General features: G+C 42.4%; 3 protein-coding genes across 3 annotated transcripts; 1 reads left to right on the top strand and 2 right to left on the bottom strand.

Moving 5' to 3' along the window:
- Positions 1–19,526: 19,526 nt before the first annotated feature.
- SCYL3 (SCY1 like pseudokinase 3) lies at positions 19,527–54,235 on the bottom strand. The gene is made up of 12 exons (XM_075286698.1): positions 53,686–54,235; positions 48,640–48,825; positions 47,201–47,314; positions 42,455–42,557; positions 40,842–40,947; positions 40,471–40,548; positions 39,513–39,652; positions 39,156–39,343; positions 36,518–36,689; positions 26,420–26,575; positions 21,458–22,101; positions 19,527–19,954 (listed from the first exon to the last, which is right to left on the bottom strand). Exons 1-12 carry the CDS (start codon positions 53,848–53,850, stop codon positions 19,889–19,891), a joined length of 2,118 nt encoding a protein of 705 aa, XP_075142799.1. The 5' UTR covers positions 53,851–54,235; the 3' UTR covers positions 19,527–19,888.
- An 18,644-nt stretch (positions 54,236–72,879) lies between these two features.
- KIFAP3 (kinesin associated protein 3) lies at positions 72,880–173,524 on the bottom strand. Its single transcript, XM_075286728.1, has 20 exons — positions 173,366–173,524; positions 170,489–170,620; positions 167,893–168,047; positions 164,584–164,642; positions 157,057–157,198; positions 156,874–156,973; positions 154,505–154,634; positions 152,012–152,105; positions 149,355–149,533; positions 147,561–147,723; positions 130,142–130,242; positions 114,524–114,632; positions 112,097–112,209; positions 109,955–110,120; positions 109,204–109,329; positions 95,367–95,465; positions 86,079–86,164; positions 85,292–85,481; positions 84,529–84,628; positions 72,880–73,350 (listed from the first exon to the last, which is right to left on the bottom strand). Exons 1-20 carry the CDS (start codon positions 173,395–173,397, stop codon positions 73,242–73,244), a joined length of 2,385 nt encoding a protein of 794 aa, XP_075142829.1. The 5' UTR covers positions 173,398–173,524; the 3' UTR covers positions 72,880–73,241.
- A 15,197-nt stretch (positions 173,525–188,721) lies between these two features.
- NTMT2 (N-terminal Xaa-Pro-Lys N-methyltransferase 2) lies at positions 188,722–240,325 on the top strand. Its single transcript, XM_075287753.1, has 4 exons — positions 188,722–189,025; positions 207,124–207,299; positions 235,039–235,288; positions 237,373–240,325. The coding sequence occupies exons 1-4, from the start codon at positions 188,872–188,874 to the stop codon at positions 237,627–237,629; spliced, it is 837 nt and encodes a 278-aa protein (XP_075143854.1). The 5' UTR covers positions 188,722–188,871; the 3' UTR covers positions 237,630–240,325.
- Positions 240,326–268,452: the final 28,127 nt, after the last annotated feature.

The following is a 268,452-nucleotide window of genomic DNA, read 5'->3' as shown; positions in this document are numbered from 1 at the left end:
AAAAGCTTCAAATTTGGTGTTCCAATGGTGTGGAGAGAGCAAAAAAATCATCATGATGACTGTTATTTCTGTGCAGTGCAAGTGCAAGGATTCAATAAGCATAAGAAACGAAAATGGGAGTATCCTAACATGGAATCTCAAAAACTTGAGCCAATCTGGCAAAACTGATGACATATTCAGAATCAGCACCCCAAAGTTACCCTAAATTCGTTGAAATATCTTTGGCCCCAAAAATGCTGTTGACCTGTGTTATTAACCTACAGCAGCGCATTTGTCCTCTTGTGTCTACAGTTTTAAATAGCTAAGATAGACCTCCCCCACAGACGCCTTCACCAGAGTCCACTGCGAGGTAGGATGGACTTTCGCTGAATCTGGGAATTATCACCAAAAAGAATCAATAATAAACGTGCTGCTGCTGAAACCGAAACAAAACCCACTATCACTTACACAGTGTAGTTCAGACAGGAAACAAGTCGTACAGGCCCAGGTCAGAATCAGGAGAGGAAGGGGCAGCACAGTGGCTCAGTGGTTAGCACTGCAGCCTTGCGCAGCCCTGGAGTCCTGGGTTCGAATCCTGCCAGGAACAACATCTGCAAGGAGTTTGTATGTTCTCCACATGTTTGCCTGGATTTCCTCTCATACTCCAAATACATACTGATAGGGAAAATATATATATTGTGATCCCTATATGGGGCTCGCAATCTACATAAAAAATTAAAAAAAAAGAATCAGGAGAGGACGTCAGAGACCAAATCAGGAGACAAACGTGAAATCTACAAACGGGTCAAGGGTCAAAAATCAAAACCGTAAGTCACAAGCAAAATCAGTAGACTAAGAAGAATCCCTAAACAAGCCAAGGGATTAGTATGAAGGAAACTGAGCCAAACCAGGAGTTATCAACAATTGGTGGACACCTATATTAGGGGTCTTCTATAGGCCTTCTCAGTTGCCAGTTACACAAAATATACTAACGGATATAATACGAACAATAACCAACCGGCACAGTGGGATAGAGGGCCCTTACAATCTATGAGGTGAGGGTAGAGACTGTTCAGATGGTGATGTGGTGACAGTAGTGTTATTGGGGGTTGTAGGCCTTCCTGAATAGGTGAGTCTTCAGGGCCTTCTTGAAGCCTGTGATTGTGGGGGTCAGTCTTATGTGTCCTGGTAAGGAGTTCCAGAGTATGGGGGATGCACAGGAGAAATCTTGGAGCCGGTTGTGTGAGGAGCGGATGAGAGCAGAGCGGAGTAGGAGGTCATTGGAGGATCTGAGATTACGTGTGGGCAGGTAGCGGGAGATTAGGTTGGAGATATATGGAGGGGACAGGTTGTAGATGGGTTTTGTATATCAGCGTAGGTAACTTGAACTCAATTCGCTGGGCAATGGGTAGCTAATGAAGGTATTGGCAGAGGGGGAGCAGCCGATGAAGAATGGGGGGCTATTATGGTGTCTCTCATACACCACTACCATAGACATAGCATTATGCTACAAACCATGATAGTACTTAAGGGTTAAAGACATAGCATTAGAACTGAAACTCCTGACAGGAACAATGCAGAAGTAGCATGTGTATGATCTACATCTTAAGTTGGATACTACATCTTGTGCTAATTGGGGACTTTATTAAGACTGGCATAGGAAACATCATTCTTCATAGTCACCACAGTATATTAACATTTTGAAAGTACTGAACTGATACAGCAAGGGGTCTTTGAGAACAATAGTCTTGGCATGTAGGGAATATTCCTCAACATCCTAAAACTGCTGTTACTAATCAGAATGCAGAGAAGGGAGCTATGCCAAAAGCCACAGTCAGAACTGGAACATCTAATCATTCAAAGAAAACAACACAAATACAGAGATGGCTAAGACTAGTTCTATTCCAAACTTGTCACTTGTACTGAAGTCATATTACTTCCTAGCCCAAGAGACCATGTTTTCTCCAACATGGACCATAATGGAAAAGATTGTGGCTATTGGTACCAGCACCATTTTGCTCATTTTTGTTTGTTTTTTTTAATTCAAGGTTTTATGAATTTTTAAACCAGCTTACATTCCTAAACAAGAAAGGGGAATGAAACAACAACATTTATTCCAAATGTTCAAAAATCAAAATTACAGTCATCAATAGCAATATTATTGTCATCAGAAACAAAATGACAATTTAAAGCAACAATGACGAAGACTAACAAATTGGAACCGAAAGAAACCAGGGAGAGCTTTTGTAGCTATGTCATGTCATGCTACATTCACATCACAGTGAATAATGGCTGTGTTATGTTGAATTTTTTTTTCCTCACCCCCTTCCCCCTTTTGATTGAAAATGTCAAATCAAATTTTAAAAAAGTTCTGACACAACCAGATCAAAAAAATAGTCTACAGATACTGGTGGTGGCAGAAATTTCTATATGGGCATAATATAGAAATACTGTATATACTCGAGTATAAGCCGAGGCCCCTAATTTTACCTCCTGGGAAAACTTATTGACTCGAGTATAAGCCGAGGGGGGGAAATGCAGCAGCTACTGGAAAATTTCAAAAATTAAAATGGTCAGAGTCTTTGGGTGCTGGGGAAGGGGAGGGGGTGTTTTGGTTGTCTGTCTGCCTCTTCCCTGAGTTTGAGGACTGAGTTGTTTTTTTTTTCCCCCACTTGGAATTCAGTCTGGCTGAATATAAGGTATCTGCAGTGCTCCTATTAACCCATTCCCGACAGAACAGAAGCACTGCAGATCCCCTATATTCAGTAGACCGGGCACTTTCAGACACAGGGATACCTAATGTGTATGTGTTTCACAGTCATTTTCTACTTTTATATGTATTCTAGGGAAAGGAGGGATTTAGAACGTTTATTTACTTTATTTTTTTAAAGCTTCTTTTTTATCACTATTTTATGGGAGATTCTATACATTACTATTGCGGCTGTTCATAATCTCCCCCCCATAAAAAAAAAATAAAATCTTTTTTTTCTTTTTTGCTTGACTCGAGTATAAGCCGAGGGGGGCTTTTTCAGCTTAAAAACTCTGCTTATACTCGAGTATATACTGTAATTGGATTTTACATGTTGATTCATGTTGTTGCTGGGGCTTTGCTTCTATTTCATATACATGTCAGTTGTACTCAGGGCTATCTCGTGCACTGACTCAAACACGTGGGACACCAGAAGGAGTGGTGACCTGATTTCATCTTGTATTTTGAACTTTGGGATGTACTGTAGATACAGAGCTTGTTGAGCAATTGAATTACTTCAATTATTTGCTATTTCAAGTCAGTAAAAGGATTTGCCAAGAATCATGAAATCGATATAAGCCATACCTCAATGGCATGAACAAAAGTAGAGGAAAAAAAAAAATTTACTGGCAAATAGCCATAGTGCACAGTATGTACGTGAATGAATGTTGACAATGAGCAGTAGACTGTAGTAACAATTTGTAGCAAGTTGTGTTGTAACTATGGCAAAGGTGGACAGAAAGGGTACTCCCCTAAACAAAATGAAATAGAACCCCTAAAACGTAACGTAAGTTTTAATAAATATTATTAAAACACAATGTGTTGCTTGGGGGATTTGAAACTATCTACCGCTCATTTTCTTCAGGACCACGCGGAGGACGACACCTCCCCACCCATACAATGGGAGGCTTTAAAGTGCGTGCTCCGTGGCGTCCTGATGAAACCTAGTGCTCGCTTAAAGAGGGAGGCGGGACTGAAGTTCCGCTCCCTCTTGACCGACCTAGCTACCCTTGAGGCCCAGCATAAACAGACTCTTCAACAGGCGACTCTGGCCTCCTTGTCGGCCACTCGCCATGAGCTTAAATCCTTGCCTGAACATAAACAGCAGCGACTGCGACAATTGGGCCAGCGCTCCTTTTATGAATGGGGAAATAAGACGGGGCGTCTCCTGGCGAGGGCGGTGAGGGAGCACCGGGCGGCCTCTCGTATACTAGCTGTCAAGAACTCCTCTGGGGTGCTCGCTCATGCCACTGCCGATATTGCTTCCGCCTTCCAGAAGTACTACGCTTCGCTCTATCATTTGCCCTCGCCGGGATCCGTCCATCCTGTCCCTGCTGACAACCTCTCACTTTCACAATATGTTGCTGCGACTGCTCTCCCCTCCCTCCCTTCTGAGGACATATCCTTGCTCGAGGCTCCTTTCTCGACTCAGGAACTGGAGGAGGGCATCTCCTCTCTTCCGAGTGGGAAGAGCCCTGGCCCGGACGGGTACACGGCCAGATTCTTTAAAGTCCTGAAAACGGAATTGGTCCCCCCGCTGTTAAAAGCATTTAATTCCATATCCCCCGATGTGACATTCCCCCCCTCGTTCCTTCAGGCGCATATTACGGTCATCCCTAAAGAGGGGAAGGACAACACGCTCTGCTCAAACTATCGACCCATTTCCCTCATCAATACTGATGCCAAACTATACGCTAAGCTAATCGCTTGAGCCCGCACATGGGGAACCTTGTTCACCCGGATCAGGTAGGATTTAGAGATGAGCGAGTACTGTTCGGATCAGCCGATCCGAACAGCACGCTCGCATAGAAATTAATGGATGTAGCCGGCACGCGGGGGGTTAAGCGGCCGGCCGACGTCAAAGCGGAAGTACCAGGTGCATCCATTCTTTTCTATGGAGCGTGCTGTTCGGATCGGCTGATCCGAACAGTACTCGCTCATCTCTAGTAGGATTTATCCCTTGTAGAGAGGCTCGTGACAACATTTTGAAGGCCTTCTCCGCCATCCACCATGCTCGACGATCACAGACCCCTATGCTGCTGCTCTCCCTGGACGCGGAGAAGGTCTTTGACAGGGTGGATTGGGGTTTTCTAGCGGCCATGCTTCAACAGATTGGTCTCGGTTCATTCATTCATTCCTATGGAGCGGGGGGATTCAAAACTATAGTTTCCAATACTATTCGCTCATCTCTAGTCCCGAACCATCTTTTATTTACAGGAGGGTTCACACTACCGCCGCTGTCCACTCTGGGATTTCCGTCCTAAACCCCAGAGAAACTGGACAAGCGGCGGCTTGCCAGTGGTCTGCTTTACAACCCAATCATTTGAATGGGTTGTAAAGCAAACCTCCGGTGTCCGTATGTGGCCTCTCCGCCTGGATAACCGTTTTTTTTTTTTTTGCACGGACAATCTGGCGGGGCCAGATTTACTGTAGATATACCATTTTGTGGAATGTTTATTGCTTAGATCACCTTTTATTTAAATCAGAGGCCAAACATTAAAGAGGACCTTTCATCACTTTTGGGCACATGCAGTGTTATATACTGCCAGAAAGCCGACAGTGCGCCGAATTCAGCGCACTGTCGGCTTTCCCGATCTGTGCCCGCTGTAAAGAGCTTACGGTGCCGGTACCGTAGTGCTCTATGGTCAGAAGGGCGTTTCTGACCATTAGCCAGAGACGTCCTTCTGCCTCGCGGCGCCAATCACGCTGTACTGTGGAGCGGGGAGGAACTCCCCCCTCCCTCTCCTGATAATACTCGTCTATGGACAAGCGTAGTGAGCAGAGGGAGGGGGCGTTCCTCCCGACTCCACAGCACAGCGCGATAGGCGCCGCGAGGCAGAAGGACGTCTCTGGCTAATGGTCAGAAACGCCCTTCTGACCATAGAGCACTACGGTACCGGCACCGTAAGCTCTTTACAGCGGGCACAGATCGGGAAAGCCGACAGTGCGCTGAATTCAGCGCACCGTCGGCTTTCTGGCAGTATATAACACTGCATGTGCCCAAAAGTGGTGAAAGGTCCTCTTTAAAAAAAAAAGGGGGTTTGGCACTTTTGATTTTGACATTCACCATACAGGAAAAATATTTTATATTTAAGTAGTCCAGGCATTTTCAGACATAGGGGTAACTAATCTGTATATGTATCACAGTAGTTTTCTACTTTTATATGTATTCTAGGGAAAGGAAGTGATTTAGAACTTTTTTTTTTTTTAAACTATTTTTATTGGCCCCCACCAAGGGGGCTGGAACCTGCACTCATTTGATTGAAAGTCCCCGTAGACGGCAATTCAAGTGTATTTCCGTCTATGGGAGATTCTGTACATTACTATCGCAGCTGGTCATAGACTAGCTGCGATAGTAATATTGCTATGACAGGCCTGGGAGCCTTCAGTAGGCTCCCGGCTGTCACCAGAACAGGTTGGCTCCTGCGACCTCGTCACGCAGGAGCAGGCCTGCAGCTTTAAAGGTATGGGGCCGATGGGCACCGGTGGGGGGGGGGTTGTTTTTGCACTTTTGGGGTGGGGGGGTTAAGTGGAGACCCGGTTACTATGGCAGAGCAGCAGAGTGGTCGCCATTAACTTTATTAGGGCCCCTTCACACGGAGGATAGGCTGGCTGATTCTAAACATGTAACGTTCTAAATCAGCGGCGTTTAAAACAGACTCATTGCTTTCTATGGGAGCTGGCACACGTGCGCTCCACATAGAAATTAATGGAAAAAAGCAGCCCATTCATTTCTATGGGGAGCGCACGTATGCTTGCTCCCATAGAAAGCAATGGGTCTGTTTTAAATGCCACTGATTCGGAACGTGTTACACGTTCAGAATCAGCCAGTGTATCCTCCGTGTGAAGGGGCCCTATACCTGGCGGATGCCGTGGAGGCCAGAGCCGCAGCATCGTTCCACTCCTGCCGCTGCAGGAAGCCAACGGTGGCAGGAAGGTTGCGATCCCGCTCCTCCACCCCCTGCCCCACCGTATACCCGGCATATAAGACGACCCCCAACTTTTCAGAAAAGTTTTAGGGGTTAAAAAGTCGTCTTATACGCCGGAAAATACGGTACTTGTGAATTGAAGCGCATTAGAGGCTTAAGGCATAATAGAGCCACCCCATAACAATATAGTGGGTCAGACAGTAGCCAGTGTTTAGTACTATATGCCTCCCTCAAGATTACAGCGCCCCCAATCAATCTTATAAATTAAGCACTGGAGAAGTTGCTCAGCGGGAATGTGGAGGAATACAAATACTGCACTGTGTGAAACTACAAAGGGCTCTCAACGCGTTTCACTACAGATGAGTAGCTCTTCAGGAGACTCTAATGCTTTTGCAAACATGAGATAGCGATAAGTGTATAGTTATGGTGATAACCGCAATTCCCATACTTAGTAGGTCCGACCTACTCCCCTTAGAAAAACAAAAAAAACACCACTACTTTCACAAAATCAGAAACCTAACCAAAAACGAGGAATACTTTTTACACAGGATGCACAAGAGTATCTGAATCTCTCAGAAATGTAAAAATAAAAACAACTTGTCCATCAGCAGATTGTGTAGATGAAGTCTTTTTTTATTTCAGCCAAAAAGTTCATATCCCCCCCCCCTCCTCCCACTCAGGAGCCCTTTTCGCTTTAATAGAGTTCCTGTGTGGGCCAATATCTGGTATTTTATGGCTCCAATAAAATAAAGATTCCATCTACACAATATGCTGGTGGCCAAGTTCTTTGTATATAACAGGGGTAGGAAACGTACGGCTCTCCAGCTGTTGCAAAACTACAACTCCCAGCATGCATACTGGCTCTGCTGTTCTGGGAACTCCTATGGAAGTGAATGGAGCATGTTGGGAGTTGTAGTTTCACAGCAGCTGGAGAGCCAAAGGTTCCCTACCCCTGGTATATAATCTCACTCTGACATTTTACCAGTACTCTGCTCTTTGCACCATTCTGATAGTTTATCGTTGGTCTAGAAATCTTCTGCAGTGGTAATAGCAGCATCACAGTGGCCAAAAGCAATAAAAGCAATAACTTTGAGATGCCTTAATTTGCCCAAGTGATTTTGAAATTGTTTTTTCTTGGCACATTGTACATATTAGTGGTAAGCTTTGATCAATATTCCTTCATATATGCTTTCTGCTGTGTGCCCAAACAGGAGTTTATGCCCATATGTATGACGCTGGAATACTCAGGATAACATAATCTACACTGACATATTTAGGTATAAATTGTTTGTTTGGACATAACCAGGCACAGAAGTGAAAAAACGCTATTTTAGTTTTTTGAACACAGTTTGATTTTTGGACACCTTTGCAGAAACACTGAATTGCCAGTAAAATTGAATCAACAGCCATGTGATCCCATTTTGGAAACTACACCACTCAAGGGATTTATAAAGTTAAAGAGTTAAAATGCTCTCTAAGGACTCGTTCACATCTGCGTTGTGAACTCCGTTATGCAGGTTTCCGTTTCCTGCCTAAAACAGAGGCAGGAGACGGAAACCTGCAGGAGTCTCTCTCACCCATTCATTTGAATGGATGAGAGAGATGTGCGGCGGTGAGCGTTTTATGCTCTCCGCCGCGAAACCGGGTTTTAAAATCCGGACACAGTGTCGGACATGCAGTACTCTGTGTCCGGATAAAAAAAAATCCGGTTTCACGGCGGAGAGCATAAAACGCTCACTGCCGCTCACAGCCGGACCCGGTCTATGCTTTCCGTCTTCTGGCATGCAGAAGGCGGAAAGCACAGAATGGAAAGAAGAACGCAGGTGTGAACCTAGCGTAAGTGTTGCATTAATTTACTTTCCAGAAATGACTGCGCAGTTGAAAAGTGAAAATTGCAATTTTTCCACAGATACACCAATTCAGTGCCCAATATGTTGCACCCAATGAATGTGCAGCTGATGGTGGAAGGAGAAAATGGCAATTATTCTAGGAATATGTTATTTCAGTGTGCAATATGTTTCAGAGACGCATTCCAAAAACTTAAGCAGCTGTCATGGACAATTTTTGGAACATTCAACTCTGATACAACATAGTGTTCCTAGAATAATTGCTATTTACTTCTTCCACCATCAGCTGCACATTAATCCTGAGCTGGTTCCGCTGGCACCATTCCACAAAATCCCGGTTTAAGTCTCTTTGATGAGGCCTACTATTGCCGAGTCATCAGAATACTTCTGTAAGTAATAGTTAGATGAGTTGCATCTAAAGTCAGCAGTGTACAGTGTGAAGAGAAATTGGGTAAGAACTGTACCTTGTGGTGCCCCCTTACTACAGATCACAGTGTCAGACACACGGTCCCGGGCTCTCACATATTGAGGTCGGTTTGTGAGGTAATCTAGTATCCAGTTGGACAGGTGGTGGTCCACCCACCAAGGTTCAGCTTCTCACTCAATAGCCCTGGCTGAATGGTGTTGAACGCAATGAAATAATGATATACAAACAATCCATGTGAAAAAAAAAAATGGCAAAAACAATAAAATAATTTTTATTGATATGCGTTAAAAAAAATGTATATCCTGGGTATAAATATATGAAATTTATTAAAATATTCTCTCCAAATAGTAGCAAGGAATATGCAGACAGGAAAGTACGTCACTATTTACTTTTCTGTCCGCATGTTCCGTGCGGAGATCTTGCAGCAAGCACACGGACATGGGACCGTGTGGGACCATATAGCCTATGGGATCCGTGTGATTTCATTGCACACCGCTTGCAAATGCGTTAAGTAGTCCATTGGGGAAGCCCCATGCAGACTCTCCCGAACGGATTGCCAGCACAGATGTGAATGAGGCCTTAGGAGGAAAGAGAAGACAAGTGCATGCTGTAAGAAATGCAGGTGAGCGAGGCTACAGGGCAAATCTGCAATGTGCTGTGATATTGGAGGCCTGATCACTTCCACAGACTGGAGGAAATGCAGCACTCTGAAGGTAAGCCTATATTCTCATCATGAAGCCATAACTAATTCTACGGCTTTAAGGCTGTTCAGAAGTTTCGACATTAGAATAATTATCAGATCTGACGTCCAATTAGTGTGGCAAATGGTACAATACTTTAATAATATTAAATGCAAGAATAGTACCCCAGGAGTAGAAGAAACTGTGATCAGACCTTTGCAGTGTTCAGTACACAGGAACACTGGATCAGCGGTAATCAGACCTTTGCAGAGTTCACTACACAGGAGCAGTGGATCAACCATGGTCAGACAGTTGCATTTTGATACACAGAAACAGTAGAGTGGTGGTGAGGCTCAGGGTAAACAAGGACTAGACAGCCAGAATAATCAGGCACAAAATGGAGGATGCTGTGGGGACTAACTATCTGTAATTAGCCACAGACACCCCCACCATCATCATGGGGGATTTCAACATCCCCATTAACACAGACCACCCTTCCGCCTCCAGTCTCCTATCCCTCACCACCTCCTTTGGTCTCTCCCTCTGGTCCTCTTCTGCCACCCACACAAAGGGGGGCACACTAGACCTCATATTCACCCGCCTCTGCTCCATATGCAACCTCTCTAACTCTCCATCCACGCTCTCTGACCACAACCTGCTAACGTTCTCTGCCCTCTCTTCTCCAACGGACCCCCACTCTCTAAACCACCACGCCCCTGCAGGAACCTCAACCGCCTTGACACCTGCACCCTCTCAGACTCTCTCCTACCACTCGCTGACATATCCTCAATCCAGGACACAGATGCTGCTGCTACCTTCTATAATACCACCATTACCTCAGCCCTGGACTCTGTGGCCCCCTACACAAACTCCAGAGCCCGACCAACCAATAGACAACCCTGGCACACCGACCAGACTAAACTGAGACGTGCCTCGCGGGTTGCAGAGCGCCTCTGGAAGAAAAGCCACTCCCAGGAGGACTTCCTCAGGTACAAAGAGGCAGTTCTCACATTTAAGAACGCACTCACCGCCGTCAAGCAGGTCTACTTCACCACACTCATATCCGCACTCTCGCGCAACCCCAAACAACTATTCTCCACCTTCAACTCCCTCCTCTGTCCTCCCGCCCCCCCCCCCTCCGACATCACTTATCTCAGCTGACGACTTCGCCTCCTACTTTAAAACTAAAATTGACACCATCAGAGACAGGCTCACCCTACTCCCCCGACAATCCATCCACCCAACTACTCGCTGCTCCCCATCCCTGACCTGCTTCTCCTCCATCACTGATGAAAAACTCTCCTCCCTAATCTCCAAATCCCACCTCACCTCCTGCGCGCTCGACCCGATTCAATCACATCTCATCCCCAAGCTCACTGAAGTTATCACTCCAGCCCTAATCCATCTCTTCAATCTATCCCAAACCAATGGATCCTTCCCCCTCTGCCTTCAAACACGCCACTGTCACTCCTATACTTAAGAAACCGTCCCTCGACCCGTCCTCTGTAGCCAACTATCGTCCCATCTCACTGCTCCCGTACGCCTCAAAACTTCTTGAGCAGCATGTCCACTCCGAACTCTCCTCCTATCTCTCGTCCAACCTGCTCTTTGACAGACTACAGTCAGGCTTCAGACCCCGGCACTCCACTGAAACTGCCCTAACAAAAGTCACCAATGACCTGCTAACCGCCAAAGCCAAGCGCCATTACTCTGTCCTCCTCCTCCTCGACCTCTCCTCTGCCTTTGACACAGTCGACCACTCCCTCCTGTTAGAAATTCTCTCATCCCTTGGTATCTCAGACTTGGCCCTTTCTTGGATCTCCTCATACCTCTCCGACCGCACATTCAGCATCTCCCACTCGCACACCACCTCCTCACCACGCCCTCTCTCTGTAGATGTCCCCCAAGGCTCTATCCTAGGACCCCTCCTGTTCTCCATCTACACCCTTGGCCTGGGTCAACTCATAGAAACTCATGGTTTCCAGTACCATTGCTATGCCGACGACACCCAAATATATATCTCTGGACCTGACATTACCTCCCTGCTGGCCAGAGATCCAGATTGTCTAGCGGCCGTAGCCTCCTTCCTCTCCTCCCGCTTTCTCAAACTCAACATGGATAAAACAGAGTTTATCATCTTCAGCCCATCCTGTATGGCCCCTCCACCTGACCCATCTATCAAAGTTAATGGAACCCCACTTACCCCTGTCCCACAGGCCCGATGCCTTGGGGAAACCCTGGACTCCGACTTATCCTTCAAACCACACATTCAAACCCTCAACACCTCCTGTCGCCTCCAGCTCAAGAACATCCACCGAATCCGCTCCTTCCTCACCCCAGAAACTACCAAGATGCTTGTCCAGGCCCTCATAATCTCCCGCTTAGACTACTGCAACACCCTTCTGCATGGACTCCCAGCTAACACCCTCGCCCCCCTCCAGTCCACCCTAAACTGCGCTGCTCACTTAATCCACCTCACCCCCGATCCTCATCGGCTGCTTCCCTCTGCCAGTCCCTCCACTGGCTACCCATAGCCCAGCGAATCAAGTTCAAGCTACTAACGCTAACATACAAAGCCATCCACAACCTGCCCCCTCCATATATCTCTGACCTCATCTCCCGCTACCTGCCCACACGTAACCTCAGATCCTCCAACGACCTCCTACTCTGCTCTGCCCTCATCCGCTCCTCACACAACCATCTCCAAGACTTCTCCCGTGCATCCCCCATACTCTGGAACTCCTTACCAAGACACATAAGACTGACCCCCACAATCACAGGCTTCAAAAAGGCCCTGAAGACTCACCTATTCAGGAAGGCCTACAACCTCCAATAACACTATCACCGCACTGCCATCTGCACAGCCTCCCCCCTCTCCTTCTGTCTCTACCCCCCTCCCCTCATAGATTGTAAGCCCTCGCGGGCAGGGCCCTCTACCCCACTGTGCCAGCCGATCACTGTTAGTATGATATGTACCTGTATATTTTGTGTATTGTATGTAACCCCCAAATGTAAAGCACCATGGAATTAATGGTGCTATAAATAAACAATAATAATAATAATAATATCTATAAACCAATAACTCCAATGGAAAAGACCAGATTAAGCAAGGCACACAACAAACAAGCTATTCAATTTCATAATGGTCAAGGTTACAAGACCAGTGAGCTCAGTTCCTGACAAGACCTTTCTTTAAGTAGTTTTCCCATCTTAGACATTTCCATCACAGCTAGAAATGTCTATTTGTCTGCTTTGAAGCAGGATCACACGAAACAGTCAAGGTGGCGCTGCTACATAGTTTCCAGAGCTCCGTCTTCTAAAGTGTTACAGAAATAGTCTAGCACAGCCAGCTCTGCTGTTTCCATAGTCCAGTCTATTTCTAGTTGTTGCACGTATACAGGTGCATTTCAGCAAAAAAAAAAAAAAGGTCAGGTTTTAAATGTCGCTTCCCTTCCCTATGCGTGTAAGGTTCATTTTAAAAGTTTTGACAGTATTGATGTGAAAAGACACCAAGGCCTTTTAAGGACGCTCTATCGCGGTTCTTTCTACAGCGCCTTGCATAGAAAGTTTGCAGAGTTTTCCTCTGCAGACTTTTTGCTTCAATTATATCTATAGGGAAACCAACGGCGTTCCTGTAGATATACTTGACATGCTGTGATTTCCAAAACCATTGAGTTTTTGGAAATTGCAGCATGTGAATTATACCTATGGAAATGCTGGCACTTTCCATATAGGTATAATGGAATCAAAAAGTCCACAGAGGAAAACTATGCAGACTTTCTGTGAAAAGTGCTATGGAAAAAAAACGCGATGTAAAGGAGTTTATGCCATGAGAAATATTTTTATGATGGAGGATAAATACCTGATTGATGGGGTCTGACCACTGAGCTCCCCACCGATTCTGAGGATGGGTAGGGATTATGGTAATTATAATTCCCTTTATGAATTCAGCCTGACTGCAGCCAGCAGTCTGAAATGCTACACCCTAATTTTCCATATGTAGTGCCGCCTGAGGCAGCCGCTTCATTTTAGGTGCGACCCTGATCTGACACCCCAGAAAATGGCTGAAGTGATATGTGGACATATGTTTACAGACAGAGAGGTAGAACGCTTATAGGGTGAGAAGTTACTATCATAAATCTGCCTGTGTGTTTATACCCTTATTCCTTGAGAACAAATTGTATTTTCTGTCAATAGTGGTCGTTTTACAAGCTTGAGCTGCAACATGGAAATAAGGTCCTCATTTGTGCTGTATAATAAAGAAGATGGCCCCAAAACATCTGTAGAAGGAGTCAGGTGGTGGTGTTTTGTTGCCTAAAAATAAGGAATCTTCTACTAAAATTAAAAAATTCTGGAACTCACCTCTTTGTAAAACTAGGCTTGCCCAAAAACTTACAGAAAGTTATCCTGAACACTCTGCCGATAATTGCTTATGATCTACACTCACCGGCCACTTTATTAGGTACACCATGCTAGTAACGGGTTGGACCCCCTTTTGCCTTCAGAACTGCCTCAATTCTTCGTGGCATAGATTCAACAAGGTGCTGGAAGCATTCCTCAGAGATTTTGGTCCATATTGACATGATGGCATCACACAGTTGCCGCAGATTTGTCGGCTGCACATCCATGATGCGAATCTCCCATTCCACCACATCCCAAAGATGCTCTATTGGATTGAGATCTGGTGACTGTGGAGGCCATTGGAGTACAGTGAACTCATTGTCATGTTCAAGAAACCAGTCTGAGATGATTCCAGCTGTATGACATGGCGCATTATCCTGCTGAAAGTAGCCATCAGATGTTGGGTACATTGTGGTCATAAAGGGATGGACATGGTCAGCAACAATACTCAGGAAGGCTTTAGCATTGCAACGGTGCTCAATTGGTACCAAGGGGCCCAAAGAGTGCCAAGAAAATATTCCCCACACCATGACACCACCACCACCAGCCTGAACCGTTGATACAAGGCAGGATGGATCCATGCTTTCATGTTGTTGACGCCAAATTCTGACCCTACCATCCGAATGTCGCAGCAGAAATCGAGACTCATCAGACCAGGCAACGTTTTTCCAATCTTCAATTGTCCAATTTCGATGAGCTTGTGCAAATTGTAGCCTCAGTTTCCTGTTCTTAGCTGAAAGGAGTGGCAGCCGGTGTGGTCTTCTGCTGCTGTAGCCCATCTGCCTCAAAGTTCGACGTACTGTGCGTTCAGAGATGCTCTTCTGGTTACCTTGGTTGTAACGGGTGGCTATTTGAGTCACTGTTGCCTTTCTATCAGCTCGAACCAGTCTGGCCATTCTCCTCTGACCTCTGGCATCAACAACGCATTTCCGCCCACAGAACTGCCGCTCACTGGATGTTTTTTCTTTTTCGGACCATTCTCTGTAAACCCTAGAGATGGTTGTGCGTGAAAATCCCAGTAGATCAGCAGTTTCTGAAATACTCAGACCAGCCCTTCTGGCACCAACAACCATGCCACGTTCAAAGGCACTCAAATCACCTTTCTTCCCCATACTGATGCTCGGTTTGAACTGCAGGAGATTGTCTTGACCATGTCTACATGCCTAAATGCACTGAGTTGCCGCCATGTGATTGGCTGATTAGAAATTAAGTGTTAACGAGCAGTTGGACAGGTGTATCTAATAAAGTGGCCGGTGAGTGTAGATTTTCAGTTTTGGAGATGGAGGAGCCTGAGGGTGCTATGCCTGATAGGATCCCTTTAACTTGAGTTAGGATTTCTCTCAAGATCCCATCAGTCAGACACAATTTTTTGTAGGTACCACATCAGAATAGCCTTAAGAAAGGTTATTCATCTCCTACCTTTCGTCGTCTTCTCCGGGCCGCCATTCGCCTACAATCCTGGTTCTTGTTGGTATGTAAATGAGTTCTTTCGCAGCACTGGGGGCATCCCCAATGCTGCGAGAGAACTCTCTCCGGTGCTACCTCCTCTTCAGCGTCATCCTCAGACTCTTCTTCCGGCGGTGTCTTTTAACGTCTAGGCCTCAGGCTTTGGGCAGAGCAGACTACGCATGCCCACAGGCCACAAGAAAATGGCCACTTACAATACTGTGCCTTCCTCTTCTTTCTTCTTCCAGCAACGTCCTCCGGTCCTGGCTCTTCCCTGCCTTGATCTTCTGTTCTTCCGGCGGGTTGTGTTCAAATCCTGCGCGCGTGCAGTATCGCTCCCTCCGGAGCGTTACTGCGCACATGCCAACACCATTTTTGTTGTAGTTCTAAGTACCCCTTAGAACTATGCGAGCGTACCGCGCATGCGCAGTACGCTTGCGAACTTCTTCATTCTGGAAGAAAAGAAGATGAAGGTGGGGAAGAGTGAGGACAAGGGGCGTCGCTGGAAGAAGAAAGAAGAGGAAGACGTGACAGCAAGATGACGTCGGACCGTGGAGGACCGCCCACCATGCACGATAGGTATGATTTACATATAGGTTTTTATGGTTTTATTTTAAAATGGGGGGGTTTAAAATAACATTTGCAGTGCCTGAATAGCCTTTTTAATCAACCCTGAACAACATGCCCGACTTCCCAGAAGTCTTTACTGCATGATGCGAGGTTATAACCAAATCAGTTTCTCAGCTACGGACGGCACCATTTCTGTCTCTTTGGACGTCATCAGCGCAGCCTAGAGAGAACTGATTCGGTTTAAGTGAGAGGCTGTGAGACCAGATTGTGGGGATAACGTCACTCCTTAGGGAGAGACCACCTTCTCAGGTGTGTGGAGACTTTTAGCCACGGTGTCGTCCGTAGCTGAGAAACTGATTTGGTTATAACCTCGCATCATGCAGCAAAGGCTTCTGGGAAGTCGGGCATGTTGTTCAGGGTTGCTTGCTATAGAGGGCAGCAAACAGAGGCACTGTCTCCCTGTTTACATCTTGGGAGACAGATTTGCATATTCTTCCCATGTTCCTTTGCAGTGGAGCAACTATGGCTATAAGTCTCCACACACCTGAGAAGGTGGTCTCTCCCTAAGGATGGACGTTATCTCCACAATCTTGACATAACATAAGCAGACACAAATCGTCTCTTGCTTATTGAGAAAAATATGGCGCACAACAGGAATTTTTGGTGCAGAGTAAATTGTTGTAAATTCTTTATACGATTTTAAACTTGGTCTACTTGGCAAATGAAATCTGCGCTATATTCGTTCTTTTCCATTTCATAAATGTGTTGCAAAGTGAGACACTTCTAAACCACGCCCATTCTGGTGCATATTTCTCAAAAGTGTGGCTGCATTCAGGCCTGACATCAAGCACAATGCCACGTGTCAGATGGTATAAAACGTGCAGCCACTGGCCTCTGTCCACTGGAAACTTATTTTGTGAAGTGATGAATCACAATTCTCCATTTGGCAGTCTGATGGCTGAATGTAGATTTGGTGGATGGCAGGAACACATTACTTGCTTGACTTCATTGTGCCAACTGTAAAGCTTGGTGGAAGAGGGATAATGCCATGGGGTTGTTTTTCAAGGAATGGCCAAGTTCCAGTGAAGGAAGGGGTTTTCCAGGAAGTGTTATTTCATGGCCTGTCTTTAAGATTAGGCTGTAAATACCTCATCGTTGGGACAAAGGGGGGATGACAGCTGGCCCAAGCATCAAACGGTTGTATGGAATGACTGTGTCCATTGCCTGTACTATATACCATTCAAAAGTTTAGAGTCACTTAGAAATTTCCTTATTTTTGAAAGAAAAGCACAGTTTTTTTTTCAAAGAAGATAAATGAATCAAAAATACACTCTATACATTGTTAATGTGGTAAATAGGTATATAGAGGCCCATTTCCAGCAACCATCACTCCAGTGTTCCAATGGTACATTGTATTTGCTAACTGTGTAAGGCCTGGTTCACATCTGCGTTTGGTAATCCACATGGGAACCCCCTCCCCGAACGGAATACCAAACGCATTGGCATTGCGGTGTGCGGTGAAAGCACACGGACCCCATAGACTATGATGGGTTCCGTGTGCTCTCCGTGCGGTGTCTGCACGGAACATGTGGACAGAAAAGTACTTTGTGATCTACTTTCATGTCTGCATGATTCTGCGGGCAGCATGCGAAAAGCACATGGACCCCATTATAGTCTATGGAGTCCGTGTGATTTCACTGCACACCGCTTGGCAGTGCGTTCGGTAGTCCGTTCGGTGGGTCCCCATGCAGACTCCCCGAACGAATTACCAAATGCAGATGTGAACCAGGTATACGGTGGTAAATGGATGTTTAGAAACCCTTCTCCAAGTATGTTAGCACAGCTGAAAACAGTGTTGCTGGTTAGAGAAGCTATAAAACTGACCTTCCTTTGAGCTAGTTGAGATTCTGGAGCATTACATTTGTTGGTTTGATTAAAATCTCAAAATGGCCAGAAAAAGAGAACTTTCATGTGAAACTCGAAAGTCTATTTTTGTTCTTAGAAATGAAGGCTATTCCATGGGAGAAATTGTCAAGAAACTGAAGCTTTTCTACAACGGTGTGTACTACTCCCTTCAGAGGACAGTACAAACAGGCTCTAACCAGAGTAGAAAGAGAAGTGGGAGGCCGTGCTGCACAACTGAGCAACTAGACAAGTACATTAGAGTCTCTAGTTTGAGAAATCGACGCCTCACAGGTCCTCAACGGGCAGCTTCATTAAATAGTACCCGTAAAACTCCGACATCAACGTCTACAATGAAGAGGCAACCCCAGGATGCTGGCCTTCAGGGCAGAGTGGCAAAGAAAGGAAAAGATTAATATGGATAAAAGAACACAGACATTGGACAGAGGAAGATTGGAAAAAAAGTGTTATGGACAGACAAATCGACGTTTGAGGTGTTTGGATCACACGGAAGAACATTTGAGATACACAGACCAACTGAAAAGATGCTGAAAGAGCCTGACACCATCTGTCAAGTACGGTGGAGGTGATGTGATGGACTGGGATTGCTTTGGTGCTGGTAAAGTGGGAGCTTTGTAAAAGGTAAAAGGGATTTTCAATAAGGAAGGCTATCACTCCATTTCGCAACGCCATGCCATACCCTGTGGACAGCGCTTAAATGGAGCCAATTTCATCCTACAACAGGACAATGACCCAAAGCCACCTCCAAATTATGCAAGAACTATTTAGGGAAGAAGCGGCAGCTGGTATCTATCTGTAATGGAGTGGCCAGCGCACACCCCCTCGAAACAATAGTCACCAGGAAAACTAGGTCCATTCTGCAGGCAGCATGATATGGAAAGGGACAAGCTGACATTGAAATATACATTTAAAGGTAATAAATTCAGTATCTATAATTACATCCTGCTGTCTGTAGATATTTTGACTAATACAACAATGACGTGAGAAATTCTGAATAACCTTCATTAAAAAGGGTATTTTCCCCCTGCAATGCCTTCCCTTCAGTAGTAGTGTGGCTCTTTGTCTTATCGAACATCCCACCATATTTTTTTTTTATTTTGCAGACTTGATCATTTATATTTTTGCTATTTCTAGTCTTAGAAAAGGTCATCTACTCATGATGGTCCTATCATTGGCAGCTATGTCTGTATGCACATGGAGGTCTGAACACCACCGATGTGACAACTTCCATTACCATAGCAGAGAAATAGTAGAGATGTAAATGGCAATTTATACTAAATCTTTTCCCATACAACTATATTATCAATCTACTCAGCTCATTGTGGTGATGGATTTTTTCCCCGACATCTTTAGGATGAACTAGAAAGGAGATTCCAACCTAGGTCCTCTTGTTCAACATCAGCATTTGATCTCACAATGAATGGGCAAAGATTGGCACCCGCCAAGCTACCCATCTACCCAAAATGACGTCTGTTTCATTCAGAACAAATACAAATCATTTTATCATTCTTTCATACAGTGCTTAATAATAGTCAGAAATCATTCTGACTGCTCTAATTTCAAGTATCATTAAAATATGGACATCATAGGATACCATGACTCTTAAAATGTATGCAAAAGTGCACACGGCTGATGAAAAACAAGGAGGTAGGCATTCACTTGCACAACAAGCAACATATGATTTATAAGGACAAAGATCTTCATTAAAATTATATATTTCATTGCTTAAAACATCCATACTAGAAAATCTGTAACGTGTTCGGATTAACCCACTTCTATCCCAAGAGAAATAAACAGTTCTGTAGAATCAATGCCCCTGGCTAACAGGTAGCCTTCCGCATGACAATCCAAAGTGTGGTCAACACACATTGCCCGGTGCCAGCATAATAGCAGGTAGTTCCTCTCCATAATAAATAGTAAGGGACGACAGTCCGTTGTCACCAGCTGTTAGCATCGTCCTCCCAACCAAAATCATTCTCTTCATCCCAGCCTTCTGCTTCTGTCTGTAAGAAAATAGAAAAGAAAATAAGTCAAAGCTTTATGGCCATTACACTTCTAACCAATCTATCAAAGGAAACTAACTGAAGACAATGGTATGATAATTGTCTATACATAAAGTAACATAATATGATACAACAGCTCTCCAAGCCATTCAGCGACTAGGAAGAAGGTAGCATACACTTCAGGACGGAATTGTACCCATTAAAATAACTATTTGAATAGGTCTGAGACAATTTTAGAAAACATGGGTGCATGCTCTTTCAGCAGGGTACTATGTTGATTTTTGTGAAAAATTATTGAGGACACTGGTTACGCTCCCCTTCATAAAATACTGTACCAGAATTGTCTAGCTGGAAACTGCGCACCCATTTTAAATTCGCAAAGATCTGGGCCCCCTGGAGATCCGTTTGCTCACTGACCGCCTGGTGGGCATTGGGAGATACAATTTTGGAGACACATTTAGCCACTCTAGGTCTATTGAGACCTTCACCCTCCTCCCTCCCCCCCCTTCTTGCTTTATTAATTCACCTCTCGCATGCCCTTATATGTGTCTTTCTTCTTCTCTCCTTCCTTTCCCCTCTCCTCCTCTTTTCCACCGGCTATTTTTCACGTTATTCATTTTATTTGTCCTCTCCCTCTTTTTCTTCTTTTTCCCCTTCTTACATGTTCTTGTGCTCATTGTGGACGCACTCACCGTATCTTGTCAACTCGCTTAGTTTACCTTTGTAATCTCCTTATTGTTGTTTTATGGCAGATTATTGCCTTCCCCACCACTTACTTGTATGATTCGCTCATTTTTGCGTTTCGATGCTATTATTGTTCCATGGCTGAAATACTTTGTCTTATTTCAACTATGTACAGTTTTGTTTGCATTAATAAAGCTTTTGAAAAAAAAAAATAAAAATAAAATACTGTACCAGAAACTCATCTGTGGAAACAAATGTCTGCAATGATAATTCCCTATAGCGGGATTTTAGCAATGATATTGGTGTGACAATTGCATCGTTATATTATTCTACTTGTAGTATGCAAGTTGTGACTCCTTAGCTAAAAGATTCTATGTAACTTGTTAGATCCATTTACTTTTTCAACAGATATGTAAAGTGTATAGAGTTACAAATATATGGTACTGCAAAGGTTTTAGGCAGGTGTGAAAAAACTGCTGAAAAGAAGGTTTTCAAAAATAAACTAGTAAGTGAATGAACAAAAGAGAAATCTAAATCATATCATTATTTGGTGTGACCCCACAGTTAAGATAGTTCCAGACATCTTGGTGAACTAACCACGGATCCCTTCATGTAATCTTAGCTCTGCAGGGGCTGTATCATCACTTCCAGGACTCCTCCTCTAAAGGGTGGTCACACCAAATTTGGATACGATTTGAATGCGTATTTAATGTATATTTGACAAACTACTGACATCCATTTCTGAAACTATTCTCCCTTTGCAGTATTTTTACACTTCTGTCAATCTTTTTGCACATTACTGTATATATCGGTCATTACCTCTTCAACATCGGCAGCAGCAAATTTGGATGAAAATGTTGCCGGTTGTTTCACATTTGGATCTAAATTGGGATTTAGGTTATTCACAGTCTCTTCATTGTATCCAAGAGAAGTAAAGGCAGTAGAAACTTTTATTTCTGGGGTCATGTCAGCAAACCAATCTAACTCTGGGTCTCTGTTTTTGCTTTTGACCTTTATTGTGAATTCTTCTCCTAAACTATTCCAAGACTCTGTTTTCTTTTCTGAAACTTTTTCCTGTGTAGGTTTTGTCACTATTAATACTGATGGTGACTGCTTGTCTGTGTGGGGATTCCTGCTGGCCGCACTGTAATCCAGACTAGGAACAGAGTTCAAAGTGGAAAGTCCTTTGTCATCTAAATTTATGTTTGCTTCATTTGACACATTAGTAGCTTCAGGTTTAGGACAATCATTTGTCAGGGCAAAGTCATCCCATTGTTCAGTCTCTGGATTATCAGCCCTCTCTTTTGTCTTTTGTTGCAGGCTGACAAAATTGTCACTCATGAAGCCATCAGATTCACTCCAGTCAGGCCAATCTTCCGGTGACTGCTGCACTTGGTCAGATGTAAGGGAGATAGTAGTTTGGAGTCCAGGAACATCATTCATTGAGTGCGACAGCCGACTTTCTTTCAAGTGATCATGGGATAAAAGCAAAATGCAGTGTCAGACGAGGTTGTAATAAACTCGCTTATTACAATACTTTACTACTAACTTCTACAGTAACATTTCAGTTAAAAGTGAGGAAGAGATGACGTGTTCATAAATTTTTAGGCTTTCCCTAAACATTGCTACTTTCTGCTAAATAGTCATCCATTTATGCCATTTATTTACTAAAAAAGCAAAAACACATGGTTCTAAAGCTTATTGAGATTACTTTATTGTATAGCAAGAGGCATCTTGCCTTTTCTCTAAAATCTACACACCACTATGTAACTACAGAGCAGTGTGTTCTTAAAATAGGAAATAGATTTTTAGGACCTTTTGTCTATGAACAGCTTTACGGTTTAGCTAGTATTATATACACATCGGTATTTAACACAAATGGAGCCAGCAGCAATCACATTGAACACACTCACACAATCGCAGCCTCCACAGTGAATCCAAGTAAGTTAAAGGGATCCTATCATTGTGAGGGTAAACCATATCTATTCTTATTTTTATACATTCTTTATACTGCTTAAGAAATTACCGTATTTTTCGGACTATAAGACGCACCTAGGTTTTAGAGGAGGAAAATAGGGAAAAAAAATTTTGAAGCAAAAAATGGTAAAATATTTAATATATGGGAGTTGTAGTTTTGCAACAGCTGCAAGGCCACATTGACAGGTGACCCTGCAGCTGTACGGGGACGCATAGAGTGCTTTTTTTTTTTGCGGGGCCAGAAGTACTTTTTAGTTATACCATTTTGGGGAATATCTATTTCTTAGACCACTTTTTATTGAAAAAAAACCCGGTGGTTTATAATATATGATTTTCTACTTTTATATATATATTCTAGGGACAGGAGGTGATTTAGAACTTTTATTTATTTCATATTTTTATTATATATTTTTAAAGGTTTTTTTTTTTTTTTTTTACTATTTTATTCCCCCCCGGGGGCTTGAACCTGCGGTCGCTTGATTGCAAGTCCCATAGACGGCAATACAACTGTATTGACGTCTATGGGACATTCTGTCTATTAGTATTACGGCTGGTCATAGAGACCAGCCGCAATACTAATACAGCAGTGACAGGCCTGGGAGCCTCATTAGGCTCCCGGCTGTCACCCAAACAGGTCGGCTCCTGCGATATCGTCGCGCAGGAGCCGGCCTGCAACTTTACAGGTACGGGGCCGGGGGAGAAGGGGCCACCGATACTGACCCGGCATCCGCTGTACTAGAGAGGCGGATGCCGGGGAGGGATAGACGCCGGGGCCTGAGACATCGCTGCCCTGCATGAAGCCAGCGGCGGGGGGACGGAGGAGCGGAATAGCAGCATCACTCCTCCCGCTGCTGGCTTCATGCAGGGCAGAGGAGCGCAGCGATGTCGCAGGCCCCGGCACCTGTAATGGCGTCTATCACTTGCCGGCTTCCGCCTCTCTATTACAGTGGGTGCCAGGCGCCACATTCGTACTATAAGACGCACCCTTCTTTTCCCCCCAAATTTAGTGCGTCTTATAGTCCGAAAAATACGGTATATTTTTCTATGAAGTTGTTAATGCCTTATATAACCTAAGATGGCGCCTGTATCTGGGACTGTGACTTACTGTGGGAACAAAGAACATTCCGAAGTTATCATGAAAAGGATACATCATAATCACGAGTAGACTTCACGAGGAGAAGATGAGCTTATTATGCACTCCAAGGACCAATCCGTGACTGACAGCACACCCGGAAGCAAGACATTTATGCTTAAGACTGCCAACTAACTTATCTTTTCCTTTTTGTATAACAACTGGAATTTCCTCAAATAAAGTTCAGTGCCGTGTGAACACCCTCAGCGTCTAGTCGCATGGTCTGAGATTGAAACTGAACTTTGTGTCAGACTCTTTCTTAGTGAGCGCGCACATGCATGAATGATTTGGAGCAAGTGACTGACCACTAGAAGTGACCCGTACATTGGCGGAAGTCACAACCCCGTCATCATTAAAGCATATTTTTTTTTCTGCCTACTACGTAGGAATAGCGTTAAGACAGGCTATTCTTCTCCTACCTTTAGATGTCTTCTCCGCGCCGCCATTCCGTAGAAATCCTGGTTTTCGTTGGTATGCAAATGATTTCTCTTTCAGTACTGGGGGTGGGCCCAGCACTCAAACAGCACTGGGGGCATCCCCAATGCTGTGACAGAACGCTCCAGCAATGCCTCCATCTTCTTCAGGAACGTCCTCGTCACACGTCTTCTTCCAGCACAGGCGGTCAAACTTGTAGCCCTTGGGTAGAGCTGACTGCGCATGCCCGCGGCCACAAGACAAACGGCCGCTTACACAGTAAGTGGACATTTTCTCGTGGCAGTTTAAGCGCTGGGGCCCGCCTCCAGTGCTGCGAGAGAACTCATTTGCATACTGACGAAAATCGAAATTCTTATGGAACGGCTTTGCAGAGAAGACATCTAAAGGTAGGAGAAGAATAGCCATTCTTAAGGCTATTCCTACATGGTAGGCAGAAAAAATTATGTTTTAATGATAGGATCCCTTTAAGGATGCCGTCTTATTCCATTGTCACAATCTAAAAGCACATAACACTAACTACTGATAACAATGGAAATCCATAAATAAAGTACAAAGATGCATCTCCTTTATCCAATAAACCTTTTAAGATTCAGTTTTCTTTCTAAAACCACCAAAACATTTTCGCTCTTGTGAAAGAAAAATAGGAATTTAGAAGGCAGTTGTTTTCCTTATAGTAGTAACACTACAGATTATGCCCTTAAACTCATTATGCATTAAAAGAAATTTGTCGCCAGGAAATGACCCATTGTTTAAATCACTTTTTTTTTTTTTTTGTGTTAAGCATTATTAAAATTTTAGTTATGTTTTTAATTTTCCAAATTAATACTTGTATATAAAAACAAAATCCTAAAATCCTGCAATTCCAACTTTTTTCCACTAAGCCTATAACACTCTGAATTCCTGTTCCCAATAGAAGGACCATGGGCCATGGACACAATGGTCCGGAGCAGACTCTATTCACTTCTATAGGACAGATTTCTTGGCATGCTGTGTGACAGGGGCGTGGATAGGGGAGTGGATAAACTGTCAAAGCCTCTTTTGTGACTGGTGGATTCTATGTCTTATCTTCATAAACATGATAGCATGATCATGGAATGGATAAAATCAGGTGCTGTCTGGTATGCCATGGATCCAGTAGGTAGTTCTGCCTCCTGTGATGGTTAGTATGAGGCATCACCTGCTGTGTCTATGTAAAACCAAGTGGGTTAGGGTTGCACATAGGAGAAGCATAGTTAGTAGAGATGAGCGAGTAGTACTTGATCGAATACTACGGTATTCGAAATACTCATACTCGATCGAGTGCCACTCGCTATTCGAATGTAAAAGTTTGATGCAGAACCAGCATTGATTGGCCAAATGCTATACAGTCGGCAAATCAACGCTGGTTCTTCTCCTGCCTTTAGAAATCTTCTCCGTGCAGCTTCCCTGCGGCGTCTTCCGGCTCTGAATTCACTCTGCCAGGCATCGGGCCTGGGCAGAGCCGACTGCGCATGTCCGCTTGTAGTGCGGGCATGCACGGTCGGCTCTGCCCAGGCCCGATGCCTGGCAGAGTGAATTCAGAGCCGGAAGACGCCGCGGGGACGCTGCAAAGAGAAGACTGCACGGAGGATCCAGCCCGACCCTCACTCGTGGACTTGGTAAGTATAATTTGATCGAACGTTGCCTACCCCTGAAACGAGCATTTTCCCCACATAGACTATAATAGGGTTCGATATTTGATTCGAGTAGTCTAATATTGAGGGGCTACTCGAAACGAATATCGAACCTCGAACGTTTTACTGTTCGCTCATCTTTAATAGTTAGTCTATATTTCAATAGTGCAACACAAAAAAAAAAAATGCTGAGTCTCCTTGTGTGTTATCTGTGACCGGCTGGCAGGTACACGACCACCTACTGGATCCAGAACTCGTCTCATTTAACCTCTCCATTCTAAGCTCAACCCTAGAATCATCAGTGTCCTGATAAGTGAGAGGGCTGTTGCAAAGAAACCTCTTGCAGAAATTAGAAAGTCTCAAGTGTACTAACTATATGGCCTAGTGAACAGTGTCAGAACTACAGGATTTTTAGGAATTTGTTTAATCTAGAAAACATGGAAAAATTTTAAAAGCTTCACCAAAAATTCTTTAAATATACGTTTAATTTTTTTTTTTTTTTTTTAAAAATCAAGAGTCATGTTCAGACAACAAATGCCTTAAAAAAAGGTTCCAATAATGGTTTAATAAAATGGTGACACTTACTTTCAGTCAGAAGATCATTCCTTCTGAACTCTTTCAATGAGTCTTGTGTCGGCAAACAATTTTGATTTACTTCTGGAAAGTTGGTTTTAGCTAGTACAGTTGACAAGCTGTTCTGTGTTGCCAGGCTGAAATGGTTATTAGCGTGTATTGGCGAACCTGTTGGGAATACATGGTCATTTAAGAAGGAAAACAAAGCTGAATAGAACAAACAGTAATTGTAAAATAACAACAACTACAAAACAATAGTCAAAACCCAAAAGGTTACCAAGTATGCAAACAAATCGCTCAAACTGTCAGATTTACATGACTATAAATATGCAAAAATTGCAAATTTCAAGTTAAAAAAAAAAAAAAAACTGCATAAAATTCTATTTTAAATCAAAAGAAAAAAAAAAATCAGTTTGTGCCCCCCATTAAATCAGAATTCACAGAAAAGTATGTAGAAGAAATCTGTAAAGGCAGAAACCTTTCAAATATAAAAGCTCAATAAAAAAAAAACACTAAAAGACCCATATTTCTCTGTGGGAACATACTTAGCCTATCTGAAGGGATGGGGTCGGTTCACAAATTCCTGGTAAGGGGGAAGGGGGTGAGAGGGACCACCACCTTTCCAAAGAAGAGATTGAATAATTGTGAACTAAATAAGATATTATTATGCCTTCCCACATTTCTCAACTCTATACCTTCTTTTACCTGGACATTTGCTCATGGCTGGCTGAATATTACAATTACGTATTACTGCTGGTCACTGGTACAGTTTATATATATTATATTGTATAAGCCAGGGTGACATAAGAAAACAATTTCTGGCTGAGAACCACTGTTCTAACTTAATAATATGCAGTAGCCTTCTATAACTCCACACCTATAAAGGATGTCACAAAGATGGTACCGTGTATGTACCGTGTATGTACCGTATATATCCTGTGAAATTTCCCCACTGTGGGACTATTAAAGGATTATCTTATCTTATATACTCGAGTATAAGCCGAGTTTTTCAGCACAGCTTATACTTGAGTCAAGCAAAGAAATTTTTTTTTTTTTTTGGGGGGGGAGGGGGTCTATGAAAAAAAGAAGCTTAATAAAAAAAAATAAAAAATAAAAGTTCTAAATCCCTCCTTTCCCTAGAATACATAAAAAAAAGTAGAAAATGACTGTGAAACACATACACATTAGGTATCCATGTGTCTGAAAGTGCCCGGTCTACTGAATATAGGGGATCTGCAGTGCTTCTGTTCCGTCAGAAAGGGGTTAATAGGAGCACTGCAGATCCCCTATATTCAGCCAGACTGAATTCCAAGTGGGGGAAGAAAAAAACAGTCCTCAAGCTCAGGGAAGGAGCAGACAGACAACCAAAACACCCCCTCCCCTTCCCCAGCACCTACTGCACCCAAAAACTCTGACCATTTTAATTTTTGAAATTTTCCAGTAGCTGCTGCAAAGGTGACAAATATATTTTTATTTTTACATCAATGTAAAAACAGATGCAAATGGATGCCCATCTCTTATCCATTTTTAGCAAATCTGCTAAAAACTGATGTGACTGACTGACTGAACTTGAGGCTCCAAAGTTATCAAATGTAGTACAAGGTTTGATAAATTTGTTACATCAAATCTAACACTTCTGCTTTAAGATGTTATTCCATTTTCCTCGCCACCCCCTAACCTTACTTTGCAACTTTTTGGTGGCAGAATTCTGGAAAACTGCTTGATAAATCTTCCCATAAGTGTTTATGAAATTTTATTAAAGTAGTAAAGATAAAACAATGCTCAGCAGCTGCATAGATCTTGAATGATACAACAGCGCATACAGTATACCTCACTGCAGTTTCATTCTAACAATCATACTGATCCTATTCTGCCAGTCAATACTTATACCAGTTTAAATTTGGTTTCTTATACACTAGAAAGTATTAAAATATTGTAGTCATAGGGAGTTAGAGAAATTGTTGAGACAGACCTTTAATTGTCATCATTATGCCAGGTAGGGAGTATTTCTAGAACAGGATTTTCCTAAAATGACTGGTAGGGGTCTAGTCTCATTGACAATCCTGAGAATGAAGGGGTCGCAATGTGAAACTTCCAACTGCACTAGAACCTAGTTACGGTACTTGAATGTGACCACACCGCAGGTCTCTGCCAGGAGTGACGCTGTGCAGGGAGAAACAGTGAAAGATTGCAGCGACAAATCAGCAACATGACAGCTTCATTCTCAGGATCAATAGAGATCCCACAGGAAAGAAAAACTATTGGCTCTCCTGTCCTTTCTCCTAGAAATGAATGCCACTCCTTGTTACTAGTTGGCAGAGGGTCCTTCATTGTGATATGGTCTGATCAGTGCTGGTAGCCACACTACCATTTAACAATTTATTCATACATATCTAGGAGGAATAACAGAGGAATACCACAACACAGAATCAGAAGTAGGAATTTAAAGGGAAATACTAGTATTTACTGAAAGAGAGAGGTCAAGGGAGGTGACAAATCTTCATGAAAGAAGACCGGTCTGAAAAGACAAAGAAGACCAGGTCTGAAAAGCCCAATGAAATAAAGTGACACCATCTATCAGGTGATGTACAGTAAGCATTCTGGTGCTGCGTTTATTCAAATCTGTTCTGCCACTCCAAAGATATAAACCCCATTAGTGTTTATGAAAATTATACTAGCCAAGTGGGTGGTAATACTGTGGTTTCCCCGGGGTGGGGTCTCTGTATACGTAAGTTATGCAATGTTACTACCCACTTGGCTAATATCCCTTAATATTCATGATCATTAAAATACTAATATTCTCAGGATGACAGCACCAGTAAGATAACATACGTCACTGGGCCTTTCAGAGCTAATAACAGGTTCTCCTTAAATACAATATGACGACTAACACATATACTAACCCTCAAATATTATTTGGATTAGCGCTATGTAATAGTCAAACAGTGCCAACCCCGCCTGTAAAGTTACAGCTATATAGCATAAGTTTTAGCACAGGTAACAATCTAGGTGGGTGTTTCATAGTGGATCAGGAAAAGAAAAAAAAATAAAATATATATATATATATATATATATATATATATATATATATATATATATATATATATATAATAAATAATAATAATAATAATAATAATAATGGCAGATATTTCTAAATTGGAATCCAACAACCCAAAAGATGTCGGAGACCTCAGTAACAGACAATTTTTTATTCCACGCTTCAGAGACATGAGGTATATTAAAAGTAAAAATGTCAAGTCTAGAGTGAATCAACACTCGGTAAGTCTCAGGTATAGTTGATCCCTAGGGTAACGATGAAAATAGCAGATGCAAGTTTGATGCAATAGACACAGGGGCCTCCATCACACAGGACAAACAGATGTTCAAGAATTGGTAAACTATGGCTGTTCCAATAGTAGAAGGAGCTTTACACCGACAGATAAAGTCATAAACACAGCAATATATAGATTGAGGTCCTGAAATGTATGAAAGATTCTTCTGTGCAAGTTTTATGAACATGGGAAGTTGTAACAGCACAAAACTGACTGGCAAGTCAATGAAGAAAAGCCAAAGAGATGTTTCAACCAAAGAGGAGTATTGTAGATTGTATGTGCAAGTTACGCTCTATTTTGGCAGTTTAGCAGGAAAATTAATATCCAATAAGATATTCTATAAAACCAGGGATGATGAATGATCTTGATGATGGAGAGAGAGAAGAATATCCTGTTCATCCATAACTGGGGCCTCAATTTATACAGATGTTCATTGACAGCACACTTATATCCAATCAGGAGGAGAATGCAGAGGTGTAAAAGGCAAAGCTAGGAAAACAAATTGAACATTATGATGCTAAAAGTCATCTTCAAGGTAATAAAATATAAATTTATATTACATGTACTAAAAGAAGAATGTACATGAATATGTACAGATGAAGAAGTAGGAAAAATTTAGTGGGAAAAATTGATGCAACAAGAGATCTGATCACAGGAGATAACAAAAGCCAATGAGAAGTCCTTCTTTCTTCCAAAACAATGAGAAGCATGCTAGTAATCCACAGTCTGCAAAATCCCATCTTATAGCTTTCTTTGCACACCTACGGTCCTACATCTACGGTCATGAGCTGGGGGGACGGGGAGGTAACCTCATATATAACACCAAGTAAGGGCAAGTTATTTACAGTGCCTACAAGTAGTATTCAACCCCCTGCAGATTTAGCAGGTTTACACATTCGGAATTAACTTGGCATTGTGACATTTGGACTGTAGATCAGCCTGGAAGTGTGAAATGCACTGCAGCAAAAAAGAATGTTATTTCTTTGTTTAATTTTTTTTTTAAATTGTGAAAAGTTTATTCAGAGGGTCATTTATTATTCAACCCCTCAAACCACCAGAATTCTGTTTGGTTCCCCTAAAGTATTAAGAAGTACCGTATTTTTCGGAGGAAAATGAGGGTGCGTCTTATAGTCTGAATGTGGGTTTGCAGCATGGCCGCGCTACTGCCACCGCTGGTTTTCTTCAGCGGCAGTAGCGCGGCAATCTGCAGGCCCCGGCAGCTAAGACAGTCCCCGGCATCTGCTGTAATAGACCGGCGGATGCCGGGGAGTGTCTTAGCTGCCGGGGCCTGCAGATTGCCGCGCTACTGCCACCACTGGTTTTCTTCAGCGACAGGAGCGTGACAATCTGCAGGCCCCGGCAGCTAAGACACTCCCCGGCATCCGCCGGTCTATTACAGCAGATGCCGGGGACTGTCTTAGCTGCTGGGGCCTGCAGATTGCCACACTCCTGCCGCTGAAGAAAACCAGCGGTGGCAGTAGCGCGGCCATGCTGCAAATCCACTCCTCCTCCACAGGTCCCGGCAGTCAGTTAGCCCCCCCCCACCGGCCCCATACCTTTAGTGATGCAGGCCGGCTCCTGCACGGCGAGGCCGCAGGAGCCGACCTGTTCCGATGACAGCTGGGAGCCTAATGAAGGCTCCGAGGCTTGTCATAGATATATATTATTATCGCGGCTGGTCTATGACACTCCGCGATAGTAATGTATAGAATCTCCCATAGACGGCAATACACTTGTATTGCCGTCTATGGGACTTGCAATCAAATAATTGCAGGTTCAAGCCCCCTAGGCGGGGGATATTAAAATAGTAAAAAAAAAAACACTTAAAAAAAATATAATAAAAAATAAAATAAATAAAAGTTCACCTCCTTTCCCTAGAATACATATAAAAGTATAACATTACTGTGAAACATACACATTTGGTATCCATGTGTCTGAAAATGCCCGGTCTACTAATATTTTTATGTACAGTGAACGTCAAAAATCAAAAGTGCTAAACTGCCGGGTTTTTCTCTCTGTTTTGCCTCTGAATTAAATAAAAGGTGATCTAAGCAATAAACATTTCCCCAAAATGGTATATCTAAAAAGTACACCTGGCCCCACAAAAAAAACGCCCTATACATCCCCGTACAGCTGCAGGGTCACCTGTCAATGTGGCCTTGCAGCTGTTCCAAAACTACAACTCCCATATATTAAATATTTTACCATTTTTTGCCTGAAAATTTTTTTCCCCTATTTTTCTCCTCTAAAACCTGGGTGCGTCTTATAGTCCGAAAAATACGGTAGTTCAGGCACAAAGAACAATGAGCTTCACATGTTTGGATTAATTGTCTCTTTTTCCAGCCTTTTCTGACTATTTAAGACCCTCCCCAAACTTGTGAACAGCACTCATACATGGTCAACATGGGAAAGACAAAGGAGCATTCCAAGGCCATCAGAGACAAGATCGTGGAGGGTCACAAGGCTGGCAAGGGGTACAAAACCCTTTCCAAGGAGTTGGGCCTACCTGTCTCCACTGTTGGGAGCATCATCCGGAAGTGGAAGGCTTATGGAACTACTGTTAGCCTTCCACGACCTGGACAGCCTTTGAAAGTTTCCTCCCGTGCCGAGGCCAGGCTTGTCCGAAGAGTCAAGGCTAACCCAAGGACAACAAGGAAGGAGCTCCGGGAAGATCTCATGGCAGTGGGGACATTGGTTTCAGTCAATACCATAAGTAACGTACTCCACCGCAATGTTCTCCGTTCCAGACGAGCCCGTAAGGTACCTTTACTTTCAAAGCGTCATGTCAAGGCTCGTCTACAGTTTGCTCATGATCACTTGGAGGACTCTGAGACAGACTGGTTCAAGGTTCTCTGGTCTGATGAGACCAAGATCGAGATCTTTGGTGCCAACCACACGTGACGTTTGGAGACTGGATGGCACTGCATACGACCCCAAGAATACCATCCCTACAGTCAAGCATGGTGGTGGCAGCATCATGCTGTGGGGCTGCTTCTCAGCCAAGGGGCCTGGCCATCTGGTCCGCATCCATGGGAAGATGGATAGTACGGCCTACCTGGAGATTTTGGCCAAGAACCTCCGCTCCTCCATCAAGGATCTTAAGATGGGTCGTCATTTCATCTTCCAACAAGACAACGACCCAAAGCACACAGCCAAGAAAACCAAGGCCTGGTTCAAGAGGGAAAAAATCAAGGTGTTGCAGTGGCCTAGTCAGTCTCCTGACGTTAACCCAATTGAAAACTTGTGGAAGGAGCTCAAGATTAAAGTCCACATGAGACACCCAAAGAACCTAGATAACTTGGAGAAGATCTGCATGGAGGAGTGGGCCAAGATAACTCCAGAGACCTGTGCCGGCCTGATCAGGTCTTATAAAAGACAATTATTAGCTGTAATTGCAAACAAGGGTTATTCCACAAATAATAATTGACCCACACTTTTATGTTTAAAATTTATTAAAATTTAACTGAGCAACATAACTTTTTGGTTTGTAAAATTTATGCATCTGTTAATAAATCCTGCTCTTGTTTGAAGTTTGAAGGCTCTAACTTATTTGCATCTTATCAAACCTGCTAAATCTGCAGGGGGTTGAATACTACTTGTAGGCACTGTAGGTGTGAGTTAGTTATACGAGTTATTATATGGGAAAGTCTCCCAGGGGTCAAACACAACATCCCAAAACTTAAGTTCAATAACTTACATTTAGAGGAATCACTTTCAAGCATTAGCAACCAGTGCTCTGGTACAACTGTAACATGAGAGGTGTTGTTTTGGGCCTTTATGTCCAGACTAACATTTTTTCAGCACATTTTTCATGCTGAAAAAGCTCTCCTCGGCTTATACACGAGTCAGGGTCCACGGAGCACAGAAAACTGGAAGGACCTGAACGGGGGAGGTCCTTTAGTGCTACTGCTCTGTGATTGGCTTGTCATCACAGTCACGTGACCTCATGACATCAAAGCTCCTGTAGCCACTGGTATGTAACATCTGCAGATAAGGTTGAGTCTAAATCCTAGTAGCTCCGCCCACAGAGTCCAATCACATGGTCATGATGTCATCAGAGGTCCTTTAGCCAACTAGGATTTAGCATCTACCCTGCAGATGAGTGGCCAGGATTCATTGTGTCTTATGGACCTTCCTTTACTTACTCTGCCTATTAATGTCAGGCATTTGGAGTTATTTAGTTTCAGTAACTCCATGTGCCTCACATTAATAACAGTTAACCCCATCATGTCCCTCATATTAACCCCTGTGTGCCCCATATAAGGGTTACTAATAAGTGAGACACATGAGGGTACTAATGAAGGACCTTAATTATGAAGATACCTAATTATTACCTCCATATGTCCCACATATCAGTAACTCATGAGGCACACAGGGGGTTAAGGTGAGGGACGTGATGGAGTTAACTTCTATTACTATGAGGCACATGGAGTTACTAAGCTGCAATGCACATGACCAGACTTTTTATCTGCAATGGTGGATTTCCCGCCCTCGGCTTATACTCAAGTCAATAAGTTTTCCCAGTTTTTTGTGGTAAAATTAGGGGTCTCTGCTTATATTCGGGTCGGCTTACACTCGATTATATATGGAAGCTAAAACAGAATCCTTAAATTCTCCATATCCTATAGGTGAAGTTGATATGTGATAGAAAAAGCCCAAACAGTGTGCATATAAATGGCAAGTTCAATAAAACAAGAGTATATTGGAAAAAAAAAGGTAGCCCAAAATTCTAATAAAATGTATGTATGTATATACACACACACACACACACACACACACACTGCTCAAAAAAATAAAGGCAAAAAAAAACCAAACACTTAAGCAACACAATGTAACTTCCACAATCAATTTCACATGCTATTGTGCAAATGGAATAGACAACAGATGGAAAATTATTGGCAATTTTCGAGCCACACTCAAAGGTGGGGACCACAAAACACATCTCAGTACCAATGCTTTCTGGCTGATGTTTTGGTCACTTTTGAATGTTGGTTGTGTTTTCACACTCCTGGTAGCATGAGATGGATTCTACAACCCACACAAGTGGCTCAGGTAGTGCAGCCCATCCAGGATGGCACATCAATGTGAGCTGTGGCAAGAAGGTTTGCTGTGTCTGTCAGCGTAGTGTCCAGAGGTTGGAGGCGCTACCAGGAGACAGGCCAGTACACCAGGAGACGTGGAGGGGGCTGTAGGAGAGCAACAACCGAACAGCAGGTCCGCTACCTCCGCCTTTGTACAAGGAGAAACAGGAGGAGCACTGCCAGTGCCCTTCAAAATTACCTCCAGCAGGCCACAAATGTGCATGTGTCTGCACAAACTGTTAGAAACTGACTCCATGAGGATGGTATGAGGGCCACAGATGGGGGTTGTGTTCACAGTCCAACACCGTGCAGGACGCTTGACATTTATCACAGAACACCAGGATTGGCAACTTCACCACTGGCGCCCTGTGCTCTTCACAGATGAAAGCAGGTTCACACTGAGCACATGTGACAGACGTGACAGTGTTTGGAGACGCCGTGGAGAGCGATCTGCTGCCTGCAACATCCTTCAGCATAACCGGTTTGGCAGTGGGTCAGTAATGGTGTGGGGTGGCATTTCTTTGGAGGGCCGCACAGCCCTCCATGTGCTTGCCAGAGGTAGCCTGACGGCCATTAGGTACCGAGATCCTCAGACCACTTGTGAGACCATATGCTAGTGCGGTTCGCCCTGGGTTCCTCCTAATGCAGGACAATGCCAGACCTCATGTGGCTGGAGTGTGTCAGAAGTTCTTGCAAGATGAAGGCATTGAAGCTATGGACTGGCTCGCCCGTTCCCCAGACCTGAATCCGATTGAGCACATCTGGGACATAATGTCTTGCTCCATCCACCAACGTCACGTTGTACCACAGACTGTCCAGGAGTTGGCACATGCGTTAGTCCAGGTTTGGGAGGAGATCCTTCAGGAGACCATCCGCAACCTCATCAGGAGCATGCCCAGGCGTTGTAGGGAGGTTATACAGGCACATGGAGGCCACACACACTACTGAGCCTCATTTTGATATGTTTTAAGGACATCACATCAAAGTTGGATCAGCCTATAGTGTGTTTTTCCACTTTAATTTTGGGGGAGACTCCAAACCAGGCCTCCATTGGTTAATAAATTTGATTTCCATTGATGATTTTTGAGTGATTATATTGTCATCACATTCAACTTTGTACAGAACAATGAGAATGAGAATATAGCATTCATTCAGGTCTAGGATGTGTTGAGTGTTCCCTTTATTTTTTTGAGCAGTGTATATATGTTATCACCTATACATGAATCTCTCTTCCTCCATAAAAAAAAAACTGAATAAAGCATTAAAAGTGATGGTAATTATGATAATTATTTCGTCAAACACTATTGTGACTACAGGACGCCTCGTAACCTTCTCCCGGTGGAGTCTTGTGTAGGTTACAGTTACCAAGCAAGAGAAAAAGGTCCCCAAGCTAAACAAAACCTTCTAGATCGTTCACAGGTCCTTTAAAATAAAAAGATCTGTTGTGTAAAATTAAGCAAGACTAAGCCTACTGATTTATTAGCTTCTCTGGAACTATGTTACTGAATCAATGGCTAGATGCCTAGGCATACCCATAGGCCATTCCTATGGGAGATATAATTTATCCTATAGATTCAGCCATGTAGGAGTTCTCACAATGCAAAATAATCCAATAAAAACAAAATAAACACAAAAATAAAAGGTAGAAAATACTGACTAGTGAGGTGGTAAATACTGGACTTTTCTTATGACGTTACCTTCAGGAGATACATCTGTGATTTTTGTAAATCCTGGAGTAGTACTTTTGAAAATCTTAACCCTTCCACCACCAACAACTACTTCTGGTCCTAGTAAACACACCAAAGCTGCCAGGCCACGGAGAGTAACAGACACTAATAAGTCACTTGTGTCCCGTAAACCAAGGAGCACCTAAAAGAAGAAAACATACATACAGAAGATTGGTTATATTGTTTTATATACTAATGGAAACAATGACATCAGGAAGAAAATTCTCTATGGAATTCTCTATATAAATTAGGTTAGGCATCCCTATACATACAGTTAGGGCCAGAAATATTTGGACAGTGACACAAGTTTTGTTATTTTAGCTGTTTACTAAAACATGTTCAGAAATACAATTATACATATAATATGGGCTGAAAGTGCACACTCCCAGCTGCAATATGAGAGTTTCCACATCCAAATCAGAGAAAGGGTTTAGGAATCATAGCTCTGTAATGCATAGCCTCCTCTTTTTCAAGGGACCAAAAGTAATTGGACAATGGACTCTAAGGGCTGCAATTAACTCTGAAGGCGTCTCCCTCGTAAACCTGTAATCAATGAAGTAGTTAAAAGGTCTGGGGTTGATTCCAAGTGTGTGGTTTTGCATTTGGAAGCTGTTGCTGTGACCAGACAACATGCGGTCAAAGGAACTCTCAATTGAGGTGAAGCAGAATATCCTGAGGCTGAAAAAAAAAGAAAAAATCCATCAGAGAGATAGCAGACATGCTTGGAGTAGCAAAATCAACAGTCGGGTACATTCTAAGAAAAAAGGAATTGACTGGTGAGCTTGGGAACTCAAAAAGGCCTGGGCGTCCATGGATGACAACAGTGGTGGATGATCGCCGCATAGTTTCTTTGGTCAACAAGAACCCATTCACAACATCAACTGAAGTCCAGAACACTCTCAGTGAAGTAGGTGTATCTGTCTCTAAGTCAACAGTAAAGAGAAGACTCCATGAAAGTAAATACAAAGGGTTCACATCTAGATGCAAACCATTCATCAATTCCAAAAATAGACAGGCCAGAGTTAAATTTGCTGAAAAACACCTCAAGAAGCCAGCTCAGTTCTGGAAAAGTATTCTATGGACAGATGAGACAAAGATCAACCTGTACCAGAATGATGGGAAGAAAAAAGTTTGGAGAAGAAAGGGAACGGCACATGATCCAAGGCACACCACATCCTCTGTAAAACATGGTGGAGGCAACGTGATGGCATGGGCATGCATGGCTTTCAATGGCACTGGGTCACTTGTGTTTATTGATGACATAACAGCAGACAAGAGTAGCCGCATGAATTCTGAAGTGTACCGGGATATACTTTCAGCCCAGATTCAGCCAAATGCTGTCAAGTTGATCGGACGGCGCTTCATAGTACAGATGGACAATGACCCCAAGCATACAGCCAAAGCTACACAGGAGTTCATGAGTGCAAAAAAGTGGAACATTCTGCAATGGCCAAGTCAATCACCAGATCTTAACCCAATTGAGCATGCATTTCACTTGCTCAAATCCAGACTTAAGGCGGAAAGACCCACAAACAAGCAAGACCTGAAGGCTGCGGCTGTAAAGGCCTGGCAAAGCATTAAGAAGGAGGAAACCCAGCGTTTGGTGATGTCCATAGGTTCCAGACTTAAGGCAGTGACTGCCTCCAAAGGATTCGCAACAAAATATTGAAAATAAAAATATTTTGTTTGGGTTATGTTTATTTGTCCAATTACTTTTGAGCTCCTAAAATGTGGAGTGTTTGTAAAGAAATGTGTACAATTCCTACATTTTCTATCAGATATTTTTGTTCAACCCTTCAAATTAAACGTTACAATCTGCACTTGAATTCTGTTGTAGAGGTTTCATTTCAAATCCAATGTGGTGGCATGCAGAGCCCAACTCGCGAAAATTGTGTCACTGTCCAAATATTTCTGGCCCTAACTGTATGATAAAGTAATTTATAACACAAGTGAAGACATTAGAGACATGAATGCTGCTATCTTATGTAACTTTTAGTTTTAGCAATGCTGCTTTGTTTTCCTGCTATGTGAGATTATTCTTTCCATTGTTTACATAGCATTTCCATGTTCCAGTGTGATTAGCAGGACAAGTGATGTCACTCACTTTATCTACAGCTCTGCTGGTCAGCTAATTGCAGTTTGCTGATGGATAACAGACAAGGCTTTCCCTATGTAAACGCACATTACACCTGTAGTTTGTTTTCTAGAAACATGTGCATAATATTTGATCTGCCTTTATATTAGATTTTCATAATAAGTATTGTGATACTTCAGTGTCCTGTTCAGCAAGCTGGGGTGGGGGGTGCTTTGACAGTTTGATAAGGAATACAGGAAGTAAGAAGAAGAGACAGCAGTCAAAGGTGCTGAAAAAGGGAGATGAGAAAAAGAAGAATAAAAAAAAGAAAAGAAAAGAAAGAGACATTAATCTTTAGCTACCACTCACACACCCAGTTGCATGTCCTGTAGTCAATTGTAAAGGTGTCTCCAATAACTGATCATTTAAATGGAATATATTTTTTATTTGATATGAGAAATCAAACATAAAAACTTACATTAGATAAAATCTTTAGAATGAAAGAGTCCCTATAACAATAAGACATGCACTTACTTGGGGAAGGATAATGTCTTTCAACTCTTTTAACGTGAAGAGTTCTCCATATGCATCTATATGGGTCAGCAATACCACCCGAACATGTTCTTCATGTACTTCAAACATTTTCATCAATACTGGGATAACTTTGGTCTGGAAGAGAGCTGGGGACAGAAGACAATCTTCACGATTTCTCCCCATGATATCTATATTCAAATGAAAGGTGAGAAACTATTAAATATATTGTATACATGGACATATAACCATACAGAACATAAGCTTAGATGCCTGTCAGTTCCCATAAAAAACAACATTGTAAGCAAAAAGTCGGCTTAATAAGAATCTGCTATTTAATGTCTTTCTTAATCGAGTTACCTCTTTTGGGCCTAAGAAGATGAGGCAAGAAACTTTTCACGGCCATAGGCTCAGCAAATACAAACTGATTTAGAAGGAGAGGAACCAATCTTGAGGAGATGAGTTCTTCTGGCAAAGAAGATACTCTGTCCAAAAGAGTCCTAGAGAAGAATAAAAGCTTTATAGCACCATTTCATCCTAAGTTAAAAAAAAACAAAAAAAACATTTCCTTGAAGAAAAACAAATGTTTTTTTCATTAGTGTTTTCCTAAGATCTTACAATAGTTGACCTGTGCTTAGGACACGCCGGCAATATTAGATCAGTGGCACAGCTCTGTCCATTTTGTAGGAGTTGTGCCAGGTATTGCTCATAGCTCAGTCAATATATCTGCTTTAATGGTTATAGACTACAAACTCACCCAGTTTGTAGTCTGATCCTGAGGTCACATTACTCCTTCCACTCCCAACCACATTTGTGCTAACTAAATAGGCAACAACATAAGAGGGGGAAGGGAGTAACGTAGAGTCACAGCTATACAGTTTTCAGTTGAACGTTTTGAAAAAAAAGTTTTTGATTTGTATACACTTACATTGTAACTTTCAATAAGAGAGATCTCACCATAACCCAGCCAAACACATGCCAGGAGGGCATATACCGGCATATAGTTTTACATTTAAAGGGTGTCACCAAAGTGAAGCATATGAAATCAGCAACACAGGATCACCTGAATGTAAAGCCTCTTCCCCATGAAAATGTGTCCGACCAACGCTCCATTCAGAACAGGGACAAAAGTCTTCCTGATCAGTGGGGGTCTGAGTGGTTGGACCCTCACTGATCTGCAAATTGGATAGAGGATACATTGCTTGGATTGGAAAAACCCTTTCAGTGTATGAACATACCAGGTTTTTCCCAGTTGTTCAGACTACAGTTAAAGATTCTTTGCAGACCCCAATTACAGCTGAGACCTTTTAAAACTCACTTGAAAAACTCATTCTTCTCGTCTTCAGTTTTCACAGTTAAACTTTCTAAGAAGTTGACAACTTCGACAAAATCGTTTCTGTGTAAGGAAAATAAAATAGGTCAACCCAAACATTAATGGACATGCTAAAGCTGAGTGAACAAATGGATGAAGAGGAAAAAAAAGCAAATGTGATGCACAACAAATACATTTTGCATTTTAGAAATTAATGCACCAAAATAATCAATGGAATACTATAAGAACTTCACACATTACACTCTATTCTAAAGACTATGTTCAGCACATTACAATTGGAAATAATATGAAAAAAAAAATAAAAATAAAATATATATATATGTACACACACACTATTCTGAACTGGAATTACCTACCTAAAAAAGTCATGGTTTAGTAAAGTGGACAGGGCAGGTCGGAGCTCTGGTTCAGGGTTCAGCAGTAAGTTCTTAACAGTGTTCTTGAAGCTAGAGAGCACTTCAGCTGCAAACAAATGATAAATGTTTTTGGGTTTATTTTACTACCTTTAGGTTAGGCCCTCCTCCCCATTTATGTACAGTAAAGTTTTTCTTACCCAATTACCTTTAAAGTATTTTCTATGCAGTATAAAATATGACTCAAGTGGAAGTTAAAAAATATTGCAAACAAGACAAAAGCACAGAGGGAGGGATTTATCAAGACTAGTTCTTATCCCCGACCCTTTGCACCTAGGCGCAAATTGTATTAACACTTAAAATACCTTTTTTTCTTTTTTTCATTTGGACACATTTATGCCACTTTTGTGTAAATGATAATGAATATGGTGGGGTCACGGGCCCTACCAACAGCCCACCCACTTTTGGAAAGGTGGCAGGGCCAATGCAAAAAACACACCACACATGTGAGATGCAAGTGGCAATTAAAAGTCACAAATCACCAATTTGCAATTATTTTACTACACAAAAGTGGTGTAAGGGAATCGATATCGCCAACACCACGAGTAAAACCACATTCAGGGTGTCTGGAAAGTAAGTACACAAAATGAAAAGGTGGACTTTAGCCGGTATATGAAGCGTTTTTTTTTTACTAATGAACATGTGACCGGAAATGCAAGGTGGCAGCGGTGCAGGTAGAACGACACAGTAAATGTAAGCTTAGTAATTAAGAATGTAAGAATGTAACAGTAATTCTTGTGGGGATATGTCAAGTCCGTTGTGTATGCAATGCCTGTGCCAACCCGCGAAGAGCTCGTGTACCACATCCAGGCTGCATTTGTCACGGTGAGGGCCATGCCAGGAGTCTGTGAATGGACACATCAATCCATCTCCCGGTGATGCACTGCTTGCATTGAGGCAGGCGGCCAGCACTTCGAGCAATTCTTGTAAATAAATAACAGTGATTAAACTGATTTCCTATTAAAGCGCTTTCTCTTCTTTGTTTCTCCTTTCACATGGCTCAAGTGCAGTCTTGCTGCTGTGTGGAAATTACCCCTGCTGGAGCAGCACCTTCTTCTGCGCTTGCTGCAAGTCATAGCCTATGGGACATGGCAGCATTTTGAGGGCGGCACTGGTTAGTGACCACAAAAGAAAATAGATATGCATGACACTTGGACTAAAAAATCCATAGAGAATGCCAGTGTCATGTGCTACTACGTCTTTAATACTAGGTATAAATACATCAATTTCATATTCAGAGGGGAATTTCTAAAGTGATCTAAAAGAACAAAGACATTTATTTTAGACAGTTTCCATAAATCTGCCCCATCTGTTCTTTTCAGAATAAACTTGACCCTCTACTAAAAATAGTTAAGGACCCCCCACACACACCACCAAAATAGCCTTGAATCTGTTAGGGTAGCTGAAGTGTCTAATTCAGTTTATGCACAGCAGATTATCAGGTAGGTTATTCAGTAAATCTTAATCTGAATAGGTGCATATCCTATTACTAACAAAATCAGAGGAATTGGAAGCATGTTACTATTCTGCAAGCATGTAATAGTGCAAAAACTTACATTGATCTTTGACGTGTGCTAGAAGACTTTCTACCAGTCGTCCAAATAAGAATGCATCACGCGCATGGCTTAAAGATACGGGCATGACGCCAAACTCTGCAGACTGAAAAATACATTCAGTTAGAAAAGATTACTATTCTTGATTTTAATTTTTTCTCTTTGCACGCTAAAATGGTAAATTACTATTTTTATTTGATAGTGTTATGAGGGAGGAAAGTGATGTCAAACGCTGTTATGGATGAACCTTTAGACCATTCAGCACGCCATTAAAAAAAAAAAAAAAATTGGGGGTACCCACACCCCATGAAATATACATTCTGCTGTGGAATATTTTCAAATACCCATTTGGAAGACATCATAGAGTGATGAAAATCAGAATTGCAGGGCCAGCATATGGCCAATTAAACTAATTAATATGATTAATTACTAGAGATGAGCAGATGAGCATGAGTAGTGTTCGATCGAGTAGGTGTTCGATCAAATACTACGGTATTCGAAATACTCGTACTAGATTGAACACTACTAGCTGTTCGAAGTTTAATGTTTGATGCAGAACCAGCGTTGATTGGCAGAATGCTATACATTCTGCCAATCAACGCTGGTTCTTCTCTTACCTTTCCGAACTCTTCTCCGCGCTGCGTCCCCGCGTCTTCTTTCGGGTGGAATTCACTCTGCCTAGGCATCCGGCCTGGGCAGAGCCGATTGCCTAGGCAGAGTGAATTCCACCCGGAAGAGGACATGGGGACCCTGCGCCGGGAAAAGACTTCAAGCAGAATCCAGCCCAACTGTCACTCATGGACTTGGTAAGTATGATTTTATCGAATGTTGCCTACGCCTGAAACGAGCATTTCCCCCCATAAACTGTAATGGGGTTCGAAATCCGTTCGAACAGTCGAACAGTGTGCGGCTGTTCGAATCGGATTTCGAACCTCTGACACTTTAGTGTTCGCTCATCTCTATTAATTACCAAGCGATATCCTGTCCCAAAAGGTATTGCCAGCTTCCGTATAAAGGGGTTGTTTGTGTAACGAAACCTTCTACAATCCTTCAGAATATTTTCATCATCATCATTTCCTCACAGTTCTAGATCTCTGCTTGCTGTTATTCACTAGTCTATGGTCCTGTGATGGACATGCAGGTGCACAGCTCTCAGTATTGTTATACCTACACATCATTTATTTCCATTATTGCAAACTTTGTACTTCTCCATGGCTAAAAATACTCAAACGACGAGAGGAGTAATTTTACTCTACTGTAACAAGCTGTGCACCTGATTTTTATTGTAAACAATGAATCACAGCAAGCAGAAATCTAGAAAAGCATAATAAACTGATACAGAAAGTATATTGGAAAATTACATAACTTTACATTATACAAACAATAACATTCATGTGCTGAACCTGGTAAACTGCTTTAAGAATCCCTAGCGGAGCAGGAATGACTTGTAAGTCTCCGTACGCCTATGTAGGCACACACTTTCTCTAATGTGTATGATTATCCCCTGACCCTGGTCTATAGTCTCTCACTCTGCCAAATCAGTATCCCTGCACTATGCTGAGGAGGTCCAAAAGACTGAAACAGCGCTGTCCATAGCTGGGAATCTGTTCTTTTTGGAATAGAAATACTAATTTGGCAATAAACTCCGCATTATGATTAGTAGGCTTTTTAAATGAGTCATGCATGATGTTACGGGGGCTGCCCTCTAGAGGGCGGCATACAGAGGCACTGTTCTCCTAATTACATCCTGGAGAATAGATTTGCATTTTTTTTTTACCCAGATTCCCTAGCGGAGCAGGAATGACTTGGAAGTCTCCATACGCCTATGTAGGCACATACTCTCCGTAATGTGTAGGATTATCCCCTGACCTTAAGAATTGTAGGAAAACTGTTTTGTATCCCAGGCAAGAGGAAAGTTAAAACCCTTAAATTTCGGTTTAAGTTACATCAGAAAAAACTAGTTTGCTATAGCTAGATGTTTCAGAAAAAAAGGACATGCAACACAATGATGCGATTCATATATTGCATTAAGTCAGCTATAAAGTCTCAATGGACACTGGCATAATTTAACTTTAACCAGCTGGATTTTATCCCATGAGATGACATGTCATTATGCAGGTCTCTGTGGGATTCATTATAAAGTGTGCAAACAAAACGCAAATAATGTACAAAAAAATACAATGAGACTTGGAGAAGAAGATGTTTGTCAGCTTATTAATAGATGAGCTATGGCACGGGAACTGAATAAAACTAAGAACTTGTGAATGTATGGATACAAAATGTAGGAATCTGAAAAATAAAACTAAGGACGAAACAAGAATTCAGTACCAGATGAAGTTTTCTTAAGTCTAGTCTCTTTCTTAAAAGTATTTTCTGATTGATAAACCATTTACAGCATATCAGTTTAGGGTCCAATCCCCTACTACTCTTAAGAACTTAGGGTGCCACTTTATAGGGAACCCATCAACTAAATATGGCACACTAAACCAGTAATAGGTTTTTATGGACTACCAGTATAGAATGTTATTTTACTTATTGCGCAGCGCTTTACAGATATTGTCGCTTACTTTCCCAAACAGGGCTCAATCTACATTCCCTATCAGCAAGTCTTTGTATCCCCCACAGGCCGGTTTAAAGGGAACCTATTGAACTGCTACCACAGCATTACCAGGCACATTACAGTGATGAACGATATATCTTTGTTATGTAGGTAGGTTTGGAGAAAGAAGCCAACTTTGAAAGAATATGTAGATGATACACTAGTTGTGGGCCTTCTGCTCCCTAGACCCCTACTCTTGCTACTTACACACCTGCCCCCTCCTGCCTGCACCAACCTGTGCAGTGTGCATTGACCCTAGTTTGTGAAATTTTGCATCTGGGCAGCAAGAACAGCGCCCCCAAAGCTGAAGCTCCCAACCCCTCCATATGGTCCAAGAATCTCAACATGCTGCATAAAGAACCCACAGCACAAAGGGACTTGGATTTAAAGTGTAACTAAACTTCAGGACAACTTTTGATTTTCTGGCACTATTTGTGTAAATAATACATTTTGTAATCTATTTTATTAACATATTTTAGCTCATTTCTGTAAAATCTTGAATTTTGTCAGTCTTTCCCTTGTGTGTTTATTGAGAGCTGTTCCCCACTTCTCCTTGTGTATGGTCAATGTGAAATTAACAGAAAATAAAGGTGAGGAGGGTCACTTCAATGGCTATATCTCTGGCACTATAAAATGTAGAAACTTGCTTTTGGTGTCATATGAAAGAGGAGATTCAGTTAAAATTTTAATTCAATTCATTACTGCAGTTTTTTTTCTTTAAAGTCACAAGGGAACGTCAGCTAGGAGTAACAAACAAGATCTATTTTGGGTGTGTTTTTGCCACAGCAATTTTGTGGTGGACAGTCAACATTTTTCACAGTGTGAGGCCGTACCCTCAAGGTCTATAGGAGATACTGATCAAGCATGATCAGCCACAATTGTATGCACCATAGAAAATAATGGAATCATGCATGGGAGGGAGGGCTGGCACCGCTGCTCTCTGAATTAGGGAAGACTACCGCAGTAAATTATTCTGTTATAAGTTATTCACTGGAACAAACATTTTTGTGTGTGTGTCAAACAATGTCTTAAAATGTTCATTTTTGCTTCCACAATGTTAAATTAAGAAACTTACTAGCTTAATTGCATTTCTACAAATTGAAAAGTGCTGCAGAATATGATGGCACTAGAGGCAACAGGGTGGCTCAGTGGTTAGCAATGCAGCCTTGCAAGCACTGGGTTCGAATCCTGCCAGGAACAACATCTGCAAGGAGTTTGTATGTTCAGCCCGTGTTTGCGTGGATTTCCTCCCATTCTACAAAGACATACTGATAGGAAAAAAAAAGTGCATTGTGATCCCTACATGGGGCTCACAATCTACAAAAAAAAAAAAAAAAAATGATGGAGCTATATAATGTAAATTAAATGTATTATTATTTCACTGCAGAAATGATCAGATTTCAGCCCTTTTCTGTACCGTCTTGGAGGTGAAGCTTTTTCTGCAGTGATGTTTAGACACAAGCAGAGTATTCCCTTCCCCTGTACACAAGTCAATGACGTGAGGAAGAGGCTCATGAACAGAGTCAGACAGCCAATCACTTCATCACATCACTGACAAATAGGGAGGGCGAGTGAACTCTGTGATGGAACAGAAGCTCTACTTCTAGGACTATGCAACAGGCAGTATAAAAAATTCTAGAAAATCAAAGTTATAAGCAAAATTCTTTCTACAGCTGAAAACAATTCCGTTTAGACACCAATTTACTACTGTCAATACTGCATTCTGATCAGCATTGTAATTCCTCAACTAATCCTAATACAGTGTGGCAACTAATCAAAAAAGAATCAAAATGGAGAATTAACTACATTAATTGTTGTGAATTTGTTCACATCAATTATCTCAATTATTTTGTATTTACTCCATCCACTGCCATTGGCTAAAGGACTGTATACAATCTGGATCGATTACATGTGAATAACCGAAACCAAGATTCAGTGGCATGTAGAGGCTTTTAAATAGTGGTTGTGATATGTAAAAAAAAAAGTGGAGTGTTCTAAAATAATTGTTCATTAATTGTAATCGAGGTAAAGCGTTCAGTTAATTGTGATCTTGATTTAGGTCATAATCACCCAGTCCTAGCTGTTACCCTGCTAGAAACAAGACACACTCATATCCATCTCTAGCACAGAATCCTGTACAATTCTCTCACCTCTGGCGCCACCTCGGTCAGTTTGCAGACCATTTCCATTCCACCCAGTTTCCAGTGTCCATCTTCACTTACAAAGACAGATGACAGGCAAATGTTGTTATGGGAAACCTTTCCCTGTCAAGAATAGAAAATTGCTACCATAATGCACAACTAAAGCAAAAAAAAAAAAATAAATAAACCGACTACAAGAAACATACTAGAATACATCAATTTCCATACAGAGCTAAATTTGTTAAAGGGGTTGTCAAAGACTGGATATTGATGGCCTATCCATGATAGCTATCAGCATGGTATTGTTGAGGTCAGTGACATAACCAGGAATGGCCGGGGCCCCATGGCGAACTTTTGACATTGCCCCCCCCCCACCTGACTGCCTTTTTCTCCCCTGAAGACACCAACCGACCAATCCCCCCACTATTATGCCCCTTAGTGTCCCCTGCACACACTATTATGCCCCATAGTGGCCCCTGCACATTATTATGCCCCATAGTGGCCCCTGCACACACTATTATGCCCCATGGTGGCCCCTGCACTATTATGCCCCATAGTGGCCCCTGCACACACAGTATTATGCCCCATGGTGGCCCCTGCACTATTATGCCCCATAGTGGCCCCTGCACACACTATTATGCCCCATAGTGGCCCCTGCACACACTATTATGCCCCATAGTGGCCCCTGCACACACTATTATGCTCCACAGTGGCCCCTGCACACACTATTATGCTCCACAGTGGCCCCTGCACACACTATTATGCTCCACAGTGGCCCCTGCACACACTATTATGCTCCACAGTGGCCCCTGCACACACTATTATGCTCCACAGTGGCCCCTGCACACACTATTATGCTCCACAGTGGGCCCTGCACACAGTATTATGCCCCACAGTGGCCCCTGCACACACTATTATGCACCATAGTGGCCCCTGCACACTGTGGCCATAATACTGTGTACAGGGGCCATGAACAATTATTATACTCTGGGGTCCCGATCCCCTCTCCTGATCACAGCCTCCGCAAAAGGGGAAGAACTGGCAGTCATGAGCAAGAGCCAGGCTTGGTAAGTAAATAGGGCCCCCTGGCCCCCCTAACGTCAATGCCCCTGTGGCAGACGCTACCGCGGCTACTCCGGTATTAACGTACCTGGCTGAGGTCCCAAATTGTTCACTCCTACTGATCAACTATTTAGTATATGCAGCTGGAAGCAGACAGCCCTGTACACTGTGTCTTGGCTGTGCCCATTCACGTGAAATAAGGATAGGCCATCTTTTCTTTCATGATCAATGTGGGTCCCACCAGTTAGACTCCTACCAATTAGACATTTTTTTCCCCCAATTGAAAGGATAGGCGATACAACCTCTTTAGAGCACTGTTCTCAAAAATTGCACAGAAGCATAGGAATATTTTACTATAAAATATCATTTTGAAAATGAATATTTACCCTTTCATGTAGAAATTCTAGAGCTTGCAGAATATCATAGATACCAGCACAAATTTCATCAGCTGAGAGCTTCTGGAGGAGCATTTCCAGAGGTTGCACCCGTTCTGTCACAAGGTAGATCCCATCCTCCTCCACAGTACAGGACAAAAATCTCAGAAGACATGGGTGCCGTAAAGTTTTCAAATGCTTTGAAAGATAGAAAGGAGAAAAGAGGAAGACCAGTTAAACATTCAAACGCTTTCCCTCACATATCTTTAAATGAAAAGCACTTAGATTTTGGAGGACTGCCCCCCTCCCCGACAGTACCCTTACATAGACTGTACTATCATCGGGGGTGAGCAGTGAGGAACACCTCCCCAAGTACAAGTCTACGGACGAGTACTGTCAAGGGAGGCATTCCTCACAACCCGGCAATGATACTAGGCTGTGAGAAACACCCTCCTGACAGTGGGGAGAGATCGGTCATGAAACTAACAGGAACCGGAATCTCCACCACCTGGGCACATACCGGGAAAGCCGACAGTGTGCTGAATTCAAGGATTTACACAGCAAGATTTAACACATCTTCCATATATTCCCTCCTATACTCTACAGGTAGGGATTGTGGATCGAAAATCTATCTTCTCTGAAGATATCAATCATTTTCAACCTAATACTCAAGTATTACGTTCATGTATATAGGAATACGGCAAACCCCAAAATTAACCTATTAATGGTTTGAAGTGAAGAGGAACATTTTTAAGGCACCTGAAAATTTTGCCTTCTATAAACCAAGAAATTATCTTTGAGATAATAAAATCGGGTTTTTCCCTGCTCCCCCTCCCTCTGCTAAAATGACTCTCACTGTGAAAATCACTGCTCTATACATTGTAAGATGGACTTCAGGTTATATGACTCATCTTTATTTAAAATCTAAGAGGAGAAGGAAGAGAACAAGACATGTAGGAGGTAAAGAGAGAGTTAGGCTTAGACTAGCGTTGGGTGACTGGGGACTCTGCCCCCCATTCTGCTTACAATGTGACTTTTCTCTGACGATTTCGGTCAGAAACCCGGTGGACCCCATTACAGTCTATAGGGTTCATGGTTAACTGATTTTTTAAGCAGATATGGTTTCTCTTTTTCGGGTTCTCTAGCAGACCCAAAGAACAGAACCCCGAACGCTAGTGTGAACCTAGCCTTAGCCTGATGCTGGAGCTGAACATGTTCAGTACTTCTGAATATAGGTTCTGTATGGTCCTGGAGGTGCTTCTGTTTGAGAGACAGAGGGTTGTATACAGATTATCCTGTACTGTGTACTCTGTGCAGTGTATGGCAAGTAATCTCTACCCACCAGCTCAGGGAGAAAGCCAAACTAAAAATACGGCATACAGAGGGGGAACTGCTAAATAATAGAAAAAATATGACCAGAAATAGTGTTAATACTCTCATACAAACACACGGCTTGAACCCCATGGGGGTCTGATTACTAACTCAATGCACTACATGCATTGCAAAATACAGACATTTCTATTGCAGGCTACATAGAAACAAGCAAGTCAATTACAACTCCCCAGACAACCCCTTTAAGTCAACTTCATGGCCGTCATGCATCCTGCATTTTCTAATTTTAGGCTTACATTACAGTCAGGCTCTCTGAGGTTTTTCATTTAAAGGGTTTGTCCAGCCCAAAATCGAATTTTCATACATATGCGCTAACCATAGGATGTCACCAGTATGTGATCTCATATGTTCTGGCAGCCTCCTGATCCCAGAAGGTGCTAGTAGACAAGCGGCACGTGCAGCGTTGCTCCTATGCAAGTAATAGCACCAGCGTAGAAGCTCCGTCCACTGCAGTGCTGCTTCTATCATATCTGTGTTAGCCATATATTCTTCTACTACTTTGCTGAACCAGAAGAATGCAAAAACAACCCATTTAATGACAGAAACAAACAGATCTTAGGGCATACTGCTGACTAGAATGGGGTCCATCAAGTGTTCATTTTTTCCTCCTGAAACCACTGTATGAAAAAGACCTGCTGAAGGAATCGGTACAGAGAGGGGCCTATTGGGTTTTTAATACTAGGTTCACATTAGTGTTCGAGTTTCCGTCCTTCGGGTCCACATGGGGACCACCCAAAAGACCGAAACCCTGTTTGCTTAAAAAGTGGTTACACGCAGCTATAGTGGATTCAATTGGGTTTCCATTGATTTAATATTGAAATCGGCGGAGAGATGAAGTCCACCTTGCAGGACTTTTCTCTCCACCGATTTTAAGCAGAATCTGCAGCGGAGTTTTGTTCGGAGACTCCTATGCAGATGTGAATGTAGCCCTCTAATGGCTAACCCATGACACACGTGTCAGTGGTGACACGCTAAGACGTTTTTAGTGACACGCTGCAAGCTGACAGCATCTGGAGGTGAAAGATGAAAGCGTCCAACTCTCCTGCTTCATAGTCAGAGCTCTGCATGTACGCTGGCCATCTTTCCTCCGTTAGAGAAGTTGATTGTTAGGGTTTTAAAGGTGTTAGGCTGTGAAGCCAGAACTACACTCACCGGCCACTTTATTAGGTACACCTGTCCAACTGCTCGTTAACACTTAATTTCTAATCAGCCAATCACATGGCAGCAACTCAGTGCATTTAGGCATGTAGACATGGTCAAGACAATCTCCTGCAGTTCAAACCGAGCATCAGTATGGGGAAGAAAGGTGATTTGAGTGCCTTTGAATGTGGCATGGTTGTTGGTGCCAGAAGGGCTGGTCTGAGTATTTCAGAAACTGCTGATCTACTGGGATTTTCACGCACAACCATCTCTAGGGTTTACAGAGAATGGTCCGAAAAAGAAAAAACATCCAGTGAGTGGCAGTTCTGTGGGCGGAAATGCGTTGTTGACGCCAGAAAGAGGAGAATGGCCAGACTGGTTCGAGCTGATAGAAAGGCAACAGTGACTCAAATAGCCACCCGTTACAACCAAGGTAGCCAGAAGAGCATCTCTGAACGCCGCACAGTACGTCGAACTTTGAGGCAGATGGGCTACAGCAGCAGAAGACCACACCGGGTGCCACTCCTTTCAGCTAAGAACAGGAAACTGAGGCTACAATTTGCACAAGCTCATCGAAATTGGACAATTGAAGATTGGAAAAACGTTGCCTGGTCTGATGAGTCTCGATTTCTGCTGCGACATTCGGATGGTAGGGTCAGAATTTGGCGTCAACAACATGAAAGCATGGATCCATCCTGCCTTGTATCAACGGTTCAGGCTGGTGGTGGTGGTGTCATGGTGTGGGGAATATTTTCTTGGCACTCTTTGGGCCCCTTGGTACCAATTGAGCATCGTTGCAACGCCAAAGCCTACCTGAGTATTGTTGCTGACCATGTCCATCCCTTTATGACCACAATGTACCCAACATCTGATGGCTACTTTCAGCAGGATAATGCGCCATGTCATAAAGCTGGAATCATCTCAGACTGGTTTCTTGAACATGACAATGAGTTCACTGTACTCCAATGGCCTCCACAGTCACCAGATCTCAATCCAATAGAGCATCTTTGGGATGTGGTGGAACGGGAGATTCGCATCATGGATGTGCAGCCGACAAATCTGCGGCAACTGTGTGATGCCATCATGTCAATATGGACCAAAATCTCTGAGGAATGCTTCCAGCACCTTGTTGAATCTATGCCACGAACAATTGAGGCAGTTCTGAAGGCAAAAGGGGGTCCAACCCGTTACTAGCATGGTGTACCTAATAAAGTGGCCGGTGAGTGTAAATTTACTGCAGACTTGCACCCAGACAGCTGGGAAAACTAGAACTGTGTCCCATAGTTGCCCTTTCAGTGGCAGACGGCTGGATCAAGGTCCATTCCAGTGACTGCAGGGGGATAGGAGAGTCATCTCAGGTTTGTGTGCTCCTTATACCCCGGCCATTAAAGCAGCTACCAAAATCTCACCCTGCTGCCAGTGTACCCCAAAACAGTTACCGCTCAGCAATACTGGGGAAAGAGAACACCCCATCAGAGACGGTTAACCCTGCGAAGAACACACTGTTTTGCCACTGTACCCCAACAAAATTACCGCTCAGAAATACTAGGGGAAGAGAACACCCCATCAGAGTCAGCTAACCCTGCCAAGACCTCACTGTTTTGCCAATGTACCCTAATTAAGTTACTGCTCAGCAATACTGGGGAAGGAGAACACCCCATCAGAGACAGTTAACTCTGCCATGACCTCATTGGTCTTGAAGTGTATGAAATACCAACCTTCAAATGAAATTCAGCAACAAAAAAAAGTTCACACTACTGCCACTGTCCAGCCCGGACTTCCATCCTAAACACTGGGGAAACTGGACAAGGGACGGCTTGTCGGCAGTCAGCTTTAATTTCATTCATTTGAAGGATTTTTTTTAAAGGTAACCGCCAGTTTCCATATGCAGCCTCTCTTTTTGTACGGTCACAAACTCTTACATGTAGGACTTTGTGTCCATGCAAAAAAGAGACGGATTCCAGGTGGAGAGGCTGCATACGGACACCGGCGGTTATCTTCAAATGAATGGGTCATAAAGCTGACCGCCGGCAAGCCGTCTCCTGTCCAGATTCCCCGGAGGAGACAGTCGCGGTAGTGTGAACGCCTCCTAAGCAGTAAGGTAAAGAATTATTTGTTTTTGCTTTATTAATAAATACAGCACATATATTAAAAAATATAACTGTTATTAGAGCTGCCAATATCACAAAGTTATGGATTTTTCTAGAAGTGACACACACCCGAGTTATGCTCCAATCGCTTACGAATGTTGACACACGGAGCTCAGAAGGTTGGCCATCACTGACATAGCCTTAAGCTGGTGTCAGTCATCTTTTGCTGTTCAAAACTTTTGGCAGATGTGAATGGCACCCTATTATTGTGTAACCTGACCTTCCATTTGGCATTGATGTGAACAATAGTGAGGATTTATAAGAGCTAGTGTAAGGGCAGAAGCATGGCCACCAGGCAGGTCTCCTCACAGACATTGCCCTGCCACCTACTGGTACATTACTCCGCAGAGGGTCCTGCATACACTGGGGACCTCACCTTGGCCGCCTTGTCCACCTTGTCCTGGTTGTCCGGCTGATACACAAACACAGAGGCCGGGCGCCCGTCCTGCAGCTGCGCCGGATAGATAGTCAGCCCCGAAGGATGAGTCCACGGCGGATCCTGCAGTGTAAATCCCCTCATGGAGCTGCTCTCCGAGCCCATAATCCTGCAGCCGTATGCAGGGATGACCGCCTTCAGCCCTGCCAGCGGGAACACCTCTCCGGCTCTCCGGTGCACTGACAAGGATGTCCTAACCGTGACTGGGAGCTCCGCTACTACTGCTGCAGCCGCACGCAACACTTGTCATAGTGTCAAGGGGCGGGAGACGGCACACTGGAGGACACCGGCGCCGCTGCCTCTGCCAGCAACCTGACAACGAACCCGGACGTGCCGCTCGTCGGATCCTTCCTCCTAACCCGGAAAAGACTGCAGCCTGCTGAATCCAATAGCGGCCGAGCACTCAGTAGTCTGCTCCTGACCAACAAGGGAGAGTATTGATTGGAGGCTCGTTTAACTACATCGTGCTCGAGCAACAAACACAGCTCCTCAGTTCTAGAAGCTAAAGCGAGCCTCTGCCGCGGCAGTGACAGGGTTACTGGACAACCGTAATATGGCTACTGTGTTCTGTACGTACTCCGGCTGCCATCTTGTGGCTGGCAGCTCTGAAAACGAAACAACCTCCACAAAATTCTGTGTGTAGTTCGCAAATTGGAACAGTAGAGGGCGCTCCAGTATCAATTCACGTTATTTGTCTTGTATCAGTATACAGACAATATCGTTTCTGTTGTAAATGTAATATTAGAGAGGTCCATTGAAGAGCAGTCCTGGTGTCTAGTTCCTGCCTGTATACAGGACTAGGAGTGCTCAGTCTACGCAGGCTGATGTAGTTTAACCACGTCAAGCCAAGAAATGGACCACAATGGTTCTTGGTATAACCGCCAGGAAACTGAATAATAATAATAATAATAATATATGCAAAATAATATAAATTACATATATATATATATATATATATATATATATATATATATATACACTCACCGGCCACTTTATTAGTTACACCATGCTAGTAACGGGTTGGACCCCCTTTTGCCTTCAGAACTGCCTCAATTCTTCGTGGCATAGATTCCACAAGGTGCTGGAAGCATTCCTCAGAGATTTTGGTCCATATTGACATGATGGCATTACACAGTTGCCGCAGATTTGTCGGCTGCACATCCATGATGCGAATCTCCCGTTCCACCACATCCCAAAGATGCTCTATTGGATTGAGATCTGGTGACTGTGGAGGCCATTGGAGTACAGTGAACTCATTGTCATGTTCAAGAAACCAGTCTGAGATGATTCCAGCTTTATGACATGGCGCATTATCCTGCTGAAAGTAGCCATCAGATGTTGGGTACATTGTGGTCATAAAGGGATGGACATGGTCAGCAACAATACTCAGGTAGGCTTTGGCGTTGCAACGATGCTCAATTGGTACCAAGGGGCCCAAAGAGTGCCAAAAAAATATTCCCCACACCATGACACCACCACCACCAGCCTGAACCGTTGATACAAGGCAGGATGGATCCATGCTTTCATGTTGTTGACGCCAAATTCTGACCCTACCATCCGAATGTCGCAGCAGAAATCGAGACTCATCAGACCAGGCAACGTTTTTTCCAATCTTCAATTGTCCAATTTCGATGAGCTTGTGCAAATTGTAGCCTCAGTTTCCTGTTCTTAGCTGAAAGGAGTGGCACCCGGTGTGGTCTTCTGCTGCTGTAGCCCATCTGCCTCAAAGTTCGACGTACTGTGCGTTCAGAGATGCTCTTCTGGCTACCTTGGTTGTAATGGGTGGCTATTTGAGTTACTGTTGCCTTTCTATCAGCTCGAACCAGTCTGGCCATTCTCCTCTGACCTCTGGCATCAACAACGCATTTCCGCCCACAGAACTGCCGCTCACTGGATGTTTTTTCTTTTTCGGACCATTCTCTGTAAACCCTAGAGATGGTTGTGCGTGAAAATCCCAGTAGATCAGCAGTTTCTGAAATACTCAGACCAGCCCTTCTGGCACCAACAACCATGCCACGTTCAAAGGCACTCAAATCACCTTTCTTCCCCATACTGATGCTCGGTTTGAACTGCAGGAGATTGTCTTGACCATGTCTACATGCCTAAATGCACTGAGTTGCCGCCATGTGATTGGCTGATTAGAAATTAAGTGTTAACGAGCAGTTGGACAGGTGTACCTAATAAAGTGGCCGGTGAGTGTATATATATATATATATATATATATATATACATACACATACACAGCCAGCATACAGGGCATTGCAGATGCTTTTGTGGATATAGAGACTGAAAGCATATCTCCCAACCTTTGAAGAACAGAAAATGGGACAAAATACGCGCCGCTGCAAATTTAGCTCCACCCACTTTTACATTGACTCCACCCATTCGCATTAATTTTTCATGTGCCCCCACACAGTATCATCCTCCTACAGTCACCCGTACATTATATGTCCCCACATTATAATGTTCCCTTTCCAACTAGCCCACAGTATTAAGTCCCTTTCCTGGCGCCCCAGTTTAAACTGGCGGAAACTAGAGGGGGGCATGAGACTGGAACAGCTGGAGGGAGACATTAACAGTAGGGGTAGTTGGAGGGGGGCAATAAATTAATGGCAGCTGGAGGGGGACATGAAACTGGGGACAACTAAATCCTTCTCCAGCTACTCCCACGGTTTAATGTTCTCCTCCAGAGAACCCCATTGTTTAATATCCCCCTCCAGTTGTCCCCATTTTAATGTCCCTCTTAATCACCACCAGTTTAATTGTCACCTTCATCTGTCCCCAGTTTAATTTTCCCCTTTCATCTGCCACTGTTTAACCCCTTCCCGCTGATGGCATTTTTTGATTTTCGTTTTTCGTTTTTGACTCCCCTCCTTCTAAACCCCATAACTTTTTTATTTCTCCGCTCCCAGAGCCATATGAGGTCTTAATTTTTGCGGGACAAATTTTTCTTCCTGATGCCACCATTAATTATTCTATATAATGTACTGGGAAGCAGGAAAAAAAATTCAGAATGGGGTGGATTTGAAGAAAAAATGCATTTCTGCGACTTTCTTACGGGCTTTGGTTTACGGCGTTCACTGTGCAGCCAAAATGACATGTCCCCTATTTTCTGTGTTTCAGTACGGTTCCAGGGATACCAAATTTATATGGTTTTATTTACATTTTGACCCATAAAAAACCCTCCAAAACTGTGTTAAAATTTTTTTTTTCTAAACGTCGCCATATTCCGACGGCCGTAACTTTTTTATACGTAAGTGTACGGGGATGCATAGGGCGTCTTTTTTTGCGGGGCCGGGTGTACTTTTTATTTCTACCATTTTCGGGAAATGTTATTGCTTTGATCACTTTTTATTCAAATTTTTATCAGAATCAAAACAGTGAAAAAACGGAGGTTTGGCACTTTCGACTATTTTTCCCGTTACAGCGTTTACCGAACAGGAAAAATATTTTTATAGATTTGTAGAGCGGGCGATTTCGGATGCGGGGATACCTAACATGTATATGTTTCACAGTTTTTAACTACTTTTATATGTGTTCTAGGGAAAGGGGGGTGATTTGAACTTTTAATTCTTTTTATATTTTTTTATATTTTTTTTTAACTTTTTTTTTTATTTTTTTTTGCATTTATTAGAACCCCTAGGGGTGTTGAACCCCAGGGGGTCTGATCACTAATGCAATGCATTACAATGCTAATGCATTGCAATGCATTGCAAAAAAGCATCCTTTCTTTTGCAGGCTGCATAGACCAGCCTGCAAAAGAGAGGCTTTGCAGACAAGCCTGGGAGCCTGTACAAGGCTCCCGGCTGTCATGGCAACGGGACGTCATCCCTGGAGCATGCTCCAGGAGCCGGCGATCCCGGCCAAAATGGCGGCGTACTATTACGGCGCATGTCGGGAAGGGGTTAATATCCCCCCTTCATCTGCCCTCAGTTTAATGTCCCCCCTTTGTCTGCTCTCAGTTTCATGTGCCCCTCCGTCTCTGCCCCCAGTATAATATCTCCCCTCCATCTCTGCCCCCAGTATAATGTCCCCCCCTCCATCTTTGCCCCCAGTATAATGTCCCCCCCTCCATCTTTGCCCTCAGTATAATGTTCCTTTTCCATCTCTGCCCCCAGTATAATGTTCCACTTCCATCTCTGACCTTAGTATAATGTTCCACTTCCATCTTTGCCCCCAGTATAATGTTCCCCTTCCATCTCTGACCCCAGTATAACATTCCCCTTCCATCTTTGCCCTCAGTATAACGTTCCCCTTCTATCTTTGCCCTCAGTATAATGTCCCCCTTCATCTCTGCCCTCAGTATAACGTTCCCCTTCTATCTTTGCCCTCAGTATAATGTTCCCCTTCCATCTCTGCCCCCAGTATAATGTTCACCTTCCATCTCTGCCCCTAGGTTACTGTTCCTCCTCAATTTGTCGTCAGTCTAACATAAAAACACTGATACTCACCTTTCTTCGATCCCCTGCCATTCAGTCTGCAGTCTCAGTCTGTTCTGCTCTAGCGCTGAGCTCCGGCTCTGGGCGCAATGTGATGACGTTGCTCACATTGCGCCTGGATCTGGAGCTCAGGGCTGAAGTAGGAGTCAACAGCTCCTACTTAGGGCTTGTTCACACAATGGCAATGAGGCGGATTTTGACTGCGGATTTCACCTCAAAATCCACCTCCATAGAATTGAGACCACTAGCTTTTGTTTTTCTGCTAGCAGTTTTTTGCTGCTAGCAGAAAAAAGAAGCGACATGACCTTTCTTCAGGCGGATTCCGCCAGAGGAAAGCAATATAAGTGAATGGGAGGCGAAAAAAACGTTTTTTGCACGTTTTTTTATGGTCCATTCAGTGTCGGTGAGGGGAAAACCGCCTGGCATTTTCTAAAGCTTTTTTTTTTTTTACCAAAAAAACGCTCCATAAAAACACGTCAAGGTCCAAAAACCGCTTCCTAATTAGTTTTTTTTTTTCGGACCAAAATAAGCCAGGCGGTTTTCACGTGTGAACTAGCCCTTATTCTAACACTATATCAAGGTTGTTGGTACAACCTTGTTTTCTCAGGCAAACCTTACTGAAATTGATGGGGAAGAGTCACCAAAAGATGCAGAGAAGTTAGCCCAGAAAATGATCACTGCTAGAACATGGGAGTCACAGAAAAAGGAAAAGTAGACTGGGACCTCCAACCAATCGAATATTTGCCAAATACCCAGTGGACCGATGATATATGTTTCCTGCTAGAGTCACCCTTTAAGTCAAGCTAATAGGCAAAACAATGACAGGAAAGTAGATTAGATAAGGAGTAGAGATGAGCAAATTAGTTCAGATCAGACCAGACATGACCTGAATTGTCCAAAAGTTTCAGGTTTGACTCAAACTCAAAACTGTAGAGGTAAACCCTGAAGTGGAAGTTATGTTCTTATACTTATAGGTATCTTCAGACTCCAGAATATAATAGGTGGAGGCCCAGGAGAGGTGTAAAAAAGTAATAAACAGTTATACTCACCTTTCCTTACCTCTTCTGGCCTCTGCTGTCATTCTAGGCAACATCATGTGCCCCAAGGTCAGGGGCACGCCAAGTGTCATGAGTTTGACATACCTCATGTAAGCGCTGTGATTGGTCCTCAGCGGTGATCCCAGGATGCATAACATCACCTATGAGGCCAGAAGAGACCCCAGAGTATAATAATAATGATAATTTCACTTCCGGTTGTGACAGAATTTTTGGAGAAGCCACTAGGAGCCTAGACCCAGTCCCGACAAGTGAGCATATACACTATGTGATCAAAAGTATCCAGACACCCCCAAAACCATACATTTTTCATATTAGGTGCATTGTGCTGCCACCTACTGCCAGATACTCCATATCAGCGACCTCAGTAGACATTAGACATCGTGAGAGAGCAGAATGGCGGCACTCCGCGGAACTCATGGACTTTGAACGTGATCAGGTGATTGGGTGCCACACATCACACAGGTCAATGCCAAACGACGCCTTGCTTGGTGTAAGGAGCGTAAACATTGGACAATTGAACAGTAGAAAAACGTTGTGTGGAGTGACGAATCACGGTACACAATATGGCGATCCGATGGCAGGGTGTAGGTATGGCGAATGCCTGGTGAATGTCATCTGCCAGCGTGTGTAGTGCCAACAGTAAAATTCGGAGGCGGTGATGTTATGGTGTGGTCGTGTTTCTCATGGAGGGGGCTTGTACCCCTTGTTGTTTTGCGTGGCACTATCACTGCACAGGCCTACATTGATGTCTTAAACACCTTCTTGCTTCTCACTGTTGAAGAGCAATTCGGGGATGGCGATTGCATCTTTCAACACGATCGAGCACCTGTTCATACTGCACGGCCTGTGGCGGAGTGGTTACATGGCAATAACATCTCTGTAATGGACTGGCCTGCACAGAGTCCTGACTTGAATCCAGGACTCACCGACCTACATCGATACCTCTCCTCAGTGCAGCACTCTGTGAAGAATGGACTGCCATTCCCCAAGAAACCTTCCAGCACCTAATTGAACTTATGCCTGCGAGAGTGGAAGCTGTCATCAAGGCTAAGAGTGGGCCAACACCATATTGAATTCCAGCATTACTGATAGAGGGCGCCACAAACTTGTAAGTCATTTTCAGCCAGGTGTCCGGATACTTTTGATCACATAGTGTACGTTTGTTGTGGAGCTTTAAATGATAAAATTCCTCGACTACACCGATACTGACTATAGATATAAATGTGAGGTTCTTAGCGCACAGTTTCATGAATTGTGCGAGCCCATCTGCCACGTCACGGCGACCTCATTCAGATGGGTCCCTACACTAAGACTTTACTCCCCCTATAGACAAGACCCTAGAGTTCAAGTTCTTAGAGACTGCCCTGTAACAGCAAGGGTATAAGAAGGTCATCTCCTGCCCTATATATAAAGTGTTAGTGTAGGGACCCATCGCAATAAGGCCACTAAGTGGTCGATGGGATCAAAAACATCATATAATGTATGATATAAGATCACTATAGATCCTAGTTTAGACACAGGATCTATGGGGGAACAACACGAGGCTCAGAGAAGATGTTTTTCTGTAAATGTATTAGACTTTTTTCCCTATTTCTTAAAGGTTTATTCTAGTATGGGAATTCTCTAAATCTCAGAAATATTGGAATATATCATATTGGAATATATCATGAATATAACCCCTACCTTTATGTATCATAGCATATAAAGCGGTCTGTGACTTGGGTCCTATGAGCTGATGTGACTATCTTTAGGGAAGTGTTCATAAAACACTATAATAATGTTATATTAACAGTCTACAATAACTAGTATACACTATAACTTACCACTATTTTATTTATCTTCCCCCAGGCCACAGTTTGTGCAAACCAAGAGAAGCTACTTACTGTTAGTCTTAACTTATTTATTCTCACTATTAAAAGGGTTTTCTATGACTCATATATTGATATTATATTGTTAGGATAGGTTGTCAATATATGATTTCTGCGGGTCTGACACCCGGGACTCCCACCAATAAGTGGGTTGAATTGGCTGCAGTATTCTGATGAGACTGGGGCCTCTTCACTGAATACAAGTACAGACCGTATATATCATAGGGACCGCTTTGTAGTGCAGCTCAGACCCATTCACTTGAAAGAGCCTGAACTATTTCTATACCATGTGGCCAATGAACATGACATGATTGGATGGTTGGTCATGTAATGGAAGGGGTGTACCTCTCACCCAGACTACTCAGGTGGGTGAGATGAGAAACCTCCAGGAATGTTTGTTCTCAGCAGATAGCTTTCGTCTGCTGAGCATTTTGGTAAATGCTCAGTATTGGGCTGGATTTTTAGGAATGACAGGTAGGATTGGTAGTGGGACCTGTCATTCCACCCCCCTCTAATCCACACTTTAGGGATGTTCCAGCAGCGACTCAGCTGCAGAGAGTCTCCTCGTCAAGGAGGCTTAAGAAGTCAGCTCCAGCAGCAACACTTTGGCAGAGCTTGGATGGAGAGAAAGCAGAGAGGTCATATTTTTGGAGCTGTGTCCTGAGTGATTCAACTAGCTTTTGATTTCTGTGATTCTAGGTGAGGTAACCTATTCTATGTTTAGTTAGAGCCTAGCCGGGCAGGTATTTACTTTTGTATTGACAATATATATACACGTGTGTAAAATACGCTTTCATGATAAAATACATTTGCTAATGATTACTTTACAAAACAGTGAATAGGGTCATCTAAGAGGGGTTGGGGTCACCCGTAGCCTGACAGCTATACTATAATTCATAGTAAGCTAGAAACTGCTGTTAAGTATAGCAGAGATATACATCAACTCCTGTCTTATGCTAGGTTCATAACTGCACAGGTTTCCATTCTTTGGGTCCACTTGAGAACCTGGAAAATAGAAACCCAATCCGCTTACAAAGCGTGTTACTCGTTTACTGAGTTTCCACCCTAAAAATGCAGAAAGAAAAGTCCTGCTTACTGGACTTTTCTCTCCATATTTTTCAGGTGGAATGGGAGATGGAATCCCTGGACGGAAACCAAGTGCTAGTGTGAACCCAGCCTTAGTTAAATTCCCCACTATATTTTATATAAAAGGTTGCACAATTAAATTCTTATTACTATAATTATTACTATTATATACTATATTATATTATATACTATATATACTATTGCATATAACATAAAATATTATATTATATAACATTAAATATATAACATGCTCTTACTAATGTTATATAAGTTTATACACTACAACTAGTACTAGTATATTACTGACAGCCACGGCCCCTCTAACTTTTCCTTGCACATCGATGCTCCCAACCAGACCCTTTACAGAGAACTGCAACAGCGCCCCCTTCAGGTGAGTAAAGGAGAAACTGCAGCAGCTACATAGTGCTGGGGTAGGAGTAGTGATGGGCAAGAAGAAAACCTCCAGCTGTGCTTCACTAGTGCAGCAGCTTCATTCACTATAGTGATAAATGGGGAACAAGAGGTCCCAGCATCACTGACAAGCAAGATATGACTTGTCCGAGTAATATACTATAATATATACACAAACAAATGGGGAATAGATTAAGACTGGTGTATAGAATGTCAGTTTTAACAAATTCATCCCAAATAGAGAGTACACAGCCCATGAGTAAGGGACATATCGTCTTGAAACGCATAGGATAATTCACCCACCACTGAACCAATGGATTGATGTAATCTTTTTTATAATTGTTAAAGGGGCTCTATCAGCAAAATTCTAATAGAGCCCCACATATGACTCCGAAGCGCTGCTGCGCAGGCTCACTCGCCAGAAAGGGGGGCAGAAAGACCGCAGAGGAAAACTGTGAAAATGAAGTTTTGGTTTTTTTAAAAATTTTGCTTACTTATGCAGTGGATAATGCTACGGGGAAAAAAACCTGATGTGTTTCCACAGAGTTTCCACCAGCCTTTTTTTTTTTTTTTTTTTTTTTACTGCGTTTTGCTACATGAGGCCTTACCCTTACAAACATACTAAAATATTGCTCTATCTATCTATCTATCTATCTATCTATCTATCTATCTATCTATCTATCTATCTATCTATCTGACAGTAAACACACCCTACACATACGGTATACAGATATACTTATTTCATACCTCACAGTACTTACAGACATGTCTAAAAAAAATGGTTTACACATATATTATAGATAAGTGAAGTGTTTCAAATCAAAGCTGATTTGGCCTGAAGTTTCACAACCTGAATCTTTTGGGGTTTCTCATACACCATACACTATTATACTCTTGGTCTCTTCAGCCCCAGAATATAATAAGTGGAGGCTCAGGAGAGGTGAGACAAGATGGATATATCCTTTGCTATATGCGCTCACCTACACTGAGCCTCCCGTTATTATATCTGAGGTATATACCCAGAGTATAATAATAGCAGTTCTGGTTTGGGCTGAGCAAGTTTTGCCCTGAACAAAATGGACAGCTGAACCTCACGAATATTTGTCAAATATACTGTATATATGGCATATGTACAGTAGATTTACATATACTTATTACACAAGTAAAGCTATGTCTAAATATATATGTATATATGCCTACAATAAACACAAGGTAAATAAACTTAAGATATGAGGAATATATTAATCCATGTATAGCAGATTTTTGGAGTAGATGTGTATAAATGTGGGACACCTTTGGCGTATGACCCTATTATCTGTTAAAGATGCGACACATTGTTCTTGCTGTACCCGCTCACCAATAACATGGGTCAGGGTGTGGACATCTTGGTCTCACGCCAGCCAGATACTTGACTAATGTCATTCTTAATACATTCTCTACAATGTATATATACATACAAGAGACACAACATACCTAAACTTTATAGAGATTACATAAATGGCTTTACTTAAAGGGGTTTCCAGGTCTTGTTTTAATAATGACATGCTGTACACATACATACATACATACATAACATCCTGTACACATCCATATATAACACATGGACATTCTGTACACATCCATATACGACACAAGGTCATAACATCCATGTATGAAACACGGACATCCAGTACACATCCATGTCTAAAACACAGACATCCTGTACACATACATATATGACACAAGGACATCCTGTACACATACATATATGACACAAGGACATCCTGTACACATACATATATGACACAAGGACATCCTGTACACATACATATATGACACAAGGACATCCTGTACACATACATATATGACACAAGGACATCCTGTACACATACATATATGACAAAAGGACATCCTGTACACATACACATATGACACACGGACATACAGTACATATCCATATATGACACACTGACATCCTGTACATATCCATATATGACACACTGACATCCTGTACACATACATATATGACACAAGGACATCCTGTACACATACATATATGACACAAGGACATCCTGTACACATACATATATGACACAAGGACATCCTGTACACATACATATATGACACAAGGACATCCTGTACACATACATATATGACACAAGGACATCCTGTACACATACATATATGACACAAGGACATCCTGTACACATACATATATGACACAAGGACATCCTGTACACATACATATATGACACAAGGACATCCTGTACACATACATATATGACACAAGGACATCCTGTACACATACATATATGACACAAGGACATCCTGTACACATACATATATGACACAAGGACATCCCTGTATACATACACATATGACACATGGACATACAGTACATATCCATATATGACACACTGACATCCTGTACATATCCATATATGACACAAGGACATCCTGTACACATACATACATGACACACGTCCTCGGTAGATAGAAAGATATAGCTAATAAGTGTCAAATATCAGTACAGTGTATGAAGTCATAGTGGCCATACATATATCCTGTATACATGGAGGGGGGGCAGTCATAGTAATGTCCTCTGGGGGTGCAGAGACCCCAACTGCCATTAACTGTGGCAGAGAACAGACATAGACTCAGTCTGTGCCCATTCCCATTGACATTCACGTAAAAACATGATGAATGCTACGTATCTTCTGTCTTGTTTGATTACTTATGTAAGAGAAGAAAAAGTCCTTCATGCAGATGACAACAACGGACAATATTCACAATAGTAGTGTGAATCCAGCCTTACTGTAATGAATGGAAATCAATGGGAATGTTTTGTGTTTGTTCTGCAAATGATAATAATAACAGCAGAATAGCAGAGAGAAGTTCATGTGAACGGAGACTAATACTGGATATTTACTAACAGTCGCCCCCTAGCTGTTATCTGTGATATGTCCTGTCAGTATTAGGATCAGACCCCAGTGTCTTTTTTTTTTTAAATGTAGATTGTGAGCCCCACATAGAGCTCACAATGTACATTTTTCCCTATCAGTATGTCTTTTTTGTAATATGGGATGGAAATCCATGCAAACACGGGGAGAACATACAAACTCCTTGCAGATGTTTTTTTTGCCTTTGGTGGGATTTGAACACCAGGACCCAGCGCTGCAAGGCTGCAGTGCAAACCACTGAGCCACCATGTGGCCCTCAGACCCCAGTGTCTTACCAGTCTTCACCACTATGCTGAGCAGAGCCAATCGTGTAGCCGTCCATCTCCTGCATCGCTGAGGAGCAACTGACGAACGCCAACTGTTTTATTCAAATTACATAATGCAATCCTATTGGTTTTTGGTGGTTACCATGGTGACATAAACAACCCAGGGTTTAACCCCTTAAGTTACATCACTGATTCAGCATTAAGACTATTTATTTTTTTTCCTTAGACATCACTGTATGAAGCTTGCTTATTGGTGGGCGAGGAATATATCACTAAAATATTTTTATTATGTCCCCACATTCCAGGAACCATATATTTATTATTTACAACTGATATCGCCTTATGAGGTCTTGCTTTATAGTTGACCAGCTCATTATTTGACAGGAGACAATAGTTTCTCATTGATGATACTAGGTCAGACCCCAACACCAATGATTCTTACAGCTACTATTGACTTCTATATTAGCTGGATCACGTCCTAAGTACTGAGCTCCCCCTAGTGGTGGCATTGGGCAGACAGAGCTTTATCATCTATTACATGAAGGGACACAGTGGGTTTGGAGTTCACTAGGAGGACATTTATTAGTGGATTTTAGAGGTCACTTATTTATTCAGGTTAAATCATTTATTTATTATGCCTATTATACACTTTTTGGGCTGAATGCCATATGTCCAAGACAGTGTCAGCCTTAAAGGAGTTTTCTAGGAAAAGTCAAACACTTTTTTGACAGCTGGGAATGCTATCCCCTCTCCTGGCTCCCCTATCATACCAATACTGGGTCCCAGGTCGTCTCTGTTTATTTGGTCCCTGACTCTGGGGTTCCAGCAATTATGTCAGTGATCATCAAAGCTAAAGACTGGCAGAGAGGATGAGCACCTAACCAGTGAAACAGTGCAGAGAGGTAGGTTAGGAAGGGGCAAAAGATAACACTTTCATTTATTAACTTTACATCATTCCCAGAAATTTTGCCTGGAAAACCTCCATACCTGCTGCCTGCATTCACCTCCTGAATATATGGCCTGGATTTATAGGTCATCTGACATTTTTAAGAAACCTCCACCCCATCATGGAAAAACTTTCACTGCAAAGGAGTAATGTTTATCCCAAACATTCACTTGGACCATAGCACACTATGAAGGATGTCAGCAACAACTAGAAAGCGGCTTGTGCAAAACAAAATGGAGACTGACCAATACTGTACAGTTCCTTAGGCTTTTGCATAGGCGGAATACTGTGCGTGTCACAATAAAGCTCCTCCTGAATCTGGGATTGAACATGAGTTATATATATATATAATTAGGTTAATGAGATTATCTAGGCATACTGTCCTACCAATTTGGTAACAAGCATGGAAAGATGCAACTTCATGATGGATTTCTCACCATCTGAGGCAACTGTCCATTGCCAGTGAGCAGGGCCGCCATCAGGAATTTTGGGGCCCCATACAGCCTAAGTGTCTGCCCCCCCCCCCCCCCCCGCCATTTTAAAACTACTTTATTTTGCGACATACCCATTCTGTATTACATTTCCCTTTATTTAGCAGCATTGCAAGGCTTAATCAGATTCTATTTGCAGGTAAAATCTGCTACGTGTGACAGCGCCTATAGCGAACCAACACCATCTATAAGAGCCCTCCTAATAAATACTCAGGGCTTATTCACATTGTGTTTTTGGCCTCCCTTGCCGGGATACGTTGGTAACCAGTCAGAATCAGCTGTCAACTTATCCCTGCACGAAGAACTGGCCATTAAAAAAAAAGGGGGGGCCTGCAGTTCTCCGTGCAGGTTTAAGGGGGTAGCTGATTGTGACTGGTTACCAATGTATCCCGGCAAGGGAGGCCAAAAACGCAATGTGAACACTCCTTTAAAGTGAAAGTCCCACCCCCAAACAGGCTGCTATGCTAGTAGCATAGCAGCCTACATCATTATTAATACAAAGCACACATACCTTTGGAGGTATTGTGTGCTTTGTAGTTCTCCAGCTAAAAACTTATATATTATTGCCCCAGTTCCCTCTCCGAAGTGCCGCACACCCGATGCCCCAACAATCCCCCCCCCCCCCCCGTCCACCTTCTAACATCTTTCCATTGCCCCCTGTACCCATACCTCCCAACTTTTGAAGAACCAAAAGAGGGACAAAATGTTCGGCGCGCTTTGCGTGCCGCTGCACATTTAGCCCCACCCACTGTTATGTTGACTACGCCCATTCTCATTAATTTTTCATGTGCCCGCACACAGTATAATCCTACTACAGTCACCCGTACAGTATATGTCCCCCCTCTATCTCTCCCCCAGCTTCATATACACCCTTCATCTGCCCCCAGTTTCATGTCTCCCCCTCCATCTCTGCCCCCAGATTCATGTCCGCCCGTCCATTTCTGCCCCCAGTTTCATGTCCCCCCTCCATCTCTGCCCCCAGTTTCATGTCCCCTCCATCTCTGCCCCCAGATTCATGTCCCTCCATCTCTGCCCCCAGATTCATGTTCCCTCCATCTCTACACCCAGATTCATGTCCCCTCCAACTCTGCCCCCAGATTCATGTCCCCTCCATCTCTGCCCCCAGATTCATGTCCCCTCCATCTCTGCCCCCATATTCATGTCCCCTCCATCTCAGCCCCCAGATTCATGTCCCCTCCATCTCCGCCCCCAGATTCATGTCCCTCCATCTCTACCCCCAGTGTCATGTCCCTCCATCTCTGCCCCCAGATTCATGTCCCTCCATCTCTGCCCCCAGATTCATGTCCCCTCCATCTCTGCCCCCCAGTGTCATGCCGTCCTCTCCATCTCTGCCCCCAGATATATGTCTCCACATCTCTGCCCTCAGATTCATGTCCCCACATCTCTACCCCCAGTGTCATGTCCGCCCGTCCATTTCTGCCCCCAGTTTCATGTCCCCCCCTCCATCTCTGCCCCCAGTTTCATGTCCCCTCCATCTCTGCCCCCATATTCATGTCCCCTCCATCTCTGCCCCCATATTCATGTCCCCTCCATCTCTGCCCCCAGATTCATGTCCCTCCATGTCTGCCCCCAGTGTCATGTCCCTCCATCTCTGCCCCCAGATTCATGTCCTCTCGATCTCTGCCCCCAGATTCATGTCCCCTCCATCTCTGCCCCAGTGTCATGCCGTCCTCTCCATCTCTGCCCCCAGATTCATGTCTCCACATCTCTGCCCTCAGATTCATGTCCCCACATCTCTGCCCCCAGTGTCATGTCCCCCCATCTCTGCCCCCAGTGTCATGCCGTCCTCTCCATCTCTGCCCCCAGTGTCATGCCGTCCTCTCCTTCATCTGCCCCCAGTTTCATGTTCCACCTCAGCGTACACGACATTACACTTACCTTCTCCTTCGTTCCCTCGCAGCTCTCTGCGCGCCTCTCTCTCACTGGCGCACAGTTGTAGACGCAATGTGACGTCATCACATCGCGTCTGCAAGCCAATAGCGGCGGTGACACAGGTCAGCTCCTCGCTTCAGCCGCATATGTGTCAGCGAGAGAGGCGCGCAGCGGCGAAGCGAGGAGCTGACCTGTGTCAGCTCCTCGCTTTGCTGCTGCTGCCGCCGGCTACTGGCTTCTAGACGCGATGTGATCACATCGCGTCTACAAGCCAGTAGCAGTGGCGGCGGCGAAGCGAGGAGCTGACACAGGTCAGCTCCTCGCGTCAGCCGCATATGTGTCAGCGAGAGAGGCGGGAAGCGAGGAGCTGACCTGTGTCAGCTCCTTGCTTCAGCCGCGTATGTCTTCAACTCAGATCTGCGTCCTCTGGAAGCAGATCTGAGTTGAAATAGGACATACAATGACTGCTACGGGCGCCAGGGGGCCAGCACACGGTGGCAGGCCAAAACCGGGCCCCCCCCATTTTTCAATTTGGCCGGGCCTCTGACGCCAGTAGCACTAGTACTGGCCTATCGGCGGCCCTGCCAGTGAGTAATGTGCACAAAATTTGATATTTAGACCACCTTACAAATCCCAAGAACTGAGTGTTCTTCCCCCAGCTGTGCATTTAGTCTGACTGCAGCCAGGCTGAATGCAGACATGTCGCTTGGTACAGATGAACCTGTGCTTCAATTCATTTCAATGGGAGAGTGGGAGATAAAAGAAGTAAAACTTTTAGTTATATGTCTTTACCGTATGGACAGATCCGAATGTACAACAGAGCTTGGCTGTAAATGATGGATAGTGTTTGTCTTGTGAATTAAAGCTCTTCCATTTCATACATCCTGGCAGGCCTGTAGGTTTCTCGTAGATTGCAGTTAGTATAGTGTTGTTATTGATGTGTCCAGGAAATGTATTTGAGATGAAAAAGCCCCAACTGCTTATACTAGAGTCAGGGTCCACTGGGCACAGAGACCTGCAAAGATCGCCAACATTAAACAAAGGGGGAGGTCCTTTAGTGCTACTGCTCTGAGATTGGCTTGCCGTGACAATGATGTCATCAAAGGTCCTGTAGCCACTAGAATGTAACATTTGCAGATAAGATTGTGGCCATTATGTGCAGGATTCATTGTGTCTTATAGAAGATGTCTGTTGTATCGAAGAGAGGAAGCTACAGTAACGTGAAAGTAAAACATACAGGTACATGCTGGGGTTACTATTCCTATTAATGTCAGGCATTTGGGGATTTTAATTTAGTTTTAGTAACTCCATGTGCCTCACATTAATAACAGTTAACCCCATCATGTCCCTCATATTAACCCCTGTGTGCTCCATATATGGGTTACTAATATGTGAGACACATGGGGGTACTAATAAAGGACCTTAATTATGAAGATACCTAATTATTACCTCCCTATGTCCCACATATCAGTAACTCTTATGTGAGGGACACAAGGGTTTAATGTGAGGGACATGATGGGGTTAACTGCTATTACCATGAGGCACATGGAGTTACTAAGCTGTAATGCACATGACCAGACTTTTTATCTGCAATGGTAGATTCCCCCCCTCGGTTTATACTCAAGTCAATAGGTTTCCCATTTTTTTGTGGTAAAATTAGGGGCCTTGGCTTATGTTTGGGTCGGCTTATACTCGAGTGTATACGGTAATACGATCTAAAGGAACAATTAAATATGGAATTTTAAAGCAAGCCTTTTAAAGGTGTTTTCCCACAATATAGCCATATTTAAAATGATAAAAAATTTTAAGTTAAACATTTTTGTAAATGTAAGTAATTAAATAATAAGTTATATTGCACAATGTTACAAATTTTCTCTAATTATCTTACTAGTAATGGTCTTTGCCAATAGATATGATCAAAAGTGAACTTTTTATGGTCTGGGACTTGTCAGAAACCCAGTCATGATTTCCTTATTGTGCCCTGGTTATTGTGACATGCATGCACTGTCCTACTCTGATAACCCAGGCACAATAAGGAAATCATCACTGGTTAATTTCTGACAAGTGCCAGACCATAGAAGGTTCCTGAATTCATGTTAGTATGGCTACTACCACTAAGGCTATTTTCACATCTGCGCCAGAGTCTCTGTTGGAGACTGCATCGCAGTGTTTTCGCCTGAAAATTGGTGGAAGAAAAAGTCCTGCATTTCAGTTTTAAAACAACAGACACCTGATGAACCTCATTATATGGTGGTCAATGGTGTTCCTTGGACTTTGTGTGTTGCCGCTATGTCGAAGACCGATCAGAACAATGGAGAGGTGACGCTAGTGTGAACCTATCGTGAGATAAGTAGGAGAATTCTTAAAACTGCTAAATTTTTAATTACCGTATATACACGAGTATAAGCCGAGTTTTTCAACACGGTTTTTGTGCTGAAAAAGTGCGCCTCAGCATATACTCGCGTCAATACGGTAACTGAAAATGTCACATGACTGGTCCGCAGTGAAAGACATCTGTGGGAGGCCGCTGGAGCAGTGATAGGTGAATGGTGAGGCAGCGCTGCCTCCATTTTAAGGCGGCCCTGGAGACAGCACTGCCTCACCGACCACCCATCGGCATCAGCGCTGTTCCAGCGGCCTCCCACAGATGTCTTTTACTACGGACCAGTGAAATTGCCACTTGAGTCAATATGGTAATTGATTCGACTGTATTGACTCGGCTGCAGCAGGCCTCCGCTCCAGTCCCGACCCACTCCCCCAGCTACAACAGACGCTGGGTGACGTGGCCACGTTAACTCAGGCCCGCACCTGGCGTGTGTTGATGATGTCTTACAGCATCTCAGCACAGGCGGCATCATCACGAGCCCTACGCTGAGACGCAGGAGCAGCCGCGGGAGAAAACAAGCAGCCACGGGAGAAGATGAGCAGTGGCGGCGGAAGACAAGCAGTGGCGGTAGTGGGAGCAGCAGTGCGAGGTCGGTAAGTATGAGAACTTAATGTTTGTTTGTCCCAGGGCCTGCTCACTGCTGACCCCTATAGGCCGCGGAGGCCAGCAGTGAGTAGGCCCGAGCCCCAGCCGCGATCCCACTGCCGCTATTATTATAATAATGGGAGCTCAGGGGAGGTGAGAGAAAATAATAAACAGTTTTACTCACCTCTCCAAGATCCAATGTTAATCCTAGCCAGCTTCAGGCCTATATGGTAAAATCCCAGATGTCATGTGGTCTGGGATATTACCATATAGGCCCAGAGCCTGTGGTAGTAGTAATAGCCTGTTGCCGTACAGGCCCAAAGCCTGTGCTAGCAGTAACAGGCTATTACTACTACCACAGGCTTTGGGCCTATATGCTAATAAATCAAATCAAACAGGCTTTATTGGCACGTCCGAAATAGATATTTGGCATAAGCTAGTAAAGTGGGGGATATTACTATATAGGACTACATAGGCCTGAAGCCGACTAGGATTAACATGAGCACTAACAGAATGTCATGCATTTTTCCCCCTCAGCTTATACTCGAGTCAATAAGTTTTCCCCGTTTTTTTGTGGTAAAATTAGGGGGTCGGCTTATATTTGGGTCGACTTATACGTGAGTATATACGGTACTTATATTTGCAAAAAAAAGAAAAAAAGACTAATTAATATATTTTCACCATCTTTCTTTTCATAACACTTTGTCACATCAGTGGCTAGGAATAGAAAAGACATTTTCTTTACAATGTTTTAATGACATGCAAAGACTGAATTAATAGTGGACATGCGGCTGTAGGACTGTTACATTAAATATAAATAAGAAATAATTACACTTTAGGACATTTAGTTCCATAATAATAATTCAGAACGCTTTCTACCAAACATTTCTTATTTCCTGGACTTTCCACATTCAAACCATTTGTGTCTGTTCCCATTGCTCAGATGATAAAATGGCTGCACAATTATTTGGTCATAAGGCTTATCATATTGTATTACTAAAGTTGTCATATTAACTGCACAACTTAGACACAGAACTAGCTTAACAAACACAGGCTAGAAGCATGCTGTTCTCCAGGCTCATGTGATTTTAGGCCATTATTAAGTTGATAAATTAGGATAATCGGTAATTATCGCGCTCCAAGTCCATAGTAGTAAGGCTCGTCTGGTCGATAGCCATATGCAGTTGTAGGTCGTCCAGGAATAGCAGCAGGTTGGCCAAAATTATCCACGCCAATCCTATAAAGAAAAAAAAACAATTTACCATATGGCATGATCTGATTAAACACACAGCAAAAAATATAACATCAGTGAAACACAAGGAAATGCGCTATTGCTTCATATATACAGGTATTACTTTAGAACTGCACTGCCTATTAGAGATGAGCGAGTAGTATTCGATCGAATACCTCCCCGCCATAGGTATTTGTGTAAGCGGCCGAACACCGAGGGGTTAAACGCATCGAATATTGGTGTTCGGCCACTTACACGAATACCTATGGCGGGGAGGTATTCAATTGAATACTGCTCGCTCATCTCTACTGCCTATGTATGACTTGTGGACTGGATAACATTAGTGTTATTTTAAATGTAGACTAATACATGCAATTAAGTCTCTCTCCACTAGATGGCACTCTTGGATACCGTCATCACGTGAATGTCGAGCCTCAGTCTGTAGTCATATGCTGAGCTCCCTCCGACTGATACAGTTTTAAATACTCACCGATGTTATTAGCTCTCATATGCACAGTGTATTTTACATATATTATTAATACAATTATTAGAGTGCAATGATGGGTATGCCAAGAAATAGATTTCCATCAATTTCATCGTCTTTTAGTACATGGATCATGGAACAATGTAAACAATAAAATGAGAGAATAATGGTTTAATGGGTTTAGGAATTATTTGATAAATTAGGTAACACAGTTTAAAGCATTATCCGGTGGGATAAATCTATTTTAAAGGGGGCAGAATTGAATTGATCACGTTACTCATCTCCAGCCGCGGTCATTCCAACACTTACAGGCATTTTATAATACTACATTACACTCATTATCTGAGAAATATCTTTATTTGACTATAAGAGCAAAGACTAATATTAATTCTAAGTCATCTGTAGACACAACCCAGTAACATAACAGATCCATGTAGTAATCACCTATGAGAACCTGAATCTACAAGTCGTCCGTCAGGCTCTCAAACAGCTACACAAACTGTTATTGTTATCATAAAGGGACAGGGTCAGTCAGAACTAACAAGAGCACGGGCGACAAATTAAAACTAAACCCCCGCTGTACTCCAGGGTTTTTAGAACCTTTAATATGTGAGCAAAACCTCTGCACTTTTGTAATGATTTTTTTAAAGACTCAAATCACTTCCAGACCTCGGTAATACTGGCAGGACCCTGCATGTAGACTTCTAAAAGCACAAATATTTCTCTTTCCCACTGGCTTGCCAGGCCTGTCAGAATGCATTTCATGTGATATACTGTGGCATTTCAAAGTTCTTGGATTACCCTGCTGAAGCCGAGATCTGTGACCTGCCAGGAGTGGCAGATGAACTTGCCGCATGTTTAGATTCTGGGAGGGGTTTTCAGACAAGATGTCTGGGGGCCAGGAGGAACACATCTGAGGTGCATATCATCTTAATGCTCAACACTATTTTATATTATACAACTGCCAGAAAGTATAATGCACACTTTTTGCAGATACTTAGTGTGCTGACATTTATCTTTCTACAGTGGTTGGGATTTAAATATAAGCTGTCCTCAGGAAAGGCCATGAATATATGATCAATAGGGGGCCGACATCCGATCCCTGTATGGAAACGCTTCCAGTACCTGTCCTGTAAATGATATGGAGCTGGAAGCAGAAAGCTCCGTCCACAAACTGGAGACAAGCAGGGGTCTTCTCCATGCCACCCTGCCCTGAACATCACTGTTCTTCATGGTCCTTCTATTGGAGTTATGAACCGGAGGATGGTTGCTTAGACATTACCTTGTATCTATTAGTGACCTCACAGACTATTAAAAACCTTGCTCTTAGTGTCATCATCGTTGGACACTAGAGATGAGCGAACACTGTTCGGATCAGCCGTTCCGAACAGCACGCTCCCATAGAAATGAATGGAAGCACCTGGCACGTACACTTTGCCGGGGGCCAGTCGCCGTGCCAGGTGCTTCCATTCATTTCTATGGGAGCGTGCTGTTCGGAACAGCTGATCCGAACAGTGTTCGCTCATCTCTATTGGACACCACTCCTGGGGAGGGTTAAAAAGTCTTTAATTTCATCCATTTGTATACAATCTGTGGAGTGGTGGAGTCCAAACTCTTTAGATATGGTTGTGTAACCTTCTCCATTTATAAATAAATTACCAAGTCTGATATTTATGACTCGTTTGTTTGATTTGGTTCTCTATATCTAGTTTTAGGGCTTGAATCGAAATCTGCAATATTTTTAGGTAACATTTATGCAGAAATATAGAAAATTCCAAAAAATTCATGAAATTTCAAGTACAATATACTGCAATATAGAAGTATTGCAGTATATTGCATGAGTGATGGAACAATCGTATGCTCAAATAATTCCAGTTACAGTGGTTATCTTTTTACTATACAATTATTAAGTCTTAACTGCCCCTTTAAATTATGTCAGAGACCCTATCATATTATATATGCCAGGGAGAATAATTAAAATAAAAATTAAAAACTTGAGGCAAAACTGACCAGGTCCGTAGAGATCAAAATAACAGTTTTAAGGCTAAGTAGCTATTTGAGGCCTTGTTTTTTTGTAGGAAGAGTGATACATTTTTAAAAAATCATTATTATTTAGTAACATACAGTTCATTATATTTTCTATGATGTGCATTTCATCAAAAAAGCGATTCCACCAGTGTGTTTTAAAAGGGCTTCGATAAGACCAGATATTGATGGCTTATTCCTATTATTATTATCATATTATTCCTCTCGGGATTCCCACTGATCAGCTGATATTCGCAGCACAGTGTAGCTACTACACATCATATAAACATTGCAATGCAATGAATGAAATCAGCTGTGCTCAGGTCGTGTCAAGACTAAACTTACTGTCATACAAGAAAGTCGGAGATGATGAATCTATCCATGGAATGATAACTACCATTTTCTCCCTAAATTTTGGAAATCAAACTATATTTCTCTGGATTAACACTGTAGGCTTATAGTTTGCGCTTCACGGACCCCTGTCTTTTTTCAACCTTATCAACTATTGAGCAATGGATTGCTAATAAGGTTAAAGTAGGAACCAAGCTAGTGACTTTGGGCTACTAAGCTTGTGTTCAGTAGATTCAGTTGTATTAGTCACTTTTTTATTACATATTATGTGTGTGAAATACAATATTATTTCTAGCTGGAAAATCATGTTTTAATTTAGAAATAGTCTTCCCGTGAGAACACAGACTATTATATGATAGAAGAATGTCTTAAAAGAAAGGTCACAACACAAATTCCCATGTCATATTCCGAGCAGTAGGAAGATATGGGATTACGTTCAGAATTTCATGTAACCAAATTGGATGGCTTTACTTTTACATTATTGGATCCATATTTTGTTTTGATAAAAATAGGAAACATAGTAATACAAGTAATTACAATTTTTTTCTAGCTGTTTCAAAAGGATCTGTAAAAAAAAAAAAAAATCAGTCATATTGAGGATGGAACTTTTTTGTGTAGAAAGAGTTAAAAGCGAATGTGTTCCTTCCTTTCGCCATTTGATTTTAAACTAAAGAGTTTAAAAATTCTATAATGATTCATTTTATAGTAAAACTCTATAGGGACTATGGTCCCAAATGCATTGTGAGGTCTGGCACTGATGTTGGAGGGGAAGGTCTGTCTCCTAAATGGCATTCCAAAATTCAACCAAGAGGTGCTGAGTAGGGTTGAGTTTGGGGATGTATGCAGTCATTACCATTTTTACATGCAAAAATTCTTCAAAACATATGATTATGGCCTTTGCTTTAGGCAGAGGAGAACAGTCACAATGGAGCAAAAAAGCTGGCATAGATTTCGGTGCAGGTGCATGGGGCAACAGAGGTTGTGCCCGATTTATGAGGGGGCCAGCATCTCTTCATAATTTAGGAACATCCTCCAATAGTAGGAGATATGAAGACCATTATTAAAGGGGCTCTATCATTGGGAAAAGTTATTTTTAACTAATCACATCCTTGCATAGGCTATTCCACACCTACCTTTAGTATGTATATTGCATCAGTGGTTTTTGAATAAGTCTGTTTTTTATTCGTATGCTAATTAGACTGGGTGCACAATGCATCGTGCACCCTCTTTGCTATTGTTTACTTTGGGTGTATACAGCACTGACTGCTGCTGCTGCTGACTTAGCTTCCTGTTTGCACACTCACATAGGAGATAATAGCAGAGACGAGTGCTGCTGGGAACTTCCTGTGCTGGCTGGAAGCTCATTAGAATATGAATAAAAACAGACTTATTCAAAAACCACTGAGGCAATTTACATACTAAAGGTAGGTGTGGAATAGCATTTCTAAAGGCTATGCAAGGATGTGTTTAGATAAAAATGACTTTTCCCACTGATAGAGCCCCTTTAAAAGTGTCACTCTTCATAAATAAGACTGCACGGTGGCTCAGTGATTAGCACTGATGCCTTGCAGCGCTACAGTCCTAAGTCAAAATCCATCCAAGGACAACATCATGTTGATTCATGTGTGATCAGCAATGTTATGGTTATTTGTTCCACTTAGCCACTCAAGGTATGAGCAGTTACTATGTATGCCAATTTTCTTTTTTCTGTTTAATTCATCTCAAATAGAAAAATATGAGACGGCTGATCTGTAAGTTGTTATACTAACAATTCTAGGTTGTTGGATGAACAGTTTAAATTTCCATGCTAAGGACTCATACATGGTTATATACTAAGCTGCCATAGAGGTACATAAGGCCTTTACAATGCCTCCAGATGTCTCTAAATTCAGACTGTGGGTTTTGTGTTTCAAAAGAATTGTGGTAGACTTCACTGGGTGTTGTACCCTGTTTCCCTGAAAATAAGACATCCCAACCTTCACCTCCTGGACCTCCTACAACCGGCAGTCATACCGGCGCTCCGCTAAGGAAGCGCCGGCATGACTGCCGATTGTCCCCCGCTACAGCCGCTGCATAAAACATCCCCTGAAAATAAGAGAGGTCATATAATCCGAAGAAAATTTAATATAAGACACTGTCTTATTTTCGGGGAAACAGGGGTATGTACATTGCTTTCCAGGGTACATTACCTCCAAATACAAAACACCCAACAGAACCTGTGCATAAGCTTGCAATCTTGTATGCACAGGCCTACAAACACCAACTACATTAATCTATACATCTATACACACAGATATACACATACATATATGTATATTTCTGTATCAGTCACAAAAATATTTTTTTCTAAAACTAGAGCTGAAATGAATTGCAAAGTGGACATCTACACAAGTTCTGCCAGAACAGAGAACCGTTCAAGGCCTGAATCTCTGGCACACAAATCTTTAGATATATTTTTCTCTTAGGTAACGGTATCTGTTGATCCAATTACAAGTACACATGAATACATTAGGCTTATCCAGTTTAAGTAATCCCTTAATGCATTGTACAGGAAAAGCTGAACATTTAAAAAACACAAGACAAAAAAACTCCACGTGAATTAGCTTTCATTTTAGAATTCCCAGTTTTAGCATTAAACAAAAGTTATGAGTCCTTTATTTTGTGAGGGTCTTAAATCTTTCCACAAATGCTGGCCTTTAACCACTTATCTTTAATAAAGTGGGTCCCATAAAGAGGTGGAGGGGAGGTGGCGGAGGAATAAAATAAATTACAAAGACAACATCATCAAAACTGGACACTGTGCTTTTGAGTTTTACTTTCTTAGCCTTTAAGGACTTGACTGGCTTAACATTTCACAGCGTGCGAGTGGTGAAAAAGAAGGAAATTTTGTTCTCATTAACTGCAGTGAAAAAGAGCTATGTAATTTGAGAAGTGACAGAACCATGAGATCAAAGAGCGTTCAATCTGGAAAGCCAAATAAACCCCTCTGGCTACTTCCTGGAAGGAAAATTCACTCCGACAAAATAAAACAGAAAAGGGAGAAAAAAAATCCAGCCTGCTTTGAGGACTGTCAAATACTTAGAGTCACTGACCTGAAGTTCTGCAGCTTTGTTTTGTAACAAATACCTTTGTATTGAAAGGTATAAATGAGTGATAATGTGGAGCAAACGTGGAATTGTTTGATATGCCTTCACATGGAGTAACGCACCGCGCATTTTGCTCCAAATTACACGTGTGAAAATACACATGTAAAATGTAGTAAGCCATTGAGTTCAATGGCTTTTTTTTCTGTATAACGCTCGTAATTTTGCGTGTGCAAAATTACGCACGTTATATGAAAAAAAAAAGCCATTGAACTCAATGGCTTACTACATTTTACATGTGTATTTTCACACATGTAATTTGGAGCAAAATGCGCGGTGCATTACTCCATGTGAAGGCAAGGTGTTCATACAGTTAAAACATCTATCTCTCTGTCTCTCCCGACCTGGCTGAGCAGGGTTTGTTCAGTGGGGAGAGGAGAAAACATCTTTTTTCATTACTATGCATTCCTCAGTTATTCCTCCAGGAAGTGTATGAATACATTGACAATTGGGTGTTACTACATGGGTGTTAGTGTTTCTCCATAGTCTGACACTGTTCAGTCAGTGCTGACATCAGGCTGTGTAGGGACATAGGGAACAGTAACATGCAGTTTTCAATTTGTTCATATAATGATGACAACAGAGAGGAACAACACAATGAAAAGAAAAAACACTCCAGAATTATTATATCATGGAAAACATATATATATTTATGACACCAGACAAGTAAGTAAAATGGCAGATTCTCTATATATAGCACATAAGTGCGTATGCTATAAATGTCTGATTGTGAGGGTATTACCACTAGAACCCAACCATGATGGCCTTTGCAAAAGCTGTGCCCCTTTGGCTACACTTATTGTAATTGAGAACTGATTTCTTGAGGGCTTATAGGAGACGACACACAGTGCTTTGAACGAAGTTGTAGCTGCATTCAGTTCTGGGGTGACAGGAGCCTCCACTAACAAGTAAGAGACACACTGATTAATTCCAGGCTATTTCTCATTACTGAGGGGGTGACACACTATGTACCTGGATATAGTTATAACTGCACTCAGTCCTGAGGCCACAGGTGCCATCACTAATAAGAAAGTGACAAACTGATTAATTCCAGGCTATTTCTCATTATTCAGAAGGGCAACATGCTATGTACCTGGCTGGATGTAGCTATAACTGCACTCAGTTCTGAGGCCACAGGTGCCATCACTAATAAGTAAGTGACACACTGATTAATTCCAAGCTATTTCTCATTATTGAGGAGGGCGACACACTATGTACTTGGATACAGTTATAACTACACTCAGTTCTGTGGTCACAGGAGCTGTCACTAATAAGAAAGTGACACACTGATTAATTCCAGGCTATTTCTCATTACTGAGGGGGTGACACACTATGTACCTGGACGTAGCTATAACTGCACTAAGTTCTGGGGTCACTGGGCTATCACTATCAAGTGACTGACTGATTAATTCCAGGCTATTTCTCATTACTGAGGGGGTGACACACTATGTACCTGGACGTAGCTATAACTGCACTCAGTTCTGAGGCCACAGGTGCCATCACTAATAAGTAAGTGACACACTGATTAATTCCAAGCTATTTCTCATTATTGAGGAGGGCGACACGCTATGTACTTGGATACAGTTATAACTACACTCAGTTCTGTGGTCACAGGAGCTGTCACTAATAAGAAAGTGACACACTGATTAATTCCAGGCTATTTCTCATTACTGAGGGGGTGACACACTATGTACCTGGACGTAGCTATAACTGCACTAAGTTCTGGGGTCACTGGGCTATCATTATCAAGTGACACACTGATTAATTCCAAGCTATTTCTCATTATTGAGGAGGGTGACTCACTATGTACCTGGATGTAGATAGAACTACACTAAGTTCTGGAGTCACAGGCTGTGACTTATTAATAAGTAAGTGACTCACTGATTAATTCTAGTGTATTTCTCATTAATGATGAGGGTGACACACTATGTACCTGGCTGTAGATAGAACTACACCCAAATCTGAGGCCAAGGGTGACTCCATTAAAAGGGTTGTCCAGTTTCAGATCAATATTGATAAACACATGTTATTGTTATTGCATTTCTGTATCAATTTCTCATGGATTTTTATATCTCTGCTTGTTCTCATTCATTCTCCTTACTTCCAGTGGATAAAGATCAGTCTATGGTCATGTGACGAACATACAGGTGTACAGCTGTGACTATAACAAGCTGTATACCTATGTGTCCATCACATGACCTTGGACTGCGTGTAAATATCAAACAGTGAAGTAAAAATAAAATAAAATCCAGCACCAGAGGAAAAGATGTATATAAAACGTAACGTTTACTTAAAAAAATGGATATCATAAAATCATGTCACATACATGCGAATAAAGCTGATTATGTGTTTCGAGACTGCCATCCTCTTACTCATACTCGAAAACACGTTAGTGACTTTTTATTCATTTGTATGTCACAGGTGGCTTGCATCTGTCATTGCTTGTTCCATGGACTGCAATTCAGTTGTACTACGGTCTATGGTAAAATGCCTATCTATCTATTGAGACTTCCTACAGGCATACAGGAATACATAAATTAGTATAGCAGGCCTAGGAGCCTTTATTAGTCTCCCTGCTGTCATAAAAGTTATACTGCTCCCTGATCTTGCCCTGTAGGAATCCTCCTACAAGCCAAAAACAAAAGTACATGGGTGGGCAGCACAGGAGGGGGAGATCAGCATACCAGGGCTAAATGAAAGGGTTAATTCTATTGACATGGAACAATAGAGATCCATCAGTTATGGCATGCTTTCCTCTTGTGAGCATGCGCCATATTTAAAGATCCAACATCCCATCCATCCAACATTATACGGATGTAGGGAGTGGTTAAAAAAATGGTGCAAATAATTTAAGGGGAACTATCTATATGATCATAAGAAATGGGGGTCCATTTTTATGGTACTGCAGGTCAGGCATGCTCACTGCTGTTCCAATCATTTTCTATGGAACTTCCAAAAATAGCGCTTGGCTATCTCCAGCAATTTAGTACAAGTGAATGGAGTGGCCGTACATGTGTGGTCAGCTGCTCCATTTATTTAGTGGTACAAAAATATGGTGTTCTCTTGATCAGAAGGAATTCAAAGGGCAGGATCTCCACTGATCAGCAAGGTACCACCTGAACATTTGGAGTATAATATCCATGAACAACCAGCTTTCAGTCTGCTTTAATCATCTGCATAAGTCCATATTAGAGAGGCTTCCAGGTGTTTTATATTGGTGACTTAGCCTCAGGATAGGCCATCAATATCCCATCAGCTGTTCTCAGTCTCTGCTGAGCTCTGTAGTTATACAGTGAATAGAGCTGGAAGGAAATGAATGGATCTGTCCACTGTGTGGCTTTGCTTCAGTTCAAGTAAGGAAAACCACAGAATTTACCAAATTGTACATGTATATTGTGCATCTATATTGTACACCCTGTTTTAATTCTGCAAGATGATACATTCATAGCTTATACTCAGCTTAACATATACAGTACAGACCAAACGTTTGGACACACCTTCTGATTCAAAGAGTTTTCTGTATTTTCATGACTATGAAAATTGTAGATTCACACTGAAGGCACCAAAACTATGAATTAACACTTGTGGAATTATATACTTAACAAAAGAGTGTGAAACAACTGAAAATATGTCTTACATTCTAGGTTCTTCAAAGTAGCCATCTTTTGCTTTGATTACTGCTTTGCACACTCTTGGCATTCTCTTGATGAGCTTCAAGAGGTAGTCACCTGAAATGGTCTTCCAACAGTCTTGAAGGAGTTCCCAGATATGCTTAGCACTTGTTGGCCCTTTTGCCTTCACTCTGCAGTCCAGCTCGCTCTGCGGTCCAGACCTGAACCCAAACCATCTCGATTGGGTTCAGGTCTGGTGACTATGGAGGCCAGGTCATCTGGCGTAGCACCCAATCACTCTCCTTCTTGGGCAAATAGCCCTTACACAGCCTGGAGGTGTGTTTGGGGTCATTGTCCTGTTGAAAAATAAATGATGGTCTAACTAAACGCAAACCGGATGGAATAGCATGCTGCTGCAAGATGCTGTGGTAGCCATGCTGGTTGAGTATGTCTTCAATTTTGAATAAATCCCCAACAGTGTCACCAGAAAAGCACCCCCACACCATCACACCTCCTCCTTCATGCTTCACGGTAGAGTCCATGCGTTCACCTCTTCTACATCGCACAAAGACACGGTGGTTGGAACCAAAGATCCCAAATTTGGACCCATCAGACCAAAGCACAGATTTCCACTGGTCTAATGTCCATTCCTTGTGTTCTTTAGCCCAAACAAGTCTCTTCAGCTTGTTGCCTGTCCTTAGCAGTGGTTTTCTAGCAGCTATTTTACCATGAAGGCCTGCTGCACAAAGTCTCCTCTTAACAGTTGTTGTAGAGATTTGTCTGCTGCTAGAAATCTGTGTGGCATTGACCTGGTCTCTAATCTGAGCTGCTGTTAACCTGCGATTTCTGAGGCTGGTGACTCGGATGAACTTATCCTCCGTGACTCTTGGTCTTCCTTTCCGGGGGCGGTCCTCATGTGAACCAGTTTCTTTGTAGCGCTTGATGGTTTTTGCAACTGCACTTGGGGACAATTTGAAAGTTTTCCCAGTTTTTCGGATTTCTTTACTTAGCTGCTTTTTTTCTTGCCATAATACAAATTCTAACAGTCTATTCAGTAGGACTATCAGCTGTGTATCCACCTGACTTCTGCACAGCACAACTGATGGTCCCAACCCCATTTATAAGGCAAGAAATCCCACTTATTAAACCTGATAGGGCACACCTGTGAAGTGAAAACCATTTCCGGTGACTACCTCCTGAAGCTCATCAAGAGAATGCCAAGTGCGTGCAAAGCAGGAATCAAAGCAAAACGTGGCTACTTTGAAGAACCTAGAATATAAGACATATTTTCAGTTTCACACTTTTTTTGTTAAGTATATAATTACACGTGTTAATTCAGTTTTGATGTCTTCAGTGTGAATCTACAATTTTCATAGTCATGAAAATACAGAAAACTCTTTGAATGAGAAGGTGTGTCTAAACTTTTTGACTGTACTGTACATTTCATTAAACAAAATAAGTCCACAAAAATATCATATATGTACAGTAGTGATAAAATTACATTGCAGGATCATACATTTACATTGCATCATTATGTCATACCAAATAATTAAAAAAAAAAATAAATTACCCTGTGCTGAACGAATGCTGCCCAATAAGATCTCCATTCTGAAGTTGATAGTCATTGAAGAAGTCAGGACTCACGCCACCTTCTGATTGCATCAGTCCTTCTATGAAAAATGACACAAATAAAATTATCTAAAAATGTTTATACATTACAAAAGTACCCTTAAAGAGGACCTTTCATAGGTTTGGGCACAGGCAGTTTTATATACCGCTGGAAAGCTGACAGTGCACTGAATTCAGCGCACTGTCGGCTTTCACGATCTGTGCCCCGGGTGAAGAGCTATCGATACCGGTACCGCAGCTCTTCACAGTCAGAAGGGCGTTCCTGACAGTCTGTCAGGAATGTCTTTCTTCAGAGAAGCGCCTATAGCGTGTGCTGTGTGACCGGGGAGGAACACCCCCTCCCTCTTCTCACAGTATTCGTCACAGCACAGCGCTAAAGGTGCTGCTGTCAAGGACTTTCCTGACAGACACACCGTATGTGCCCTGAGGATGTGAAAGATCCTCTTTAAAGGGGCTGTCCCGTTATGGACACTTATCCCCTATCCACAGCACAGAGAAGAAGTGTCCGATGACTGGGTGTTCAATCACCAAGGCCTCCAGTGATCAGGAGGATGGTGGATTGAAAGTCCTTATAAATGGAGCACCAGTGTGATTTCCCTTCTATGGGGCTGCCAGGACTGTAATCTCTGGCTGTGCCTGCAGCCCCATAGAAGTGAATAGAGCACTGGTCGCGTAAGCACATTGTCATTACGCCAACATCTCACCTGCATTGTAGTACAAGTCAGGTCTTTCCAGTATATCTCCTTCATGGATAAATGGTTCAATGGGTTCATCACCATAAAGATATTGCTCATTTTCATCCATTTGGCGACTTTCCACCATCTCAAGCCACTGAGAGTTATGCCATCGGAATTTCTCACTCTGTATTTTTTTTGCCCATTCTTCATCATATTCCTAAATGGAAAAAAACAACAACAACAAAAAAACATAACTTGATATCTTAACCCCTGCAGGACCCAGCCTTTTTATAGCCCACCTGAATGTTTTAGTTTTAGCATAGCAATCGAGGGCTTTTGAAGGGCAAGTTGCATTGTTTAAGCATACCATTTTATTGGTCACTTTCATTAGTACTTCTGTGCTACAGGGACCTGGCAATTGTGATGTTCCTGCAGCACAGAAATATCAAATCATCAGGGACATAACAGTCAGGGTTACAGGGGGAGTGACCACGACCATGCCCAAAAAGAGATCCAGCCAAGCAGCAGCAGAAGCAAGTAGCATAGCCACTTTCTTCGCATTTGCAGACACACTGCTGCGCATAACATGGAAGGCGTGGAGTTGTGGGTGGAGAGTTTACAGCTACTAAGACCTCTGCTGATCGGACACATATCACCGATTCTGAATAGGAGATACATTTAGCTTTAAATTTATGAGCAATCAAAAAAAATCTGTAGAAAAAACAGTAATTTATTACTAGTACACATTCATCTGGCAACTTTTATCAATACGACAAACTTTTAATATACACTGTTAAATATGGTACTAACTTACCGCTATTATATCGAGGGTATTATCGCATACTTTTCGGATCTCTGCATTTTTATCATGCATTAAGTCTATCAGATAGGCAGGGGCCTCTGAAACACAGGAGTTAAGGAAACTTAAAGAACTTCAAAATATTACCAAATTTACTACCTTTCCTATTTTGGGCTAAGGCGCAGGCCCCATGTAGCAGACTGCAGCCAAAAAGTGCTGCGGGAAAATAAAAACGCTGTGGAAACTCATCACGGTTTTTCCCACAGCGCTTTACGCAGAGTCTGCAGGGATTTCCTCTGCGGACTTTCTGCTTTAATTATACCTATATGGAAAACCCCAATATTTCTATAGGTATAAACTGAGATGCTGCCATTTACAAAAAAGACGGTTTTTGAAATCGCTGTGTGTCCATATTTTTCTGCAGTACATGGATGGGATAAGCCAGAATCCCATCCACGTTGCAGGTACTGTAAATCGTGGCATTTGCACTACATGGGGCCCCCAGCCTAAAGAGAAGTTATCCTATCCCAATAGAACTGCAATGGACTGCGATACTTTGCAGTTTCATCTTCACTGAGTGGCAGTTTTCTCTTTCTCTCCAATTGGTGCCATTCATTTCTACAACCAATACTAGTGAAATAGCAAGTGAGGACTCTCCAATGCCCAGTGTCAATGGGACATCACCTCAAGTAATTGACTATGGGCAGTGGAGACAGTTATTACAAGCAAATGGGGAAGCTTAAAAGAAAAGTTAAAAAGTGCCCGTCATTGAAAATGCAGCTACAAAGGTATTCAGCCAGTTGTATTATTGCCAGACTGTAATTTGACAGCCAAGTGTAACCATTCCCCATCACTAGATATACGGTCCCATCAGTGCTAAAATGTCTGCCTTTTTCGACTAGTTGCTGTGCAAAGCTAATGTGAGGGAGGGGGATTTATCAAATCTTTTATGCCTTTTTTGTTGCGTAAAATAGTTGCAAAATGGTGATTTGCAACTATACAACACCTCATGCGACTAAAATAGTCACAAGTGGCATTTTTGTGCCCCTTGTGCCACTTTTCCAAAAGTGGAGTAAATGACAGTATGGCAGCCATGTAATTGCAAGTCGGGACAGTGCCTAATTCATGATGAGAAGCCTCATCATGACCGAGTGCTTGCCACTGTCGCAGGGGACATCAAGACTGGTGTAAAATATGCTGGTCTTGATGAATATTCCCTTATGTGTCTACTTGGTAACAGAACAAATAACCCCCTGTGTATTCTTGATCCTAATGTCATATTCCGTTTAGTGCGGCCCTTGCTTCTTCCTAACATAAATTTGCTAGATTAACAAGTAGAAGGAGTCGGATAGAAAAGAGTAGGCTACACAGGGTTTGTTTGTTGTCTGCAAAATACGGTTGGATGTTTTTCCATTTTCATTGACGAAGCACTGCAGCAATGGAACCTATTTGGTTTTAATGTAAAAATATTCGAATTTTCACCATTAGCACAAAAAATGGATATAACTTAATACACACACACAGACGCATGTAAAGATGGTGGAGTATTTTAACTCACTCAAACCTACAACTATTAAAAAAAATCAAAAAAAATCAAACCCACAGTCATGAAGTTGTGATATCAACCAGACAGGAACATTCTCAAACAGAAATTAGCATAGCGTCTCCGCTGCAATTTGCTGAATGTTTGGCTTAGTGGAAAATCTGAAACTGACAAACATAGGTAGACCTGCTCTGGACAAAAGGCAGTAGTACAGGCAGTCTTTGTTCCCTACTCTACAGAGAGACAAACAACCTGATTTAGAAACATCTACATAACAGACATGACTAACTATTTCCCAAAATGTCATGTAATATAATCTCTGCTTGGTTCTCATTCATGCAATAATTTTATTGCTTAGGTTAAATTTCTTAGCTGAGCGATGACAGAAAGCAGGTTAAAGAAAAAACGTACAAATCGATATAGTGGGCCCAACATAGACTCTCTGGTGTTGCTCATCAGGTTATATAGACTAGTAAAATTTAGCCTTTCATTGAAGAGGTCCGGACCAGGCACAGTGGACTGATCTGAGTTTAAGGAAGCAGGCTAAGGCTAGGTTCACAGCTGCAGCAGTTACTCCTTATATGTTTCTGTTCTTCTATAGGAACAGAAGAACAAATGCATATGGTGCATAACAGGCATCAACATAATCTGAGAGATCCCATTACCTATGCGGGGTAAGTCAAGTTTTGGCTATGGTGTACATTGTTTCCCAGAAGGATGAAGAGGAACATTTAGAACTCATTTGTCCAGGATTTGGTACAAAAACTGCGTCAGAGGCTCCTGATGGATCCTCTTGGTGCAGATGTTCACTTAACCTGAGTATTAAAGGGGTTGTCTGGGCAAAATTATTTTTTTTTTAAAGGGGCTCTATCACTGGGAAAAGTCATTTTTATCTAAACACATCCTTGCATAGGCTTTAGAAAGTCTATTCCACACTTACCTTTTGTATGTAGAGTGCCTCAGTGGTCTCTGAATAAATCCGTTTTTATTCATATGCTATTGAGCCTCCAGCCAGCTCAGGAAGTTCCCAGCAGCCTCCTCTCTCCCATTATCTTCTATGTGTGTGAATCAAACAGGAAGCTGAGTCATCATCATCATCAGCAGCAGCCTCCCATAGAAAACAGCAGAGAGAGGTGTGCACCATCTATCGTGCACTAGTCTAATTAGCATATGAATATAAACGGACTTATTCAGAAACCACTGAGGCAATCTACATGCTATAGGTAGATGTGGAATAGACTTTCTAAGGGCTATGCAAAGGTGTAATTAGTTAAAAATGACTTTTCCTAGTGATAGAGCCCCTTTAAATAGGCTAGGGAGGTGAAAAAAACCCCCAAAACATACTCACTTGTCCCCAGTGCTCCCAGCATGGTTTGGTCTTGCCGATCCACTGTTGACTTCTGGAAGCCTCACGTGACCGCTGAGGTCAATTAGCTGCCTTAACCACATGAGGACCGCCGTACGTAAATTTACGGCCTCATGTGCTGGTACCTAAAGACCAGACTATTGCCGAAATACGTCCGGCCTTTAGGTACCTTTCTGGCGGGGGGAGGGGTGCGGGGGGGACAGGGGTTAGGTGTTAGTAACGTCCAGTCGGAACTGAGTCCGACTGGACGTGTTAACCCTTTCGATCGCGCCGTCAAACATCACGGCGCGATCGAAAGGGATCCGCCGATATTTGAAAGTGATCGGCACCCCCCGCGGCGAGATCGGGGGGTGCCGATGTCAGTAGAAGGTAGTCTGGGGTCTGGCCAGTGACCCCAGACTACCGGAGCCCCCACATACCTGGTGATCCTGCCAGGCGGTGGAGGAAGTGAGCGATGTGTCTCACTTCCTCTGCAGCTTACAGGACACGAGCAGGCTCATGTCCTGCTCGTGTCCTGTCTGCTACTGTGCTGAATCAGCTGATGCTTTCATCAAAGCATCAACTGATTCAAGTGTCCTAAAGGGACACATGAAAAAGTAAAAAAAAAAGTTTTTTTTAAAAAAAAAAAGTGTATGAAAAAAGTAATAAAGTTCTAAAGTCCAAAAATCCCTTTTTTCTATACAAAATGAATTATATAAAAAAAAGCACTAAAAATTAAAAAAAGCAATGCATATTTGGTATCGCCGCGTCCGTAACAACCTGTACAATAAAACTGAAATAATATTTAATGTACACGGTGAACGTCGGGAAAAAAAAACGGAAAAAACTCGCCGGAAGTAATGATTTTTCGCCATCTCACCATACAAAATATGCTATAAAAAGTGATCAAAAAGTCATATGCATCCGACAACAGTACCAATAAAAAGCACAGGTTGTCCCGCAAAAAATAAGCCCTCAACCAACACTGTCAACCGAAAAATAAAAATGTTACGCCTCTTAGAAGATGCGATGCAAAAAACATTGATTTATGTCCCCAAATGTGTTTTTCCTCTGCAGAACTAGTAACACATAAAAAAATAATATAAATGAGGTATCGCCGTAACCGTACCGACCCGCAGAATAAAGGGAACATGTTACTTATACTGTACGCTGCATGGCGCAAAATTAAAAAAGTAAAACTCAATGCCAGGATTGATTTTTTTTTTTTAAATCCAGCAAAAAAGGGTTAATAAAATGTATTCATAAAGATGTAGACACCCAAAAATGGTGTCATTACGAAATGCATCTCATCCCGCAAAGAATAAGCCCTTATATGGCCGCGTCACCAGAAAAATAAAGAAAATATAGCATCTCACAATGTGAAGACAAAAACCCTCAAAAATCGCCAAATTATTAGAATACAACTGGCGGCGTCAGGAAGGGAATATATAAGCTGTGCAAGCGAATATCAGGGGACACCCCAGATTTACAGCTTATGAGGGAACAGACACCAGAAGTGACCCCCAGAGTGACCCCCAGAGTGACTCCCCCAATCATAGGAGCTACTGGGACATAGTAGGGAATTTGGTGTTTGCAATGTCCTCCGCAGAGCTTATATATTCCCTCTTCGCCATCCGCTGTGCAGTCACGTCCGGGATACTAATACTCACTACACCCCCTGATAAATTCTTTGAGGGGTGCAGTTTTCAAAATGGGGTCACTCCTGGTACCCCATGGAATCCACTTTTCTGGTACCTTACAGGCTCTACAAACATGACATGGCGTCCAGATACCAAACATCTGAATCTGTACTCCAAAAGCCGCATAGCGCTCCTTCCCTTCTGCGCCCTGCTGTACGTCCAAACTGCAGTTTATGACACATGTATGACACATGTATGACACTGGTGTACCCCGGATAATGCACGTAATGTCATACGTGGGTATAAACTGATATTAGGGCACAGCCGGACACAGAAGGGAAGAAGGGTCATTTGGTTTTTGGAGCACAGACGGTTTGGTTTTTGGATGCCATGACACTTTTGTAGAGCTGAAACGCTAGTAAAGTGGAATCCCCTGATATGAGACGTTATTTTGGAAACTACACCCCTGAAGGATTTCTCCAGGGGTACAGAGAGCATTTTTAACCCCCAAGTGTTGCTATAACTTATTATCCATAAATGAATACGAAGCGGATTGTGAGAGGTGAAAATGACCATTTTTCCAGGAATACGTCCTTTCAGTGCGTAATATGTTGTGTCCACCTTGTATCAGAGATGAACGCTCTAAAAGCTGTTGTGCCTGGGATACCCGTTTAACAGTTTTTGGAGTGTCTCTGCTGACATAAGTCGGGCACAACATGTTGCACGCTGAAATGGCAAATCTGTAAAATTTTCATTTTTAACTTCTCTATCAGTTGCGATTTCATTTCTGGAAACTAAATAAATGCAACACTCAAGGGTTAAAAATTCTCGCTACACCACTTGATAAATCCCATCAGTGGGGTAGTGTCCAAAATAGGGTGACATGTCTGCGGATTCCACTTTATTGGCAATTCAGGGGCTTTGCAAAAGTGGCATGACGTCCAAAAACCAAACTGTGCTCCAAAAACCAAAATAGCGCTCCTTCCCTTCTGTCCCCGGCTGTGCCCAAACAGCCGATTCTACCCACATATTGGTATTAAGTCCGTTATCCGGGGTACACCAGTGTCATACATGTGGGCATACACTGCTATTTGGGTACCCAGCAGGGCGCAGATGTGAAGGAGCAATATGTGCTTTTGGAGTGCAGATTTAGATTCTTCGTTTTTGGACACCATGTCACATTTGCAGAGACCCTAAAATTGCCCCTACAAAATGGGGTCACTTCTTGGTGAATTCCAGTTTACTGGCACCTCCAGGGCTCTGCAAAAACAACATGGCACCCAGAAAGTCCCTCTAAATCTGTACCCCAAAAGCTAAAACGCACAGTGGTCCTTCCCTTCTGAGCCCTGCTGTGTGCCCAAGCAGCAGTTTACACCCACATATATAATTTTTTGACCCCCGGGATGGCCCCTTAATAGTTTTAGGAGTGCAGGTCTCTGACAACACAAAGTGGGTGCAACGTATTGGGCACCGAAATGGCATATTTTTAAAAATTTCAATTTTCATTTTGTACATTAAATTTTTGGGAAGCATTTTAGGCTCAAAATGATAATACCTCTTGATACATTCCTTGACAGGTGTAGTTTCTAAAATGGGGTCACTTTTGAGGGGTTTCCATTGTATTGATACTTTAGGGGCTCTGCAAATGCGACATGGCCCCTGAAAACTATTCCAGCAACATCTGCCCTCCAAAATCCAAATAGCGCTCTTTCCATTCTGAGCCCCACCATGTACCCATACAGCAGATTATGGCCACATATGGGGTATTGCCGTGTTCAGAAGAAATTGTGTAACAAACTGTGGGGGGCTTTTAATTCTTAAACTATTTGCAAAATTAAAACTATGGCGCTAAATGGACGATTTATTGGGAAAAAAAGTAATTTTTCATTTTCACGTCCCAATGTTAATAAAATCTGTGAAACACCTGTGAGGCCAAAATACTCACTCTACCCCTAGACAAATTCTATGAGGGGTGTAGTTTCCAAAATGGGGTCACTTATAGGGGGTTTCCACTGTATTGGTACTTTAGGGGCTCTGCAAATGCAACATGGGACCTGAAAAATATTCCAGCAAAATCTGCCCTCCAAAAGCCAAATAGCCCTCTTTCCATTCTGAGCCCCGCCATGTTCCCATACAGCAGATTATGACCACATATGGGGCATTTCTGTGTTCAGGAGAATTTGTGTAACGAACTTTAGGGAGCTTTTTCTCCTTTATCCTCTTGTGAAAATTAAAAATTTGGGGCTAAATTGACAGTTTGTTGGAAAAAAAGTAATTTTTCATTTTCATGGCCCAATGTTAATAAAATCTGTGAAACAGCTGTAGGGTCAAAATGCTCACTCTACCCTTTAATATGTTCTGTGGGGGGTGTAGTTTCCCAAATGGGGTCACTTTTAGGGGGTTTCCACTGTATTGGTTCTCTAGGGGCTCTGCTAATGCGACATGGCACCTAAAAATAATTCCAGCAAAATCTGCCATCCAAAAGCAAAATAGCGCTCCTTCCATTCTGAGCCCCGCCATGTTCCCATACAGCAGATTATAGCCACATATGGGGTATTGCCGTGTTCAGGAGAAATTGTTTAACAAACTGTGGGGGGCTTTTACTCCTTTAACCCCTTGTGAAAATGAAAACTTTGGAGATAAAGTGACATTTTAGTAATTTTTCATTTACACATCCCAATGTTAGTAAAATCTGTGAAACAACTGTAGGGTCTAAATGCTGACTATACCCCTTGATGAATTCTGTGAGGGGTGTGGATTCTAAAATGGGGTCACTTTTGGGGGGGTTTCCATTGTTTTGGTACTCTAGGGTCTCTGCAAATAAGGCATGGCGCTGAAAATTATTCCAGCAAAATCTGCGTTCAAACACCCAGTGTCGCTCCTTCCCTTCCATGCACTGCCGTGTGCCCAAAAATCAGTTTACACCCACATGTGGGGTATTTCTGTGCACGGGAGAAATTGCACAATAAACTGTCAGATGCATTTTCTCCTTTAACCCTTTGTGAATGTGTTAATTTTGGGTCTAAATGAATGTATTAGTGAAAAAAAATGAAATGTCTAAATTTCACTGCCATATTATTTTTATTCTTATGAAATGCTTAAAGGGTTAACAAACATCCCAAATGCTGTTTTGAATAATTTGAGGGGTGCAGTTTTGAAAATGGGGTAATTTATGGGGGTTTCTATTATACAGGCCTTTATAATTACTTTCAGAACTGAAGTGGTCCCTAAAAAATTGGTTTGGAGAATTTTCTTGTAAATCTGGAAAATTGCTGTTACACTTGTAAGCCTTGTGACGTCCAAAATAAATTAAAAGACAATCAAAAGATGATGCCAATATAAAGCAGAGATATGGGAGATAATATTTATTCATGTATTTGGATGGTATGACTATCTGCCTGAAAAGCAGATAATTTCACATTTTGAAAATTGCAATTTTTTTCAAATTTCCATCAAATTTCCTAGTTTTTTTATAAATAAATGCAAAAATATTGATTAGTGTTTACCACTAACATGAAGTATAATGTGTTACAAGAAAACAATCTCAAATTCATTTGTGTAAGTTAAAGCGTCTCAAAGTTATTGCCATTTAAAGTGACACATGTCAGTTTTGAAAAAAGAGGCCTGGTCTTTAACATACTTTTGGGCCTGGTCCTTAACCGGTTAAGGAAGGACATGCAATGTCACTACCTGAGGATTCAGACAGGAAGGAATTCCACTGCAAGAAGACAGCGGAGTAGCAGGACCGGACCATGCTGGGACGATGCTGGATCAATCATAGATTGCAAGCTCTTGCAAGCAGGGCCCTCAGTCCCATTGTGTGAAATGACTATTTCTTTGTAATATATTTCTTTGTCTGTATTTGAACCCTACAAATTGTATAGTGTTGAGGAATATGTTGGCGAAATTTAAATAAAAATTTATTATTATTATTATTATTATTATTATAACACTGGGGACAGTTATGGGATTTTTTCCACCTCCCTCGGCCTAAATAAAAATTAAATTTAAGCCTGGACAACCTCTTTAATCCAATAATCTAATTCAGCAAAACTGTCTAATAGAAATGATACAAACCAATTTCAGTATAGTTTTATTTTCTAGATACAGCTTAAAGGGTTATTCTTATCTCAGCCAATCTTAAAGGGGCTGTATCAGCAAAATTACGCTGATAGAGCCCCACATATGCGCCTTTAAAAATGCTATTCAGGCACCGCTAAAGTTATATTAAACTACCCCCCCTGTTTTTCAAATAAAACTCTAAAAAAGAATATGTTAAACTTATCTATCGTGCATGGTGGGCGTGCATTCAGGGTCCGACGTCATCTTCAGCCACGCCTCCTCTTCCAGCGATGTCTTCGGATCCCGTCTTCCCCCGACGCTTGCGAAATGCCATTGATAAAAAATGGCGTGGGTGCATGTGCAGTAGCAGCAGTAGTAGCAGGGGTAGTTTAATATAACTTTAGCAGTGCCTGAATAGCCTTTTTAAAGGCTATTCACGCATATGTGGGGTTCTATCAGCATGATTTTGCTGATAGAGCCCCTTTAAACAATATATACAGAAACAGCCAAGTGGCACTGCTCTATGCCTTTTCAGTTACTCCTATTAAAGTGAATGAGTGCTTCTTTCTGACTCAAATAGAAAATTGAGGTCTATTGTAAATGTCTTACATTAGTTAGCTTTTTATGCAGGTACATTCTTGTCATATGCATACTTATAAGAAGTAACCATAGCAAATCTGTTGCCTACTTGAAGAATTTTGAAAAAAGGATACGTGTTTCTTTTATTATGACATCCCTTGTTGCTTGATGGAAAACCATTTGGTAAAAGACATAGACAATTTGGCATACAAACTCATCATCTTCTTGCTGAGCTAAAAGAAAAATATCATATTGTGAGTCATCATTATCATCAGTAAGAACTAAAGTACCCCATGAAACTCTATATATACATGTGGACAAAATTGTTGGTACCTCTCGTTTAATGAAAGAAAAACCCACTATGGTCACAGAAATAACTTGAATCTAACAAACTGGAATTTGCCAAACTACATGTTGACAAGCCAAAAAGCTTCTGGGAGAATGTCCTATGGACAGATGAGACAAAAATCGAACTTTTTAGCAAGGCACATCAACTCTATGTTCACAGATGGAAAAATGAAGCATATCTTGAAAAGAACACTGTCCCTACTGTGAAACATGGAGGAGGCTCTGTTATGTTCTGGAGCTGCTTAGCTGCATCTGGCACAGGGTGTCTTGAATCTGTGCAGGGTACAATGAAATCTCAAGACTATCTAGGAATTCTAGAGAGAAATGTGTTGCCCAGTGTCAGAAAGCTTGGTCTCAGTCGCAGGTCATGGATCTTGGAACAGGATAATGACCCAAAACACACAGCTAAAAACACCCTAGAATGGCTAAGAGGAAAACATTGGACTATTCTGAAGTAGCCTTCTATGAGCCCTGATCTAAATTCTATTGAGCATCTTTGAGAGGAGCTGAAATATGTCGTCTGGAAAAGGCCCGCTTCAAGCCTGAGACAACTGGAGAAGTTGGCTCATAAGAAGTGGGCCAAAATACATATTGAGAGGTGCAGAAGTCTCATTGACAGTAACAGGAATGGTTTGATTGCAGTGATGGCCTCAAAAGATTGTGGAACATAATATTAAGTTAAGGGAACCATCATTTCTGTCCAGGCCTGTTTCATGAGTTTTATTTTTTTTATATTCTGTTGAAGCAAAAAGCAATGTCTGACTTTCATTTGTTCATTTTGATAGAATTTTTATTTATTATTAGAGATGAGCGAACACTAAAATGTTCGAGGTTCGAAATTCGAATCGAACAGCCGCTCACTGTTCGTGTGTTCGAACGGGTTTCGAACCCCATTATAGTCTATGGGGAACATATACTCGTTAAGGGGGAAACCCAAATCCGTGTCTGGAGGGTCACCAAGTCCACTATGACACCACAGGAAATGATGCCAACACCTCTGGAATGACACTGGGACAGCAGGGGAAGCATGTCTGGGGGCATCTAACACACCAAAGACCCTCTATTACCCCAACATCACAGCCTAACAACTACACACTTTACACACTCAATACCACCTCTCTGACAGTAGGAAAACACCTTGAAACATGTGCACTTGCAGTGAGGAGAGCTTGTCACCAGCAGTGAATTTGGCCCTTGTAGTAAGTTGAGGTTGGCACCAACATTTGTTTTGAAAATCAGGGTGGATTGAGCCTCTAACCAGCAGAGTTTGGGCAAATTCATGGTGGAGGGAGCCTCTAAAAACCCCAGTTTGGACCAATTCATGGTGGAGGGAGCCTCTAAAAACCCCAGTTTGGACCAATTCATGGTGGAGGGAGCCTCTAAAAAACCCAGTTTGGACCAATTCATGGTGGAGGGAGCCTCTAAACAGCCCAGTTTGGACCAATTCATGGTGGAGGGAGCCTCTAAACAGCCCAGTTTGGGCAAATTCATGGTGGAGGGAGCCTCTAACCAGCCCAGTTTGGGCAAATTCATGGTGGAGGGAGCCTCTAAAAACCCCCGTTTGGACCAATTCATGGTGGAGGGAGCCTCTAAACAGCCCAGTTTGGGCAAATTCATGGTGGAGGGAGCCTCTAACCAGCCCAGTTTGGACCAATTCATGGTGGAGGGAGCCTCTAAAAACCCCAGTTTGGACCAATTCATGGTGGAGGGAGCCTCTAAAAACCCCAGTTTGGACCAATTCATGGTGGAGGGAGCCTCTAAAAACCCCAGTTTGGACCAATTCATGCTGGAGGGAGCCTCTAAACAGCCCAGTTTGGGCAAATTCATGGTGGAGGGAGCCTCTAAAAACCCCAGTTTGGACCAATTCATGGTGGAGGGAGCCTCTAAAAACCCCAATTTGGACCAATTCATGGTGGAGGGAGCCTCTAAACAGCCCAGTTTGGGCAAATTCACGGTGGACGGAGCCTCTAAAAACCCCAGTTTGGACCAATTCATGGTGGAGGGAGCCTCTAAAAACCCCAGTTTGGACCAATTCATGGTGGAGGGAGCCTCTAAAAACCCAGTTTGGACCAATTCATGGTGGAGGGAGCCTCTAAACAGCCCAGTTTGGGCAAATTCATGGTGGAGGGAGCCTCTAAAAACCCCAGTTTGGACCAATTCATGGTGGAGGGAGCCTCTAAAAACCCCAGTTTGGACCAATTCATGGTGGAGGGAGCCTCTAAAAAACCCCAGTTTGGACCAATTCATGGTGGAGGGAGCCTCTAAACAGCCCAGTTTGGACCAATTCATGGTGGAGGGAGCCTCTAAAAACCCCAATTTGGACCAATTCATGGTGGAGGGAGCCTCTAACCAGCCCAGTTTGGACCAATTCATGGTGGAGGGAGCCTCTAACCAGCCCAGTTTGGGCAAATTCATGGTGGAGGGAGCCTCTAAAAACCCCAATTTGGACCAATTCATGGTGGAGGGAGCCTCTAAACAGCCCAGTTTTGGCAAATTCATGGTGGAGGGAGCCTCTAAAAACCCCAGTTTGGACCAATTCATGGTGGAGGGAGCCTCTAACCAGCCCAGTTTGGGCAAATTCATGGTGGAGGGAGCCTCTAACCAGCAGAGTTGTGGGAAAGCAGGGTGGAGGGAGCCTCTAACCAGCAGAGTTGGTGGAAATCAGGGTGGAGGGAGCCTCTAACCAGCAGAGTTGGGGGAAATCATGTTGGAGGGAGCCTAGTATTAGCAGAATTGTGCAACGCTTATGGTGGATGAGTATGAGGATGCGGAGGAATTGGAGAGGTTGAGTACAGACATGGAGTTTCATGTTGGGGTGCTTTACACAGGTGGGCACAAAAATGAAGGCTCTATCCAGTGGTGGTTCATTTTTATCAAAGTGAGCCGGTCGGCACTCTCAGCTGACAGACGGGTGCGCTTGTCAGTGATGATGCCACCGGCTGCACTGAACACCCTCTCAGATAGGACGCTGGCGGCAGGACAGGACAGCACCTCCAAGGCATATAGGGCAAGTTCAAGCCACAGGTCCAACTTCGACACCCAATACGTGTAGGGCGCAGAGGGGTCGGAGAGGACAGGGCTGTGGTCGGAAAGGTATTCCCGCAACATGCGCCTATACTTCTCACGCCTGGTGACACTAGGACCCTCTGTGGCGGCACTTTGGCGAGGGGGTGCCATCAAGGTGTCCCAGACCTTAGACAGTGTGCCCCTCGTTTGTGTGGACCGGTGAGAACTTGGTCGCCTACTGGAGGAACTGTCCTCCCTGCCGCCAACGTCACATGCTGGAAACATCTCCATCATATTCTGCACCAATTGCCTGTGGCAAGCATTGATGCGATTGGCCCTCCCCTCTACCGGAATAAAAGACGAGATGTTGTTTTTATACCGGGGGTCAAGGATAGCAAAGATCCAGTACTGGTTGTTCTCCATGATTTTGACAATACGCTTGTCGGTTGTAAAGCACCCCAACATGAACTCAGCCATGTCTGCCACAGTGTTAGTTGGCATGACTCCTCTGGCCCCACCGGAAAGTTCAATCTCCATTTCCTCCTCATCCTCCATGTCTACCCATCCGCGCTGCAACAATGGGACGATTCGAAGTTGCCCGGAAGCCTCCTGTATCACCATCACATCATCGGACAACTCTTCTTCCTCCTCCTCCTCCTCCTCCTCCATTAAACGCGATGAAGCGGACAGATGTGTGGACCTACTCTCCAGCTGTGACGGATCGGATGCTATCCCTGACTCCTCTGTGTGATCTGAGTTATCCCTGATGTCAATCAGGGATTCTCTCAGAACACACAAGAGCGGGATTGTAAGGCTCACCATCGCATCCTCAGAGCTCACCCTCCTTGTGGACTCCTCAAACACCCGTAGGATGTCACAAAGGTCTCTCATCCATGGCCACTCATGGATGAGAAACTGAGGCAGCTGACTTTGTGGCACCCTAGGGTTTTGTAGCTGGTATTCCATCAAAGGTCTCTGCTGCTCAACCACTCTATTCAACATCTGAAACGTTGAGTTCCAGCGTGTGGGGACGTCGCACAAAAGCCGGTGTTGTGGCACATGCAGGCGTTGCTGGAGAGATTTTAAGCTAGCAGCGGCTACTATCGACTTGCGAAAGTGGGCGCACATGCGCCGCACTTTCACCAGTAGCTCTGGAACATTGGGGTAGCTCTTTAGGAAACGTTGCACCACTAGGTTGAAGACGTGGGCCAGGCATGGAACATGTTGGAGTCCGGCAAGCTCCAGAGCTGCTACCAGGTTCCGGCCGTTATCACAAACGACCATGCCTGGGCCCAGGTGCAGCGGCTCAAACCATATTGCCGTCTCATCGAGGAGGGCATCCCTCACCTCGGAGGCAGTGTGCTGTCTGTCCCCCAAGCTGATCAGCTTCAGCACAGCCTGCTGACGTCTACCAACGCCAGTGCTGCAACGTTTCCAACTCGTAGCTGGGGTCAATCTAACAGCGGAGGAGGAGGCGGTGGCGGAGGAGGAGGCGGTGGCGGAGGAGGAGGCGGTAGAGGAGGAGGAGGAGGGGGGTGTTCTTCTCGTGTCCCTGCCAGGAATGTTAGGCGGGGAGACGAGGTACACCGGGCCAGTTTGGGAAGCAGTCCCAGCCTCAACTACATTCACCCAGTGTGCCGTCAGTGAAATGTAGCGTCCCTGTCCGCATGCACTTGTCCACGCGTCGGTGGTCAAGTGGACCTTTGTGCAAAGCGCGGAACTAAGGGCCCGCCTGATGTTGAGTGACACGTGCTGGTGCAAGGCGGGGACGGCACAGCGGGAGAAGTAGTGACGGCTACGGACGGCATAGCGAGGTGCCGCAATTGCCATCAGGTCCAGGAAGGCGGGAGTTTCAACAAGCCGGAACGCCAACATCTCCTGGGCCAGCAGTTTAGCGATGTTGGCGTTCAAGGCTTGCGCGTGTGGGTGGTTAGCAGTGTATTTCTGCCGCCGCTCCAATGTCTGAGAGATGGTGGGTTGTTGTAAAGAAGCGCCTGATGGTGCCTTTGATGGTGCAGGAGAAGGAGATAAGACAGGAACAGGGGAGGATGAGGGAGAAGTCAACAAAGTGGTGGAGGCAGATGAAGTGGTGTCCTGGCTCGTCCTCTGGAGTGCATCGCCAGCACAGTTAGCAGTGGCAGTGGCAGAGGCAGTGGCAGAGGCAGTGGCAGTGGCGTGAACGGCAGGCGGCCTTTGTCCTGCCGTTGCTGCCTGCCACTGATTCCAGTGCTTGGATTCCAAATGACGGCGCATTGAAGTGGTGGACAGGTTGCTCTTCTCAGAGCCCCTAATCAATTTCGAGAGGCAAATTGTGCAGACAACACTATATCTGTCCTCGGCGCATTCCTTGAAAAAACTCCACACCTTCGAGAGGTGGGAGTTTTTCGGGGCTGGGTACGAACTGGAACATCTTGGGAGATTCCGGGTGTGGCCTGGCTTCGCCTAAGCTGCTGACCTCTGCCTCTGCCTCTAGCTACCCTTTTTGGTGCTGCACTTGCCTCAACATCCACACTACTTTCCCCGCTTGACATCCCCCCTGTCCAGGTCGGGTCAGTGTCCTCATCATCCACCACTTCCTCTTCCAACTCCTGTCTCATCTCCTCCTCCAACACAATGCGCCGGTCAACTGGATGCCCTGACGGCAACTGCGTCACATCATCGTCGATGAGGGTGGGTTGCTGGTCATCCACCACCAAATCGAACGGAGATGGAGGAGACTCTAGTGTTTGAGCATCTGGACACAGATGCTCCTCTGTTAGGTTCGTGGAATCGTGACGTGGAGAGGCAGGTTGAGGGACAATGAAAGGAGCGGAGAACAGCTCTGGGGAGCAGGGACAGTTGGGGTTATTGTTCTGTGAAGCTTGGGAATTTTGGGAGGAAGGAGGACAAGACTGTTGGGTAATAGGAGGAGAGGAGGCAGAGTCTGACTGGCTGCTGGACAATGTGCTGTAAGCGTTCTCTGACAGCCATTGCAAGACCTGTTCCTGGTTCTCGGGCCTACTAAGGTTTGTACCCTGCAGTTTAGTTAATGTGGCAAGCAACCCTGGCACTGTGGAGTGGCGCAATGCTTGCTGCCCCACAGGAGTAGGCACGGGACGCCCTGTGGCTTCACTGCTACCTTGCTCCCCAGAACCATTCCCCCGACCTCGCCCACGGCCTCGTCCACGTCCCTTTCCGGGAGCCTTGCGCATTTTGAATTCCCAGTTAGAAATTGGCACTATATACCAGTAGCAAAAATTGTGGGTGCACGTAACCCCAATATATTCTTTGAATTCCCAGTCAGACAATGGCACTATATACCAGTAGCAAGAAATGAGGGTATTTATAACCCCAATATATTCTTTGAATTACCAGTCAGAAACTGGCACTATATGGCAGTAGCAAGAAATGAGGGTATTTATAACCCCAATATATTCTTTGAATTCCCAGTCAGACAATGGCACTGTATACCAGTAGTAAAAATTGTGGGTGCACGTAACCCCAATATATTCTTTGAATTACCAGTCAGAAACTGGCACTATATGGCAGTAGCAAGAAATGAGGGTATTTGTAACCCCAATATATTCTTTGAATTCCCAGTCAGAAACTGGCACTGTATACCAGTAGTAAAAATTGTGGGTGCACGTAACCCCAATATATTCTTTGAATTCCCAGTCAGAAACTGGCACTATATGGCAGTAGCAAGAAATGAGGGTATTTATAACCCCAATATATTCTTTGAATTCCCAGTCAGAAACTGGCACTGTATACCAGTAGTAAAAATTGTGGGTGCACGTAACCCCAATATATTCTTTGAATTCCCAGTCAGACAATGGCACTATATACCAGTAGCAAGAAATGAGGGTATTTATAACCCCAATATATTCTTTGAATTACCAGTCAGAAACTGGCACTATATGGCAGTAGCAAGAAATGAGGGTATTTGTAACCCCAATATATTCTTTGAATTCCCAGTCAGAAACTGGCACTGTATACCAGTAGTAAAAATTGTGGGTGCACGTAACCCCAATATATTCTTTGAATTACCAGTCAGAAACTGGCACTATATGGCAGTAGCAAGAAATGAGGGTATTTGTAACCCCAATATATTCTTTGAATTCCCAGTCAGAAACTGGCACTGTATACCAGTAGTAAAAATTGTGGGTGCACGTAACCCCAATATATTCTTTGAATTCCCAGTCAGACAATGGCACTATATACCAGTAGCAAGAAATGAGGGTATTTATAACCCCAATATATTCTTTGAATTCCCAGTCAGACAATGGCACTGTATACCAGTAGTAAAAATTGTGGGTGCACGTAACCCCAATATATTCTTTGAATTCCCAGTCAGAAACTGGCACTATATGGCAGTAGCAAGAAATGAGGGTATTTATAACCCCAATATATTCTTTGAATTCCCAGTCAGACAATGGCACTGTATACCAGTAGTAAAAATTGTGGGTGCACGTAACCCCAATATATTCTTTGAATTACCAGTCAGAAACTGGCACTATATGGCAGTAGCAAGAAATGAGGGTATTTGTAACCCCAATATATTCTTTGAATTCCCAGTCAGAAACTGGCACTGTATACCAGTAGTAAAAATTGTGGGTGCACGTAACCCCAATATATTCTTTGAATTCCCAGTCAGACAATGGCACTATATACCAGTAGCAAGAAATGAGGGTATTTATAACCCCAATATATTCTTTGAATTCCCAGTCAGAAACTGGCACTATATGGCAGTAGCAAGAAATGAGGGTATTTATAACCCCAATATATTCTTTGAATTCCCAGTCAGACAATGGCACTGTATACCAGTAGTAAAAATTGTGGGTGCACGTAACCCCAATATATTCTTTGAATTACCAGTCAGAAACTGGCACTATATGGCAGTAGCAAGAAATGAGGGTATTTGTAACCCCAATATATTCTTTGAATTCCCAGTCAGAAACTGGCACTGTATACCAGTAGTAAAAATTGTGGGTGCACGTAACCCCAATATATTCTTTGAATTCCCAGTCAGACAATGGCACTATATACCAGTAGCAAGAAATGAGGGTATTTATAACCCCAATATATTCTTTGAATTCCCAGTCAGAAACTGGCACTATATGGCAGTAGCAAGAAATGAGGGTATTTATAACCCCAATATATTCTTTGAATTCCCAGTCAGACAATGGCACTGTATACCAGTAGTAAAAATTGTGGGTGCACGTAACCCCAATATATTCTTTGAATTACCAGTCAGAAACTGGCACTATATGGCAGTAGCAAGAAATGAGGGTATTTATAACCCCAATATATTCTTTGAATTCCCAGTCAGAAACTGGCACTGTATACCAGTAGTAAAAATTGTGGGTGCACGTAACCCCAATATATTCTTTGAATTCCCAGTCAGACAATGGCACTATATACCAGTAGCAAGAAATGAGGGTATTTATAACCCCAATATATTCTTTGAATTACCAGTCAGAAACTGGCACTATATGGCAGTAGCAAGAAATGAGGGTATTTGTAACCCCAATATATTCTTTGAATTCCCAGTCAGAAACTGGCACTGTATACCAGTAGTAAAAATTGTGGGTGCACGTAACCCCAATATATTCTTTGAATTACCAGTCAGAAACTGGCACTATATGGCAGTAGCAAGAAATGAGGGTATTTGTAACCCCAATATATTCTTTGAATTCCCAGTCAGAAACTGGCACTGTATACCAGTAGTAAAAATTGTGGGTGCACGTAACCCCAATATATTCTTTGAATTCCCAGTCAGACAATGGCACTATATACCAGTAGCAAGAAATGAGGGTATTTATAACCCCAATATATTCTTTGAATTCCCAGTCAGACAATGGCACTGTATACCAGTAGTAAAAATTGTGGGTGCACGTAACCCCAATATATTCTTTGAATTCCCAGTCAGAAACTGGCACTATATGGCAGTAGCAAGAAATGAGGGTATTTATAACCCCAATATATTCTTTGAATTCCCAGTCAGACAATGGCACTGTATACCAGTAGTAAAAATTGTGGGTGCACGTAACCCCAATATATTCTTTGAATTACCAGTCAGAAACTGGCACTATATGGCAGTAGCAAGAAATGAGGGTATTTGTAACCCCAATATATTCTTTGAATTCCCAGTCAGAAACTGGCACTGTATACCAGTAGTAAAAATTGTGGGTGCACGTAACCCCAATATATTCTTTGAATTCCCAGTCAGACAATGGCACTATATACCAGTAGCAAGAAATGAGGGTATTTATAACCCCAATATATTCTTTGAATTCCCAGTCAGAAACTGGCACTATATGGCAGTAGCAAGAAATGAGGGTATTTATAACCCCAATATATTCTTTGAATTCCCAGTCAGACAATGGCACTGTATACCAGTAGTAAAAATTGTGGGTGCACGTAACCCCAATATATTCTTTGAATTACCAGTCAGAAACTGGCACTATATGGCAGTAGCAAGAAATGAGGGTATGTGTAACCCCAATATATTCTTTGAATTCCCAGTCAGAAACTGGCACTGTATACCAGTAGTAAAAATTGTGGGTGCACGTAACTCCAATATATTCTTTGAATTCCCAGTCAGACAATGGCACTATATACCAGTAGCAAGAAATGAGGGTATTTATAACCCCAATATATTCTTTGAATTACCAGTCAGAAACTGGCACTATATGGCAGTAGCAAGAAATGAGGGTATGTGTAACCCCAATATATTCTTTGAATTCCCAGTCAGAAACTGGCACTGTATACCAGTAGTAAAAATTGTGGGTGCACGTAACCCCAATATATTCTTTGAATTCCCAGTCAGACAATGGCACTATATACCAGTAGCAAGAAATGAGGGTATTTATAACCCCAATATATTCTTTGAATTACCAGTCAGAAACTGGCACTATATGGCAGTAGCAAGAAATGAGGGTATTTGTAACCCCAATATATTCTTTGAATTCCCAGTGAGAAACTGGCACTGTATACCAGTAGTAAAAATTGTGGGTGCACGTAACCCCAATATATTCTTTGAATTACCAGTCAGAAACTGGCACTATATGGCAGTAGCAAGAAATGAGGGTATTTGTAACCCCAATATATTCTTTGAATTCCCAGTCAGAAACTGGCACTGTATACCAGTAGTAAAAATTGTGGGTGCACGTAACCCCAATATATTCTTTGAATTCCCAGTCAGACAATGGCACTATATACCAGTAGCAAGAAATGAGGGTATTTATAACCCCAATATATTCTTTGAATTCCCAGTCAGACAATGGCACTGTATACCAGTAGTAAAAATTGTGGGTGCACGTAACCCCAATATATTCTTTGAATTCCCAGTCAGAAACTGGCACTATATGGCAGTAGCAAGAAATGAGGGTATTTATAACCCCAATATATTCTTTGAATTCCCAGTCAGACAATGGCACTGTATACCAGTAGTAAAAATTGTGGGTGCACGTAACCCCAATATATTCTTTGAATTACCAGTCAGAAACTGGCACTATATGGCAGTAGCAAGAAATGAGGGTATTTGTAACCCCAATATATTCTTTGAATTCCCAGTCAGAAACTGGCACTGTATACCAGTAGTAAAAATTGTGGGTGCACGTAACCCCAATATATTCTTTGAATTCCCAGTCAGACAATGGCACTATATACCAGTAGCAAGAAATGAGGGTATTTATAACCCCAATATATTCTTTGAATTCCCAGTCAGACAATGGCACTGTATACCAGTAGTAAAAATTGTGGGTGCACGTAACCCCAATATATTCTTTGAATTCCCAGTCAGAAACTGGCACTATATGGCAGTAGCAAGAAATGAGGGTATTTATAACCCCAATATATTCTTTGAATTCCCAGTCAGACAATGGCACTGTATACCAGTAGTAAAAATTGTGGGTGCACGTAACCCCAATATATTCTTTGAATTACCAGTCAGAAACTGGCACTATATGGCAGTAGCAAGAAATGAGGGTATTTGTAACCCCAATATATTCTTTGAATTCCCAGTCAGAAACTGGCACTGTATACCAGTAGTAAAAATTGTGGGTGCACGTAACCCCAATATATTCTTTGAATTCCCAGTCAGACAATGGCACTATATACCAGTAGCAAGAAATGAGGGTATTTATAACCCCAATATATTCTTTGAATTACCAGTCAGAAACTGGCACTATATGGCAGTAGCAAGAAATGAGGGTATTTATAACCCCAATATATTCTTTGAATTCCCAGTCAGAAACTGGCACTGTATACCAGTAGTAAAAATTGTGGGTGCACGTAACCCCAATATATTCTTTGAATTCCCAGTCAGACAATGGCACTATATGGCAGTAGCAAAAATAGTGGGTGTATATAGCCCCAATTCTATTGCTAGGGGACTTGCAGGGTATTTCTGGGGTGAAGGTGGGGGGGCACACCGTTGGAACGGGTATCGGGGGTATATATCGGGTATACGGGAATACACTGACAGTGTATTCCATTCAGGATCCTGGGAAAGCTGGGTTGCGGCGATTGAGCCCGTCAGTGCCACGTTACACTGACAAGCTTCTCCCTGGAATTTAGCTCTTACAAGAGCTGTTGTGGTTGTCTTCTCCTTCCTATCCTAGCCTGTCCCTGCCTACCCAGAATCTAAGCCCTAGCTAGCTGGACGGAAACCTCCGTCCTCGGTGAATTGCAAGCTCAGAATGACGCGAACCTGGGCGGCGCTGTTCTTTTAAATTAGAGGTCACATGTTTTCGGCAGCCAATGGGTTTTGCCTACTTTTCTCAACGTCACCGGTGTCGTAGTTCCTGTCCCACCTACCCTGCGCTGTTATTGGAGCAAAAAAGGCGCCAGGGAAGGTGGGAGGGGAATCGAGTAATGGCGCACTTTACCACGCGGTGTTCGATTCGATTCGAACATGCCGAACAGCCTAATATCCGATCGAACATGAGTTCGATAGAACACTGTTCGCTCATCTCTATTTATTATTACTTTGATCAGACTCAAGTTATTTCTGTGACCATTGTGGGTTTTTCTTTCATTAAACGAGGGCTACTGACAAATTTGTCCACGTGTGTAGGTTGTATATGGCATACTTCAGCTCAATTTCACACACTCAAGTGTCACATCATTAATCATCATATGTCACCACATTATAATGTTCCCTTCCAACTGCCCCACAGTATTAGGTCCCTCTCCTGGTGCCCCAGTTTAAACTGGGAGAAACTAGAGGGGACATGAAACTGGGGGGGCTGAAGGGGGACATAAAACAGTGGGGGTAGTTGGAGGGGGGCAATAAATTAATGGCAGCTGAAGTGGGACATTAAACTGGGGGCAACTAGAGGGGGACATTAAACTCAGGAGGCTAGAAGCAGACATTAAACTGTAGGGGTAGGTGGACGGTGACAATAAACTGGGGACAACTAGAGGCAGACAGCTCCCCCTCCAGCTACTCCCACAGTTTAATGCCCCCTCCAGTTGTCCCCAGTTTAAGTGCCCCTCTTCATCTACCCTCAGTTTCATCTCCCCCCATCATTTCTCTCCCAGTTTGATATCCCCCTTCATTTGCCCCATTTTATGTCCCCCCTCCATCTGTCCCTAGTTTTATGTTGTCCCTCCATCTGCTCCAGTTTCATGTGCCCCATCATCTGCCCCCAGTTTCATATTCCCCTCCATCTGCCCCAATTTCAGATACCCCCTTCATCTGCCCCCATTTTCATGTTCCCCCTTCCATCTGTGACCCCAGGTTCATGTCCCCCCCTCCATCTCTGCTCCTAGGTTACTGACACACACACTGACACACACACACACACTCCATCTCACATTCCTCTCAGTACTCCGCTATAGTCATCTTTCAGCCGGCACACTAAGACACGCCTCCAATAGTCACGTGACATCTGATTTCACACACAGGTCCTTGAGTCTTAAACTTCAGTAGTATTAGCTTTCCACTGATCACCCATCACTTTTATTGTTGCTATAAGAGCGGGGGAGTGAACGGAGGAAAGTTTAACTGTTTTACTTAAACTTTCCTCCGATCACTCCCCCGCTCTTATAACAGCAATAAAAGTGATGGGTGATCAGTGGAAAGCTAGTACTGCTGAAGTTTAAGAGTCAAGGACCTGTGTGTGAAGTCAGACGTCACGTGACTATTGGAGGCGTGTCTTAGTGTGCCGGCTGAAAGATGACTATAGCGGGACATGCAGGGAGCTGCGCGGGGGCCGCAAACTTTCATCCCGAGGGCCGCAGTTGGCCCGCGGGCCGCAAGTTTGAGACCCCTGGTATAGATTTTCCAGGTCCAAGTCCTTCCTGCATCTAACTGGTCACCTCATGAAAGGTCCTGCTGTACATTGGTTAGAAGATTGAGGACCTGCATGATGGGTTTCACGACCTCTCCATTTTTTTTTTCATGTGCAATTTAATAAAGGTATACATACCTTTAATACTAAATACATTTTTAGTTCTACCATGCGGTTTAGGTTCCATTCCAAATAACAAAAATAAATTTTAGAATAATTCAACTATATATATATATTTCTATATGATCTGGACCTGCTAAACACCAACTGTTTGTATATAGTACACAATATCTAGAGTTCAGTATGTATTCATTTTATACAATAGCAAGAGAGCATTTACCATTCAACAATTCAATAAGTGCTGGAATAATTCCAGATTTTGCCAACAAAGCAGCACAAGAGTCGTCCATGGACACTGTTCCAATCATAATTACTACTTCCAAGACAAGATCATCTTCAGCAGATCCTAATAGAAGAGATATAAAAATGTAAATTATGATCGTCAGACAATAAGATGTCATTTATTACAGTTACAAATTATATATATATATATATATATATATATATATATATATATATAAAGAGACAAATAATAAATAGTTACTGTGTTCCCCATGTCCATAGTACCAATAAATCTACACCACAGAAAGTGGAACTTAGTGATAATGTAAAAATTAATAGTTTATTCAATAGTCTAAGAAAACAAAATGAAGCTTGGAAATGTCCGTCATGTTTACTGGAATCTATTCTTAATTTTGATGAATGGGAGAATTGATCTCCAAAATGTAGGTATGAAAACGCTCTAGGGGTAATTGTAATGACCATCCACAAGTAATTCTACTCATATGACTGGTATATCAGTCTGTAATAACAGTGGTTTTCCATAGACCCACAAGTTGGAAAACTGACCCAAGATAAAAAAAAGATAAGACAGAAGATCAGACATGAAGAAAATTCAGATAGCTGTTCTTTGGTTATAGAAGCTTACAGAATTTTATTTGCTTATGTCTAATCAACTACAAGAACAAAGACAAAATTTACAAAAATTAACATTGAATTTGTGCGTTTCACAAATATATTAATATATTTACCTGGTTTAAGTTTATCCTTGAGGTAAGGTACAAGCTTATACTCTTTGAGAACTAGTTCCCAGTCCAAATCACTTATAGTGAGATTGGCGAGAGTCCCTAGGCATTCAATCACAAATTCTTCCTCTTCCTCATTTGAAATCTGAGCAGCCAAGTCCCCGACGTAGTCCTAATACATCAATGGAAACTTTCACTTTAGTTACATAAATTAAAAAGTTAAAATAGGATTTTGTTCACACAACAAAGTGTAGTAAACTTTTGCTATACCCATAAGATTAAAGTTGGCCTACGCCACCAATTAAAGATTGATCGGACAATATAAAGTGAATAGGGGGAGCAAAATAGCTCCTAAACGCTAATGGTGAAAAAAATCTGTCATGATTTTGAATGACGGGATGTTATAGGAGATTTGCAATTGAGATATTGATTCCACACCGCATGGGTGTTCTAGCTGTCAATATGTAGCTTTATTTATTGAAATAGATAAAGTAGATAAACTGTTGTGTGAGATGTCTGACCGCAGCTTATTTCCCTCCCTATTGAAATAGACAGGTATGCTCAGATGTTGAAGTCTGGAAACTGCCATCAAGCAGGTGAACTTATGTTGGCAACTCCTAATGTCTTTACCTGTCTATATTTTAGTTTGAGTGCAGAAGTGTATGATGAAGTGAAGAAAGTTCGCTCTGACAGTTTTTAAATTTTTTTTATAGTTAAGATTCCAAACAGTTAAGATAATTAAAATGGTGCTCTGACCGCTACTAAAAAATTCAACAATATAAACAATGGTTCATCCACTGGCACACTTTATTATTCCAGGATAACCCTTTTAATTCACTTTTTATACCTTATTTCTGGTTCTTTAAACCAGGACTGTGGAGTCAGCAGGAGATTTGGGTGGAGTCAGAGCAAATGTTCCGAAACCATATCTGGCTTCAAAATGAATACTTAAAGGGATATTCCCATGTACATAGTTTGTTTGTTTTTTTTAATTTGTAGATAATTAAAAGTTAAACATTTTTGCAAATCTAAGTAATTAAACATTTTGCAGAGTTTTAAAGATTTTCTCTAAATATCTTGTGGTCACAGTCTTGATCGGTTGCCAGTCGATACGACCATCAATGCTGGACCTTTTCTAATGTCAGATAATCCGCCATGATTTCTTTATTGTGGCCGGGATATCTTCTGATACATGTAGTGTCCCTGCCTGATAACTCGATAAGAAAATCATGGCTGCGTTCCTGACAAGTCCCAGACCATAGAAAGTTTCTACATTAGTGGTTGTGACCATTGGCAACCGATCAAGACAACAGACTCTCCCCACTAAGAAAGTTAGAGAAGATCTTTAAAACGTTGCATAATTTTTAATTACTTATATTTGCAAAAATGTTTAACCTTTAATTATCTACAAATATAGATATGATCATGTACATGGGAATACCCCTTTAAATGTTAACATTTAGAATATTAAAACAATCCATTGTATATATAATTAATAGTGTCATTTACTGTCAATGTAAGACTTTACACCAGTAAATATGTTATTACTAGTTATTATACATGAGAAATTAAAATGGACATGGAAAAAAGAGCAGTCGAAAGTGTGGCTACGCAGACTGGATTTATTTGAATAGGTTTCCCAGCTCCAGTACAGGCACTGGAACAGTACAGCTCTGTATCTTGGGCATTGACCATGAATACTACTACAGCACTGCCCCCATTCACTTAAATGTGCAGAAACCCTTTATAGTCACTAATCAAATATCACAGAGGGCAACATGGTGGCTCAGTGGTTTTCGCTGTTGCCTTGCCCAGCCATCGCTGGGGTCCTGGGTTTCAATACGCCCAACATCTGCATGGAGTTTATATGTTTTCCCCATGTCTGGGTACTCGTTTCCTCCCACATGCCAAATAACATACTAATCGTTAAATTGGCTTCCCGTAAAAACAACTGACCACTTTGGGTGTTGGTGAAGTGACTGTATGACAGCTACTAGCTTCCCTACTCCACAATGGTCCATGCGCTTTAAGCCTCCGTGAGAAAAGTGCATTAGAAATGTTTGTCCTTGTCATAAATAGACTAATACCAAAGGTCTTTACTTTGTTACATGAGAACATAACACATTGTAGGGAAGAAAAATGGCTTACAATAAACAAATTCTTAGTTGTCCCATCATGTTGAGAAATATTCCTGATCATCTTCATTAACAACGGATCCTTAAATTTGAGAGCTTTTTTCATCAACATCTTCAGTCCATTTCCTAAAAATATAAAATATAGTAATGCTTTTAAAGACAGAAAACTATAGAATTATTTCACACTTAGAGCTATATTGCTGCTGAAAATATGTAGAAATGATATACAAACAACTTTAGGGAAAGTGTCTCCAGGAAATAACCTGTTCTTTAAATCACATTTTTTATATTAAACATATATTTAAAGAATTTTTGTAGATGTTTTTAAGTTTCCATGATATTATGTCTATATTTAAAAAAAATAAAATTTTGCAATTCTAACACTTACGACTAGGTAATTAAAATTAATTTGTGACCTTCTGTCTCCTGGAAATGGACCATCGGTCATAGACACAATAGTCTAGAGCAGACAATGTTGACTTCTATGAGAGTTTTCTAGGCATGCTCTGTGACCTGAGCACAGGTCAGTGTACAGAGTGGGAGAGTAGAGAAATTACTGTGAATTAAACCTATTAATAAACCTATCGTGACTTATAGATATATATGATAGGTGTGATCATCAGTGTGCTGATAAATGAGGTGGCTTCTGCATGGAATTCTCCTGAAGAAAGCAGGAAGACTGGCTTTGTGGCAAGATTTTTGGGATTTTTTTCTAAAAACAACATGAAAAAAAAACCTCGGCAAAAATTCTTTACTATATATTGAATATAACACATGCTTTAAAAAAAAATAAATAAAAAAAAAATAGGGAATTTTCTGTCAACACATTCCCATTAAACATTTATACACAATCCTTTTATTTATGGGATATCTGGTTGGGAGGTAAAAACAGTTGTTGTATATCTATATCTTTGTAAAAGAATCAAGTGTGGAAAAAGTCTGTGAAGATACATATATAGAATGATCGGTTGAAATGGAAACTGTCCCACACAAATATGATCTCTGTTGTCAATGTGTCCTTTATGCCCTGTCCATAAGATCATGCAGAGGTTTTCATTCTATGAGCTAGAATTAGGAGGACCCGGTTTGTCCTGGTCTTACATGTATAGCCACTGCAAGGAAAATCACTGGTCAGGTGTTGCTTTCCTTGACTACACCATATGAGTGCCAGAGTCAGCTCGTTCACATCTGTGCCCGGTCTTCGTTCTGCAGTTTTCCGTTTCCTGCACAAAACAGAGGCAGGAGACGGAAACCTGCAGGACTCTTTCATTGAATGGGTTTGAAAGATGTCCGGCCGTGAGTGGCAAGCGTTTTATGCTCTCCGGTGCGAAATCAGTTTTTTTAAATCGGACACAGAGTCGGACATGCAGTACTCTGTGTCCGATTTTAAAAAAACTGTTTCGCGCCGGAGAGCATAAAACGCTCACCGCCGCTCATGGCCGGACCCGGTCTGACAGGTTTCCGTCTTCTGCATGCAGAAGATGTAAACCACAGAATGGACTGCCGAACGCTAGTGTGAACCTAGCGTCAAGCTGGACTCTGGCTTCCAATTACATAGCGGTTATCTTCATGGGACAATACCTTTAACTTTTTTTTACCAAGGCGAGGAAGGCCCAACTCCGGCTCCTTAATAAATAGCTGAGAGCCTTGGTCAGCATTAAAGCTCCTCTAACTAAATAGCTTGTGACTGAATGCCTACGACAGTATATCTGCAACAAACACCTAACTGTACAATATTGATTATACGGTATAATTAAAAATACATCATTTTATTTTGAAGGTAGAATCGAAGTTGGTAATAATTTCCAACTCCACCCGAATCTGCCCCTGACTTTGACTCCAACTCCACAGTCCTGTTTAGACTAGTATATTATATACCCTGTATTCTGCTTTCTGGTTGCCACAATTACACCTCTGATGTCCTGACTATATCTTGCTCTATCCTAATTCTGTCAATGACCCACCACCACACCATTGTTTTATTGTAGTTGGTTTGCTTATTAAAACATAAATAGAGTCTTTGATAAAAGTTTTCTGTTGGGATGAAAAATAATATTTCATAAATTATGATAGCCCTTGCAATGGAAGTAATCATGGAAACCATAGTACACAGTACATGTCCCAATGGCTTCATAACATAGACAGTTAGCTAAAGGGAGTCTGTCAATATCAAGATGCCTCTCAAACCAATAACAGCTGTGCTGTGTAGGGGCTCTTATATGAGCAGCATACCCTGGTGGCCAGTGCAGAGATAATCAGGTTTTTATGGATATGTGAATCAAGGGGCGGACTGAATGCGCCAGATTTGCCAACAGACAGGTACAAGTTCGGCTGCCAGAACAACAGAATCCAAACTAAATGATCAAATTAAATTAAATGAAATCTCCATAAGAAATAGAATAGAAATTCCAAAACACTGAACAATAACTGATACACTTACCTTCACATATTAACTGAGCATTTCTTTTATTTGCTGCTAGATTTATGCAGAAGGAAATCAATTCAAGGTCAATGCGTTCCTCAGAACACTCAAACAACATCTTCATCAACTAAAAATGAGGGGAATAAAAACCATTAAGCTGCTTATCACTATTTAGCAAAAACAACACATGTAATTAAATATAATGGTAACTATCTAGGAAATATGTCATAATTGGGGGGAAACATAACAATATGACCGAAAATAGATGCATTTTAGGCACATAATATTGCATCCATTTAGAATCCCGCCAGGAACAACATCTGCAAGGACTTTGTATGTTCTCCCTGTGTTTGCGTAGATTTCCTCCCATTCTACAAAGACTGATAGGAAAAAAAAATATTGTGATCCCTATATGGGGCTGACAATCTACATAAAATTTTAAAAAATAAATAAATAAATAAATAAAAAAAACTAAAAAAAAAAAAAAAAAAAAAAAAAAAATATATATATATATATATATATATATATATATATATATATATATATATATATATATTGCATCTATTTAAACAAAATAGATATTTTTTTATTTTTTATTTTTAAAGGAGGATGAAAAAAGGTAGGCCTTTACACATCCAGGGCAAATATTCTGCATTGGAGCCCTAGCTTCTGGTTAAGAGAACCCGGATTCACAGCATTTAGCAAATACATGGATTCGCTTTAAAAAGTTTTGTCTTCATAACATATATCACCAATGCAAGCTTCTGTGTTCATAGGTGGCCAAATTTGAAACACAAAGGACCTAGGACAATATACTCTGGGTGTTAAGAGAATTTTCTTTTTAACCTTATAAAAAAGGAGCCTTATAACATTTTATTTCCAACTCTAAAATTTCTATTATTATGTATTTATACAGTGCTGTACATACAAAAGGGCTTAAGTACCTAGTACAAAGACAAGCCAAATAGATGACTATAAAGATACAATGGGATGGAAGTCTCTGGCCGTGAGGGTTTATAATCTACAATGTAGGAAAGACATCGGACCATGGACCATTACAGACAAGCAGCACTCAACTGTATCAAATGTAAAATTGTCCTGATTTACGTTCTAATTATCGAAATTGCTCTTTGTATGAAAACAAGCAGTCATAAAAGCCATGGACATCTGTTCACACTGTGGTGGTTATCAAAAGTAATAACTTGCTTATTCTTTACCAAAAAAAAGAAACCTTAACCAATTAAATAAGAAATTGACTTTATGAACTTGTGGTCTAGGAGTTGCTTATTATATAGCTGTTTACAATAAATGAAACGCATGACACATCAAACGCAGCCATAATTGACACCCAATAGGAAATATTAACGTTAAATTTGTCCTGCTTTAAAGGTGCCTACTGTCATCTTTTCCTAATTTAGCAGGAAGGCATTAAAAAGGACTGCAGGCATTCTGAAGATGTAAGAAGGAGCTTAATCAGACAAGTCCCATATTGAGTATCAGATAGCATAAGGGGCGCACTAAAAATCACTATGTCTAGACTGTCTGGCACCTGACTTCACGTATTTACCAGTGACCAGAGGCCAAATGCTAAATCGCTCTCTTTCCCTTTCTCTGCGTACACACCTCTTCCCTCCCCTATCCTGAACATCTTTAAGTTATTACACTGTGGTATTGCATGCCTTAAGAATTAGTCCACAGTCCAGTCTGAGGTTCTACACCCTGCCAAACAATAGCGTACGGAGAGCAAAAGGGTTCAGCTGGGAGGGATGCTTTGAGAGAGCGAGCCTTAAGATCAAAGTCTGACTGAAAACAGAAGGCTTGAGTGAAACATGTGGAGAACCAAGACAATCCTTCACCATGTGAAATAGAAAATAATATTAAAATGTTCACATGACATCACCATGCGCCATGTAACAGAACAACTGTGCGAGCATATGGTTGGTATTTCCATGTATTTAATCACTACATGAATACTTAGTTTACAAAGAAAACAATGGAGTGTTAATGTTTTAACTATTACTATAATAATGTTTGCTTCTTAGCTGTGGTAGTCCTGTAAGAAGGTAAACTGTGTCAGACAATGAGCTGGATGTGCCTAGAACTGGAGAACCGAGCTTGTACTCGCCACGTAATGAAGTCACCTTCTGCGGACTAAAAAAGGACTCTAAACAATAGTCTGTAAACCCACAAATATGTACAAAAATGTATAAAAAGGTGAAATTATTTACGGAACATAAAACGTTATAGATTAAGGAAGCATAATGAAATAATCTGCAATAAAATTACTGGAATGTATGTACAGAGAGCTAAATTATATATCATGACATTAATTAAGATTACTATAAGAGATGAGCGAACAGTAAAATGTTTGATATTCGACTATTTGAACGAATATCGAACCCCATTATAGTCTATGGGGAAAATGCTTCGTTTCAGGGGAACCCACCATTCGACTCAGGAGCGTCACCAAGTCCACTATGACACCTCAGCAAATGATGCCAACGCCTCTGGAATGCAACTGGGACAGCAGGGGAAGCATGCCTGGGGGCATCTAACAAGCCCAAGTCACAGTTTTACCCCACCCTCACAGCCTATCAACTACACACTTTCCACACTCAAAAAAACCACTATGAAATACCTGGAAACCTTCTTTCCTCCCCAGTTGGATGGACAGAAACCCAAATTTAAAGCTAAAGAAACATTAACAAGCACCCCTTTAAATCACGTTGCCCATGACAACCACAGATGGAATAGGCAATGGGAAATCCAAAAGCCCCCACCCTTAACTGTCATTGTTTATGTGCGTGTGATGTGGTGCGACCTTCAAAAATTCACTTTTCTGGCCCTTAACGTGAGCCCTTCCAAATTAAGTTAGAGGCCCTTAAGCTGAGCTACCAGCAGAGATTGAGGCCCTTCAGGTGACTTCAGCCTTTTACCTGCAGAGTTTTAGGCCCTTTAACTTAGTTCAGCCTTGCACCAGCAGAGATATGTTGGTTCTTTTAGGTGAGTTGAGCCTTTAAACAACAGTGTTTTTGGCCCTTGGAGTGAGTAGAGCCTTGCACCGGCAGTGTTTTTGGCCCTTGGAGTGAGTAGAGCCTTGCACCGGCAGTGTTTTTGGCCCTTGGAGTGAGTAGAGCCTTGCACCGGCAGTGTTTTTGGCCCTTGGAGTGAGTAGAGACTTGCACCGGCAGTGATTTTGGCCCTTGGAGTGAGTAGAGCCTTGCACCGGCAGTGTTTTTGGCTCTTGGAGTAAGTAGAGCCTTGCACTGGCAGTGTTTTTGGCCCTTGGAGTGAGTAGGGCCTCTAACCAGCAGTGTTTTTGGCCCTTGGAGTGAGTAGAGCCTCTAACCAGCAGAGTTTGGGGGAATCAGGGTGGATTGAGACTCTAACCACCAGAGTTGGGGGGAATCAGGGTGGATTGAGACTCTAACCAGCAGAGTTGGGGGGAATCAGGGTGGATTGAGACTAGTAGGAGCAGAATTGTGCAACGCTGATGGTGAAGGAGTAGTATGAGGAGGAATTGTAGAGGGTGAGCATACACATGAAACTTCATGTCGGGGTGCTTGACACTGGTGGACATGAAAATGATGGGTCTATCCAGCACCGGAAGTGTTTTTGGTCCTTGGAGTGAGTAGAGCCTCTAACCAGCAGAGTTTGGGGGAATCAGGGTGGATTGAGACTCTAACCAGCAGAGTTGGGGGGAATTAGGGTGGATTGAGACTCTAACCACCAGAGTTGGGGGGATTCAGGGTGGATTGAGACTCTAACCACCAGATTTTGGGGGAATCAGGGTGGATTGAGACTCTAACCAGCAGAGTTTGGGGGAATCGGGGTGGATTGAGACTCTAACCACCAGAGTTGGGGGGAATCAGGGTGGATTGAGACTCTAACCACCAGAGTTGGGGGGAATCAGGGTGGATTGAGACTCTAACCACCAGAGTTGGGGGGAATCAGGGAGGATTGAGACTCTAACCACCAGAGTTGGGAGGAATCAGGGAGGATTGAGACTAGTAGGAGCAGAATTGTGCAATGCTGATGGTGAAGGAATGAAACTTCATTTCGGGGTGCTTGACACTGGTGGACATGAAAATGATGGGTCTATCCAGTGGCTGTTCATTTTGATCAGCGTCGGCCGGTCAGCACTGTCAGGTGACAGCTGGCTGTGCTTATCCTTAATTATGCCACCGGCTGCGCTGAAGACCCTTTCCGAAAGCACACTGGCGGCAGGGCAGGAAAGGACCTCCAATGCGTACAGCGCAAGTTCCAGCCACAAATCCAACTAGGAGACCCAATAAGTATAGGGCGCAGAGGGATCAGAGAGGACAGGGCTGGGTCGGCCAGGTACTCCCGCAACATGCGCCTATACTTGTCCCTCCTGGTGACACTGGGCCCCTCAGTGGTGGTAGTTTGGCAAGTGGGTGCCATTAACATGTCCCAGACCTTGGAGAGTGTGCCTCTGCCGGGTGTGGACTGGATGGCATTTGTTAGCCTGTTGGAGCAACTCTCCTCTCTGCCGCCAACGAGAGTTGATGGAAACATCTCCATCATATTCTGCAACAGTTGCTTGTGGCAATCACTGATGCGACTGGCCCTCCCATGATGGCAACTGTGTCTCGTCATCGTCATCACTGAGGGCCAATTGCTGGTCCACAACAACAACAGGAGATAACGGATGCTCCAGTGTTTGGGCATCAGGCAACTCATTTGTTACCTCCGGTGATTCAGGACGTGGTGGGACAGAGAGAGGGACAGTGAATGGACCCGAAAACAGCTCCTGGGAGGTAGGAAAGGTGGGATTACTTTGCTGGGAAGATTGGGCATGTTGTGAGGAAGGAGGACCAGACTGTTGGGTAGGAGGAGGAGTTGAGGTAGAGGCTGACTGGCTGGTGGAGAATGTGCTGGAAGCATTATCCGCCAGCCATTGTAACACCTCTTCCTGATGCTCGGGCCTGATTAGTCTTGTACCCTGCACCCTACTTAATGTGGCCATCAAGCCGGAGACTGAGGGTAAGTGCAATGCTTCCTGCCGCAGAGCAGTAGGCACGGTAGACACTGTTGGTTGAGCGCAACCTTACTCCACATCTGCATTTCTACGCTCCTGTCCTCGTCCCCTTGCGCTAGCCTTACACATTTTTTGATGTATACTAATGCCCTTTTTATAGCAGGCACTAACAGTTCTTTTTCCTGCTAATTTGTTGGGGGTCACCCCTTGAAAAGCTGGGTCGGACATGGAATACATGCAGCACTTCTATTCAAGTAATAGGAGTTGCGCTGCATTTCCCTGGAACCACCGGTATGCAGTTGATGAGGTTGCTGCGCCACTCCTATTATTATTACCACCATTAATGTGTAGCCTTAGTATCAAGGAGAATTGGATTGTTCACCAAGTCAAGGGATTTGTATGGAACTGTAATACTGGTCAATGTTTTCCACGGTGTAGCAAGAGTGTTTAAGCAAGGAGATAGCAATACTGGGATGATGGAGGTTGAACACCAAAACACAACAATGAACAAGGTTCAACTCAATCGCGACCCAATTTAAATGTGTGGTGTTGGAACAAGTCCAAGACATACGTGCCAATAGTAGCCCTGAGGTATAATGCAAAGTCGAGCAAGCCCACGCTAAAAAACTGCTTGCTTTGGGAGAGAATGTTATGCTGGGTCTAGTGTGGTTCCAGGCAAAGGAGTGGGACATTCTTTGTAACTTCAGAAAGAAGGATCTGGGCAGACACAGAAGTAAGGTCTGATAAATACATAGTAGACAGGGTAGTATGTCTATTTTAAACGATAGCTAATTTGTCAGACAACTAAGTCTCATTTAATAGAGCAGGTGCAATGTAATGCATTTGATTTAAAAATGTTGCTACCAAAGGGTGTATCTACTCTAGCTACTTTGCTGTTCACTCCCTGTTAAAAGGGAAACTCCATCCATAGATACTATTAAAAAAGCAAGATGACTTCAGGGAAAGTTGAGGGTCTATTATATCTTCATAGAATAGAGGGGGCGCTGATTTTTCTCACAACATCTATACATGTCTGCAAACAGGCTGGCAGTCTGTAAAAGACATATAGGGATTTTACAATATGTTGCAATGTGTTAGCATTGAATTGTATTGTATTAGTGATCAGACATTCTGAGGTTCAAGACCACTAGGGGGGTTAAAAATAAAAGTAAAAAAAAAATTAAAAGTTCAAATGTTTAAATTCTTTAATCCTATGTTTTAATTCTTCTTTTCCTAGATCAGATATAAATCTTCCTGGCACCCTTAGTGGCTGCCTGATACAGTGCTCCAAGCTGGGAGCAACCTTTATCTTTTCTTTTTCACTCTTTTTCTCTATATCTTCAAAAATCCTGTAACCAAGTAAACTAGCACTATGAATTAGCAAGTATAAATCGAATGGAAGACCCTGTGGAGTATTTTGTTTCTATTGTAAAGCATGGACAATGACTCAAAACCTGGTTCAGCTGGTTTCCTGTGTGTACACATGTGCCTGCTACCATCCCCCCAGGAGCTAAGGACAGCATGGACACCATGCGGCATGGAGGAGAAAACCTACATGGAAGTGTGGTTTTGTTCTTTCAAGGAGATGATTTTTGGAGTCTATTGCTGGTGTGTGAAGATGCTACAGCTGACTGGTATTTCTTTCTATTACTGTGGACACTTGGGACTCTGTTACAACCTGGGAACCTACAATCACCCACCTACCCCAGGAGTTATGGAACCTTGGCAGGAGAGCAGCACCCTGTCTACCCGGATGGCTTCAGACCTCTCTGGGCAGTAGAACACAGTGGTAAGAAGAAAGGAGGAGGAGGAGGGCTTGTGATGAAGGACATTTGGGGCATTAGTGCTGATACGAGATACCAAACTATCAGCTGTGAGCAGAATATCTCACTACATACCAAAGAACTGCCACATGTTATCATGATAGCTGCATATGTCCCCCACCTCTGCAAAAATGTTTTCTGCTTGTTATATCTACATGCTGTGACCCCCCTCCTCGTGTCCTCCAACCACATTCGGCTGTATTATTATTAACATCAATCCGCACAGAGAACTAAATGATCCTGCAGTGTGTCTGGGATTTCTCTATCTGCCATGAGCTTGTATGTGTTTCTCTCTTGTTATATACTACTGTACCATCTATGAAACTGTATCACTGAAATTTCCCCATTGTGGGACTATTAAAGGATTATCTTATCTTATAAAAATAAACAATGTAAAAAACACATACACAATAGGTATCCCTGCTTTTAAAAATATTTAATCTATAAACTTCTACAAATATTTTTCCCATATAGTGAGCACTATGGTGGGAAAAAAATAAAAGCATTAATTTTTTATTTTTTTTAAAATAAAAAGCGATGAAAATAATCAGGCCTTCCCAAAAATAGTACATTTGGCCCTACAAAAGAGGCTTTATGCAAGCCGGAAATCTAAACAGTTATGAATGTCTCTATGGCAACGCCAATAAAAATTTTTTAACCCTTTCCCGACTTCCACCATAAAATAGTACAGTGGATGACGCGTATTTAAATATGGCGGCCGCTGAGGAGCAGGGCACCACCATTTTGGGTAGGATAGTTAGCCTCCAGAACGAGATCCGTAGCTGGCGTTCTACTACTGTCACAGTTGGAAGCCTATTGAAGGCTCCCGGGCTTGTCTGGCTATGATTTGTATGACAGGCTGCTCTAATTACGATATTTTTCAATGCATTAGCATTGTAATGCATGGGATTAGTGATGAGACCCAAACAAACATACATACATATAAAAGTTAAAATATACTGTGAAACACATACACATTAGGTATCCCTGGGTCTGAAAACACCTAGTGTACAAACTTCTAAAAATATTTTTCCTAGTACGGTGAACACCATAGTGGGAAAAAAGCATTAAAAGTGCCAAACCAATTTTTCACTATTTTACCTGTGATAAAAATTTGAATAAAAAGTGATCAAAGCAATAGACATTCCTTAAAATAGTAGAACTAAAAAGTACACCTGGTCCCACAAGAAAAGACGCCCTATGCATCCTCGTACACAAATATAACAAAGTTACAAGTGTCTGAATATGTCAAATTTAATTTTGGGAGACATACCAAAAACAAAGCCCATAAGAAGGTCGCACAAATGCACTTTTTCTCTAATTACACCCAATTCTGAATTTGTTTCCAGCTTCCCAGTACATTATATAGAATAATAAATGGTACCATTATGATGAACAAATTTGCCCTCATGGCTCAGTGAGCAGACACATAAAAAAGTTAAGAGATTTGGAAGGCGAGGAGTCAAAAAGAAAAATAGAAAAAATGTGGAAAGGTGTTAAAGGGAGTCTGTCAGGCAGAATATCAACAATAATCTACTCACAGCACGTTGTAAGGCTTCTTATGTCCATGTTATATTTGACCGCAGCTCTGTTCCTGAGAATTTCTTTTTTTTTTAATAATTATGCTAATGAATTGAAAAGGGCTTTGGGGCGAGGGGGGTTCCCTTTGCAGTGTGGGCTTCTATACGCACTGTCGAGTAAACTCCCCTAAAGCTCTTTTAAAAGGGTTTTGCTGTTCAGCCAATGCAGTACTGAATGTATTATGCATACCTACTGACGTTATCCTCCAATCGGAAGCCTGTACAGTGGTGCCTTGCTTGGAAGCTACAGTGCAGTGCTTCCAGGTAGAGGATGAAATCAGCGGGCATGCGCAGTACATTCATTACTATACTTGATCAACCGCTTGAAAAGGGCTTTAGGGGCGTTTACACTACAGAGAAAGCAGAAGATGGCAGGTCATGCACTTTACTATATAAGCTTATGTGGGAAGGTACACTTGAGAAGTTGCCTTTATCAACCAATCAGATTGGTACTTTTATTTTCAAAGTATAGCTGAAAACTCAAATGCAGTCTCCAAATATCCCTACCATCAGATGTAGTTAGGCTGGAGCTCTGAACGGACCATGGTGTCTGTCCTATTGTATGATTCACTGGTTTTGTCATGATTAGTATTGATTATCAAATCCCTGATGAATATATTTAAAGAAATGCGTAGGGTCTTTGTTCTTACTAGATAGTGGGCATCACTATATCGCTGTGTACTTACAGTGGGGCAAAAAAGTATTTAGTCAGTGACCAATAGTGTTACAACACTAACAGAGGAACAATTTACCAACAATATGTGTGGAGATAACCAATATTACTCAAAAAAACTACCACACAAAACAAATTATATCAAAAATATTCTTTATTAAGTCTTACTAAAATTGAAACACAAAAACACAATTCACATACACATAGTTTTTTTTGGGAGATGTAATAATCAATTAATACCAGAGATCAGAATCTGGTGTAAGGATGGTGGACAGCCATAATTCATACGTAGCTAGCATAAATAGGGTGAAGTTCACATATCATAGGTAACATAATTATTTTAAGAGGGAAAAATATTTCCAACATGCCCATATAAAGTGGGCATGTTTTCTTGCTGGTTTTCTTGCTGGTAAGGATATGTGTGGATACTAGCCACCATTATTGTTTATATGGATGTTTTATTGAGGTGGGTTCCATTTAAGGTTTACACTTTATATGGGCATGTTGGAAATATTTTTCCCTCTTAAAATAATTATGTTACCTATGATATGTGAACTTCACCCTATTTATGCTAGCTACGTATGAATTATGGCTGTCCACCATCCTTACACCAGATTCTGATCTCTGGTATTAATTGATTATTACATCTCCCAAAAAAAACTATGTGTATGTGAATTGTGTTTTTGTGTTTCAATTTTAGTAAGACTTAATAAAGAATATTTTTGATATAATTTGTTTTGTGTGGTAGTTTTTTTGAGTAATATCAGTGACCAATAGTGTAAGTTCCACCACTTAAAAAGATGAAAGGCGTCTGTAATTTACATCATAGGTAGACCTCTCTATGAGAGACAAAATGAGAAAACAAATCCAGAAAATCACATTGTCTGATTTTGTAAGAATTTATTTGCAAATTATGGTGGAAAATAAGTATTTGGTCACCTACAAACAATCAAGATTTCTGGCTCTCACAGACCTGTAACTTCTTCTTTAAGAGTCTCCTCTTTCCTCCACTCATTACCTGTAGTAATGGCACCTGTTTAAACTTATCAGTATAAAAAGACACCTGTGCACACCCTCAAACAGTCAGACTCCAAACTCCACTATGGTGAAGACCAAAGAGCTGTCAAAGGACACCAGAAACAAAATTGTAGCCCTGCACCAGGCTGGGAAGACTGAATCTGCAATAGGCAACCAGCTTGGATTGAAGAAATCAACTGTGGGAGCAATAATTAGAAAATGGAAGACATACAAGACCACTGATAATCTCCCTCGATCTGGGGCTCCATGCAAAATCTCACCCCGTGGGGTCAAAATGATCAGAAGAACGGTGAGCAAAAATCCCAGAACCACGCGGGGGGACCTAGTGAATGAACTGCAGAGAGCTGGGACCAATGTAACAAAGCCTACCACCAGTAACACACTACGCCGCCAGGGACTCAGATCCTGCAGTGCCAGACGTGTCCCACTGCTTAAGCCAGTACATGTCCGGGCCCGTCTGAAGTTTGCTAGAGAGCATTTGGATGATCCAGAAGAGTATTGGGAGAATGTCCTATGGTCTGATGAAACCAAACTGGAACTGTTTGGTAGAAACACAACTTTTCGTGTTTGGAGGAAAAAGAATACTGAGTTGCATCCATCAAACACCATACCTACTGTAAAGCATGGGGGTGGAAACATCATGCTTTGGGGCTGTTTCTCTGCAAAGGGGCCAGCACGACTGATCCGGGTACATGAAAGAATGAATGGGGCCATGTATCGTGAGATTTTGAGTGCAAACCTCCTTCCATCAGCAAGGGCATTGAAGATGAAACGTGGCTGGGTCTTTCAACATGACAATGATCCAAAGTACACCGCCAGGGCAACGAAGGAGTGGCTTTGTAAGAAGCATTTCAAGGTCCTGGAGTGGCCTAGCCAGTCTCCAGATCTCAACCCTATAGAAAACCTTTGGAGGGAGTTGAAAGTCCGTGTTGCCAAGCGACAACCCCAAAACATCACTGCTCTAGAGGAGATCTGCATGGAGGAATGGGCCAACATACCAACAACAGTGTGTGCCAACCTTGTGAAGACTTACAGAAAACGTTTGACCTCTGTCATTGCCAACAAAGGATATATAACAAAGTATTGAGATGAAATTTTGTTACTAACCAAATACTCATTTTCCACCATAATTTGCAAATAAATTCTTACAAAATCAGACAATGTGATTTTCTGGATTTGTTTTCTCATTTTGTCTATCATAGTTGAGGTCTACCTATGATGTAAATTACAGACGCCTCTCATCTTTTTAAGTGGTGGAACTTGCACTATTGGTGACTGACTAAATACTTTTTTGCCCCACTGTATATTCCAGGGCTATTTTGAGACTGCAGGCGGTGTTGGTGTGGCATTAGGCCAGTAGCCTCACCACCTAGGTCTCTATACATTATTATAGCCTGGTTAATTTGCTATATGTGCTGTAGGCAGGCAGAGGGAAAGGTTGTGGAGGGAAGATACTTCCCATTAAGATGGCTCCTTTCCACTAGGTAATGGACTGGAATCCATATCCGGGTTTTGGGTGAGGTTATAAACCTGGGCTCAAAGCTCTAGTCCTGGGTTAGGTTAAAGACTAAGAGAAGCCTTAGCACTGTCCAGATATGAGGGTGGCTCTGAGCTACAAACAGTCTGCATGTGTGGAGGCTAAAGGTGGAGACAAGCTGCTAACCTGGTGAGGCTATGGAATTGTTTTTTTTTGTCCCAAAGACTGTTTTATGTTGCTGGACTCTTCTGTCACTTGGCTGAATTAAACCGTGTTATTTTGAGTTGTCTTATGCTGCTGAAAGCCATTTGTGTTTGGGCTTTGTGAACTCCTCCCAATAAAGCACCAGTGTGAATTTACAGACAATCCTCCACGTGTCTTACTTGTCTGGTAACCAGCACCCCAAGGTCCCGAAGATACAGTGCACAGTGAAATATAGTGTCCCCCGTTTTATACTTTGGTTGAGCGAGGTCAGGTTGGTGTCCTTTGTACATATATCATAACAGAGATATACTTTGAACCAATAGGACTATGGATCCTCTCTCTGTTTTTGTTGGAAGATTTGGTACACATATATACAGTAGGTATTTTGTGTCTTTTATTTATTTAATATTAAAGGTTACGTTTTAACCATTTTTCTCTTTGATCATATACTATGGCCTGACTTACTGTTTGGAATTTTCTGTGAGCTGCTTATTGTAAGGGGCAAGAATAATTAGCCATCAGTGATTGGCATTTGATCACAGATACAATGAATGCAACCATAATCTCTGTTAAGCGCACAGTTGTCATCTGCAAGTGTTAGCCATTAGCTGTGAATAAACGGCACCATATTTAGAATAAGACCTGCTCCATATTTTCCATCTCAGAATGTTGCCCCCCACACAGGACCATGTAGTTCCTAGCCATGTGCACAGGTCGACAGAATGAATGGGTCAGTATGCTATCCAGGACAATCCTGGATAACACGCTGACTTAGCATACAGTTGTGTGCAAACGGCTTTACTCTTATACCCTAATCTGTCCTCCACTGTGATCTATCATCACATTATAAATATGCACTAATCCTGACATTCTGGGCTATGTACCAATGGAAGAACAAAAGGACGGCGCTCTCAGGTCCAAAGGAATTTATTCAAAAAGAAGATTGCACTAGTGCAATCTTCTTTTTGAATAAATTCCTTTGGACCTGAGAGCGCCGTCCTTTTGTTCTTCCATTGGTGCATCCTCCTGGTTTTTGACCAGTGTTATAGAGACGTGCTGCCACTCTCACTCTGACGAAGCCTAATATTGCTGAAAACGGAGTTGTGAACGGAGTCACAACCCGATCAGGTGAGAGGCCACCAGGTCCTGAGTTCTTTTCATAAACACCAGATAATTCATCTATATATTTATAATAGACCATCTACACTATAAGTGTGCTCGGTATCTCTCTATTCTCTATTCTGGGCTATGTGTCCTGGAAAAGATGACCAGAGACTTATTCCTTTCCATACTGCAATGTGTTTCTTTCTATATTGGAGTGAACAGGAGATATATCAAAGACTCACGGTTATAATTATAGTGAAGATACTTGCATCATATTTAACTCCATATCTACTCCTCCCAAAAAAAGTATTTGGCCCTTTTCATAAAAGCCCTCCATACTAAAAGGTTAAAAAGATTAGGACCCCTCTTTTTTATTTTATTATAGAAAGCAGGTATGCAGGTAAGTAAAATGAGAAAAGAAATTAAGCCATAAAAGATATTAGTAATATGTGGCTCTCTGTGAATAAATAAAATGCATACACCAAACAAGTTCAAAGCATAGTCACATAACAGCACGTGTAAATAGTTTTCAGTGTAAGGGCTAGTTCACACGTGGGCAAAGGGGAGTTTTTTGACAGCGGATTTCGCTTCAAAATCAGCCCCTTTACAATGGAGCCCTATGTGAACAGCTAGCTTTTTTTTTCCGCTAGGTTTTTTTTTCCACTAGCTTTTTTTTTCTGCTAGTTATTTTTCAGCTAGCAGAAAAAAGAAGCGACATGACCTTTCTTCAGGCGTTTTCCGCCTGAAGAAAGCAATAGAAGTGAATGGGAGGCAAAAACAGCGCAGGTTTTTTTCAGCGCGGTTTTTTGCAAAAAACCGCGCGGAAAAAACCGCTAGCGGTTTTTTTTAGCCCATTCACTTCTATGGGAGGGGAAAACAGCCTGGCTTTTTTTGGAAGCGGTTTTTACAAAAAAAAGCTCCAAAAAAAGCCTGGCAATGTCAAAAAAAAGCTTCCTAATTAGGAAGCGGTTTTTTTCAGGACCAAAATAAGCCAGGAGGTTTTTACGTGTGAACTAGCCCTAACAGTGCCTTGCATATAGGAAAGAATGAAGCGGCGTACAACAGCAGATAAACACACACATACTACTGATGAAGGGCACATATAGTAAGACATCAAAACGGTTTCATTTCAATCCTTTTCCACAAAGCACAGAATATAACTTCTGCATTTACGTTTATTCTCAACTAGCTGGTATACACAGGCGCGGGTAAGGTTTTCGTACTGTGTATAAGGTATGGGATATGAAATGTAACTGTGTATCTTGTTGTTGCTGTAATTCTGAGAGCACATGAGACTTTTGTGATGAATGTAATTTGTATTTCAGCTGCTATACGGTGTTGGTATAAACTGTACATAGTGTCTTTGGGACAGAAGTATTTCAGGTTAATAAACTTCAATATACGACATTGTATGATTTGTTATTTTCCGCCAGTACATGCAAGTTTTGGGCACAGGATACTCTCGAGCAAGCCACATAAAGTCTGTCCCTGTGCATGACAGTTTAGTAACTCCATGCGCCTCTTATTAATAGCAATTAACCCCATCATGTCCCTTACATTAACCCTTGTGTAAGAGTTACTGATATGTGAGAGACTTGGAGGTAATCGTTAAGTATCTTCATTATTGAGGTTTTTTTTATTAGTCCCTCCATATGTCTCACATATTAGTAACCTTTATATGGGGCACACAGGGGTTAATATGAGGGACATGATGGGGTTTATTCCTATTAATGTGAGGCACACAGGGACATGATGAGGGACATGATGGGGTTTATTCCTATTAATGTGAGTCACACAGGGGTTAATATGAGGGACATGATGGGGTTTATTCCTATTAATGTGAGGTACATGGAGTTACTAAGACTAAACTAATAACCCCAAATGCCTGACATTAATGAGAACAGTAATCCTATGTACCTGTGTGTTTTTCAGTTTCATCTTGCTAGCAGCTTCCTCTTCTCCTCGGGGAATGTTTGCAGGATGCAGACAGCAGGAGCTATCACTATAGCAGGCACAGACCTGAGCGATTAAGCTCAACCCCCTGGGTTTCCTGCACCCCTCTCAAAGGGGAGTGTCCTTATGCTTGAGCTCTAACAGAGCACTTAAGGGACTTCATTTAACTCTTGCAGGTCCTGTGCTGCTGGTGTGCCAGTGAAATATGGCAGGAGTGCCACTCTTGGCATGTGTGCCAGGGGTTGCTGACCTCTGCTGTAGAGGGTAATATGAATTTTGTGGCTTGCTATGGTCCAAAGTGTGTGAGATTGCAGAAATAGTGATGTGAGTTTGGGTTTTGGGGGGGTCCTGGGAAAAACGTATGTGCGCTATTGTGACGAAAAGTAGCCTATTGCGCAATCGAGTGTAGTGACTATGTTTGTGGAAAATTTCAGCCAAATCGTATGGTCCAAAGTGTGTGAGACTGCAGAAATAGTGATGTGAGTTTGGGTTTTGTGGGGGTCCTGGGAAAAACGTGTGTGCGTTATTGTGACGAAAAGTAGCCTATTGCACAATCGAGTGTAGTGACTATGTTTGTGGAAAAATTCAGCCAAATCGGTCGAGCGGGTTTTGTGTGATTGAGGAACAAACATCTAAACATCCAAACACACAAACCCACAAACATCCAAACTCACAAACTTTCACCTTTATAATATTAATAGGATAAAATTTGTTGGTCCTCTGAACAACCACAACAATATTAGTTTATAGCAGAACAAACTTTGTAGTGGAAGTCGATTTACCTGGGGTATGCAGTCCGTATACGCAAACATGGATTTACATCGATCATCCATACTTATATGATATAGAATGCACATAACAATTTGTTTGTAGTTGTCATTTTCTGAAATATAAAAGACAATTGTTGCTTTAGGACAAATGTAAAATATAGATATATGTAAGGTTGGGTTCACACCTGTGTTTGGCTCTCTGTGCGAAATTAATTTTTTATTCTTTTTTTAAATCGTCTCAAAATCCTAAAAAGCTGATTTACAAATGGTTCATTTTAAAACCCATTGGTTTCATTTGAAATGCGTTTGAAGCATTTCTGTCTGGTATACACTCTATTGGGCGGGAAAAAAAGTTGCACTTGCAGGCCTTTTTTACCATTCACAAAAAGAATACCAGGCGAACAGCAACCAATCGTTTATTGTTTTGTTTTTCTAACATTGAGGTCTAAGGAAAGTGGATTACAAACACAGAGTAATGCTCAGAATGAAAAAGGGGGGAAAAAAATGGATTGGTCAAATACAGACACAAACAGATCAGGGGCGGTTTACACTTGCGCCTGCTGTCCGGTTTGTGCATTCCGTCGGGTTTCAGTCTTCAGTCCTGGCGAAACTGAACAGGGGACGGAAACCTGGCAGTCAGTTTTAAAACCCATTCACTTGAATGGGTTTGTAAAGGTGACCGCTCGTGTCCGCCTGTCTGCAGGGAGACAGGTTTTTTTTTAGCTGGACACAAAGCCCTGCATGTATTTTTAGCCCTGTGTCCGGCACAGAAAAGCAGCAGGCAGACACTGGCGGTCATCTTTAAAAACCCATTCAAGTGAATGGGTTTTTAAAACTGACTGCCGGGTTTCCGTCCCCTGTCCAGTTTCTCGGGGCTGAAGACCGAAACCTGACGGAATGCACAAACCGGACATCGGGCGTAAGTGTGAACTGCCCCTCACAAGTGGACAAGTGGTTGTGGAATCATTCTTATACCAAGCCTTTTTTTTAAAAAAAACGGTTTGCAAGCGGACAGATACCAGGCGTAAGTGTGAACCTAGCGTAACTTATGCAAACACAATTCTGACAAAAAAAAAAAGAAAGCTCTTGCTCACAATTGTTATGGTGTTAAAACAAGCCCCATCCTTGATTTTTTTTTCACCACTTTTGAAAGACGGGAGATAAAATTTCTAAAGGCGGTATTGGAAGCATATGGTCAGCATGGACTCCAGTATGGAGCTCCTCAAACTAATTGGGTAAGCATAACAAGGGGGCATAAATTTTACTGTGTGCAATAACTGCAAGCAATGCCGTTAAATCCTTTAGTTTGGTTTCCCAGCAGGACATGTGCTTTTCATTTGGTCTTTTGCCATATTTGACCTCTGTATTTTTCACCACTGATTAGTTACTAAAGACTACAAATGCTGGCTAGAGCTCAAGCAAAGCAGAAAATATGGAGGTCTACAATTATGACAACATGTATTACAACTGTATTTGCACTGTAGTCAATTACTAGGTATTTGTGTTTCCTAAGGATTATTATGCTATTGGACAGATATAATGCCATCAATGATTCCAGTACTATATTTTTCTTATTGTCCTCAAGCAGTCCTCATAGGAGCATGGCTCTCAACTGGAGAAATGGAGTTGGGCTCCACCTTGGTGTACCTTTACTTTGCTTACCATCAGTTCTCAGCTTACTCATGACTGATGTTCCAAATGTGTTCTGGGTGACTGATATAGCTTACTATTATTGCTGTACTCCATATGTCTGCCATAGCTCTCTATTATAGCTGTGCCTGATCAGGAGTGGTGTTCCAGAGATACTGTGTGTCTGAATTTCAGACATTGGTCACAGTTCATTCCTGAGGTCCTCTGGACGTCTGATATAGATCTGTATATCTCTGTTTCTTTGAGTTTATTGAGATATCCTTTGGATTAGCATTTTACATCATTTTCTAGTAAACTACACCCACATGAAAAAAAGAAGCAACCAAGCACTTCCAATGGACACTGTGGTGTCCGTCATGTGACACATCCTGCTCCCAATCCCATATGAGAAAGAAAAACTGGCATGCATAGAGTGTCAAGTAAATCCTTTTGGGAGCACCTGAGGCTGGCACACAGCCAGGTGCATTATCAATGTGTTAGTTGTGTTTTTCACAGGTAGCCCACCAACCCAATCATTTCTATGGCTCCATACATACGACCTGGCCCGTGCTCAATGGTCTCATAGAATCGGGCCGTGGAGGTAGAGGTAGCACATGGATTTAATCCATGTACTTTCCATGCTGTTTACCACCTGGCGACATTCACATGGTTGTGTCCGTGTCACCTTAGAGGCACTGAAGCTATTTGCCTATTTAGAACAGACAACCCAACCCCTTTACCCTGACCCCTGATGTTACTGAGGCCACTGTGCCTCAGCACTGGAAGATGGTGGGTGATTTGTGTGGAACTAGCCCTTCAGGAGTCCAGAACCTGTACACTTACTAAATCTACCATTTCAAGTGATTCCCAGCAATAGTGTGTACCTCCTGAGATTGTTCAGCGTACCCCCTAGGGTACACATAACACGGATTGAAAACCACTGCTTTGGATGATCTTTTGTTTGGTTGAAGGCCAAGAATAAAATGAACAAAATCGTTCTAAGAAATATCACAGAGTATCCAGGAGGAGATTCTATTCCTCATCAAGTTCAACATTAGATGTGATTTTACTTTTGAATAGGGATCTGTGTTCACATGCCCTGATGGTGAAACCCTAGAGAATTATGTCCCATTTCATCAAGGCAACATTGTTTAGTTGAGGCAGTAATGAATATTGTTGAGAAGGATGAACAGTGTAAGGGAGCCTTCACACGGAGTTAAGCTGCGCTCATTCTGATCGAGAAAACACGTTCAGAATGAGCGCGTAAAAAGCAGCTCCCATTGACTTGAATGGGAGCCGTCATACGTGCGTTCCCCATTGAAATCAATGGGAGGCTTTTTTCCCTATTGCTTTCAATGAATTACGTCCTTCTGACAGTGAAGAGCTACAGTACCGGCATGGATAGCTCTTCAGCAGGGGCACAGAACGTGAAAGCCGATAGTGCGCTGAATTCAACGCACTGTCGGCTTTCTAGCAGTATATAAAACCGCATGTTCCCCAAGTGGTGAAAGGTCCTCTTTAAGTATCTTCAAAAAATGGACGTACAATTAAAATAAAACCTTCCACAAAACTGAACCCTTTATAAGAATATAGTGTCAGTGTAACAGACCTATTTAAAATGAACAATAAGTATGGAAAAGTTATTTTACTCCAGGGTGTCTAACTTGTTAGTGCAACTTTAAAAATGTGAATTACTCTGCAATCGTGCATGTATCATCATGCAACAAGGTTCAAAATATTCCTTATTTAATGAAGAATTGATTCTATGTCATAAAGAGGCGAGCACTATAGCTGGCGCCGCAACGGTGGCCCAGAGTGACGAAAGCAAGCATGCAGTATATCGTACCACAAAGAGTGTTCATTGTGAATACCTACTGGGTCACCGGGTCAACAAAACAGTGTCAGAGCGAATATTTTTGAAGAAATTTGGAGGGAGAAATCCGCCTACCTTCAAAACTATCACAAAGTTGGCCAAAAAGATAGAGGCGACATTGAGCATGAAATTACTGCCATCGACAGTGACATGTTGCAGAGGAAATTCTCAAATATGGACCGTCACCTTTCGTCAAGAAGGACATTTTCAGCACCTTTTGTAATGTGGACTTGTTTTCCACTAAATACAGGCATGTTCAGTTCTTACAGATCGCTTTAATGTTCACATGTTCGCGAGTAATTCGCATTTTTAAAGTTGTACTCCTAGTGTGACACCCTGTAATTGGTACGGTTGCCTACAGGGAAACCAAGGTTCACCCAGATCCCGTCTAGTACTTTGTCAAATTGAGTTAACAATTCTACAGATCCAAGGTAGTTTGGGTTATTTTTCATTAGAAAAGCTGGACAGTGCTTACTCACATGTTCCGAAACCACAAACTAAACCACTTCTCAATGTCTCTGGAATATCACTGTCTGACCTTCTACTTTCATTATTTTAGTAATGCTGTTCATGAACATTTCTAATTTGTCTCTTTGGACTCTAAGGTAATGGCATCCCATATTACAGTCTTTTCTACACAACAGTAAGCAAAAGCATGTTCACAATTCTGCACAGACCTTTCTGCTACATTTGGATGAGGTTTTCAGAGGCCTGTATACAAGTACTACACATTTGCAGCACAGAATCCACATCTATTTCCTGTGGTTTGAGCATACTGAAAGCACATTAAATAACCCAAGTTCACAATGCAGTTGAGAATAGATATTGTATGGTCAAAAATTAGTCCTGTTGGATACTGTGCATAAATAAAGATATACAAACCTTTACTATGTTAGTGCTGGGACTTCACTTCTACATATCTGACAATTATTCTAAAGTATTTACAAATACTACAACCTACTGAGTAACTTTGGTCTTCTGTCAACTAGCCTAAGCGAGGTAGTGGCACAAATATATACTGACAGAGCCATCACAAAAAAGGTTTCTGAGTAAGACACTGGGGCGATTTAATATTGAGAGAATCGTGGCAGAATTTGCACCAAAAAACTAGTACATGTACACAACATTGACTGGCATTGAGTAGGGCTCATCACAAAAGGGCGTGGGATGAAGGGAGGGTAGGCAGGCGTAACTTACTACTACTACTACTAAGAATAATAATAAATTTTATTTATATAGCGCCAACATATTCCGCAGCGGTGTACAATTAATAGGGTTCAAATACAGACAGAAAGATACATTACAAAGAAATAGTCATTACACGCAATGGGACTGAGGGCCCTGCTCGCAAGAGCTTACAATCTATGAGGTAGAGGGGTGACACAAGAGGTAGCAGGGGCGGCATTGCTTACACAGTGGTCAGACAATTTTGTAATAGAGGTTACTGTCATTACACAAACATAAAACTTTATGAGCCGTCACTAGTTGTGTCCTGTAACATGTGGATGGTGCTTGGACATATAAAGTTAGCCTGAAATGGCATCATATCATGTGGGGTAATGTGGGAGCGGGGACAGAGGAGGGTTAAATTTTGGGGATTCTAATTATAGTATGGAAAAGTTTACATCAGAAATTGTGATAGGCCTGTCTGAAAAGATGTGTCTTTAGTTTGCGTTTTAAACTGTACAAATTGAGAGTTAATCTGATTGTCTGAGGTAGAGCATTCCAGAGAAATGGTGCAGCTCAGGAGAAGTCTTGTATACGAGCGTGGGAGGTTCTGATAATAGAGGATGTAAGTGTTAGGTCATTGAGTGAACGGAGAACACGGGTTGGGCGGTAGACAAAGATGAGGGAGGAAATGTAGGGAGGTGCAGCATTATGGAGAGCCTTGCGGATGAGAGTGATAACTTTATATTTTATTCTATAATGAATAGGCAGCCAATGTAGCAACTGGCACAGACCAGAGGTATCGCTGTAGCGTCTAGACTGATAGATGAGCCTGGCCGCTGCATTCAGAATAGATTGTAGAGGGGAGAGTTTAGTGAGGGGAAGACCGATTAGTAAAGAGTTACAGTAGTCAAGGCGAGAATGAATCAGAGAGACAATAAGTGTCTTTAATGTATCTCTGGTAAGGAACAGGCGTATCCTGGAGATGTTTTTGAGGTGGAGGTGACATGAACGTGTGAGTGATTCAATATGAGGGGTGAAGGAAAGGTCTGAGTCAAACATAACCTCGAGGCAGCGGGCCTGCTGCCTAGGAGTTATAGTAAGGCCTGAGACTACAATGGATATATCAGGGACAGTCTGAAGTGCGGTCGGTGAGGGGATCAGTACTATGGTAGGTGTGGGAATCAATGCCACTTGGGGCTTGGGCAGTTATTTCCTGACCTCCTAATTTTGGCGCTTATTTATTTTTTTGTTAGCAAGTTAGACTGGACAGTCTAAAGATATGCCAAATTTAACATTCAGCACAAAACATTTTGATGTATCTGGTGCAGTTTAAAGGGATTCAATCATTACAACAGAATTTTCTGCCTAACATGTAGTAATAGCCTGAAGAAAGGCTTATTCTTCTCCTACCTTTAGAAGTCTTCTCCGTGCTGCCATTTCGTAGATATCTCGGTTTTCCTCGGTATGCAAATGAGTTTTCTCGCAGCACTGGGGGTGGTCCCCAGCACTCAAACAGCACTGGGGGCGTCCCCAGTGCTGCGAGAAAACTCTCCAGTGACAGTCTCTTCTTCTTCTGGAATGCCTTCTCCGCAATGTGTTTTTCGAATGGCTTCTTCTGGTTTTAAAATGGCACGCACGCGCAATCAGCTCTGCCATCAGGCAGAGCCAACTGCGTATGCCTGCGGCCATTTTCTTGCAGCTGCTTACATGAGCATACTGTGTAAGCGGCCACAAGAAAATAGCCTCAGGCATGCGCAGTTGGCTCTGCCCGATGGCAGAGCTGACTGCGCAGGCGTGCCATCTAAAGCCAGAAGAAGCCTTCAGAAGAAGATGTTGTAGAGAGGGCGATCCAGAAGAAGAAGATGAAACCGGTGAAAACCGGGATATCTATGGAACAGCAGCGCGGAAAAGACTAAAGGTAGGAGAATAATAGCCTTTCTTAAGGCTATTCCTATGTGTTAGGCAGAAAAATTCAGTTTTAATGATTGAATCCCTTTAAGGCTTTATGTATATGACTTTGTGCTTTGTCAGTGTGTTTCACAGCCAGAACACTGACCCGTTCACCTCTATGGTCCCATACATGGTGTATGCGGCAGTGAGCCCAAGGTAAAACTCAGCACAGGACTTATACCTGTCCATTTTGCGGAACAAGCTCACCAGATGATGTGACTGAGTCAGTGGAGGCATGGACAGCACACAAATGTCATCCATGAGCCATTTGTGTTATTTTACCAAGGATCAGGCACATACACACGGTCATGTACATATAGCCTAAGATTGTCTAACTTTGCACTATCTTACCTTTGATATCAGATTCCTTAACCTCACTTTTATCATTTCCTACTGCTATATAAAAACTATACAAGTTGACTGCTTGACCATCTTTGCCCATTAAATGTCACTCTTTTTGATATTGTCAAATAGATGTCCAGTAATAAACTGAACTATATTGTTTCAGAAACCATCTGGTTCCTAGCTGTATATTAGACCAAAAATTAGATAATATGTAGTAATTTGGTATATTTTCAACCTTAACATTTCTATATTCAGATGTTGTTTATGCAGATATCTTAATAAAAACCTATTGAAGCATATAAAAGCAAACAAACTTTAACCCTTTCAGGACCAAGCGTCGTTGATGCCCCAATGCTCAGACCAAATTTAGCACTTTGGTACACATAAGTAAATAGCTTTTATATACCGTGTTTCCCCGAAAATAGGACGTACCCCAAAAGTAAGGCATGGCAGACATTTTGCTGCCCTGCCTAATATAAGGCGCTCCCCCGAAAATAAGACGTAGTGAATAGAAATGAATGGAAGTAGCCGGCAAGCGGGGCGTTAATCGGCGTGCCGGGCGCTTCCATTCATTTCTATGGAAGTGTGTGAGGGCACCGACCGGAGGCTTTAGCGCTGGATGTCTGCTGACACCAGCAGACACCAGGCGGCTATGGCGGCCGCCCGACTCCCGGGTGGCCGCCATAGTTAAACACCCGGCATCCTGCCGGGTGTTTAACTATGCCGGCCACCCGGGAGTCGGGCGGCCGCCATAGCCGCCTGGTGTCTGCTGGTGTCAACAGACATCCAGCGCTAATGCCTCCGGTTGGTGCCCACACCGACCGTGGGCATTAACCCTTCTGGCGCCGGTGATCACCAGCACCTGGAGCATGCTCCAGGGCCGAGGTCACGTTGGCATGACAGCCGGGAGCCTTGTAAAGGCTCCCCGGCCTGTCTGCAGTGCTTTTCTACATAGAGCAGCCTGCAAAAGAAAGAAATGACGATTTTTTTGCAATGCAATGCAATTGCAAAGGTCTGATCACTAATGCATTGCATTGCATTAGTGATCAGACCTTTGCAATTGCATTGCAAAAAATCGTCATTTCTTTTGAAGGCAGGTTGCCTCTCTGTAATGTATTACAGGGGGTTAATAAATGCAAATAAATAAAAAAAAAAATAAAAAAAAAAAATATATATATATATATATATATATATATATATATATATATATAATATAAAAGTATTAAAAATTCAAATCAACCCATTTCCCTAGAACACATATAAAAGTATGTAAATACTGTGAAACACATATTGTACATGTTATACTGTGTCCAAAATCGCCTGCTCTACAAATCTATAAAAATATTTTTAAACTGTACAGTATTTAATAAATGTTAATTTTTATATTTAGCAATATATGTGAATTCTTCTTTGAAAAAAATAAGACACCCCCTGAAAATAACACATGGCACATCTTTGGGAGCAAAAATTAATATAAGACAGTCTTATTTTCGGGCAAACAGGGTATATACTATTGCATACAAACATATTAAAATTTGATTTTCTGGTTCTTCTGATCACAGGGGCTACACATTTATATAGTTTTCAACAAAAAAAAAAAGTAGGCTTTATATGGTTTTATATCCAGCATGGCTTATTTTCTGGACCCCTGGTCCATGTGTACATTACCTAGTAGCTTAGTACAGTAGAGTGCTGTAAACTGCTGGTGTTAACTTGTGCTAGGCTTCCTGCTAAGACTGAGCAAACATCAGGAAGTAGGTGATGGTGGGGACTGGCTGGGGAGCAAGTTCTGCTAGCACTATGTGAATGGGAAGGCAGTTTCATTTTACTATGATCACTGTAAATGGTTAAATATTGTTGATAAAAGTGATGATAAAAGCCCCGTATCACAGTTTAACTCCATGACAATAACTTCAGCATGACCACTTGACCAATCCTACCTCAGATGCTGCCCCTGCTACCTCTTGTGTCACCCCCCCAATTCATAGATTGTAAGCTCTTGAGCGCAGGGCTCTCAGTCCCATTGTGTGAAATGACTATTTCTTCATAATGTATCTTTTTGTCTGTACTTGAACCTTAGAAATTGTACAGCGCTGCAGAATATGTTGGCACTATATAAATAAAATGTATTCAGCATGAAGATGTCTGCACTTATCACTTGTAGAGAAGCAGCTGTAAATCACAGGTGTTTGACTTTAATTAACGTGACTGCAGCATCAGGTATCAGATAGAGTGATGCAAATTGCCAGATTAGGAACCTCTAGGGGTTAAACTGTCACACAGTCAGCTATAAGTGTCCCTCTTTGACAGGCTAAAAAGTTAGGCGGTATGGTTACTCCTCAACAGCAGAGGTCACTGCAAACTAAGAAAGAATGTAATACTTTACTTACATAGGTTGCTTATTTGTGCTATTACATTTTGGTGTTTTGCATATACAATATATGATTCTATGCTGAAACCTGAATCAGCTTTTTTCAGTATCTTCAATATATAAAATACTAGCAGGAGGACCCGGCTTCGCACGGGTATATTACATCTTATGTTTGTGTAGTGGCCCCATAAGAATTGTCCAATTTTGCACTGGTGTATTTTGTATGTGCTTTGTGTGTATGTCCATAAGTGTCATGTGATTATATGTAGCTCATTTTGGATATGAGTGAAAAATCTGTGATCAGTTGTTATGGATACCTGGAGTAAAGCTGTATCTAATCCTTCCCCGTGTAGTACTGTGTTTAGATGCAAGTATCTAATCCTTGTTGGTGTGGTACTGTGTGCAGATGCACATATCTAATCCTCCCCCATGTGGTACTGTGTGCAGATGTGCGTATCTAATCCTCCCCCGTGTGGTACTGTGTGCAGATGCACATATCTAATCCTCCGGCGTGTGGTACTGTGTGCAGATGCGCGTATCTAATCCTCCAGCGTGTGGTATTATGTGAAGAGGTGCTGTCATTCTATGATGGGAAAACTGCAATGGACATTACCAAAGGTAGTGTGAACTCCCCCACAGCAAAGAAGTGGTTTTGAAATGTTATCAGGTACAAATGCTTGTTAAGACAGGACAAAGAACATAAAGAGGAGAGGAGCACTGCCGCACATTTATGACACAGGGAACACTGACTGAACAAACAGTATCTATATTAAAACCTCTAGGGGTTAAACTGGTTGTATTGGGCATGATTGATTGCTGTTTATGACCCTACCTGGCTTACTTAAAATAATTTTGTCAACAGCAAGCCTAAATTTACTGTGGAGTTCTATACCCATAAAGGGCATAAATACAGGGCCGGCTCCAGGTTTTTATGGGCCCTTGGGCAACAGAGCCTCAGTGGGCCCCCTTGTGGAGCAAATCATGTGGAAAATAAATAAATATAATAAAGATGCAGCTAGGCATCAGTCAGCACAGAATGCTGCACCTGTATATATATACTCACACCGCATATATATAGGTCTATACAGTATATATTTTAAAAAAATGACATACTGCACAATGACAACAAGGCAGTACACAGATGACTTTAGAAATTCATACCTTTCATGTTAGCAACAGTTTAAAGCTAGCATGGCAAATTAAATTGTAAACTTTCAAGTAAATGAGTCACAAAAGGAAATTTTAAGGAAATGGGATGCCTTACACAATGTTTAAGTTCTAAATTAATCAAACTCAGATTAATTATCACAACTCATTAAAGTAAAACCATTTTAACCAACCACATATAATAAACGAGGAAAAAACTGCTATAAACAGAAAGTAATATTTTCTTTTATTATGATTATGGAGAATAAAAGGCGCAGTAAAGCACATTTAATGATGAAAAGAGAGAGTGTACACTGCACTTTGTCAAATGCACATACTAGACTGCAGATACCCATAAATGCCAGTAATCATTTGTTTGTAAAAAGTGCATTAAGTTTTTCTTGCAAAGCATTCAAGATTAGAGGAATGTTTGTGAACGATCGTATGCAACACGATAAAAGCGCATAAACTTAAGATCGTAGTACCAGCTGTGCATACCTGAGCAACGGTAGGATTAAGAAGGGAAAGCAAATTTTGGCTCACACTATTGTAAAATATTTGTCTGCTGGCAGTATCTGCTTGCACTCCCACTGAAGTACCATTTAAAGAGTATTTCCAGATAGGAACAGAAGCCGCTCAGTACATGCATATAACACAAAGAGGACTTTGAAGAAACTGGTTATGCAATGATGATTTTAACAATTTCCCATCAGTGGTGAATAATCTCAAAGGACCAATGTTGCACGGGAATGTATGTATATAAGGATTAGAGGATGGAACAATAAGTAACACTGCAGCAGAGACAATGCGGCACATTTATGAATACTAACCCAAGTTTACACAGCAAAAAACAAGGAGAGCCAGGTAAACACTGAAGCAATTCATCAAAGTGGTGCTCACTGTATGATGACTTTGGCACATATTAAGGTCTACATGAACACAACAGTGCAAAAGTGAAAATCTGTTTTGACAGCCGTCTTCTATTTCTTTTTTCTAAAGGTCATGTGTTTGTCCCCTATTGACGCCCCTTGTTCTTTAACACGCTTTCACGTTTATGTTGATGGGGCCTTATAGATATATTAGATATATTTTTCTTCTTTAGAATTACTTTATGCCAATATTTTACGCTAAAATAAGGTGCATACAATTAATAAATCTTGAGCAGTTTACGACTCTTATTAAACACAAATTTCTATAGCATTTTGCTTAGCAGAAGACACATGTTGTTTACACCTACTATTGGTATCTACATGTACTTAACTTCACAGTACAAGAAGAATTATCTCTCATTTCCAAATGTTTCAGATCACTACAAAATATTTTACAGAAAATAGTTTCCGATTTACAAAGAAAATTAGAGATGAGCGAATAGTATTCGATCGAATACCTCGCTCCCATAGGAATGCGTGTAAGCGGCCAAACACCAAAGGGTTAAGCGCAGTGAATAATCGATGAGCTTAACCCTTTGGTGTTTGGCCGCTTACACGCATTCCTATGGGAGCGAGGTATTCTATCGAATACTATTTGCTCATCTCTTATGAAAATATATTAACCCCTTCCCAATATCCATCATACACGTATAGCAGATGTTGAGATTTCAAACAAGGCATTCCATCAGTTTGTGTTTCACATATTGGAGACGCAGTGGTAATTCCCGAAATTAGAGACTGATTGTGGGTATTAACTGTTCTCATGTCTTAGTCAAACGTATGCGAGGCATCTGAAAACAGGGAGAACTTACCCTGACAGAGGGGAACTTATTGGAGGCTCCCAAGCCTCTCAATAGTGCACTTCTATTACATGCTGCCATAGGGAGTGTGTAATAGAATTCAATGGATTTTACAATATCTTGCAGTCCCGATAACAGAACAAAAGCATTCTTACGGGTGCACATTTTTAATGACGACTCAGATAGAAGATGATGCACAGCAAGTACCTGAGACTACTTAGGACTCTTCGTCAGGCATGAAAATTTGCCCTGATACATCTATTTCAGTCAGCCATTAAAAAGGTGTCATAACCACAAGACTGCTTATTTAGAGGAATAAGACAATACTGCGATATACCGTATTTTTCGGACTATAAGACGCACAAAATTTGGGGGGAAAAGAAGGGTGCGTCTTATAGTCTGAATGTGGCGCCTGGCAATCGCCGTAATAGAGAGGCGGATGTCGGCAAGGGATAGACGCCGGGGCCTGAGACATCGCTGCGCTCCTCTGCCCTGCATGAAGCCAGCAGCAGCAGCGGCGATGCTATTCTGCTCCTCCGTCCCCCCGCCGCTGGCTTCAGGCAGGGCAGAGGAACGTAGCGATGTCTCAGGCCCCGGCACCTGTGCTGGCGTCTATCCCTCGCCGGCATCCGCCTCTCTAGTACAGCGGATGCCGGGTCAGTATCAGCGGCCCCTTCTCCCCCGGGGCCGGTCCCCACCGGCCCCGTACCTGTGGAGTTGCAGGCCGGCTCCTGCTCGGCGATATCGCAGGAGCCGACCTGTTCGGGTGACAGCCGGGAGCCTAATGAGGCTCCCAGGCCTGTCACTGCTATATATTAGTATCGCGGCTGGGTCTATGACCAGCCGTAATACTAATAGACAGAATGTCCCATAGACGGCAATACAGTTGTATTGCCGTCTATGGGACTTGCAATCAAGTGACTGCAGGTTCAAGCCCCCGGGGGGGGGGGGGGGGGGGGGGAATAGAATAGTAAAAAAAAAAAAAAAAAACTTTAAAAATATATAATAAAAATATGAAATAAATAAAAGTTCTAAATCACCTCCTGTCCCTAGAATATATATATATATATATATATATATAAAAGTAGAAAATCATATATCATAAACCTTTTTTTTTTTCAATACAAGGTGATCTAAGCAATAGATAGTCCCCAAAATGGTATAACTAAAAAGTACTTCTGGCCCCGCAAAAAAAAACACTCTATGCGTCCCCGTACAGCTGCAGGGTCACCTGTCAATGTGGCCTTGCAGCTGTTGCAAAACTACAACTCCCATATATTAAATATTTTACCATTTTTTGCTTCCAAATTTTTTTTCCCTATTTTCCTCCTCTAAAACCTGGGTGCGTCTTATAGTCCGAAAAATACGGTACTTTAAGGGTTATCTGATCCCCAAGACCATCTAAAACTAAAATAAATAAATATTTATTATATATTATATTATTATATATAAAATTTCAAATCACCGCCCCTTTCCCTATATCTCATATAAACATGAACTAACAAACACACATTAGGTATCCCCGCATCTCAAATGCCCGAATTAAACATACAGAAAGGTTTATCCCATACGGTGAATTAAATGGCCAAGCTGCTGTTTTGCCTCCCCTCAAAAAAATTTATTAAAATGATGAACAATCCTTAACTATGACTGTTATTCGTTCGGACAGATTAATAAATCTGCCCCAATGAATTGACATTTTGCAGATTTTAAAAATCTGCACCATAAGCCATTTTCCAGGTAGAAAAAGAAAAAGCCATTTTCCATGAGATTAAAAAAAAATGTATTTAAGCCGGTGGCCCCATATTGCGAAAACGCAATTTTATGCCTACAGTGTTAGTCAGTCAAATGTTCTTTATTGTTTGTAAAAAGATACACAACGCGTTTCGAGGTTCCCAACCTCTTTCTCAAGTGCAAAGATAAAAACAGTGTTACCAACAATACATCTCTCACACATATATAAATATACATACATCTATATATTGTAAGCCGATGGCTGGTCAGGTAATGGAGGGGGTGTACATCTCACCCAGACTACTAAGGTGGGTGAGATGAGGAAACTCCAGAAAGAACATTTCTCAGCAGATAACTTTTTTCTGCTGAGGGTTATTTCAAAGTTCCAGTTACTGGGCTGGATTTTTAGGAATGGTAGGTAGGATTGGTAGTGGGACCTGTCATTTCACCCCCCTTCAGTCCATACTTTGGGGATGTTCCAGCAGCGACTCAGATACAGAGAGTCTCCTCGTCAAGGAGGCTTAAAAATTTGCTCCGGCAACAACACTTTGGCAGAGTTTGGCTGGAGAGCAAACAGAGAGGACATATTTTTGGAGCTGTGTCCTGAATGATTCTATTGGCTTTTGGATTGCTGTTATCCTAGGTGAGGTAACCTATTCTATGTTCAGTTAGAGCCTAGCCGGGCAGGTAATTATTTTTGTATTGTTTTCGTTTTGTTGCTGCACTACCTTTTGTGAGTGAAAGTAAAACTCTACTCTGTGTGTCTATGCCACCCCACATAGAAACCCCAGACCCTGACAATATATTTATTGTTTTATATGAAGTTTAGCTCATACACTGATCCCTTCAATAGTTTTTGATATATTAATTACTGCCCCTAGGAAATGTTTTTTATATATATATATATATATATATATATATATATATATATATATATATATATATATACAGTCCTATGAAAAAGTTTGGGCACCCCTATTAATCTTAATCATTTTTAGTTCTAAATATTTTGGTGTTTATAACAGCCATTTCAGTTTGATATATCTAATAACTGATGGACACAGTAATATTTCAGGATTGAAATGAGGTTTATTGTACTAACAGAAAATGTGCAATATGCATTAAACCAAAATTTGACCGGTGCAAAAGTATGGGCACCTCAACAGAAAAGTGACATTAATATTTAGTAGATCATCCTTTTGCAAAGATAACAGCCTCTAGTCGCTTCCTGTAGCTTTTAATCAGTTCCTGGATCCTGGATAAAGGTATTTTGGACAAACAATTCAAGTTCAGTTAAGTTAGATGGTCGCCGAGCATGGACAGCCCGCTTCAAATCATCCCACAGATGTTCAATGATATTCAGGTCTGGGGACTGGGATGGCCATTCCAGAACATTGTAATTGTTCCTCTGCATGAATGCCTGAGGATTTGGTGCGGTGTTTTGGATCATTGTCTTGCTGAAATATCCATCCCCGGCGTAACTTCAACTTCGTCACTGATTCTTGAACATTATTCTCAAGAATCTGCTGATACTGAGTGGAATCCATGCGACTCTCAACTTTAACAAGATTCCCGATGCCGGCATTGGCCACACAGCCCCAAAGCATGATGGAACCTCCACCAAATTTAACAGTGGGTAGCATGTGTTTTTCTTGGAATGCTGTTTCTTTTTGGACGCCATGCATAACACCTTTTTTTATAACCAAACAACTCAATTTTTGTTTCCAAAATGAAGCTGCCTTGTCCAAATGTGCTTTTTCATACCTCAGGCAACTCTATTTGTGGCGTACGTGCAGAAACGGCTTCTTTCTCATCACTCTCCCATACAGCTTCTATTTGTGCAAAGTGCGCTGTATAGTTGACCGATGCACAGTGACACCATCTGCAGCAAGATGATGCTGCAGCTCTTTGGAGGTGGTCTGTGGATTGTCCTTGACTGTTCTCACCATTCTTCTTCTCTGCCTTTCTGATATTTTTCTTGGCCTGCCACTTCTGGGCTTAACAAGAACTGTCCCTGTGGTCTTCCATTTCCTTACTATGTTCCTCACAGTGGAAACTGACAGGTTAAATCTCTGAGACAGCTTTTTGTATCCTTCCCCTGAACAACTATGTTGAACAATCTTTGTTTTCAGATCATTTGAGAGTTGTTTTGAGTAGCCCATGATGCCACTCGTCAGAGGAGATTCAAATAGGAGATCAACTTGCAATTGGCCACCTTAAATACCTTTTCTTATGATTGGATACATCTGGCTATGAAGTTCAAAGCTCACTGAGGTTACAAAACCAATTTTGTGCTTCAGTAAGTCAGTAAAAAGTAGTTAGGGGAATTCAAATCAATAAAATGATAAGGGTGCCCATACTTTTGCACCGGTCAAATTTTGGTTTAATGCATATTGCACATTTTCTGTTAGTACAATAAACCTCATTTCAATCCTGAAATATTACTGTGTCCATCAGTTATTAGATATATCAAACTGAAATGGCTGTTGCAAACACCAAAATATTTAGAACAAAAAATGATTAAGATTAATAGGGGTGCCCAACCTTTTTCATAGGACTGTATATATATATTGATTTTATTCACAAATTGAAACAACGGGCATACAAGCTAATCTTCCCTCCTTGAAATTCATTTAACAATATTGGCATTTCTATGCTTTTTATAATGTATAAAGGGTATGTTAACCCTATTATGAAGGTGTATATACTCATGTTTAGAAGTGGATTAGAAATGCCAACCGACTCAGGTCTGGGCGGTGCTATCCCAACCAATTACTTATATAGATGTGTGTTAGGTGTATTGTTGCTAGCACTGTTTTAGTCTTTGCACTTGAAAAAGGAGTTGGGAACCACTGAAATGCGTTGTGTGTTTTTTTTACAACAATAAGGAGATTTGACTGACTAACATTGTTGGTTGTAGCGCGATGGTCTTGGAATTCTTCCTCTTGGTTCATATCGACACCTTTGATGGTACAAATCCTGCAGCTGAGCATCACCCAGAGAGGAACAACCTGTCAAGCAGTTCTAATGCTTCTGTATAGTGAATTCTTCTCAACTAACAAAGGTACCTTCCTCATATTGACCATATATATATTTGACGGTACTTCACTATGTACAGCTGGGCGCTGTTTTTGTTTGTTTTTTCCTACTGGTAAGTAGGGGAGAAGAGGTTGCCGTGAAAAGGAGATGGGACTTCTGTGACTACTATGAAAACAGTTGACAAACACATAAACATATAAACCATGGTGGGAAAAAGAAAATGACTTTGGACAATCTGAGAGAATTGGAAAGCACAATTGGCAAAGACAAAGCATGACAAGTCACCCCCATTGATTTCAATTAGTAATGTAATTCAGTGCTGAAAGTTGTGCTTGTAACAACAAATGTTATTAGCCATAGATGCTCAAATGTGAAATGTGTCCAAAGGCTGTAGAACGTAAGCAACCACAATGACAATATAGAAATCCAGTAAGCAAAATCATACCTAGAAGTACTGTGAGCTTGGGGAGAAGGCCGACTTGTACCATTTTATTTCTCAGTCCAGTGTCAAAGGAGAGATTTAGAAGAAGCCGCAAAGTTATATTCAGTAAATCTTCATGCTCACATGGCACCATTTTACATAATTTCTCAATAATATCCATTTCTGCCTAAAATAAATATAAAGAAATGAATGTTAAGACGGCAGAGCAGTGTAAGCAGAGACGCTACGCTGCCCTAGAAGGCTGGGTTTACACAAAGCTCTTATACTTAGGATTTTAACTGCAGTTATAAGTAGCACATTTCTACTATGCTAGGAAAGCAGAGGTTTTCTATTTAATGTTCATTAGCATAAGTAACGTGTACTGCAATAAAAAAAACTGCATGCAATTCTTCAGTATAAAAAAGCACTGTGTAAACCCAGCCTAACATACTGAAACAAATGGAAATTCTCAAGTAACTTCAAAGTTACAAAAAAAAATTGGTGTGGGTTCTAGTGGTGTGTAGTGGGAATTTCACTGTAATATACGTGAGCATGGGTTTATCTTAGTGGGAGATGAGTCTTTAAGGACTCTCATAGCTGTCAGCACTGGGGATAACTCTGTATTAGTAACTGGTGTAAAAGTGTCCATTGTGTGACGTGTGATATGGGAAAGTTACCTTGTCACACAACTGTTTCTGTGTCCATAAGCGAGTACTGGCTGGTTCTCACGGAGTAACGCGACGCTCATTTAGACACATAAAAACGCGTCAGAGTGAGGCGCTTCAAAACAGATACCATTGACTTCAATGGGTGCCGGCTTATGCGCGCTACACATTGAAATTAATGGGTTACAAAGCCTCCCATTGATTTCAATGTGTAGCGCGCGTAAGCCAGAACCCATTGAAGTCAATGGGATCTGTTTTGAAGCGCTCACTCTGACATGTGTTTACGTGTCTAAATGAGCGGCGCGTTACTCCGTGGGAACGGAGTCTTAATGTATTGTTCTGAGCTATGTGTGGTCTATGACAGTGAGGTTTTTTAGATGTCTAACCATTGTAGTCAATGGACTTAGATGAATGTAATTTGATTGACAGATACAGATATCACATGTGGCAATGACTGCCATCAAGCTGCATTCCGTATATCATAAATGTACATAACTCATTAAACGTTTGGCCACTGATTTTAGATTTCAACAGCCATGAGCTAAAAGCAGGTGTGGATCATGAAGACTGAGAATCTATAAAAGACAGGGGCTACTTCTCTTTCATTCTAATTCTGGATTTAAAAAAACCTGACCATGTGTTCTTACCCAAAGTACTGTGAGCTAATTTACATATATAACGAACAATGTAGATTTCTCAACAATGGAGGAACCAATGAACCACAAGAGGAAAACACTGGTTCAGATGGCCTTAACCTGTCTATCTAGGAAGCTTGGTTAATATTCTCAGTGCTGATTCTACCTTTAAACTAAATTAGTATATTTTGTGAAAATCAGACATTCAACCAATACATAGACCACAATTGGGGTGTATGGTCTACAAAACAGACCAAAATAGATTATGTCTGTTTTTTTCGCAACGGCTTGTGCAAAGAAAGTATGTATGAATAAAAACCTCAAATTAAATGGATTCTTGTTCTGCCTGTGTTGAACACAGACGGCACAAATCTGTTAACAATGGAAAATTACACTCAAGAGGCATCCACAGCCTGTCTCCATGTCATAGCATGCCATGTGTACCTTAAAAATATCCCCAATTTCAGAATTTTTTATTTTTTTTTCTGAAAGCAATGTTTTTGTTACTATTGACTTACCATATCATTCTTATTTTCCAGGAAAATACTGAGCTTCTTAAGAAAGGAAACCACAAGGATAAGGAGTTCAAAGTTTTCCCTGTCTAGTGCTTTTACCAACATATGAACAATATTCTTGTTTCTCATCTTCAGTTCAGTGCGAGTATCCTCAGCAAGGTTAAGTAACAGATAGAGAGCAACTAAAATGATAATAAACAATATAAATTACTTATGCAATTAACAGAATTTTTTAACATAAAATTTAGTTTCAATTCTGCATTTTTTTGTGTTTATCTGTTCAGTTATAGGAACCTAAAAAAGAAAAAATATATATAGCAGGGTCTAAACCAGGGGTCCTCAAACTACGGCCCGCGGGCCACATGCGGCCCTCCTAGGATATTTGTCCGGCCCGCCGCATGTGGCCCGCATGCCGTCGTCTGGATCGCTCACTAATGGGGAATCCAGGATATGTACTGGGGAGCATATAATAAAGTGTGGGGGGTACATATGTACTAGGGAGCATATGATAAAGTGTGGGGGCGTACTGAGGAACATATAATACACTGGGGTGTGTACTGAGGAGCATATCATAAAGAGGGGGGGGCCGTACTGTAGAACATATAATACAGTGGGGTGGGGCGTACTGAGGAGCATATAATACAGTGGGGTGAGGGGCGTACTGAGGAGCATATAATACAGTGGGGTGAGGGGCGTACTGAGGAGCAAATACTACAGTGGGGGGGCGTACGGAGAAGCATATAATAGTGTGTGTGTGGGGCATACTGAGGAGCATATAATACAGTGTGGGTGGGTGTACTGAAGAGCAGATTATATTGTGTGGGGGGAGCGTACTAAGGAGCAGATAATATTGTGTGGGGGAGTACTGTGGAGCATATAATACTGTGGGGGGGCCTGCTGTGGAGCGTATAATACTGTGGGGGGCGCTACTGTGGAGGAAATCTTAAATTTGTTTTAAACCATAATTTGGCCCTCCAGTGGTTTGAGGGACAGTGAACTGCCCCCCTGTTTGAAAAGTTTGAGGACCCCTGGTCTAAACTGTTATATGATGGATACCAATGGCACACTATGAACTTCATAGACTATAATGGGTTGCATGGGGTTTCCATTATGGTGTCCGTCATTTTACTGATCAAAATAGAACAGATATTTTTTACTTTATACAGCAATGGGTTTTTTTTCATATTGCCTGCAACCTGAATTTAAGGATTCTACAAAATATTAGAAAGAATAAGCCCCTTGTTTTTATGATAAGATGACGCAGCAGTGAAGTAATTAAAGGATGTTGTCCAGCTTTTTGATACTGATGACCTATCTTCAGGATACGTCATCAATATAATATCGAGAGATGACTGAAACCCAGCAACCCCTAACAATCAACTGCAGCAGACGTTGATTGACCTTTAGCAGTGATCTGAGTGATTTCTGGGTTTCTTTGGAAGCTCCTGGCATATTCTGCATTTGTTTAGGTAGGTAGTTTTCTGTTCTGGTTTTCTACAACCACCATAATGCCTTAAGCTTCACTCAGAGCTGTCTCCTTCCCCTCCTTCTCACCCCCTCCCCATTCCTTTCTCAATCACACCCCCTCACTGTTTCCCTAGTTAGCCGTCCACTACTTCCCCTTCCTAGCTAACTCACCCCCCATGCCACCCCCCTACCACCACATACTTACCTGTCTGGGGGGGCGGGAGCTTTTGGGCAAGGGACTGTGTCCTAGTTGGCCAGCAACTCCTTGGTGTCTGCTGGCCACCCATGCCTGTGCAATACAGACGGAGTGCCGGCATGTGCAGTAGCCCAGAAGTGACGTCATGTGCCCAGAAGATCTGGACAAGAAGACGTGCAAGTATGATGAGGTGGCTTGGATTGAGAGGGTTAGTACTGGTGACGTTTTGCTTACAGAGTGGGAAAACGGAACATTGCTGGAAAACGTGCCTGGGGCAGTAACATGACCGCCCCGGTCATCTAGGTAAATATAGCTTTTTGGTACAGTAAGTAATTTAGAAGGTAGGCAAGAGGTGAGTTGGTAACTGAGATAAGAAAGATCTGTTTTTCCCGAACAATCCCTTTAAGAAATCCTGCTTCAGTCAAATTTAGTAGGAAGCTGACCACTTTAGATTCAACAGTCATGAAACTGTGTAAAAGAAAAGCTGCTTTTATTAGCCTAAGGCCCGTTTCACATCTGCGTTTGAGCCATTCCGTTCACCTATCCGCATGAAATATGCAGAGAGAAAAGTCTTGCAAGCAGCACTTTTCTCTTCGCATTTTTCATGCGGAAACCAAGTGGAGACCACACAGACCCCATTACAGTCTATGGGGTCCATGGGTTTCCTTAGGTATCCGCTTTTTATGCGGATAGGTTTCTGTACAGGGGATCCCCAAGCAGACTCCCCGAACGGAAACCCAAACACGGATGTGAACTGGGCCTTAGCAAATCCCATTGCAGATTTCATTCTTCAAGAGCAGAATAAAAGATGAAATAAAAGCTGTAAATGGTTGCCGTTGGCAACAAAGCCAGGGGTGTTTTTTTAAATAGCTTTACAAATCTCTGTTCTTTAAAAAGTGAAAGTGACTGACACAAGTACAAAAAAGAAGGCGCAATATATTACTGGCCTGTGCCACAAAGGAATAGTTATGAACAGATACAGTGTAGTGTTACACACCTCTTAGAAGTTGTTCCTGCTTGACAAGGAGCCCTTGGTATTTTTTATATGTTTTCTCATATTCTTTTTTTAAGGATGGTGTTTCCGGATCATCGTCAAGTATTCAAGTTTGTTAAGAAATATCAATTCTGTGATACTGAGATCATAGCTACATGAACAAAAAATACTCAAAGATAAAGAAAATGGTCAGGGGATAATCGTACACATCAGGGAGAGTGTGTGCCTACATAGGCAGTACGGAGACTTACAAGTCATTCCTGCTCCGCTAGGGATTCTGGGTAAAACATATGTAAATCTATTCTCCAGGATGTAATTAGGAGAACAGTGCACTCCGTATGCCGCCCTCTAGAGGGGACCATCCTTAACATCATGCATGACTCAGTTAAAAAGTCTAATACCATGATGTGGATTTAATTGCCAAATCAGTATTTCTATTCCAAAAGGAACAGATTCCCAGCTATGGACAGTGCTGTTTCGGCCTATTGGGCCTCCTCAGCATAGCGCAGGGATACTGATTTGGCAGAGTGAGAGACTATAGACCAGGGTCAGGGGATAATCGTACACATCAGGGAGAGTGTGTGCCTACATAGGCAGTACGGAGACTTACAAGTCATTCCTGCGGTGGTGAGAGTGAGCACAAGAGCAGGACCAACTCCACCATCTGTGTACAAGAGGATCAAGCCAGTGGTATGTAATAATATAATAATAATGATAAAAAAATGTTCATTTATATAACGCCAACATATTCCGCAGCACTTTACAAACTGTAGGGTCCAAGTATATGAACACTGTCAATGGATACATTAGGTGGAGATACAAAAAAACACCACAAGCGCAAGATCTGCATATTACAGCAATTTTAAAGCAACATTCCACAAAAATAAATGTTACATTTTGCCACCTCTGAGAAATGTTAACACTTTAAGGCCAATGCTCCACGTAGTGAAATGAAATGCAGCAAAAAAGCGTACTGAAATCAGCACATTGTTGGCTTTTCCATTATGTGCCCCAGGGCTGGAGATATTGGTGCCGTTAGTTTCAGCACCCCCCTGACAGTACTCATACATAACCCTCTACTGTTCCTTACCAGCCAGTGATGAAGCTGAACTCTGAGGAATCCCCCCCCAGTACAAGTCTATGGACTATTACTGTCAGGAGGGGCATTCCTCACAGCCCAGCTGGACAGTCAGGAGTGCCCTTTTGATGATGTGCAGCGACCAATGCCAAAACTAACGGCAGCGATATCTCCAGCCCCGGGGCACGTAACAGGAAAGCGAAGAGTGTGCTAAATTCAGTGCACTGTCGGCTGTGCAGAAAGACAAGAAAGGTCCTCTTTAAAGAGGACCTTTCACCATTTTTCCCAAAGGCAGTGTTATATACTGCCGGAAAGCTGACAGTGCGCTGAGTTCAGCGCACTGTCAGCTTTCCCGATCTGTGCCCGGTGTGAAGAGCTTACGGTCTGGTACCGTAGCTCTTCTATGGTCAGAAGGGCGTTTCTGACCATTAGCCAGAGACGTCCTTCTGCCTCGCGGCGCCAATCGCGCTGTGCTGTGGAGCGGGGAGGAACGCCCCCTCCCTCTCCTGATAATACTCGTCTATAGACGAGCTGCGTGAGCAGAGGAAGGGGGCGTTCCTCCCGGCTCCACAGCACAGCGCGATTGGCGCCGCGAGGCAGAAGGACGTTCCTGGCTAATGGTCAGAAACGCCCTTCTGACCATAGAAGAGCTACGGTACCGGACCGTAAGCTCTTCACACCGGGCACAGATCGGGAAAGCTGACAGTGTGCTGAATTCAGCGCACTGTCAGCTTTCTGGCAGTATATAACACTGCCTTTGGGAAAAATGGTGAAAGGTCCTCTTTAAAGGGTGCACAGGATTATGTTTAAATTTGTGAAAGTTAAACATTAAATATTTTTGAAAATAAGCAATTAAAAATTATCCAAAATGTTAAAGAGTTTCTACAATCATCTTATTGGTGAACATTTGCCCCTTGATAGGTTGCCAATGGATACAACCATGAATGCAGGAGCTTTCTATGGTCTGGTACGTGTTGGAAACACAGGCATGACTTCCATTCTGTGGTTAGGTTATCTTCTAAGACTAGGTTTATGACAAGTTCCATACCACAGAAAGTTCCTGCATTCACGGTTGTATCCACTAGAAACACGATTGAGACAACAGACCAGCAAAACAAAGACAATAAGAGAAAATCTTTTAAAACTGCACATTTTTAAATGACTTATATTTGCAAAAATGTGTAATTTTCAATTTTCTACAAATTTAAATGTATTTATTTTTCAGTATCTCATTATTTAATACTGCTGTTGAGGGGACCTTAAATGGGTATTCCCATGTACATAACCATTTTTAAATTACGCTCATGGGAATTCTCCTTTACGTGCCACATTATTAGAGGTAGGCTGCAAAATTACAAAAGCTTGCAATAGTATTCTCTTTTTATACTGCCAGATCACATATGGAAACATTTTCAAAGGATATTTGCCTTCTTTTTCTTGGCCAGTTCTTCTTGCCATAATTCATGTCGCTTTAACTCATGGTCAATGATGTTCATACAAAGTGCTCCAATTTTATAATGAGTTATTAACCCATGAAACTGAGAAAAGCTAAGAGCAAGGGAGAATAACAATGATAGTTATAATAAAATATATACGGTAACTGATTTATACACATATCTAGTAATCCAATAGATCAGTTTAATTCTTGATTATCTATTGTAATATGGATTGCCTAATACAGATAATACAATTCCCCAAACCAGGAAATCTGTAGTGCACTCAAACCTATTTGAAAACACGAAACCAGTTATGTAAATATCAAAAAATGTTTTTTCAGCTAATAATTTAAATAATGGTTATGCACTATATACATAAACGTACAAAGGAGCCATCCTCCCTAGGTGACTACAGGAGAAGCTCATTGTGCCACAGGGATTGTACGGCCTATTGCAAGCATCTCTTACATGGCACATGCACAAGTACAGTCCCAGACATCTCAGACTGAGGAATCGTACTGAGCATGTGTCAGGAAGCAGATCCCCCGTACATTTGCATAAACTGCCTTTGCAAAGGCACAAACAAACAAAACAAAAACCTTCTCGGCTGAGAACTAACTAAACATAAGAAACTTTTTCCCTGACTATACAGGAGCCTGGCTATTAGGCTCCTGCCTTGGCAACAACAATGGGTGGCACAGTACCTGCTTTATAGGCATTAATTACGCAGCTGACCTCCCTGGTGTGGATCTTTACCAAACACCCTTTAGCTGCCTGGCTATACCTGTCTTCCCAGAACACACCCTTCACTCTCTCACACCACCTAGAAAGCCGCAGCCAAAAAGCACTGTGGGAAAAACCGCGGCAGAAACGCATTGTGGTTTTTCCTGCAACACTTTTCACAGAAAGTCTGCAGTTTTTCAAAGGGGTTATTCACTTTCTAACACTGATGACTAGAGATGAGCGAGTAGTATTCAATCGAACATCGAATAACATTATAGTCTATGGGAAAAAACAGGAATGTTGTTCCGGTTTCCATGGAAACCAAAGTTCGACACATTGGATCCTCCAAGTTCCGGAAGTAGCAGGACGAGGAGGTTTTTGCATTGAATTCAATGGAATTTCCCCGCGTGGTATTCGACCGATACGAGTATTCGATCGAATAGTCCTATTCCATCGAATACTACTCGCTCATCTCTACTGATGACCTATAGATGGCTCCCAACACTACCATGAGCCACGTTGTCCTGAAGCAGCTGAGCAGCAGGGTCTCAGGTGTCAGACCCTTGCAGATCTAACATTAATGTCCTATCTTAAGGTGCAATACTTGTCTAGAGGATTATTTCCCACACAAGACAGGCTCAGGCCAATTCTAAATAGTGAGGATGTAGGAATTGTATGGAGCATTTCTTAACAAATACCAGCCCAACAAATGCCAAATAGTGAATGGAGCCCTATGGGTACGCCAAGGGAACTTTTCAGAAACATTTGCTAAAAAAAGGGATCACATGCTATTTGAACAGAACCTAAGACTTCTCAAAACTTAGTCTGCAACAGTTATTTTTACACTGGGTTCACACCAGCGCTTGTACTACGTTCGAGGATTCCGTTCCCCTCTCCGCATTTTTCTTCCTTCTCCGGCGGAAACCGCACGGACCCCATTATAGTCTATGGGGTTTGTGGGTTTCCTAAGGTAACCACTTTTTTATACAGATTATGTTTCCATTCAGGGGGTCTCCAAGTGGATCCCCTGAATGGAAACCCAAACACAGATGTGAACCTAGCCTTAGGGAATCCAGGGACCTCAGCCTAGACAGGATACAATTGTAGCGAATTGTCAGAACAAAAATATATCATTTTTAGTGTCTAGATGCAAACAAAAATGCTCCTCTATAGTTATAGAAAGTAACAACAAAAAATGATGAGGCGCTAAATTATAAAGTGTTTTAAAAAGCTGCATAAACTCACACACTTAGCGGAGTTGTCCATGGCATAGGTTATCAATAGCAAATTCCTGGGGTTCAACTATTGGCACCACAGTTTGCAGCCACCACAATGTACTTTAACTAGCACAACGCTGTACTATGTACAGCGTCAGACATTGCTGCAAATTCAGAATAATTCAACTCAATAAGACTGAGCTTGCAGTATCTTTCCCTGCAGTGTATGGAGCGGTGCCAAATCCAGTACACTTATGTAGCAGCAAAGAGCTGATTCGCAGAAAACCTACCGATCTGCAATCCTGAAAAAAAAACTGGGCACAAAGTGAAGACTATACCAAAGAAATATATATATAAGAAATAAAAATACACCAAAATTACATTAATTTACATTGATCAAATGACACTTACCTCGAGAAGCAGAAAAAAATATAAATGATATTTGTGGCAAGCTCAACGCTTTGCTTCCAGTCTTCCCTTAATACGCGAGCCAGGGCTCCTAAGGCAGTTTCTGCACAGATAAAAAGAACAAACAATGTATAAATTCTGTCAATCCACTATCTATAGCAAAAACCCATTCAGGAGAATACTTGCCATTTAGCAATAACTCTTCCAAATTATCCGGGTTTCTTGCAAGTTGAAGAATTAGAGCAGAGCCACGAACTTTATCTGGAATATCTTCATAAAGCAACTCAATGTATTCATCCATATCATTGATATTAGCGATTTCATCAATCTGAAAACAGTTTGTTAAGGATGAAAATTACTATATATGCCATCAAAGGGTTAAATGAAATACTTAAATAGGACGTTTCAGCTTACTGTCATTGCTGGACTGTAAAGAAGACAATACAGGGCTATGGAAGAGTACCATAAGGGGGTGCCGAAGAGCTGTAAGGCCAGCCCCCTGACAGTGCAGGAATATCAGTGCAGAAACTAATGACACTGATATTTCTGCAATCGGGGCAGATACCAGGACAGCTGACAGTTCAGCACACGGACAGCTTTCTATAACACTGCTAATGTCAATGGACATGAATAGTCCTCTTTAACAGAGGGTGGGCTTATTACTTACATAGAAATATAACTGATAGAACCAGCTTTAAAAAGGACCTGTCACTAGGTCTGAAAATGACAGCCATCATCTGCTACTGTCACCCTGTGATTTGTTTTTCCAAAGCCATTCAGCTATTCCGAATTTATAAGCCATTTCAGTGTTGATTCAAATTAGTGTATACCAGTCAAGACATGACATACAGCACACAGAGACCCCATCCCCAGAGACACCAGTCTTACTGCCCTCTTGACTAGTATAGGCCATTTGGCAACAACAGTTTTAAAGGCTTATAACTTTGGAATGTATGAATGAAAAAACAAAATTCTCAGATGATGTCTGTAATTGGCTTTTTCAGACCTGGTGACAGGGCCTCTATGAATAGTAGTAATAGAGGAGTTATTGACTTTAGTTTGCAGTAAATCTCCTTTTAAGTTATATGTGAGACCATATGTGGGTGTTTGCCCTTACATGCTGCTCCCTTTACAACAATACCAGATCGATCAATCTATGGATCTATCTATGGATCTATCTATCTATCTATCTATCTATCTATCTATCTATCTATCTATCTATCTATTGTGAGAAGGTGACAGGCAGAGTGTTGGAATCACCTTATATGTCCCAAGTTTTTAACTTATGTGTAAGTCTTGAGTAGGCCTCAGCTCTAGGAGTGAGTCCTTGGCATATTACTGGGCCAGAAAAGGCTACAGCTGCATTCTAGTGCAGATCAAGGGAGTGAGAGGAGGCTTCTGGATCTGTCCTGTAACTCTGAATCCAGTGAGACAAAGTTATGTCTTTTTCGTTCGTGTGACTGGTAGTAAGCCACACATATAGTTAGGTTACCTGTTCTGTTTAGTTAGTTGCTCAGACGAGCAAGATTTTTGTTTTGTTATTGCCTGAAGTTAAGGCTGTATTTTATTTTGCTAATTTTGTACCTGAAGTATACACCTCCTTTCACCTCATGGAACTGCACTGCAATGTAAGAGCTGCCGCCTTTTCTGGCCCAGTAATGATACAAGGATCTATACCTTTGTTGAGGCCTACTACAGATCCGCCCTGCACCACACATTTGTCAAAAACCTGGGGCTGATATATCTGGACTCCAGTACTCTGCCTGTGACCTTCTCACTCTATCTATCTATCTATCTATCTATCTATCTATCTATCTACCTACAGATATGGCCGTAAATTTTTGGCACCCCTAAAGTATTTCTCCCAGAAAATTATTGCAGTTACACATCTTTGTTATACACATGTAAATTTCCTTTGAGTGTATTGGAACATCACAAAAAAAGGAGAAAAAAATCCAAAAATAATTAACAAATTATATAATTAACAAATATATAATTTCACGCAAAATTACAGGCATCCTCACTTACAATTTGGTTGCACACTCTTTGGAAAAGATAACTATAATCTATCACTTCCTAGAACCATCAACAAGCTTCTTACACCTCTATTTTTTTTTTACCCTGAGCCTGCAGGACGGCTTGAATTGTTTTGGAACTTGATTGGGGCTGCTTATCCACCATCCAAACTATTTACGTAGCAACCGTTTATCAATTTTTCTCTTCTTTCCATGCCCAAGAAGATTAGCTACAGTGCCATGGGTTCTAAACTTCTTGACACTGTGGACAAAGGAAACATTTTTGATATTTTCCCACAATTTTGGTTTTCAAGTCTTCAGACAGTTCTCTTCTCCTATTTCTGCTCTCCATGCGTAGTGAGGCACACAAAGACCCACAATGCAAAGATTGTCAAATTTTCTCCTTTTTATCTGGTTTAAGGTGTGATTTTTTTTTTTTTTAATATTTCCAACACCTGTTACTTTCTACAGGTGAGTTTGAATGAACACCATATGCTTGAAACAAAGTTATTTACCCACAATTTTGAAAAAGTGCCAATAATTTTGTGCCATAAAATATTTTTCCTGTACGGTGAATGTCAAAATCAAAAGTGCCAAACCATTTTTTTTTCACTGTTTCGCCTCTGATTTAAATAAAAGGTGATCCAATCAATAGACATTCACCAAAATGGTATAACGACGGTAAATCTAGCCTTGCCAGTTTAATAAACTCTGTGAAAAGGCCACTAAGACTGAACTACTGCTATTTCTACCATCTAAGAAACTTAACCCTGATATCTCCAGTTCAGTCTCCAGCTTTCCCATAACTCCCAGGCAGTATGTCCAGTGTCTCGGGTTATGTTTGACTCAGACCTTTCCTTCACCATCCCCACATCCAATCACTCGCATGCTCATGTCATGCCACCTCAAAAGCCATCTCCAGAATCCTCCCTTTCCTTACTGCAGAAACATTAAAGACGCTCTGATTCACTCTGACTAGACTACTATAACGCCTTACTAATCAGTCTTCTCCTTACTAAACTCTCTCCTCTACAATGAGTCTCCATTCTGTGCCAGTCACTACATTGGCTGCCTATTCAACACAGAATACAATATAAATGTATCGCCCTCATCCACAAGGCTCTCCATAATGCTGCACCTCCCTACATTTCCTCCCTCAACTCTGTTTATCACCCAACCTGTACTCTCCGTTGACTCAATGACCTAAGACTAACAACCTCTATTATCAAAACTTACCACTCCCATAGCCAAGGTTTCTCCCAAGTTGCACCACTTCTCTGGAATGCTCTACCCCAGACAATCAGATTAACTCTGAATTTCTACAGTTTCAAGTGCATCCTAAAGACACATCTTTTCAGACAGGCCTATCACAATCACTAATCTAAACCCTTCTGTAGTTAGAATCCCTAAAGCTAACCCTCCACTGTTCACGCTCCCACATTATCCCATAGGATATGATGCCATATTGGACAGTAACTTTATATGTCCAGGCACCATTTGCAAATTAAAGTAAACTGACTGGTGACTACTCATACAGTGTAATTTACATATGTGATCACAATAACTTTTATTAGAAAAGTGGCTGCACCACTATTAAAGTAATGCTACCTCCTATGTGCTCACTGCTACCTCTCGTGTCACTCCCTCTACCTCATTGATTGTAAGCTCTTGTGAACAGGGATCTCAGTCCCATTGTGTGAATTGTCTTACTACTTTGTAATGCCTCATTTTGTCTGTACTTGAACCCTATAAATTGTAAAGTGCTGCAGAATTATGTTGGCGCCATAAAAATAAAACATATTATTATTATTATTATTATTATTATTATTATTATTATTAAGACTGCATTGAAATGTGTCTGGACATACATAGATTTACTGTAGAACACTTTGCAATGTGCATACCTTCCTTTGTTGACTAATCATATGGACAAGTTGCCCTGATAACCACTTGTCAGACATATTATGTTTAGGTTGCACACACCATGGATCCACACCAAAATACAAAATATTTTAAAGGGGCTCTATCCCTGGGAAAAGTCATTTTTAACTAATCACATCCTTACATAAGCTTTAGAAATGCTACATCACACCTACCTATAGTATGTAGATTGCCTCAGTGGTCTCTGAATAAGTCTGTTTTTATTCATATGCTATTGATCTTCCAGCCAGCTCAGGAAGTTCCCAGCAGCCTCCTCTCTCCTATTATCTTCTAAGTGTGTGAGGCAAACAGGAAGCTGAGACATCAGCAGCAGCAGCAGTCTCCCATATATAACAACAGGGAGAGGTGTGCACCATCTATCGTGCACCAGTCTAATTAGCATATGAATAAAAACGGACTTATTCAGAAACCACTGAGGCAATCTACATACTATAGGTAGGTGTGGAATAGACTTTCTAAAGGCTATGCAAGGATGTGATTAGTTAAAAATGCTTTTCCTAGTGATAGAGCCCCTTTAAAATGGATTTTACTGCAGATTCATCGCTGATTTTATCTCACTACAAGGGTTGAAATGCGCTGTAAAAACTGAAACAGAAATTGACATGCTGCAGATTTTAAACTCAATTTCTATGCTGGAAAAGTCCACAGCATCAGGAGGAGATTTGTAAAATGTAATTCCGATGCCTGGTACTGTACTCGTAATAACGTATATGGTAAAACCAGAATGATGAGGCTCCAAAATGGTGAAAAAAAAAATCACGTTGATTTGATTAATCGCCCATTTCTACAAATATCTATATTTTAGCACAAGAGAAAGGAAGGACTTTAATATTACTAATTGAATTATTTTATTAATATTGATAATGTTAGTAACGTAATATTTAATAACACTGATAACTTTTTGTGACACAAAATAAAAATTTATTTGAAGCAAGTGTTCTTTTCATTTATATATCTTATTTACATTTACATAGTACAAACTTAATCTTACATGATATAGTGAACCAAACAAGTATTTCAATAAGATAGCAAAAATATTACAAAAATACTAGTCTTTGCAGCTTAAGTTTGTAGGCATTTTAATCTTGGTAACAAATAACTGGCCCCTGCGGAAATCTGACATATTGTGACAAAGATTGCCAACAAAAAGCAAAGACCAATCGGAGACCATAATGTAAGTGAGAATTGGTAGATATTAGTAGAGAGTTAATATTTTGCTATTTTAGGAAATAATTAAAAAAATAAAAATTAAAAATAAATAGCAAGATCTGTTTTTTATACCGCAACATATCCATATAGCTCAATGATATCTGTTTACCTAGTTACAGAATATGAACAGAAACAGCAGGGGAATAAAAAAAAAATATATGATATATTTAATTTTTAGGATTTATGATTTCATGTAAATTATATTTAAAGGGCTAGTGGATAAGTGCTGGCTTGATAGGGGCATGAACAAAACTCAATTACAAGTTTTAGTCCCCTCAGTAGAATACAAAATACAATACAAATTAAATTGAATAAAGTTTAACAAATTAAAGAAAAAACATAAAACAAACAAATAACTACCAATATATGGCAACACCAACAAATCATTATGACCCATAGAAAAAAAACAACCCTAGTGTGAAAAAATCAGCAACAACGTCAGAATTTTATTTTCTCGTCAACTGCTAAACTACTGTATATAAAACTATATATGTGCAGCAAGCCACAAAATAAAACTTTTTATTATTTAAACTTAACTGTGGCATAATTCATTTTTTCCCCAATATCCCCGACACAAAAAAATTTATCTGAGCTGTATCAGATTTCTGGACAACCCAGTTACAGGTTTAATAAAACCTTTCACATTTGTCTCTGAATAAATTGTACCATTGTACTAATGTAAAGAAGTATTTAACAGTAAACATCATAATACTTTAATCCTTTCCTCTGTTTAGCCATTTTTGCCTTCAAAATTTTTTATTTTTGTTCACATAATATAAAGATTTATTTTTTTAAAATAATCTCTGCTAAGTACTGAAAAGCTATTCAAAAAAACAGAATAAGGTGAAACTGGAAAATACTTCTTATGGGTTTTTACGTCATTCAATGTACAGTTAAAAATGACATGTTCTCTATATTCTGTGGGTTACTATGATCACGGCAATACCAACTTTATATAGGTTTTTTTTTCATATTTTAATACACTTAAAAAAATAACCTTTGAACAAAGTAAACATTTGTTCGTACTGCCATGTTGGGAAACCTATAAGTTTGACATTTCTATGGGCAGTGGTGTGTAATGTGTTGTTTTTATCACAGGGCAAGATGGAGTTTTATTGATATCACTCTTAGTAATACATGACAATGAAATAATTTGTCTTCATTTTTTTTTAATCTGGGAGACGAAACAATTAAAAAAAGACAATTTGGACATTTAGATTTTTCTTAATCCCACTGCAGTATTCACCATATAAGATAAAAAAAAAGTTTATAATTTGATAGTCTGGGCAACTAAAGATGCAGAGATGCTCAATGTGATTATGTTCATTCATTTGTATAGGTATGCTAGAGAAATAGAGGCCATTTAAAAAAAAATATATATTTAAAAAAAAATAATAATAATTTTTTTTAGCCGCCCTAGGGAACTTGCTATCTACTACTGCGAACTACTATACCGCAATCTATGGTGAAATAGCGGTATTACTACTGAGACTTGTTACAAACAGACCTCAAAAGTAACATTGCTATGACAGGCCTGAGAACCTTCAAAAGGCTTCTGGCTGCCATTGCAACTGAACGTCTTTGTGATTTCGCCACATAGGAATCCCTTGGTAGTTGAAAGTGAAAGAAAACCAGATCAGAAACCCTCAGGTACCACGGTCACATTTGATGCCTCTGATTGCAGACTGAGCCTCTAAGTCTCTGCTCTATGTAAGACAGTTGAGGCCCTGTAACTATGGTGCCCACTCAGCTTCTCACTGAGCACCATACCTTAAAGGGATCCTATCATTGGATACCCTTTTTTCTGACTAACACGCAGGAATAGCCTTAAGAAAGGCTACCCTTCTCCTACCTTTAGAAGCATTCTCCGTGCCGCCATTCGGTAGAAATCCAGGTTTTCTTCAGTATCCAAATGAGTTCTCTCGCAGCACTGGGGGCAGTCCCCAGCACTCAAACAGCACTGAGGGCATCCCAATTCTGTGAGAGAAATCTCCAGTGACGCCTCTATCTTCTTCTGGAACGCCCTCTCCCTGTGTCTTTTTCCGTCCTGGGTTTCAATCTTATAGGCATGTGCAGTCGGCTCTGCCATCAGGCCTCAGACAGAGCAGGCTGCGCATCTCGGCGGCCACAAGAAAATGGCTGCTTACACAGTAAACTAGTGGAAGTGGCCATTTTCTTGTGGCCGCCGTAATGAGCAGTAGGCCCTGCCTGAGGCCCGATGACAGAGCCGACTACCCATGCCTAGAAGATTGAAACCCAGGACGGAAGAAGACACAGGCAGAGAGCGTTCCAGAAGAAGATAGAGGCGTCACTGGGGATTTCTCTCACAGCATTGGGGACCGCCCCAGTGCTGCAAGAGAACTCATTTGCATACCAAAGAAAACCCGGATTTCTACTGAACGGCGGAGTGGAGAAGACATCTAAATGTAGGAGAAGAATAGCCTTTCTTAAGGCTATTCCTACGTGTTAGTCAATGATAGGATCCATCTAAGTCCTGACATCTTAATCTGTTAATTGATGAAGAATGATAACATCTAGAAAGTCTTACCTCCATTCCCTCAAATGGTGGTGGATCCTTAGGTTTACTATTTTTCTTTTCTTTCTTTTCTGTAAATATAAATAATTGATCATAAATGACTGACTGCATCTTCATACAATCTGAAAATATCCCCCGAAAAGAAACAAATATAAACTATAACAGTGTTAACTGGACAAAACACCAAATCCAATTAACATAATTAAAGAGGACTTTTCACCACCTTCAACAAGTCTAACTCTTTACATTATTTAATATCTGCTGCTTCACTGATTCTGGCACAGTTGGAAATTTTTTCTGTAGTCCCCACTGTTAATAAACAATCAATACTGTTAGTGCCTGATATCCTATTTAGTCTCTGTACTGTCAAAAACGCAGTGTCAGGCAGGAGCATGCAAGGGGTGCAATTCCAAGCTTTGACACTAGCTGCCTCTAATTGGATTTCTGAGTCCCATCCCCCCACGTAACACCACCCACCTGACATTACAAAGCTAAAATAGCATATCAGAAACAAAACTAACTGCACTTGTTGCTCGGGAACGGTGGAGGCTAGAGAGAAAATTACAACTGTGCTGGAATCAGTGGAGCGGAGACTATTAACAGATGCTGAGAGCTAGAATTGGTGGAGGACTGAAAGGTCCTCTTTAAGTCATGTCAGCTTATGGTGATAAGGCTTTGATTCTCTATGCAAATCAGCTAAATGGTATAGCAAGGGAACGTCCAAGCCTGCTGATAAAAACTAATTAACTGTTAAAAAAAAAAGGTACAACCACATGTGACGGTATTGTTCAAGATTTTCTTATCCATATGCTGCAGAAATTTTTTGCTACAAAAACTGACTAGTGCAACAATAGTGGATGTGGAAGATAACTCTGATGCACCTATAGACTGTCTAGATTACATGTATACCACCTACTAGTTGACTTAAGTTATGCCTGAATTTTATGCTACACTTTTGGCTCAATTTAGTGCATTGTTGGCTCATTTTAGCCATGCCCCTTTCCACAGAGCCAATCCCATTATCGGCAAAGTCACACCCAATTTTTCAACGAGTCTTGAACGTAAAATAAACATATTCTGGTGCAGGTCACGTTATTACCACAATAGTTAAACATCCCCATTATTTGCACACATTGATACGATGGTAAAAATAATCTAGTAAGATATACTGTATATTATGTCCTATGATGAATATGCAAATAAATATAGAATAAGAACTGTATTAAGAACATAAAACAGACCTGAAAATGAAAACACGTATTAAAGAAAAAAAAAGCAAATCGCACAATAAATCAGTCTGAATATGACTTGTTTAGAATATTAATACAGTACTGTATTTGCAAAGTCTTGATCATATCCACATTCAGGATGACAGGATGTGTCATTTATAGATGCTTTTCCTCTTAAAACATCAGTGTAAAGAAAAGTTGATGCATCATCACTCTCCAAACTGAATGATATTGAACAGGAAATGAAACACTGGCTTATATTAAGCTGGCGTAAAGTTGTAAGACATAAAAAAAACCTCTAAACCAAGAATGGCTGAAGCGAGAAATACTATATTACTGTATAGGAGCACACAGACATAGGAATGTACTTGCAGGATATAAATAAAATTAAGTAAACTGCTTGCATAATAGAAAACATAAAACCAGATATTTACATCTCAACTGTTTTCCATCTGGTTTCAACTAAAAGGGATAATAGCACAACACATATTTTAGAAAAAGTCATGTTCTGTCCTTTTGATATTCCTAACTTACAAGTGTTATTAAATATTTGTTGTTTAGTTTTATAGGTTTTTTTTCTTAAAGGAGCTTTGCCACTAATGTAAGCAGTGTGGAGCATGTGTGGTCAGCAGCCCATTTACTTCCATGGGGCTGCCAATATGGTGATCTCTGGGGGTCCCCAAATAGTCACACACATACACCACTTCGTTCATTAGGAGCATTCATGAAAGTTTTCGAACCCAAAGGATAGGGAATGGGTATCATTAGTGGCACAACTCCTTGAAAGGAGCACTCCAGTTAAAATTCTATTGCAGTCATTACTGTATATGATCCCTACAAATACATTATACAAGTACTGTTTTTCCTGTTATATGCAGTAGATAAATTACCTTAGAGAAACATTTTAAGTAAACATTAAGGAGGGAAATGGGTCTATAGCTAGCGCAAAGCGCAGGATCCTTACCCTCTATGTGTATGACAGCGATGTGAGCTCTAGTCAAGTTGCGGGGGGGGGGGGGGGGAGTAGATAAATTTACATACATACATAAATGTCTTATAGGGGAACTCTTCTAATTTCCCCTCCTTCATAAATGGCTTTCACTCAGAAGCAGTAAAGATCCTCTAGTTCATTAAAAAGCAAGTGATTGAATTCCTACGAAAGTAAATATGGAACAAACTAGACAACTAATTAAAGGGATTCTATCATTAATAAAAATGGTTTTAAACTAATATCACATAGGAATAGTCTTTATAAAGGCTACTCATATTCATCTCTTACCTTTATCCTGAAGGTCTGTGACCTGACGTTTTTTGAATTTTTCTTCTTTATGCTAATTGCGCTCAGACAGCACTGGGGGCGTGGCCTCTGTGCTCTGAGCGCAGCATTCCAGCCCTGCCTTTCTTCTTCCATCGGGCATTCTCCTCTTCTTACAGGAGACTAGCACAAAATGGCCGAAAAAACAGCCAACTGTGCATATCCGTTGGCCATTTTGCCGTGGTCTCTTACACAATAGATATTAATGATAGAATCCCTTTAAGGAGGACCATCAATGTGCGGTATTATATAACGCTTGAAAGCAGACAGTGAGCTGAATTCAGCACACTGTCAATTTTCCTAGTACGTGCCCTGGTCCTGCAGATATTGGTGCGGATATCTCTCCACTGTTGGAAGGGCGGGCCTTATAGCTCTGCGTTTTATAAAAATTGCAAAACTCAGGTTTACAACTTTTCAAACAACAGTTGTGATAAAAATTGTCACAACTGACTTTCTTGTACTGCCCATGCCACTTTCCTGAAATAGTAGTGTAGTGATGGCGTGCTGGGTTTGAGGTCATTGGTGACACCAGATTTGTTATCATTCATGACAGAAAAATGGCATAAGTGATTCTGGAATTCAGCTATGATCTGGTGTAAATGTCACAACAGAGGCACGGCCCAGCGGAGGATGTCTCATTTATGAGGAAGCGTGCATCATACATAAATCGGTCATACCCTCTGCAGGCGCGAGGAATATGACAGGTCTCAATAACTCTCCTCCATTGTACTGTAAGAAATGCTTTACCAATAAAACTAAAAATAATGATGTCCTCACCTTTACCAGTTAAGCCATCCCTGCGATTCTGAAGATAATAAAGAAGTTGTTCCACTTCAGCTAACTTTGAAGGATGTATAAGTTTGCATTCTTCAACCACTTTTCGTGCCAGAGAAGAAATATCAGTGTTGGCGTTAAGACTTTTCAGGCGGATACTGAAAAAAAGGAAATGTAATATATCCTTAAATAGAATAACAGCAGCGCACAATATACAGGCAGTGCTCATACTACACCTATTTTACTCTGATCCTAACAATGACAAATATGCGAAAGAGATTAACTTTTTATTAATGGCGCTGATCTGTAGAGTCTGAGCACTCAAGCTATAGTAGGCAATACCTAAGAGAAAAGCATGCACTGTTTTTATGTTGCCCTGTATGTATGAGTATATGATCACAGCCTCGTGCATGGTTATCACTGACCTAGTCAGTATTACAGTACACTGAGACTCCAGTAGAAATAATATGTATATATTGTGAGAGAGTGAAGGGTGTAGTCTGGGAAGACAGGCACATTCCAGCCAGGCACCTAAAGGGTGTATGGTAAAGATTCACACCAGGGAGGTCAGCTGACTAATCAGGCCCTAATAACAGTCTGAGTGTGAAGACTAGCAGGGTGGCACCACACTGACAGAGCTGAACTGTCCAGGCCGGACCTCCAAAACAGGTACTGTGACACCCGTGGTAGTTGCCAAGGTGGGAGACTGGTAGCCAGTCTCCTGTATAGTCAGAGAAAAGTTAGTCTCTCAGCCAAGGAGTTTGTTTTTGTTTATCCTGTGGCTTTGCAAAAGCAGTGTATGTGCTACATGTGAATAAAGGATTGCAAGACACAAAGCAATATAGGAACACAATGTATATATAACAATAAAATTCATGAGTTCCATTGTTTGTTGTAAGCCCTATAGAAACATGTCCTTACCAACTAAACACAGATAGCAACCAAAAAAAGGTAAGTATGACATCTGATATATGTATGTAACAACAAAATATATGCAATATACTAATAAAAATCTCAAAAAATCTATATTGTTAATAATTTACCACATACAAAAGATAGGACAATGTCAAAGAAACAATGTACATATACAAAAATGGATGTAGTGGGATGCCACAACAAATTGCAGTCCCTGTAGATACTGCTAGTTTCCCTACAGAGGTATTAGAATTTCAGTCGTACGTGATTAAAATATAACTTTTATTTTAAAAAAGTATAAAACAGTCACATCATGACTTATGGGGTCAACAAATCAGAAAAGCTACATAAGTCCCCATACCCCATAAGTCATGATGTGACTGTTTTATACTTTTTTAAAATAAAAGTTATATTTTAATCACGTACGACTGAAATTCATTGGATTACGGCTGGAGCTGGATTTTATTCAATTTTCAAGATTGTCTTCACCTTTGGATCCTAAAGGTCCCGGGCTCGTTGTATCCGACATTTACTACATATATATGGTGAGCTGGACTTGTATACTTTTTCTGAGACAACCGTATAGGACCTATTCGTAAACACTAATGTTTGTATTCATACATTAAAATGGTCAATGAGTATTACAATACCAAAATTATAGGTCCTGTATAAATGTATCGTACGTCCTATACACAAAGACTGACGAAGACTTTACAACCGTAATGTTATGGTTGTAAAGCTGTGAGGAAGTTCAAGGCGGACTGAGGGGAGGGAAGGAGACTGAAGGACACGCAGAGGGCTGGAGAGACTAAGACAGGGCTATGGCGAGAAGAGAAGAGCTGGTAGTCTGAAGATGCCGTTTACTATTAAAAATAAATGACGTTACATTCTGACCCTCTCATGTGATGAAGAACTTTTATACCTGAAGAAGGGCGGAGTTACACCCAAAACGCGTAGTGTGTTGTTCAATAAAAATCGTATATCTACTCATCCATTTGGCAAGCGCGGGTCCTTTGTGTTTAGGTTTGCAATCACAAATCTGTTATCTGGTCCATCTTTGTACTATACATCCACCCGTGAGGTGTGAGGTACCCTGCAGCTGCATCCAATCCTGAGAGAGATCCTTGGCCAAGTGATCCCATCATCACCAAAACAGTTGTGAATACACACAACCTAAAAGGTGAGCCTGTTTTTTTGTCATCTGAAATTATCACTATCAGTACGATCTGCACTACGGGTTGCTTGGTGTCTCTTTTCTTTTTGACACTGGATGGGAAAACACCTTTAATCCAAATTGGCAGTTTGCATGTGGAGGCCACTAATGGGATCTTATGCCATGTGGGGAGTAATACTCCTTATCAGAGTGTAATACTCCTTAATGCCCCCCTCACAGCATAAAGCACCTTAGTAACCCCCCCACATAGTATAAGCAATGTTAGTGCTTCCACACAGTATAAGAACATTAGTACCCCAACACAGTATAAAGCCCCTTATTGCCTCAAAACACAGTATAATGTCCAGCTACTGCCCCCTTCACAGTATAATGCCCCATTGGAAGTGTTTAGCTTGGACTTTCCCCTGATGGCGCACCCCGGTCAGCGGCCTTTTGCTAACAGTAATTGAGTACCACTTGGTCTAATGTAATTTTACCTTCATACGAATGTGTATCTTCATTACAACTTACATTTTTTGACACTCCTTCCTCTCACCAAGCATTGGATCTCCCATCTCTCCAAGAATAGTGGCCTCCACTTCATAGTGAACAACAAGAGCTTTTTCTGTTGGGTGAACATCGATGTTACCTCCTTTCACTTTCCTAAAAACAGAAAGTATGTTAAAAGGTGATCACAGAAAGATTTCTTCATCCAATGTGTTTAATCTTCTAAATGTGAATTGAAGATCACATGCCATCCACAGAAATTGGATCTATACTAAGTCATTGACAGCTTCAGATTTTACATGAAAGAAATGTAGCATGCTTGGTAACTAGAGATGAGCGAGTATATTCAATCGGGAATACCTCCCCTGCATAGTTATTAGTGTAAAAAAAAAGCACCAGGGAAGGTGGGAGGGGAATCGAATGTTCACCACGTGGTATTCGACCGATTACACCAATAACTATGCAGGGGAGGTATTCGATCGAATACTACTCACTCTTCTCTAATGTTAACTTCTGGGGAGACTACAGTGCCTCAGGGGACAACAGATGCACACAGAAGTGCTTACAGGTCCATAATATGGGGTCCATGCACACAATAACATGGGTGATATATCATATGTTTTAATAAGACCCATTGTAAATTAATTTTGTAATTGATGCTAACACATACTGTACCTTATAATGGCACATATCTTATGGGTCTCCATTCTATATGGGACAGTCCAACATGACTTTAGAGCTGTCTATGCATAGAGTACATCAGTACCACTGTAGCGTATTCTATGCAAACCGAGCATCAGCATATCTGGAGCATTGTCTATGCACACAGAGCACCAGCACTAATGGACTGCTGTCTATGGGCACAGCGTACAACTGGCGTGCAGTCGGCATACACAGTGGCAGTATGACCAATGGAATAGCAGTGGATCACTGTCAGTGCGCACAGAAGACCAGCACCAATGGAATAGCAGTGGATCACATTTAATGTAAACAAAAGACCAGCACCAATGAATCCCCGCCTACATGTACAGAGTGCCAGTACCAGTGGGGCACCATCTAGTTGCACAGAGTGCCAGCACTAATGGAGGATCATAGAAAGCTATCTATGAACAAAGAGCACCTGCAACAGTGGAATACTGCCGATGTACACAAACTGCCAACACCCATGATTCACTGTCTACAGACAAAGCGCACCAGCACTAATGGATCACTACCTACACAGACAAGAGTGCCCACACAAATGGATCACTGTCTATGTGCAGAGAGCGCCAGCTGGTGGAGCACTATCTACATGCATTGAATGATTGCACCAATGCAGTTTAGCAGTACTAATGGGTCATGGTCTAGGCACACGCAGTGCAGGCACCGATGGGTTGTAGTCTAGGCACACACACTGCCAGCACCGATGGGTAACTGTCTAGGCGCACACACTGCCAGCACCAATGGGTCGCTGTCTAGATGCACACACTGCCAGTACAGATGGGTTGCTGTCAAGATGCGCACACTACTTCCGCCACCAAAGGAGCGCTGTTTAGGCGCACACACTCCCAGCACCGATGGGTCGTTGTCTAGACGCACACACTGCAAGCACTGATGAGCCACTGTCGAGGCGCACAGACTGCCAAACACTGATGGGTCACTGTCTAGGCACACACACTGCCAGCACCGATGGGTCGCTGTCTAGGTGTACACACTGCCAGTACTGATGGATTGCTGTCAAGATGCGCACACTACTTCCACCACCGAAGGGGCGCTGTTTAGGTGCACACACTGCCAGCACCAATGGGTTGCTGTCTAGGTGCACACACTGCCATTACAGATGGGTTGCTGTCAAGATGCGCACACTACTTCCACCACCGAAGGGGCGCTGTTTAGACGCACAAACTGCCAGCACCGATGGGTCGCTGTCTAGATGCACACACTGCAAGCACTGATGAGCCACTGTCGAGGCGCACACACTGACAGCACCAATGGGTCACTGTATAGGCGCACACACTGCCAGCACCGATGGGTCACTGTCTAGGCGCACACACTGCCAGCACTGATGGGTCACTGTCTAGGCGCACACACTGCCAGCACCGATGGGTCACTGTCTAGGTGCACACACTGCCAGCACTGATGGGTCACTGTCTAGGCGCACACACTGCCAGCACTGATGGGTCACTGTATAGGCGCACACACTGCCAGCACTGATGGGTCACTGTCTAGGCGCACACACTGCCAGCACCGATGGGTCACTGTCTAGGCGCACACACTGCCAGCACTGATGGGTCACTGTCTAGGCGCACACACTGCCAGCACTGATGGGTCACTGTATAGGCGCACACACTGCCAGCACCGATGGGTCACTGTCTAGGCGCACACACTGCCAGCACCGATGGGTCACTGTCTAGGCGCACACACTGCCAGCACTGATGGGTCACTGTCTAGGCGCACACACTGCCAGCACCGATGGGTCACTGTCTAGGCGCACACACTGCCAGCACTGATGGGTCACTGTCTAGGCGCACACACTGCCAGCACCGATGGGTCACTGTCTAGGCGCACACACTGCCAGCACCGATGGGTCACTGTCTAGGCGCACACACTGCCAGCACCGATGGGTCACTGTCTAGGCGCACACAGAGGCAGTATTAATGGAGCACTGTTCTGCAGTCTTATTGCTACAGCTATTCTTTTCACCATTGTGTGATCTGTGCAGCAGCCACTAGTCAGGCTGATGATGTAGGATGAATGCAGTAATGGCTGTGCACCAGCTGTACAGCTCAGACACTCCATCCACTATCCATACAATAAGATGGGCCTAGGTTGTGTGCATTAATGATAATTCCTCCAGGACATCACTATGTGCTGATGATCCCTGACAACCAGCAGCAGCCCCTGTCCTCCCACAACCTTCACCTCTTCAGGTATCTGGCGTCCTCGGACTGCATGTCTACAGCACCGGTACCGACTCCGCAGCGTTCACACCGGGCGGTGACAGATCGTTTGTTGTTGTTTCCAGGGGGATAGCACTACCTTTGATTTTAGAATGGGAAAGGCCCGGTATGACGTCACAGTCACATGACCGTATTGTGCATGCCGGGGAGGAAGCAAGGGAGGAGCCCGGCTCTAGCTGCCATTGTAGAGGAGATGAGTGAAGTAGAGGGGGCTGCTTGTGCTATAGGGATCACCGGATTCAGGACAGTGATCTGTGCCGGTCTGACACCCTCGCCCAGTACATGATAAGGGGCTGCAGCCTTGGTACGATCGCGGGGTTGTCATCATTGTGTTCCACTATCTGCATAGTAGGGGGTAGTGCAGTGACTTACAGCTTATGGGGCCTCCTCATGTTCAGAAGACTAAGGCTGGGGTTACCACTTCTGTCCTATGGCCAAAGATTGCTAAGTCGCCCTGCAATTCACTAATGTTAATGAATGTAGTCACATTGTCATCCCTGGTCTTCTAAAAAATTACAGCAATGTCTGACTTGACGTCTTGGCACAACACACTAGGGGCCGCAACGCAACTCCATTCACTTACAATAGTGAAAGTTTTTGGGGCAACCAAAGTTGTACTTCATTCAGAATTCTATAAAATGTATCGGGAAGCTGGAATAAAATTCAGAATGGGAGGAAATTAAGCAGGGTTCACACTAGCGTCAGTGTCCGACAGCTAATGTCCGCAGAAGATTTTAGCATCGAACACTAGCTGCGTCCTTTATCATTTGCATTATTATTATGGGACATCATGTAGTGTCCGTGGGTGTCCTTAAGTGTCCGTTTACAAAGATGTCCGATTTTTCAAGCAGACAGCTAAATCCTACATGTAAATAATGCAAATTGTAACAGATGCAGCTAGTGTCCAATGCTAAAACCTTACGCGGACATTAGCTGTCGGACACCGATGCTAGTGTGAACACCCCCTTAGAGAATAAATGCATTAGCTCCGTTTTCTTTAAGGGATTCTATAATTAGAATACCCTATTTTAACTAAATACATGTTAGAATATCCTTAAAAGGGCATTCCCATAAACAGTTATTTTTAATTTTGTAGATAATTAAAAGTTCAACATTTTTGCAAATTTAAGTAATTAAACAGTTTGCAGAGTTTTAAAGGGGCTCTATCAGCAAAATTATGCTGATAGAGCCTCACATATTAGTGAATAGCCTTTAAAAAGGCTATTCAGGCACCGGTAAAGTTATATTAAACTAGCTGGTACCCGCGACTTCGTCTGCGGTGATTGTAGCAGTGGGTATATACAGGTGCGGGTAAGGTTTTCATACTTTGTATAAGGGATGGGATATGAAATGTAACTTTGTATCTTGTTTTTGCTGTAATTCAGAGAATACGTGAGACTTTTGTGTTGAAGTTACTTTGTATTTGAGCTGCTATACGGTGTTGTGAGAAACTTTACATAGTGACTTTGGGACAGTAGTATTTGAAGTTAACCCTTTCCCGCCGATGGCATTTTTTGATTTTCGTTTTTGACTCCCCTCCTTCTAAACCCCATAACTTTTTTATTTCTCCGCTCCCAGAGCCATATGAGGTCTTAATTTTTCCTGGGACAAATTTTTCTTCATGATGCCGCCATTATTTATTCTATATAATGTACTGGGAAGCAGGGAAAAAATTCTGAATGGGGTGGATTTGAAGAAAAAATGCATTTCTGCGACTTTCTTACGGGCTTTGGTTTTACGGCACTCACTGTGCAACCAAAATGACATGTCCCCTGTATTCTGTGTTTCGTTACGACTCCGGGGGTACCAAATTTATATGTTTTTATTTACATTTTGACCCCTTAAAAAAAGGCAAAACTGTGTTAAATTTTTTTTTTTTTTGAAAAGTCGCCATATTCCGACAGCCGTAACTTTTTATACGTGCGTGTACGGGGATGTATAGGGCGTTTTTTTTGCAGAACCGGGTGTACTTTGTAGTTCTACCATTTTCGGGAAATGTTATTGCTTTGATCACTTTTTATTCAAATTTTTATCAGAATCAAAACAGTGAAAAAATGGCGGTTTGGCACTTTTGACCATTTTTCCTGCTACGGCGTTTACCGAACAGGAAAAATATTTGTATAGCTTTGTAGAGCGGGCAATTTCGGACGTGGGGATACCTAACATGTATGTGTTTCACAGTTTTTAACTACTTTTATATGTGTTCTAGGGAAAGGGGGTTGATTTGAATTTTTAATCCTTTTTATTTTTTTTTATATTTTTTTTTTTTTTTAAATTTTTTTTGCATTTATTAGACCTCCTAGGGGTATTGACATGGGTGGGCGGTGTTGCGGATTGTCAGAGCGGTGGGGGTCAGCTCCGGCTGCTCCGGAGCGTTAAAGAGAACCTCCTAGAGTATCGGTAAGGTGAGGGGCAAAGTGGCAATGTATATGTATATGTGATTGTGTGGGGTTAGGGGCGAGGCTGTAGAGGGCAATATGAATTTTGGGGCTTGCTATGGTCCAAAGTGTGTGAGATTGCAGAGATGGTGGTGTGAGTTTGGGTTTTGTGGGGGTCCTGGCACAAACGTATTTGTGCAATTGTGACGAAAAGTAGCCTATTGCGCAATTGGGTGTAATGACTATGTTTGTGGAAAATTTCAGCCAAATCGGTCAAGCGGGTTTTGCGTGATTGAGGAACAAACATCCAAACACACAAACCCACAAACATCCAAACTCACAAACTTTCACATTTATAATATTAATAGGACTACCCCATATTAAAGTACCCTGATAAAAACTTGAAATGTTTATATTGTTTGTACCAATTACTAATGACCCTCTACCCCCCTTCCTCCTAGAATTCTATCCCTATGTTCCCTTTTGTACATAAATATGCATCCTTCAGAAATGGTTTTAAAATTACTTGAGAAAGGAGCCTAGAGTTCCTAAACGTTGTAATCTGTCATCATTATTAGTTAGCCATTAAAAAGGTATACTGAAGACTATCAAGTTTTTTGTTTTCTTATATTTCCTTCACCAGTATGTCAGTCAACCCCCCTCCCCTCACACACCAAGTACCCACCCCCATTGACTTGCAGTCAATTGCCATCTGGCTATCTGATCCTCACTGAGTCTCAAGTGTGTAGGGAAATCAAAAGGATTAAAGCAGACAAGGCCAGAGGACCCGATGGGATAAGTGCAAGAGTTTTAAAATGTGTGGAGACCAGCTGGGTGGTGTTATTACGCACATGTACAACATGAGTCTAAAGCTGGGAGTGGTGGAAAACATCTTTGTGGTACCAGTCCCGAAGAAACCCAACCCGATGGGCTTCAACGGCTACTGACCTGTAGCACTGACATTTCACCTGATGAAGGTCCTAGAGAGACTGGTCCTGACACATCTATGCCCTCTAGTGTGTTCTGCTCTGGATCCCCTCCAGTTTGCCTATCGGCCGGGCATCATCCACCTTCTTCACAGATCTGTCTCTCTCCTGGAGAAACCAGGGAACACTGTGAGAATAATGTTCTTTGATTTCTCCAGTGCGTTCAACACCATTCAGCCAGGGCTACTGAGAGACAAGCTGGACCTTGTTGGAGTGGACCATCACCTGTCCAACTGGATCCCAGACTACCTCACAAACCGACCTCAGTATGTGAGAGCCCAGGACTGTGTGTCTGACACTGTGATCTGTAGTACGGGGGCACCACAAGGTACAGTTCTTGCTCCTTTTCTCTTCACACTGATGACTTTAGGCACAACTCATCTAGCTGTTACCTACAAAAGTACTCAGATGGCTCTGCAATAGTAGGCCTCATCACTGATGGTAACGATAGGGAGTACAGAGACGTAAGCCAGGATTTTGTAGAATGGTGCCAGCGGAACCACCTCAGGATTAATGCTGGGTAGAGATGAGCGAACACTGTTCGGATCAGCCGATCCGAACAGCACACCCCCATAGAAATGAATGGAAGCACCTGGCACGCAGACTTTGCCGGCGGCTGGCCGCTTAACCCCCCCGTGTGCCGGCCGCTTCCATTCATTTCTATGGGAGCATGCTGTTCGGAACGGCTGTTCCGAACAGTGTTCGCTCATCTCTAATGCTGGGAAGACCAAGGAGATGGTGTTGGACGGAGAAGTGCTCCGTTCCCGGTGGAGATCCAAGGGTCATGCATTGAGATAGTCGGGACCTATAAGTACCTGGGTGTGCTCCTCAATAATAAACTGGACTGGGCTGATCACCTGGATGCGCTACACAGAAAGGGTCACAGGAGGCTGAGGGCCTTTGGAGTCCAGGGGCCACTTCTTAGGGTCTTTTTCAACTCTGTAGTTCCTTCAGCCATTTTTTTTCGGTGTGGTCTGCTGGGGGAGCAGTATATCAACCAGGGACAGAAACAGACTTCACAGGCTGATCAGAAGGGCCAGTTCTGTCCTGGGGAGCCCCATGGACCTATTACAGGTGGTGGGTGACAGAAGGACTTTGTCCGAGGTGAGCTCCATGCTGGAGAATAAATCCCATCCCATGTATGAGACCTTGACGGTACTTGGCAGCACTGTAAGTGACCGACTGCTTCACCACAAGTGTGAGAAGGAGCGCTATTGGACGACCTTCCTTCCAACCGCGGTCAGGCTACATAATCTACATCAGACCAAGCAAGACCACTCCGCATAGAGAATTAAATGATCCTGAAGTCTTCTTTCTTTTCTTCACTGCTATGGATTCCTAGTATTTTTCTCAGTATATGTGTCTCCTGTAATATATTACTGTTTATTATCCTGTATCTGTATTATCATGGTTATGTAACACACTGAAATTTCCCCACGGTGGGACTATAAAGGATTATCATATTTTATATTCTTCAGGTCGACATAATGATAGTGATACCAAATATATATACTGTAGTTTTTGCTGTTGTAATAAATTTGAAGCAACAAAAATGAAGGGCCAATATGTGAATGAGCCCACAAAAATAGTGGTGCATGTAAACTAATATAAATCCAAAAACTCATGGCCACAAGCAAATTAAAGCAAATTCATGTTTATTAGATAAATAACACATAAAAACATAACATGATGACAGCAGGGAACTAATAACTACAGGACATACCACAATAAAAACTACAGCAGGAGGACATATGAGGATGTAAATAAATACAAAACATAAGGGGTAATGCAAATAGCATTAAGCATGTGCCAAACATCAAGCCATTCACTTAGAGTATGCAGAGTAAAAATACAAAATCCACAAATGAATACAAAGAGAATATAACAAACAAACCTCACATGAACCCACCTGGATGGAACAAAACCCTAACACACGTTTCGCCTATTAGGAGTCAAAGCCGAAAAAAGAGGTATTACGGGCAAAAAATAATTTTTATTAAAAAGTTCTGTTAGTGCTATTAATGGCTTAATGAGTGCACCCAAATATCTTTAGCAGTGTTTTGAGATTTCTGGGTTTCTCTTAGAGTGCCTGACATCTTTTTGCATTTGCTTACATGGTGTAGCTTCCAGGGTGTAGCAATGCATGATGGTAATTGTAGGTGCTCACAATATCTCCCTCTCACTCCTCCCCCCTCCCTCTATAGCACTCCCTCCCATCCACTACTAGCCCTTCCCAACTAACTCAACCCACCCCATTATACTTACCTGTCTTATTCCTGTTCACACTTCCTTCTGCAGGGAACGGCTCTTCATCTTTGACTTGTAGCCAGCACTCCATCTCTACTGCGTAGGTGTGGGCGGCTTCTTTGGACTCCCATGCTTGCACAATAGAGATGAAGTGTTGGCTACAGCACAAAGCCATGACACCAGCTCTTTTGTGCATGTGCGGGCAGATGTCTGCAGAACGAAATCTGGAAGGTAGACACGTAATTATGGGAGGGGGGAGTATTAGTGACGTTCCATTTCCAGAAACGGATCGTCACCAGATAATCAGAAAATGTCCCTGTAAAAGTCATATGACAGCTCCATAGCTATGGGTAAATATACATTTTTGCTGATTTATGTAATTTAGAAAGTAGGAGAGGGTGTTTAGATTAGTGTAGGAATTTCTATGGATCCCCTTTAAAGGGATTCTACGTGGATAAGATGTTGGAATAGCCTTTAGAAAGGCTATTTGTCTCTTATCTTTAGACGTGGTCTCCGCTGCGCCGTTCCTTAGAAATACATTTTTTTTACCGGTATGCAAATGGGTTCTCTCACAGCGAGGGCGGCGGGCCCCAGCGCTCAAACAGAGATGGGGGCGTCCCCATCGCTGCCAGAGAAGCGTCTCCAGCGCCGCATCCTTTCTTCGTCCGCAGCGTCATCTTCAATGTCTTCTTCCGGCGCAGGCTCGTAACTTCTAGGTCTCGGGCCTTGAGCAGAGCAGACTGTGCAGGCGCATAGGCCACAGGAAAATGCCCGCTTGCACAATATTGTTAGCGCCCATTTTCCCGTGGCCTGTGCGCCTGCGCAGTCTGCTCTGCCCGAGGCCTAGAAGTTACGAGCCTGCGCCGAAAGAAGACATTGAAGATGACACTGCGGACGAAGAAGGAGGCGGCGCTGGAGACACTTCTCTGAGTTAGAGGATCAGTTGTATAAGCAAATTGAGTGGGTGGCACAGGTGGGTACATTGGTCTTGATAGGTGGTTTTAATTACCTGGATATTGACTGGGGTCATGGTTTTGCATTGTCCCCAAAGGGGAAGAAATTCATCAACTTATTGCAGGACAATTTTATGGTTCAACTTGTAGGAGATCCAACTATAGGGGATGCACTGGATTTGATCATATCTAATATGGGACATGTTGGAAATGTCACTGTTCGTAAAAACCTTGGTGATAGTGACAATAATCTAATCAAATTCCACTTAAATTGTAAAATACAAACAAAGGTTGTGAGGGCAAAACCCCTCAATTTAGAAAGGCCAATTTTCCGAGGTTAAAGGGGCTCTATCAGCAAAATTTTGCTGTATGAGCCCCACATATGCGTGAATAGCATTTAAAAAGGCTAATCAGGCACCGCTAATCTTATTTTAAACCCCCGTCCCGTTTTAAAATAAAACCATAAAAACATATATGTAAATCATACCTTTGCATGCACGGGGGGGCGGTCGTGCACGATATGACGTCATCTTCTGGCACGCCTACCTCTTCTTTCTTTCTTCTTTTGGCAGCGCCCTCCGGTCCTGGCTCTTCCCGGTTTCAGCTCCATCTTCTTCCGGCGGTTCAAATCCGATTGGTTAAAATCCGTCACATGCGCAGGAGCGCTCTCTCCGGAGCTACTGCACACACTCCAGAGGGAGCGCTACTGCACACGTGCCGGATTTCAACCAATCGGATTTGAACCATCGGAAGAAGATAAAGATGAAGCCGGGAAGAGTCAGGACTGGAGGGCGTTGCCGAAAGAAGAAAAAAGAAAAGGTAGGCGTGCCAGAAGATGACGTCGGTGCACGTTCAGGTATGATTTACCTATATGTTTTTATAGTTTTATTTTAAAACGGGACGGGGGTTTAAAATTAGATTAGCGGTGCCTGAATAGCCTTTTTAAAGGCTATTCACGCATATGTAGGGCTCATACAGCAAAATTTTGCTGATAAAGCCCCTTTAAGGGCTGCACTCCTGGATATAGACTGGGAGCAGCTATTGTCAGAGATACAGTTAAGTAGGAGACATTTAACTCTACATTGAGCAAGTATATAGCAAAATGTTGTGAGAAGGTAACAGGCAAAGTGTTGGATTCCAGGTATATTAGCCCCAGGTTTTTGACATATGTGTGGTTAAGGCGGATTTGGAGTAGGCCTCAGCCCAGGTGTAGATCATTACTGTCTCATAAGAGGCTGAAAGGAGGTGGATGGTTTTGTCCTTTAACCCTGAGTCCGGTGAGACTATATTGCTCCTGTTTGGTTCATGTGGCTGGAGTTAGCCACACGTATAGTTAGATTAACCTATTGTTTATTTAGCGCTCAGACGAGCAGGTATTTATTTTGTTTTTTGCCCAAGTTAAGGTTGTATTTTGTTTTATTTATTTTGTGCCTGAAGTTAAGATTTATTTATGTTCCTGTTTTTTTCTAAACAAACCAGTTTGCTGCACATTTTGTGTCCCTGTATTGCTGTTTTGGTCTGCACCACTGCTTCTACTGAGCTAACTTCTCCACAACATTTATGTAAATTGTAAGGGAGTCCAGCTCACATGGTAGGGGTCGGCAATGACAATGTTCACACCAGCAGAAGATTTCAAATCCAGGAATGTTTTATTTAGAGGCTTCTGTACAAAAACAAGTGCAAACAAAATAAAAGAAACAAATACCTAAGCTTGTCTAGCTCTAACTGTACATCAGGATACCTCTCTAGCCTAGAGCAGGTCAAACATGTCACCAAATGTGGTGGCCAAACTGTACAGACCGTCCCAGGAGTGCTTTCTCTCACTCTGGCTGAAAAACACTGTCAGCCTTCCTTTCTTTCCTCAGTAATGACAATGAGGAAGCCTCACCTGTGAACACCTGGGACTAAGGGAAAAACCCGTAGTGGAGTAGGGGTGTGGACTGGGAGGCTCCCACTACCAATCTGCCCTCCAGTCCAAAAAAAACAGCCCATGATACTTAAAAAAAAGAGAGCTCTAGCAGACTACATTTTGCTAGAGCAGCCATTATCCTTCTGGGTTTCCTTCATCTCGCCTGGCTGAGGAAACCAAGTGAGATATACACCCCGTCCACCACTTTACCATTATGTATACCATTACATATATGTGTGTATTCATGCTGTCATAACCCCACTATTGAAAAAATCCTCCCTGTGTTGCTAACTATCGACCCGTCTCTAACCTCCCCTTCATCTCTAAAATCTTGGAACGTCTAGTTTATTCTCGTTTAATCAGCAATCTGTCTGCTAACTCTCTGCTTGACCCCTTACTATCTGGTTTCTGCACTCTACTGAAACGGCCCTCACAAAAGTCTCCAATGATCTCCTAATGGCTAAATCCAATGGTGACTTCTCTCTTCTTATTCTTCTGGACCTCTCAGCAGCATTTGACACTGTTGATCATCAACTCCTCCTCACTAGAGCACGGGTCCTTGGTGCCGACTGAGCGGAGAGCTCAGTCGGCATCAAGGACACCATGCCCTCCTGGTTCTCTTCTTATCTTTCAGACCTTGTTGTTTGGGTTCCTCAGGGCTCCATCTTAGGCCCCCTGCTCTTCTCTCTCTACACAGCCCCCATTGGACAAACCATCACCAGATTTGGCTTCCGTACCATCTTTATGCTTATGACACCCAATTATACACATCTTCCCGTGATGTTACCCCTGTAGTAATACAAAACACCACTGACTGTCTTTCTGCTGTCTCAAATATCATGTCTTCACTTTCTCTGAAACTAAATCTCTCTAAGACTGAACTACTACTGTTTCTACCATCTAATAGATCTGTCCCTAATATATCCATTGCAGTCTCAGGCCTTACTGTAACTCCTAGGCAGCATGCCCACTGCCTCGGGGTTGGTGTTTGAGCCAGACCTTTCCTTCACCTCCCATATCTAATCACTCACATGCACATGTCACCTCCACCTCAAAAACATCTCCAGAATACACCCTTTCCTTACCATAGATACATTAAAGAAACTTATTGTCTCTCTGATTCACTCTCACTTTGACTACTGTAACTCCTTACTAATCGGTCTTTCCCTCACTAAACTCTCCCCTCTACAATCTATTCTGAATGCAGCGGCCAGGCTCATCTATCAGTCTAGACCAGGGGTCCTCAAACTGCGGCCCGAGGGCCACATGCGGCCCGCCAAGCACTTCTGTCCCTATATTTCTTCCCTCATCTCTGTCTACTGCCCAACCCGTGCTCTCCGTTCATTCAATGACCAAAGACTTACATCCTCCTTTATCAGAACCTCCCACGCTCGTGTACAACACTTCTCCCGAGCTGCACCACTTCTCTGGAATGCTCTATCCTGGACTATCAGATTAACTCCCAAATTCTACAGCTTTAAGCACAAACTAAAGACACATCTTTTCAGAAAGGCCTATCACAATTCCTAATGTAAACCCTTTCGTACCGTAATTAGAATCCCTAAAATGAACCCCCCTCTGTTCCAGCTCCCACATTACCCCACCTCGCCATTTCAGGCTAAACACCTGTACGTTAAAGGACATGACTGGTGGTAGCTCATACAAAATTTCTGACCATTGTATAAGCAATGCCACCTCCAATGCTGCCCCTGCTACCTCTTGTGTCACCCCCTCTACCTCATAGATTGTATGCTTCTGCGAGCAGGGCCCTCAGCCCCATTGTGTGATGTGACTATTTCTTTGTAATGTAACTTTTTGTCTGTACTTTAACCCTACAGATTGTACAGTGCTGCGGAATATGTTGGCGCTATATAAAAAAAATGTAATATATATATATTTTAGTTGGAATAGTAGGGTAGATTATTGCTGTAGATGCTATTTCCTGCAAAAGTGAATAGTGAAAAAGTCTGTCCTTTTTACCTTAATTTCTTCCACTTGTTATGTCTAGGCCAGGTTTTTCTAGGCCTATCAAAAAACAATAGAGTTTTTATTCTGTCCTTCTAGTACTACCAGCCATTATAAACCGCTTACCTTACAGCATCTGCAAACAGACAGTTTCCCCTCATATTCAAGAATTTTAAGCTGATCTGTTTACAGACGTAATTTTGTAGCATTATGTACTGCGGAAAGTTAAAAAGCAAAAAATTCTTCAAACTACTTTTTGCTGAAAGTGTCCTTTTAATGTGCTTATGCACCATTGCCATATATGGAAACGCTCACTTTCCCTGCAATTAGGGTGCTAATAGTTAACGTTACTGTTGTACTTCCATTTTACAAGTTACATTTAAAATCATTGGATTTTTGTTTAACACGACAGAGACATTTAAAAATAGATTCTTTATGAGGTCCAGTCACACATCGTAACTTAATAACATGCTCGCCTGGCTGTTACAGTAACACAATCAAAACATCATTACTTAATGAACCACAAACCCAACATTTTTTTGACTTTACCGAAGCCAGATGTTTGGAGACACAAGTCAAATGCTGTAACCTAGTTTTGCACTGAATAAAATAAGCTATGTATAAAATAAGAATCAGTTTACTGCTTGTGTTTTCACATTCCATGTATCCTCATTGTTTTCAAGACCAAATTGGGAAAATGTGATTGAAAGCAAGTGTGGTCCAAACTGAAGGTCCAAGGGAGATATTCAGATGTCTGACTGGCAGCAGTTAGAGGGCACCTTGTATAAATCTGGTCTGACAACACTTCTGCCCATAGTAACCAGTCATATTCCACCTTTTATTGTAAAGCATTCTCTAGAAAATGCTGGAAGTGACATAAATAGGTTCATACATTACATTAGAGCTTGGCATTGAACGTAAAGGGGACTTGTCATATCAAAATGCAGTGCAATCTGCAGGCACTATGTTGTAGAGCAGAAATAGCAGGGCAGAATGATATATACTGTCGTTTTGTGGGAAAATATTCAGTATAACTTGTAATTTATTTCTCTGTTCTTTAATAAATAATAATAATATTATTTATATAGCACCAACACATATACCGCACATGTTACAAATCAGAGGGTACATGTAGAGACAGTATTTGACATTACTAAATTACAAAGAAATTAACATGTCAAGCAATAGGAATAAGGACCCTGCTTCCAAGAGCTTTTTTTGTGCGTAATTGAGCCCAGTAGATGGTCCTACAGTGATTATGCATATAGAGATAGCACATTCACTGATAGCACCGCCCACTGGACTCTATTACTCTTTTTACGTGTAGAAAGAGCAGAGAAATTAATTAATAAATGAAATTATATTGCATTTTAATCCTAAATCTAGATGTCAATCTGCTCAATTCTAACAAGCTGCCTGCAGATTCCACAGCATTTTCATAGTGACAGGTTTCCTTTAAATATTGCCTTTAATATGAAGATAAATACTGATAAAACAGTAATTTTTTTGTCTATTTCAAAATGCAAAGTGAGTTATTACATAAACACTTTTTTGAAATTACTGACAAATCTGCGATATAAAAGAGCTAATTCTCTTAGGCCGGGGCCCCACGGGATGTAAAAGCTGCGTAAAAGTTTAGGGCTAAATGAATGTACTATAGAAAAAAAATGAAATGTCAGAATATCCCAAAATAGCTGCAAAGGCTTCCTAAGAGTTTAAAAAGGTCCCTTAGGCTGGGTTCACATGGGGTTTTTTTGGTCTGAAACCTGAGGCAGAGGTTCCTGACCAAAAAATGGGTTGCCACGACTGAAAGTTGGTGCACTGCACCGGCATCCAGACATGCACTCTTCTCTGGATTAGACCCACTGAATGGGCCTAGTTGGGAGAAGGGAGTGTCTTCAGGCCGAATCGCGAAGCAAATCAGCCTGACGAATGAGTATGTTGCTTCTTTTTTCTGGGAGCTGGAGAAAAAGTCTCCAGGAAAAAAAGACCTGACTGGCTCCCATTGATTTCAACAGCAGCTGTCTTTTTGGTCACGATTTTAAGGTGGATACGGCCTCAAAATCCTGACCAAAAAACCCTTTGTGAACTTACCCTTAGTCTGGTTCAGTAGGTAACACAATCATATAGACTGAAGAAGACTGCTGACTTGACAGATGTCAAGAAGGCAGTCATTGACACACTCTACAAGGATGGTAAGCCACAAAAGGTCATTGCTAAAGAAGATGGCTGTTCACAGAGTGCTGTATCAAAGCATATTAATGGAAAGTTGAATATAAGGCAAAAGTGTGGTAGAAAAAGTGCACAAGCAACTGGGATAACCGCAGCCTTGTTAAGATTATTAAGAAAAGGTCATTCAAAAATCTGGAGGAGATTCACAAGGCGTGGTCTACTGCTGGAGTCAGTGCTTCAAGAGCCACCACACACACTTGTATCCAGAACATGGGCTACAAGCGTCAAGCCACTCATAACCACTAGACAAGGCCAGAAGCGTCTTACCTGGGCCAAGGAGAGAAAGAACTGGACTGTTGCTCAGTGGTCAAAGGTGTTGTTTTCAGATGAAAGTAAATTTTGCATTTCATTTGGAAAGCAAGGTCCCGGAGTCTGGAGGAAAAGTGGAGAAGCTGCACATGATACAAGCTGCTTGAGCTGTAGTGTGAAGTTTCCACAATCAGTGATGGTTTGGGGAATCTGCTGGTGTAGGTACACCAGGTTTTATCAAGACCAAAGTCAACGCAGCCGTCTACCAGGAAATTCTAGAGCACTTCATGCTTCCCTCTGTCGACAATCTTTTTGGAGATGCAATTTTCATTTTCCAACAGGACTTGGTACCTGTCCACACTACCAAATGTACCAATACCTGTTTTAATAACCACAGTATCACTGTGCTTGATTGGCCAGTAAACTTGCCTGACCTTAACTCCATACAGAATCTATTGTCAAGAGGAAGATGAGACACCAGAACAAACAACACAGAAAAGCTGAAGACTGCTATCAACGCAACCTAGGTTTCCATAACACTTCTGCAGTGCCACAGGGTGATCCCTCCAGGCCACATTGCCGCATTGATGCCATCATTCATGCAAAAGGAGCCCCGACCAAGTATTCAGTGCATTTGCTGTACATACATGTCATTTGGCCAACATTTCTTTGTTAAATATTTTTTTTTTACAGTTGGTCTTATATAATATTGAAATTTTCTGAGATAATGACTTTTCGGGTTTTCTTGGCTGTAAACCAAGAACATCAACATTAACAGAAAGAAATACTTGAAAAAGTTCACTCTGTCTGTAATGACTCAATATAATATGTGTTTTACTTTTTCATTTGGATTACTCAAAAAATAACTTTTTGATGATATTCTAATTTATTAAGATGAACTAACATTATATATATATATATATATCATTAGCAGCGGACATTAGCTGTGTCCGTGACACTTTTAATTCATTTAAATGGCAATCGAGTGCGCTCTTTTGTACTCCGTGCCTGTCATTAACTGTCCGTTTGTAAAGATGTCCGACTTTTTAAGTGGACGGCAAAACCCGACATGTAGGTTTTTTCTGTCCGCTTGAAAAGTCGGACATCTTTACAAACGGACAGTTAAGGACAGGCACGGAGTGCAAAAGAACGCACCCGATCGCCATTTAAATGAATGAAAAGTGTCACAGACACAGCTAGTGTCCGCTCCTAATGTCCATACGAGATTTTGAATGGACACTAGGAGCAGACACTACCTGTCGGACAATGACGGTAGTGTGAATGCCCCCTTACAGTTATTTCTGATTCCATTGAGTTTAGAATAAAGATGGCCAGCACCCAGGTCAGCTGGCTCCAAGGGTAACACACAGTTCTTCTAGAAACTACGGTCTTAGTAATGGGGAGCTGCTGGCTCATTCAGAGACACCTCTACCTTTCAAGAGGTGCTGCTTCAGCTGTGGGTGGAGAAGTTACGGAGTGAACTGTACAACCCTGTCTGGAATTTCTGAGCAATTTCTGATAGCGACAGAAGTTTGTTAAAGCCATAAACCTGGTCTGTCCTGCAATACTTCAAATAGTGCGCTGTGCCCAGACTCTGGTAATAAAACTGCAGAGGATCTGGTCCTCTGGCCGGCCCCAAACACCACATGTACACATACATAAACAATATAATAAACTGATGATACATACATGTATTATTCTTTCATCACAATTATATACTAGGAGTCTGTATTCCTCTTATAACTGTGGCAAATGTATCAACTACATTTACAAGAGAATCAGCAAAAATAAAAAATAAAAATATATAAAAATGTGGCATGGGGGACACAAGGTATAATAAAAAAAAAAAAAATTAAGACTAAAAAATAGAAACACTAAAATCAAAGAATATCAAAACCATGGCCATATCGAAGTTCAAACCCCGGTCCTGTGACAAAACTGTGTGTCACCTACATGAAAAGCTATCTTAGTAGGTCTAAAAAAAATGCAAGAAAAATGGTAAAAACAGAAAATTTTCCTCTCCTTTATGTTTTCCTGTTTTATATATTTAAAAAATAAAATCTATAAAAAATTACCTAACAATGAATCCCTATTTATCACCAAAAGACAAAACATTTGAATAACTTGAGCAACTCAAAAAATGTTAAAGCCTTCATGTATCAAAGAAATGTGTCTAGTCATGAAGCAGGGAAAATGGTCCTGTGGACAAGTGGTTAAACAGATGATGACACAAATCGTATGCCTCGTAAAATGCCTAAGAGAGCTTCTGCAAGGTATATTCTCCAGAAATAGATGGCCTTTTTGAATCAAGTTGAACTCATTCAAAGATCATATCGTTTTACACTTACAGAGCAGTTAGTTCTCGGCTGAGTTTTACTATCAGTTCCCTACAGCACCTGCTGCGGACTCACAAACCTCTCACTGCTAATGCCAGAAGCTTCTTATACTTCCATATTCTAGTATAAAATGACACATGATAAATCTGAAGCGCAGTAGACTACATGTCTGAGGGTCACTGTTTACACTCTCATTGATGTCAAGATACAAACATGGAGTACCTGGGAGCTCACCTTGCCTTCAAGTCTCGTTGGCACAAGACAGATGAAGAACTTTGCAGACACAGTATGTCATTTGTTCTTCACAAGGCTATACGTACTGATTTCTTTGAGAGTTACCTCTACTTGTTAGAGAAATATCCTCTTGGTAAGTAAAATATCTTGTGCATTTTACTGAGGACCTTTAAATGCGAGCATTTGATTTTGGACTGGATGTTTTTTTATTTTAGTTTTTTTTTTCATTTATAGTTGCCAAGTTCTACTACATAAACGGTTTCAAACACCATCAAACACTTCACTGTGTGTTATATACTAGAATGATCTGGGTTTGCACTCACTAAATGTATTCATTTACTAACTAGATATTTTAAACAGGAATGACAATACGGAATATCATTGCACATATAAATGTCTTATTGTATAGCTTGTATATTTATCACTGACACATTACCTAAATGTGCATAGTTATAGGATTAGGCAGGATCTATGTTGTATTTATTATGTTTGCTAATGCATTAAAGGTATGAGGGACACTTTATTAAAGGGGTTTTTTGAGATACAGAACAAATGATGCAGCGCTAGGAAATGTGATAAAAATAAATAGTAATTCCCGTCTTCTCCGCACCTCTTCCTGCACAGCTTTGGTTCTTTAGATTTGTTTATTTACATAGGTATGGCATGTCTGTATACATCACATCAGCACTGCAGCCAAACACTGGCCTCAGCAATCTTGTGCCATACTGTATACCACTGAGCCCAGGGATTGGCTGCACTGTGACATGGTGTATACAATATACTGTATTACTGCTGCAGTCAAGACCATGATATAATTGCTTCAGAATAAGTGATGGCAGTGCAAGAAGCAGTGGGAGAGAAAGCTTGTAAACATTACTATATTTATTTTATCGCATTTACTAGCATTGGACATTTTTTTTCTAAAACTTCAACAACCCATTTGTGGATAGGGACATTGAAAAGCAATACCTAATTTAAAATACCTTTGTATTGTCTAGGGTGGCTCACCTGTAAATTTGTATTCTGATCAAATGCAAAATCTGCCAAAATTAAAAGGGCTCTATCAGCAGGTTTACGGGTTATTATGAGCTAAAGATATTCCTGAATAGCCTTTATAAAGGCTATTCAGTTGCTGCTATTAGTGTGTAAAAAGACCCCCCCCCCCTGTTTTTGTGAATTACCTTGGTAACTGATATGTAAATTAGCTGTGAGCGTGTCATGCACCCCTTAGCGTCATAGCTTCTGTACACCCACCGCTGCCTCCAAGCCCACCCTCCTCCTGCTTATTCACGGTGCTTTCTATGGAAAGCTATTGAAAGCACACGCGTGTGCAGTAGCGCTCCCTCCGGCGCACTACTGCGCATGCTCCAGCTCGCAATGTTCTCTATGGGTAAATGGCGCTAGAGTGTGCGCAGTAGCGTGTCCGTGGGAGCGCTATTACGCACGCGCGTGCTTTCAGTAGAAACTACTGTGAATAAGTAGGAGGAGGGGGGGCCTGGAGGCAGCGGTGGGCGTGCAGAAGCTATGACGCTAAGGGGTGCAAGGCACGCCCACCATGCACAATCCAGCTAATTTACATATTGATTACCAAGGTAATTAACAAAAACAGGGGGGTCTTTTTACACACTAATAGCAGCATCTGAATAGCCTTTTTAAGGACTATTCAGGAATATCTTTAGCTCATAACCCATAAATCTGCTGATAGAGCCCCTTAAATATTACTCAGTTTACTGTGTCTATTACTGTATTATAATGTACAGACAAATGAAAATGTACTGGTTAAAAAAATTAGCATTACCTGTGGATTAAGAATATAACATGAATGTTATATGTTGAAAGCTAACATTTAATATAACATGAAAGCTATGTTGAAAATACCACCAAAAAATAGTAATTCAATTTCTAAAGCTCAAATTCAGAATCCTTCTCAATGTGATCGTCCCGAAAGGAGAAACAGTATACCCTGAGCAATCAGATATTTATTACACTAAAAGAGGTTGAATGGACAAAAAATTATTTTTAAAATAGGCTAGGGGGAGGTAAATTTTTTTAAAAAAAATAATACCTCCCAGCGCTGTTTGGTTCTGCTGCTCTGGTGTATTGAAAATCCTCAGGTCTGTGATGTCCTGGATCCCTTCTGTTTTCCACGGTGTGTACCCACAAATCCTAACTGGGATACACAGCAATTGTCAGGCTATATACGCCCAACCCAGCTTTGCATGGTGTGTATCCCCAAACGCCAAAGTGGGATACACAGCAATTGTCCGGGGGGGGGGGGGGGGCATTAATGTGTACCAGACCTTGGACAGTGTTCCCCTGGTGGTTGTGGACCGGAATGGCAGTTTTTAGCCTCATGGGGGAAATCTCCTCTCTGCCGCCCGCGAGGGTTTACGGAAGCATTTCCATCATATTCTGCACCAGTTGCTTGTGTCAATCAATTTTTGGTTTGTTTTTCTTCCTCTCCCCTACCAGAACAATGACCCAGATTTTTTACTTATACCGGGGGTCAAGGATTGCAAAAATACAGTATTGTTTGCTCTCCATGATGTGAAGTATGCCTTTGTCTCTTGAAAAGCAACCCAACATGAAGTCAGCCATGTGTGCCAGTGTGTTACTTGGCATGACTTTGCTGCCCCCAACTGTAAGGGTCACTCTCCATTTCCTCCATTTTGCACTCCCCTTCACAGCATCTGTGCAGAAGCAATGGGATACACTAAACTTCACCCTCAAGCCTCGGGTGGGACAGTGTCATGAAATGCCACTTCATCCCCCTCGTCTTCCTCCGTCAGCCAACGGTGTAAAGATGACAGGAGTGTGCTCTGAATGTTTTCAGTCTAGCAGAGGCTACTTTTCACTTAGGAAAATGGCCGCACTTTCACCAGTATATCAGGCACAATGGTGTAGGTTTCAAAGAACCATTGTACCAACTAGTTGAAAACGTGGACCATGTGTTTGAGTCTGACAAGTTCCAGACCTCATACCAGGTTCAGGCCATTGTCTCATACATAAAAATGCCTGGTCCCAGGTGTGGCGGTGAAAACGACATTGCCGTCACATCGAGGATGGCATCCATAACCTCGGGGGAAGTGTGTTTTCTGTTGGCCAAGCTGAGGAGCTTCAGCACGACCTGCTGTCGTCTCCACACCCCAGTGCTAAAGCACGTACAGGTTGCAGGTGTGGTCGAGGTTGCAGCAGAGTAGGCTTTCAGTCAACCCCTGCCATGAATTTTAGGCAGGGAGAGGAGACAGGCCACCCCAGTTTGCACCCCGGCCCCAACTACATTCACCCGGCCTGTCATTAGAGAGAAGCAGTGTCCCTGACCGCAGGTGCTTGGCCATGCATCGGTGGTCAAGTGGACCTTGCAGCAAATCTTGGAACTCAGGGCCTGACTAATGTTAGGGAACATGTGCTGGTGCAAGGCGAAAGACAGCGAGGTGCCACACCTGCCAGCAGGTCACAGAAGGCCTGAGTCTCCACAAGTCAGGACAGCTATATCTCCTGGGACAGCAGTTTTAAGATGAGGCTGTTGAAGCCTTGGGCATGTGGGTGGATTGCGCTGTACTTCTGCCTGCGATGAAAGGCCTGGGAGATGGGGAGTTGCTGTGAAGAAGCGCATGATGGTGCAGGCAAAAGGAGCAGGGGCAGTAAAAGGGGAGGATGAGGATGAACTCCCCAAAGTGTCAGAGGCGGAGGTGACCTGGCTGGTGATCTGGACTGCAGCGCCAGCACTGGCATCACTGAGGACGGGTTGCTGGTCCACAACCACAAAATTGCCAGGAAATGGCAGAGGCTCCAGTGTTTGTGCATCAGGACACACAAAGTGGTGTGGTAACTCCTGGGATTGGTGAAGTGGTTGGACAGAGTGAGGGACAGTTAAAGGACCTGAAAACATCTCCTGGGAGGGGTAAAATGTGGGATGGCTGTCCTGGGAAGATTGGGCATGTTGGGAGGAAGGTGGACCAGACTCTTGGCAAGGAAGAGGACTTGAGGTAGTGGCTGACTGGCTGGTGGATAAGGAGCTGTAAACATTATCCACTAGCCTTTGTAACACCTGTTCCTGGTGCTCAGGCGTGGTTAGTGTGGTACCCTGCTTAATGCAGCTATCAAGTCAGGGATTGTGATGAGCGCATGCTAATGTTTCTTTAGCTTAAAATTTGGATTTCTGTCCATACTATTGGGGAGGAAAGAAGGTTTCCAGGTATCTTTGAACTTTCCATAGAGGTTGTATTGAGTGTGGAAAGTGTGTAGTTGTTAGGCTGTGATAGTAGGGTAATACTGGGACTTGGGCGTGTTAGATATCCCCAGACATGCTTCCCCTACTGTCCTAGTCGCATTCCAGAGGTGTTGGCATCATTTCCTGAGGTGTCATTGTGGACTTGGTGACTCTCCTTAGTCGAATATTGGTTTCCCGATACATGAGTATTTTTTCCCCATAGACTATAATGGGGTTCGATATTCGTTCGTACAGTCGAGTATTGAGGGACTACTCGAATCGAATATCGAACTTCGAACATTTCACTGTTCGCTTATCTCTAGTTATAATCTGAAATATTTTTTCCTATTTTTTTGCCTAAACCTTGCCATTCTCCGAGGATTGGACATGATCACATATTCATTTAAAGGGAACCTGTCAATCTGTAGGCTACATGATACAGAGCAAAATGACCTGAGTAATTTTGTGAGAAAAGGTTCAGTATAACCTGTAATTTAGTCATTGACATTTCTGCTTTCTAAGCTAAGAAGTCAAGAACAAAATCGTATCAGTGACAGACTGCCTCCCCTCTATGACTGTGCATACAGAGATAGCTGTCAGTCACTGATTTACCATAAAACTATATATCAATCTGCTCAGCTCCACCTGCTATATAACATGCTACCTGCACATTGCAGTAAATTTATTGTAAGACTCCCTGTAAATAAAGCAGGAATGGGTTTACATATATCAAAGAACCACCCACATGGCCAAAATAACAGGTAGTGACATAATTAGATTAACAGTCCCAATTTATGTATATTAATAACTTTGTACAAGGTCATTAATAAAACATGTACAAGTATGTGCTAAGTAATAAAACACGACGTAAAACTGCCACTGAAAAAGAGTTGAGGATATAGGTGGACAGTAAACTAAACTGTAGTGACTAGTGACAAACAGCTATCGCCAAGGCAAAGCAAAACATGAGATGCATCAATAGAGACATCGATGCTCGGGGGCACATAGGAGAACTAGAGATGGTAGGAGATCTATCAGGGTGATTAGAAGGGATGTCCAGATTCAGCAAAAATATGTTGTTTTTAGACTGGAAAGTTATACAATTTTCCAATATACTTTTTGCATCACTTACGCATTGCTTTCTAGATCTCTGCTTGCTGTCATTCTTTTTTTTTTTTTTTTTTTTTTTTGCAGTGGATAAAAATCAGTGCATGGTCATGTGACGGACGCAGGTGCAAGTATTGGAAAATAGTATATCATTTCATCATAGAAACAATACCATTTAGCTGCTGAAATTGGACAGATGGCTCAGTGGTTAGCACTGGTTCGAATCCTGCCAAGGACAACGTCTGCAAGGAGTTTGTATATTCTCCTCGTGTTTGTGTGGGTTTCCTCTGGGTACCTCAGTTTCCTTCCAGACTAAAAAGACATACTGATAGGGAATGCAGATTGTGAGCTCTTTGTGGGACAGTGACTGTCAATGTCTGTAAAGCGCTGCCTAATATGGTGGTGCTATGCAAGCAAAATACAAGGGGCACCTGAAAAGTTCATAGCCCACCCATGAAATCTTTTTCACATGGTCTTGTTTTGCAATGGAATATGTTATTTACTTATTTGAAAGTTCTTATGAGCAATCTGGATGCATTTTGATTTTTTTTTTTGTTTCAGGTACAGCATTTTAAAGTTAGGTAGTGAAGTTGTAATAGAAATTGCCAAAGGCAGCATTTTAAGCACTTTAAGGGAATTGTTGGATTGTTCTACCAACGCCATCTATCAAGCTTGGTATTATTCAGTTTTGAAAAAAAATGACAGCTTAGGGTTGCTTCACATCTGCATTTGGTAATCCGTTCATGAGGACCCCCTGAACGGACTACCGAATGCACTGGCATGCAGTGTGCAGTGAAAGCACATGGACCCCATAGACTATAAAGGGGTCCGTGTGCTTTTTGCGAGATCTCCGCACGAGTCAAGCGGACAGAAAAGTAGATTGTGAAGTACTTTTCTGTCTGCATGTTCCATGTGGAGATCGTGTGGAAAGCACACAGACCCCATTATACTCTATGGGGATCCGTGTACCTTCACTGCACACCGCTTGCCAGTGTTTTCGGTAGTGCATTCGGGGGGGGGGGGGGGTCCCCATGCAGACTCCCCGAACGAATTACCAAACGGAGATGTGAACCAACCATTAGGGATGACCTAATGTGCAAATATATGAATGGATAATAATAATAATAATAAATGGTGCGGATGCATGCGCAGTAGCATGCTGCTTCTACTACGGCTACTGCGCATGTTCCCGTGCCATTTTTTATCAATGTCAGTTCGTGAGTTAGACGGGACCCGAGGACATCGCTGGAAGAGGAGGTGTGGCTGAAGAAGACGGCGGACTATGAATGCCTGCCCACCGTGCACGATGGGTAAGTTGATCATATTCTGTTTTAGGGTTTTATTTTAAAACTGGGGGCATAATTTTGCTGATAGAGCCCCTTTAACGCTGAGCGGTGTAATACTAATATGCTGTAATGTTGCAGGTACAGGAGCATTACCTCTGGCACTTGGCTGTATTACACAGACCAGGCCCCCGAACTTAGCCACTGGAATCAGAAGATACTCCGACTCTGGCGGACTAATGCCCTGGGTGCCGTGATCAACAGTGATCACAGCGTCCAGGGGATTTAGGGACAAGGTTGCCCCCCCACCAGATTCCCATGCGATAAGTTTGCAGGGTCCAAGGGGTTCTCATGGCAGCTAGGAGGCTGAGCAATGGTCTTCTGACTGCTGTTCCCTGTCACAAATAGAGAACCTATGTGCGATGTACTGCATTACTATGTATTGCAGTACATTGCACTGGAGATCCAAGATTTCAGATTCAAGTCCCCTTGTGAGAGAGGGAAAAAGTTTAAAGGAAAGTTAAAAACTTAAAGAAGAAAAATAAACAAATGATACAATGTTTTTAAAAAAACCTTTACAACCATGATAGTGGTCAGGGAAAGCCTGGTTCCTCGGCCATGCCCTTTTCCAATAGATGCCAGCCAGGGGAGGTGACTAAAAATAAAAAAAAAAAAAAAAACTTATTCTTCCCTCTCCTGGTCTCAGCATCCTCTCTGGAGCTCTTCTGGCCTATAATGACGTCATCATGCTTGCCATGACTGCTGAGGCCCAATCACAGGCTCCAGCAGTGAAATCAGAGGCACATCTGAGGAAAGCCCAGAGTATAATAATAGCACTGGCTCTAGGGGGGGCTGTTGGGAGCATATAATACTGTGTAGGGGCCATTGTGGAGCATATAATACTGTGTGGGGCCATTGTGGAGCATATCATACTGTGTGGCAGCCACTGTGGAGCATATCATACTGTGTGGGGGGACACTGTGGAGCATATAATTTTGTGGGGGGGGGGCACTCTGGAGTATATAATACTGTGTGGAGCCACTCTGAAGCATATAATACTGTGTGGGAGCCAATAGTGGAGCATATAATACTGTGTGGAGGTCACTATTGAGCATATAATATTGTGGGGGCCTGCTGGAGCATATAATACTATGTGGGGGCCACCCTAGAGCATATCATGCTGTATGGAGGACACTGTGGAGCATATAATACTATGTGGTGGCCACTCTGGAGCATATACTACTGTGTGGGGGCGACTTTGGAGCATATAATACTGTGTGGGGGCCACTCTGAAGCATATAATACTGTGGGGGCTACTCTTTCTCTGTATTGTTTACATGCTGGGCGCTGTGCTGCTCACTCACCATATTCTTGATAACTGCAGTTGTGGGTACTAAAGCTGTATCCCATTCAAGTATATGTGATATCACTGCAGCACCCATAACTGTCACTATCAAGAATTCACTCTAGGAAGGAGGTAGGGTGCCCCAAACAAAATTGTGCATCGGGGACTTTAGTTATACCACTGATCTGTAGGCTCTGTTCATGCTGCTAAATGTACAGCTTTTGCACACTATGGCCTGATGCTTTGTAGTCACATTCAATGCGAAAACCCTCTATAAAAGGTGACTTCCCATGCCTTTGGTCTTCTGTCCAGAGTTCCATTTCCAACAGTTGTGACCATCTGTCAGTGCAAAATGTTCATGTCAGTCTGGGACTGGAACATGACTTTGACCAAAAGCTAGCGTTTCAAACCTTGGTATGTAGCTAGAGAAGTACAAGCCTATGAGCTCAGTGATAACCAGACATGCTAGTAGGTATGTTCTTTCTTTGGCCAGCTTTGTAAGCACCAGAAACTGTTATTGCTGTGTGAGTTTTATAATGGATTCTTATTTTATAAAACTCTCTATGATGTTAATTATTAATAAAAATGTTTATGTTTTAATAGTATATTATACTGTTGCTATCAGTTACTTCTTATGACTATGGGAAGACAATAAATAACAACAATTATATGCCTAGCCTAGTTGCTATACTGTTGGCTAATATTTTTTTTATATTCTAAAATCATCTTGTTAGGCGTCATGCATAATTTATAGTTGCACAACCAAGATTTTCCTTTTCTGTTGTCCTGAAATTGTCCTGTTTATTTTATTGATGGAAGAAACATGAACAAAGATCTCTACTTTTTACCAAGTTAACCTACAGAAATCCACTGCAAAATCTGAAGGGGCCAGCCATAGTTACTGGCTGTACTGTCTGAAATGATCTAAAGTTATGCACTGAAGTTAATATGTTTCAAGTAACAAAGCATGCACATTGCACATATTGTGTCTGCCGTGACACTGTGAGTCTGCTGGGATTGTTTTGTGCTCTTTTTTGGTTGATTTACTCAAATAAGCCAGACGTACAGTTAGTATTTAGGCTGGTCTACACGACCGTAATGCTTTTACGGTCCACAATTTGCTGATCAGCAACACTAGTTGGTGATCATCAACATAGACTTTGCAGATGTCCGTAAACTGCCGCACTCGCCCATAGAGTTCTATGGGCGAGTCCGTGCAGTGCCGTGAATTACGGCCATTACGGACATGTTCTATAAAGTGCGGACCTCAGTTGCGGCCCGGCACACCACGGATAAAATATCCGGTGGTGTAAGAGGCCGCATTGAATATAATGTGTCTGCAATTGTACACCCTCAATTGCGGACCATTTGCGGTCTTAAACTACGGCCGTGTAAGACCAGCCTTATTGTTAGTGCTCAGATGAGCAGGGTTGTTTCACTCCGTTTTGCCTGAAGTAAAGACTGTATTTTATTTTGCTCTGATGTCAAGGTTTACTTATTTTTCTGTTTTTTTTTTCTAAATAAACATGTTTGCTACAGTTTTGTTTACTCATCACTTTTACTGGTCATACATTCTCAGCAGCTGATCTACAAAGAATTTAACCTGAAACATTCTGTTACTTGAAATGGAGCGAAGCTGCACTGACTCAGTTCAGCCACTACTCACAGAACAGAGCTGTCTGCCTTTTCTTCCATTCTCTGTGTACCATTGATTTTAGGATAGGTCATAAATATTTTTAGCCTGGAAAACCCCTTTTTGCCAAGGCCCCACTTGCCGTAAATACTGTGGTTTGCCTGCTGCGGAAACACAGCGGAAAAAAATGCAGCCTTTTATAGTCACTGTGCAGCAAATCCAATCCACACAGTGTGGTTTTCCCAGATAACACACTGAACCATTAATTTCTATGGGCACACGCATACTACCATGTGTTCTACATGTCCGTGTGTGGGCTGAGAGTCCATGGTACAAAATTCAGAGCAGGTCCTATTCTGCTTAGTTTTTGCGGCATAGATTCGCCCATAGCAGCCTATAGAGGGTGAAAACCACAGACGGCACACAGATGTATTCCGTGTGTCATCCTGGTTTGCGGAACAGAAAAACCTAGACACACCAGCGGGAGATTACTAGCAGAGTTTGCACACAGCTTCAGTTGTCTCCTTTGCACACGGATATTTGCAACACCTTTTTGCACACAGCCACGTCTAGGGTGTTGACAGAGAGGATCTTCTCTCTTGTTAAAGATAGACCCATTATCTGGGACAAGAGGGAAGAGGCTTACCACAACTACTTTTACAAGGATCAAGTGTGGGAAGAGCTGGTCCAGGAGTACAGCCGAAGGAGTGGGAATACTCAAAGAAAGACCAGAGCTTGGTAAGTTATTCTCCTGCTGTCCAATTATAATTGATATATCAGCCCCTTTTATACGTTAATGCTAGCTGTGGCACATCCATTTTGTGCCAGTTTACTTTATTTTATTTTTTATTGCTTTTGATCATTCTGTCATTACATGACCACCACTAATCTGTGCATTGATGAAATATCCTGATTATAAAAAAAATATATTTGACCAATGTAATGTACGTTGGCAACTAATTTTATCTTTTAATATTGTGTCACCTTTCACCCATTTTTCATAATTTTTTTTTTCTTTTGCAGTGAAACTTGCGAAAATTTGCTGGAATGCCAGGTTCAGTTCTGGTGTGAAGTAATGTGAAGTCTTGCACAAGTCTTGCACACCTCACCTAGCCCATATGGCAAAGGAAAAACTCTGCCGGTGTCAAACTGTGCTGATGGGGGTTCCAGAGTTATTTGTGGCCAACTGCAAAACAATTGAATTTTGCCAGGCTGTGGACTACCTGCGGCACAAACCAGAGGGAACAACTCTGGCCCATGTTTATATAAACACATCTCCACCTATTTGGCCAACATATGCCCAAGACAGGGCAATGGGTCCGCGGCCTTCTCAGTCCTATCCTGGGGATTATTACAGCGGTTTTCAAAAGCCACAACATGGCCATGGACTTGACATATTTGACACATATTTTGTTTTATAAAAACAAGTTTGGTACTGAGAACAGAAATACAAACCAATGCCTCATTATATAGAGAATTGAGTAAAACAGTTTGTCAAATGTGTGATTATTTTTTGTTGCTTTGAAAAAAGGTAAAAAAAGGAGAAATGTTATGTGTGTGTGTGTGTGTGTATGTGTTTGACTCTCCTTTGGCTGTACTCATAAAAACACCAAGAAAAGCTCACTAGTTTACAGCATATATACAGTCACAACTAACACACCACACATGGACACTCTCAACAACCATAAATCACATACCACATACTCTTAATACAACAAGCAAGATGAATATTAACCAAAAAATAAACAAACAATAAAATGTATGTAAAAACCACAAAGCAATAAACAGTAAAACATAACATAAATGCTACAAAGAAAGAAAAAAAATTATAAATCCATCATCTGGAGTGAAAATGAGCCATGAACTGGTGGAATGCTACTGCTGGGCTCAAATATGTCAACATTTACTAATTTAATAATTATTGTTACAAATACAATGATAAAAGTGCCATCATGTACAAAATTATGTGTCATGTAGTAACTGCAATAAACTTCATACATAATCATGTTCAGTGTAAATTCATATATTATCCAGTGAATCCATCATAATCTTATTTAACAATTAAAAACAATTAGGTGCATCTAATTCACGCAAAATATTTGATCACTCACATCACACTTCAGACCTCAAAAATCTGTCTCTGACCGAATTTAAAGCACTTAAAACTCTCAGGGACAATCTTAACATTGTTATCAGAGCATCCAATAGGGGAGGGGGTGTTGTAATACTGTACAAAATAGGGATGAGTACACCAATGAGGCCTGTTTACTAAATGACCATGAATTCTTTGAACTTCTAGATACTAATCCATTGCCTTCTTACACTTCCTAATACAGAACCTTGATTAACACAGCAAGTTGTGCGGGACTCCTGAATAAAAAAGAAAAGAAATTTCTCCAAGTCATCGACCCACCTCTTTGTTTTTTACCACTTACCCAAAGTACACAAATCTCTGCAAACAAATATGGTATGCATTCAGCCCCTTATTAGTAAGATAGTTTTTGAGCAGTGTCCAAAATGAAAAAAGAAAAATTGTTGACATACAGTTCCATATCTACGGTGTTCTCCTGGAGAGTCCTCACGGATGCACAGGTAAAAGACTCCCTCCGGTCGGAGCCGCAATGATGCAGTAAAGAAAAAAGGATCCAGCACCCAGAACTCTTGTGTAGGGAGATTAGATTAAAACTTCGCTTTTATTTTTCACATTAAAAATTCGGACATCTCAGAGTAATGTAGTCCATGTACAGAGGTGGTACTGTTTAATGCCAAAACTGGCGTTAAACAGTACCACCTCTGTACATGGACTACATTACTCTGAAATGTCCGAATTTTTAATGTGAAAAATAAAAGCGAAGTTTTAATCTACTCTCCCTACACAAGAGTTCTGGGTGCTGGATCCTTTTTTCTTTACTACACAAATCTCTCCTCAATCCACGTGGCCACCACATTATTTCAGAGATAGGCTCCCTAAATAGTAATTTATCACATTACATAGATTAACATTTACAAGGTCTTGTCTTAGAATTATCCTCCTATCTCAAGGACTCGACCCAACTTATTAACCATCTTATTGATCTTAATCATTTACATAACGATAAAAGGAATTGGACACTCCTTACAGCTGATGTTTCCACATTATATTCCAATATTCCACATTCAGATGGACTGTGAGAATCCAGCAAGGCTGTGAGAATCCTATTGAATTTACCGCCTTCGCACCTTGGTTCCACTGGGCCTCAACGACACTGTTGAGTCCAATTTCTAGTCTATCTGGCCTTTTCTTTTCCATCTATATATTATATTTTTTTTTTTCTCTCTTCTTTTGATTCTCTGATCTTCTCACAAACCCCCCTTCTCTTTGTCTTCCTTCACTTCTTTTCCTCCACCCTTTTCTTCCTTTCCTTCTTTTTTTTCTCTCCATCCTTCTCTTTTTCTCCTTGATCAATTTTTCTTCCTCTCCTTTCCCCATCTCCCCCTTTTCCTCCCATTTTCATCTATTCCTTTCCTCTTATTCCCATTTCTTTTTCCATTCCACCTCTCTCACTATCCTCCCCCTTCTCTCTCTGTCTCTTTATTATTTCCATTCCCCTTTTCTGCTCCTCTGTCTGTCTTTTTTCTCCACTCTCTTTTCTATTCCATTCTTCCTTTTTTCCATTTGTTCTTTTGCTCTCTTCCCCCCTTTTTTCTCCTCTCTTCCCTCTTTTATTCCCCTCTTGTCTTTCCCACCTCCCTTATCACCCCGTCCATCTTTCTGCCTCCTTTCTTATCTTCATTTGTTTCCTTCCTTTGCCGTCTTTTGTCTTGTTGCGCATGCTCATTGCTCATGACGGCTCCTTGCTCTCTCCATCTGCGCATGCGGCCATTGCTCCTTTTCTTCCATTGCCTGTCCAGCTTCATCTCTCATTGCGCATCTGGCAGGCCACGTTCTCCTGATTGGTATCTGTCCCTCCTTGTTCTCGTTCACCAACGTGTATGAGCAGAGTTTTCCATTCAGTTTTTTTCCTCTCTATATATTTCCCAGTCTTTTTCTCCCACCTCTTCCACTGAAATCCTCCACTCCAATCAGCCTTGGTAAGTCTATTCCCATATAACCCTTTTTTACCACTTTTCCTACCATATATTGTACTTTTTCCTTCCCTTTGACATTTCCATTCTCTCCAATTCCCATTCATTGATTATTTATGACATTTCCTCACCATTACATGCTTCTCATTTCTTCGTCATCCTATGTCATCCTAATCCTTTCTCCATTTTCTTTACCATTACCACAGTGAAATAACTGCCACAGGGCCCAGGACATTAGGGGGCCCGGCGACAGCTGCTACTGTTGCAGTTTTTTTTTAATAGGCCATTACCAGCTGTAGTTACTCCAACCAGTAACGGGCTATACTTACTTACCAATCCAGGCAGGGGATCAGTAAGTGACACTGTGGGCCCCGCAAACATCATTATTATACTCAGGGGTCTTTTCAAACTTACGAGTATAATGAACGGGGGCCCGGGAGAGGTAAGCAAACATAACAAACAGTTTTACTTACCTCTTCATGCTCCGTGAAGGCTTCGGGGCCTACTTGTATGACATCTCAGACGTTATAATGCCGGGGCCTGCGTCCTTATGCGTCGCGATCCAAGCCCCCGGTCACATGACGTCCTTGACGTAATTGAAGATAGTCGACAGCGGGGAGCGCAGGGATAGGTAAGTAACAGTGTTTATGTTTGTATCCCTCCTCTCAGTCTCCGATTATTATACTCTGGGGTCTGAAAAGATCTCAGAGTATAATAATTGTTAATGGGTGTCGACAATGGAGCATAATACTGAGTGAAGGGACCACTATGGGGTATAATGCTGTGTGCAGGGGCAACTATAATAGTGCGCGCAGGAATGCAGGGCGTCGGTCAGGGGTGGGGGGCTCATGTCAAAGGTTCGCCACAGGGTCCTGCCATTCCTAGTTACGCCACTGCATTATCTTGTCTGTTATTGTATATTAATCTATTTATTTTAGTTATTTGTAGTTATCTTTGGTTTTGGTTCTGTTATTTTCATGTTTACCATTTATTCATAATTTAGTAGTCAAACAATGCGATTTTACTATTGTGTTTTTCATCGATTATGATTGTTCTGACATGTTCCCATGTTATCTTATTATAGTTTTAATGTGTCTGTGTATTATAGTTTTAGTGTCTGCTCACTATTTTTAGTGTTATTTTTGTATGTGTCCCTGTGATTTTTTTAATTATTTGGTTATCAATAAATATTTTTCATACTTTTTATAAATATATATGTATTTTGCATTTGTCTCATATTTCCTTTGGTTGTTATGTTTATTTTATAGTGGGACTTCATTTGGTATTTGGTAGGGTACATTTTTTGGTTTTTGTTAATGTTTTAGTTGGCCTGACGTCGGGACGGCGTCAAAACGGGTTGCCTGTATATTTGTGTTCTGTCTTGTGGAATAAATTATCGTACCTACACTGGTCGCTATTTCATCTTTTGCATTTAGCAGCACTCAAGCTCAGGAAACATAGACCCTGGGGTCCACGGCAATTATTCAATAAATTGTTATATCGATGGGCAGGACAAGGCACTCATATGAGACTAATATAATGCAGAGTGGTCCACTTCTACAGCCCATATTAGATCATGTGATGATGCCATCATGGATGCGTAATGTGGCAACTTCATCATGTACTTTATAACAGAGAAGCTAAAGAATCAGATGGCAGCACATATTGATTTTTCATACTGATGACAACTGAACCTCATACATATCAGCTGTCTCAATAGTTTCCATCTTCTGAAGGCATCCAGTGGAGCATCAATTTCCCCAAACCACCGCTATAGAGTGGACAGGGCTGTTGCGTCACTCCTATTAGAATAGGAGTGTTGCTGCACGCACTACCTGTCCACTATTAGTTTTTGACACTTGGAGACACTTGCTACAACTGTTGATCTTTGCGGGTTCTGGGTGTTAGATCCTAAGGGTGCATTCACACGGAGGAAAATGGTGCTTAATTTGGTGTGGAATCCACGTCAAAATCCGCGCTGAAAAAAAGCCTCCCATTGACTTCAATGAGTTCCTTTTTTTTTGCTAAGGAACCCATTGAAGTCAATGGGATGATTTTTTTTCACTGAATCTGACGTGGATTCCACACCAAATTCAGTGCCGTTTTCCTCCGTGTGAATGCACCTTAACTGATCACATACAAATGGTCTATACTGTTTAATGCTTGTTTGAGAAAGGCAACTACAGAGATAAAACTTTGCATGGCTCCAATCTTCACTTTAAGTGCTGGATCTCCTGGTTTATTAAATCAGGGATTTTGGACTGTGTCTGAAATTGAAGACCCTGAAAATGCTCGCCTATGAAATACTATTTTAATGTTATATTTAGGTGTTGTTTGTATACCTAAGATAGGCCTGAATCAGGAATCATCATGACTCATGAAATTGTTTGGCTTGTCCAAGAAGAAAGACTATGCCAAAATGCAGATGCCCTGCTGACTCTAAGAAGTAGATGACCACAACGAAAATAACGTTGACATCATTTGGACATGTTTCTATACCTCCTTCCGTATGATAAGATTTTGCTCAAATAAACACCTGAGACACTATCAGGCTGAGTTGGGGTTTGACCTTATAAGTGTGGGTATTGTGTCCCTGTATCTAATTCCCATCATGGTGTCGTTCATTTTGGGGCACGTGATCCTATTGACATTGACATTGAGTACTAGACTATCTTGTGGCATGTCCTACTAGGATTGAGCCAATGTATGCTTTAATTCTGATTTTTGTATATCAAGTTACATCTAGAAATAAAGGCTAATCACAATCAGATTCCACAGGAATAAATTCTTCCAGTTGCCAGAAGGGGCCTGTATTGTTCATATTAGTTCCACAACTCAGTGTACAATGTCAATAAAATTATTGGTGGGATATTATAAAGAGGAAAAAAATCAACATGTTGCACTGTAAAATATTAACGTATGTAAAAGCAGTAAGACAACTGCCATGTGAAAGTTATTTGTGTCAAGATGAGCACAAGGAATTTTGTTAAGTACGTACTATGCATAACAAGAAGTAATTGGATTAAGTATTTGAAACCAAGGGATGCCTTTTAACAGGTGATGACAAGAATAGCCTGCAAAGTGGTCCATACTAGATTTGACCTCTGCAACTGAGACATTATTGTCAGTCACGCTTAATAGGATACATTGATGTCATTTGTAAACTAACATGGCTTAAATATGGCTTTCAGATATGAGGGGAATTTTTAAAGTCAGTTTTTCTGTCATTTGCATTCTGATCAGAGATGTGGCCTCAGCAGCTCTCTGTTGCATTGACACTACAGGGTCTTGTACTTGAGTTTTGGTCCGTGTGAATGCTGGATTTCCTGGCCGGTACATTATGTAGTGGGAAAGGGACTCCTAGTATTATAGTTATGTATGGTGCTTGGAGTCTCTACTTTCCAGCAATGCACCGCCCCATATATAATCGCTATGCAATAGCATGTTGCTAGGAGACAAGGATTTATAGCATCATGCCTTACCTTTTATGTGTCTGGATGTAGACAGCAGCGCCGCACCTCCCATGAGGCGACCTGAAGCGACCGCTTCAGGCGGCGCTATGCCAGGGGCCCCGGGGAGGGCAGCATTTTTTCTTACCTAAGCCAGTCCAGGACAAGCTGGACTGGCTTGTCCTGGCTTGTCCTGACTGGCTTAGCGTCACCGATTTGCTTAGCGCCACCGAGCGGTGGATTGGGGAGGCCGCTGGAGCAGTGCCTTCTCTCTGCCTGCTAACGCCGCTCCGCCCTGCCCCCTTCGCTCAGCCCCGCCCCTTCACTCCGCCCCCTCTGCCCCCTCCTCCCGGGGGGGGGGTTATGGGCGGCTTTCTGTTGTCCGCCTCGGGCAGCGAAAAAGGAAGGTTCACCCCTGTAGACAGGTTATGTTTGGGGAAAAAGTTATGTCAGTACCACAACACTGACACTAACCATACTTACCGTTATCCTGCATAACGAACAAAAACTACACATTTCACGCGTTTTAAATATACTTTTGCACAGTAAGAGGGCCATGTACCCTGAATAAAACATCATATTTTAAAATGCTAGTAGACCCTTTACCATGGCATAATGTACCGGCCAGGAGATCCGGCACATGGACAGTGTCTTATGTCTGAGACTCGGTAGTGTGAAAGCGCAGCCTCCAGTGAGCGCTGTATTATAATTAGTACATGTGGGGAGCAGCAGCCAATGAGCAACACCTTGGCTGGGTACTAACTAGAGCAGTTAGGTCCTTACCAGGGAGCTTCTCACTGGCTGCTGCTCCCTGCAGACACTTTGAGCTGCAGTGCCCAGAACTGAAAGAGCATCCTGCGGCCGGATACTGTCCCGGGTTTGGGCTGTGGCTCAGTGTTTTGGGACCTCTGCTCTTTGCTGTCCTGGCTCAGTTGGTCTCTCTGGAAGACTAATGAAAATTGCTAACTAATAATTCTGTAGCACAGCTGAAAATGATAACCATTATTGAAAGTCTTACTTGAGTTCACCAGCAGCAGTACAATATTAAATTATGCTGTATACAATAATAATAACCTTTTATACTTGCACAATAATATTTATTCCTACATTTATCCCTATATTTGCTTCTTTTACAGTAAAATTATTTGCTTTAACAAGTGAAGTGATTGATGGAGAAATGCAATTTTATGCAAGGGCAAGAAATTTCTACAGAGATGTTCCAGCAACAGAAGAAGGGATGATGGGTGATTTTTCTGACCTCTCAAATACTGACATAGAATCATCTCGAGAATTCCTGCGGAAATTTATTGGAGTAAGTAACAACCTAAATTGCTTAACTGAATTTCAACTATTTTCCCACATAAACCTGACTTTCCAGTTTCATAATACCAGACATAACATTTTTGTTTCTTGTATCTCTTGCTGACATTCATCTGCCATGTAAGAAATGTAAAACATGGTAATGCTCGAACTACAATCATGGACAAAAAAATAACATTACAAAAAAAGGTGTTGTTTGAATCAAATGAAACTTTGTATGTGTAAATATAAAGCTGATACATGCAAGTGATTACAATATTGGTAAAAGGATAAGGTTATTTTGGGGGAAATTGTATATTTAAAAGGAGTCCCTAATTCCTTCAATGTGCATGGAGGCTTATAGATTCCGTATGGTATGCTATGGCACACTTGCCCAATGATGTAGAGCTAGGCCAGAAGATCATGCACACACACAGGTTGCCAAAGTTGGAGTACCAGCTTGTCCGATAAATGTTGCATATGACGGATACATTTCTGGGAAACCCTTGCTGTGGCCTCCATACTTGAACCTGACTGGGAGATCCCAAACAGAACCTGGATTTGTCACTAAAGACAATACAGTTCACAACACCACTGCAAATGAAGGTAACGGTGGTTGGCTGTTGATGGCAGGACATGTAATGGGCGCTGGCTTAGCAGGTTTCCTCTTGATATGAGCCTACGGCAAAGTTGGGGGGGTTGGGGGGGGGGTTTGTTCTGAATGTACCTTCTGTGTCTTGGTGATGGACAAGGAAACTAATGATCCTCCTTGCTGGTGATCTTTCTGGGTCATCCAGAGTCTGTTTGCTGTGTTTCCCCCATGTAAATATTGTCCCCAACACTTTCTAAGGCTAGGTCAGAACAACCTAGAATGGTGAGCAGTTCATCAAAATGTCCATCCTGCTTCTTGTATAAGGAAAATGTTTGTTTTTGTACCATGTGACAGATTCATCCTTTCTTGCAATATTATGACCCTGCTTCAAACATTGCAAGAAGGGATGAATCTGTCACATGGGTTCATGACATCCAACAGAAATCACTGAACTGAGACAGCCATAAAGACACTCTCTGAACTGATAAGAACATTACAAACTGATGAATTGTTTATTTGTATGTACTAGAGATGAGCGAACAGTGTTCTATCGAACTCATGTTCGATCGGATATTAGGCTGTTCGGCATGTTCGAATCGAATCGAACACCGCGTGGTAAAGTGCGCCATTACTCGATTCCCCTCCCACCTTCCCTGGCGCCTTTTTTGCTCCAATAACAGCGCAGGGTAGGTGGGACAGGAACTACGACACCGGTGACGTTGAAAAAAGTAGGCAAAACCCATTGGCTGCCGAAAACATGTGACCTCTAATTTAAAAGAACAGCGCCGCCCAGCTTCGCGTCATTCTGAGCTTGCAATTCACCGAGGACGGAGGTTTCCGTCCAGTTAGCTAGGGGTTAGATTCTGGGTAGGCAGGGACAGGCTAGGATAGGAAGGAGAAGACAACCAACAGCTCTTATAAGAGCTAAATTCCAGGGAGAAGCTTGTCAGTGTAACGTGGCACTGACGGGCTCAATCGCCGCAACCCAGCTTTCCCAGGATCCTGAATGGAATACACTGTCAGTGTATTCCCGTATACCCGATATATACCCCCGATACCCGTTCCAACGGTGTGCCCCCCCACCTTCACCCCAGAAATACCCTGCAAGTCCCCTAGCAATAGAATTGGGGCTATATACACCCACTATTTTTGCTACTGCCATATAGTGCCATTGTCTCACTGGGAATTCAAAGAATATATTGGGCTTACATATAACTTCAATTCCAGGGAGAAGCTTGTCAGTGTAACGTGGCACTGACGGGCTCAATCGCCGCAACCCAGCTTTCCCAGGATCCTGAATGGAACACACTGACAGTGTATTCCCGTATACCCCATATATACACCCCAAATCCCCGTTCCAACGGTGTGCCCCCCCACCTTCACCTCAGAAATACCCTGCAAGTCCCCTAGCAATAGAATTGGGGCTATATACACCCACAATTTTTGCTACTGGTATACAGTGCCATTGTCTCACTGGGAATTCAAAGAATATATGGGGGTTATGTGCACCCACAATTTTTAATACTGCTATACAGTGCCATTGTCTGACTGGGAATTCAAAGAATATATGGGGGTTATGTGCACCCACAATTTTTAATACTGGTATATAGTGCCATTGTCTGACTGGGAATTCAAAGAATATATGGGGGTTACGTGCACCCACAATTTTTAATACTGGTATACAGTGCCATTGTCTGACTGGGAATTCAAAGAATATATGGGGGTTACGTGCACCCACAATTTTTAATACTGCTATACAGTGCCATTGTCTGACTGGGAATTCAAAGAATATATGGGGGTTATGTGCACCCACAATTTTTACTACTGGTATACAGTGCCATTGTCTGACTGGGAATTCAAAGAATATATTGGGGTGACGTGCACCCACAATTTTTGCTACTGCTATACAGTTCCATTGTCTGACTGGGAATTCAAAGAATATATGGGGGTTATGTGCACCCACAATTTTTAATACTGGTATACAGTGCCATTGTCTGACTGGGAATTCAAAGAATATATGGGGGTTATGTGCACCCACAATTTTTAATACTGGTATACAGTGCCATTGTCTGACTGGGAATTCAAAGAATATATGGGGGTTATGTGCACCCACAATTTTTACTACTGGTATACAGTGCCATTGTCTAACTGGGAATTCAAAGAATATATTGGGGTGACGTGCACCCACAATTTTTGCTACTGCTATACAGTTCCATTGTCTCACTGGGAATTCAAAGAATATATGGGGGTTATGTGCACCCACAATTTTTAATACTGGTATACAGTGCCATTGTCTGACTGGGAATTCAAAGAATATATGGGGGTTATGTGCACCCACAATTTTTAATACTGGTATACAGTGCCATTGTCTGACTGGGAATTCAAAGAATATATGGGGGTTATGTGCACCCACAATTTTTAATACTGGTATACAGTGCCATTGTCTGACTGGGAATTCAAAGAATATATGGGGGTTATGTGCACCCACAATTTTTAATACTGGTATACAGTGCCATTGTCTGACTGGGAATTCAAAGAATATATGGGGGTTATGTGCACCCACAATTTTTACTACTGGTATACAGTGCCATTGTCTAACTGGGAATTCAAAGAATATATTGGGGTGACGTGCACCCACAATTTTTGCTACTGCTATACAGTTCCATTGTCTGACTGGGAATTCAAAGAATATATGGGGGTTATGTGCACCCACAATTTTTACTACTGGTATACAGTGCCATTGTCTGACTGGGAATTCAAAGAATATATGGGGGTTATGTGCACCCACAATTTTTAATACTGGTATACAGTGCCATTGTCTGACTGGGAATTCAAAGAATATATGGGGGTTACGTGCACCCACAATTTTTAATACTGCTATACAGTGCCATTGTCTGACTGGGAATTCAAAGAATATATGGGGGTTACGTGCACCCACAATTTTTAATACTGGTATACAGTGCCATTGTCTGACTGGGAATTCAAAGAATATATGGGGGTTATGTGCACCCACAATTTTTAATACTGGTATACAGTGCCATTGTCTGACTGGGAATTCAAAGAATATATGGGGGTTATGTGCACCCACAATTTTTAATACTGGTATACAGTGCCATTGTCTGACTGGGAATTCAAAGAATATATGGGGGTTATGTGCACCCACAATTTTTACTACTGGTATACAGTGCCATTGTCTAACTGGGAATTCAAAGAATATATTGGGGTGACGTGCACCCACAATTTTTGCTACTGCTATACAGTTCCATTGTCTCACTGGGAATTCAAAGAATATATGGGGGTTATGTGCACCCACAATTTTTACTACTGGTATACAGTGCCATTGTCTAACTGGGAATTCAAAGAATATATTGGGGTGACGTGCACCCACAATTTTTGCTACTGCTATACAGTTCCATTGTCTCACTGGGAATTCAAAGAATATATGGGGGTTATGTGCACCCACAATTTTTAATACTGGTATACAGTGCCATTGTCTGACTGGGAATTCAAAGAATATATGGGGGTTATGTGCACCCACAATTTTTAATACTGGTATATAGTGCCATTGTCTGACTGGGAATTCAAAGAATATATGGGGGTTACGTGCACCCACAATTTTTAATACTGGTATACAGTGCCATTGTCTGACTGGGAATTCAAAGAATATATGGGGGTTATGTGCACCCACAATTTTTAATACTGGTATACAGTGCCATTGTCTGACTGGGAATTCAAAGAATATATGGGGGTTATGTGCACCCACAATTTTTACTACTGGTATACAGTGCCATTGTCTAACTGGGAATTCAAAGAATATATTGGGGTGACGTGCACCCACAATTTTTGCTACTGCTATACAGTTCCATTGTCTCACTGGGAATTCAAAGAATATATGGGGGTTATGTGCACCCACAATTTTTAATACTGGTATACAGTGCCATTGTCTGACTGGGAATTCAAAGAATATATGGGGGTTATGTGCACCCACAATTTTTAATACTGGTATACAGTGCCATTGTCTGACTGGGAATTCAAAGAATATATGGGGGTTATGTGCACCCACAATTTTTACTACTGGTATACAGTGCCATTGTCTAACTGGGAATTCAAAGAATATATTGGGGTGACGTGCACCCACAATTTTTGCTACTGCTATACAGTTCCATTGTCTCACTGGGAATTCAAAGAATATATGGGGGTTATGTGCACCCACAATTTTTAATACTGGTATACAGTGCCATTGTCTGACTGGGAATTCAAAGAATATATGGGGGTTATGTGCACCCACAATTTTTAATACTGGTATACAGTGCCATTGTCTGACTGGGAATTCAAAGAATATATGGGGGTTATGTGCACCCACAATTTTTACTACTGGTATACAGTGCCATTGTCTAACTGGGAATTCAAAGAATATATTGGGGTGACGTGCACCCACAATTTTTGCTACTGCTATACAGTTCCATTGTCTCACTGGGAATTCAAAGAATATATGGGGGTTACGTGCACCCACAATTTTTAATACTGGTATACAGTGCCATTGTCTGACTGGGAATTCAAAGAATATATGGGGGTTATGTGCACCCACAATTTTTAATACTGGTATACAGTGCCATTGTCTGACTGGGAATTCAAAGAATATATGGGGGTTATGTGCACCCACAATTTTTACTACTGGTATACAGTGCCATTGTCTAACTGGGAATTCAAAGAATATATGGGGGTTATGTGCACCCACAATTTTTAATACTGGTATACAGTGCCATTGTCTGACTGGGAATTCAAAGAATATATGGGGGTTATGTGCACCCACAATTTTTACTACTGGTATACAGTGCCATTGTCTAACTGGGAATTCAAAGAATATATTGGGGTGACGTGCACCCACAATTTTTGCTACTGCTATACAGTTCCATTGTCTCACTGGGAATTCAAAGAATATATGGGGGTTATGTGCACCCACAATTTTTAATACTGGTATACAGTGCCATTGTCTGACTGGGAATTCAAAGAATATATGGGGGTTATGTGCACCCACAATTTTTAATACTGGTATACAGTGCCATTGTCTGACTGGGAATTCAAAGAATATATGGGGGTTATGTGCACCCACAATTTTTACTACTGGTATACAGTGCCATTGTCTAACTGGGAATTCAAAGAATATATTGGGGTGACGTGCACCCACAATTTTTGCTACTGCTATACAGTTCCATTGTCTCACTGGGAATTCAAAGAATATATGGGGGTTATGTGCACCCACAATTTTTAATACTGGTATACAGTGCCATTGTCTGACTGGGAATTCAAAGAATATATGGGGGTTATGTGCACCCACAATTTTTACTACTGGTATACAGTGCCATTGTCTAACTGGGAATTCAAAGAATATATTGGGGTGACGTGCACCCACAATTTTTGCTACTGCTATACAGTTCCATTGTCTCACTGGGAATTCAAAGAATATATGGGGGTTATGTGCACCCACAATTTTTAATACTGGTATACAGTGCCATTGTCTGACTGGGAATTCAAAGAATATATGGGGGTTATGTGCACCCACAATTTTTAATACTGGTATACAGTGCCATTGTCTGACTGGGAATTCAAAGAATATATGGGGGTTATGTGCACCCACAATTTTTACTACTGGTATACAGTGCCATTGTCTAACTGGGAATTCAAAGAATATATTGGGGTGACGTGCACCCACAATTTTTGCTACTGCTATACAGTTCCATTGTCTCACTGGGAATTCAAAGAATATATGGGGGTTATGTGCACCCACAATTTTTAATACTGGTATACAGTGCCATTGTCTGACTGGGAATTCAAAGAATATATGGGGGTTATGTGCACCCACAATTTTTAATACTGCTATACAGTGCCATTGTCTGACTGGGAATTCAAAGAATATATGGGGGTTATGTGCACCCACAATTTTTAATACTGGTATATAGTGCCATTGTCTGACTGGGAATTCAAAGAATATATGGGGGTTACGTGCACCCACAATTTTTAATACTGGTATACAGTGCCATTGTCTGACTGGGAATTCAAAGAATATATGGGGGTTATGTGCACCCACAATTTTTAATACTGGTATACAGTGCCATTGTCTCACTGGGAATTCCACAAATAATTTGGGGATTCATTCACCCTACATCTCAGGCTCTTGCCATATTCACCCAGGTTGTCAGTGCTGCACCAGCTCGTTCCCAGACAGCTCGGCCCGAAAAACGCGTTACCTATATAGAGGATTTGGACAATGAAGACAACATGTTCTAAATCTAATGTCTGCACCTTCTCCAGAATTAAAATAAAGGCAGCGTTTAACTTTCAAATAGCACTGCACAAAGGAAGAGCTTATCAGCTTGTCTCATGACATGCTACTGAAAAGTTTCATTTGTGTATCTTAATGTAAATATAGTTGTATAAGCTTTTTGGGTTTTAGGCACTGCCAAGTTATTTATTACCACCCACTCCCTTATAATGATGATGACGCCAAAGTCACTGTGGGTGTTCAGAGCTCACAGCTTTGGGTGACATTTGTCTTGCTCTCTGTCGGTACCAGCTGTCTTTTTGGATACCGTAAAGTTATGTTGACTTTATTAACAGCTATAGAAGCTTTAGCCAGGTTGTGACGGTGTGTAACCCTAACAACACTAAGTGGGATACACATTAATAGTCAGTCTATGTACGCTAAACGTATCACTGAAGTAATTTTTTTTCCCTCTCCCCTAATATAAGAAAGGAACAGACATTAGACCTAGACCGGGGTTCGAGGCTTGAAAAAATCCAGTATTATTTGTTCTTCATGATGTGAAATATGTGTTGAAAAGCAACCCAAGATGAAGTCAGCCATGTGTGCCAGTGTGTTACTTGGCATGCCTTTGCTGGCCCCAACTGTAAGGGTCACTCTCCATTTCCTCCATTTTCCACTCCCCTTCACACCATTTGTGGTGAAGCAATGGGATGCACTGAAGTGCACCCTCTAGCCTCGTGTGGGATAGGGACATCAGATGCCACTCCAACCCCCTCGTCTTCCTCCGCCAGCCAACGGTGCGAAGATGAGAGGAGTGTGCTCTGAATGTTTTCTGCCTAGCAGAGGCTAGTTCTCACTTACGAAAATGGCCCCACTTTGACCTGTATATCAGGCACAATGGTGTAGGTTTCAAAGAAACATGGCACCAACAAGTTGGAAAACGTGGGCCATGCGTGGACCGTGTTTGAGTCTGGCAAGCTCCAGATCTGCTACCAGGTTCCAGCCATTATCACAGGCGCAAAAATGCCAGGCCCCAGGTGTAGCAGGGAAAAAAAAATGCCATCTCAGCCAGGATGGCATCCCTGACCTCGGAGGCACTGTGCTGTCTGTCCCCCAAGCTGATCAGTTTCAGCACGGCCTACTGACATCTCCCCATGCCAGTGTTACAGTGTTTTCCGCTAGTAGCTGGGGTGGAGGTTGCAGCTTCGTAGGGTTTCAGTCTACTCCTGCCATGAATTTTGGCCTGGGAGAGGAGATAGGCCACCCCAGTTTGCACCCGGGGAACAGACTCCACCACATTCACCCTGCCTGTCATTAAAGATAAGCACTGCAGCATCCCTGACCACAGGCGCTTGTCCATGTGTCGGTGGTCAAGTGGACCTTGCAGCAAAGCGCAGAGCTCTGGGCCCGACTGATGTTATGGGACACATGCAGGCGCAAGGCAGAGACAGCACACCAAGAGAAGTAGTAACGGCTAGGCCCAGCATAGGGAGGTGCCCCAGCTGCCATCTGCTGACGGAAGGCCTGGGTCTCCAGAAGCATAAACAAACACCAACATCTCCAGGGCCAGCAGTTTATCGATGAGGCTGTTACAGGCTTGGGCATGGGGGTGGGTTGTATTGTACTTCTGCCTGCAATGAAAAGCTTGGGAAATGTGGAGTGGCTGGGAAGAGGCGCATGATGGTGCAGGCCAAAAGGGCGCATGAGGGTGAACTCCCCAATGTGTCAGAGATAGGTGTGTAGGTGTCCTTGCATCATATACTTGCACCATATTTGGCTTTGGAAGTTAATTTTGTGCCAAAAAGTGGTTAAGACAGCGATCCCTCAGCTACTCCCGTTACACTGTCTATTGAAGTTACCATCTGTGGAAGTGGACCACCATTTCTAAGATCCCAAAGGAAGCAGGCAAGAGATGTGCAGTTCAGAAAAAAAGATGAGAAAATAAGTTTAGGCTGTAGAGCACAGAGGGATCGGAGAGGACAGAGCTGGTGTCGGCCAGGTATTCCCACAACATGCGCCTATACTTGTCCCTCCTGGTGACACTAGGCCCCTGAGTGGCAGTAATTTGTCCAGGGGGGCCATTAACGTGTTCCAGACCTAGGAATAAGTCTTCCAACAGGGTAGAGTTTTGCATGCCTTTGCTTCTACCCACTGTTTTTGCTGCTTAGCTTCCCTCCACATCTACTCTGCTTTCACCCCTAAACATCACCCCAGTTTATGCCTTTGCTTCTACCCAGGTTTTTTGTTGATTTAGCTTCCCTCTACATCTACACTGCTTTAGCCCCTAGACATCACCCCTGTCCATGTGGGGTCGGTGGCCTCGTCATCCACCAACTCCTCTTCCAATTGCGCACTGCCCCCTTACTGCAAACCGCACATGACCACAGCTTGCCTTGATGGCAACTGTGTCTCATGATCCCCACTTAGGTCCAGACAAGTCGGTGGCGGGTCCAAAACCCCAAAATTGGAAGGAAATGGCAGATGCTGCAGTATTTCTAACACCTGTTCCTGGTGCTCGGGCCTGGTCTGTGTTGTACCCTGCACCCTGCTTAACGCATCTGCCATATCCGAAGTTGTGCTGAGCGCATGCTAATGTTTCGTGTCCAGTGCAATGGATGGGATGGGATTTCACATAAGTCTGCCACCCATGGCCACTCATGGTTGAGCAACTGAGGGAGTTGACTTTGACGAACCCGAGGGTTTTGGAGTTGGAACTACATCAAAGGTCTGTGCTGCTCACACACTCTGCTCAACACATGATATGTTTAGTGCCAGCAGTGTGGAGACGTCGCACAACAGCCGTTGTTCCAGCAGGTACAGGCGTTGTAGGAGTGCATAGAGGCTAGCAGCGGCAACTATACACTTTAAAAACTATCCGCACAAGCGCCACACTTTCACCAGTAGCTCAGGAACATTGGGGTACCTTTTTCAAAAGATTAGCAGCAATGAGTTAAAAACGTGGCCCAGGCATGGAATATGTTGCAGGCTGCCAAGCTACAGAGCCAATCCCAGGTTACGGCCATTATCACACATGACAACATGCCTGGGCCCAGGTGCAGTGGCAAAAACCACATTGCCGTCTCATCGAGGATGGCATGACTCACTTTGTAGGCAGTGTGCTGTCTGGCCCCCAAGCTGATGAGCTTCAGCACGGCCCGCTGACGTCTCCCCACACCAGTGTTGCAGCGTTTCCAGCTCGTAGCTGGGGTCAATTTAACAGCGGAGGAGGGTGGTGTTTCAGCCCTCCTCCCAGGAATGTTGTGTGGGGAGACAAGTCAGGCCACCACATTTTGCGACCCGGTCCACGCCTCAACTACATTCAACCACTGTGCCCAAATTGAAAGGTAGCGTCCCTGTCCGCATGCACTTGTCCATTCGTAACTGGTCACATGGAACTTTAGGGCTAAGCGCTGAATTTAGGGACCGCCTCATGTTTGGGGGAAAGTGCTGGTGTGGACGGCACAGTGCGGTGGCGCAGTAGACACTCTGCCCAAAAAGGGCAGAGTGTCCCCCAGCCGGGATTCCAACATCTCCTGGGCCAGATTTCTTGAGATGAGGCCGTTGAAGCCTTGGGCATGTGGGTGGGTTGCGCTGTACTTTAGCATGAAATGAAAGGCTTGGGAGATGGGGAGTTGCTGGGAAGAGGCGCATGATGGCGCGGGCAAAAGGAGAAATGGCAGGAAAAGGTGAGGATAAGGGTGAACTCCCCAAAGTGTCAGAGGCAGATGTGGAGGTGTCCTGGCTCCTGGTCTGGACTGCAGCGCCAGCCCTGTCAACAGTGGAAGAGGCAGTGGCCGCCAGGCCAAACGACGATTATCCTGCGCTTGCTCTCACCCACTGAGCCCAGGGCTTGCCTTCCAAATGATGGCACCCGCAAGAGGTGGTGAGATTCCTCTCCGCAGATCTCCAAACCATCTTGGACTTGCAAATTGCACTAAATTTGTCATGTAACTGACATGTATATGATGAGTCTATCCATTGTCTGTTCATTTTGGTGAAAGTCAGCCTGTCAGCTGACAGACAGCTGTGCTTGTCAGTGATGATGTCACCGGCTGCTTGTACCCCCAGTTTTTGCTGCTTAGCTTGCCTCCACATCCACACTGCTTTTGCCCCTACACATCACCCCTATCCATGCCTGTGCCTCTAGCCATAAGTCTGCCACCCATGGAAACTCATGGTGCAGAAAGTGAGGGAGCTGACTCTGAGGAACCCTTGGGTTTTGTAGCTGGTACTCCATCAAAGGTCTCTGCTGCTCACACACCCTGCTGAACATACGGTATCTAGGGTTAGAGCGTGTGGTGACCTCGCACAACAGTAGGTGCTTCAGGCAGATGTAGGCCTTGCTGGAGTGTATTGCGGCTAGCTCCAGGTACTGTAGACTTGGGAAAGTGGGTGTCCAAGTGCCGCACTTTCACCCTTAGCTCAGCTAATTTGGGGTATGTTTTTAAAGATCATTGCACCACTACATTGAACATGTGGGCCAGGCATGGAACGTGTTGGAGGCTGGCAAGCTCCAGAGCCCTCCAACAAGCTAAAAAACCTGGCCCCAGGGGCAGCGGGGATAAACAAATTGCCATCTCATCCAGGATGGCATCCCTGACCTCAGAGGCAGTGTGCTGTCCGTCTCCCAAGCTGATGAGCTTCAGCCCAGCCTGCTGACGTCTCCCCACACCAGTGTTGCAGCGTTTTCAGCTCGTAGCTGGGGTAAATCTAACAGCGGAGGAGGAGGAGGGTGGTGTTTCAGCCCTCCTCCCAGGAATGTTTTGTGGGGAAACAAGTCAGGAAAATTCTTGAAACGGGAGAGTTTTGCATCTTTGCCCTTGCTGCCTATGGACATCCCTTTGCCTCTAGCCACCATTTTCCCTGCTTTGCTTGCCTCCAAATCCACACTGCTTTTGCCCCTAGACATCACCCCAGTCCATGCCTTAGCTTGTACCCCCAGTTTTTCCTGCTTAGCTTGCCTCCACATCCACACTGCTTTTGCCCCTAGACATCACCCCAGTCCATGCCTTAGCTTGTATCCCCAGTTTTTCCTGCTTAGCTTGCCTCCACATCCACACTGCTTTTGCCCCTAGACATCACCCCAGTCCATGCCTTAGCTTGTACCCCCAGTTTTTCCTGCTTAGCTTGCCTCCACATCCACACTGCTTTTGCCCCTAGACATCATCCCTATCCATGCCTCTTCCCCTAGCCATAACTCTGCCACCCCTGGAAACTCATGGTGCAGAAACTTTGGTTGCTGACTTTGAGGAACCCTTGGGTTTTGTAGATGGAACTCCATCAAAGGTCTGTGCAGCTCACACACCCTGCTCAAGATATGGTATTGTAGGGTTTCAGCGTGTGTGAATGACGGACAACAGCCTGTGTTTGGACAGATGTAGGCCTTGCTAGAGTGTTTTTAGGCTAGCAGCGACTCCTGTGCACTTGCAAAAGTGGGCGCACAAGCGCCGCATTTTCAACAGTAGCTTCGGTACATTTGGGTATGTTTTTAAAAAACTTTGCACCACTAGGTTAGACGTGGGCCAAACATGGAACGTGTTGGAGGCTGGCAAGCTCCAGAGCCGCTACCAGGTTCCAGCCATTATCACAGGCGTAAAAATGCCAGGCCCCAGGTGTAGCAGGGAAAAAAAAATGCCATCTCAGCCAGGATGGCATCCCTGACCTCGGAGGCACTGTGCTGTCTGTCCCCCAAGCTGATGAGCTTCAGCACCGCCTGCTGACGTCTCCCCACACCAGTGTTTTAGCGTTTGCCGCTAGTAGCTGTGGTGGAGGTTGCAGCGTCGTAGGGTTTCAGTCTACTCCTGCCATGAATTTTGGCCTGGGAGAGGAGATAGGCCACCCCAGTTTGCACCCGGGGAACAGACTCCACCACATTCACCCTGCCTGTCATTAAAGATAAGCACTGCAGCATCCCTGACCACAGGCGCTTGTCCAAGTGTCGGTGGTCAAGTGGACCTTGCAGCAAAGCGCGGAACTAAGGGCCCACCTGATGTTGAGTGACACGTGCTGGTGCAAGGCGGGGACGCCACACCGGGAGAAGTTGAGACGGCTAGGGACGGCATAGTGAGGTGCCACAGTTGCCATCAGGTCCGGGAAGGCGGGAGTTTCAACAAGCCGGAACGCCAACCTCTCCTGGGCCAGCAGTTTAGCGATGTTGGCGTTCTAGGCTTGCGTGGGTGGGTGGTTAGCGGTGTATTTCTGCCGGCGCTCCAATGTATGAGAGATGGTGGGTTGTTGTAAAGAAGCGCCTGATGGTGCCTTTGATGGTGCAGGAGAAGGAGATAAGACAGAAACAGGGGAGGATGAGGGAGAAGTCAACAAAGTGGCGGAGGCAGATGAAGTGATGTCCTGGCTCGTCCTCTGGAGTGCATCGCCAGCACTGTGAGCAGAGGCAGTGGCATGAACGGCGGGCGACGTTTGTCCTGCCGTTGCTGCCTGCCACTGATTCCATTGCTTGGATTCCAAATGACGGTGCATTGAAGTGGTGGACAGGTTGCTCTTCTCAGGGCCCCTACTCGATTTCGAGAGGCAAATTGTGTAGACGACACTATATCTGTCCTCGGCGCATTCCTTGAAAAAACTCTACACCTTCAAGAAACGTGCCCTCGATGGGGGAGTTTTTCTGGGCTGGGTACAAAAGGGAACATCTTCGGACATTCCGGGTCTGGCCTGGCTTCGGCAAAGCAGCTGACCTCTGCCTCTGGACATGTCTCTGCCTCTAGCTACCCTTTTTGGTGCTGCACCTGCCTCAACATCCACACTACTTTCCCAGCTTGACATCTGCCTTGTCCAGGTGGGGTCGGTGTCCTCGTCGTCCACCACCTCCTCTTCCAACTCCTGTCTCGCCTCCTCCTCCTGCACAATGCGCATGTCAACTGGCTGCCCTGACAGCAACTGCGTCTCATCGTCGTCGATGAGGGTGGGTTGCTGGTCATCCGCCACCAAATCGACCGGAGATGGAATGGAGGAGACTCTAGTGTTTGAGCATCTGGACACAGATACTCGTCTGTTAGGTCCGTGGAATCGCGAAATGGAGGGGCAGGTTGCGGTACAGTCAAAGGAAGGGAGAACAGCTCTGGGGAGCAGGGACAGTTGGGGTTATTGTTCTGAGAAGATTGGGAATTTTGGGTGGAAGGAGGACAAGACTGTTGGGTAAGAGGAGGTAGAGGCTGACTGGCTGGTGGACAATGTGCTTTAAGCGTTATCCGACAGCCATTGCAAGACCTGTTCCTGGTTCTCGGGCCTACTAATCTTTGTACCATTCAGCCTAGTTAATGTGGAACTTTTGTGCAAAGCGCAGAACTTAGGGCCCGCCTGATGTTAAGGGACACACGCTGGTACAAGGCTCAACTCACCCTAAGTGCCAAAAACACTGCTGGTGCAAGGCTCTACTCATGCCAAGGGCCTCAATCTCTGCTGGTAGCTCAGCTTAAGGTCATGTAACTTTGTTTGGAAGGGCTCATGTTAAGGGCTAGAAAAGTGAATTTTGGAAGGTCTTACCACATCACACACACACACACACACACACACACACACACACACACACACACACACTCAAAATGACAGTTAAGGGTGAGGGCTTTTGGAATTCCCATTGCCTATTCCATTTGTGGTTGTCATGGGGAACGTGATTTAAAGGGGTGGTTGTTACTGTTTGTTGAGCTTAAATTGGGGTTTGTGTCCATCCATTTGGGGAGTAAAGAAGGTTTCCAGGTATTTTCCCACTTTGATAGAGGTTTTTTTGAATGTGGAAAGTGTGTAGTTGTTAGGCAGTGATGTTGGGGTAATAGAGGGTCTTTGGTGTGTTAGATGCCCCCAGGCATGCTTCCCCTGCTGTCCCAGTGTCATTCCAGAGGTGTTGGCATCATTTCCTGGGGTGTCATAGTGGACTTGGTGACCCTCCAGACACGGATTTGGGTTTCCCCCTTAACGAGTATCTGTTCCCCATAGACTATAATGGGGTTCGAAACCCGTTCGAACACACGAACATTGAGCGGCTGTTCGAATCGAATTTCGAACCTCGAACATTTTAGTGTTCGCTCATCTCTAGTATGTACCAATAACCAATAACCTTCTTCTACCCTCCCTCCTAGAATTCTATTCCTGAGTGTTCTTTGGTACATAAATATGCAGCGTTCAGAAATTGATTTTAGATATACCTCAAGAAGAAGCCCAGAGCTTCGAAACATTGTAATCTGTCATCATTATTAGTTAGCCATTAAAAAAGGTATCAATTACTGAAGACTCTCAAGTTTTTTTTTGTTTTTTTTTTATATCACCCTGCTTCTCTAAGTCTACTGATGCACTCCTGTCAAAGAATGTCAGCTAGGTAAAATGTCTACTAGGTGTGTTGGTAAGGCATATCTATCAGCAAACAATCTCTCACCAAGAAGTATATAACACAAAAGTAACTGTGATAACATATTTATAGGGCAGTTTTGCAGAAACATTTCTTTATGGGTACATTATAATATCTATGAAAAAAAATCAAACCTGTATATATTGAATAAGGGTGGCCAAAATTATTGCAGGACCCATACTGATCAGCAGTTAATATATTACTTTTACTGTACATTATTTGCTATAAACATGAAATCCCTGCAAAATGCTGAAATAGCATTTTTTCTACTCTACCCTACTTTTTTTTTTTTTTACCTTTTTGTAATACATTATATGGAAAATGGTATGGTCCCATTAGAAAATAAAAGTTGTGACTTTTGGAAGGCAGGGAGGAAACACCAGAAGGCAAAAACAAATATTATCCCAATCCTTAAGGGGTTAAAAGAACAAGCTATTTATAAATTAGACATGCTTGCCATTTTAGATTTCTGGTGCCATAATCCTTCATATGATATAGCCATATCATATTCATAATTACTTAATTAGGATCAGAGTGCAGACCAGCAACTGAAGCAACATGAGTAGTGGAATTTGATAATAAGTATATGGCTTCCCGTCTAGTAGTTCCATTCAACAGCCTCTTGAACTTCACTAATGGACATTAGTGTACCCATAGATATAGGTTCCCGCAGCTCAGTCCAAATATGCCAACTAAGTGTTCACCTCACCCTGTTCAGATCTATCCAAGGACAGGAGAGCAGGATCTCCGCTTTGTGGTGTGGGGCACCACAGTAAGAATGTCATTTGCTCAGCATTAAGAAACAGGATCAATATCAGAAGTCCAATACCAGAAGACAGTACACTTCAATCAGCATAAGAAAGACGGTCTCATGTTTCCCACAGCTATTGTCCATTTCTCATACGGCTTTCCGCTCAAACCTCACAGTAACCAGTTCAGTAGTACACAATGAATTTGCACACTGGCCTTTGGAAATAACAGGCTCTGCTTCAGAATTGCACTGTGCAACCTCAATCTGATATGTTATTCCGCCCAGCATGAGGACAACACATCTGGTAGTAATACACAAAGACTGCATTGAGTGCTACAAAAAGAACACCAATGGGCGCAGCCTGGTTTTGCCCAATTTGGAGATTCATAACACTGCCTGCTTTTCCAGAAAGTACCAAACTGAGTTAGACACAATGACTCAGCAGCAGAACACACTAAACGTGGTAGTACAATAACATAGTAGAATACTACTATACTAATACAGGAGTCTAACTTAAGGGAGGGGATGCAGAGGGTGCAATCGCACCTGGGCCCAAGAGCCTTAGGGCACCCTTAAGGTGTCTGTTGCTATTATGAGGAGACCAATGCCACATACAATAAATTATAGTGGGGCAGATTTTAGCAAAAGTAAATATATTCTCCTCAACGGTTACACAGTTCAGCCCAGGGTAAGTACCTAAAGCAGTTGCCCACCTAAGACCAGACATTTAGCTAAAAACTGAATGCATACTGGCCCACTGCCATTTGTGCATTGAACAACTTTGTTGAGTAACAGATACTGCCTTACTTTAGTAAGTGGACAATAAAGCTTGATTTGGACAGGGTTCAAATGTTTGGTTCCCTGCTGGCAATTCTCCAACGTCTTCTCAACATGTTCTGCCCTGATTCAGCGTTCACATCCATAAAGGTTTTTTAAGGTAAGGTATCGTGTGGCACATTTGTCCACAGATGTTGAAGCTGAGCCTGTAGATCCTGCTCATTCATATGTTTTTGAAGCTGGCGTCCTAGCTAGTCCTATAAATGTTCGATTGGTAATGCATCTGGCACCCTGGTAGGCCAAGGAGGTGTTGCCATCTGGTAAAGACTTTGCACTGTGTGGGCAAGCATTATCCTGATGAAAAATGTCTGATGGACGTCCAGCCATGACAGCAGCACATATGGCTGCAGTTAATTACATGTTATAAGTCCTTAGTGTCCCTTGTATAATAGGTGTAACAGAATGTTGTATGTGACGGCTCTTCAGGTCATCTCATTAGCAGTTGATGCAGTTTGTCTCTCCATAACCAAGACATAATTGAAGTGCTCACCACCATAGGTCCATACTCAAACCTAAGCATCAGCAGATCCCAAACAGAACTTTGTTGTCAAAGACAATGCAGTTCCAGTCTCTAGCAGGCCAAGTTTTTCATTCACAACACCTCTACAAACGAAAGTGACAACGACTGGCTGTCGATGGCAGGAAATCCGATGGATGCCATAACACCAAATTGTCTTATGCTAAGCACCTGGAAATGGTTTGGGCAGAGACATAGGTGTTCAATGAAAGTGCCACTTGTGTCTGGATAGTGGAAAAGGCACCCTGGAAATTACAGTGCAGAGTTTTCCATTGCGGACTTTCTGCCTCAACTATACCTATATGGAAAACTGTTTCCGTAGGTATAATTACAATGCTGTGATTTACAAAAATGCGACCACTTTTAAAATCGCAGCATTTCATTGCTGATTTCTTTCTGCAATGTGTGGATGGGATTAGTGAGAATCCCATCCACCTTGCAGGTAATGTAAAATTCTGCCATGGCTAAAATGCTGCATTATTTGATATACACTCACCGGCCACTTTATTAGGTACACCATGCTAGTAACGGGTTGGACCCCCTTTTGCCTTCAGAACTGCCTCAATTCTTCGTGGCATAGATTCAACAAGGTGCTGGAAGCATTCCTCAGAGATTTTGGTCCATATTGACATGATGGCATCACACAGTTGCCGCAGATTTGTCGGCTGCACATCCATGATGCGAATCTCCCTTTCCACCACATCCCAAAGATGCTCTATTGGATTGAGATCTGGTGACTGTGGAGGCCATTGGAGTACAGTGAACTCGTTGTCATGTTCAAGAAACCAGTCTGAGATGATTCCAGCTTTATGACATGGCGCATTATCCTGCTGAAAGTAGCCATCAGATGTTGGGTACATTGTGGTCATAAAGGGATGGACATGGTCAGCAACAATACTCAGGTAGGCTTTGGCGTTGTTGCAACGATGCTCAATTGGTACCAAGGGGCCCAAAGAGTGCCAAGAAAATATTCCCCACACCATGACACCACCACCACCAGCCTGAACCGTTGATACAAGGCAGGATGGATCCATGCTTTCATGTTGTTGACGCCAAATTCTGACCCTACCATCCGAATGTCGCAGCAGAAATCGAGACTCATCAGACCAGGCAACGTTTTTCCAATCTTCAATTGTCCAATTTCGATGAGCTTGTGCAAATTGTAGCCTCAGTTTCCTGTTCTTAGCTGAAAGGAGTGGCACCCGGTGTGGTCTTCTGCTGCTGTAGCCCATCTGCCTCAAAGTTCGACGTACTGTGCATTCAGAGATGCTCTTCTGGCTACCTTGGTTGTAACGGGTGGCTATTTGAGTCACTGTTGCCTTTCTATCAGCTCGAACCAGTCTGGCCATTCTCCTCTGACCTCTGGCATCAACAACGCATTTCCGCCCACAGAACTGCCGCTCACTGGATGTTTTTTCTTTTTCGGACCATTCTCTGTAAACCCTAGAGATGGTTGTGCGTGAAAATCCCAGTAGATCAGCAGTTTCTGAAATACTCAGACCAGCCCTTCTGGCACCAACAACCATGCCACGTTCAAAGGCACTCAAATCACCTTTCTTCCCCATACTGATGCTCGGTTTGAACTGCAGGAGATTGTCTTGACCATGTCTACATGCCTAAATGCACTGAGTTGCAGTGTTAACGAGCAGTTGGACAGGTGTACCTAATAAAGTGGCCGGTGAGTGTAGGGCTCCAGCCTAATGTTGATTTGTCTGGGCTGTCCAAAGCATGTTCGCCATGTGTGTATGCCTTGATGTAAACATTGCTCCAAAAAGCTAGGTTAGAACGACCTAGATGGTGGGAAGCTTATCACAGTTTTCTCAGTCCAGCACAGAGCCCCCTTTCAATGTCTGTAAACTAGGCAAAACCTCTGCGCATGGGTATAGTCTAGCAGTCAGATATCTCTCAGCAAAAAGTACAATGTCCAAAAGTAGCCTCTGAGAGCCTTTTTATATGACAGCAATGGAGGCATTTTTTAGGCCAACTTGTGAAACGACCCCGTGTCTAATCAGACATAACTGAGATATGTAAATGATTACAGGTTTCTGCCTGAGTGCATTATTTCTTATGCCTGTCTAGCGCTATGTTAATAACTTCCTACTGGATTAACAAGGTTTTAAGATTATTTCACTCTATTAACAAAGTTAGGTTAAATTAAGTACATGATATAAACCCGTCGAGTTGCATTATGTCAGCAGACAGCTACTGAGGTCTGGCTATCACTCCTATGCCATCTGCACGGACAAATAAAGATGTTAATGTCATCTCAGCTCAATATCATGCCAACCATCCTTGAAATGGCCAGACATATTCCCATTTTGTAACTCTACCATGATCTTACATTCTCCTACTGTATGATTAAACTGAGCACATGTCTTGTACAGTACAGTTAGAAATGGAGGCAGGCAAATTGACCATTTTTACTTAAAATAAAAAGAAAAAAACACCAGTATATTCACAGTATTTTGTTAACCATTGCTGCTCATGTCGGTTCCCTTACAGTGGAGTGACTATGGCTGTAAAAGTCTCCACAAAACTAATAGGTGGTCTCTCCTTAAGGAGTGACATTATCCTCATAATCTGGTCTCTCAGCCTCTCACTTCTACCAAGTCAGTTCTCTCTACGCTGCACTGATAAGGTCCAACCAGACAGAAACGGCCGCCTGTAGCTGAGAAACGGACTTGGTAAAAATCCCACATTATGCAGTAAAGGCTTCTGGGAAAGTCGGGCATGATGTTCAGGGTGCTTCCTATAGAGGGCAGCATAACAGAGACACTGTCTCCCTATTTACATCTTGGGAGACAGATTTGCATATTCCTCTCTTTGTGTAGTGGCACCATAAGAATTGCCCACTTTTGCACTGGTGTATTTTGTATGTCATTTATATGTGTGTCCATAAGTGTCATGTGATCGTGTGTATCTCAGTTTGGATATCAGTGAAAAACCTGCGATCAGTTGTTATGGAAACCTGGAGTAAAGCTGTGTGTATGTGAAAACACGTCAGTCACTTTAGTTGAACAAATCTGTTACTAAATATTCTTTGCTTTATATGGACCAATTCATATAACATTTGGGTTAAGTATCGCCCTAAACTGAAACAACATCCTCCTTTCCATTACATCCGCAAAACATCTGGTCCAATTCTCTTATTATTTGCACTTACTAGTATAGGCTTATAGAACATTGCTATTCTATTACACACATTATAAGAGCTAAGTACTGTAAATAATTGACTCGTGCCTTTTTAAAGAAATCTTTTCAAAAGTAACTATCAACAATATCAACATCCTGGCTGCCTCTAACTACCAGAAAAAACTTACAGTACTTTTTCTTCCCTCTAAAATCAATAGCACACAATCAGACACACAATTGCCACTGTGCAACAGTCAGCTAGTCTAGAACCCAAGTGACCATTGGTAGTCCCACAAGCCTTCTGCCCAACTTGTCTTGTAACCAGGGTCGGACTGGCCCGCCGGAGCACCAGGGAATCCCCCGGTGGGCCCCCGAGCCTGACTATTAGTTTTAGCTAAATGCACTTGTCAGGGGCCCGATCGGGATCTTCAGGGGCCCGATCGGGATCCTGACCGTGCCAAAATGGGCCCCTGTAGCAATCAGTGCGAGTGTGCGTCTCTGCTCCCTGCACTGTACACTGCCGTCACTAGCAGGAGCTGTGCTGCCCCTCCCCCACACAGATCGGAGTGTGCAGGGGGAAGTCTGCCGGCTGCTGTAAATGAAGAGCTTTCACCACAGCCAGACAGGACAGATAGGACACAGCCAAATGTAAGTACATTTTTTGAGTAAAATATGTATATTTAATGTGTGTATATTTGTGTAAAGTGCTGATATACTGTGTGAGTCCTGTATATTTGTAGATAGGTGTGTGTGTGTGTGTGTGTGTGTGTGTAAATGTATGTTATATGTATTAGGCCTGGTTCACATCTTCCCTTTTCGGGAAGTCCACTGTGGGGAATAATACAGTGTGCAGGGTACACTAATGGAGATAAAACTGTGTGCAGGGGCCACTATGGGACATAATACTGTGTGCAGGGGCTACTATGGTACATAATACTGTGTGCAGGGGCCACTATGGGGAATACTACTGTGTGCAGGGGCCACTGTGGGGGATAATACTGTGTGCAAGGGCCACTATGGGACATAATACTGTATGCAGGGGACACTAATGGAGATAATACTGTGTGCAGGGGCCACTATGGGGCATAATACTGTGTGCAGGGGCCACTATGGGACATAATACTGTGTGCAGGGGCCACTATGGGGAATACTACTGTGTGCAGGGGCCACTGTGGGGGATAATACTGTGTGCAAGGGCCACTATGGGGCATAATACTGTGTGCAGGGGACACTAATGGAGATAATACTGTGTGCAGGGGCCACTATGGGACATAATACTGTGTGCAGGGGCCACTATGGGACATAATACTGTATGCAGGGGACACTAATGGGGATAATACTGTGTGCAGGGGCCACTATAGGGCATAATACTGTGTGGAGGGGCCACTATGGGGGATAATACTGTGTGCAGGGGGCCACTGTGGGGTATAATACTGTGTACAGGGGCCACTGTGGGGTATAATACTGTGTGCAGGGGCCACTATGGGACATAATACTGTGTGCAGGGGCCACTATGGGGTATAATACTGTGTGCAGGGGCCACTATGGGACATAATACTGTGTGCAGGGGCCACTATGGGGGATAATACTGTGTGCAGGGGGCCACTGTGGGGTATAATACTGTGTGCAGGGGCCACTATGGGACATAATACTGTATGCAGGGGACACTAATGGGGATAATACTGTGTGCAGGGGCCACTATGGGGCATAATACTGTGTGGAGGGACCACTATGGGACATAATACTGTGTGCAGGGGGCCACTGTGGGGTATAATACTGTGTACAGGGGCCACTATGGGACATAATACTGTGTGCAGGGGCCACTATGGGACATAATACTGTGTGCAGGGGCCACTGTGGGGTATAATACTGTGTGCAGGGGCCACTATGGGGCATAATACTGTGTGCAGGGGCCACTATGGGGCATAATACTGTGTGCAGGGGCCACTATGGGACATAATACTGTGTGCAGGGGCCACTATGGGACATAATACTGTGTGCAGGGGCCACTGTGGGGTATAATACTGTGTGCAGGGGCCACTATGGGACATAATACTGTGTGCAGGGGCCACTGTGGGACATAATACTGTGTGCAGGGGCCACTGTGGGGTATAATACTGTGTGCAGGGGCCACTATGGGGCATAATACTGTGTGCAGGGGCCATTCTGTGGGATAAGTACATTTTTGGGGTAAAATATGTATATTTAATGTGTGTATATTTGTGTAAAGTGTCTGATATACTGTGTGAGTCCTGTATATTTGTAGAATGGTGTGTGTGTGTGTATGTATATGAAGGTATGTGTGTAAATGTATGTTATATGTATTAGGCCCGATTCACATTTTCACTTTTCGGGAAGTCCACTGTGATGCATAATACTGTGTGCAGGGGCCACTATGGCGCATAATACTGTGTGCAGGGGCCACTGTGGGGTATAATACTGTGTGCAGGGGCCACTATGGCGCATAATACTGTGTGCAGGGGCCACTGTGGGGTATAATACTGTGTGCAGGGGCCACTGAGGGACATAATACTGTGTGCAGGGGCTACTATGGCGCATAATACTGTGTGCAGGGGCCACTGTGGGGTATAATACTGTGTACAGAGGCCACTGAGGGACATAATACTGTGTGCAGGGGCTACTATGGCGCATAATACTGTGTACAGAGGCCACTGAGGGACATAATACTGTGTGCAGGGGCTACTATGGCGCATAATACTGTGTACAGAGGCCACTGAGGGACATAATACTGTGTGCAGGGGCCACTATGGGGCATAATACTGTGTGCAGGGGCCACTATGGGGCATAATACTGTGTGCAGGGGCCACTATGGCGCATAATACTGTGTGCAGGGGCTGCTCTGGGGGATAATACTGTGTGCAGGGGCCACTATGGGGCATAATACTGTGTACAGGGGCCACTATGGGGGATAATACTGTGTGCAGGGGCCACTAAGGATTAGGCCCTACTGAGCAAAACACAGTTAACACTAGGTTCAGACCAGCGTCTGGTCTCCATTCTGAGGTTTCCATCTTCTGCATGTAGAAGACGGAAACCTATCGGTTCGAGTCTGGCCGTGAGCGCCGGTGAGTGTTTTATGCTCTCTGCGGCAAAACCGTTTTTTTTTTTAAACCAGACACAAAGTCCTGCATGTCCGACTCTGTGTCTGGTTAAAAAAAAAAACGTTTTGCCGCGGTGAGCACAAAACGCTCACAGGAGCTTACGGACACACACTTCATTTGAATGGGTTTGAAAAATGCCTGCAGGGCGGAGACCCCGGGCGCAGATGTGAACGAGCCCTTAAAAACATTTTCTATTTTTTTAAGCACACTGCCGATCGGAGTGTGCAGGGGGAAGTCTGCCTGTCCCAGTGTCTCCCAGTGCGGTCCAGTCTGGCATGTAACTAGCAGCAGAATTGCAGGACCGGAGCACTGGGAACAGATGATTGGGGTTTTTTTTATGTGTACTTTGTTTTTCACCTCCCAGAACTAATTATAAACCAAAAAAAATAAATTATGCTGGACGACCTCTTTAAAGTGTGGGGCATTTGGGGGGAAAATTAAAGGGGTTGTCCAGGCATAATTTTCTATGGTTTATCGTCAGAATAGTGTGGTGTGCAGTATATTGAGATGGTAAAGAGGAGCTCTCACCTCCTGGGGCAGGTGCGGTTTAATACACCGCTAGAGAGCTGACAGTGTGATGATTTCAGCGCACTTTCAGCTTTCCCATTCTGTGCCCCCGGAGAGGAGCTATCAGTCCGTAGCTCTTCACTGTCAGAAAGGCGTTTCAGACAGTCAGTCCGGAACGCTCCTTCCTCACAGCAGCGCCTATAGCCCTGTACTGTGAGAGCTCTATAGGCGCTCAGCGTCATCGCTGGCTGGTAAGCAACGACCCCTCTCATAGTACAGCGCTATAGACGCTACCGTGAGGAAGGGCGTTCCGGACTGACTGTCATAACGCCCTTCTGACGATGAAGATCTACGGTACCGGCACAGAACGTGAAAGCCAATAGTACACTGAATTCAGCGCACTGTTGGCTTTCTAGCGGTGTATTAAACCTCATGTGCCCCAGATCGTGAAAGGTCTTCTTTAAGGATTAGGCGCAACAGCAAGATGCAACTAAAAAAACATTGTGGGAAAAAATTGCAGTGAATCCCAATATATTTTTTTCCACGGTGTTTTTCATTGAGCTTTTGTCCCCAGCACTCCGTTGTCCCCGCCTGTGTCTGTTAGATACAGGATTTCCAGAAATGAGACCTAATTGGTTTCAGAGGTGCAGGACTCCCAGCATGGGTGCATCGGCGCGAGACTGAATGGACACTGGCAGCGGACAACGGAACAACAGGAACAGGTGAAGGTGCTTTTTATTTATTTTTTTATTTTACACCTCCCTCCCAGCACATGGGTCGCTCCAATTCCTGGACAAATCTTTAAAGGGTTTATCCATCTTTGTAATATTGATGATCTGTCCTTGGGATAGACCGGGGGTAGGGAACCTTCGGCTCTCCAGCTGCTGTGACACTACAACTCCCAGCATGCTCCATTCACTTCCATGGGAGTTCCCAGAACAGCAGAGCCAGTATGCATGCTGGGAGTTGTAGTTTTGCAACAGCTGGAGAGCCGTACGTGCCTTACCCCTGGGATAGACCATCAATATTACATCTGTGATGACACAACAGCCAGGACCTCTGCAGATCAGCTGTTCCAGGACAGCGCGGCTATAGGTAATGGTAACATTTCTAGGAGCCACGCTGTTCACTTTCCATACAGTATGTAGCAATAGGTTTAGGTAGTGCAGTGTTGCACATTGTATGGCGGGTGAGCAGCATGGCTCCTGATATGTTATTACCTTCAACCGCCCTGTCTTGGTATCACTGGTTTGCAGGGATCCTGATGGTGGGCCCCTAGAAATAATTCCACTGGTGGGCCCTAGACACCCCAGTCCGACACTGCTTGTAACAATGGACTAATAGTATTGATTGCACTAGAAGAATCAAGAACATTATCCCAATCACATTGGGATTACTGTATCATCTATGCTAATACCTCTTTGTTTGCAAATTGAATGGATCATTCTGATTATAAACCAATGGCTTAAGTTAAAAATTATTTCCAATATTGCTCTTCAACATTGCTTCATTATGTTGAAGAGCAATAGGTCAACAATTTTAGTAGGAACTTTTGGCACTGAGACATGACTTCCATAATATAGGCACCTCCTGTGCCTACGATTAAAAAGTGATGTCAACACTCTGCTTAACTCATCACAGCAGAATTTCAAGAGTTTTGGGCTAAGGCCATCAAGCCCTGCTGACCTTTTACTATTAAGCTTCCTCGGATGAACCTTTACCTCATCACCTCAGTATATCGATCGGCTGATAGTGGATGACAGATCACTTGAAGCAACATGTAGCAGAAGAAATATGGAAGCCGCTAGCCTAATAAACTAAATATGATATATGCAGGCATCTGCCAGACCAACAGTAATCTATTTTTACTGTAGAGGTTGAGAGAATTAATAGTTTGGCTTTTAATTCAACACCCACTTGTCGTATGTCACTTAGAGGAGATGGTATTTATCTCCTCAACTACAATCATATACTGTATAACTATAATCAGAAACTGCTACTGGATGGTTTAATCACTCAATGTCAGGACCCCGCTGTGATGTTGTTATATGTTCTGTACAGTGGCGTAACTAGGAATGGCGGAGCCCCGTGGCGAACTTTTGACATGGGGCCCCCCCGACACTGAAGATCTCGACCGAGTCCCTCCTACGCATTCCTGCGCGCTCTATTATGACCAATAGTGGCCCCTGCACACAGTATTATGTCCCATAGTGGCCCCTGCACACAGTATTATGTCCCATAGAGGTCCCTGCACACCGTATTATACCCAATAGTGGCCCCTGAACACAGTATTATGTCCCATAGTGGTCCCTACAGGACTAAATAATGTCACGTCACCCGCTGACCGCTATACCAAGATCATTTGTGGATAAAAAATCTGGTCATGTGCATTACAATTTAGTAAGTCCATGTGCCTCATATTAATAGCAGTTAACCCCATCATGTCCCTCACATTAACCCCTGTGTGCCTCACATAAGAGTTACTGATATGTGAGAGACATGGAGGTAATAATAAAGTATCTTCATTACTATTACCCCCATATGTCTCACATATTAGTAATTCTTATGGTGAGGCACACAGGGGTTAATGTGAGGGACATGATAAGGGTTAACTGCTATTAATGTGAGGCACATGGAGTTACTAAAAAGAAAGTAATCACCCCAAATGCCTGATATTAATAAGTATAGTAACCCCAGTATGTACCTGTATAGCTTTAGTTTCATTTTCCTGGAGCAGCTTCTTCTTCTTCTCTTGTGTGCAGCTCGGCAGAGATAAGCCCCGCCTCCTGGGCTCTCCTCAGCCCTCTCATTGGTGGGCAGAGGACAGCCAGAGAAAGGGAGGGGGAGGGAAGAGAGAAAGCATCCTGTCCCTGATTTACCTTCCTAACCAGTCCTGACCATCTGTCTGTGCATTTATTGTCTGGGGAATGGGGGCTCTCAACTAGGCGTCAGCACCCCTGTTTGACTTCATGGTCTGCCCAAAATGTTCCCAAAATGTTTTGTAAATACAAAAAAAAAATTAATTAAAACATAACATACATATTGAGTATTACTGCATCCATAATTACCTGAGCAATACAACTGTAATGTAATTTTCCACAATCTGTGAACAGCATAAAATAAGAACATTTTTTTTTTTTTTTACCAGAATTGCCACTTTTTTGTCAGCTGGCCACTGAAAAAAAATATTAGAACTATAGAAAAAACAATTAAAGTACTTTATATTTCACAAGTATTTATATTCCCCAAAATGCCATCAATAAAAACATCATGTCTTCCTGCAAAAATAAGCCCTCATGCATTTATGTTTGTAAAAACAAAAAAGGTTACTAGAAAGGAATTTTACTTTGCAAAAGTTGTGAAACAAATTACAAACATTGATTTAAAGTATACAAATTGTTACCGATGTAATCATATAGACCCAGTGAAGAGATATAGCAAGTTATTCAAGCCATTACCAAAATCACAAAATAGTACTATTAAACTTTACAATTTGTCGTGCAAAAAAACAAGTCCTCACACTTTTTGCAAGAAATTAAAAAGTTATATCTCTTGGTATGTGAAAACGGAAGAATAGAAAAAAGGTTTGGTCACTAAGGGGTTAAAGGTCATATGAATACAATTTACTGCCAAGTTGTAAAATATACTCAACATTTTTATTTCCATGTAGGGTCCAGGAAAAGCTGGGACTGACTTTGCACTTGATTGTGGTTCAGGAATCGGAAGAGTGAGCAAACATGTCCTCTTACATTTTTTTAATAATATTGAGCTGGTGGATATGACAGAGCCCTTTTTAGAGGAAGCCCAAAACTATTTAGAAGAGGTAGCTGATCGGGTGGAAACTCTATATTGCTACTGTCTGCAAGACTTCACACCACCTGCTAGGAAGTATGATGTAATCTGGATGCAGTGGGTGTCAGGTTGGTACAAACTCTATATACAATATAATGGATATAAAGTGGTTTAATCTTTTCACACTTGTTTCAGACCTTCAAATAAAATTAAAGGGGCTATCCAGGGTGGAGAACCTCTGAAGATTTGTTTAGTTTCGTGTTTAAGTGGTTTGGTTCTAATATACTTAGGTTTGTTATTTTGAAGAAAAATTGTATCAATGTGACTGGTTGAAAAGTGGAGAAGAAGTAGCCTTCAAATGAAAACAACACCAAAAACGGTCCCTTTGTGGGGAGTAAATGCACATCCAGCATTGGACTGATGTGCATAGGGACCCACCAGAGGAAATGGTTAACTTCCTGTTAATAGCCTACATCACAGCTCCTTTATTTAAAGGGGTTGTCCACTTTCAGACCAATATTGACAAACAAATGTACAATAAAGAGATGTACAATTTTCCAGTATACTTTCTGTATCAACTCCTCACGGTTTTCTAGATTTCAGCTTGCTGTCATTCATTCTGTTACTTCCTGAGGACACAGGTGCCACAGGTGCCACTTGTTACAGTCACAGCACAATATTCAGACAGCTGCCTGGTAATCCGCTGTACACCTGTGTGTACATCACATGACAATGGACCGTAAATCACATGACCATGGTCATAGTTTTATCCTCTAGAAGTAACAGAACGAATGACAGCAAGCCAAAATTTTGAAAACTGCGAAGAATTGATACAGAAAGTATATTGGAAAATTTTATAACTTTTTATTGTACATTTATTTGTAAATATTGGTCTGAAAGTGGCCAACCCCTTTAAATCTTGCATATGTGCTGACTACCTGCCAACCAGTACAATACATTACTGAGTATTTTCCCTATATTGTCATCCTCTTTAGTACTGTGCATGCCCCAATAGCTCCATAGCCAATTCATGCACAGTACTGAATGAGAAATGATACGGTCATGGAGCACTTCACACATGCGCAAGATTATAGTGAGGGACCTGTGATGCAGGCGTAGCACAGGGATACATCACAACTTTTGGGGTCCAATACAGCAAAATTTTGTTTAAAAATGTTTTTTTTTTTTTAAATGATAGAATTCCTTTAAAGGGATACTATCTTTCAAAGATATTTTTTTCTAACTAACACGTCGGAATAGCCTTAAGAAAGAAGCATAAGAAAAATGGCCACTTACACAGTATTGGAAGTGGCCATTTTCTCGTGGCCGGCAGGCATACGCAGTCAGCTTGCCCTAGGCCCGAGGCCTAGAAGTTAGAAGCTACCGCCAGAAGAAGATGCAGTGAAGACCTCGTTCCAGAAGTAAATGGAGGCGGCTCTGGAGAGTTCTCTCGCAGCATTGGGGCCGCCCCCCAGTGCTGTTTGAGTGCTGGGGCCCGCCCCCGGTGCTGCGAGAGAACTCATTTACATACCGAGAAAAAACGGAATTTCAAGCAAATGGCGGCGTGGAGAAGACCACAAAAGGTAGGAGACAAGTAGCCTTCTTAAGGCTATTCCGACATGTTAGTTAGAAAAAAATGTTTTTGAAAGAAAGGATCCCTTTAAGCCTTTAGTTACGCTACTGGAGACTGCTCAGTGTTCTTTTGGACATTTAATAGTGTCTTTGCATTTGCTAGTGGGGAGGAATGTCATTACTCCAATAGATATAATACATGAGACCCTATTGGAATATTGACAACCCTCGTAATCTGGCTACATTGTATCCTTCTCACTGACGCTGATACATTGTAACAGAATGATATAGTTCATATATTACCTATTTTAAATTATATTAGTAAAAGATACATTTTAGCACTCCTTTATTCAGTGATATTCTCTTCTTTTAAAGCTAGGTTCACGCTAGTGCTCATTCCCTATTCCATTTGAAAAATGCGGAAAGTCCTGCAAGCAGACCCCATTATTAATCTTTATAAGCGGACACGGTTTCTGTTTTTCAGGTCCCCAAACGGACCTGAAGAACGGAATCCCGAACGGTGTTATGTACCTACTGTTAGATGCTCTCCCTGTAGGGGGGGCTTATTCACTATAAACTAACTTTAGTGAAATGCTGCTCATTAATGTGTTTCTTCTGTATCTTTTTTTTTTCTTTAAAGTTCACTTGACAGACAAGGATCTCGCACAGTTCCTGCTACGCTGCAAAAATGGTTTAAAAGAAAATGGAATTATCATCCTGAAAGATAATGTAGGAAGGGAAGGTTGCAGAATCGATCCCATGGACAGCAGTATTATCAGAGACATTCATATATTAAAGGGCATTATTGAGAAGACTGGAATGTCAGTCATTGCAGAGGAAAGACAACAAGGTTTTCCAGAGCAGTGTGTTCCTATTTGGATGCTTGCAATACAGTAGACATGTTCTCTTCCTTATTCATAGAGCTTCATAGTAGCAATTTGTTCGGCAGAAATAGAAAACATCTGTTTACTGATATTACAGGAGTATAAAAATAAGATAACGGTTAGAACATGCTGTGTGACCCTAAACGACACTATGTACGGTATAATAACACTATAAATTACTGTATCATTAATTAGTCTTCATTTGTATATTCAAGGCCCACACTGGATTGAATGATATTCACTTCCCAATTGGGAGAATAATTAAGTATTTATGAATCTGCTGCTTCTAAATATAACCTATAATGTTAATGATCTCATTCAGTGACAACAAACAAATATTTTGGAATTGAAATACAGTAAATGAAACGCCCTTAACCCTTTCAACTTACTACAATATTTTTTTTTTTATTTGGTCCTTGAACGTGAGTCAGAATTATGTTGTGTTTACTTAAAAGGAAGAAAACATATTTTTTACTTTGTTATAAATCCATCTGCTATTGTGCAGGGAAAACTGTAATATTCTAATGTAATGAAAAGTAACAGTAACAATAAGTTCCATACAGAGTAAAAGCAGTAGTAAAATGGTTGACAATGGCAAAAATATGTAAATCATGCACTATAGGGGCAAAAATATTAATACACCTACAGATTTCAACTACAGAAGGTTTTATGACATCCCATTTTAAATCCATGGACTTTAGGCCTTCCCACATCTGCGTTTAGGTAGTCCACTTGGGGACTCCCCGAACGGAAACCTATCTGCATAAAAAAGCAGTAACCTAAGGAAACCCACAGACCCCATAGACTAGAATGGGGTCTGTGTGGTTTCCACGCGAAAATGCGGAGAGAAAAGTGCTGCTTGCAGGACTTTCTCTCCACATCTTTAATGTAGATAGACAAACAGAATGGCCCCAACGCAGATGCGGAACGGGCCTTAGTATGCCAAGCTCACGCTACCATGTCTAAAAGACTCTTGCTTTGTGCACTGGAGCACATTAATGCTGGAACAGACAAAGGTTTCCTACAAAGTTGGAAGCAACTGTTGCACTATGTGTCTCAGCACTCTATAACTTCACATAGATAGTCTGCCACTTCTAGGCTGGGTTGCTGTGGTTCCTAAACTCTTAGATCACAGTTGATCATGGAATATCTAAGAATGAAGACATTTCATGAAATGTTTGCAATGGTGGCATTACAGGACCATGCTTGAATTCAGTGACCCATTCTTTCATCAGTCTTTGTGACGACAGACTGCATGGCTAGGTTCTTGATTTTATATAGCAGTGGCAATGGTAAACGCCTAAATTCGCCTAAGTTCGCCTAAACGCCTAAATCCAATGATTAAGAGGTATGACCCAATACTTTTGTCCATATAGGGTATAAACAATAAATAGCTTAACAACGGTAAACACAATGCAAAAATAATTTCACACTAAGCATTTTTAATTTTATTGCTAAGTAATTTTTTATAAGGTGAATTGCATAGGAGTGTTGGACATGACTGGGAGAAGTTTATTAATGTGTTTTTTTTTAACTATATTAGGACTTTTATTTATTTATTTTTTATTTATATTTTTTTATCTTGGAGGAACATTATTACTACTATAATGTTTGCATCAGACATATGAATGGTGTCAACGGTTTTCGTGGACGCCATACATACTCATTTATTTCAATGTGCTTATTTAGACATCAGTATTTTTTTGCAAAATTTTTCGTATTTTTCGGACTATAAGACGCACTTTTTTTCCCCAAAATTTGGGGGGAAAAGAAGGGTGCGTCTTATAGGCCGAATGTGGCGCCTGGCATCCGCTGTAATAGAGAGGCGGAAGCCGGCAAGTGATAGACGCCATTACAGGTGCCGGGGCCTGCGACATCGCTGCGCTCCTCTGCCCTGCATGAAGCCAGCAGCAGCTCCTCCGTCCCCCCGCTGCTGGCTTCATGCAGGGCAGAGGATTGTAGCGATGTCTCAGGCCCCGGCGTCTATCCCTCCCCGGCATCCGCCTCTCTAGTACAGCGGATGCCGGGTATGCAGTCTGTATAAGCGGCCTCTTCTCCCCCGGGGCCGGTCCCCACCGGCCCCGTACCTGTAAAGTTGCAGGCCGGCTCCTGCGCGGCGGTATCGCAGGAGCCGACCTGTTCGGGTGACAGCCGGAGGCCTACTGAGGCTCCCAGGCCTGTCACTGCTATATTAGTATTGTGGCTGGGTCTATGACCAGCCGTAATACTAATACACAGAATGTCCCATAGACGGCAATACAGTTGTATTGCCGTCTATGGGACTTGCAATCAAGTGACCGCAGGTTCAAGCCCCGGGGGGGGGGGGAATAAAATAGTTTTTAAAAAAAAAAAAAAAAAAAAAAAAAGCTTTAAAAATATGAAATAAATAAAAGTTATAAATCACCTCCTGTCCCTAGAATATATATATATATAAAAGTAGAAAATCATATATAATAAACCACCGGGTTTTTTTTTCAATAAAAGGTGATCTAAGCAATATATGGTCCCCAAAATGGTATAACTAAAAAGTACTTCTGGCCCCGCAAAAAAAAAACACTCTATGCATCCCCGTACAGCTGCAGGATCACCTGTCAATGTGGCCTTGCAGCTGTTGCAAAACTACAACTCCCATATATTAAATATTTTACCAGTTTTTGCTTCAAAATTTTTTTTCCCTATTTTCCTCCTCTAAAACCTGGGTGCGTCTTATAGTCCGAAAAATACGGTATGTAGTTTTGAAACTATACACTTTCACTGTAACTAGAGCTTCCATATCAAGTCCAGTGATAGGTCATGTCAGCCCTGATGTGACGGTCAGCAAAATCAGAGCTGTGCTTGACTAGTTAGACAAAGGCCTCATGTTGCAGAATAGCTGCTTTTTGTTGCTGACTTTGCTGAAATCTAAGGGTAAGTTCACATGGGGTTTTTTGGGAAGATACGGCCTCAAACTCCTGACCAAAAGACAGCTCCCATTGAAATCAATGGGAGCTGGTCAGGTCTTTTTTCCTGGTCTTTTTTCTGGCTTCCGGAAAAAGAAGCGAGATGCTCATTCTTCAGGCGTTTCTCCTTGCAATTCGGCCTGGAGGCATTCTCTTCTCCGGACTTGGCCCATTCATTGGGCCTAATCCGAAGCAGAGTGCGCGGCTGGATGCAAGTGCAGTGCACCGGCTTTCAGTCGCGGCTACCCGGTTTTTAGTCCAGAACCTCAGGCGGTATCCGCCTGAGGTTCCGGACCAAAAAAACTCAGTCTGAACTTACCCTAAAGGAAGCTCTTATACGACTCCCTTCTGTTCAACCCATATTTTAAAACAGCTGAAAAATCTTTTCTGCAACATGTGTTCTTAGCTTAAGACTCTCTACCAATGAACAGTTGATCACTGGCATATGTAAAGGTGCCTGTAAAGACCTAATGCTCATTGGTTGAGTAATCACATTTTTTATGCGGCACCATAAAGACTCATTTACATAGGCAAATATATCGCTGGATAAGTGTCAGTTATTGATACATCAAGTTGAATGGCAGTCGTCTATATTTGCTTTTTACTATGACTTATGCAAACTGCATGGGGTGTAACAATCACGACTGCACTTGTTCCTCTCTCATACAGTTTCACTGATGGTTGAAAACACATCCCTGTTTACACAGGGCAATATTAATATGTTAAGCATCTTTTATACTGTATAAAAGATGTGCTCAGCCAATGAATTAGCATTTGCTCATTTGTCAGCAGAATTTGGCCTCCTGCACAAGACCATAAATACCATCCACAAATACTGATCCACAAAAAAGATGTCAGTATGCCAAACACAGATCCGCAAAAAGACTTGTATGATCCCCTACACTTGTTTGGCAGGAAAAAATTTGGTGTGTATCTGGGCCCATAGAGATGCATGTGTTCGCACTATAATCCACAATTATGGATCCGCATTTGCGCATTAAAAGTGTGGTTGTGTGCATGTGGGGTACTACACAGACCAAATATTCTATGTTCCTAAAAAAAACAAAAAAAAAACAAAACAACAACTTAGTATAAGCACAAAAAATCTTTTTGGTTCATACTATCCTGTCCCTTATAAATGGAGCTAAATAAGTAGTGATCTACATTCTGTATTGTTGACCTGCACTTGCTAAATGCTGATTCTGAGCCTATGTTAATAAGCCCTTATTCTCACAAGGAAGTAAAGTGAGCTGTGTACTCTATTATAAGATGCTACCATTGTGCTTCACCAGTATTCCGCTTTCAGGTATCATGGGGTCTGAGGACCCAAACACAACAAAGGCTGGGGGAAGTTGTATGTGGTGAAAATCAAGGCAGGTGGTAAAAGTTGCACTTTAGGGCATGTGGATTTTAACTGTATTTGAAAATTGACACATTGTAAAGCAGGATTACTGTAGGTGGATGGCTGGATTAATGTAATAATTTTGCCTTTTATAGCTGTGGAATAACTTGCTTGTATTTGAATACATTCTAAGGAGGGTACCTGAAAACTGGTGAAAACTGGAAACATGGTGAAGCGCATAGGTAGCAACTTTTCATTATTGACTTTTAGAGAGGTATAATTCTCTTTTGCTATACCCAGTGGCATTTAAAGATATACAGCCTATGGTATATCTATACAGGGTATTCACTATAATTGATCCCTTTCTCATGCATGCAGGACTTTTTCATCCATTAAAATGACGGATGCTGGAATAGAAGCCCAACAGACTCCATTATAGATAAAGGGATCTTTTTGGGCTGTGTTGGTGTCCTTCATTTTGAACATCAGTTTGACATGTAATTTTAAATGGCACAGTTCTGTGGAGATATAATATTCTTTTTAACTTGCATTATGAGAGCTACATGAAGAAAATCTACAATTCAATCATTTATGAGTTGTTTTTCCCAACATTTAGGCTGAGGCCACACATTGCGGAAATGCAGCTGTTTTTGTTGCAGATTTTGCTGCGTTTTTTTGAGCCAAAACCAGGAGTGGATTGAGCAGAAGGGAGAAATATAAGCACTTCCTATATATTTCCCATTCCTTCTGTATCCATTCTTGGCTTTGGCTCAAAAAAACGCAGCAACAAAAAAAGCTGCGTTTCTGCATCGTGGGGCCTCTGAAATAAAAATGACATTGTAACTTTTTTTCGGTATTTCACTACGATTATGGTAATTTACATAGGTGCTCGGGGCACCATATTTTGAGATTCATGCAAAGGCCCCACATAGAAAAATGCAGCTAAAAAATGCTGTACAAACAATTGCATCACTTTTTTTCCTGCAATCTTTTTGCTGCAGATTTTCTTCCCTTATGAAACATAGAGAAAATGGCAGCATTTCCGCAGGTATAATTAACAAGCTGTGATTTTCAATAATCAGAATGTTTTTGAAAATGGAAGATTGTGTAGATAATCTGTTTTTCCTTAGTCCAAACAACAGCACAATGCATTGGTTGATTTCTGCCCCTATGTTTTTAATTAGTCAAACCCTTCCCTAAAAGAGTTAAGAGAGACCTCCCCCCCCCACTCCGTGTTAATTATAAAGTAAAATAACTCCGAAAAAGGTATTCAGAAAAAATAAAAAGATGGGAGGAAAGCTTGTGCTGCAGTTTGGACTAAGGGAAAACAGATTATCTAAATAATCCTCCATTCACCCTACATCCAACAGCAGCACAATGCAATGGGGAGATAGCAAGCAAAACCCCCACTAGGGAGGGACCTCTTGACATGCAGATGACAATACTGAACATCCAAAGGCAATAGTCTCTGAACTACGCCAATCTAACCTGTAATGTTTGACAAAGGTAAGGTGAGAACTCCAGGTAGCAGCTGCACAGATCTGCTCCAGAGAAACAGAATGCCTTTTGGCATAGAAAGTGGAGACTGCCCAAGTAGAGTTGGCACGCAGAAACTCAGGAGCAGATAGACCCTGGGACTGCTTCCTTCAACCACCTGGACAAGGTGGCTTTGGAAGGTTTAATCCCTGTATTGTGTCCAAAGAAATTAATTAGTAAGTTCTCAGACTTCCTGAAGGATCTAGTACACTCCAGATAGATTTGCAGGCATCTTACCAGGTCTAAGGTTTGCAACCTCTCCTCTTCCTCTGAAGAGGGAGAAGAAAAAAAAAAAAGATGGCAAAGAAATGACCTGATTAATATTATGCCAAGTAGACACTTTCCACAATAAATCCCAGGAACTGAATCCAGGTAGATGGAACCATAACTGACTTCTGCCAGTTTATTAACCAGCCTAGCTCCTGATGAAAGGTCACTGCCAACTTTAGATGAGTGGAGAGAGTTTCTTCTGACTGGGCTTTCAAAAACCAGTCGTCCAGGTAAGAGATGATGAACAGTCCTTGGAGACGTGGGGCTGTGATGAGGCCGGAAAGGCGATGCGTTCTCCTGAAGACCTCTGGAGGAGGAGACACAAAATTTATTTGGTAACCCAACTGAATTAGACAGATTACCCACAGATCCTGAATGGAATGCCGCCAAGCGGGAAGGAATGATGTAAGACGACCTCCAACCGCCAGGGACACATCCACGGGAGGAGGCAGGAGGACGTCAAAATGACGGCTTCTTTCTCTCTTATTCCCTGCCATAACAATGGCCGGAGCCCCTAAACTGGCCTCCCGGGCACCTCTGGCCTCTGGAAGACTGTCTAGGGAACTCCTCCTACGAAAGGAAGGTCCAGCTCTACCCCTAAATGATTGGGGAAGAGATTTCCCCTTACTATCCGCTAACCCTTCCATGATCAGGTCAAGTTCTCTCCCAAACAGCCTCTCAGGCTCAAAGGGGAGAGCACAAATTTTATACTTTGAGGCGTTATCAGCTCTCCATGGCTTCAGCGTCTAGCAGCGGTGGATAGTGCCATGGATCTGGAGGCAACCTTAACCTGGTAAGAACACGCCTCCACCAAAAAATCTGCTGCCAGAGAGATGGTAGACATAAAGGATAATATATTATAATATGAATTGATGTCTCTCTCTAACAGTGAGAGGTCACTCTGCAGCTTGCGCGCAACTTCACTTGCGGCTATACCCACCGAGGCTTGAGCTGAAGCGGTGTAATAGACACGTCTGAGAGACCCCTCAGTCTGTCTGTCCATGGGATCCTGCAGGTTTGAGCCATCTTTTGCAGGGGCCACCGTACGTTTGGAGAGCTTGGAGAGCCATATCAACTCTGGGCGGAGGTCCCCAACATCTGGTCTGGGATTCCACAATGGGAAAAAGAGACTTAAATCTCTTAGAGGCAAAAAATGATTTTTCCAGGCACTTCCACTCGGCCTGCATGACCTTTTCTAAAGCCAGGTCCGCCCAAAAGGATCTAGGAACTCTGGAAGGAGGAAGGAAATCACCAGTGTCGCTGTCTCTGTCTGAAGCACAGATAGCCTTCTTAGGCATCTTGATCCAACTCAGAGCAAGCAGCATAGCATAGGAAGACAGAGTCTTAAATACTCTGGAGGAAGGGAGAAACCAGAAGGGACGGAGCTAGTGAGCCCCCTCCCTCCTCTTGATAGTACTCCCAAGAAAAAGAGTATCTAAGGGAGGAAAAGAAACCCTAGTAAATAGGGAATAAAAATGCTGCAAATGCGGCTAAAAAATAGCAAGGGAGGAGTATCACTAGATGAATGCCCGAGCGTGCTCCTGGACACGCTCCCCCACCGGAAGTGACGAAGGGAGCATGACCACAAAGGCGCTGGCCAGAAGTGATGCCGACCAGTCAGAGAGCCACCTCAAAGCGCAGCAACAAAGGTTCCCGCCAGCAGCACCGCCCACAAGCACGCGGGACTCTGGCAAGAAGCAGCAACAGAGAGAGAGGGAGACAAGCATACTCCCGACAACCAGGGACCCCAAGGAGAAGAAACCCCTCAGAGATCTCCAAGGAAAGAAGAAGACCCAAGCCCAAGGAGCTCAGGTAAAAAGAAAGAGGGGGGAGAGAGAGACCTCCCTACCTCCACCTGTCTACACACAGGACAGAAAAAAACAGGGGGAGGTCTCTCTGACCTCTTATAGGGGAGGCTTTGACTAATTAAAAATTCCATCTGTCCTAACAGCACACAGGGGCAGGAATACCCCATTGCATTGTGCTGCTGTTGGATGTAGGGGGATTGCAGCTTTTTTGCAGTGGAGTTTTTTCTGCAATGTGTGTATGAGAGTAGCCAGAATCTCATTTACTTTGCATGTACTATAAAACACAGATTTTTTTCCGTGCCATTTCCTAAGCAGCAATATGGCTGCATTTTCGCAACATGGGGCTTCAACCTCATACACTTTTTATTTATCAATTTAGGAACTTTTATAATGGCTTGTTTTTTTCAAGGCGAGCTGTAGCTTTTCTAGGCACCATTTGTAGGTTAGAAGGAGAGGTGACCAAAAACAACAATTCTGCCAGTGATAGGGTTTTTTTTAATGGTGTTTACTGTAGGGATAAAAACCATTTGACTTCAATGGTTCATAAATAATGGTAATTATATTTTTTTTTTTAGGACGGGTTTGTGGCTGGGCATAATAAGTTTATATGTAACAGCCAGGAGGCAGTGGCTATATCAGAGGGGAAGGGGAAGGGGAAGAGAAGGAGCATCCTGTCTCTAACAACTTCTATGCCATGATCAGCATTGATCACTTTATCGGAGCTGTTAATCCTCTGGTAATCTGCTGATAATCAGTGACTCCAGGAGTGAGAGTCAGGACCAGGCTGTATAGAGATGGCACAGGCAGAGCTTCTGTGTTTACACCACTGCAGTATTATACTATTAGTGTAACTAATAAAAACCAAATACTGAACCAAATATTTTTTTTGTAATCTGCTATTATTTTCTATTTGTAGATTATTGTATTCTATTTTTCTATACATAATACATCAGTTAGGAGGATATTAAAGTATTTATGGTTCACACGGCCTAAATACACTTGTCAAATGGATAATGCTTTGAAATCACAGACATCATACACAAGAAAAAGCTGCACAAATTAATAAGTGTTACAGGAAAAAAATCTGTATATCTTGTAGATAATTCATTTTTGTTTAGTTTTTTTTTCCCACTGCATGTTTAGAAACAGTCATTGAGTAAGAGGGGCAAGAAATGGTAAAAAAAAAATGGAAACAGCAACAATACCAGGCTCAGGACTGGAGAGAGGGAGAGCAGCAGGCTAGCAGAAAAAGGAACCCATTGAAGTGAATGGGAGGCTTTTTTTTTAGCACTAAAATTCAACACCAGATTCAGCGCCATTTTCCTCCGTGTGAATGGACCCTAAATTCAAACACAGCAGAATTTGTTACAGAAATGTCTGTGACTATTCCACTCATCTGAATGGAACTATCTACGCACTTGCCATCAAAACACTCACTTTCAAGTGAATGAAACTGATTTTAGTTGCAAAAATGTATTCAAGAAAATATGCCTGTTCTGTTTGGTATATTCTTTGCTATCTCCAGCTTTATAGAAGAAGTGTTACAGAGAAGTTTTACTTATCGATTTAATAGCAGCTGTTTTGAAAGATAATTGCTGAAAGGTGTAAGCACTACAGTGTAAGACACAACGACCAGTGTAAAAACTTCAACATTTCAGGTTTAAATTTAAAGGAAACTGGTCATAAGGAATCAGACCCCCACATTGCCAACAATTTCTAAAAGCAAACATTAATATTTCTTATTTTATTTATACAAAGGTTTTAAACTGTGTGTTTTATTAAATCTCTTCTTTGATCAAAGCGTTGAGGTGTTTTTCATTAAACAATCTAATATGTGCACTTTGTGTTCTTTTCAATTGACTTTCATTGGTCTTGATGTTTGTCCAATATAGGGAATTCTAAATGTGAATCAGTTCCTGGATACACTAGTGCTAAGGCCTATACTTTTAGGTTTATAACAACGCAGTGGAGATAATATTATAATATAATGTTATATGACACTGCATGGCCTAAGATATTCTGTCTCTTTTGTGATATTTTATCATAATAGTTGCTTGAAACATTTTATTGCAGAGGATACACTTTGGTTAGGAGTGGATGGTATGTATTCTGTAGAAACAGGTCAATCTCAAGGTACTTGCACCTGATACTACTGGACATAGTTTATGATGATGCATTTAGCCTGCAGGATGTCAATCACACCATGGGGAACCATCTTCTGTGAAGTATTGCTCCATCTCCTTGACCATATACAGGCCTATGGAAGCATGCTACTTTCAATGTTCTTTTCCTTTATGATGCCTAAAGTGCAAGCAAGTAGAAAAACATCATTGTAACATATTACTACCCTGGATAACAGCATACTGGTGGCTATGGGGCTTTATTCCACATGATAATGTAACCTAATGTAGCCAGTTGAAGATACTATATAATGATACACCTTTCTTTAATGCTGTCATTGTGGTGGGCAGCAACTGGCGACATTGGTCGAATCATTATGGACGGCCTTTCTTTAAGTAGAACTGTAAGCAGAAGGTAGTGGGAGAATAAACATAACTGCAATAAATTGTTTACAGTTTAGAAAGTAAAAAACAAATTAATTTTCTCTTTTTTTTTCAAGTCACAGAATTGTTTACCTAGAATGTGAATGAGGATTAGAAAAATCCCCAGATAACTTCAACTGTTTCAAATGTTTTGAATCTTTTAAATTCATCAGGGAAGCCTTAATGTGTAATGTTATTGTTTACCCTATAGATGGTAGAGATCCTCCTTAAACTTTTGTATCATTATTAGCCCTACAAGTGAACTATAATTTAAGATATTACATTATTACATGTATGAAATAAACTGAATTTAGCTGAATTATCACTGGTCTCAGTGTCAAATTATTTATTTCCAAACACACTGGTTTTGGTAGTACGTTGCTCAATCTGTTTTAAACTGAAGCCCTACATTAAGAAAATGCTGAATTTTTGCTGCTGCGGAAACGTCATGGCAAGAGTGTTTTTGAAAATTGCAGCATGTGAATTATACCTGCAGAAATGATTTCCCTATAGGTATAATATGGGCAAAAAGTCTATAGAGAAAAACTCTATGAGGCTAAGGCCCCACGGGACATCCCGCAGCAATAAAGCGCTGGGGCCCCGGCCTAAGGCTATGTGGGGTCTTAACCTTAAACTATATTAGAAACTGATTTCTCCGATGTTTTAATCAATCTTATAAGTTATTAACCCCGTCCTGCTACAGTCATTTTTTTTATTTTGGCTCTTTACTTTCTACCTTCCAAAAGCCATAACTTTTTTATTTTATTTTTTTTATTTTTATATATATTTTTTGTTATAAATGTAGATTGTGAGCCCCACATAGAGCTCACAATGTACATTTTTCCCTATCAGTATGTCTTTTTGGAATACGGGATGGAAATCCATGCAAACACAGGGAGAACATACAAACTACTTGCAGATGGTTTTTTGCCCTTGGTGGGATTTGAACACCAGGACTCCAGCGCTGCAAGGCTGCAGTGCTAACCACTGAGCCACCGTGTGGCCCCCTAACTTTTTTATGTTTGTGTTCACGGAGCCATGTGAGATTTTATTTTTTGCAGGACAAAATGCATTTATAATGGTTATTTAATATACAGAAAAAAATAAAAATTCAGGATGGTGCAGAATTAGAAAAAAAAACTGCATTTGCACCAGGTTTTACTTTTACAGAGTTCACTATGCTGCAAAAATGACATATTACCTATATGCTGCGGAATTCAAAAATAATGGCAATAAAACTAATTTATATTGTTTTTGTTATGTTATGTCACCATACTCTGATATGTATAACTTTATTATATTTCTATATATATGCTTTATAAGGCATCTTTGTAGTTTTTATTTATACCCTTTGGTATAACACTTTTATCCCCATGAAAATTTGGGCCTCTGTTACTGAGACATTCATCTACTTCAGAATGCAAAAGATTACCAAGGGCGGCTCTGTTGCTTTAAACTGTTTTAATATGTCCTCCTTGTACTCTTCTATCCTTGAGTGACAGGGCCAGGAAGGTATGCTGAAATGTCAGGGAAAAGGGCATTACATTCAAGTGAGCCTGACCTATCTATAGGGGCTAGTTAGGCTTCACCCTGGTGACAGACTCCCTTTAAAAGGGCATACACAGTTTGCCTTTTAGGCCGGGGCCCCATGGGACAAAAACACTGCAGAAAAATCGTGGAGTTTAACAGTAAGTACAAAGTGGATGGGATTCTAGCGAATAATAAATGCTTTAATACAAAATAATGAAAAGAATAGACAATAGCTGGATTTCAATGGTGTTTGTGCTACAGTTTCTGCAGACTGTATGCGCATTTTGTTGCAATATAGACAACAGGATTCATAGAATATAGAATGCAGAGGATAAATCCTGTTTACTCTAACAAAAGGAGGTTTTGTCATGGAATATAGAGAGGAGCAAACCTGAGAGTCAGGCAGAACAGAATCTACCCTAAATTCCTAAAAATGTTCATGTATGAATTTGAGTGGAGTGGAAAAATATGGTGGTCAGTAATGAATTTATTTTAATATTTTTATTTCATATTTGTGGTATTTCTAATAATTGTCATTATTAGAAATGGATATTATTAAGCCTGACACTTTTAAATACCTGTAATAAAGACTTAAAGTAGCACTTTGCCAATTTCTCTTTCACATACAGTGTAAACTCAACAGCCGTATTTCAACATGCCCAAAACTTTTGTTCTCAGGGGAGGTAAGCTGCCGACAGAGATTTTTATTCAGTGGCTTACTCACCTTTCTTCATAGTACAAGGATGCCAGGGTGAGATGGGGGTTATTTCCATCTCAGCCTTTCATGTTTATTTGGTGGGGGGTTATGGAGATAGCTGAACATGACTGTTCTATGAGCGTATGCAAAAACAGTGAGCTACAATGTTTTCATGACTCCCAAACTTATGGAAAGTGTGTAGTTTGCTATAGGAGTTGTGGAAAAAGCATAGAATCACATCACATTAGGCTGATTCCATAATTTCCAACTTGGTGGTTGTGAGAATATTTCATGCATTGCCATCTTCTACATATTGAATGAACTGAAAATAGTAGTGTATAAATTGTGCCAAAAATTCCTGTAAAATATGATATCATATATTAAACAGGTCCTGGACTTTGTGGGAACACACAACTCTAAGACATGTTTTGCAGGATTTTGCACACTTGCCCTACTACATTCAGGCTGTGGACAGCTCATTTGCTTGTGTAAGAAAAGTTAAGTTTATTGGTGGCTTTGCACATTGACCCAAGAAAAGTTTGTGTAGCATGTGTAGTATATGGATAAGAGACCCATAACACCATATATGTTGTGTAAAAGTAAACAAAACCACCTGGATGCTGGGATTGCTATTGATCACAGAATCTAGGGGTTTAATCCACCTGTCGGGGTATCTCCTGATTCTGGCATTTAGTCCAGGGCTTCAGCTGTGTAATATGCAATAAAGTCGTGCAAGCACAGCTTTTCTCTAATTCCACCCCATGTACAATCCAACACTGATATCCAAACTGAGATACACACATCTTAGGATTAGATACACAGGTAAGCACCCAGTATCACATGCCAGAGGATTAGATACACACGTCTGCACACAGTACCACACGCTGGAGGATTAAATACACAAGTCAGCACACAGTACCACATGCCAGAGGATTAGATATGCATGTCTGAACACAGTTCCACACGCCGGAGGATTAGATATGTGCATCTTTACACAGTTACACATGCCACAGCATTAGATACGCACGTCTGCGCATAATTCCACATGCTGAAGGATTAGATACGCACTTCTTTACACAATACTGGAGGATTAGATATGCACATCTGCACACAGTACCACACGCTGGAGGATTAGATACACAAGTCAGCACACAATACCACACACCAGAGGATTAAATACGCATGTCTGCACACAGTACCAGAAGCCAGAGGATTAGATACACACGTCTTCACACAAATCCACACGCCAGAGGATTAGATATGCACCACTGCACACAATACCACAAGTCGGAGGACTGGATATGCGTCACTGCACACAATACCACTCGCCAGAGGATTAGATATGCACCAATGCACACAATACAACACAGGGGAGGATTAGATATGCGCCACTGCACACAGTACCACACGCCAGAGGATTAGCTACGTGTCACTGCACACAGTACCACACACTAGAGGATAAGATACGTACCACTCCACACAGTACCACAAGCCAGTGGAATAGATACGACCATCAGCACACAGTACCACACGCCGGAGAATTAGATACACGGCTCTGCACAGAATACCCCATATTAGAGTTTTACTCCAGGTTTCCATAGCAATCCAGCAATTTTTCTTCACTACTTTATGTCAGCCTTAAAGGGGCAGGGCTCTGGATGACACTGTTACACAAGGTCAGATATACACAGCTTTACTCCAGGTCTCCATAACAACCGACCGCAGGTTTTTCACTGATACCCAAAATGAGATACACATGATCACATGACCCTTATGGACACACACAAATGATATACAAAATACACCAGTGCAAAACTGAACAATCCTTATGGGGCCACTACACACAAACAAAAAATTAAATATACCCGTGCGAAGCCGGGTCCCCCCTGCTAGTTATTATATACATATACTGTATATATATATATATATATATATATATATATATGGACTAATATTAAGAAGGCTTATTATATATAAGGGGGGGGGGGGAACTATTACTTAAAAGGGAAAACAATTACAGATTGGGGGTATTATTCATAAGAGTGAACTATTATTAGTGAGGCAGATTGATTTATAAGGGAGCAATATAATAACTCATAAGGCGATACAAAGGTGGTTATTTGTATTGGATATAGGCGAATAGGGGGTTGTTATTACTGAGGGAAGAAAAACATATTATTAATTCACTATTTTAAAGGAGCTGTCAGATGCAAACCAATTTTTGATACTGATGACCTGTCCACAGGATAGGACCCCAGTATATCATCTGTTGGGTCTGTTGGGTCCCATTTAGCTGGTAGTGGACGGGATGCAGCATTTTTACGATTCAAGTAATAGGACTGGCACCGTAGTGCCATCCACTGTATAGTGATGGTTCTGGATAATTGCAGCATCACTCCTATTACTTGAATAGGAGCGATGCGGTATCCTGTCCACAAACAGCGTCTGGCACCCGGAAGCTGCTAATAAAGCTGATCTGTGTGGGGTTCAGGTCTCGAATCCTGACATGTTATATACTGACATACTGATGAGCTGTCCTGTGGATAGATTATCAGCATAAAAAATCAGCTGGAAAAAAACCCTTTACTTGATCTGATGCTTGTTAGTTTAGAAGTCTGTGCAGTGCACAACTACCTCATGGATGTAGTGACCGTGTTTAGGAGGTAGTGTACTATCTCGGCCTAGTATAGAGGTATTAGTAGTCTTTATATCATGTGTTTTGTCTGGTAATTGTCTGTATAGTGGTAAAAATTCTTCCTACTATAGTAGTACACATGGTGGTTTCACAACTCTTTATATGTGGCTGTTTATGTGAAAAGGCCCCACATTGTCGATATGGACTTCTTGGTATCATTGTAACGGTTATGGTGTAACATTGTCCGAAACAGCAAAAAAAATTTGACAAATTAACTTGACATATTTTTAAATAAAATTTTTGCATAAAACAAAATTGTGATTTTTTTACCCAAATATGTTTTGGACTATTTTCTCTATAATTAGTATCGACGATCTGGGCCCTTTTCACGTAAACAGCCACATATGTTTACAAATTTTTTTTCCTTAATCTTTTATGACTGTATCAATACCGCTGAAAGTGCAGCACTGACTTCTGAAATAACAGAATATGACGGTATGTCAGGATTTGGGGACCCAGTTTTAATTTTGCCCAGGGTCCCATTTTGTGTAAAACTGGCCCTGTGTACATGAAACAATAGTTCATATGTACATGAAGTCATAACTTTATTGGAGCTACACCTTTAGATTACAAATAAAGGAAAATGGCTTTCACCTACATCTCCTTGCCTCACATGCACTTATTGCAGAAGTTAAAGGAGCATTCCGGGCAAAAAATATATATTTTTTAAAAAGTCTATTAGTGCTATTAATAGGTTAATAAATGCACCCATATACCTTTAGTCATGTTTTGAGAGATTTCTGGGTGTCTCTGGGAGCTCCTGGCATATCCTGCATTTGTTTACTTGCTTCAGCTTCCTGCTATGTAACTTTCTCACTAACCCCTCTCACCTTACTCCCCCTCCTTCCTCACTCCCCCTTCCTCTCTCCCTCCTATACACCCCCTCCCTGTCTCTCTAGCTATCCCACAGTTCCCTACCTACTCAGCCCCACTCCCAACCCATATTATATACTTACCCTCCACGCTTCTTCCTGAGAAACAGCTCCTCCTTCTTTACTGATTATGTCTGCTGCTCTGTTCTTGATGATCCATTTCTACTATGCATGCGTGGATGCGCAGTAGAGGTGAGCAGTAGTGCGTACAGCACTTGTAGAAAATCGTGCACAGACGGAATCAGTACACATGACTGCCCCAGGGACATGGGTAACTATGCATTTTTTTTATTCATTATGTTATTTAGAAAGTAGTAGGGCGGATGGGTTTTAGATTAGTGTAGGGCTTTCCAGTTATCCCGGACAACCCCTTTAAGGTCCTTTAAACTGGAAGACTCAATACCTTGTTGATAACAAAGGTGAAAATCATAATAATAGGGCTGATAGGTAAAGGCTGAAGAATTTTTGTCTTTTGAATTGAACTTTACCGTGCAGATGACTTGCAATGGTGCTTCCAACAAAGACTTGCGTGAGACTTACTCAGTACAAAAGGTAATGGTTTGGAGGGTTTTTTGTATTGATGTTTTCTGTCTCTCCATTATTGAAACCATGGATGCTCACAGAACATTTTGTACATTCAAAGTGTCAAGAATATTGTACATTTTGTCTCACTTTTTAAATCACAAACTTGGATTTGGTCACCAAGGTTTGTTGCAAATCCCTGTAATAAATTTTGACAAACCAAGAGGGTGGTAAAGATTATGGAATTATCTAAAGTTGTAACTGAAGAATAGTACTTAACTTTGTATTAAGTGTAAAATTATGTTGCTTAAACATAGTCCCAGGTCAGAGTGTCCTAACACTTCATAAAATATCCTGAAAGTAATAAAAGAGCTGCAAGTTTAGGGGCTGATATTGAATTCTGGATTCTTTCTTTCTTACCCAAATCATTATATATTCGTAAAAGAAAAAGTGCTGTTATGAAATTCCTTAGAAGAAAAGTTTGGAAAGCTTGAAACACCCCATGGGAATGGATTCCTCATTTCACCGACTTGTTCACACTTCATCAGAGCTGTCTTTGTGTAGGGCCTCGGAAGGAAGTATTCGCAGAGCTGCAGCAAATGAGATATTTTTATTATTACAAAAATACTTTGAATAACCTATTTCAAGTTTGCCATCTAAGTCATCAGCTAAGTCTGCCCCAACAAAGCTTGGTCGGTCCTAACTATTTTACTTTAGATTTGTATTTCAGAATTCATGAATGCTCATAACATGGATAAAACTACAGAGTCCAGCTGAAATGTGTGTATTCTTTTGTCATTTTCAGAAATCTAAAGTAATTTACAAACCAGTTAAATGGACCAAACATTGTATAAAGTCTGAGTGAGACACACATGCCAATTAAGGTTCTGGTCACCTTACTTTTATAAGATATGTACATGATGAAACATATGCCTGTGATGGTACCACAATGTGGCATCTATCACCCATAAGGTCCAACTGGGCTGCTGACTAAATAGAGTTAAAGAAACGGAGTTATAAGCAGGAGTGAATGTACCTGTGAGTAACTTACTTTATTTTACTACTTTTACTGTCCATTGTAATTGAATAATGGCTAGTAAGCTTGGCCATTTACCGCAGTGCACAGTTTGTTAGATGTATGAACTATTGGAGATAGAGTTCAGGTGAATACTGCTGTGGCCGTTGTGAGCATGTTGTCCATCTGGAAGCTCAAATTAGAGATCTGAAAGAGTACAATGCAAGCCTGAGGGCCATTGACAATTGTAAACAGGCAGTGGGAAAGGTTGTGGAAGGAAGATATATCTCATTAAGATGGCTCCTCTCCACTTGGATGATGGATGAATCCATATCCAGGTTTTGGGGTTTAATTGTAGACCCAGGCCCGAAGCTCTATGCCGGGGTTGTGTAACAGCAGCAGTGGGAGCCTTAAACCCTATCCAGACAGTTAGGTGAGGCTCATTTTCCTTGCTGCTGCTGCTATTGAGAGCTGAGGATCCAAACACTCTGGTTGTGTGGAGAACTACAAGTGCCAGCCTGCTGAGCTGATGGACTTTACTGCCTTGTCGCTGAAGTAAGCCGTTTGTTTTATGTTTCCTTTTGATGGAGAAAGCTATTTGTGTTGAACTTTGTGAACTGCACCTAATAAAAGGCACCAGTGTAAGCTTGAAGAGACCACTCTCCGTGTGTGTTTACTTGCCTAATAAGCAGCCCCAAGATCCGGCAGTTACATAATCCTGAGAGATACATGCTGCTCACTGAGCAAGTAGATAGTAGGTTAGATATGGAGGTTGAAGAGCCGGAGGAACATCGAGAGGACCAGGTGAATACAGGTAGATGGGGAAGGCGCTCCAAGAAAAGGAAGGCCACTCCTGTTTCTGTTCATCCAAACAAAATTGCCAAATTGGGTGATGAAGTCAGTGTCAGAAATGGCAGCGTTTGTGGATACTGCGCTCCGTAACAGCCAGAAGGACAGACCAGCTAAGTTTAACAAGTAGTGGAATAGACTGAAAAATTGCAAGAAAGGCTAGGGAAGACCCAGCTGTTATGGTCCATGTGGGTACTAATGACAGAATAAATAGTTGGTGGGGGCTCCATAAAAGTAATTCTAAAGACCTAGGCTCCAAGCTGAAGGGAAGGACCCCCAAAATTGTATTCTCTGTAGTACTGCCTGGGCTATGCTCAAAACACAGGAAAGACAGCTGGAGCTTAAATTCATGACCCAAGTCTCGATGCTAGTCAGGATTACATGCCTTTTTTCAGAGAAAAATAGCATTGATGGTTATGGATATGCAAAGACTGTTATGACCTTTCCCATCCCCTGTTTAAACTTGATGGGCATATGGTCTTTTTTCAACAGTACTAACTATGATCACTTTTTGAAAATTGTTTTTTTCAACTGGCAGGCTAGGCAGTAGGCACACTGACAGCAAATTTTTTGGAAATTCTGTAAATTGTCACTCAATTCTCATGCCCATTCAGGGATTATCGGCAGGATAATCCAGGTTCTTTTCTGGTATCCATCCTTTCCATTCTAGAAAATATTCTAGCTTTTTCCACTGGCAGGTAATTGTCACTTACTGTGTTGTATCTACTCCTATAAAAGGAAACACGGGTGGCTTTTTATGGAGTCAATAGTTTATCACTTCACTTTTCAAGTGACCAGCACGCTGACATTGTGACCATTGCTTTTTCCAATGCTAAGCCCCGGTTCGAACCTGTTTTCGGGTTTCCGTTCGGGGAGTCTGCTTTGGGACCCCCGTGAATGGAAACCTATGCGAATAGAAAAGCGGGTACCTGGGAAAACACGCAGACTCCACAGACTATAATGCGGAGAGAAAAAGTGCTACTTGCAGTGCATTGTTAAACTCAGTCTGTATCCATTGCTTACAATCCATTTTTTAATTGAACTACATATCACTTTCCCATCCAGATACCACGTTTTCCCTATTGATTTAATGAGGGAAGAAAAACACATCAGAATAAACGTGATGTATTTCTGCTGCATTACTTATCGTACTGATTTTTAGCTGCATTCTGCAGAAGGAGAGAGGTGCCAGGAAGAGTAGCAGGAAGGTTGCACTTTAGAAGGAGATAGTTGAGTTATTTCAACACCACCTGTCCTTCCAGGAAAGATCACTTGATGGACAGTTCCTATTTAATGGTGCTGTGGAGCGATGACACTTTAGGTCAGGGGCAGTGGCGGATCCAGGGTTTGCGGGGCCCTGGGCAATTGACTTTGGCGGGGCCCTACTTACTGGGGGGGTCTCGCACTTCTAACCTGTACTTCCCAACTGTTGAAGACTAGATAGAGGGAATAAAACGTGCGGCGCGCGCCGCAGTAAATTAGGCCCCGCCCACTTTTATTTTGACTCCACCCATTCTCATTCAATTTTCATGTGATTCCACACAGTATAATCCTCCTACAGTCACCCGTAAATTATATGTCCCCCCCTCCATCTCTCCCCCATTTTCATATACACCCTTCATCTACCCCTAGTTTCATGTCCCCCCCTCTATCTCTGTCCCCAGTTTCATTTCCCCCCGTCTCTGCCCCAGTGTCATGCCGTTCTCCCCCTTCATCTGCCCCAATGTCATGCCATTCTCCCCCCTTCATCTGCCCCAGTGTCATGCCATCCCCCCCTTCATCTGCTTCAGTGTCATGCCGTTCCCCCCCTTCATTTGCCCCAGTGTCATGCCATTCTTCCCCTCCATATGCCCCAGTGTCATGCCGTTCTCCCCCTTCATCTGCCCCAGTGTCATGCCATTCTCCCCCCTTCATCTGCCCCAGTGTCATGCCGTTCTCCCCCCCTTCATCTGCCCCAGTGTCATGCCATCCCCCCCTTCATCTGCTTCAGTGTCATGCCGTTCCCCCCCTTCATTTGCCCCAGTGTCATGCCATTCTTCCCCTCCATATGCCCCAGTGTCATGCCGTTCTCCCCCCTTCATCTGCCCCAGTGTCATGCCATTCTCCCCCCTTCATCTGCCCCAGTGTCATGCCGTTCTCCCCCCCTTCATCTGCCCCAGTGTCATGCCATTCTCCCCCCTTCATCTGCCCCAGTGTCATGCTGTTCTCCCCCCCTTCATCTGCCCCAGTGTCATGCCGTTCTCCCCACTCCATCTGCCCCAGTGTCATGATGTTCTCTCCCCCTCTATCTGTCCCAGTGCCATGCCGTTCTCCCCCTCCATCTGCCCCAGTGTCATGCCGTTCTCCCCACTCCATCTGCCCCAGTGTCATGCTGTTCTCCCCCCCTTCATCTGCCCCAGTGTCATGCCATTCCCCCCCTTCATCTGCCCCAGTGTCATGCTGTTCTCCCCCCCTTCATCTGCCCCAGTGTCATGCCGTTCTCCTCCTCCATCTGCCCCAGTGTCATGCTGTTCTCCCCCCCTCCATCTGCCCCAGTGTCATGCCATTCTCCCCCCTTCATCTGCCCCAGTGTCATGCCGTTCTCCCCCCCTTCATCTGCCCCAGTGTCATGCTGTTCTCCCCCCCTCCATCTGCCCCAGTGTCATGCCATTCTCCCCCCTCCATCTGCCCCAGTGTCACGCCGTTCTCCCCCCTCCATCTGCCCCAGTGTCATGCTGTTCTCACACTCACACACACACTCACCATTCCTCATTCCCTCGCAGCTCTCTCCCTCATACACATATTGTAGCCATGATGTGATGACGTCATCACATCGCGGCTACAAATGCCGAAGCTCAGCGTTAAAGCAGGAGCTGAGCTGTGACAGCTCCGGCTTTAAACGCCTATGCATTCAGCTCATCGGCGTCCTACCGCCGATAAGCTGAATACATAGGCGTTTAAAGCAGGAGCTGTCAGCTCCTGCTTTAATGCTGAGCTCAGTTGGAATCGGGACATGCCGACCGGGACCATTTTGTTAGGTCCCGGCAGCCCTGGATCCGCCCCTGGTCAGGGGAACAGTGGTAGCAGCTGTATAATTTCTGGAGTTTTACTGGAGGCGGCAATATGGTGGGCCCAACCTGCAGGTTAGACAACCAACCAGGGTCAAGTTGTTACTATCGGTGGTCAGCAGGTCATTGGAGCAATACTGGCTTGTTTGTACATAACACTAGTAGCAGCGCGAGAATCTGTAGTGTAGAACTGACATAGGAGTGGGTGGCAAAATAGTGGACCCAACCCTAAGATGCGAGAGGAGGGGAGGCTAGGTGAGTAACACACTGGTAACAGACTAATACACTGCTGACCAAGGTCCCAAGCACAAGTGTCACAACTAGTGAAGGTGATGACACATCAGGAAGTAGGCGGGTCGTGTTGCCTATTATTTGTAACAGAGGCTGTGGGCCGTTTAAACCGGTCCAAGGACCGCAATTGGCCTGCGGACCGAACTTTGCACATGCCTGATTTATAGTAAAAAATTATGTATACATGAGATGAAATAATATAAAATAATTTATAATAAAATAAGATAAAAAGTAAAAATGTGTTTTAAATACCCCCCCTACTGCAGCAATGCCAAAAGATGCCAAAAGATAGCAAAAGGTCATTATCACCTGAAAAGGAATTCTGTAAGCAGAAAAATGTACTTTTTATGGTACTTTGGACAATACATCTCTCCCATGGTATCGGATCCACTTCATTATTTTTTTTAACTTATATTAAGGCTTTTAATATATGCTTTAACTTAAAAGTTCTCAGCTATCAAGTAAGATTTTATTTATAGATTTAACATTGGGCCCTGATTTCCTCCACAGAGTCTATCCAGTCACACCAGTCACAGCAGTGACTGGTGTTGGCGCTGTGGTACAGAAAAGGGCTCTTTATATCATACTAGCTGGTACCCGCGACTTCGTCTGCGGTGATTGTAGAAGTGGGTATATACAGGCATGGGTAAGGTTTTCGTACTGTGTATAAGGTATGGGATATGAAATGTAACTTTTTATCTTGTTTTTGCTGTAATTCAGACAATACATGAGACTTTTGTGTTGAAGTTAATTTGTATTTGAGCTGCTATACGGTGTTGTGAGAAACTTTACATAGTGACTTTGGGACAGAGGTATTTGAAGTTCCCGCCGATGGCATTTTTTTATTTTCGTTTTTGACTCCCCTCCCTCTAAACCCCATAACTTTTTTATTTCTCCGCTCCCATAGCCATATGAGGTCTTAATTTTTCCTGCGACAAATTTTTCTTCATGATGCCACCATTATTTATTCTATATAATGTACTGGGAAGCAGGGAAAAAATTCAGAATGGGGTGGATTTGAAGAAAAAATGCATTTCTGCGACTTTCTTATGGGCTTTGGTTTTACGGCGTTCACCGTGCAACCAAAATGACATGTCCCCTGTATTCTGTGTTTCCTTACGATTCTGGGGATACAAAATTTATATGGTTTTATTTACATTTTGACCACTTAAAAAAAATCCAAAACTGTGTTTAAATTTTTTTTTTTTGAAAAGTCGCCATATTCCGACAGCCGTAACTTTTTTATACGTGCGTGTACGGGGATATATAGGGCGTCTTTTTTTGCGTGACCGGGTGTACTTTGTAGTTCTACCATTTTCGGGAAATGTTATTGCTTTGATCACTTTTTATTCAAATTTTTATCAGAATCAAAACAGTGAAAAAACAGCGGATTGGCACTTTTGACCATTTTTCCCGCTACAGCGTTTACCGAACAGGAAAAATATTTGTATAGCTTTGTAGAGCGGGCGATTTCGGACGTGGGGATACCTAACATGTATGTGTTTCACAGTTTTTAAGTACTTTTATATGTGTTCTAGAGAAAAGGGGGTGATTTGAATTTTTAATCCTTTTTATTTTTTTTTTATATTTTTTTACTTTTTTTAATTTTTTTTTTTTTGCCTAGGGGTATTGACATGGGTGAGGGGTGTCGCGGATTGTCAGAGCGGTGGGGGTCGGCAAACATGGCTGCTCCGGAGCGTTAAAGAGAGCCTCCTGGAGTATCGTTAAGGTGAGGGGCAAAGTGGTAAAGTATATGTATATGAGATTGTGTGGGGTTAGGGGCGAGGCTGTAGAGGGCAATATGAATTTTGTGGCTTGCTATGGTCCAAAGTGTGTGAGATTGCAGAGATGGTGGTGTGAGTTTGGGTTTTGTGGGGGTCCTGGCACAAATGTATGTGCGCTATTGTGACGAAAAGTAGCCTATTGTTTAATTGGGTGTATTAACTATGTTTGTGGAAAATTTCAGCCGAATCGGTCGAGCGGTTTTTCCGTGATTGAGGAACAAACATCCGAATATGCAAACATCCAAACACACAAACCCACAAACCCACAAACTCACAAACTTTCACATTTATAATATTAATAGGATTTGGTGGGAGTGTGATGTTCTTAGGCCCTTCTGGGATGCTGTGTTCGCCCTTTACGCTACAGTGTGTTGTCGTTCCGTCACATGCTAGTAGAACATATATCTAATCCTTTAGTATCTAGTAACTAGTGGTGGTGTGCCTTACAGCACTCCAGTGTACGCCTGGCATTGTGCTGGTGGTGGTGATGTGAGACTTGGTGATGAAAACCCATACTATTATGTGACATAGTTTTTGTAGTAATTTTAATGACAGAAGAGGTTTGCACTTTTGTAGTTAGTGAGTCAACGCTGGTGACTTTTATTCATTATGCACCTTAGCACTTGGTGACTCCACTCTGCAACTTTAGGTTGTTTTCTACTTTGTGACTGAATTGCTGTAGTTCATAAACTTTTCTACTCTCTTTAATTCAGTAAGCTCTTTAAAATTAACCTTTTTTTTAGGTGAATATTAGATAAACAAACAAACAAAAAAAACAAGAAGAAGCAGATTTTTTTCTGGGTACATCATTGAAAATCTATAGGTCTGGGAAAAAACATGATCACACCTGTGCATTATCTGTTTTCCACTGATCTAGAGATATTGAAAGGTACAGTCAAATGTTTAACCGGTTAAGGACCAGGCCCAGAAGTGCGTTAAAGACCAGGCCTCTTTTTTCAAAACTGACATGTGTCACTTTAAATGGCAATAACTTTGAGACGCTTTAACTTACACAAGTGATTTTGAGATTGTTTTTTCGTAACACATTATACTTCATGTTAGTGGTAAACAATATTTTTGTATTTATTTATAAAAAACTAGGAAATTTGATGGAAATTTGGAAAAAATTGCAATTTTCAAAATGTGAAATTCTCTGCTTTTCAGGCAGATAGTCATACCATCCAAATACATGAATAAATATTATCTCCCATATCTCTGCTTTATATTGGCATCATCTTTTGATTGTCTTTTAATTTATTTTGGACGTTACAAGGCTTACAAGTGTAACAGCGATTTTTTGCAGATTTACAAGAAAATTCCCCAAACTAATTTTTTAGGGACCACTTCAGTTCTGAAAGTAATTATAAAGGCCTGTATAATAGAAACTCCCATAAATCACCCCATTTTCAAAACTACAACCCTCAAATTAGTCAAAACAACATTTGGGATGTTTGTTAACCCTTTAAGCTTTTCATAAGAATAAAAATAATATGGAGGTGAAATTTAGACATTTCATTTTTTTTCACTAATACATTCATTTAGACCTAAAATTAAAACATTCACAAAGGGCTAAAGGAGAAAATGCATCTCACATTTTGTTATGCATCCTTCCCCTCTTATCTCTGTTTGTCTGTTGTTACCCCCTCATGTTGTTTAGTTAAGTTATATGCCTGTTTTGGCATTGGGATTTGGCAGTTTCGCCTTTCCCTCCTGCTCTTGGTACTTATTTGCCTTGATCTTTGTTTGTATTGTTAAATATTTTTGAAAATTTCAATAAAAACTACAGTTGAGAAAAAAAAATCTAATAGAAATGCTGATCAATTAATATTCACATTAAATGTATATTACATTACACAGGTTTGGAGAGAAAAAAAAAAAACAACTTACAGGCTGTAGAAAAGAAAATGGACTTGCAGTAAAACCTGCAAATTTAAATGGACCTTGGTCTTACAACTGCCAACATAAACTTAAATAATTTATGTTCTCTTCTTGAGTATGGGCAGAGAAAATTCGGAGAGGGCCCCTTTACAGTTTTAAATCCTCCTCAATTACACTACCACCAGTGAGTGACGGTACTCCTTTCAACATTTTCCTAGAAATTGTAAAAGACTAGTTCAGGAAAATTGAGTCTCTCTTGATACAAAAAAGATCCACAAAAAACATGGCTGAGGAAGAGGCATTGGGATTGAGATCTCTTGAGAATGACAACAACATTGCCATTAAACCCTCTGACAAAGGTGGCAATGCCGGCCTCATGGACAGAGACCAAAACAAATGTGCAAACAGATTTTGAAGGCTAAGGGCTCGTTCACATCTGCGTCCGGTCTCCGTTCATGCAGGTTTCCGTTTCCTGCACAAAACTGAGCAGGAGACGGAAACCTGCAGGACTCTTTCAAACCCATTCTTAAAACGCTCACCGCCGCTCACGGCCAGACCCGGTCTAACAGGTCTCCGTCTTCTGCATGCAGAAGACGGAAACCACAGAACAGACTGCCGAACGCTAGTGTGAACCTAGCGTAAGAGATGTTATCATAAACTACCCTCTAACCCCTCAGATAATTTTAGTCAATCCTGGAAACAGATACTACTTGAAGCCAAAAAGGATGAACCAATTGACAATGCTGAATTGACAATGCTTGATACATAACATCCAGTTAATCTCATGTACACATTGTTAAACTCCTCTTTCTCCTTGGCCATTCTTTCTTTCCCTATTTCTAGTCTTTTTTTGCTTGTCCGCCTCTCTCACAGCGCTAGCGTGTATCTTCTCATACATGCATGTTTCCAACCTAAATTCCTACATCTACACATATACACCCTCAACTGCACAAGTGCAGCAAAATCTTCAGCGTTACTAGTACAGAGTGCACTGTTCTCCTAATTACAGCCTGGAGAATAGATTTGCATATTTTTTACCCAGAATCCCTAGCAGAGCAGGAATGACTTATAAGTCTCCGTACTGCCTATGCAGGCACACACTCTCCCTGATGTTTACGATTATCCCCTGACCCTGGTCTATAGTCTCTCACTCTGCCAAATCAGTATCCCTGCGCCATGCTGAGGAGGTCCAAAAGACCGAAACGGCGCTGTCCATATCTGGGAATCTGTTCCTTTTGGAATAGAAATACTAATTTGGCAATTAAATCCGCATCATGATAGTAGACTTATTAACTGAGTCATGCATGATGTTAAGGAGGCTGCCCTCTAGAAGGCGGCATACAGAGTGCACTGTTCTCCTAATTAAATCCTGGAGAATAGATTTGCATATTTTTTAGCCAGAATCCCTAGCAGAGCAGGAATGACTTGTAAGTCTCCGTACTGCCTATACAGGCACACACTCTCCCTGATGTGTACGATTATCCCCTGACCCTGGGATATACATTCTAATTCTAAGGCTATATATGCTTCATCCAGGTTGTCACGGTGTGTACCCACAAAAAACAGTGGGATATACATTATAATTCTCAGGCTATATACGTTTCATCCAGGTTGTCACGGTGTGTATCCACAAAAAAAATCAGTGGGATATACATTCTAATTCTAAGGCTATATACACTTTATCCAGGTTGTAATGGTGTGCACCCACCAAACCATCAAAACCATCTAAAAATGCTCAAGGCTACCGGTAAGGGACGTGGACGAGGCCGTGGGCGTGGGAATGCTGCTGGGGAGCAAGGTCGCGGTGAAGCCACAGCGCATCCCATGCCTACTGCTCAGGGGCAGCAAGCATTGCACTTCTCCACAGTCCCCGGCTTGCTGGCCACATTAAGTAGGGTGCAGTGTACAAACCTAACTAGGCCCGAGCACCAGGAACATGTGTTACAATGGCTGGCGGATAATGCTTCCACCACATTATCCACCAGCCAGTCAGCCTCTACCTCAACTCCTCCTCCTACACAACATTCTGGTCAGCCTTCCTTCCAAAATGCCCAATCTTCCCAGCAGAGTAATCCCAACTTTTCCTGCTCCCAGGAGCTGTTCTCTGGTCCTTTAACTGTCCCTCTCCCTGTCCCTCCATTTCCCGATTCCACAGAGCTACCAGACGAGTTTCTGTGTCCAGATGCCCAAACACTGGAGCCTCCTCCATCTCCTGTTGATTTTGTGGTGGTTGACCAGCAACCCACCCTCAGTGATGATGACGAGACACAGTTGCCATCAGGGCAGCCTGTTGCCATGTGCGGTGTGCAGGAGGAGGAGGTGAGAGAGGAATTGGAAGAGGAGGTGGTGGACGACGAGGACACTGACCCGACCTGGACAGGGGAGATGTCAAGCAGGGAAAGCAGTGTCGATGTTGAGGGAGGTGCAGCACCAAAGAGCGTAGTTAGAGGCAGAGGTATGTCCAGAGGCAGAGGTCAGCTGCTTCGCCGAAGCCAGGCCACACCCAGAATGGCCCAAGATGTTCCCTATCATAGCCAGCCCAGAAAAACTCCCCCATTGAGGGCACGTTCCTCGATGGTGTGAAGATTTTTCAATGCGCCGTCATTTGAAATCCAAGCACTGGACTCAGTGGGAGAGAGCAAGCACAGGACAATTGTCGTTCGGCGTTGCCGCCACTGCCTCTCCCACTGTTGCCAGTGCTGGTGCTGAAGTCCAGAGGACAAGCCAGGACACCGCAACATCTGGCTCCGCCACTTTGGGGACTTCTCCCTCATGCTCCCCTGTCTTAGCTCCTTCTCCAGCACCATCATGCGCCTCTTCCCAGCAACCTACCATCTCTCAGACATTTGAGCGCAGGCAAAAATACAGCGCTAAGCACCCACATGTGCAAGCCTTGAACACGCACATCTCCAAACTCCTGGCCCAGGAGATGTTGGCGTTCTGGCTTGTGGAAACTCCGGCCTTCCGGGACCTGGTAGCAAGTGCGGCACCTCGCTATGCCGTCTCTACTAATCCCGATGTGCCGTCCCCGCCTTGCACCAGCACGTGTCACTCAACATCAGTCGTGCCCTAAGTTCCACGCTTTGCACAAAGGTCCACTTGACCACCAACGCGTGGACAAGTGCATGTGAACAGGGATGCTACATTTCACTGACAGCACACTGGGTGAATGTAGCTGAGGCTGGGACTGGGTCACAAACTGGGCCGGTGTACATCGTCTCCCCGCCTATCATTCCTGGCAGGGGCTCAGAAACAACACCCTCCTCCTCTGCCGCCGTTAAATTGACTCCAGCTACGAGCTGGAAATGTTGCAGCACTGGCATGGGTAGACGTCAGCAGGCTGTGCTGAAGCTCAACAGCTTGGGGGACAGACAGCACACTGCCTCCGAGGTGAGGGATGCCCTCCTCGATGAGACAGCAATATGATTTGAGCCGCTGCACCTGGACCCAGGCATGGTCGTGTCTGATAATGGCAGGAACCTGGTAGCAGCTCTGGAGCTTGCCAGCCTCCAACATGTTCCATGTCTGGCCCACGTCTTTAACCTAGTGGTGCAACGTTTTTTAAAGACATACCCAAATCTACACGAGCTACAGGTTAAAGTGTGGCGCTTGTGCGCCCACTTTCGCAAGTCTACAGTAGCTGCTGCTAGACTCAAAACACTCCAGCAACACCTACATCTGCCCGAACACCGACTGTTGTGCGACGTCCACACACGCTGGAACTCAACATATCATATGTTGAGCAGAGTGGTTGAGCAGCAGAGACCTTTGATGGAGTACCATCTCCAAAGCCCTAGGGTGCCACAAGGTCAGCTCCCTCAGTTTCTCAACCATGAGTGGCCATGGATGGGAGACCTATGTGAAATCCTATGGGTGTTTGAGGAGTCCACCAAGAGAGTCAGCTGTGACGACGGACTAGTGAGTGTAGCAATCCCGCTATTGTGTGTGATGCGAGAATCCCTCATTGCCATCAGGGATAATGCAGATCACACTGAGGAGTCAGGGATAACAGCAGAACCGTCACAGCAGGAGAGTAGGTCCACACACCTGTCCGCTTCACAGCGTTTAATGACGGAGGAGAAGGAGGATGAAGATGTGGTAGATGATATGATTGTGACACAGGAGGCTACCAGGGAAGTTCAATGCGTCCCATTCTTGCAGCGTGGATGGAGCGAAAGGGAGGAGGAGGAGGAAGAAGAGGAGGAAATGGAGAGTGACCTTTCCAGTGGGGGCAGCAAAGTCATGCCAAGTAACACTCTGGCACACATGGCTGACTTCATGTTGGGGTGCTTTTCAAGTGACAAGCGCGTAGGCAAAATAATGGAGAGCAACTAATACTGGATATTTGCAATCCTTGACCCCCGGTATAAAAATAACATCTCATCTTTTATTCTGGTAGAGGGAAGGGCCAATCGCATTAATGACTGCCACAAGCAATTGGTGCAGAACATGATGGAGATGTTTCCATCAAGTGTCGATGGCAGCAGAGAGGACAGTTCCTCCATGAGGCGAACAAGTGCCGTCCGGTCCACACCCACAAGGGTGTCTAAGCTCTGGGACACGTTAATGGCACCCCCTTGCCAAACTCCTGCAACTGAGGGGCCTAGTGTCACCATGCGGGAAAAGTATAGGCGCATGTTGCGGGAATACCTGTCCGACCACAGCCCTGTCCTCTCCAATCTCTCTGCGCCCTACACGTATTGGGTGTCGAAGTTGGACCTGTAGCTTGAACTTGCCCTATACGCCTTGGAGGTGCTGTCCTGTCTTGCCACCAGCGTGCTATCTGAAAGGGTCTTCAGTGCAGCCCGTGGCATCATCACGGATAAGCGCAGCTGGCTCTCAGCTGAGATTGCCGACCGGCTCCGGCTGACTTTCATCAAAATGAACAGCCACTGGATAGACCCATCATTTTCGTGCCCACCAGTGTCAAGCACCCCAACATGAATTGTCATGTCTGCGCTCAACCTCCACAATTCCTTCTCATATTCCTCCACCATCTGCATTGCACAATTCTGATCCTTCTAGGCTCAATCCACCCTGATTTCCCCAAACTTTGCTGGTTAGAGGCTGAATCCACCCTGATTTCCCCAAACTCTGCTGGTTAGAGGCTCAATCCACCCTGATTTCCCCAAACTCTGCTGGTTTGAGGCTCCACAACAAAAAAAAAGTGCAAAAGACTAAGCCAGACCAAGGCTCAACTCCATTGAAGGTGCAACGT

This window comes from Leptodactylus fuscus, chromosome 9 (assembly GCF_031893055.1).
Source record: "Leptodactylus fuscus isolate aLepFus1 chromosome 9, aLepFus1.hap2, whole genome shotgun sequence".
In the NCBI taxonomy this organism is placed as follows: Eukaryota; Metazoa; Chordata; class Amphibia; order Anura; family Leptodactylidae; genus Leptodactylus; species Leptodactylus fuscus.
This window is presented reverse-complemented; position numbering and strand designations above follow the sequence as displayed.

What these genes read in the sequence shown, in the direction of transcription:
- SCYL3 (XM_075286698.1), bottom strand. Translation starts at nt 53,850, where the DNA reads ATGGGCTCGGAGAGCAGCTCCATGAGGGGATTTACACTGCAGGATCCG. An exon ending in AGCACACGTCAAAGATCAAT is followed by an intron (nt 40,948 to 42,454) that starts GTAAGTTTTTGC and finishes ATTTGTTTGCAG; the next exon opens with CTGAAGTGCTCTCTAGCTTC. An exon ending in AAGACATTATCCTTCCCCAA is followed by an intron (nt 36,690 to 39,155) that starts GTAAGTGCATGT and finishes TTCTTCTTTTAG; the next exon opens with GTGCTCCTTGGTTTACGGGA.
- KIFAP3 (XM_075286728.1), bottom strand. Translation starts at nt 173,397, where the DNA reads ATGCAGTCCGAGGACGCCAGATACCTGAAGAG. An exon ending in GACGCCAGATACCTGAAGAG is followed by an intron (nt 170,621 to 173,365) that starts GTGAAGGTTGTG and finishes TTCTGTTTTTAG; the next exon opens with GAAAGTGAAAGGAGGTAACA. An exon ending in TGGAAAATAAGAATGATATG is followed by an intron (nt 147,724 to 149,354) that starts GTAAGTCAATAG and finishes TATTTATTTTAG; the next exon opens with GCAGAAATGGATATTATTGA.
- NTMT2 (XM_075287753.1), top strand. Translation starts at nt 188,872, where the DNA reads ATGGAGTACCTGGGAGCTCACCTTGCCTTCAAGTCTCGTTGGCACAAG. An exon ending in TCCTGCGGAAATTTATTGGA is followed by an intron (nt 207,300 to 235,038) that starts GTAAGTAACAAC and finishes ATTTCCATGTAG; the next exon opens with GGTCCAGGAAAAGCTGGGAC. An exon ending in CTGGATGCAGTGGGTGTCAG is followed by an intron (nt 235,289 to 237,372) that starts GTTGGTACAAAC and finishes TTTTCTTTAAAG; the next exon opens with TTCACTTGACAGACAAGGAT.